This window comes from Panthera tigris, chromosome B3 (assembly GCF_018350195.1).
Source record: "Panthera tigris isolate Pti1 chromosome B3, P.tigris_Pti1_mat1.1, whole genome shotgun sequence".
In the NCBI taxonomy this organism is placed as follows: domain Eukaryota; kingdom Metazoa; phylum Chordata; class Mammalia; order Carnivora; family Felidae; genus Panthera; species Panthera tigris.
Window position 1 is genome coordinate 143,287,430 of NC_056665.1, and position 281,258 is coordinate 143,568,687.

General features: G+C 51.5%; 5 protein-coding genes, 2 long non-coding RNA genes, 2 other non-coding genes and 1 pseudogene across 33 annotated transcripts; 6 read left to right on the forward strand and 4 right to left on the reverse strand.

Moving 5' to 3' along the window:
* Positions 1-553: 553 nt before the first annotated feature.
* MOK (MOK protein kinase) lies at positions 554-61,129 on the reverse strand. Of its 11 annotated transcripts, none has more exons than XM_042990593.1 (12): positions 60,965-61,129; positions 38,067-38,181; positions 24,667-24,756; positions 23,046-23,116; positions 13,416-13,494; positions 13,241-13,289; positions 6,202-6,380; positions 4,596-4,697; positions 3,440-3,613; positions 2,800-2,914; positions 1,174-1,374; positions 554-1,089 (listed from the first exon to the last, which is right to left on the reverse strand). In XM_042990593.1, exons 1-12 carry the CDS (start codon positions 60,969-60,971, stop codon positions 1,009-1,011), a joined length of 1,263 nt encoding a protein of 420 aa, XP_042846527.1. In that variant the 5' UTR covers positions 60,972-61,129; the 3' UTR covers positions 554-1,008. The 11 variants fall into 11 exon arrangements, with proteins under 11 accessions (XP_042846527.1, XP_042846529.1, XP_042846530.1 ...); XM_042990595.1 differs by having other exon boundaries at positions 61,085-61,109; XM_042990596.1 differs by lacking the exon at positions 60,965-61,129 and adding an exon at positions 60,617-60,663.
* Positions 61,130-61,154: 25 nt separating this feature from the next.
* On the forward strand, positions 61,155-73,006 carry LOC122239714. 4 transcript variants are annotated; one of them, XR_006219111.1, is made up of 5 exons: positions 61,155-61,497; positions 67,644-67,808; positions 70,268-70,388; positions 70,550-70,692; positions 72,016-73,006. It is a non-coding gene; the product is annotated as an uncharacterized LOC122239714 (long non-coding RNA). The 4 variants fall into 4 exon arrangements; XR_006219109.1 differs by lacking the exon at positions 72,016-73,006 and having other exon boundaries at positions 67,576-67,808; positions 70,550-71,967; XR_006219110.1 differs by lacking the exon at positions 72,016-73,006 and having other exon boundaries at positions 70,268-70,436; positions 70,550-71,967.
* On the forward strand, positions 62,489-62,997 carry LOC107180822 (annotated as a pseudogene).
* Positions 70,384-70,457, forward strand: TRNAI-AAU. Its single transcript has one exon. It is a non-coding gene; the product is annotated as a tRNA-Ile (tRNA).
* A 669-nt stretch (positions 73,007-73,675) lies between the features above and the next one.
* Positions 73,676-90,338, forward strand: ZNF839 (zinc finger protein 839). Of its 4 annotated transcripts, XM_042990610.1 has the most exons (9): positions 73,979-74,000; positions 78,533-78,568; positions 79,378-80,181; positions 82,844-83,083; positions 84,750-84,842; positions 85,495-85,644; positions 88,315-88,461; positions 88,598-88,691; positions 89,361-90,338. In XM_042990610.1, the coding sequence occupies exons 2-9, from the start codon at positions 78,539-78,541 to the stop codon at positions 90,227-90,229; spliced, it is 2,427 nt and encodes an 808-aa protein (XP_042846544.1). In that variant the 5' UTR covers positions 73,979-74,000; positions 78,533-78,538; the 3' UTR covers positions 90,230-90,338. The 4 variants fall into 4 exon arrangements, with proteins under 4 accessions (XP_042846543.1, XP_042846544.1, XP_042846545.1 ...); XM_042990609.1 differs by lacking the exon at positions 78,533-78,568 and having other exon boundaries at positions 73,676-74,000; XM_042990611.1 differs by lacking the exons at positions 73,979-74,000; positions 78,533-78,568 and adding an exon at positions 74,339-74,969.
* A 711-nt stretch (positions 90,339-91,049) lies between these two features.
* LOC102966994 (cyclin dependent kinase 2 interacting protein) lies at positions 91,050-115,048 on the reverse strand. Of its 4 annotated transcripts, XR_006219115.1 has the most exons (6): positions 107,712-108,208; positions 103,662-103,830; positions 102,520-102,649; positions 95,651-95,780; positions 93,745-94,200; positions 91,050-91,088 (listed from the first exon to the last, which is right to left on the reverse strand). XR_006219115.1 is itself a non-coding variant. In XM_042990616.1 (5 exons), the coding sequence occupies exons 1-5, from the start codon at positions 114,968-114,970 to the stop codon at positions 93,998-94,000; spliced, it is 639 nt and encodes a 212-aa protein (XP_042846550.1). In that variant the 5' UTR covers positions 114,971-115,048; the 3' UTR covers positions 93,729-93,997. The 4 variants fall into 4 exon arrangements, 3 of the variants coding, with proteins under 3 accessions (XP_042846550.1, XP_042846548.1, XP_042846549.1); XM_042990616.1 differs by lacking the exons at positions 91,050-91,088; positions 107,712-108,208 and adding an exon at positions 114,964-115,048 and having other exon boundaries at positions 93,729-94,200; XM_042990614.1 differs by lacking the exon at positions 91,050-91,088 and having other exon boundaries at positions 93,729-94,200.
* An 82-nt stretch (positions 115,049-115,130) lies between these two features.
* On the forward strand, positions 115,131-221,544 carry TECPR2 (tectonin beta-propeller repeat containing 2). 6 transcript variants are annotated; one of them, XR_006219113.1, is made up of 20 exons: positions 115,132-115,226; positions 128,768-129,058; positions 144,444-144,572; positions 144,955-145,086; positions 148,260-148,417; positions 157,432-157,744; positions 159,298-159,430; positions 162,358-162,672; positions 163,441-164,423; positions 165,988-166,171; positions 168,977-169,150; positions 171,290-171,470; positions 172,605-172,746; positions 175,367-175,607; positions 176,330-176,419; positions 177,973-178,206; positions 186,413-186,561; positions 219,234-219,375; positions 219,490-219,642; positions 219,800-219,882. XR_006219113.1 is itself a non-coding variant. In XM_042990605.1 (20 exons), exons 2-20 carry the CDS (start codon positions 128,840-128,842, stop codon positions 220,424-220,426), a joined length of 4,221 nt encoding a protein of 1,406 aa, XP_042846539.1. In that variant the 5' UTR covers positions 115,132-115,226; positions 128,768-128,839; the 3' UTR covers positions 220,427-221,544. The 6 variants fall into 6 exon arrangements, 3 of the variants coding, with proteins under 3 accessions (XP_042846539.1, XP_042846541.1, XP_042846540.1); XM_042990605.1 differs by lacking the exon at positions 219,490-219,642 and adding an exon at positions 220,275-221,544 and having other exon boundaries at positions 219,800-219,949; XM_042990606.1 differs by lacking the exons at positions 115,132-115,226; positions 219,490-219,642 and adding exons at positions 142,476-142,693; positions 220,275-221,544 and having other exon boundaries at positions 128,985-129,058; positions 219,800-219,949.
* Positions 138,455-138,527, reverse strand: TRNAE-CUC. The gene has a single exon. It is a non-coding gene; the product is annotated as a tRNA-Glu (tRNA).
* A 3,259-nt stretch (positions 221,545-224,803) lies between the features above and the next one.
* Positions 224,804-230,646, reverse strand: ANKRD9 (ankyrin repeat domain 9). Its single transcript, XM_042990613.1, has 3 exons — positions 230,508-230,646; positions 229,426-229,497; positions 224,804-228,964 (listed from the first exon to the last, which is right to left on the reverse strand). The coding sequence occupies exon 3, from the start codon at positions 228,897-228,899 to the stop codon at positions 227,937-227,939; it is 963 nt and encodes a 320-aa protein (XP_042846547.1). The 5' UTR covers positions 228,900-228,964; positions 229,426-229,497; positions 230,508-230,646; the 3' UTR covers positions 224,804-227,936.
* Positions 230,647-243,824: 13,178 nt separating this feature from the next.
* LOC102953064 lies at positions 243,825-252,677 on the forward strand. The gene is made up of 3 exons (XR_446634.3): positions 243,825-247,052; positions 247,287-247,437; positions 252,329-252,677. It is a non-coding gene; the product is annotated as an uncharacterized LOC102953064 (long non-coding RNA).
* Positions 252,678-281,258: the final 28,581 nt, after the last annotated feature.

Here is a 281,258-nt window from a genome sequence, read left to right on the forward strand (position 1 = left end):
GACTAGACTCCCAGCCCCCCGAGTGACAGGGCTGGTCACCGTGCCCAGCAGGGGGCGGCAGGGCCTCCGCGCCGAGTCGTCAAGGCCGGCTGGCCCTGCGCTAGCCTGGGCTGAGCCGGTGGCGCGGCTCCAGGGTCCCCACTCCACCTCCCTGACGATGACCAGCCTGTCACAGACTTGTCTCAAAAGAGGGAACAAGAAGACTGAAACTAACCTGGGAAATTTGCTCTTTTTCTTTTTTCTTTTTTCTTTTTAACGTCGTAAGTCTGTGGGGACGAAGAAAGAAGGCATCGTTCCCACACGGGGAGCGGCGCGCTCTACTCACGGGAGGAAGCTGTGAAGCCTGCGCCGACGGGCCTCCTGCTGGGCGGCCTCCCTGCCTCGGCGCCCAGGCCAGGCCTGCGTTTACTCCTTACGGGCTTTTCAAGCGCGACAAAATTAAGCCGTACCGGGCTTCCCAACAAAATAAATTCCCCGAATATGCTCACAAAACCTAAAGCAGAGAGACAGCTGGTCAGGACGCGTGTTAAAGTCAGGAAGCGTTCAAATGTCGTAACGATACTTGTTCTTTAATAAAGCTCCGACAGCACAGTCTGTGACGCCGTAACGCGCCCGGCGCCATCGGCGATGTCCTGGAGGCGCCGCGCCCACAGCCACGGCGACACCGAGCCTAAATACGCAACATAAATTCGGATCTCTCTTCGGAATCAGATAAAAAATTACAAAATATTCTCTACCCCCAGTTCTTACGTTATGAGAATGAAACAAAAGCCCCGAATGAGCTGGTCTGACGAACGTATCCGGCAGGAACACAGCACGGCCGCTCTCGGGGTGCAGATCCCGGGCTCCGGCTGGCCAGCGGGGCAACGCTCTCGGGGCGCCAGGCTCCGCGAGGGGGACGGGGCTCTCCCCGGAGCCCTCCACCCAAGGCTCGGAGGCGATCGCGGCGGCCCGGCCGCACCTGGTTCCGCGCAGTGCTGCCCCCGGCGGGCGACCGGCGCGTGCTGCTCAGTAGCGGCCGCCTCTCCTCCCTATCGAGGGCAGACGACACTGTTTCAGGTTAGGCTTCGCGTCCTTCTGCGGGTCTGCCTGTCGGAGGAAAGGGCAGATGCTGAGCGGAGGCCGGGACGGGCCCGGGGCGGCGAGCGGCGGGACGCTAGCGAGACGGGCTACCTTCTGGTTTGTGCCGACAAACTTCGGGGGCCTCGGCACCGGGACTTTGCTGTTCGCTCCGGGTCCGAACACGGAGTGCAGCGCGGGGCTGGGGTACGAGGCCAGTTCGGTCACCCCCGAAAGCTTCAGTTTGGGCAGTTGCATCAGGCAGGCGGGTCCCTGTCTCGCGGGAGCGTCCTCCTCTGGCTTTAGGGACGGTTTCTTGAAACAAAACACAGGCCCGTTGAACGTGCAATGGTGCCCCCCTTATGGAAATCGGGAAATACAACAGGGGCTCTTTTGCACGACTTTCGCCTAATCTAACTTGACCCAGAGGTTTGACCGCGTGGTGACTAGACTCCCAGCCCCCCGAGTGACAGGGCTGGTCACCGTGCCCAGCAGGGGGCGGCAGGGCCTCCGCGCCGAGTCGTCAAGGCCGGCTGGCCCTGCGCTAGCCTGGGCTGAGCCGGTGACGCGGCTCCAGGGTCCCCACTCCAACTCCCTGACGATGACCAAATCTGCCCACGGCCTTGCTTTCACGTGGCTCACGTGCTAAGAATATTTTTACATTTTTAAAAAGCTGAAAACAACTTCACGGCATGTCACAACTATAGGAAATTCCCGTCTCAGTGGAGATTGTCCTATTGGAACACAGCCCCACCGTTCATTTACGGATCATCCACGGCACCAGAGAAAAGAGGGCGGTTGTGACAGGGCCTTACGGCCCACAAAGCTGGGAAGGCTTATTACTGCACGGCCCCTGTAGACACGCGCAGCCCTCGGGAGTGCCAGCAGGAGTGACGCGGTCGGACAGGTGTCTGGCCAGGAGGGAAGGGCAGAGCAGGGACAGCAGCTGGGAGGTGAAATGAGGGAGGCTCAGGTGGGGGGTGGGGAGCTGCCGAGAAGGGGCTGCCTCCCCCACTTAAAGGGAAGGCGTGGGGAGAAAAGCAGGTCTGGGGGGAAAGACCGGGAGACCGGGTCTGAACAGCTCGAACTGTGCACCACGGGGGAGCATCAGGCAGCAGCCTAGAATTCCAGAAAGCCTCCTGGCGGCAGCCACACCCATGGCCTCAGCTCCTGGCACGTACCGACGCTCAGTAAATGCCGGGGTGAGTGACGGAGGGCACAGTCCTCACGAAGTGCGGGGCCAGCCCAGAACGTGGGACCAGGGAGCTGAGAGCTGGGGCCGCGTGGGGCACCCGAGGATGACAAGACTGCAAGAGGAAGGTGCCGTTTCTAAAGCGATCGATCCGGGCCCGGACCGGTGCTCACCCGGGCCCGCTGCACCCGCGTGGACGTCTGGGGCCGTGTGGCGGCTGGGGCCGGTCATCGCCAGCTGGGTCACCTGGGTCAGTGTGGCCTGTGCCCTGTGCTGGTCAGGGGGCACAGGCAGATGACAGCGGCAGAGTGCATGGGCAGAGAACCTGGCACCCACGTGTGGGACAGTCCCACCTCGCCAGGCCTGTGCACGCGGGGTGCCGCACCCACCGTCTCCCCTCGGCCGGCGGGACGGAAAGGGCAGGCACGACCGGAGCCCGGCTCCCTGCACCTGCCGAGGGCGGTGTCTTCCGCGGGGACGCAGGCCACCTGAGGGCATCGGGTCCCAGCTACCGAGACCATTTCCAGCTCCCCGACTTCACTTAGTACCTGTTTCCTGCCCTCCTTTGAAATCTGCCAGCCGTTAAGGAGTAGTTCCGGAGCCACGGGGCACTCTGAGGAGACGGACCTCCTGTGGCTGGCCAGAGCCCGCTTCTCCACTGCCCTGTGGGGAAGGAAGAGAGGGGAGTGGCCCCTGAGAACGTGCGCAGCACGACCTTTCTGCCTCGTCAACGCCTCTTCCGCGTCAACCGTTCCGGGAGCCTTTTCCGTCCTGTGTCGGCCTGCCGGTCTCTGGGCTGGGAGAGGAGAGGGCCCCGTGCACCGTGGGCCCTGCCCCCCGGGAGGTCTGGGCCAGACGTCACCTGCACTCGCACCGCTCACACCGGCTGGAGCACAGGGAGGAGAATTAGACGCCCTCGGGCAGGTACTCCAGTGCCAGCACCCCCAAGCCTTACGGCGAGATCCCCCCGTCGACACCGACGTGCACCGGGCCCCTCCCGGAGCCTGGGCACCAGCCACAGAACCGCCCCCCCAGACCCTGCAGTGGAGTCGCTGAGGCCGTTCCAGAAAAGAACGAGGTGTATGTTCCCGGGGCCCCCGAGTTCAGGACAGAGCTGTTCCCGGACCCAGCTGCCCCACCACGTGCCCCCCAGGTCTCCACACCACACGGAGGCCCACGGAAGCCCACCTCTGGTCCCGGAAGTAGGGGTGCTGCAGGGCCTGACGGGCAGTGATTCTCTCGTCGGGGTCGTAGGCCACCATTGCGTGCAGGAGGGAGAGGCATTTCGGGGACAAATTGGCTGTCAGTAGAGGTATTCCTGATCCCTTTTTAAAAGGAAAATCAAAACTCATAGCTCTCGACCTGTATTGAAAGCCCAATGACAATAAACGATCATGCCATTATGTAGAGCACCTGGCCAGCCGTCGTCATGATCCTACAGGGACCCGCACGGAGAAGGGGGCGGGACCAAACCGTTGTCCAAACCCAGAGGAAGTGCAACAGCCCAGGGGCCCCTCACACGAGCTGTGGAGGCGACGATGATGTCACCGGAGGCTTATGGACTCTGGCTGAGGTTTGCGCAGGGGGAAGCCGCGTGTGCCCCAGCGGGGTGCAAGGGAACTCTCTGTACCTCCCGCTAAGTTCTGCGGCGAACCTAAAACCGCTCTAGAAAAGTGAAGTCTACCTTTTTAACAACAGGGCAGGGGTTGTGAAATCTGTTACGCTATCAGTGTGAGAAAACGACTTTCCCCCCAAAAGACTCAGAGCACGTGCCCACCTGAGAAAAATGAGGTAAAGTTTATAAGCAGAAAAAGGAAGAATTCAAACTGGTTGTCACCTCCTCGCCTTCCAAGGGCCCAGGAGCTGCCCACCCCCTCAGCCCACGGGGCTCCCCCTCGGAGGCCCCCGGCTCCCCGGATTCAGTAACCAGTGCCGGTGTGGGCGTCAGTGTGGCCGGCAGCTCTGGGTGACGGTCACAGAGCGCTCACCGCGCACTGCCTGCACGTGGCATCCCTCTCCACCCAGAGGCCCCTGGGTCCTGGGTCAATATTCGGAGGACGGGACCCGATGGCCAGGGCCTCGGCAAGGCCAGGAGCATCTCCCGCGGCACCTAGGAGGGCACCCTGGCGGGACCCCCGGGGTGGGGGGAGACAGCTCCGAGCGGCTCGGTGCTCACACCAGCCCGACCTGGAGCCCCTTACAGCGGCCGCGGGGACCCAGGCGGACAGAGGAGCCACGAGGGCAGCAGAGGTGCGGCCCGGTCCGCCCCCCCCACACTGGCTCCCCCCAGCAGCCCCCGCAGGGGGCAGGTCCACTTGGGGCCCCGGGGCGCACACGCACTTACTGTTTGAACTTGGTGAGAGTCTTCTCCGCAGGTGTGCCGATGACGTCGTGGATTTTTGAGATCTGGTCCAGCTCGTTGGCTCCGGGGAAGAGGGGCTGAAGGCTGGGGGAGGGGGAGGCAGGGCGGAGCTGCGGTCAGGACGGGCCGGGGCCACCTCATCCCAGCAACCCGCTTTGTGGGGCGGCCAGCTCCCACAGAAACCGGGGACACGAAAGCCGCATGGCACCCCGTGCATGGGACTGCTCCGGCCTGTTTCTCCTTTACAGCGAGCGGGTGACACTTTTAAGACGCGGCCACGTTCCTCTCCGTACCCCTGGGATCCCTGCAGCGAAACAGGAATGTTCACACCGGGACACCTAAACTCGAGTCTCGAGTCCCAGGAGCTTTTTCGACAAAAATTCATGGTGGGTCAGGTCCGGTTTTGTTGACAGATGAAGTCCAAGAAACGTTTTGGTTTTCAGCGATTTCATGGATTTGGGAATCACGGATGAAAGAATTTAGGCTTCTATAAGTGAGTTCAGTTCGCAGGACAGGCCACGGCGGAGGGTTTACTAGTGCGGCTTGGGCACCGGGGCCACTTCTGCGCGGGCAGGTGGCTCTGAGATGGGGCGGGGGGCAGAACGACGGTCTCCCCACGGGCTGCCCCTCGCTCGGCGGATGAGCAGCCGTCACGTTCTCGACACTGAAGTCCCTCCACATCCTTTCGGATTAATTCAAGGGATCTCAGCACAGCGGAAAGGACCGTCAGTGCTCTCAGCATCAGTGAAATCGCCACTCAGCTTTCCAAAAATAACAAGCCGGTTATCAACAGGTACGTCCTGAAGGACGCGTGTGTCTGTATTCACGAAGTGGTTAGCTGAGCAGGCGGCAACCGATGACTCGGGTCCCCGCCTACGATGCGCGTCACCCGACCTTAAACGCACCGGCTCGTCTTTCCGATCCGCTCGGAGCACGTGGGCACCACCCTGCCCCTCCCTGGGCCTCCTCTACCCCACACCCTCCTCACCTCTGGGGGAGACCAGCCCCTTCCCTTCTCCCGGGCCGCTGCTCCATCCAGCGGCGAAGCCCCGAGGCTGGGGGAGAGGAGGCCCGGGGAGGCCGGGGAGGATGGTGAGGACGGGGCTTTCTGGAATCCAGCCGTGCCGCCAAGTGGCCCACCCTCACGCCTGCGGCCAGAGCATCCTACTCGGTGGACTGTCTCGCTCAGGGAAGGCGCCGGGAGCAGGGCCGCTGCCCACACGGCAGGCCCCGCCAGCTGGCGGGAAGCGCCCTCCACTCTGCTTCTGAACGTCAGTCATTGCACCGATGAGGCCGAGTCAGGAGGCCGACCGACCTCAGGGAAGAGCTGACTGACGGTAGTTTGTACTTTGAGAAGCAGACGAGGAGAGTATTTGGCGCAAAGTAAAAGGAAAGCCTGCGACGTTTTCCGTCAAGTTAGCACCAGTCACGTGAGCGGGATGACTGCAAAATCTGTTTGGTAAAGGAAGGCACCGGCATGACGCCAGTGGGCTGGCCGGGCCTCGCCAGGCAACCTGTTCGAGAAGGTTCACTCGGGGCGGGGGCACCGGGCGGGAGACCTCAGACGCGAGGCGGGCCTCGGGCCTACCTGGCGATCTCGTAGAACACACAGCCTGCACTCCACACATCCATCTTGTAGGTGTAGAAGCCGTCGGTGAGGAGGCACTCCGGGGCGCGGTACCAGCGCGTGGAGATGTACTCGGTGTACGGCTGCTTGGAGTAGACGCTCCGGCAGGACCCAAAGTCCCCTAGTTTCAGGACGTCCTGCTGCAAGGGGAGAAGGGCAGGGACAAGTGACGTCTCAAGCCGCTGCTGTACCACAGACCATTTCAAATGTTTATGCACTAACAGGAAAATTACCAGCACTGCCACTAGCTTGTGAAAAGAAATTACTATAAGAAATTACTTTATAAGAGTGCCTCTGACAGATAAGAGAGCGGGGTCTCTGCTCAGTGGGACACGTTTACAGACATCCTACCTGTGTCTGACGACTATTTCCGGACGTCTACGGGTTTGGGGAAACGTTAAGTCACCGCGTGAGTCTACAAATGAATTAAACACCGTATCGTGTCACCCGATCATGACTCTAGCTGCGAAGTTAGCCCTGCTGGCAGCTTTGTTTTCCCTGTTGGGGGAGGGGGAGGGGAGGAGGGTTGGGGCCACCTCTCTGGAGCGAAGAGCTCTTGGGAGCAGGTCAGACAGACTGGGTAGACCCCTTTCGGGATACCTCTTCCATTCCGTTTACCCCTCACACATTCAGGTGATAAACTAGAGGCTGGTAATGCACTTGGAGCCTCTGGTACCTACAAACCTCCGGCAAACATTAAATGCGGGCACGTTTCCTACCCAGGTTACCACGAAACCTCATTCCGGCGGCCTTTCAACTGATCCCATTTCCCAGTGGATCATGTTGGACTTCCAACAAAAATCGTAAGGCATGTTAAGAGGCAAGAGAAAACAGTCTGAAGAGAGAAAGCAAGCCTCAGAACCAGTTTCAGAGAGAGCACAGATTTAAGGATTTTAGAATTACCAGTCAGGGAATTTAAAATCACTATGAGTAATCTGTTAAGGGCTCTAGTGGAAAAAGCAGACAACATGCAAGCTCAGCTGGGAAATGCAAGCAGAGAGATGGAAACTCTAGGAAAGAATCAAAAGGAAGTACTAGAAATAAAAAACACTGTTAACAAATAAAAAGTGACTTATAAGCTCAATAGACTAGACGGCCAAGGAAAGAAGCAGTGAGCCAGAAGATATGCCAACAGAAACTTTCCAAACTGAAATGCAAAGAGAGAAAACGATGGCAAAACCAGAAAAGAACAGCCAAGAACCACGGGACCGTTTCAAAAGTGCCTGGAACCGTGGCACTGGTACCACAGCATGGACGGACTCCAAAATGGCGATGCTGAGGGGAAAATCCAGGTCAGAAAAGAGCACATACTATACAATTCCACTTAGAGAACATTCTAGAAAGTGCAAACTAATTTATTATGACAAAAAGTCTTTGCCTGGGGACAAAGGACAGGAGGGATGACCAAGGGGCATGAGGAAACTTTTAGGGGCAAGAGATCTGTTTGCTAGCTTGACTGTGATGATGGCTTCACGGGTGCACACGTCTGCCCAGACTTACCAGGCCGCACACTTTATTATTTTTTTTTTTTAATTTTTTTTTTCAACGTTTTTTATTTATTTTTGGGACAGAGAGAGACAGAGCATGAATGGGGGAGGGGCAGAGAGAGAGGGAGACACAGAATCGGAAACAGGCTCCAGGCTCCGAGCCATCAGCCCAGAGCCTGATGCGGGGCTCGAACTCACGGACCGCGCGAGATCGTGACCTGGCTGAAGTCGGACGCTTAACCGACTGCGCCACCCAGGCACCCCAGGCCGCACACTTTAAATACGTGTGGTCGAAGTGGCTATGGACTGAGACGGACCTGAGCGTGAATCCTGCCTCTTCTTTTACATGCACAGTGTTTGGAGTGATAACCTCAATGCAGTTTATTTTTTTCTTTTTAATTTACATCCAAATTAGTTAGCATACAGTGCAACAAGGATTTCAGGAGTAGATTCCTTAGTGCCCCTTACCCGTTTAGCCCATCCCCCCTCCCACAACCCCTCTAGCAACCCTCTGTTTGCTCTCCATATTTAGGAGTCTCTTATGCTTTGTCCCCCTCCCTGTTTTTATATTGTTTTTGCTTCCCTTCCCTTACGTTCATCTGTTCTGTGTCTTAAAGTCCTCACATGAGTGAGGTCATATGATACTTGTCTTTCTCTGACTGGCTAATTTCGCTTAGCATAATACCCTCCAGTTCCATCCACATAGCTGCAAATGGCCAGATTTCATTCTTTTTGATTGCCAAGTAATACTCCATCGTGTATGCGTGTGTGTGTGTGTGTGTGTGTATATATATATATACATACATACCTACCACATCTTCTTTATCTATTGATGGACATTTGGGCTCTTTCCGTACTTTGACTATTGTCGATAGGGCTGCTATAAACATGGGGGTGCATGTGCCCCTTCGAAACAGCACACCTGTATCCCTTGGATAAATACCTAGTAGTGCAATTGCTGGGTCGTAGGGTAGTTCTATTTTTAATTTTTTGAGGAACCTCCACACTGTTTTCCAGAGTGGCTGCACCAGTTTGCTTTCCCGCCAGCGGTGCAAAAGAGATCCTCTTTCTCTGCATCCTCGCCAACATCTGTTGTTGCCTGAGCTGTTCACGTTAGCCATCCTGACAGGTGTGAGGTGGTATCTCCTTGTGATTTGGATTGGTATTTCCCTGATGATGAGTGATGTTGAGCAGTGTTTCTCGTGCCGGTTGGCCATCTGGATGTCTTCTTTGGAGAAGTGTCTATTCATGTCTTCTGCCCATTTCTTCACTGGATTATTTGTTTTTTGAGTGTTGAGTTTGATAAGTTCTTTATAGATTTTGGATACTAACCCTTTATCTGATGTGTCATTTGCAAATATCTTCTCCCATTCCGTCAGTTGCCTTTTAGTTTTGCTGTTTCCTTCGCAGTGCAGAAGCTTTTTATTTTGATGAGGTCCCAATAGTTCATTTTTGCTTCTGTCTCCCTTTCCCCTGGAGACGTGTTGAGTAAGAAGTTGCTGCGGCCGAGGTCAAAGAGGTTTTTGCCTGCTTTCTCCTCGAGGATTTTGATGGCTTCCTGTCTTACATTTAGGTCATTCATCCATTTTGAGTTTATTTTTGTGTCTGGTATAAGAAAGTGGTCCAGGTTCATTCTTCTGCATGTCGCTGTCCAGTTTTCCCAACACCATTTGCTAAGGAGACTGTCTTTATTCCATTGGATATTCTTTCCTGCTCTGTCAAAGATTAGTTGGCCGTATGTTTGTGGGTCCATTTCTGAGTTCTCTCCTCTGTTCCATTGATCTGAGTGTCTGTTTTTGTGCCAGTACCATACTGTCTTGGTGATTACAGCTTTATAATACGGCTTGAAGTCCGGGATTGTGAGGCCTCCTGCTTTGGTTTCCTTTTTCACGATTGCTTTGGCTATTCGGGGTCTTTTCTGGTTCCATACAAATTTTAGGATTGTTTGTTCTAGTTCTGTGAAGAATGCTGGTGTTATTTTGATAGGTATTGCACTGAATATGTAGACTGCACAGACTGCTTTGGGTAGTATTGACATTTTAACAATATTTATTCTTCATATCCAGGAGCATGGAATATTTTTCGATTTTATTGTGTCTTCTTCAATTTCTTTTATAAGCTTTCTATAGTTTTCAGTGTATAGATTTTTCACCGCTTTGGTTAGGTTTATTCCTAGGTATTTTATGGTTTTTGGTGCAATTGTAAATGGGACTGATTCCTTGATTTCTCTTTCTGTTGCTTCATTGTTGGTGTATAGGAATGCAACCAATTTCTGTGCATTGATTTTATATCCTGCAACTTTGCTGAATTCATCAATCAATTCTAGCAGTTTTTTGGTGGAATCTTTTGGGTTTTCCATATAGAGTATCATGTCATCTGCGAAGAGTGAAAGTTTGACCTTTTCCTGGCCTATCTGGATGCCTTTTCTTTGTGTTGTCTGACTGCTGAGGCTAAGATTTCCAATACTATGTTGAATAACAGCAGTGAGAGTGGACATCCCGGTCTTACTCCTGACCTTAGGGGGGAAGTTCTCAGTTTCTCCCCATTGAGGATGATATTAGCATTGGGTCTCTCATTTATGGCTTTTACGATGTTGAGGTATGATCTTTCTATCCTTACTTTCTTGAGGGTTTTCATCAAGAAAGGATGCTGTATTTTGTCAAATGCTTTCTCTGCATCTATTGAGAGGATCATGTGGTTCTTGTCCTTTCTTTTATTGATGTGATGAATTACATTGATTGTTTTGTGGATACTGAACCAGCCCTGCATCCAAGGTATAAATCCCACTTGGTCGCGGTGAATATTTTTTTTAATGTATTGTTGGATCCGGTTGGCTAATACCTTGTTGAGGATTTTTGCATCCATGTACATCATGGAAATTGGTCTACAGTTCTCCTTTTTAGTGGGATCTTTGTCTGGTTTTGCAATCAAGGTAATGCTGGCTTCATAGAAAGAGTTTGGAAGTTTTCCTTCCATTTCTATTTTTTGGAACGGCTTCAAGAGAATAGGTGGTAACTCTTCCTTACATGTTTGGTAGAATTCCCCTGGGAAGCCATCTGGCCCTGGACTCTTGTTTTTTGGGAGATTTTTGATTACTAATTCAATTTCCTTACTGGTAATGGGTCTGTTCAAATTTTCTATTTCTTCCTGTTTCAGTTTTGGCAGTGTATGTTTCTAGGAATTTGTCCATTTCTTCCAGATTGCCCATTTTATTAGCATATGATTGCTCATAATATTCTTTTATTATTGTTTTTATTTCTGCTGTGCTGGTTGTGATCTCTCCTCTTTCATTCTTGATTTTATTTATTTGGGTCCTATCCTTTTTCTTTTTGATCAAACTGGCTAGGGGGTTATCAATTTTGTTAATTCTTTCAAAGAACCAGCTTCTGGTTTCATTGATCTTTTCTACTGTTTTTTTTGTTTTGTTTTGTTTTGTTTTTTGTTGTTGTTGTTTTTTTTTTGGTTTCGATAGCATTGATTTCTGCTCCAATCTTTATTATTTCCTGTCTTCTGCTGGTTTTGGCTTTTATTTGTTGTTGTTGTTTTTTTTTTTTTCCATCTCCTTAAGGTGTAAGGTTAGGTTGTGTATCTGAGATCTTTCTTCCTTCTTTAGGAAGGCCTGGATTGCTATATACTTTCCTCTTATGACCCACTTTTGCTGCATCCCAGAGGTTTTGGGCTGTGGTGTTATCATCTTCATTGACTTCCATATACTTTTTAACTTCCTCTTTAACTTCTTGGTTAGCCCATTCATTCTTTAGTCTCCAAGTATTTGTTACTTTTCCAAATTTTTTCTTGTGGTTGATTTTGAGTTTCATAGCGTCGTGGTCTGAAAATATGCACAGTATGATCTCGATCTTTTTGTACTTGTTGAGGGTTGATCTGTGTCCCAGTATGTGGTCTATTCTGGAGAACGTTCCATGTGCACTGGAGAAGAATGTAGAGTCCGCTGCTTTAGGATGAAATGTTCTGAATATATCTGTTAAGTCCATCTGGTCCAGTGTGTCATTCAAAGCCATTGTTTCCTTGTTGATTTTTTGATTAGATGATCTGTCCATTGCTGTGAGTGGGGTGTTGAAGTCTCCCACTATTATGGTATTACTATCAATGAGTTTCTGTTTGTGATTAATTAATTGATTTATATATGTGGGTGCTCTCACATTTGGCGCATAAATGTTTACAACTGTTAGGTCTTCTTGGTGGATAGACCCCTTATGATATAATGCCCTTCTGCATCTCTTGATACAGTCTTTATTTTAAAGTCTAGATTGTCTGATATAAGTATGGCTACTCTGGCTTTCTTTTGTCAACCATTAGCATGATAGATGGTTCTCCATCCCCTTATTTTCAATCTGAAGGGGTCTTTAGGTCTAAAGTGGGTCTCTTGTAAACAGCATATAGATGGATCTTGTTTTCTTATCCATTGTTACCCTATGTCTTTTGATTGGGGCATTGAGTCCACTAACGTTTGCAGTGAGTACTGAAAGATATGAATTTATTGCCATTATGTTGCTTGTATAGTTGGGAATTTCTGGTGGTGTTCTCTGGTCCTTTCTAGTCTTTGTTGCTTTTGGTATGTATGTATGTATGTATGTATGTATGTATGTATGTATGTATGTGTCTTTTCTCTCCTCAGAGAGTCCCCCTTAAAGTTTTTGCAGGGCTGGTTTAGTGGTCATGAACTCCTTTAATTTTTGTTTGTCTGGGAAACTTTTAATCTTTTTTTTTTAGATTTTTTTTTAATGTTTATTTATTTCTGAGACAGAGACAGAGCATGAGCAGGGGAAGGGCAGAGAGAGAGGGAGACACAGAATCTGAAACAGGCTCCAGGCTCTGAGCTGTCTGCACAGAACCCGACGTGGGGCTCGAACTCACGGACCGCGAGATCATGACCTGAGCTGAAGTCGGACGCTTAACTGACTGAGCCACCCAGGTGCCCCTCTCCTATTTTGAATGACAGCCTTGCTGAATAAAGAATTCTTGGCTGCATATTTTTCCAATTCAGTACACTGAATATATCCTGCCACTCCTTTCTGGCCTGCCAAGTTTCTGTGGATAGGTCTGCTGTGAACCTGATCTGTCTTTCCGTGTAGGTTAAAGACGTTTTTCCCTCGCTGCTTTCATGATTCTTTCCTTGCCTGAGTATTTTGTGAATTTGACTATGATATGCCTGGTTGATGGTCTTATTTTTTTAAGTAATCTCTATGCCCAACGTGGGGCTCAAATTCAGGACTCTGAGATCAAGAGTCCCATGTTCTACCGACTGAGCCAGCCGGGGCCCCTGGAGGTTTATTTTTGCATATAGTAAGAGTGCCTAAGATGTCTTCCTTCCAGATGTATGGTTACATTGATGGCACTTATTAAACAAACCATTTTTTCCAAACTGGGAGGAAAACAAAACAAAACAAAACATAACATGGTGCCCAGGTATCTGGGGCTGAAAGCCTATCTAGTAAAAAGGTTTCACATTCTACGTTTATTCTGAGATCAGTTTTTCATATAGAAGTTCTTACCTTTATTAATATATTTTCTGGTTTTACATCTCTGTGAAATATTCCATTTCTGCATGCAATATAAAAGGAAGGATAGAATTAGTTGCACCTCATTCAAATTCTTTTACATGGTGCTTTTAAATGCATGTTGATACATTTCCTTAATCTGAGAGCTGCCAAGTCCCCAAGAGCGTACCTGTGCATGTGATCAAGGGATTTACATAACTGGTACATATAGCACGTAATTCTCTTCTCCGGTAATGGGTGTCTTCTCCCTGTGCGGCCAAGGAAGTAGCCAGAGACGGTTACCAACGGTACATACCTCACTTCTTGAAGACAAAAATAGAATCCCACCATTTGATTCAATGATGTATGAAAATCCAACAAATAACCTGAAGTAATTTCCAGAAGTACGGAGCGTACATATGAAACGCACCGCTCAAAATTCTACTCGCGGGCATGATTTCACGGGAAACCCCGCATGCACACATTCTGGTTACCGCAAGAACAGAACCAAGCAATAAGCAGCACAGTAGTTTGGTCTGATACCCCTGGGGCCGAGCCTCCCGGGTGGGCCTTCCAGGACACGCTCTCCCCCATGCCGACTGTGAGGTGTCAGGGGTCGCTTGAAACTCCAGTGTTTTCCTCAGCTTCCGGTCTGAACGGAGATTTCCATTTTACAGGGGGAAAGACCTCAGTTCAACAGAAGCGCGTTTTTAATCCAAGACCCACGACTGCTTTGAATTTCATAGCGCACTCTTCTCTGACAAAGAGCAGCCATCATCTGGCATCTCCTGGCACAGCTCCACTGCCCCAGCCCGCTCGGCCGTCCACGCACCTGCTCACCAGGCCTGCGGTGTGGCCCCAGCCCGCTCAGGCCGTCCACGCACCTGCTCACCAGGCCTGCGGTGTGGCCCCAGCCCGCTCAGGCTGTCCACGCACCTGCTCACCAGGCCTGCGGTGTGGCCCCAGCCCGCTCAGGCCGTCCACGCACCTGCTCACCAGGCCTGCGGTGTGGCCCCAGCCTGCTCAGGCCGTCCACGCACCTGCTCACCAGGCCTGCGGTGTGGCCCCAGCCTGCTCAGGCCGTCCACGCACCTGCTCACCAGGCCTGCGGTGTGGCCCCAGCCCGCTCAGGCCGTCCACGCACCTGCTCACCAGGCCTGCCGGCAGGTTTTATGTCCTACAACTCTTAATACCACACGCACGTCAGCATCAGTTATCCTTGGTCCAGAGGATGTCACGTTTTACTTGATTTCAATTTCAAAAGTGTATGTTTTAACTTTTTTTTTTAATATTTATTTATTTTGGGGGAGAGAGAGAGAGAGAGAGAGAGAATCCCAAGCAGGCACAGAGCCTGATGCAGGGCTCGAACTCAACCCTGAGATCATGACCTGAGCCAAAATAAGGAGTCAGACTCTTAAGACCAAGCCATCCAGGCACCCCTCGTTAAGTTTTAAATCTGAAACACGACTGTTCTGGCCTAACAATCCAGAAAACCGCTTTCCCTCCGTGAGCACACATCCCATTTGACATTTTTGGTCTTAAGTTTGCCATTTCTAATGTCAAATAAATTTATTCTTTTTCTCTCATAACTAGACAAAACCGTTTATGCTAATAGAAAGTAATTTAAATTACAAAATGTCTAAGTACAATTCTTTCATATAATATTGTAATCTTTTTATTCTGTTTCACATAATTTATCACCCACTTTCTAGAGTTTAAAAGAATTAAACTAAGACTTAGTCGTCTTTCCGTAGCTTGAGTAATTCGGTAACTTTATATTAAATTCTTAGCTGTATGAAGATGAAAAGAAAGCAACATTTCCGCTCTTCATCACATGTGCTACTGGATGAAGCTTCCTGAAATTTAGTTCTCGTCCTGGGGGCGGGGGGGGGGGGGTGGCGGCTCTCACAGCCCACTGAATTAGCTCGGCACTCAGGACCCCCTACCCTCCCAACCAGGGGCCCCCAGGCTTCAGGAGGATCTGAATCCCCCGGGGGCCTGTGAAGACACAGAATGCCCCCCACCCCACCCCTAGGTTCAGCAGGTGGGTGGTGGGGCCCCCAAAAGCTGCCTTCTGAACAAGCTCCCAGGTGCAGCTGCCAGGCCTGGGTCCTCACTTCGGGAAGCACACTCCACCACACCCCTCCTGCTTACCGAACGCCCCAGCCAGCCAAATTCACCTGCAGATGCTTGTGTCCCTGCCTCCAAACTCTCCTGCTACACACCTGCGCTCATGCGGTTCTGTTCCCGGGAGCTCCCTTCCAGCCCCCCCACACGCCCAGATCTTCCAGCATAAGCTTGTCAGGCCAGTTATCCGAACTCGCCCTCAGCAAAGTGGAATCTTTTAGGGGAAGTCTAACCCACCGCATCTTCATAATCACCTAGGGATGCTTTAAAATGGCGACTCCCAGCTCCAAACCCAGACCTAATGAATCTCAAAACCAGAGACATGGGCCAGGAATCTGCATTTCTCGGCTGCCCTCAGCCCCCAGCAGAAGAGCCCTCTTTTGGGGCTCACCCTCCCTTTCCTCGTTGTACCCCTGCCACCACCGTTCATAGCCCTGCCCCCCACCCCGCCGTGAGAATCCCGCCTACCTAAGGGGCCTCCTGAGTGAACCGTGGGAGTGGGATGGTGCTCGGACCCGTCGGAGTCCACACCCTTGACCAGGAGCAGGCTGACTATCCATTCTCTAGAACGGTTTTTCAAAGACAAGGTCCTAAACCTTCCAGGCCCGAGACTGTATTGGGTTCCTAACAGATTCTTGTTTTCAAACATCTTGAAACAAACGGAGGTGGTACAATGAATAAACCACTCGAAGTTCCTGTGGGAGCCTTACTGACCACCAACACACCGCGCCGTCCCGACCGAGTTCATTTTTGCCAGCTATTTTTTTTTTTAATCCAAATATCCTCATTAAGAAGATTCTAAAGGGGGCGCCGGGATGGCTCAGTCGGTGAAGCAGCTGATTTTGGCTCAGGTCATGATCTCACAGTTCGTGAGTTCGAGCCCCACTAATAGCACAGAGCCCATTTCAGATTCTCTCTCTCTCAAAATAAACTCTAAAAAAAGATTCTAAAGAGTGTCATATACTATATCAATACTGTAGAAAATGTTTCTGTGAGCACAATAATAAACTCTGGCATTCGCTGCCGGTACGAATGGAAGGAACACGGCCACCAGGGTAGTCCGCATCGTAACAGAATATGCCGCACACACCCCGTCCCACAAGAGACCCCATCCGCCGGCCCGTGCCTGGCTATCCCGGCCAGGCTTGGAGGCACATAGCGGGGTCCAGCAGGGCCCGGGCAAATGCAGCAGGTAGCAGGTGGGATGTCGGTCTCGGCGGAGCCCGAACCATCCCTGGCAAAACGCAAGGATGAGCCCCCTAGTTCTGCCCGGCTCATCTTAAGCCAGTGCTGGAACTTCTGTGGAATCCCACCTCCTCACCTCTACAAGGGAGGCAAGCACCTGGGGTGGGAGGGTCAGATGCACGCACACTACGCGGTGCTAACACGATCGTGACGACGCAGATGACGGCGATCCGTGTTTACTGAAGACTGTGCAGTGGCCCCTGCCCTAAACGCGGCACATTATCTTACCTGCTCCTCACAACAATCCCAAGAGACACTAGGTTTATTCCCATTTCACAGACAAGGACCGAGGCTCACGGGCCTGACCTGGACCCACCATCGTTAAATACACAGGACAGGGGACACCTGTACTGTGTCAGCACAGCCACAACTGGAGCCACGCTTCCCAGAAGCAACAGCATCACAACTAACAGGATGGTGACATGGGCTTGGGAGAAAATTCAGGAGACAAAAATGCGGTATCACTCACACCCTGTCTGAATGGCATGGAGACCGAGAGCTTAAGGAAAACAAAGGCGTCGATCACGGTGTCAGAATGTTTCAAGGAAGTGTTAGGAATGCCAAAACAGATCTACTCACTTCAACTTTCCTTTTTATATACGCGGGAAAGTCTAAATAGATCCCAAGAGCTCTTTTAGTAAGCACAGAACTAAAACTGCTCTGAGTAGATAAGAAAGCTACGTGTCACAGTTGGCAGGCAACGTTTCCTCTAAAAATTCTGCGTCTTACCATCAGTGGGTCAGATCGATGAAGTATAAAAATACAACTGAATTGATCTGACACTGTAATGTCAGGCAAAGTAGTTCTTAATAAGAATCGTAATACGGCACACCGCCCAAGCTGTTCGTGGAACTGTGATGCTATGTTTGCAGTCAAATCGAACCTGTCTTGCTCTTTCCCACTTGGTTCATTCCCCAATGTCACGGATTTATTTCAAGGTCCCTGCCCCACCCACAGCCTCTAAAAGGTATAACCCTGAGGCGCGTGGGTGGCTCAGTCGGTTGAGCGTCCAACTTTGGCTCAGGTCGTGATCTCACAGCTCGTGAGCTTGAGCCCCGCGTCGGGCTCTGTGCTGACAGCTCGGATGGAGCTTGCTTCGGATTCTGTGCCTCCCTCTCTTTCTTCCCTTCCCCTGCTCGTGCTCTGTCTCTCTCTCTCTCTCTCTCAAAAATAAATAAATGTTAAGAAAAAAATTAAAAAATAAAAGGCATAACCCTAAGGGGACGAGGCCAGCTCACCGGACCTGGAACAGCCAGCACTCCGGGAGGTGGCCAACGACTCGGCTTTCTGGGCCTGGCCCGTCTGCCGCCAGTGGAGGGTCTCAGGGTCTGAGTGGCCAAGTCTGCCAAGAGGAGAGGGACACGCAGAGGAGGAGGGGCAGAGGACCACGTGGCTCCGAGACGGTCAGTGGTGGCCTTGGCAGCCGGACCTTTCCTGGCCCCACCTCCCAAGAGGCCTGACTGAGCTTCCTGCAGGAAATTTGAGGTTTTACAATAAACCGTCTCTTCTGTGAACGAGCCGCACACGAGCTGCACGGCACGTGCTCCTGGCAATAACAACAGCCTAGGACACTCAGTGCCTATGAACGTCACCCAGGTGGACGACACACCGAGCCACACCGGGAGCAGGGCCGGGCACTGAGAGGACACCCGTGACGGAGCCGGCAAGGGCCCCACCGCCAGAGAGCAAATGCCCCGGCGGACAGTCGGACAAGCACCAGGGGAGCAGACGCATGTCAGGCGTCACGTGGGAGATCAAGGAGACAGGAGGGAGCTGCGACAGAGGGGGCAAGGCGAGGTGAAGGAGCAGCCACCCACGGCTCCAGGCGGGCACCGGAGGGCGGGGGCACAGTTAAGTGGCCACTCACAAAAGCACGGTCATTTAACTTCAAACAGTTTAAAAAAGAAGGAGGAGAAGAACAAGAACAAGAACAGAATCAGATACAATATGCATTAAAATACTAGATGCCCCTAGGGGCGCCTGGCTGGCTCGGGCAGAAAAGCATGCCACTCTTGATCTTGGGGCTGTGAGTTCGAGCCCCACGTGGGCGCAGAGATGACCTAAATAAATAAAAACTTAAAACAATAACAAAATAATAGATGCCTCCATAACCAGGTTATAGTCTTATCCAGCCTTTCCTTATCAACTCCAAGACAGCCCTCCCCTGCTGCAGGTGGCAGATGTCCAGCGCCATAAGCACAGCGCGCCCGAATAAACCGGCCAGGACGGCAGGATCGCCGGCGGTGTGGCTGGTGCCCCGGGACGCCAGCTACGCCCTCCCTGCGTGGACAGCTCCGTGACGGTTCTTTCCAAGGGAGCAGCGGGCACAATACCTTTACCATCTCTTTGCCCGTCTCCCCACCACAACGCAGACCCGTCCCAACCGCCACCTCGCGGGCCAGGCACGCTCGTGGCTGGGACTTCCAGATGTGACTGGCTTCTGCGTCCGTCGGACCAGACCGCTCGAGAAAGAGGACTCAGGCCCGAGTTCCAGGGACAGACGAGAGGAGGGAGAGCATCCGCTCTGAGTGCGGATCTTGGCGGAGGGCGCCTCCTGCCCGGGCAAAGGTGGCCTGGTTCTAGAGCCCGGAGCAGCAGCAGCGGCTCCTTCGTTTGGGGCATCCTGTCTGTGGCAGAGGCAGCAGCACCCGGGGCAGCCCAATCCTGCAGAGTCGTTTTTTGGGAGCTCCTCCCTGGAGGCCACGCCCCGAGCGTTTCTTCAGTCGTCCCGGCGACTCTGCGGAGCCATCCGTGTCACTTGGGTCCCCTGGGGTTACACTGGCGAGAACAGAGGCTGCTGTCTGCTTTGGGAAGGGACGACCGGTACATCCTCCGGTGGCCCGTTCATTCTTTAAACAGCATCCAGAAAAGTGCTTCTAAAAAGCACAGTCTGTGAACTGATACCAGTCCGGGGGCTGTTTGTCTCTGGTTTAGGAGGAGACGGCAAAAACTAAGAGTGACCGGAAACTTGTACAGCAATTCAACGCCGCTGTGACATCCAAGCACATGACTGTTTTTCCGGTAATTAATTTTTATGTATTTTACAAAAGTCCGGTCCACAACACATTGGAAAAAGCAAACGAACAAACAACCGGTCTTCGACTATAGTTTCAGAAACACTGGTCTAAACCCCAATCAAAAGATGCTTCTTCCCTGCTTTAAAACCCGTCAATGTGGGACGCCGAGGTGGCTCGGTCGATTGAGTGTCCGGCCCTTGATTTTGGCTCAAGTCATGATCTCGCAGTTCGTGGGATTGAGCCCCATGTCGGCTCTGTGCTGATAGCATGGAGACTGCTTGGGATTCTCTCTCCCCCTCTCTCTGCCCCTCTCGTGCTTGCTTGCTCTCTCTCGAAATTAAATAAACACTTAAAACCCACTAAAGCTTCCCACTGAACTTAGAATGATGTGAATTCTTACCCTGGCCCTCCCTGCCTCCTGGCCCCTACCTACCTCATTTCTAACTTCCTTCCTAGTGCTCCAGCCACACTGGCCTCCTAACCTCACAGTGGCCTCAGGACCTTTGCACTACTTGTCTCTGTCTGGAACACTCTGTCCCCATCAATCTCACATGGGACCTGTTTTATTCACTCGTAACACTTATCCTGTCTTGATCTCCTTCTTGATCATTTCTTTACTTGTTCAGTGTCTCCGTCTTCCTGAGCGCGAGCCCACGTGGATGGGACCGTGTCTGTCATGTTCCCCACTGGGTCCACCTCCAGAGCAGTGCATAGCATGTAGCAGTGAATGAGACACCCTCGCCTGCATTTGCCTACTTCCCCCAATCTTCCGGGTAAAGCCCAGTCATCTCCGCCTCATCTGACACCTACTGGGTAAAGAGAAAATTTCCCCAGCAATTCGCCTCTAATGATTTTGACTTTCATATAGTTTCTCTTCTCTCTTCAACAGACTCTACACTGTTTATCAAAAAAGCATCTTCTGTCCTTCTCCTCTACCTCTGCCCGACCTTGCACGCTGCCGTGCATATAAGCAGACAATCCAGCCAAGACTGGGCGATCCTTCTCTTGGGCCATTAACTGGTTCTTCCGCATCTGACGGTGCTACTCAACATTCTCATCATCCAGGAGAGCAGTCATTTCAGTAAAACGAATTGTCACTCTAGTACAAAAAGCTTTAGTGACTGATTCAGTTTTCAATAAACCACCGTGACCATCAATAACAACAAATTGTTAGCAGGCGCCCATTCATTTGAGGCACTGAGCTGGGGCCAGCAGTAGAGACCCAGAGGAGCAGTGGGGTGTGGTGGTTATCACTTAATCCTTGAAACCTCGGTCTCCTTGTCCGTAAAGTGTAGATGGTAACAGTGCCAACCAAAGGGGGTTGTCAAGGGGCCGTACGTGTGGTGGCTGAGAACACGCACTCTGGAACAGGCGAAGTCCAAACTTCGTGTCTACCGCATGTCCATAACCTCGGACAAGGTACTTATCTCCCCGCGCCTCCATTTCTCCATCTTTAAAATGGGGAGAATCAGGGGCACCTGGGAGGCTCAGTCGGTTGAGCGTCCGACTTCCGCTCAGGTCATGATCTCGCAGTCCATGAGTTCAAGCCCTGTGTTGGGCTCTGTGCTGACAGTTCAGAGCCTGGAGTCTGCTTTGGATTCTGTGTCTCCCTCTCTCTCTGCCCCTCCCCCGCTCGCACTGTCTCTCTCTCTCTCTCTCACTCTCTCAAAAATAAACATTAAAAAAATTTTTTTAATAAGAAACAAAAGCAAAATGTGGGCTCACATAATGAAATAATGAAGTTTGGTGGTTGTTTGTCTTGACTGGACCGGGGACCCTGTCCTGACACTCTGGCAGACAGATGTACGGGGAGGAGCAGAGTGAACAATCCACATCCCACAGGACGTGGGAGAAAATTAATCCTGAGCAACACCTCATGGATCCAGACTATTTGGAATCGATGCTTAACAAGCGAAGTTTCCAGATCAGTTAAGGTTTACTCTTTGAAAGTAAAACTCTCCTCTAACTGGGAACCTTTTTTAAATCTTTTCTTCACTTTCCTCCTGCTTCCATCACGTTTACCGGCGCGGCAGGCTTACCGCGGTCCAGCCCGCGGCTGCGCGTTCTCTAAGCCATCTTGGGGCGTCTGGGGTCTCCCGGCTGCCCAGACTGCGCTCATCTGCGGTGGTGCCGCTGTTGTTGTCCTCCCGTTTTATATTTTCAGTTTCATCCCCCAACGTAGGACCGTCACCTGTCGCTTCCCGTTACTGCTGGTGGGCCGAATTCTAGAAGCTCCTTCCAGCCAATGGCTCTATTCCGAATAGGTTCTATACTGAGAAACCTGGCAACCTTGTTAGCATTGTACTCAAAACGCAATGAAACAGGTCCCCGAGTGGACGGGCTTCCGTATGAATAAAAGACACAAGGTTTGTAACATAGGAAATACCATACATGCCCAGACAAAAGGCGATCTCCTACTTTCTCGAAAAGATCCAAAAGCTCTTCATCAACTTCTGTGGGTGTAGAGAAGCTTGCCTATTTCTACTATTTATTTTATTAGTGAGCTACTAAAGCACACAGTTCAAATCGCATCTAGGACCTACTAATTTGATAACGACGCTTTTCCCCACATCCTGACTTCATCACAATTTTATTCCAACTCTTCATGTGCTTCCTCCACACCAGGGTCACCCTCATCACAAAAATAGCTTCTTGATCTCAAAAATGCTACATGCCACTTTCCATACCACCTTTGGTCTGGCCTGATTTGTTTAAGATAATACAGCAGTTTTTAAATTGTCCTTTCAAGCCATAAACAGTCACTCACATAACACAAGGCAAATCTGTTTTCATTTGTCCGATCGGCACCGCGTGATCGATCCGTAAAATACCACACTTTCTGTGCTTTCTCAGGGACAGCTACGAGGCTCATTTGTCCTGCCATCTAACACAACTGTGCAGTCAGACCCCCAGGGATATTTGCTGAACGTGGGCCAACCATCCGCCTCCATTTTCCTTCAGGTGCCCTCTATCAGCCTCCCAAACCAGCCCCGACTGAGGCCGGCTCGGGCGCTGTGCTTTCCTGAACGGAGCTCTGCCGTTCAGAAGAAAGTAAATAAATGAGCATCCTGTAACGCGGGAGAAAGACTTTATAAGGATCTGAATAGAAGGTGGTCGTCTCTCGGCTGAGGGAGGATCTTGGGGGACAAGCCTTGCCTTATTTTGAGGCAGAGCCACCAGAGTGACCTTTGGAGCGGCACAGCGTCCCCTGCAGGGACCTGAGGTGAGGAAGGCCTGAGCACCCGTGTCACCTGCCAGCCTGGACCTAGATGGCTTTACTTCTCACTGACCGCCCTGTGTTGAGGAGACGAGACTGCCAGAAAAATTCCTCCCAAGAGGTGACTGAGGATTTTCAGAACTAAAACAAAGTATACGTGAACGACAGGCTTTAGAAGAAGATCTTAGATTAGCTTGCAAATTATTCTACGTACCTCGTATTAGCTCATAAATATTCATGTCCATAAGTTCACATATTAGTGCAAGAGAACCAGATTTTCTGTCACTGAAGAAGAAATCAGGTTTTTAAAAATGTTTTTCTTGTCTTCATCAGAAACTATCATCAAATATTTAATTCATTTGTGCACATTTCTGGTAAACATAAAGCTCTCCCACCTCAAAGCCTGGGGCATAGTGACTGAAACAGAAGTTGCGATTTTCAGTCAATTATTTCAGTCAATTAATTTAAAATTAATTTAAAATAACAGTAAAAATAAAATAAAATATAATAAGATAACAGTAAAATCCCACTTTAAGCAAAAATTCTAAATGCTTCCCCCCTTTTTAATGAGATGTGTCTTAAAAATATAGAACTAAGTACTGGCAGAAAGGAGAAAGGAGGTCGAGAGTCGGCTAAGCAAAACAGAGGAGAAAGAATTTAATTCATGCTCCGTGACTGCAAATTTAGTTCTAACTTACCTAGATTCTCCCATGTACCTGGGATAAATTATGATGGGGAGACAAAAATCCACAAACCAGTCAGGGGAAAAGGGAGGAAGACGGGTCACCCCAAGCCCAGGTGGGGTCCAGGCCTTGCACGGGGTGGGGACCGAGGCCTCTGGCCGGGCTGCCCGCTTCTCTGGAGCTGACACTGCCCTGTTTGAAGGCCCCTGAGCCCTCGGCAGAGGAGCACGTGTCACTCCAGACCCTACTAGTCAGGTCGCCTCCAGAGGGGCTGCCTGGAGGGGGGGGCGCACACGCAGGCCCGGAGAGTGCCCAGGACGCGGCGTGCAGTGGGCGGTGTTGTGACCAGTGCGCACCGCGGGCTCCAGGCCAGGAGGCCACGCGGCTATGACAAGACATTCCACTGTGAGTTTCAAACTGCTCTCTTCCCTGATGAAAACCCACGCACTTCGTCAGAGACCGTAGTGTCCCGGCTGGTTTTAAAGCGGCCCGGAGCGCCGCGGAGAGCTTCACGGAGCGTGCACCTTCTCAGGGCGCACAGAAAGGCAAGTTCCAGAACCCTGGGTCCGAGTTCCCGGCTCAGAGTCCAGAAGGGCAGTGCGGAACTGCCGGCACCTGCAGGTGAGGTGTGCCCTGCCTTCCTGATGGGTAGGTGAGCCTCACGTAAGGAGACTAATCTATAATTAGAACACAAGTGACAAGTCCCCCAAATTACAGCAACCATAGTAAGGTGGGGGGGGGGGTCACACTACCTGACACGGTGCAGACGTGACAGCCGGCAGGGACAATCCCTGACACATGACAATCCCTGATGTAGGACCACAGTGCTTTCCCATTTGCCCATAACTCACACTCGAGGCCTCGGATGCACAGGCCACTGCCTACAAGGAAGCCTCACTGAGCTACGGGAGAGGAACCGTTTGAATTCTGTCCACTTTTATGATAGGGAATCACCTAAACGAAGGTATTTCCACGTTAGGAATCAGATACACATTTGTCCAAATAAATACGTGACTTAAGATAAAATGAGAATCATTACTCCCTGAGCTACAAAGCAAATATTTCAAATGTCTGCCACAGTTTTCTTCCTTAAAAAGAGATTTGATCGTTGTCATCAAATGCAGACCATTGTAAAGCCCCAGGAATACTTACAAAACCACTTCGTGCAACGTGAGGATGTTCGGGTGTGGGTTCAGGCGCCTCAGTGCTTGTATCTCCCGTAGACTGTTCACTTGCTCGATACTATTGCGTGGGTAAAAATAAATAATTAATTCATAATTCAAGTCAGCCTCAGATTAGGGTTATTCAATCATTATTTATTACCCATGATCACAACGGAGAACCTCACACATATTGCAAGCAAGTTCATCGACTCAGTATTTCTCCCGCCAGCAGGTGACGTTCAACATGTCTCGTTCTGCATCATCTGATAAAAATCAAGGTTCTTATGGCTTTGGACATTTATTCAAATTTTCCCTTAGTAGTTTCCCTTAGAAACCTTAGTCGTTTCTTTTATAATTAGTAAACATGGAAACAAACATTAGAATTTCCTATTAATCAGTTTATGGGAACTAACCAATTGAGCAACAGAAATACCCCCTGAAAATACCCATTTCAAATGTCCACGAACACGCTAATCTTCCTTATCTTTCACGAAAGCTGTACATTTTCTCACTTTCATTCAGCGGGCGGCTGGCGTTCCCTCGGCAGGTGTGACTTACCTACCGCCAGCTCTTCTTTACGAAGACGGGTCTGCCAGGCGCCGTTTACATCAAACCTCGCCAACGTGAGTGGGACGGAAGCAGATGGGGATGGGCCGGCTGTCACCACACTCCAGAGACCGCTTCCAAGAGATAACCCCCCATGGACGGGCCCACGGTCACGGTCGTGGTCGTGGTCATGTCCAATCAAACGACTAGATCCACCAGAGACTTCCATGGCCTCGGCTCTGAAAGGAACTAACTGCGGGAATAGTCTTCTTCCTTTGAACTGCCAAAACTCCGTTCTGCCAACTTTTAATATACAGTGTAAAGCTCAGCATTTTGTCTGGTTCTTCAAAGAGCAGTTATACCCAATAGTGTCTTATTACTGTCTTAAATCAGTGTGAATATGTTAAGTCTCGTGCCAGCCAACAAATGGGAGCCTGGTATATGAGAAAAGCCTGAATAGTCTGAGTGTAAGGATATTTCTGACTAAAAGTTTTAGACTCTCTTTCATTTACTTTCCCCTGTTGCTTCCCTCACACCCAGGACGACATCTGCAAAATGTTAGCAACTTGTGCATCACAGTCAACAACCAACCCGAAAAGACAGAGCCCACCGTGCTGGAACAAGGTCCTACGGAGGGGGCCCCTGTTGAACCAGGTACCAACCTTTTAGCTCTGGAGAGAGGAGAGGTCTGGGGAGTGCCGGCCAAGGGCCAGGTGTAGGGTGGAGGTGGGAAGGGTCAGCACTCAAGAGGCTCAGGATAGCCGGTTACTACCCAGAATAGGAGTCTTTCGCTGTTCTCGTGACCACCGTGTTCGGCCTGGCGTGTGCAGAGACCAGATCGTGACGCTCTCCGCTCACTCTGTCAGCTTAGTGCCTACCCCACCACCTGCTCCTCGCCAGCATCACGGCCTCCCCTAGATGCCTTTAGAACAATGCTTCCCAAATATGTCCCATAGAACATTCTTCCTCTAGAAAATGCTTTATCAAGGAACTTCACGCTCAGAAAGTTTTTTTTTTTTTTAATTTTTTTTCAACGTTTTTTTTTTTTATTTTTGGGACAGAGAGAGACAGAGCATGAACGGGGGAGGGGCAGAGAGAGAGGGAGACACAGAATCGGAAACAGGCTCCAGGCTCTGAGCAGTCAGCACAGAGCCCGACGCGGGGCTCGAACTCACATACCGCGAGATCGTGGCCTGGGACGCTCAGAAAGTTTGAGATAGGCCCACTCCAGCTCCTTTTGGAAAGCCATAAACTACTGTTGATTTTACTGTTGAAAAGTTTTCAAAAATCCTACAAATCGGGGCGCCTGGGAGGCTCAGTCGGTTTGTGTTCGACTTCGGCTCAGGTCACGATCTCGCGGTTTGTAAGGTCAAGCCCCGCCTCGGGCTCTGCGCTGACAGCTCGGAGCCTGGCGCCTGCTTCGGTTTCTGTGTCTCCCTCTCTCTCTGCCCCTCCCCCACTCATGCTTGCTCACTCTCTCTCTCTCTCTCAAAAATAAATATACATTAAAAAATCCCACAAAAGTTTACCTTTATTGAAACCAACATGTCCCAAACTTTTTTGCCCTAGGATCACTTCTTACAAACTATCTAGTCACCAACCCTTAGAACGAGGGTTCCAGAGAACACACCGCTCCAGACTATCCTTTGAGTGGCATGATAGGAACACCTTTTTTCCTTCGGACAGGGGAGGTGAACAAAGACACCAATCAGGCAATAGGAAGAAAGAAAGATCAAGTGAAACACTCTTGTGGGGGCACATGGGCTACCGATGGAAGAGCCTCTTTTAATCCCTCTCCCTGGGGTCTGCACTGGAGGAGACCACTGAGCCCCTCTTCGAGGTCCCGCACCTTGGGGGGGGGGTCTCCTGACTCAGGGCTAGGTTGCTGGAGACCCCACCTCCAGCCGGTGCCTGTGCCTGTCATGCCTCTACCCCTGGCGTGCCGTAGGTCAGTGGCTCTCACGGGGGAGGGACCTCGCCCCCCAGGGGATGTTTGACAATGTCTGGGACGCCGTTAGCTGTCACAGGTTCTGTAACATACTGTTCCATTTGGCATTCAGTGGCAGCAGCCGGGGTTGATGCTCAGTATCCCACAGGGCCCAGGACAGGCCCCACAATAAGTAATAAGCTGGGCCCGAATGTCAGCAGTACCAAGGCTGGGAAACCCTGCCTTGGTGGAAAGAGCAAGAGACCAGTGGAGCCGGCAATAGCTCTGATTTCCGAACATCCTATAGGAAAAAAATAAGTTTTCCGAACTGGAGGGTCAAACAGCCTGGTCGTTGAGACGAACAAGTATCCACTCTGCTCAGCTTTAATATGAAAACCTGTTATCATACCCTGAAAGACATTATTGCTTATTGTAGACATAATTCTTTCGTGTCTCCACAGACATTTCTCTCAGAAATAATGAACTAATACATTTAAAAAGACATTTTCATCTAAGTATCACTAGCTTTGTTCAAATAACAATATTTTATTAAATTTTATTGGGGGGGAGGGAGAGGGAGAGGGAGAGAGAGAGAGAGAGAGGGAGGGGGAGGGAGAGAGAGAGAGAGAGAGAGAGAGAGAGAGAGAGAGAATATCTCAAGCAGGCTCCACACTCAGAGCAGAGCCCAACACAGGGCTTGATCCCACGATCCTGGGACCATGGCCTGAGCTGAAATCAAGAGTCAGATGCTCAACTGACTGAGCCACCCAGGTGCCCCAACAATATTTTGTTTTAATAAAATACAAATAAACCCTGTTCTTTTAAAAATCATGAAAAATATCTAACAACTGGAATTAACCACTTTTCTGCGCCTTGGAGTTGCTTCGAATTTTGTGGTCAGGTGACATTCAGGGTTTTGTTCGTTTTCACTGTCCTGCTGGAGACCAAAACGATCGTGTAACTGGACACAGAGGAGCGCAGGCAGCCTCTGCTCCAAAAGGAAGAGACAAGATCCCCCATACGTGCGTTTTTCCGCAACTGGAAAAATTATATTACCGGGTCCAAGTCTTTAAAGAATAAAAAATATTAAAATAAAAATAAAAATAAAAATAAAGAATAAAAAATATTAATTTTGAAATGTCAACACTTCATTTTATTGGAAGGGTTTTACAGAAAAGTTTATCTAACCGATCCAGTCTGCAGGAAGAAAGTCCCTAAGCTGAAGGGGAAGAAGTGGGTATATTAATATTAGACAAACTAGACTTCAAAACAAAGATTATTACTTCTTTAATTTTTTTTAACGTTTATTTTTGAGACAGAGAGAGACAGAGCATGAATGGGGGAGGGGCAGAGAGAGAGGGAGACACGGAATCGGAAGCAGGCTCCAGGCTCTGAGCCGTCAGCACAGAGCCCGACATGGGGCTCGAACCCACGAACCAGGAGATCATGACCTGAGCTGAAGTCGGACGCTTCACCGAATGAGTCACCCAGGTGCCCCTAAATAAAGATTATTACTATCTATAATGCTTCATAGTGATGGGACAATACATCAAAAAGGCATGACAGCTACAAATGTGTGTGTGCTAAGTAAGAAAGCTTCAATACACAAGTGAAAACTGACAGAAGAAAGAAGAAAGGGTTGAAGTTTCAATACTCTCTATACAACTGAGACACAACTGAGTGACACAACAGTCATTCAGAAAACCAGTCAAGAGATCCAAGATCCTACCAGCACTGTTAACCACCTTGACCTAACGAGCTTTTACATAACACCTGTTACTTAACACCTGGAGCTAGAATATGCTCTCCACTCAGATGAATATCTGGACCCAAAGATCAATCTCGATAAATTTCCAAATACAAAGACTTCCAGAACATGTTGTTCTCTGACTACAACGGGCGTAAACTAGAAATCAATGATAGTAAGTTAGCTAGAAAAATCCCAAACACCTGCAAATTAAGCAACACACTTGTAAATGAATCGCGGGTAAAGAAGAAATCACAAGGGAAGTTAGAAAACATTTAAGCCAAGCAACAAGAAAGCACAACATATCAAAATTTATAGGATGCAGGAAAACAGGGCTTAGAAGTGTATTTATGGCTTTAAGTGCTTATGTTGGAAAGGAAGAAATAGTTAAAAACCAATTATCTAAGTTTTCACCTTTAGACAGCAGAATAAGGGGCGCCTGGGGGGCTCAGTCGGTTAAGCGTCCGACTTCGGCTCAGGCCACGATCTCGCGGTATGTGAGTTCGAGCCCCGCGTCGGGCTCTGTGCTGACTGCTCAGAGCCTGGAGCCTGTTTCAGATTCTGTGTCTCCCTCTCTCTCTGCCCCTCCCCCGTTCATGCTCTGTCTCTCTCTGTCTCAAAAATAAATAAACGTTAAAAAAAAAATTTTTTAGCAGAATAAGAACACTAAATTAAACCAAAGTAGAAGAAAAGCAATAATGGAAGAGCAGAAATCAATGGCACAGAAAACAAACAAACAACAAAGGAAATTAACAACGATTCTTTGAAAAGATTCATAAAACTGATAAACCCCTGGCAAGACCAATGGAGGAAAAAATGACATAAAACACCAGCACTGCCAACCGGTATCAGGAGTGAAAGAGACGGTATCACTACAGTTAGATGTTAAAAAGCCGAAAGGGGGTAACGCGAACAACTGTATGCCAAGAAATATGACAACTTAAAGAGACAAAGTCCTTGAGAAACACAATTACCAAATGTGACACAAAACTGAAAACCAAAATAGCCCCATGTTTCCCAAAGAAACGGAATTTGTTAGCAAGGGCCTCCTCACGGCTGACGGAAGTGCTCTTAGATGGGATCATGGCGGCAGCTGGACACCTGCATAAATTTCCTAAACTGCTCCTACCATGGGTGGATTTGATGAAATTTAAATTACATCTCAATGGAGCTTTAAAAAAACCTACGAAGGGGCGCCTGGGTGGCTCAGTCGGTTAGGCGGCCGACTTCGGCTCAGATCATGATCTCGCGGTCCGTGAGTTCGAGCCCCGCGTCGGGCTCTGTGCTGACAGCTCAGAGCCTGGAGCCTGTTTCAGATTCTGTGTCTCCCTCTCTCTGACCCTCCCCTGTTCATGCTCTGTCTCTCCCTGTCTCGAAAATAAATAAACGTTAAAAAAAAAAATAAAAAAAAAATTAAAAAAACCTACGAGGACCCTGTATCATTTGGCATCGTTCTGATTCTTCAACATCCCACGGTGCAGACGTACCATGACGCCCCACCCGCCCCACTCCTTCGTTCCGTTTCCAGCTGGTCGCCACTACAAGTGACGCTGTGACCAACGTTATGGGGCCGGGGAGGGGTGGGGGAGGGGGGGCCTCCGCACGAAGAAACCTTCTAGGCCCAGAGATTTCACAGGTGAATGATTTCAAATGTTTAGGAAAGAAATACTCTGACACGTTTCTCGAAAGAAGGTACACGAATGGCGGATAAGCACACGAGTCAGCATTCTTTGCCACTGGCTGTCAGGGAAGAGCAAACTAACCACAGGAAGAGGCCACGGCGCTCACCAGGACAGCTACAACTTAACACGGACGCCACCGCACGCTGGTGGGGGTACAGAGCACCTGGAACTCTCCTTCTCTGCTGGTGGGGATGCAAACAGGTGGAATCAGTTCGAGAAAAGGCTTGGCAGTTTCTTTTAAACATACACCCACCCTCTGATCCAGAGATGCTGTTCTAGGCGATTGCCTAAGGAAGAAGGAAGACACACATCCCAGGCAGGCTTGTGCACGAGTTCTCACGGCAGCTTTACCACCAGCAGCCCCAAACCAAAACGACAGCAAAGCCCGTCACCGGGAGAATGGACACGCAAAGGGTGCTGAGGTCACAGTGCGTGCAGCTCAGCCGTAAAAAGGTTATCAGCTGTGGGTGCAACAGTGCAGATGAACCTCCGAGAGTCCACGCTGACCCGACAGAGCTGGTCTCGGGACCACATTCCAAGATTCCATTTAATACGAATTTCTACAAGAGGATAAAGGAAAAAACCCGGAATAGTGGCAGCCTGGGATGGGGGTGGAGAACTGTCACAAAGGAGCTTCCTAGGTGACAGAAGTGTTCTATCTCTTAATTACACGAGAACATCTGTTTTCCAGAATATTAGACAGTAAAGAAATGTGCGTTGTAATGTATGCAAATTTTGCCTTTCAAGAAAAAGCCCCACATGCTAACAAGCAAGTGGGGAAGGACCGGGTAAACGTGCACACGAAATCAAAATCACAGGCCTGTTGATTCCGGCTGCTGGGTACCTGGGGTTCATCACACTGTTCCGTTTACTTTGTTCACGTTTAAGATTTTCTATGATTATATTATTAACTAAAAGCTCTTAAAGTGACTCATGGATTGCTTGCCTTTGCCTTTCTTTATAACCTCACAAAGCAGACTTTATTTTGGTAAAAGTAATTTGAAGACCAGGCAGTGATGGGACTTGAGAAAAACCATGTACTAAGTCAAGACCGGACGGCCGCACGGCATTCCGCCGCAGTCAAGAGCACTGGAGAGAACGCAGGCCTTGGCCCTGCACAGACCCGGGTCCCACGCTGGGCCCTACTGCTGGCCAGCTGGGTGACACCGGGCAGGTGAGAGAACTCGGCCCTCCAGCCGCGCTTCCCTCGCCTGAAAGAAGGCAACGACAGCATCTTTCTCGCAGGGCTGCCGCGAGGGTTAAATGCCGCACGTCCACAGCTCACCCAGGGCTGGGCATGGCGCCAGACACGTGGTGACCAGCCGCTGTCCTCTGCATCACGACTGCCGTTAGCACCCCACTTCGGTTTTCAAAAGGTTTCAAGCCCCGCTCACCCGCGCTGTCGTATGGCAGGTTGGTCGATGGCTGGATCACAGCACCAGCACTGTGCGGGGTGCCCACCTGCCTCAGGTCAACCCTCGCGAGGCTCCCGTGAGGTCGAGCCCGGGGAGGCATCTACCTGGTAGCTACAAAGCAACTGAGGCACCGAGGGAGTGAGGAACTGTCCCAGGTCACAGAACCAACAGTGGAAGAAGAGCTGTTCTACCTTCAGAGCCTGGGCCCCGACCCTGTGCTGACCACGAGTAGCACGTATGTGTCAGTCTCACTCCTTCAGGATACAAAGCAAGAGCCTACACAGTTCAAGATGGAATTTCTTTTTAAAAGAGACTCATTCCATTTCTTTACAGTGTTTCTATGCGCAGAATACAGAATACAATCGTAGCAAAAAGAAAAAGGAAGTGGGGGTGGGGGTGGGGGTGGGGGTGGGGGAGGGCTCTAATGAACTGTTGTGCTTGCGAGTGCAGGTGGGGACCACTGGGAAGACAGACCAAAACAGGGATAGGGAGGCCTGGGCCGCGCCGCAGCCTCCGGCCAGTGACTCGCTATCCCCGAACTGAGGCTTCGAGTGACTCTGGAGGAAATCCATCCTCATGAGCCGAAAGGACCCTTCTTGCCACGGCACTAAAGAACCGGCTTGTGTGACCTTGCCTGCACTTCACACTAGCCACTATTACTGCAAACGCCGTCCGTTTCTATTTCAGTAAGAGGGAAAGGAAAGGAAGTAAAACTTGGAAGAGGTGGGAGTCAGCAGCTCCAAATGCCAGCCTCACTCTGCCCGTGTGACTCAGCGTGATTTTCTTGCTGCCGCTTCTCGTTTGTCATGCCACCCACACGACTGTGCAAGGTGACTTTGAGGATTTACTTAGACAGTGATACATGAGCAGAAATGGATTTTAAAGAACCTAAAATTATTCTTCAACTGAGTAAGATTAAACTGTTTAATAATGGTGATAGATATTCCAGAACTCCAAAAGCTAGAAATATGATTTTCATGGTTAAAGAACAGAAGAACAACATTAAACTTGTGGACCAAGTATCAGCGACCCTGGAACATCCAACAAATTATTAGCAATCTCCTTCCTAGAAACGACCCCAAAAGCAGTCGTCTTTCTTCTAGAAACTATAGAGTCATTTCTTCCTATAAGTCAGAAATAAGAATGGAGGGGGCTTAGGAACAATATCAGTCATTCCAGGTCACTTATGGTTATTTTTGTTTGATTTTTTGCTTCATTTTTTAAATGTTTTATTTTACTTTTGAGAGGGGAAAAAGAGTGTGAGCGAGGGAGGGGCAGAGAGAGAGGGAGACACAGGATCCGAAGCAGGTTCCAGGCTCTGAGCTGTCAGCATAGATCCTGATGTGGGGCTCGAACCCACGAACTGTGAGATCACGACCTGAGCCAAAGTTGGAAGCTCAACCCACCGAGCCACCCAGGTGCCCCATAATCATTTTATTAAGTTTATTTGTTTTGAGAGAGAGAGAGTGCACGTGCAAGTGGGGGAAGGGCAGAGAGGGAGAGAATCCCAAGCAGGCTTGGTGTTCAGCGAGGAGCCCAATGTAGGACTCAATCCCATGAAGCGTGAGATCATGACCTGAGCCAGTATCAAGTCGGATGCTTAACTGACAGAGCCACCTGGGCGTCCTCCAATCATTTTAGACTAACAAGGGTTATCAAGATAGTACAGCTCTCTATTGTAACCCAGCCTCTTTTCATGTTAACACCTTACACGACATTTATCAAAACTAAAAAATTAACATTGGTACAATTCTATTAATTAGACACTTTATTTGGATTTCCCCAGTTTCCCCGGGAATGTCTTTTTCTCTTCCAGGGTGAAGGATACCTCATTGCAATTAAGACGTCATGTTCCCTTACTCACCCTCCAGTCTGTGACGGTTCGTGTCTTTGTTTTTCATTACCTTCACAGTTTTAAGGAGTAGCAAGCAGGTATTCTGCGGAATGCCCCTTAATTTGGGCTGGGCTGATGTATTCTCATAAGTAAGCGGAGATTATGGATCTTCAGGAAAGAACACGATGGAGGTGATATGTGTGCTTTTTCAATCCCATTGAATCAGGAAGTACATGACATCTATATGGCTTATTACTGATGGTGTTAATCATTTAGTTAAGGTGGTATCTTCCGGGTTTTTCATTGTAAAATTACTAACTTTCCCTTCCTATTTTCTATCCTTCAGGAACAAGTGAAGCCCACACTCAAAGGCAAGGAAAGTAAGCCCCACCTCCTGAAGGAAGGGATATCAGACAATTTATGGACATATGCTAGAACCACCACGTTAATTAATAGTTAGGGGGAACCACTGGAGGCTCTGCCGAAACCCTGTTCTCTTCCAAGTTTCACCTACTAATCTCAGGGTTCCTCAGTTTATCTTGCCTGTAGAAATTACCACTGGTATTCTAATGAGGATTTTCTATTCCCCTCATTCCTTCTATATTTATTAACTGGAGTCCTTCTATAAAGAATTGTCCCCTCATCCCAATTTATTTATTCACTCATTTATTTATCGGTATGGACTCATGCTTACCCGACAAGATAGATGAGAGGGTGGAGAGAGAAAAAGAGAGATGTGTGTACATATGGATCATACACATACTAGGTCTGTCTGCTGAGTCTAGAGGGACTGACTTCCCAGTAGGAATGAGCACCCCTGGTGCCAAGATCTCGTTTTCTAAATACCTTTCTCCAATGAAAGGAACCAGGGCTCCTTGGAGAAATGGATGATTCTAGGGGAGGAAAAATACAAGATGAGCCTTCAGGATCTGAAGAAATGAAAGTGTTAAAAAAGGAAAAAAGATAAAAAGGATGGGGCATGTCAAAAGAACATAGGCGCCAACCTGAAGGAGCTCCCCATAGCCACAGCTGGAAGAATCTAAGCAGGAACAATTATTAGATAAATAACGATAGTATTGGATTATAATCTCCTATAGGTTTGGACCTATGTATCAAGACCAAATCAGAACTCACGTGAATAAACCCAGAGTCCACTTCCTCTTAGGTTTGGATTACACAGCTGGCAGATACCTATCAAAACTAGCCTGAGACTCTATCACGGATTCCGTACATCAAACAGCGACAAAATACCACTAGCCGGAGTAAATGTACTTCCTTTTAAGTAGAGCCAATATGTGAAATTGTTATTTATACAACAGAAACTAAAGCCTGTTCCCCAGGTCATGACCTCATGGTTCGTGAGATCGAGCCCCGTCAGGGTCTGTGCTGACAGTGCGGAGCCTGCTTGGGATTCGCTGTCTCCCTCTCTCTCTGCCCCTTCCCCGCTCATGCTTCCCCACCCGTCCTTTCAAAATAAATAAATATTAAAAAAAAATAATACACTAAAGCCTGTTCATAATCCCCTATACGTACACAAACTTTACAGAAAGTAACTCCGGGGTGCCTGGTTGGCTGGGTCAGTGGAGCATAGGACTCCTGATCTTGGGTTTGTGAGTTCAAGCCCCACATTAAGTGTAGGGATTATTAAACAAACAAGTAAAAGAAAACAAAATTTAAAAAGTAACACTGACTCAGTGGCATTGTATTAAAAACCTTCACTTTTATGAGTTTTTAAAAGAACAATATATGTTCCAATCAACCACTTCTATTTTCTTGATTTTTTTAAATGTTTTATTTACTTTTGAGAGAGTGCAAGTGGGGGAGGGGCAGAGAGAGAGGGAGACAGAGGATCCAAAGCAGGCTCTGTGCTGACACCAGCGAGCCCGACGTGGAGCTCGAACTCACCAACCGTGAGATCGTGACCCGAGCCGAAGTCGGGCGCTCAACCGACTGAGCCACCCAGGTGCCCCATCAACCACTTTTATTTATTTATTTATTTTTAATGTTTTTAATGTTTATTTATTATTGAAAGACAGAGACAGAGTGTGAGCAGGGGAGGGGCAGAGAGAGAGGGAGACACAGAATCAGAAGCGGGCTCCAGGCTCCGAGCTGTCAGCACAGAGCCCGATGCGGGCCTCGAACCCACGAACCACGAGATCATGACCTGAGCTGTAGTCGGACCCTTAACCAACTGAGCCACCCAGGTGCCCCATCAACCACTTTTAAAGTTAAGACAAAGAGCATTAATTGTTTCTGAAATCCCACACGTGACCGCACATACAGTAAGGAAGGCTACCATCTACCGAACATTTGCCGCGTGCCCCCGCTTTGCTCCCAACTTGCCCTGCATTCCCTCATTTAGTCGTCAAGCACCTCACGACAAGGAAGCCAAGGTTCAGTGGGCGAGGCACTCGGTGTGCCAGGGACCTGGTAGGTGGTGGATCCGGGCTGCGCTTCACCGCCAGGAAACCACGTCCCTGTTCTTTGATGCAACCTTTCTACGACGTGTTACAGAGATCTCTCGACTCTCCTGAAGGCACACCCGTGACGGGGTGTGATCCCTCCTGACGGCCAGCACGTCACCCCGACGCAGCAACGGTCGCAGGAAGGCCTCAGGTCAGCAGGCTGTCTGTCTGGTCCACCTTTCATATCTACCTCCTCACAAGACAGGGGCGAACGAGCCCTGTTGCAACTACACCATCCACCCCGAGCCTGACGGCGGAACCCGATGGGGACTCCAGGCCTCTCCTAAGGTGCACGTGTCACGTCCCGCTGCTCAAAGTCCTTTCTCTGCTACTCTGTGTTTGTGGCATCTCTGAAAGCTGGCTGTTTAAGGAAGTCTGCTCTTTACATATGGGATAAATTCCCATCACGAGTCGTTCACAGGTAAAGATGGAGGAGGGAAAAGATCAAGAGACCCAGAGGATGCAGAACACACAGAGGAAGGACTGGAGACCCAGTGACTTCAGAGTCTCAACAGTGGCGGGTAAATGACCGCACGCTTCGGGCAGGGGAGGAGGAGGAGTTTGGCTTCATAAGATCTGGATTCAAATATGCCTCTGCCCACCTAGTGACCTAGAGTGACAGCTGTCAAGCTACTTCCGATCTCTAAGCACCTCTCCTCGCGTGCTCGCAAACCAGGGACGGTCCCACACGCCCCGTGCGGATGTCGTGAAGATCACATTACTGTTCTCAGACCTTCTGACATGGCGAACTGCCCTGTACTCCTTTCTGATCTGAGAAGTAATTTTTTATGCCAAGAGTTTGAAATCAAGGTTGATACCCTGAAACACTTCAGAAGGCTCTGTGTCAATGTGGGGGAAGGACTCTTTTTTTACATCTTGCTTTTATTTATTTATTTAAAAAATTTTTTAATGTTTTTATATTTATTTTTAGGGCAGAGAGAGAGCATGAGCAGGGGAGGGGCAGACACAGAATCTGAAACAGGCTCCAGGCTCGGAGCCGTCAGCACAGAGCCCGACATGGGGCTCGGACTCACGGACCGCGAGATCGTGACCTGAGCCGAAGTCGGACGTGCAACCGACTGAGCCACCCAGGCGCCCCTTTTCAACTTGCTTTTAATATTTAGAGACTTCGATTCCTTTGCTATATTAAAAAAAAAAAGAAAAAAAGGCTGAGCTTCGAACCTCTTCACTGAAAGTTCCACAGCTGCAGTGAGGCCGGCATCGGCTTCACTGTCCCAACAGAGCTTCCTAATCACACCTGGCGTCTGACCCGTTAGAAGCTGCAAACTTGAGGGATTCGAGAGACCCCTCTGAGGGCAAAGCCACAGCAGTCCCCCAAGGGATGAACCCAGAACAAGCCAGCTCCCCTCTCCACGAGCAGCAATGGATCAGTGTCAGGGAACAGAGTTCCCCAACCCGATCTGGAAATTGTTTCTCAATAGGTTAACGAACTCAGGACTAATCAAACCACAAGTGCCTCTACGATGTCGAGACAGGTTTCATTTATAAAAGTCCAACATACGACTTTCAGGAACACGGAGGCTGTTGAAAGTGAGGCACGCTTTTACAGTTTAAATGTTCTGTGACCCCTGGTCACTGGTGTTACAGCAAGGCCGGACACGAATAAAACCTAGTGTCATAAACCTCAAGTTAGCCCGTAATCCTCTGCCCAAAGAAAGTTGATCGTCTCTTACCTGTCACTGAGTGAGTACCAGCCCCCCACTGCGGAACCCAGAGCTGTATTTAGTCTTAAACAGGTCTCTGACCGCCTACCTTTCAAAGCGCTGTTTCATTTGCTTACACGCGTAGTAGCTTCCGTCTCTCAGGCTTTGCAGCTTCGTAACTTCGGAAAACGTTCCCTCTCCTATTTTGCCAATTGCTTTATAGTCTACAAATAAAAAGAATCACACAAAGAAAACGTATTTATGCATGTATTGTGTACTCAACTTCCAGACGGCGGTCTTTTTTTTTTTTTTTAACCCACACGATAACCCAACACCGACAGGCTGAGCACGGTTCTTTCATGGTGTCCAGCGCTCAGTGCTCCCCTCGGTTCCAGGGAAGCCGGCAGGGGCGGGGACTGGAGACAACGACCAAGAGGTGCAAACGTCCAGTTACGAGATAAACAGGTGCCAGGGACGGAACATGTGACACGATCACTGACTACAGCCAACACAGCCGTCCGCCACACAGGAGAGTCGTTAAGAGATTAGGTCCGGAGAGTCCTGGTCACAAGGAGAAAGCTGTTTCCCTTTCTCTTTTTATCGTATCTATACGAGAAGATGGATGTTCGCTGAACTCATCATGGTAATCATTTCACAACATCCGTAAATCAAACCACTGTGCTGTGCGCCTTAAGCTGTGTGCCAATTCTTTCTCAATAAAACGGGGGACAAGAATAAACAGGATTTTCTCATGCTGAGAAACAAAAAAGAAGCTAGGCTACGTGTGGGCCCCGAGTACCGCTGCCCCTGTACTCTGGATCCCGTGGCGAGACGCACCCTGCAAGAACCGGACAGACGGACAGCCGGAGCAGCGGAGGCGGGCTCTCTAGCAGGTGCACCTGGGCACGGATGCGGGCGGGCTCTGGGCAGCCTCCGAGCATCCTCCTGAAAATCAGCCTCCCAGCCCACAGGAGGCCCAGCTGATCTGCGGCACGGCCCAATTTCCTGAAATCTGACAGCAGCTTCCCGGGCCTGGCTGCCCCCGGCCACCCACCACCACCTCGGCACAGCCTCTGATTCACTATGTTAAATCCCACAGTATCTGAAAGACCCAGAACAGTTTCTGTTTTCCTGGCTGAACTCTGACAGATGCAGAAATAAGGATCTTGAGATGAGGTGCTGCTGGGAACAAAAATCTAAAAACAAAATGCAGTCTGGCGGCAGGCAGCAGGCTGGGGCGCTGGAGAGCCTGGCGCCAGAGCAGGGTCCCCCGGGCCCGCAGGCCTCTGGAAGGTGGAAGGGGCAGGGCTGTGGGCTGTGTTGGATACTACTGACCGCCTGAGCACATTCTTTCCAGACAACAATGAGCTCAGGAGAGAAACGCTACTTTTCAAGAAGCAATGGAAGGAATGAGAAAAACCCAGAAAGGAAAAGTCTAACTGGGATGAAAAGCTTCTGCAGCCCAAATAATAGGAGAATAACATTGTACAGTCATGTTGAGACTGCCCGGTGACACAAATGGTTCTTCCTTGCGCTGACATCTCAGCCAGGCCCTGGTTTCAGAGAGTCTCGAGGGAGGTCCCGGAGACGGAGGCAGAGACGCAGAAAGTGGGGCCAAGAAGAAATAGGGCAAGCTTTGCAACTGTGTCTCGCAAAGAACCTTCAGTGTGGAGCTGACCGGAAGCAAACAGATCAGAAACCTATGCGACAGACCTGGGCCAAAAGAAGCCTGTCTGTCCCCTCTGGGTCCCAAACCTACCTAAGCACAGAGCAGGCTTTTAAAACAGCACAACTCCAAAGAAGGCCATCCTCAATGCCGCTCTTCGTAATGCCTGCGTGAATTCTGGTTTGTTCAAAACCAACAACAAAAGACACTCTTTTTTTTACAAGTGGTGTTTTTCAGAAATTATGCGTTTACAAAGGAAAAAAGTCCTTACTTGTTAACAAGAAATACTGTAGTGTTGCCAGGTGAAATGGTAAGAGGCCTGGGATTACTTTAAAATGCTCCTGGAAAAAAAAGTGGGGGGTGCTGGGGTGGCTCAGGGCTCAGTCGGTTAAGCGTCCCACTTGTGATCTCGGGGTCATGAGTTCAAGCCCCACATTGGGCTCACGATGGGCATGGAATCTACTTTAAAAAAAAAAAAAAGAAACATGGGGGGCGCCTGGGTGGCTCAGCCGGTTAAGCATTCAACTTTGGCTCAGGTCACGATCTCACGGTTCACGCGTTTGAGCCCCCCCTTGGGCTCTGTGCTGTTAGCTTCGGATCCTCTGTCTCCCTCTCTCTGCCCTTCCCCTGCTCCTGCGCGCACTCTCTCCCCTCTGAAAAATAAACGTTAAAAAAATTTTTTAAAGGAAAATGCTCCTACACGTTCCCATTTGCCACTGCTGCAAACGTACACTGGGACGGTCATTCGGAGTGCAATTTGACATGTATTAAATCCGTACGTCATTCATACCCTTTGACACAGCAACTGCTGCTGTAGAACCTACCCTGGAAAAAACACTTGTTCAAGTATGTATGTATACCAGGATGTTAGTTCAACATTATTTCACAGGGAAAAACTGATGCCCCCCAATGTAGAACTAGATAACTTACGTGTGGTTTATCCATACAACGGAATATATTTAAAAGAACGACACAGATGATGTCCTTAAAGACAATACGCTTAGTGGCTCTCTCTCTCAGGGGAAAGGTTACGAGTGTCTCACTAAGTTAGATATTTTCCATAATGAGAGCACCATTTTATTAAAAAGCAATAATAAAAACTAAAAGCTCCAGAAAAAAAAAAAAAGTGGTGGGGATAACAACAGCAAAATGTTATCACTGTTGAAACTAGGTGACAGATACACATGAGGCTTCACTATATCATTTCCTCTACTTCTGGCGTGCTTGAAATTTTCCACAATAAAAAGTGAGAATAAAGAAACAAAGGGGCGCCAGGTGGTTCAGTTGGTTGAGTGTCCGACTCCTGATTTCGGCTCAGGTCACGATCCCAGGGTCGTGAGATTGAGCCCCAAGTGGGGCTCTGCACTGAACGTGAAGCCTGCTTGAGATTCTCTCTTTCTCCCCTGTGCCCCTCTCCCCCGCTCATGGGCTCTCTCGAAATAAACAAGTGAGATAAAATTAAAAAATAAAAAACTGAAAACAGGAGCACCTGGCTGGCTCAGTCAGTGGAGCAAGCGACTCTTGATCTCTGGGTTGTGGGTTCGAGCACTGCATGGAATGTAGAGATTATATAAAAAAAATAAAATCTAAAAAAAAAAAGTATAAAAGAGGCAGTGGTGGTCGCTGCAGTGGTGGCACAAAGAGAGTCGGGAGGGGGAAGAAGGGAAAAAGAAGACCTCCCCCATGTGACCTGGCAGGTTCATGCCCCTGACTAGCCAGGACAGAAATGATCCCCGGAAACCTCAGCAGATAAAGATGATGGAAAACCCCCAGGGAAGACTCCCAACGGGGAACACCCACACAGGACTTCACATGAACAGGAAACACAACTTTCTTATGTAAAGCCCCTGAGATTTTGGGGTTCTTATTTATCCATTACGGCACCTAGTAAGTATTGCCCTAACATACTTGATATATAAATATCACAATTTATAAAACAAAGAGAACAATAGACTCTTGAGAATTTGTATTTGCGAGATTTCACCTTAAAAAATCATCTCTTTGGAGCATCTGGCCGGCCTAGTCAGTGGAGCCTCCGACTCTTGATCTCGGGGTAGTGAGTTCAAGCCCCACGTTGGGTGTAGAGACTACTTTTTTAAAAAATCACCTTTTAAATAAATATTCAATGACTTTAGTTACAAAAATTCAACCTACACCAAATTTTCAGAACAAGTTCCTATCTGTCTGAGATTTTACCTACTCACAAGTTACGAAGTTAGCCTGTGACTGTCCCAAGTACTGGCAAAAGACACAGCTTTTGGGATCAGAGACAAAGGACCTTATGACTCATGGTGCAACGAGGCAGAGGAGCATCAGCATATTTACATTGGTTTCCCTGCCCGGAAGTCTCATGGCGGTGACCTGATGGGCCCAGAGGACACCTGCACAGCAATGGGCTGCTTTACAGGAGAGGAACCCAGGGCCAATGGCCAAGCACTTTTTTTCTTTTTTAGTTTATTTATTTTGAGAGAGGGAGGGAGGGAGAGAGAGAAAGAGAACAAGCAGGGAAGGGACAGAGAGAAGGAGAGAAAGAGGGAGGGAGAGAATCCCAAGCAACCCCCATGCTGTCAGCACAGAGCCCGATGCAGGGCTCGAACTCACACACTGTGAGACCATGACCGGAGTGAAATCAAGAGTCGGACACTCAACCGACTGAGCCCCCCAGGCGCCCCTGGCCCAGCACTTTTTGAACGAGCAGACATAGGATGGATAAGTCTTGCAAGAACTTTTGGGAAGCTCAGGGAGCCGGCAAACTGTTTTGCCTCACGGTTCATTAGAGTGTTAATACAAACAACTGCTTTTACTGACACACAGCATCAGGTGTGGTGTTATTCCTACGTATCATTATTCATATATACGTAATGTTGATCTTGATGCTACTTTTCAATCTTACTCCAAGTATCAATTTCAGTGTGCATTTTCAAATGTCTTAGCTTCAGGTCATGCAAAATGAGAAAATCCTATTTGCAATTACATAGTTGCAGAAATTGGAAAAAATGCCTTTCCCCAAGAACAGCATCTAACCATGTTACTCCCCTTCAAACTACCATACACTGCACGGTAGTTAACAGCCACGGGAAGAAAGAAGTGCCTAGAACTACTGTGCGTATGTCAGACGGTCAACAACTCCTGAAGGGAATGACTGAAGAAACAACTGTGAAAGCTTCTCACAAAAATTTATTTTCCAAAGATGATTTCTGGAAAGGAGATACAAAGCACTAAGAGTACGTAGTGAGTTGAATGGTGGACCCCGAAAGATACGCCCTCATCCTAACCCCTGCCATCCCCGACTGTTACCTCATTTGGAAGGTCTTTGCAGGTGTAATTGAGTTAAGGGTCTTGACATGGGAATATCCTGGATATCCACATGGACCCTGAATCCAATGGCAAGTGTACTTACAAGAGACACACAGAGAAAGCAGAATGGTGGTTGCCAGGCGCTGGAGGGAGGGCGAAATGGGGAATTGTGACTCAATGGGTACAGAGTCAGAGGCATGCAAGATAAAAAAGTTCTGGAGATTGTTGTAGAACAATGGGTGCACAGTTTGCAGTACCATAAACATAAAAGTGTATTAAGAAAGTAGAGCTGGGGCGCCTGGGTGGCTGGGTCGGTTAAGCGTCCGACTTTGGCTCAGGTCACGATCACACAGTCCGTGAGTTCGAGCCCTGCGTCGGGCTCTGTGCTGACCGCTCAGAGCCTGGAGCCTGTTTCGGATTCTGTGTCTCCCTCTCTCTCTGCCCCTCCCCTGCTCATGCTCTGTCTCTGTCTGTCTCAAAAATAAATAAATGTTAAAAAAAAAAAAAAAAAGAAAGTAGAGCTCATGTCGTTGTTTTCACCACAATAAAAAAAAGAGAGAGAGAGATACACACATAGACACAAAAGGGGAGGCCATGTGAAGACGGAGGCAGAGCTCTGGAAGCTGCTGGAAGCTGCTGGAAGCTGCCAGAAGGGGCCAGGAAGGACCCGCCCCTGCAGCCTCCCGAGGAAGCACCGTCCTGCCGACACCTTGATTTCAGACTTCTGGCTCCAGAACTGGGAGAGAAGACATTCCTGCTGGATTGAAGCCACCCAACTGGCAGTAATGTGTCGCGGCAGCCCCAGAGTGCACAGGTGAGGTGAAACTGATATTTTTTCAATCTAAGGAAAACGTTTTTTTCCATTAAAGGAAAGCATTTTCTAAGCATAACAATGTAAGCGGTCACTCTGAAGAGACGCATATATTTGACTACATAAAAACGTAAAACCTGAAGAAATGCTCTTTTTAATGGTTAAATGAATTACGAAAAAGCCACACGCAGGAATGTTATACAGCAGACAACAGGAGTGAGGTAGCTCTGTAGCCTGTGATGGGGAAGAACCTTTGGAGACGGAGTATCAACGAAAAGACAGATTATGGAAAAACATGTCAACTGTGTTAACGTTTGCAAAAAAAACAAAATGAAAGAAAGGGAAGTATTCGCACGGTGCCAGCAGAATGGCTCCCCACCAGTGTCCGTGGCCCTGGAACCTGTGAATGTCAGTCTGCGTGGCAGGAGGGAGTTCAGGTTGCGGGAGGAGGGGCGCCGGCCGGGGGAGGGGGCTCATCCGCTGAGCGTCTGGCTCTCGGTTTCGGCCCAGGTCATGATCTCACGGTTCTCGGGATCGATCCCACATTGGGCTCTGTGCTGACAGAGTGGCGCCCACTTGGGATTCTCTCTCTCCCTCTCTCTGCCCCTCTCTCACCTGTGTGTGCGCGCGCACTCTCTCTCTCAAAATAAATAAACTTTAACAAAAATTTTAAAGATTGCAGAAGGAATTGTTAAGGTTGCCAGTGAGCTGACCTTAAGGAAAGGTCCCTAAACTTTTCAGGTGGGCCAATGTAGTCACAAGCGCGGTGAGCTGAAGGAGGCACAGGGGACAGAGTCAGAGACTAGAAGGTGTGACGGTGCTGACTTTGAAGAAGTGGAAGAGGTGACGAGTTGAGGAACACAGGTGGTCTCTAGAAGCTAGAAAAGGCCAGGAAACGGGTGCTCCTTCAGGGCCTCCAGAAGCTTGATTTTAGTTCAGTGAGACTCGCTTCAGACTTCTGGCCTCCAGACCCTCATAAATTTGTGTTGTTTTAAGCCACTGAGTTTGTGACAGTTTGTTACAGCAGCAATGAAAAACTAAAACACACAGACATATTTATGCTCATCTATACATAGAAGGAACTAGAAGGAACATAAGAAAGTGCCAAGTGGTGACCTCACAGGGGAGGAAGTCTAGACGGCTGGAGGATAGGAGAAAGGAGACTCACCTTTCACCATATAACCACCTACGCTTTTTACATTATACTTTTTATTTGTATTCTGCTTGTAAAAATAATTCAAGGGATAATGCTGTATTTTCCTCAGGGTTCCTTTAAGGACGATAGATTATGAAATTAAAAACCAAGCATTTATTTAATACGCTCTTAAAGCAAATGGCAATCTACGAAATAAAAATTTACAAGAAAATTCAAAATAACAGAACGTAAGATGCCATTCCACACCCATTAGAATGGCTAGAATCAGAAAGCAAGAGAATGACGAGCGTTGGTATGGATGTGGAGAAGGGAGAGCTCTGATACGTTGCTGGTGGAAATGTCAAATGGTGCAGCCGCCATGGAGGACAGCTCAGCACTGTGGGAAACAGGCCAGCGATTCTTCAAGGTGTTACACAGTTACCCCACCACCCAGCAATTCTACTTCTAGGTACACACTCAAGAGAAATGGACAATTAGGTCCCAATAATAACCTGTACACAAATGTCCACAGAAGCCTTACTCGTAACAGCCAAAGATGCAAGGGACTCGTATGTCCGTCGGCCAAAGAACGGATACACAAAATATGGTCTATGCACACAGTGGAAGATTATTCAGCCACAGAAAGGAACGACATCCTGACACAAGCTACATCATGGATGAACCTAGAAGACGATACGATAAGAGAAGCCAGACACAAAAGGCCGTTTACATGAAGTGGCCAGAATACACAAATCCACAGACACAGGGTACAGATTTGGGTGGGGGATGAAAACGTTTTCACAGATTATTACGATGGGTGTTGCACAACTCAGTAAAAAACAAAAAACAAAAAACCTAAAATCACTGAACTATGCGCTTTTTTTTTAACATTTATTTATTTTCAAGAGAGTGAGAGCACATAAGCACACGCGTGCACACAGGAGGGACAGAGAGAGGCGGACAGAGGATCTGAAGCAGGCTCTGTGCTGACAGCAGAGAGCCCGATGCAGGGCTTGAACTCGTGATCTGTGAGATCGTGACTTGAGTTAGAGTTGGACACTTAACCAACTGCGCCACCCAGGCATCCCTGAATTGTACACTTTAAATGTGTGAACTTTATAGTATGTATTTCATATCTCGATAAAAATGTTAAAACAAACCCGTGGCATTAGAAGTCAGAACAGCAGTTACCCTTGGGAGGCGGTGTGATTGGAACGGACCCAAGGGAGCTCTCAGGATCCTGGTAATGCTGTTTCTGATCTTGGCACAGGTTACATGGGCATGTTCACTTCATATATGTAAGTGGATCCACACAGTTCAAACCTGTGTAGTTCAAGGGTCAACTTGGTCCTGGCATTATATTACACCAAGGCAGAAACAGACAAACAACAGCAAAAATAAAGAAAGCTTCAGGCAATGGACTATTGTTATTTTAGTATTAAGACTATTCCATTAGTAGATAAGGAAATCTGCACATGAAAAGCCAATGTGCAGCAAAAGACCATGACAGAAGCCAAGTCTCACAACTGGCCTGCGTTACAAGAAAGAAAAGGGTGGGCCACCAGACCACAAAGAGCCTCCCTGCATAACAGCAGGGAGAAATACCCGAGGATATTGTCTTCAGACTAGCATTTTCCAAACTGAGTTCCACAAAACACTAGTACCTCTCAAATCCTAATGGGTATTCCATAAAAGAAGGTTTCATGAGCAATGAAAGTTAGGAAATGCGGGGTTAAATAAGGAGAACCATGTTTTGACTGCAGGATTCCTTGAATACGTGGGGAGTCTCCAGGGTAAGGAAGGGCAGTGGGGAGGGGAGGTCGGGTGCATAACCAGGTTTGTGTCCAAAGCATGCCAGTTAACACCCCCAAGGCTGCTCAAGATCCCCAAACTGAAGATCTGTAAACTAAGTTATTAGAATTCCTTTTGTCCAAGTCTTCCTTGAACAAAAAAAAACGAACTGATCTAGCTCCCAGCAAGGCAGGATTTCAAAACCATTCTGCCAGTTTTTACAGTTCTTCCCACTGCCCTTCTAAGAGAAGTTGGCTAAAGAAAGAGGACAGGGGCACCTGGCTGGCTCAGTCAGTAGAGCATGTGACTCTTGACCTTAGGGTTGTGAGTTCGAGCCCCACATTGGGTGTGGAGCCTACTTTAAAAAAAAAAAAAAAAGACAGGGGACTGTCCCCAGTGGAGTCTTCAGGACAGAGGTGTCAGATTCCTCCCAACAAAAAACAGAAGCTGTAACTTGCTGGACAGCCACAGCTTAACTAAACCCCAGAGCCCCTCTGAAACAGGGACCTGCCCACGAAGTCCTGGAACCAGACAAAAAAGTATCTCCTGAGAAGCTGTTCAAAGCAAACTGACCCAAATACAGACCCGGTAAGCTTATACCTCTACTGTGTCCAAGTTTGGAACTTTATATAAACAATTTGACAAATCTCTTGAGGAGCCTCCAAACTTTGTGGTAAAATTCAACCAGTCTGATCCTTTCATTGAGTAATACGTCCTTCTGCCTGCAGGAAGAGCCCATCCTGACCTTCCTAACCCCACTTTTACCAGTCAAGGAACAGGTGCTGCTTAAGAACACAAATCTTTCTCTTAGACAGACTAGGCCATAACGCCCATAAATTTCCCTAAAAGGAAACACAGTCTATTATTGGGCAGAAAAGAGTTCACATGGCAGGCCTAAAATTACTCTCCTCAGAAAGGTTTGCTTGCCCTGCAGAGCAAAGGAAACAATCAACAAAACGAAAAGGCAATGTACAGAACGGGTTGAAGATACTTGCAAATGACATATCCAATAACGGGTTAACATCCAAAATATATAAAGGACTTTTCAAATTCAATACCCAAAACACAAATAATTCAATTTAAAAATGGGCAGAAGACGGGTGCCTGGGTGGCTCAGTTGTCTAAGCATCTGACTCTTCATTTCGGCTCATGTCATGATCTCACCATTTGTGAGTTGGAGCCCCGCATCCAGCTCTGTGCTGACAGTGTGGGGCCTGCCTGGGAATCTCTGTCTACCTCTCTTTGCCCCTCCCTGCCTTTCTCTTTCTTAAAAATAAATAAATATTTTAAAAAGTAAAAACAAAAATGGGCAGAAGACACGAACAGACACTTTGCCAAAGAAGACATCCAGATGGCCAACAGACACATGAAAAGATGCTCATCATCGTTCATCACCAGGGAAATACCAAATCAAAGCCACAATGAGACCTCACTTTACACCTGGCAGAATGGTTAAACTCAACAACACAAGAAACAACAGGTGTTGGAGACGTGGAGAAAAAGGAACCCTCCTGCACTGTTGGTGGGAAGGCAAACTGGTATAGCCACTCTAGAAAACAGTGTGGAGGTTCCTCAAAAAGTTAAAAATAGAGCTGCCCTACGATCCAGCAATCACACTATTGAGTGTTCACCCAAAGAATACAAAAACACAAATTTAAAAGGAGGGGCGCCTGGGTGGCTCAGTTGGCTAAGCGTCCGACTCTTGATTTCAGCTCAGGTCATGATCTCATGGCTTTGCACTGTGTACCCTGCTTGGGATACTCTGTCTTCCTCTCTGCCTCTCTTCTGATCTCTCTCTCTCTCTCTCTCAAAAATAAACATTTAAAAAATAAATAAATAAATAAATAAATAAACAAATAAGAGGATACATGCACCCCTATGCTTACAGCAGCATGATTTACCATAGCCAAGATATGGAAGCGGCCCAAGTGTCCACGGATTGATGAATTTAGGATAAAGAAGAGGTGATATATACATGAACAGAATATTATTCAGCCATAAGACAGAATGAAATGCTGTCATTTGCAACAATGTGGATGGAGCTAGAGAATATAACGCTAAGTGAAATAAGTCAGTCAGAGATAGATAAATACCACATGATTTCACTCATATGTGGAATTTAAGAAACAAATGAACAAAAGGAAAAGAGAGAAAGACAAACCAAGAAACAGACTCTTCTCTATAGAGAACAAATTGATGGTTATCAGAGGGGAGGTGGGTGCCGGGGAATGGGTAAAACGGAACGGGGATTCAGGAGTGCACCTGTGATGAGCACAGGTGATGTATGGAAGTGTTGAATCACCATATTGTACACCTGAAACTAATATCACACTTAACTAACCGGACTTAAAGAAAAAACTTAAAGAAAAAAAAAAGAGAAAGGTCTGCTTGTACGGCTGGCCCTTGGCTGCCATCTGGGAACCTGGATTTCGGGAGGGTTCCGGCATTCTCTAAACGATGAGTGGCTCACTGTGCCTCAACTGTTCATGAACTTGGTTTATGCTGAATCTGCTTTCCTTCTGGGAGTCTGGAATTTTGTTATGTGCTGGGAAGAGGATGCCTACATTATCAGCTCCCAGTAAAAACCCTAGGTCTCTAATGAGCTTCCTTGATAGAAAATGTTTCACATCTGTTGTCACGACGTGCTGCTGGAGGATTAAGCGAGTTCTGTGTGACTCCACCGGGAGAGGACTCTTGGAAGCTTGTGCCTTGTTTCCTCTAGACTTTGCCGCATGCCCCTCTTTCCTTTGTCAATCTTGCTCTATAGGCTCCCGTTGCAGTAAATCACAGCCATGAGTAAAACTAGATCGTGAGTCCCGTGAGTCCTCCTAGCAAATCACAGAACCTAAGGGTGGTCTTGGGAACCCCCTGCCCCAATGCCATTTATGCCACACTTCGGCCTAAATGAGTTAAACATCCCTGGCAGTATGACTAAATCATTGTGGGTGTCAACGAAGACTTATTAGCACCAGCCATGCACTGCAGACACAAAGATCGATAAGACATGATCCCTCACCTTGTGGACTTACAGTACGCCCCCATGTCCCTAATTTTGAGGCCTTTTCTTTTATAAAAGAGAGGGAGAGAGGAAAAGCCACCCCCACATTTATATAATATTAAAGGTCAGATTAGTAAGTACATGTGCATAATATTGACTACGTAGTACTTTTTTTTTTTTTTAATTTTTTTTTAACATTTATTTATTTTTGAGACAGAGAGAGACAGAGCATGAACGGGGGGAGGGTCAGAGAGAGAGAGGGAGACACAGAATCTGAAACAGGCTCCAGGCTCTGAGCAGTCAGCACAGAGCCCGACGCAGGGCTCGAACCCACGGACAGTGAGATCGTGACCTGAGCCGAAGTCAGACGCTTAACCGACTGAGCCACCCAGGCGCCCCAAGTACGTAGTACTTTAGATTCTGATCTCCCAGGACCCACCTGGAGGGCCTCAAAGCAAATGTCTTTCCCTCCTTCTGTGTGCACCCTGTCCTCTCTTCCAGAACAACTCATGTTCCACTTTGCACCTTCTGCCAGGAAGGCCATAGACTCCTTAAAGGCAAGGTCTACAATCTATTCTCTTTGTGCTCTACACATACTCAACAAATGAACAGAGACAATGCCTGTTCATATGCCTCTTAATCTATTATTTCTAGAGTCCCCTGCACATACTCTGCAGGGGGAACTTCACTGACCAGCGAATCACAAAATTACTACTATTGGCTAGCTGGCAACCAATCCTTTTCTATCCACCTCCATCTTTAAATGCCAGGTATCTGCAATCACACTGAGAGAGACCCGATGTCCCTTAGGTTACCTCCTTTCCCAAGTCAGACCATCCGTATACATGCACCAGTGAGATTAAAAAGATAAGGATAAGGTGGCCGGAAGGCTCCTTCAACTACCTTCTAAAAGTTTCACAGTCCTCAAATAAGCTGTCTTTTACAATATGTTTCTCCCAACTACATGCCAAGAAATGATGCGTAAGGTAAATTCAGCCTTACCCACAACCAGGTCCCAGAAAACGTAAAAAACAAACAAAACCAAGCTAGGTGATCGTAGCTAACGTTGTTGTGCACTGACCATATGGCAAGCACCGCTTTTAAAAAAATAAACTTTTAACCTCAGAGTAATTTTAGATTTATGGAAAAATTGTAAAGATGATAAAGAGAATTCCCATATTCCACATGTCCAGTTTCCCTATAATTAACATCTTACATTTGGCACAATTAATAAACCCATATTGATACATTATGATTAACTAAAGGTCATGCTTTATTCAGATTTCCTTAGCTTTTACCCCATATCCTCTTTCTGTCCAGGATCCCATCTAGGACAGCACTTTACATCAGTTGTATCTCTTCAGACCCCTGGTGGCTGTGACAGTTCCTCAGGCTTTTCTTGTCTTGTGACATCGACAGTTTTGAAGAGTACTGGTCAGGTATTTTGTAACATGACCTTCTACTGGAATTTGCTGTTTTCTTCTGATTAGACTTGGGTTATGGGTTTGGGGAAGAAGATCGAAGTGCTGTGGTGCCATTTGAGCACATCAATCTGGGGCCCATGCTATCAACACGGCTAGTCACTGGTGATGTTGACCCGGATCACCAGGCCGGGGTAGTGTCTGTCAGTTACTCCACGGCAAAGTGACTTTCTCCCCACCCCCTCTGTACTGTGCTCTTTGGGAAAAGTCACCACGAGATCCTACACTTTGAGTGAGAAATAACGCTCCCCTCCTTCAGGGTGGAGCGCCCACATAAGTCATTTGGAATTCTTCCACATGGGAGCTTGTCTACTGTCATTTACTTAGGTAATACTTGATATCAGTATGGACCCACAAACACTTATTTTATACTTTGGGAGAATCCAATACTATTTATTGTGTTGCTCAAGATGCTCCAGCTTTGACCACCGGGTGCCCACTCAGCTGGTTCCTGTGTCCCTTTGACACGCCCCCATCAACAAAGGATCTGTTTGTTTTTGAGTATTTTCTTACTTTCTGGTACTACGGAATCTTGCGTGCTCCCTGTCTCAGTCCTAGGACTAGCCATTTCTCCAAGAAGCCTCGATGCCTTTTACAGAATGGTATTTATTCATATTTATTGAACACCAAATCTGAGCACAAGGTGCCAGACACCATTTTACACTAAATCATCTCAACAGTCCCACCCAATAGGGTACCCCATTAGCCCTATCTTACAAATGAGGTCAAGCAGCCTGCCCAAAGTCACATCAGTAAGCGGTAGGGCAGGGCTTCCAACCCAGGGAGTCTGACTCCAGAAGCCCTTTCCTGACCACACTGCCCCTGCTGTCTCCCATGAGCAGAACACTATCACAAGGTGCCGACGAAGTCACTCCGATGCACTTATAAGAGCACTGACCTTGGCAAGAGATCATTTTCAGAATAACTGGCTTGGCTAACAAGGTCCGTGAGAAAGGCAGAGTCTGGGAGCCCCGGTGCCAATGATATAGGGACACAGTCTTGGTGTGAGGGGCAGCGAAAGCACGAACTCCAGCTGTGAGTGCCATAACCCTCACGACCACCTAGCACCGTCTGGTAACTTTCAAATTTCCGATACAGTCAGGCCATCAGGCAATCTGGTCACTCAGTATTCCCTGGTGTCACCTACACTGAGCGGTAGCTTCGTGCCTTTTACAACATTAGATGCTTGTTTTACAAAGTGGGAATAACTAGGTTTTTTTTTCTTTCTTTTTTTTTTTCTGTTTTAAGTTTGAGAGAGAAAGCATTGCGCGCACAAGCAGGGGAGGGGCAGAGAGACAAGGAATCCCAGGCAGGCTGCGTGTTCCACGCTGAGCCCAACTCGGGGCTTGAGCTCATGACCTTGAGATCATGACCTGAGCTGAAATCAAGAGCTGGCCGCTCAACCGACTGAGCCACCCAGGTGCCCCAACAACTAGCTCTTAAGACCTGTTCAAGCACATCCACCAGAATGGCTAAAATTGAAAAGGCTGGAAGTGCCAAGTGCCACATGAAGATGGGGACTCAACAGATCTCTCATATGCGGATAATGGGGATGAAAAATGGTATGGCCGTCTCTCTCCCTCTGTCTCTCTTCCCCGCTCGTGCTCGCTCGCTCTCTCTCTCTCAGAAAGAAAGAAAGAAAAAGCAAGCAAGCAAGAATTTGTGGGGCACCTGGGCGGCTCAGTTGGTTGAGTGTCGGACTCTTGGTTTCAGCTCAGGTCATAGATCGCGGTTTCATGGGTTTGAGCCCCACATTGGGCTCTGCGCACCGACCACGCAGAGACTGCTCAGGATTCTCCCTCTCTCTGACCCTCGTCCGCTCATGCTCTGTCTCTCTCAAAAATAAATAAACTTAAAAAAAAAATGCATCTGTGTATTTACCAGCCCTCCAGCAGGGGAGGGACTTTCACACAGAAGTTCAATGAACTGACAAAGAAGGAAGATATAGAGGTGAACCTAGCCACATGTTGTAACACGTTTACATCAAAAACTTAACAAAATGTAAAGGCAAACCGTGATCTGAGAAAATACGTGCAACAAATATGAGAATAGCTAATATATTTAATTGTAAAGACAAGTTACAAAAAAATACTAGTATCTTTCAAAGAAAATGGGCAAAAGAGCATAAGATGATTCACTTAAAAGATAAAAGTGGCTCGGGGTACCTGGGTGGCTCAGTGGGTTAAGAGTCCAACTTCGGCTCAGGTCATGATCTCGCGGTTCCTGAGTTTGAGCCCAGAGTCGGTCCCTGTGCTGACAGCTCAGAGACTGGAGCCTGCTTCAGATTCTGTGTCTCCCTCTCTCTCTCTGCCCCTCCCCTTCTCTCTCTCTCAAAAATAAACATACATTTAAAAAATTTTTAATTAAAAAAAAAAAAGGATAAAAGTAGCCAGTAGGGAAAACTATTGACACTTAGAGGAAAACAAAAAGAGCTGCCTTTTTTTTTTTTTTGAAAGAGAGAGAGCGAGCGAGCGAGCAAGCAAGCAAGCAGGGGAGGGGCAGAGGGAGAGAGAAAGAGAATCTCAAGCAGGCTCCACGCGCAGTGCAGAGCCCGACGCAGGGCTCGACCTCACACCCTGGGATCATGACCTGAGCCGAAATCAAGAGTCGGACGTCCCACCGACTGAACTCCCCAGGAGCCCGCCCCCCCTTTTTAAATAAGAGACTGTTCCATCTGTCAGACTGGCAGAGGTGCGCAGCATGTGTATTCCACACTGGGGACAAGGCTGTGGTGGGGCAGTGGCCATGTGACGGCACAACTAACGGGGAAGGGAATGCGAACAGCAAGACCGCCGAGAACATCTGCTACCTTGCCCAGAGATGACGGGCTTCCTGGGCCAAGGGTGTGTGACAGACTCTCACTTTCCGAGGAATCATTCTGTATGTGTGAATATCCTGCAGTAAACAGAAATTACTTAAGTTGGAAAAAGATATTAGAAAGAAAAGAGCCCATATCCTTTGGCTCAGCAATTCCACTTCCAGATTCTACCCCAAGGTACCAACAGAGACACAAAATTTACAGACAGAGATGTTCTTCATGGTGCCACACCAGTAAGAATGCTAAAAACTTAAAAATCTAATATCAAGGAATGATCTAATAATACTTTCAGCCACAAGCTGAAATGATGCTTTTGGGTTGCCTGGGTGGCTCAGTCAGCTAAGCATTTGACTCTGGCTCAGGTGATGATCTCTCAGGTCATGAGTTCGAGCCCCACGTCTGGCTCTGTGCTGACCCCCTCAGAGCCTGGAGCCTGCTTCTGATTCTGTCTCCCTCTCTCTCTGCCCCTCCCCCGCTCATCTCTCTCTCTCTCTCAAAAATAACCATTAAAAAAAATGATGCTTTCAAATAACATTTAATGATATAGGGAAATGTTCAGGCATAATTTAATGTTAAGTGAAAAAAGGATGGTAACCATATCATGCAAATAACACATACATGCAAGAAAAAGAATGGATATAAATATGTAAAATATTTTAAAGCACCTGTGTCTGGGTGGGATCAGTGATGACTTTAATTCTCCTCGTTATTCTTTTCTATATTTTTCAATGTTCACAGTGAATATATATTTCTTTAAGTGTGGACGGGCATGGGCATTCTCAAGAACTTTCAGAAATCAGGGAGCTCGGCTAACCGCCGAAAGAAACTCGAGCTCAAAATGAACTGTCTTGAGACTACAATAGCAGTTTAAAGGGAGGCAGACGGGAAGCTTCCGGGAGGGAGGAAAACCAGTTACTTTAAAGTCGGGCTGTGGCCTGAGGTATTCGATTTGAGAAGGGAAGGGAAGTTTTACACAATAAATTCCAGTTTGTATTTCATCACAGACAGGTTAAATAGACTTACTTAAAATAAAACAGAACAAAACAAAACCAGTCAACTGTTTGCTTGAAAGTGGCTTAAGTACAAACTCGGAACGTGTGCCAACATCCCAAGCCGGCTCCAGCCCATCACGACGAGCAGGTGATAAGCAGAATCCAGGCTCCGGAGATGGCCATGGTGGATAAAAGGTCACTTATTTCCCCCACGACCCCTTCAATAGAAGGGCTGGGTGTAAATCAAGAATGAAACGCAGAGGAGAGAAAAAAGAGAAACACCTTTATGGAAAAAAACAAAAACAAAAACCTAGCAAACGTATCTTCCTATTCTCTCCAGCAGGATCTGGCATATTTTCACAGGCCTTTAATTTAGATGAGGGACATTAAGAATACACAAAGTCCAACACCGGGCTGTGCTAGGAAAAAAAACAAAAAAAACAAAAAATCCTGCCCCACATTAAGGGGAATAGACAAAATAAACAGTCACCAAAAAACCCCCAAAACCACCCAGCCTCAAGGACAAAGAGGAATTACCTGATATAGCTGCCTGAAAGGGTAGAAAGAGGAAGGTAGATGAGGCTGTTGGCATTAAGATTCTATTCATTTTTATTAAACCAAGTCTTGTTTGTTTAAGTGGAATTTAAGCCTATTTAACGCATGAAAGTGGAGGTCAAATTCACTTTTTGTGAAAAGGGACACTTATCATGCTCAAATCCAAACATTTGTATTTTAAGCACTGCTTCTAAAGATCTTAATCAAGGCAGGTGATAGGCATCAGCTATGGGGCGTCGCCAGTGGAGGGATGAAAAGAATTGGGGAAGGTCAATTACGGAGCACAACTCTCAACTAGAGTTGGAAGGAAAGGGATTCAGCTTCTAATTTCCACTCTCTTTGACAGATTAAGTAACTCAAACCAAATTACTAAAACAAGGTCAGGAATCAAGGAAGGGGGCTGTACCCAATTAATTACTTGGTGTAGTAAAGAAAACCGTGACCTGAATTACCGAACATCACGAAAACACAAAAGGACATAAAATTATTCATAAACCCATAAACATTTTTCACTCAAATTGCAGCCTTTAACCCAGTAAGCCGACTGCTAGGAATGTATGCCACTGGTAAACATGAAGAATTACAAAAAAAACAAAACAAAACAAACTGTTCAAACATCCTCATTGAAGAATCATCCTAGAAAGCTACACTGAAACATATTTACTACAATCCCATATAGTGAGGCATCTGTTTAAGAGACACACACATATTCACACATACATATACAGATACATACATCTATGTATGTACACCTATGTATCTGTATATGTACACACACACACACACACACACACAATATGCAAAGATTTATGGAAGTACATCTGGGGCAATGTTAACCAGGACTGACTCTGTCAAGCAGAGGAGGGTCCCAAGACTAACTTCAAACCTTTCACTGTTTCGGTGTATCACAAAGCCAGTGTTACTTTTACTTAATTTTGTTTTAATTTAAAGAGAAAAAATAAATAAAAAGTGGCTAGTTGATGCATCTATTTATAAAAACAGAAGGTGAGAGGCGCACTAGGAAGGGAGAGTGACACAAGAGTATTTGAGGTTTCCTGCGACTTTGGTTCTATAAAAATACATTTATGAGGGACACGAAGCTGAAGCGTCTGCAATAACAACAGATAATTTAAAAAATTCTCTGTGATATAATAGGAAAATGGTGACTGCCTTCAGAACACATAGGGTGTTTTCTCCTTTTATAGGTATGTTTTGAATAATCCATTGAAACGTTCAGACAGTAAAAAAAAAAAGGGCACTTGCACTAGGTTAGATAACAGTAAATTTCTTCCAAGTAAGGATCTGTCATTCTTTCCCCTTCTACACCCCTGCTTTCATCCACCGGGAGAGCAAGTAAGAACTCACTTATAATTATCACTTACCAGACACTATGCTGTGAGCTTTACACAGCCGATCTCATTTAATCTTTGAAACGACCCTATAAAATAGGTATTCTTATGCTAAACAGGCACAAACAGGTTTATACTAACCAGGCTAGACGGAGTGTGGAGGAGCGCCTGGTTGGCTCAGTGGGTGGAGTGCACGACTCTGGATCTCCGGGTCGTAAACTCAAGCCCCACGTGGGGTGTAGAGATTAAAATGAAAGTCTTCTAGGGGCGCCTGGGTGGCTCCGTCGGTTGAGCGTCCGACTTCAGCTCAGGTCACGATCTCACGGCCCGTGAGTTCGAGCCCCGCGTCGGGCTCTGGGCTGATGGCTCAGAGCCTGGAGCCTGCTTCTGATTCTGTGTCTCCCTTTCTCTCTGCCCCTCCCCTGTTCATGCTCTGTCTCTCTCTGTCCCAAAAATAAATAACGTTAAAAAAAAAATTAAAAAAAAAAAAAATGAAAGTCTTCTACATCTATCAATCTATCCATTTAAGTGTGGAGGATTTTATTTTCAAAAGGTGGGAGCTTCTAGACAGCGCATGCCACAAGCTCGTCTTAGTACGTACCTGTGCCACTCCTCCATCAAGCGGTGCGATCTACGTTGTCTACGCTCAACTCTGGGGGATGCGGAGGGGACGCTATGACATTCCCGAGGTCAGAGAAGGTCATGCTGCTCCCACCTCGCACCCTCGGGACGCTGATCCTCAGAACCCAAGTGCCACCCCGCGAGGAAGGTCAAGGCACGTGGAGGCAGTAGCCTTCCAGCTGACAGGCCACGCGAAGGTCCCAGGGGACAGCCAGCGTCAGCCGCCAGACACGTGAGTGGCAAACTTCGGAGAGGACTCCAGCCCCAGCCACAATCCAGCTGCGACTGCAGGAGGGGATCCAAGTGAGGCCTGCCTAGCTGAGCCCAGGCCACCCACAGGACCATGAGAGATGAGTTTGTTGGTATCGCCAGCCACCAAGTTGGGGTGATTTGTCAGGAAGCAATCAATAACCAGAATAATGAAGAAAGAAAGGTCAGTGACCTGCGGGAGACCGCCATGTCTGCCTGGCTCTAAAGCCCATGCTCATAACAACTTTCCTGTGTTACTCCCTGCTCCCTACAACTGCACACGATGCAAAACAATAAGAAGGCCACCTTCACAGAATGCTCAATAATACATCCCTAAACACGTGGGCCTTGCCTAGAAAACGAGGTAGAAAATACACGTAGAAAACCATAAAATGAAGACCAACATGATGACCTAGCGTTCCTGGCCCCACTCTGACCCCAGGCTAGGAGTCCAATTTCACCATTACTCACTTTTCCTATTCATTCTACTTCCGTGACTCTGTCTCTGTGACTTCCTGTTCTGGAATATTTTTTCTCCATCGTTAAATATTTGTCAAGCATTGAATTGATCAGGATGTACACCCACGTGACAATAGGTTTCACCAGTACTCAGACTGGATTTTAAAGTAGAAGAATAAAGATGTAACACTAAACCAACTAATTGAACACTACCAACATGGCCATTTAAAAGAACATATCAAATAACTACCTACACTAAAAACCCACTACACTAAAAAAAAAAAAAAAAAAAAAAAAAGACAAAAAACAAAAAACAAACACCCAAAGGTTTAAAGGACATTTAAAAAATGCAAGTATTTACATACATAAAATGTTTATATGAGGGGCGCCTGCGTGGCTCAGTCAGTTAAGCATCAAACTCCTGATTTCAGCCCAGGTCATGATCTCACAGTTTGTGAGTTCAAGCCCTGTGTCGGGCTCTGCACTGACGGTGCGAAGCTTGCTTGGGATTCTCTCCTTCCTTCTCTTTCTCTGCCGGTGCTCGCTCTCTCTCTCTCTCAAAAATAAATAAACTTTAAAAAATAAATAAATAAAATGTTTTATGTATAACATGTGTTATTTATTGTTAAAGTATACAGTATATAATGCCAGCATTAACGTTTAAAAGGGGGGATAGGGGCACCTGGCTGGCTCAGTCAGTAGGGCCTGTGACTCAGGGTTGTAAGTTCTCAGGGTTGTAAGTTCAAGCCCCACGTTGGGTATAGAGACTACTTAAAAATAAAATCTTGGTGCACCTGGGTGTCTCAGTCGGTTAAGTGTCTGACCCCGGCTCAGGTCATGAGATCACAGCTTGCTTCGTGAGTTTGAGCCCCGCATCAGGCTCTCTGCTGTCAGCACAGAGCCCGCTTTGGATCATCTGTCCCCCTTTCCCACTTGTGTGCGTGCTCTCTCTCTCTCAAAATAAATAACTTTGAAAAAAATAAATTCTTATTAAAAATAAGTAAAAGGGGGGGATGGACACATTTACATAGGCTGATACAGATTACATCACATATACAGATACACATTTATATAAACAGACATAGACATAACTGAAACTGTAAGAGTGGTAGCCTCTAGCACAGGAGCAGGAGAGGTCTAAGAGGCAAAAGTGAATAAACGGAATGATCAAATGATCACAGCTAACTTCAACAAAACTGGAGACACGCTGACGGAGACACAACCTCACCTCTGATGTATTTTTGACCAAAATATTTAAGCGAAAGCTAATCATGAGGAAACAATCAGATAAATCCAAATTGAAGGACGTTCTGCAAAATCCATGGCCTGAATTCTTAAAAAAATGCCATGAAAGACACAGAAGGCAGAACAGTCTGCCAGTTTAAAGGAGGCCAAAGAGATATGACAACAAAATGCGATTTGTGCTTTTTGACTGGATGCCAGAAAAAATAAAAACACCTATAATGGGTGTTATTGGGATAACTGGGAAAATTTGAAATATAGGCTGCATATTGGATAAGAGTACTATATATATCAAGATGTTGTTTGTACTGTGATTATGTAAAATGTCACTGTTCTTAGTAGATACCTGCTGAATTATTAGTGGTGAAAAGGACTGGTGTGCACTAACTCAAAACGCTCAGCGAAATAAACACTACATAATTTAGAGTGTGCAAGTAAGCAGGCACACAAAAGGCAAAATGGTGCATTTAGGTGAAAGATTTATAAACAATGAATTCTTCTTGCAACTTTCACACAGATTCAAAATTCTGGCAGTAAATAGTTGGGAAGGAAAAAAGGAAAAAAATATGTGTATATGAGTCCACACTATAAGTAAAAATGCAAATAAAACCTTTTGTAGGCCTTGTGTTCTAACTACAGCTTTGGGCGCATTAATGAAAAAGAAAAACCTGTAAACAATAGCCCAAAAGAAAATAAGAATGTCTTGTAAAGTATGAACGGGGTAAATTATTTTAAATATCTTTGTTTCACAATTTATGCCATAATCAATTACCAACGGACACTTAGGGTACAATGCAAATTTCACATTGCAAGTATACGTAATTAAATCTTTTCACAGCAAAGGAGGTCCGAATTTTTCCATACCTCTAGCAGAAATACACATCTGTACAGTAATGTGTAAAAAAAAAAAAAAAAAAAAAAAGCCCATCCAGGTTGGTTGCAGTTCAGTTACTCATAATCCACAAATCCAAGCATAGGTAAAAATTTTACCGTTACATTTTCTAGGACGACCACTTCATTTCCCAACTTCCCAGTAACACTTTCACCAAAAGGTTGTTTCAAAATCCCTATAAAAATAGTTCCAATAAAAACACTACTGTTTGACCCCAAAAATAAAATAGCCCATCTTTCCTCTCATTTTTCCCTAAACCGATGTCATTAAAGGGCAGAAAGGCACACAGTAACCGCTCACTACCTTACTGCCGAATGTTCAAGAATCCCAGTTTCAGTCCAGCGTGCAACAACAACAAAACCTTCAAAACTTGTTACATAACCTCCACACCAAAATATGCCTGGGAGGTCTGGGGCTGGGGGGGGGGGGGGGTCGCTCTGAGACCCCACCGCCCCCAAGCCCGCCTCGAACCCCCGGGGGCGCCGGCTTCTGACAGCCCAGGGAGGTTCGGGGTCCCCACACGCTGCGCCTTCCCGGCCTGCCGAGTGGACCCACCACCCTGGTGACCAGACCCTGCCCCTTCGTACCCTCCCAACCCCCCGACCCCCGCCGTTCGCCCTCGCGTCCCCGCCCCTCCCCGGCCCCGCTCACTCTTCATCCTGGATGCGGAAGCCGACGACAAGCCCTTGCCGACACTGGGCGGAGAAGAAAGGGGCAGAAAGGGAGGCCCCCTGGCTTCCACTCCTGTGAGTTAGGGTCCCGAACCAGTACCTCCGCGCTGGCTCCTCGACAGAGAGCGTTAGGATCCGGCCGCCATGTTGTATCGCTGTCACCCTAGCAACCATCAGGCCCCGGCCGCCCCGAGGCCGCCTCCCGCGCGTGCGCAAAACACCATCTCCGCATCTGTCGGTCCAAAGTGTACGCGTGCGCAGTGCGGCCCGCCTCCTTAGTCTGGTTGCTAAGCAACCTCCCTCGCCGCTTTTGGTAAGCAATTCTCCGCCTCTGAGTGTAGGCGACCTTCCGGGATCGCTATTCCCAGCCTGCCTAAGAATTTAGCCATGTGATACCTATTGCTGGAACTGGGCTGGGGACGCGCTAAATAACTGTCAGTTGATAACTGTTCCTTGCCGTCTCATCCTGCATTTGATCATCTCCTATCTAGTCTGGAACACAGAGGTTCATTTGTAAGTTTTTCTTTTTAATTCAGCAAGCGTTAATTGAGCCCAGGGTACTGTTGCAGGCTTTGGGACTATAAAGGAGGGCAGTGTGGACAGGGTCCCTGACTTCCTGACACTTATATTGCAGTGTAAAGTTGAAGGAATGAATATGTGAATAAACTCTGTGCACATAGGGTGACTTGATAACCAAAAGGTGACTAGCCCTCCGGAAACTCACAGTGCGCTAAAAATAACAACTGTATGTACCGGTGTAGCGCTTTATGAAGCTCATTGTCATGTATTTGCTTTTTTCATCCCCACAACTACTCCCTTAGGTCAGGTATTCCTATTTTTTCCAATTACTTTTTGAAATTAAAGAAGTAAATCGTGTCCTTTGGGGGGGGGGGAATCAAAATACAGAAATATATCAAGTAAAATTTGAAATAATCCCTTCGAAGCATTTACATCCTTCTCACTCCCCATCCTCCCCAGAATTAACCACTGGCAACAGTTGAGTGGCATCTTTTGGGAATTTCTGTGCATGAATTTGAACAGACTTTCCCCACAATTGAAAATCATGGGTATCCTTCTATAATTTGCTTTTATTTCCCCCACTTAATAAACCGTAGTCATCTTTTAATATTAGGACATGGAGAGCTCCCCTGTGCTTTTTTAACTGATGCATAATATTCCACAGTATGGATATACTCTCATTTTTTAACCATTTCCCTATTTATGTTTCTTATTTTTACTATTACGAACAATACTTCAGAAAATACCCTTGTGTGTATCTTTGAGCACACATATGACTGTTTCTGTTGGGGTTGATAGGTCATAAGGCATCGATAATTTAATTGTGGACTGATGTGAAATAATTCTCCAAAAATACTGTGCCAACACAGAAAGATCTATACCTGAATTCCCTCCCCCCCCCCCCACACACACACACACTTGCATGGACACAGGATGTCTACAAAGATTAAGAAGCCATTCGTCTCTTCTCCTTTGCTACCATTGCTGGAACCGCAGCAGGCGAGCTTTGGCCTGCCGACTGCAACCAAAATGAAGTTCAATCCGTTTGTGACTTCTGACCGGAGCAAGAACCATACCCGGCATCTCAGTGCACCTTCCCACATTCGCAGGAAATTTATGTCTTCCCCTCTTTCCAAAGAGCTGAGACAGAAGTACTACGTTGGATCCATGCCCATCCGGAAGGATGATGAAGTACAGGTTGGGTGAGGACACGACAAAGGTCAGCAAATTGGCAAAGTCGTCCAGGCTTACAGGAAGAAATTCATGTCATCTACACTGAACGAGTACAGCGAGAGAAGGCAAATGGCACGACTGTCCACGTGGGCATCCACCCAGCGAAGTGGTCATCACTAGACTGAAACTGGACAAAGACCCAAAAATACCCTTGAATGCAAAGCCACGTCTCACCAAGTTGGGAAGGAAAGGGGCAAATATAAGGAAGAAACAATCAAAAAGACAGGAACAAAGTAATCTTATATACGACATTGAATAAAAACTGTTATGGGGTGCCTGGGTGGCTCAGTCGGTTAAGCCTCCGACTTTGGCTGAGGTCATGATCTCACAGTTTGTGCGTTCAAGCCCTGCATTGGGCTCTGTGCTGACAGCTCAGAGCCTGGAGCCTGCTTCGGATTCTGTGTCCCCCTGTCTCTCTGCCCCTCCCCAACTCATGCTCTCTCTCTGTCTCTCAAGAATAAATAAACATTAAAAAAAAGTTACAATGGAAAAAAAAAAGCCACTCAGGAAAAGATCAAAACATAACAACGTGCAATTTTTAACTTCTTTATGGTTCCCAATCCTTTTCTGCTGTCCTCCCCTGAGGACGTAATCTCTTCTCCATTGGCTGGCAGCTTTCTCCTCTCTAAGCCACTGCACATGAGCCCCGAATGCTTCCACTGTTGGCCTAGGCCACTTTCACCTGTCCCCTGCCCTCTGGATCCCACCTCAGCAGGGGGCAAACCACCTGCCCGGGTGCACTCTACCCTCAATATTCTCTTCCTCCCCGTCCCGCAAGACACCTCAGTTTCCTGCACACCCCTCCTCCTTTTTCTACCCACCTTACCTTTTGCCGGTTCCAGCCTCCTTCCAGCCCTAGGCTGACCAAGTCTCTACAGGTGCCTGTCATTTATAAGATAAATCCACATTTCTCACCCCATACACAATCTCCCCCCACCTGAAATCTTCAGGCCCACACCTTTGCCCATCCTATCTTCCTTTCACGTCTTTGGGCCTGAATTCATTTTGGTTTAGAAAGTTATTTCTTCTTCCTCAAATAACGTTTTAAATATACTTGACATATATTTAATTAACAAAATTATAATTTACATTAATATATTATTATTAGTCCCGTCTTTCAAACACTGCTGCAGTGATCAACCCTGTAAATACATAATTTCCTATATGTCCATGCGTACCCAGAGGAGAAATTCCTAAAGTGGAGCTTTGGAGTCAAGGGCATCTACTCTGAAATCTTTAACTTCTTTTTAAAAAGCTGAGTCAAGTTCACATGACATCGAATTAACCACTTTAAAGTGTGACATTTAGTACATTCACGGTGTTGTGCAACCATCACCTCTATCTAGTTCGGAAATAGCCTCATCACCCCAGAAGGAAGCCCTGCTCCCATTAAGCAGCCACATGATGCTAAGTGAAAGAAGCCACACACTAAAAGCCACGTGTGTATTGTATGATTCCATTTATCGGAAATGTCCAGAATAGGCAAATCCCGTAGAGACAGAAAGTAGATTAGTGGTTGCCCAAGGGCTGGGGGAGGGAGAGGAGGAGAACTGCTCATGGAGACAGGGTTTCTTTCTGTTGTGATGACAATGTTCTGGAATTCGATTGTGGTGATGGTTGCACAACTTTGTAATAATTACTGAATTGTACATATTAAATGGTTAAGAATGATAGGTGGGGGCACCTGGGTGCTTCGGTCAGTTGAGCATCGGACTCTTGATCTCAGGTCAGCTCGTGATCTCACGGTTTGTGGGGCTGAGCCTCACCTTGGGCTCTGTGTTGTCGAGGGGATTCTCGATTCTGCTTGGGATTCTCTGTGTCTGCCCCTCCCCTGCTCATGCTCTCTCTGTCTCTCTCAAATAAATACACTTTAAAAAAAGAATGATATGTGAATTTTATCTCAAAATAAATTGAAAAAACCACAAAGGGTGCTTATTGCTGGTGCTGCTGTTAATGGTGCTATCTTTGTTAGCTCTGAAAACCCACATCTAATTCCTGTAGACCACTGGGATTTGATCTCTCCCTGTCTCCTTGTGGCCTTTCCCTTTATCTTGGGACTTTGTCACATTTATCTTTCTGTCTCTTTCATACACTTCTTTTTTTTCTTTTTAATGTTTATTTTTTTCAGAGAGAGAACGTGCAAGCAGGGGAGGGGCAGAGAGAGGGAGGCACAGAATCCGAAGCAGGCTCCAGACTTTGAGCTGTCAGCACAGAACCCGACCAAGGGCTTGAACCCACAGCCTGGGAGATCATGACCTGAGCCAAAGGCAGACACTTAACCAGCTGAGCCGCCCAGGCGCCCCTCTTTTCATATGCTTCTTCTGCCCCTTAGATTCTAAGCTCCTTGGGCCGCCCACCTTTTATCTTCCTTGCAGGCAAAGGATGTTACTGGATAGTCACTGAGTTCCTGTTAAATAGATGAACAGGTGAATGCATTTTGGCAGGTGAGCCCCAGCCCTATTGTTTCTGATTGCCATGGCTGTGGGACCTTCTGCTCATTTTCATCATGGACAAGTGGCTCTGGGTAGTGACACTGTAAAGACCAGTGTGCTTACCCAGGCAAGCAGGGGCGGCTGGACTTCAACCCTCACCAGCTGGTCCAGCCCACCACCCTGGTATGCGGCCTGCACCTGGTGTGTGAACGCCCGGGAGAGGAGGGAAAGGGCCTCCAGAATGAAAGATCAAAGGATACAAATGGGGTACCTTAGCAGGAAGTTTACAGAAGGGGGACTTGTGAAAGGTTTTGCCTAGAGCAGTGGTTCTTAAGCTTTAGCGGCACCCAAAATCACCTGCCTTCAGGTGATTGTGATTTGTTGAACCCAGGTTGCCACGCCCCATTCCCAAAATTTCTCGCCTGTAATTCTGGGGTGGGGCTCAATACTTTGCATCTCTAACAGGATCCCAGGTGATGCTGCTGCTGCATCAGTGACCATATTTTGAGAACCACTGGCCTAGATAATTCCTCGCTCTTTTTAAATTCTAAACAGACTAGGAAACGCTACTTCGAAAAAAGCAATTGCTGTGGACCCATGTCTCCCTATTGAAACATTCTCAAACACCACACCTGGGCGTCAGTCTTCTTGGTTTATGTCTGTGTGGCCTGGTCGCCTGCTTCCCCGGACCACTCGTGCCCTAAATGACAAGGAGAAGAATTGACCGCTAAGAAACAATGGGTCACGAGCCCTTCACCTGTCCAGCACACAGAGACAGCAGCCAGGCTCTACGACATACTCAAAGGATGCTTGCAAAATGGAACCACCCTGTACCTTAGAGCTCCACCTTGGAAACTGCTCGAACACTACCTAATGACAGCCACTGGAGCTTTTTGGTTCATTCTAAAACTGTTCCTTGCACAGTTCCGCCCGTATCCCAGAATTAGCTTTTCCCTATTTTCCAATGTCAAGAGATTCAGCCATGAGGCCGTGTTTAAAAGTTATGTGTCCTGGGGCGCCTGGGGGGCTCAGTCGGTTAAGCGTCCGACTATGGCTCAGGTCATGATCTCCCGGTTTGTGGGTTTGAGCCCCACATCAGGCTCTGTGCTGACAGCTCAGAGCCTGGAGCCTGCTTCGGATTCTGTGTCTCCCTCTCTCTGCCACCCCCCCCCCCACCCGGTGTCTCTCTCTCTCTCTCTCTTTCTTTCTCTCTCAAAAATAAACATTAAGAATTAAAATTTTTTTTAATAAAAGATATGTGTTCTTCTGCTGAGCATCTTAATAAGTGTTCCAACCAGGAAATAGGCAGAAGTTAGAAAAATTAGAGATGACGGAAATTTCAAATGTGTTAACACTGGTAAGGTGGGCAGATGCAAATCCACCTGAAAATATTAGAAATTAGATTCATTTTAGAAAATAATAAATATATCTCAGAGGAAACGAAGCTAACAGGGATATGAAATAAAGAGCACAAGAATATTGGCCACTCAAATTAACATGAAGAATGGTAACTAACCAAGCACCATAAATAAGGTCACGGTGTCATGTGTGATGTGAACACAAAAATAGATAAACTTCCGACTCAGAGAGTCTATGCACATCTCTGAGAAGAAGGCATTTGGAACAACAGATATCTTATAAAGCTTAAGAAGAGGTTTCCTAAGAGGAGAACAGAAAGAATTAAAATTCAGCCCTTAAAGTCATAGAGAGGAAAATCACACCAGGGAACCCCAGTCCAATCACTGGACCACCGTTTTCTCATTTCTGTAGCATGGGGTTAAAAGTACCCACTCCAAAGGGCGGTTGTGCAGATGAAGTCAGATGTCTGTGACACTATACAATACTGCTTGATTTTTGCCCACATGCTCAGTAAAGGTTGACTAATCAAAAGGCATCATCCACTGTCACCTGCTGTTACTCCTTCCTTTCTGACAAGGGCGAGCCTGATTTTCAATGATTGTTGAACATCCAGGACAAATTAACCGTTGATGGGGGGAGGAATTAAGCAGGTAGCCTGATAAGGTTGTAGAAACCCATGTGGCCTGTTGGTGGAGACCCAGGGAGGCCTTTGCCAAAGTCACCCACTCGCCAGTGGCCATCCTGGGCTCAGACCCAAATCTGTAACTCCCAACCCCCTGTGCTTCTACAGCTCCCTTGCATCTAAAAGAGACCTTTTTTAAAGCTTTGCAATTAATGTACATGCTTTAAGAAAGGACATTTTTAAAAAGTCTCTGGAACCAACTGATTTGTTGTAGCAAATTAGAAGCAACATCTGAAAAATCCTTATGTTTGTCTATTTTTCCTTTGTGTTGTCTAACAGTTTTGACATAGTACATATTGTACAATGAAGCATTTTATTCCTGCCTCCCCACCCTGCCCCTGCTTGCTTTCTTTCTTTTTTTTCCAGAATTGATTGGCAAGAATTCAGCTTCAACATTCAAAGTGTTTTGCTCTGTCCTTGTCTGTGTGCTCCAGGGCTCCAAGTCAAAATAAAAAATATAAAAAGAAGGTTGGAAGACAGTTCAAGGAAATTGTTCAGGAAATAGACAATAGACCTAGGCCTGGACCAAAGAAAAGAGAAGAAAGTTAGAGATTCAACCCCGAAGTTTTGACCTCTGAAGAATGATGTTCCAGAAAAAGGTAAGAGGAGATTATCAAATCTCCCTTGGAAACATTCTTCCTCTGAAATGTTGCCAAGAATGGAAGGGCATGGGGCACCTGGGTGTCTCAGTCGGTTGGGCAGCCGACTTCATCACCTGGTGCTGGTCATGTATGAGTCTGCATTTTCCTAACTCAAAGAATGAAAACTAGGACCTGTTTGTCTTGCAGGAACTCTAAGATGGAGTCCGAATTGGCAGGAGAAATCGAGGAGTCCGCACACACCCGGGGTAGGAGGCGCGCTGGCGGCCGGGTGCTCAGCGGACGCCTAGGTCTCGGGTGCCCCCTAGCGTCTGCGTTCAGTCACTGCGTCTCCCCCACCGTGGGCACGCCGGCTCCCTCTGCCCCGGGGGATTGGAGCGCGCCCACTCAGGAAACGAGCCCTCGATTCTGCCCGGCTTGTGTCAGGGCTAGACCTCTAAGGGATGATCTGTCAACTTCGACAAACCTGGATCGACCATCTACTATGTGCCAGTCACTTCTAGGTGCTGCAGGTGCAAAATACAAGTGGCTGCCCTCCTGCAGTCACGAAATTAAGAAAGCTCCGGACGAAATATGAAGCAGGAAAAAGCAGGGAATTCTGAATGCGGGTTGCGATTTTAAATAGGGGGGTCAGGGAAGCCTCGCTGAATATGTGACATTTACGCATAGACATGAGGACACGAGGGAGAGAGCCCTGGCAGTGTCTGGGGGAAGAGGGTTCAGGAAGAGGGAACAGAAGTGTAGAAGCCCCAGGGCAGGAGCATGGCCTGGTGAGCAAGATCCAGGAAGGAGGGTGATGGGGCTGTGTCAGGGGGCACCGGGAAGGGCAGCAGGTTAGGTCGGGGTCTTTCGGATGGGTGTTATTCTGCGTGTGGGGTTGCCACGTAGGCACAGGATGGGCAGTTAAAGGCGAACTTAAGGTGTTTATGTAGATAAACAACTACATATCGTCTGGGACATACACTAAATTATTTAGGGCTGCTAAATCTGGCAGCCCTAGCAGGGCTGGGCCAGGAGGGGAGGGTTTGAACAGAGAAAGTACTTGGTCTGATATGTTTTAAAATGTGATTTTGCAATTAGCTCATTCATTCATCTGACTCCTATTTATTATTATTATTATTTAAGTATAATCTACCCCCCATGCAGGGCTCAAACTCATGACCCCAAGATCAAGAGTCACATGCCCTCCTAACTGAGCCAGCCAGGCGCCCCTGACTCCTATTTATTACACTCCTATTATTTCAGAGAGCGTGCTAGGCGCGGGACATTCAGCGACAAGCAAAATGGACAGGGTTGCCGACACTTCACTTTGCCCAGAGCGCTCTACCTGTTTGGGCCTATACTTGCCCATCCTTGACCTTCAGAATGCAGTCAAGTTTCCCAGGCTTCAAAACCCTGCCCCAAACTTCCACCCCTGGCACTGTTTACTTGCCTACACTCAGCGCGATGCCTAAGTGTCTCCACCCATACTAACTTAGCACCTGTCTTTGCTAAACTGTGGGCTTGGTGAGGACAGGATCAGGTCTGCTTGGCTTACAGCTGATTCCCTGTGGTTAGGGCACTGCCAGGCTTAATGAGTAGGTGTTGACTAAACCTGACTCAACACCTCCTTTTAATAACATCTGTTCTGTTAAGATCAGCTAGACTGGGCTTCTGCTGGTTGCAACAAGGGACGTTGATGATAATCTGCCTTTTTTTTTTGAGTAATCAGACCAGAGGGACCATGTGAAAAGCTGGGGCTCCCTTCTCCTACTCCCAGAGCACAGGAGGTCAGGGACTCAGAGACCAAAAAGCCCCCCGGGGGACAGTATCTTTTCAGACACTAACCCTTTGGAGTGGGTACTACCCGTTGCCCACCCAGCAACTGCTTCATGATTTAATCATGTGCTAGTTAACAAGAGAGGGCAAAATGAAGACATTTGCCAGACATCAAAAAAAGGGCGGGTGGTGTGTGTGGGGGGAAACAATGGCTTATCCACCTAAGGAAACATTTAAAAAATGACATTTGCAATTGCTTAGGGGTATGATAATGATAGAATATTAAGTACAAAAAAGTAAGATAAAAGATCATATTCTTTTTTAACAAGGTCGAACTGAATGCCAAATATATATTTTTAAATAAGCCTGTGCAGTGAAAAAGGATTGTCAGGAAAGATACCAACCAACGCTGCCTTGTTTTGGGGCGGTGGGGGATTCGGTGGTTCTTTTGTTCTCTATCTGGTTTTCTGCATTCTCTAAGCTTTATTTAGCCACACCAAAGCTCTTGATACACGAAGTTTCCACGCCGGAAGGATTCTCGAGATACATAAAAAAAGCATTGAGTTGCAATGTTTGAAAATCCTACTGCTGAGCCAAGCATCCCATGTATAATTTGCATTCCCCCGTGAAAACCTTCGATTCGTGGTGAGGAGCCACTTTATTCTCTTTAAAGAGGCTCTGTGTTTTCTTCTGGCCAATAGGGATGACAGCGGGAATGACGACAGTTGCAGAGAGAATTGAAGGCTCGAAGTTCGCCGGCGGCCCCGCGCAGGCGTAGAAACCTCATAGACTTGACGGAGGCGTCCGAACGTCAAGTGGCCGGTTAGCTCAGTTGGTTAGAGCGTGGTGCTAATAACGCCAAGGTCGCGGGTTCGATCCCCGTACGGGCCACAAAAAGAAGCTTTTTCTCCGACCCCTCTCTTTTTACTTCATTTTATTTATTGTTATTATTATTTTTTGTTTGTTTAAACATGCCTTTCCAGGGCTGTGAGCGGCGAGCCGCAGAATCGTTCTGGACTCGGCCCCGAAGTTGGCGCAGGCAGCCACTGGGGAGAAAGGGGCAGGATCCCGCGCAAGTTCGTCCCTCCAAGTCCCCTCCCGCTGTGCGCACCAGCAGCTGTCCTTGGTGTGTTTGTTTGTTTGTTTGTTTGTTTTTTAGGATGCTCTCAGATGCCGCTGCCAGTTGCTTCCTAATGCAGAGCTTCTGAGGACTGTCGGTGGAGTCCCCGATTTTCATGGAGTTCTTAGAATTGAAAATCCGGGTCTGGACTTAATTCATTCCACAAATGCTTAGGGAGCGCCTTCCTACTGCAGGCCCTTCGCGATTCTAGAAGCAGAACAGAAGACACAAACCCCAACCCCCATGGAGACAATGACCAGCCAACACCTGTCATGTCTTTAGTGAGACACAGTTGTGGAAGCATCTGGAAACCTTCTCTTGCTACTTTCTTCCTTTTCAGAGAGATCTTAGGCTCCATATTTTTTTCCTCTTGGTTCTGCCATTTGCAGCCAGAAGGCAACTGGGTGAATTTCTCACTCGTGGTTCAAGTCTCCGCAAGTATTCAGGCATGTGTGGTTTAACACAAAAGCCAGTTATTTTAGGGCCAATGCCATCTTATATCAGGGTCTAGTAGGAGCTCTAGCCATGTTTGAAAAGTATCCAATGAGAACATCTGCTGAACATTCACTCTTTTTCTCTCATATGTGTTAAGCTCTGGTATAACTCAGTAACAGCCCAAGTCCGTAGACCAGAGTCATAAAGCCCTTGGCACGCGCTCAGTGTGTAGTGAAAGCACTCATTAAATGCCAGCGATGGGACCCTTGTTCTTCCAAAGAGGAAGGAGAACCCGGGGCTCTTGACACTGAGTATAGACCGTTTGGAAGTCACACCTTGGATATCTGTGTTGGGTACCTTGTTAGATGCAGGGACCTGGCAGAAGAGGAGCCAGCTGAGATTGCTGTCCTCAGAGCAGCACACTGTCCCAACAAGGCTGGAAGGGGTCCAGGATACACCTGTGTGGCATAAAAATGATTTTGAGCAGGAGGCATTTGAACTGAAAAGTCTTACCTGCCTAAAAGTAGAGCCTTCCCAAAAAATTCAAAAGGATTCATTTGTGATAAATTCCCTTCCCTGGGACCGATCAGGAGAGGTGGACTCTTGTCACAGGAGAGAAGTTGGAATCACACCCATACAGGCATTGTCACAAAGCTGTCATATCTCCCATCTACTCTGGTAAGGGTCCATTTATCTTTCTTAAAAGGCATTTATTTTTCCACGAGTGCCCTTCCCCCGCTTCTCTTCTCCTATTAAGATGGTATACAGGTCCCACGTCTAACTTTCTCTATGAGTCACATTTTTATGTGAATTCTGTAGGTACATTAATAAAAATGCACGATTAAATTTTGTCTTTTCTTTTGTTAATCCGTCTTTTGTCACCTTAATTCACAGGCCCCTAAGGACTGAACCTAAGAGCATAGAAGAAAAATCTCCTCTCCCCAAACAGGCTCAAAAACATGATGAAATGGAGTGAGTACTCTGTTCTAAATGAAGAGGGCAGTTCTCGGCTTAGGGGTCAGAGAGGACCTTTCTGACATCTGAGGATGTGAGAATGAGAAGGTCTTATTTCAAAGTTAAAGAAAGAAGGATTAAGGAATTGAAACAAATTCCACAAATTTGATCTCCCCTCTGGCCACTCCTTAGTGAGGCTATTAATGAATTGTTAGAACACTGTTGGGAGCTTAGTGAATCCAGCGTGAGTATTGACTATGATGATGATGACCGCGTGGAGAGAAAAATGATCAGAAAGTCTACCAGAACCTTCGCGGACATCAGCCTGGCTCCCCAGGCTCCCCGCTTTTATGGGCATCAAGGCACTCATCATATTATACCGTAAACGCCAGTTTCCTCCTCCTCCTGCTGCTGCCTGGACTGTATACAGAGGGCAGGACGGTCCAAAGGCAAGCACGGTGACTTACCCAGCAGATGCTTAATAACTGTTGACCAATGGCCCTACTGTCCTCTCTGGGGAGGGGAGCTGAGAAACACACATACACGAGCAGCTACAAAACTGGATGGGAAGGATGCACAGAGCCAGTAGAGTGAAGAGGAGGGGGAATGGAAAGGTTGGGCTGAAGAAGAGGGAGTGGTAGAGCTATGATGGATGGGACTGAAGTGTGGGGGGTGGGGAGGTCCTTCCTTCCTTCCTTCCTTCCTTCCTTCCTTCCTTCCTTCCTTCGGTCACATTCATCCATGCATCATTCATTCCCTGATCTGAGCTGGCGCTTGTGCTGAGCACTGTGTAATACATCATCTTGGCCCTTAAGGTGCATCCAGTATGGGTGGATGTATCGACCTGGGAATAATTTAGGGCGCACATTTGTTAAAAATGCGCACTTCAGGGGCGCCTGGCTGGCTCAGGTGGTGGAGCTGCGACTCTTGATCTCAGGGCCGTGAGGTCAAGCCCTAGGTTGGGTGTGGAGCCTACTTAAAAAAATAAAATACGGGCGCTTGGGTGGCTCAGTCGTTATCCGCTCAGGTCACGATCTCAGGATTCAGGAGATTGAGCCCTGCCTCTGGTTCTTCACGCTGACGGCCCAGAACCTGCTTGGGATCCTCTCTCCCCCTCTCTCTGCCCCTCCCCCGCCCGCGCCCTCTTTCTGTCTCAAAATAAACATTTAAAAATAAATAAAATAAAACTCATTATTTTAAAAAAGGGGAGCACACTTTGGATCCCCTGCTGGATCTATATTAAGCAGAACGTGGGACTGATGCACTCTAGTGCACATGACGTCGAGAACTTTTGGATAGTGTGAACTTTTGGACAGGCTAAGGGGCTCTGGAACTCCGGAGACCTCCGCCTGGGAGGCCCTGGATAGCTCCTGGAGGAGCGACACCTGAAAGTTAAATGCATCAGGGACAAGGGAGAGGAAAATAAGGCCCATTCTGTCCTTGGCGAAGCGGCGACGGGGCGGAGCCAACCCAGGCCCCGCCCACCGCCCGGCTCGACCAGTTGCGGTCGCCTTCCAAGGTGTCTTGGCCTGCGGGGCACTCGTAGTCCCCCGCTCTTCCCAGGTGACGCACATTTGAGCCGCCGTCGCTCGGCGGCGCGGGTTCGAGTCCCGGTCTCGGCGGCCATGGCGGACGCGGAGCCGGAGGCCGAGGACGGCAGCGAGGATGGGGGCGGCGGCGGGGGCGGCCGGGCTCCCCCCGGCCCCGGCGGCAGCGCCTCGCGCGTGGCCCCGCTGGACCCCGAGCAGCTGCGGCGGGTCCTGGAGCAGGTGACGAAGGCGCAGCCGCCGGCCGAGCGGCCGCCGCCGCCGCCCTTCGTCCCGCAGGACGCGGCGCGACGGCTGCGGGACGCGGCGCAGCAGGCCGCCTTGCAGCGGGGCCCCGGCGCCCAGCCCCCGCGCCCGCCGCGCCTGCTGCCGCCCCAGGTGAGGCGCCGGGAGGGACGTGGGGGAAACCGAGGCCCGGAGCGGGGCCGGGCAGCGGCGCGGCAGGAGAGGCGGCGTCCGCCCGCCCGCCCGAGAGCTCCGGGCGGCCCACACTGAGCGGTCACCGCGCCAGCGTCTGCAGCTCCTCCGACGCGCCTGCTGGGCCGCCGTCCCGCTTCCGAGCGCTGCCCGCGGCCTCCGTGCCGCCCGGCCTCTCGCGCGGGCCCGCGTCCGTTCACTCGGCGTCCGTCGAGCGCCCGCTGGGTTCCAGGCGCGGCCTCGCACACCCTCCGTGGAGGGCGAGAGGCAGACTCGGGGAGGGACGCGGCGGGGGCGGGGGACGCTGCTTTAGAGCGAGGAGCCCTCAGGCCTGACGCCGGAGCCGAGGCGTGGACGGATGGAAAGGAACCGGTGGGGAGGGCGGCGACTGCCAACTCGGGGGCTTGGGGCAGAACTAAGCACACAGCAGAGCGGTCTGAGGCGGGACTTGGCACCCTGGGGGGTCGTGCCCGGATTTGTAGCCGGTGCCCGGCACGGCGCCTGCCGCGCGCTGAACGAGGGAGACACGTGAGAGCACTCCGCGTGCGACACCCCGTCATGTGCCCGCGTTACTACCTCCTGGGGCCCGCAGCTCTTGGTTACTAGGGGAGTGGAGACCGGAGCCTGCTCTTCCAAGCCCAGGGGGTCAGGGGGAGCTCCTGCAGCCAGAGGTCCTTCCTGTCGTCTGTAAAGCCACATCCCCTCTCAGAACTGGGGTTGCACGTGACACTAGCGCTTCTCGGCCCAAAGTTGCCAGAGAGATGCCGCTTCCACTAGGAGACACAGAGAGAGGATAGAATCAACAGCCTTCGTTGTTTTTTGTTTGTTTTGGTTTTTTAACCGAGTGATTTTGGCCGCCGGGAGTTGTACCGGGTGTCTCGCCAAAGTTTGAGAAGACAGCTATGAATCTGCCCAGACTCCTTCCTAGAGGTGTGACCTTGAGTAACCCAACCTCTTTGGGCTTTGGTTCCCTTATTGACATTGGATGAGCTTTCTAGCTCTGACTCCCACATAGGCGGAGTCAGAAGGGCCACCGTGGCTGCTGTCAGAAGGGCGACGGTGGCTGCTGTTTGGGTGGCTCAGTCTGTTAAGTGTCCGACTTCCGCTCAGGTCATGATCTCCCGGTCGTTGAGTTCGACAGCCCGGAGCCTGGAGCCTGCTTCAGATTCTGTATCTCCCTCTCTCTCTGCCTGCTCCTCCCCCCAAATAAATAAACATTAAAAAAAGAGAGAGACGGGTGATGGTGGCCGCTGTGTGCAGAGCGTCTACTCCATGCCTGGCACCACAGGGGGCTTACTTCCGGGCAAGCGCACAGAAGTGTTCGTATCAGCACTTTACAGATAAGGAACAAGCTCGGAGAGGCGGGGTGACTTTGCCCAGGGTTCTCCCACTCCAGCACCTGTTGAAGGTGACCCCAGCTCTTTGGGTTTGGTGTGGCAGCTTGAAGAGTCCAAAAGTGACATTGCCCGTCAAATGCAAGCGACCTTAATCAGCATTAAGCAGCACGACCGTATTCTGTGGCTGATCTAATTGGGATGACATAAATTCTGCCTGCACTCACAATAATGTAAGTTTGCTGTCGAGTCAGCCCCAGCTGTGCCACGGGGGCCACCGAGGCAAACCACGTGTGTTCCTTGCACCCGAGGAGGTTATGATCTAACCAATGAGGTAAAACGTGACTCAGGTAACTTCTCATCGAGGTCGGAAAACTAGAGATAAAGGACTGAATGCACTTAGAGAAAAGGAGAACTGATTTTGGGCTGAGGGGATCAGAAATGACTTAGTTGAAGAGATGGAAGTGTGGGTCCCAGTTGAAAATATGGAAGGGGACAGGCAGTGTTGGGGGGAGGGTGGAGTGTGCATTTAGAGGACCCCGGTCTCGTGGTTCTCTGCGGGGAGGGTGGTGTGGATCAGAAGGCACAGACCCAGTGGACGCACTCCCGTGGGTCGGATTTGGGCTCGCATCCCTCCCATGCTCCCCGTTCCTGCACCACAGAAACATTCCCAATTTCTTCCAATACGCTGTGCCATTTTTCGTGCGTCTGTGCATTCACTCATTTTTTCCTTGCACGTCAGACTACCTGTCCACCTGGCCAAAATTCCATTCGGCCTTCTCGGGTCTCTTCTGGGAAGCCAGACCCTCCCCCACCCACCCACCAGGCTGTTCCTGCCTCCTGCCTCTCTTATCGCACCTGCTGCCCCGTGGTGTCATTGTTTCCTGTCTGCATTCCTTAGGGAACCTAGTCTGCCTTCCAGATCGGCAGTGGAGCTTTTCAGAGTACAGATGGCGGGGTGGGAGGTCCTGACTCGGCAGGTCTGCAGGCGACTGAGGCACGGCCGGGGAAACTGCCCTCTTCCTCAGTGAGGCTAGGACTTGGCTAATGTTTTTGTTGTTTTTTTTTTTTTAACTGAAGTATAGTTGACATACAGGATTATATTAGCTTCAGGTGTACAAGGTAGCGATTCCACAAGCCTGGGCGTTATTCAGTGTTTACCACAGTAAGTGCAGTCACCGTCTGGCACCGTACAGTGTGATTACAACGTTATCGACTACACTTCCTATGCTGTGCTCTTCACCTCCATGACTTACTTATTTTATAACTGGACGTTTATACCTCTTAATCCCCTTCACCTATGTCACCCACCCCCTCACCCACACTGGCCTGCTTCTGTGTAGGCATTGGCACACAGAGATACCTTGTAAATTGTAAAAGTTTGCCGAGTGAAATAAACATATACCAAAGTATCGAGCATGATACCCACCTGGTAAACTCGTGGGGAGCCGATTTAAAAATTAGACCAGTTTTGCCACTGAAGTATTCCTAAAACAGTAGGATTTGGGGTGTGTGTGTGTGTGTGTGTGTGTGTGTGTGTGTGTTTAACGGCATTATCTGGTCATATCCTAAGAGCTTAGACATTCTAAGTGGTAGTAAGTGAAACAACTGTGATTATTAAAAGATAGTTGTCATTTGATTCACAGGTGGCCCAGGACTGGCCCTCAGGGGCCTCAGGGCACCAGCTGCGTACCCTTCCTCACCCAGGATATCGGATTGTGTCTGCTGTTTGTGGTACATGTGGAACACACACACACACAGATGTACTCCCGCGTGGTTTCAGTGGGAGTTTTCATTCTGCTTCTTGTGACACTTGTATTGACCCCCCACTTGGTGTGGGGTCGAGTCCAAAGAGGGCCTGTCGGTGGCCCCAAATCAGTGGTTCTCGGCTGGGGACACTTGGCAGTGTCTGGAGACATTTTTGTCTCAAGAGAGGGCGTGCTACCGGCATCTAGTAGGTGGAGGCAGGGACACTGCTCAACATCCTGCAGTCACAGGATGGCCACCACAATAAAGAATTAATGGTCTGAAATGTCACTTGTGCCCAGGTTGGGAAAATCTGCTCTGCATGATGAGGTTCATCTTTCTTAACTCTCTGGAGAAGGATACTGATTTTCTTTTTCTTTCTTTCTTTCTTTCTTTCTTTCTTTCTTTCTTTCTTTCTTTTTCTTTCTTTCTTAATTTTTTAAAATTTTAATTTATTTTTTAGAGAGAGCATGAGTAGGGGAGGGGCAGAGAGAGAGGGAGACACAGAATCTGAAGCAGGCTCCAGGCTCTGAGCTGTCAGCACAGAGTCCGACGTGGGGTTCGAACCCACAATCCATGAGATCATGACCTAAGCCAAAGTTGGATGCTCAACTGCCTAAGCCGCCCAGACTCCCTGATGCTGATCGTTTTTGCAGTGTGAGGCCATGAGCCTTGTGTCTTGCCGCCTCTCCCCCGAGCCCATGACAGGTGTATACCTAACATTGTGTCTGGCACATAGTAACTGCTCAGTAATTATCTGTGGAATATTGTCGAGGGCAGCCCTCCCCTTCGGTGGGTGGTTTGCTCTTGCAGACCGTGCTGCCTTGACCCTCCCAAGACCTACATCTTTGTACCTATGCCAGTGTTTCTTATGGAACCCAAGAAGCAGAATTGCCACGTCAGGAAGTACGTGCACTGAACGCTTTCTTAGATGTTAAAAAGTTGTTGAAGATAGCATCCTGCTCCCAGGTATGTGCCCTGGAGAAACTCACACACGTGAACACAGACACCCGCGAAGGTTCCACGCAGACAACAAGAGCGCAAGGTTAGGGACACTTGCCCGTCAACGGGCGAGTGTTCTCAGACTGCGGAGGAAATGAGAGCTACACACCGCGGTGTGGATGAATTTCACAAGCCGGACAGGAAGTAAGACACCTGAAAACGCTGCACCAGCTTGCAGCAGGTCATGTACGCTTACATGAAGTTTAAAAACACGCCCAAACCGAAGTGCATATTTTGGGGGGTAGCTCCGTAGATAATATAAAAATGCGTGTGAATGACAAATAGCACTCAGGAAGGCACGCAGGCTGGGAGAACAGCACAGAGCTTCACCTCAAAGGGAAGTGCTGCATGTCTTAAGGCAGGTGGTGGGAACCTGTGTTACATTGCTCCTTATGGCTTTTTTGTTTCTAGGATTTCATGAAAAATGGAAAAAGAAAAAAAAAGAGCGTATGTATTGAACTGAATCCAGGTTAGAGTACTAAGAATTCCAAGTAAATACAAATCTACTGTAAAGAAGGATATTTCTTATTAGTTCATGAAATCAATTTAGTAGATTGTGACTACATTTATTTATTTATTTATTTATTTATTTATTTATTAAATGTTTATTTTTGAGAGAGAGAGAGCCCATGAGCAAGCAGAGGAGGGTCAGAGAGAGAGGGAAACACAGAATCTGAACAGACTCCAGGCTCTGAGCTGTCAGCACCGACCCCCATGCAGGGCTCAAACCCATGAACTGCGAGATCATGACCTGAGCTGAAGTAAGATGCCCAACAGACTGAGCCACCCAGGCACCCCTGTGTTTATTTTTTAAATGTTTATTTTTTTTTGGGGGGGGGGTAGACAAAGTATCCAAAGCAGGCTCCGTGCTGTCAGCACAGGGCCCGATAGAGGGCTCAAACTCATGAACCAGGAGGTCATGATCTGAGCCAAAGTCAGACACTTAACTGAGCCACCCAGGCGCCCCTTGACTAGTATTTTTTTAAAAAACAACGTAGGATAGATCCTATCAGAAGGCATTTGTATAGAAATGGTAAGTGGTTTCATGAACTTTTAATTTGTTTATGCAAATGTTTCGACATACACATATGGATGTGAGGTCAAGTGTATCACTAGAAACAGTACAGGTACGTTAAATAGACTCACATACAAGATGGATTTTATAATTTAGAAACACGTGTGATAATACAGTTAAGATGAGAGCAAAATGGTAGAACCATTGATAAGCCTAACGCTTTTCTCTTTCTGTCTTTAAGCAACTGGAAGCCATTTGTGTCAAGGTAATATCTGGAGAAATGACAGACCGGGAAAGGCCGACGCCCCCGCTGGCCACCCTCCAGCCCAGGACAGCCGGGCTGAGCCAGCCACCCAGGGGGGCGCCCGGCGTGCTGGGGCTCCGGGCACAGCCGCGCTTCCCAAGTAACTACCCTCCGATTCGGGTGTTTGTACAGAGGCCACTGCCCGCCCTGCAGCTGGTGGTTCCGCAAGGACCGGGCGCCACGCCGGCCCCTCTGTCAGCTTCTGACCCACCGGCGGTGACATCCGTTTCATCCGGTTCAGCGAATTTCTTTATTTCCAGCTTGCACACAAAACACACAGAGAAGCTAAAAAAATCTTTAAAAGTGAAGACGCGTTCTGGACGGATATCTCGACCGCCCAAGTATAAAGCCAAAGATTATAAGTTCATCAAGACGGAGGACCTGGCTGACGGTCGCTTGTCAGATTCTGACGATTACTCAGAGCTGAGTGTGGAAGATGACGACGACCAGAGGGGAAAGCGGGCGCTGTTTGACCTGTCGAGCTGTTCCCTGAGGCCCAAGACTTTCAAGTGTCAGACGTGTGAGAAGTCCTACATAGGAAAAGGGGGCCTGGCCCGGCATCTTAAACTCAATCCAGGCCACGGCCACCCAGAACCGGAGGTGTCTCTGTCTGAGAAGGCCAACGGGAGCACGATCCGAGGCTGTGCCGAGGGCAGGACGGCTAGCCTACCGTCCCCGGGGCTGCCCACGTCAGCTCTTCTGGGTGAGGAAGGGGCCCAGTCACCACCGTGTGGCCTGCAGGTAATGTTTCTACTGGTGACCGTGTCCTTCTTCCTGCCCATCCCGAAGTGGGGCTTTATGGTATCTGATGGGGGTTCAGGTGAAGGCTCAAGTAGGTCCAAGGTCACGGCAGGGGCTCTGAGACACCCCCCCCCCCCCCCCCCCCCGCCCCCGGCCTGTACCGCCGCCCGACCAGCAAGGCGCCGTGCACCCTCTGTGTGGGGTACTCGCCAGCCTCACTGGGCGTGTTCGATGGGAACATAGCCGCGAATTCTCTAGCTCTGGTCAGCAACGCGAGCCGCAGAGCACTCCGGTCTTGCTGCTGAAGTCACAGCGGGCCCCGAGAAAGGTCTCAGTTGGGAGCGATGGTCCCCGGGGCGCTTCCTGGAGCGTCAGCAGCGACATGCCATCTTCGCGTCTTGCCCCTTTGGAAACTCACAAGCAGACAAGGCAGGTCGAAGCCACTCTGACTTTGCACCACCACGCCACAGTTGAGGGACAGCAGTTTCAGGTTCCTAAACGTGTCGTGTGCCCTCGTGTGCCGCATACGAGCGGTCAGGTATTTACGAAATGCGGACGGATCACTTGAACGAACGGCAGACCTCTGTGGTCACCCTCACCTGCTTCGCTTGAACCTCCCCGCTTCCTTCTCCTTTGACTTGTGTTGGCTTTTATTTGTGTCTGTGCTTCTGGCTAGACGATCGTATTTGCAGTTCCTGAAATGTTAGACAAACCAGCACTGGAACTGACTCGGCTGTCGCTGGGAGTTGGTGATTTTAGTGACTCGGAAGACGTTGTCATCGAGAGCCTGTCTGCTCCGGCCACCTCATTCCCTGCAGCGGGACGGGGGTTCCTGAAGGAGGGGTGAGGCTGGTGGCCGCTTTGGCTTACAGATGGGTTCCTTGGGGCCTGAACAGATCTTGTCTGGGCCCGGCTTATCTGTACTGAGGTCTAGTGGCAGAACCACGGAACAGCCCCGTGTGAGGATTCAAAAGTACTCTGTCCCCTGTAGCGTTAGCCTGAGTACTAGTAACACGGACACTAACAATATACTGTTGATTGCACGCCTCCTTTGGGCGGGAGTGTTGTAAGTCTTCTCCATCCCGTGAGAGCCCCGAAAGTCAGGTGCAAGACACGTGCATGGGGCTCAGAGGATGGTGGGCATCCCGTCGGGGCACACCTAGGACTCTGCCAGGTGGGAACGAGACTGAGGTTGAGGTCTTCTGACTTCAAAGCCCACACTCTAGGCTGCCTTGTTGGGGAAGGTTCTGCACCCCTCGTGGCTGGTAAAACCCCAACTTTTGAGAAACCTCTCTACCTTTTTTTTTTTCTTTTTAATATTTATTTATTTTTGAGAGAAAGAGAGAGAAAGTGTGAGTGGGGAGGGGGAGAGAGAGAGGGAGAGTCGCAAGCAGGCTCCTCACTGTCAGTGCAGATGCTGACTCGGGGCTCAAACTCACGAACTGAGGTCATGACTCGAGCCGAAATCAGACGCCCAACCGACTGAGCCACCCGGGTGCCCCTCTCTCTACTTTCTTAAGTTGAAATGGGACCACGGTGATTTATAGTTCATCATCCAAACCAGGACATTCTGAGAGTGAAAGGGGCACTATTCACAACTCCAGGGGACAACGGGTGTGCGCGGGAGTGTCTCGGGTTGACCAGGCTAACCGGCACGTCCTGCTTCCTTCAGTGATGAAATGCCACCCCACGGCAGAAGCAGCGCGTGGATACCAGAGTCCCCGAGTGCAGGCCTGGCCTCGGGCATGGCGGCTGTCCAGACTGCGTGGGAGGGGTGCCTCCGGCTGCTGCGGTGGGGAGGGACACGCAGGCCTGTGTCTCTCCTGTCCTTTCCCGTGAGCAGACTCACGGCACCTAGGGCCACAGACAGACCTGGCGTTGCTCCTGCAGCTCCACTAGTGAAGATGTAGAGGGAAAATTCCGTAAGAGTTCGGGGGACTGACTTTGTGCCGGCTGCCACGTGAAGTGTGTTCCTTGAATCCATTTAAGCTTCCAGCAGTCCTGGGAGATGCAGGTGCATTGTTCCTGTTTTCAGAGGGGGAGTTGGCACCGAGTGAGGAGGTAGCTGGCGTCAGATCCAAGAGTCTGTCCAAAAGCCGTGCAAATCCACAAGACAGAGAGTAGACTAGCAGCTCCCAGAGCCTGGGGGCAGGGAAGAATGAATGATGCTGACGGGTGCAGGGGGGAGTATGAACATGTTTTGGGATTAGACGGTGGTGATGGCGACACACCCTTGTCAGTGCATGAAAATCTGAACTATAGATGTTCAAAGTATGAATTTCATGGCATTTGAAATATACCTGATAAAAAATAATAAAATTTTTAAAAATCACGCATAAGGTATGAATGACCGAACTTCAGGTTCAGTTTTAAGATGACGGTGGTGTCAGAGAAGTCTCCTGTTTCATTTTGGGCAACATCCAGGGTTATGGCTGGCCAACCCAGACTTACCGGCTGGCTAATACCGGATGTCTCAACAAGGAACTCTGTTGGGAAAGTTTAAGGTGCGTCGATTATAGTTAATGTGTCTTAATAATGCAGAGAAGAAATAATTTCTCAAGTTCTTTGCTTTTGACGTGACACTGTTTAGCTCTAGGATTGTCACTATGGCGTATAAAGTATGATTCTTTCATTTTTGTTTTGGGCGCGTAACGCTCTCTAGAATAGCCAGTCTGTAGAAGTTGAAGACGCCTTGGTGTCTGAACCAGAAGATGGAAATTATTCGGCCTTCGTGGGATCAGAGAGACACCCAGGCCCTAGACGAATCGAGTTCGCAGCCGCCCCTGCAGAGGCCAGCGAGGCCGTCCTTGGGCGAGGCAGAGCCGCTCACCCGCGTGGGCGCTCCGGTGCCTGTGTGGCAGGTGCACAGAGCGCCTCGGCGGCCAGAGCCCGGCTCAAGGAGGTGCGTGGCTCTTAGACCCTGTTCTTGAAACCTGTGTCTTTGGCATGGCGTGTGGCAATCCGCTGGTAGGTTTCTGAGTCAAAAGTAAAACACCCAGAGCAACGAAATAGTTCGCCTGAAACGTAGTTGGACGAAGTGTGTAATAACTTCAGGAACAGTGTTACCTGAAATAATTCTAGGTTTACCGGTTTGGAATAACAAGAGGGCTTTCGGGCTGCCTGCCGTTACACGTTTGGGAATGATTGTAAGCTAGGTTTTCATATAAGCAGTTTAGGAAACAGGCAGTTTCTATTTTTCTGTACAAAATTTTAAGGTACAAAATCATGTTTCAGGTTTTGAACCCTGGAATCTCCATTCCAGTCCCTTGAAAGTAAGCTTAGTGAATTTAAGGGGACTGATTTAGAAAAGTGGGACCCTAAATTCATCCCGATTGTCTTTGGCTCGGCGGTATTTATTTGCCTGGTAACGGCCAGCTGCGTGTCTTAAAGAAGTGAACAGGAGCAAAGAGAGTGCGAGGTAGTGAGTGAGCGAGACAGCTGCTCTCAGAGTGGCCACCAGGGAACCAGGGCCTCCAGAGTCACACACCAGGGGACGAGAGGTTCTCGGTGAGGAAGCTTTCCTAGAAAGCGTCATGAGCTTACATATTCTAGCTGGAAGTTTAAACCCGGTGACTTCGCTTTCCTCTCATTGGGCTTGTCGATTAATCCCGGATGACAGATTTTAGGAGCGGGAGGGAAGGTGGTCCTCGACTCGATTCAGTCATTAACACTTGAAATACCGCCATCTATTGAGCACTTTGTGCGTGGCAGCTCGGCCACGCTCTCCGCCCTGCCCCCAAGCTAAGTTCCAGGTTTACTTCATTTCATTGGTTCCATAATCATTATCTCCACTTAATAGACGACGAACCCGAATGGTTCGTGAGCTCCCTGTGCCTCTTAAGACTTCCTGTCTCTGAGACTGGTCCCTTCCCCGCCCACGTCATTGCCGCCCTGGGTGACCTCCTCCGTCTGGTTTCTCAGGCCATCCTCCCTCGAGGACACCCACGTACTTCCTGTACCTGCTAATTCACTTGGCTCCTGAGCCTCAGCGCTCCCACGGGGCGGCCCGGCCTGTACCTCCCCCGCCCTCCCCTTCCAAGGGGAGCCCCCAAGCTCGCTTCCTGTCTAACTTGCCGGGGGTCTGCCCTGCGCCCAACTGGGAACTCACATTCTTGCTCATTCTTGCTCCTCCCCTAGTCCTGAGGACTGTGCCCTCCCCGCATCCCTCTCCCCACACCCCCCACCCCTGCATTCACCTCGGGGCCTCCTCTTCTTTGGCCTGTCCTTTGGCGGTGGTCTCCCAACCGCAGGCTGCCCCACACTTGTTTGCATTTTCATCTCGGGCACTAGTTAGTGCCCCCGGAGAGCAGGGAACACCGTTCCTTCTCCAGGACCTGGTACCCCCTCTACGCTCAGCCGTCCCAGGGGAGTCAAACTTTGATTCCAGAATTGGTCACAGACTTTGTTAACAGATCGAGTGAGATCGTTAACAAACAGAATGTTAGAGAGTCGCTTAATCACTGCGATTTGGGGGAACTTTAGGTCTTTTATATTCTTCGGCGCCAACTTTTTGGCTGCTGGGGATTATTTTGGGGCTTTTGAAGCTGTTAAATGCTTTCTTCTGGCAGTTTCTCCAGCAGTGTGACCGAGAGGCTCTCGTGGACCTGGTGCTGCCTCAGCTGGCTCAGGTGGTGACCGTGTACGAGTTTCTTCTGATGAAGGTGAGTCTCCCGAGCGTGTCTAGAGGACGCACGGCCGATTTGAAGTTATTTCGAAAGACATCCTTCGCATTTGTTTTAGAACGAGCCGGGCCGTTTGGAATCGTGTCCCTCCTCCAGGACAGAGCTGAGGGGAGCCTGCTGGCCCCACCGGTGCCTACTCGGCCAGGTCTCCCAGAGGCTGCTCGAGGACCCCCTTGCCTGTTTTAACCTCATGTGGGAGGCAAGAAAGTGGTGGCAGCAAAGCAGGGCCGGCCCCCGGCGCCCGTCACCTTCCTCTCGGGCACCTCCTCCCTGGTGAGCCCGCTCTGACTCGGAGAGGTGCCGGCACGGCTCCCGGGAGGAGTGAAGGCCTGGGCCCCTCCTGCCTGCCGGCCCGTCCCCGGGACCTTTCCGTCTCCCCTTCCTGCCCCCCCCCCGCGACCCCTTCTTCGGGGCTTCGGCCCACAGTCCCCCTGCGGCTGTCACCCTGGAGGTGGTCTGCTCTGTGGCCCCGTCCGGGGCCAGGCACGTGTGGGCTGTCATTGGCGAGTGGAGGAGATGACGGGCCGCGGACGGCCTGACAAGCTCGTATCCTTCCTGCCTCCAAGCCCCTGTGTTTGTCATTTCGTTGCCTCTGGTTAAAACATTTCTTGTCACCTTTATCTTCACAAAGGTTGAGACAGGTCATCTAGCAAAACCTTTGTTCCCAGCTGTGTATAAGGAATTTGAAGAGTTGCATAAAAGGGTTAAGAAAATGTGCCAAGATTACCTCAGTGGTTCTGGTCTGTGTTCCCAGGAGCCTCTGGAAATAAGCAACGACAAGGTAACGGTCTCACCTGGGAAGAAAGTTTTGCTTTTAGATTTGCTAAAAGAAGGATATGCGTGTAAAGAGGAGAATGTTGTTATTTTTACTTATTTATTTTTTTAAAGTAATCTCTATGCCCAATGTGGGGCTGGAACTCATGACCCCGAGATCGGGAGTCGCTTGCTCCACTGACTGAGCCAGACAGGCACCCCTGAGGAGGCTGTTTTCAGTAGTGACATCTTCATAGCCAACTGCTTTTCAGCTCTTTTTCCCACCAAGTGACTGTTTTATTTTAGTTTATTTATTTTGAGAGAGAGAGCGCACGTGTGGGAGGGGCAGAGAGAGAGAGAGAGAGAGAATCCCAAGCCAAATGCGGGGCTCGAACTCATGAACCATGACATCATGACCTGAGCTGAAATCAAGAGTCGGAAGCTTAACCAACTGAGGCTGCTGGGCACCCGACATTTCTTTAAAATTTTTTTTAATGTTTATTTATTTTTTGAGAGAGACAGAGTGTGAGTAGGGGAGGAACAGAGAGAGAGGGAGACACAGAATCTGAAGCAGGCTCCAGGCTCTAGGCTCTGAGCTGTCAGTACAAGCCGACACAGAGCTCGAACTCATAAACAGTGAGATCATGACCTGAGCTGAAGTCGGCCACTTAACCGACTGAACCACTCAGGCACCCCCCCTCCCCCAACATTTTTTTAATATAAAAGCAAACGGTGCTTGTTTCAGAAAACTCAGGAATGCGGACGGGCTGACTGAGCCTTGAAAGGTCCAGAACACTCTCACTCAGTGGTGACTGCAGTGCTTACTGAGGGCTGGGGGACGGTGACCATAGATCCTGTCCGTGGCTGTTTAGACACAGTTCTCATTCCCCTGTCATTGTCTCCATCAAGTTGCCTCTGGCTGTACTGGGTCCTGGATAGAAATCTGGTTTGAACTGATGTGGTTTTACTTGTTTTGGATAAAACCCTTTGCTGGGCTTAGCGTGCCCCACGTGGCCACATCATTCAAGGGTCCGTGCTGGCCGGGCCCCCAGGTCTCAGGCCCACCTTGAAATGGAGCACTGAGTGATGCCATGCTTTTAAGTAATGCTTGTTTATTTAAAAACATACTTGTACAATGGTAGCTGGGGCACACTCGTGTCTCAGAGACTGTCTCTAAACTACTGAAAATACTTGTAGGTTTAGAGAAGGAAAATGTGGGGCAGAGGGGGCGGGAACCTGGCGGTGGGCAGTGAAGGTTAAATGGATCATTGTGTTGGGGTCAATCATGGGAGGGGTCTTTCTGGGTCAGGGCAGTCCTTACTGCTGGAGGGGGTAGTTTCGGTTCCCATCAGGGTACGCTTTGCCCTCAGGGTCTGCTGCCTGAGCCAGGGGACCCTGGAAAGGAGAGCCCCACTAGTGCGTCTGAGGGCAGGAAGGGGCAGCCACAGCCCTCTTTCACAACCACAAGGAACACTTGGGCCTGTTGCTTCAACTGCTCTCAAGATTTCATTGACCTGGTCATGGGTCTGCCCGCCTGTTCTTAGGGTTAGCGTCACGCAGACTAGGTTACTTCCGTAGCAAGAAGTCTTGATCCACACTCTGACAGAACGAGGGTTGTTTTGTTTTTGTTCTTTTTTTTTGGGGGGGGGGGTTGGTCATTAGTTTTATACAAATGCAACATTTATTTATTAAAGCTTATGTATTTATTTTGAGAGAGAGAGAGTATGTGCTGGCAGAGGAGGGGCAGAGAGAGGGAGAGAGAGAATCGCAGGTGGGTTCCGTGCTGTCAGTGCAGAGCCCGACGTGAGGCTCGAACCCACCAACTGTGAGCTCGGGACCTGAGCCGAAATCAAGAGTCGGATGCATAACCGACTGAGCCATCCAGGTGCCCCAAGAGTCACGTGTTTTTTAAACTGTGAGCTCGGCAGGTGTGGGTGTCCTCCCGTCACAAGGCAGACTGGACACACACGGCTGCTGTGCACGCCTGTCAGGACCCACACTCGCAGGCAGTTCAGGCCGAGCCACAGCCTCCTAGGGGCACAGACCGTGGCTTAGCTTGCAAGGGGACACAGACAGGCTGGGAGGCACTGAACTCAAGGGGCTGTCTGTCTTCTGCTCAGACCTTGATCTGCTGCCCTTCCTTCCCTGCCTCCTCCCCTCCTGCTCCGTGGTCCCTTCCTGTGTTCACGTGTAAACAGTGACAGCTGTCGCTTCACAGAATGCCCCCAGGGCAGCTGCAGCCCCCTCACAGGACCAGGAAGATTCCGGGAACACAGAAGCCGGGGCCCAACATGACCCTCAGACTCCCAGACCCTCACCCTGTCCACTGCCTGCAAGAGGAGATATTGTTCTGGAATGGGTGGGATTGTTTTCTGCCAGTTCCAGTGGAAGTCAAAAACAGGAGAACAGGAGGCGAGCAGTCACTCTGGTGTCCGATGCCGTCTGACTGCCGACGACACTGAGGACAGCGTAGTGAATTAAAAAAGAAAAACCCCTTTGGTGTCTGCTCTGCACCGTTCTAACACAGAACCTTCTGGTTCTGATAGGACCCGTTTTCTCCCCAGCTGTTCCACGGAACTTCTCACGTGTCTTTGTTTCTCCCGTCGTTCGGGCGGCCCCTCTCGGACGCGCCTCGGCCCTGCCATTACTGCCGACGTGCTGCTGAGCGCAGCTCCTCTCTGTCGCCCTCCCTCCTCAGGTGGCCGAGTCTTTAGGAATCACAGAATTCCTGAGGAGGCGGGAAGCGCACACAGAGTGCGTCCCAGCGCAGCGCACCAGCGGGGACACGGGCCGGGACCCCCGGGCCGAGCTGGAGGAGGCCGGCCAGCAGAAGCGGGGAAACGAGGTGGGTGCCGTCGAAGCGGGTGCGGTGCCGAGTTTCGGCGCTTTGACTGCAGCCCACGGCGCTGTCCTCCGGGGAGGAGCGGTGCGAGCCTGCCCGCTCCCTCCTAGGCTTAGCTCCCCGGGTGTCCTCTTTGCAGACCGCGGACGGGGCGCCGGCCTGGGTGAAGAAGACCAGAAGAGACCCTCCGCCCCAGGACACCACTGACGGCGGAGCCCCAGCCGCCAACCAGGGTAAAGCGCCTCCCAGGCCTGCTTCTCACTCCCGGGTGCCCCTGTGGCCGGATTGAAGAGAACCTGGTTTCTCTCAAGTCTTATCCCCACCTCCCGGGGTCCTGTGGTTCTCTCTCGTTCCCTATAACTCTCGAGGTCTGTGAGGCTCTCTCGAATCCCTTATTGAAATGAAGAGCCCATGTCTGGGGCCTGGCTGTCAGTGCCGGCTGAGGTTTAACCCTGGAAACAAGCCGCCCTCTGGTTTTTATTCTGTTCGAACCAGAACCTCTCAACCAGACCCTGAGCCTACAGCGCACTGAGAATGGTTCTGCTGCTTCCTAAAACTGCCCGATACCCTGCTTGACCCTCAAGTCTCCAATGGAAAGAGGCATTCTGCTCTTTAGAACTTACGACTGAATTCTGCTGCAGGGGAGGGCAGCTTTATTCAGGGAGAGCAGTGGAAACCCGGGCCCCTGTTGGCCACACGGCTCCCCTCACCTGACTAATCAGTATCGCCTCTGAACTTCATCCCCACTTGGAAGCTGCCAGTCCCGAGTAGCAAGGAGAGTTTACGTGTCCACGCGTTCTGCCAGGAAGTTACTCTGGACCTGCTGGTCTTGGACAGCGAGCGCAGTGAGCAGGCCATGTCACGGCACATGGACGCTTACCTGTTTTTCTTGAACTGTTTAGGTCCTGCCCTTCCAGCGAGCAGGAACGCCCCTCGCCGTCCAGAAGGAAGCCACATGGCGCCGGTGTCTGGTCGCGCAGGCCGGCAGCTGCAGGCATTTGCTGACCCCGAGGCCAAGAGCGGGTGTGGGGCTCCTGCTCTCTCGTGCGAGAACGTCAGTGGGCTGAGTGTGTGTCCTCAGTCAGGAGAGCCCGGGACGCAGACACAGGGGCGCGTGCCAGCCCTCCCTGGAGAGAATGCTCAGGAACGCTCCGCAGACTGGAACGGAACTGGGAACAGCCCGGGCAGCGGGGATCTCTGCAGGACCCTGATGTTCCCTGGAGGGGTGGCATCCCTGCCGCCTTCCGGGCCTGGAGACCTTGAGAGGCATGGTTCCCTCTGGAAAGGCCCACGGTCTGGCCCCAGCGACGTCCTGTTTCCAGAGGCTGCCGGCCCTCTGCTGGAGAGGGTTTTGTCTGTGGACGTGGGGCCAGCTGACTGCATCCCCAGGACCGTGCCCGAGCCGGGGCCTCAGCCGGCCCAGGCCGGGTCGCCGCCCACCGATGGCGGTCAGGGAAGCCACGCAGGGGGTGTGGACCACTTCCCCGCCGGGCCCGAGGCGCACGCTGACCAGAGAGAACTGGAGAGCATTGTTGCTGCTGGAGAAGCCGTGGCTTTTGAAATCACCAACGGGTGCCATGAATTTTTGTCTCAGGGACGGGAACAGATATTTATTCAGACTTCCGACGGCTTGATCTTGTCCCATCCGGGTTCCGTGGTGTCCGGGGAGGAAGATGTTGTCATAGTGGCCGGTATGGAGGGGCCCGCCCTGCAGACGGCCCCCCCGGAAGGGGTCCCTCTAGAAACCACAGAGGCAGAGCCCTCACAGTGAAGCAGAGCCGGACCTCAGTCCTGGACGTGTGTGTGTTTTATCCAAAGAAGGTCTATGTGAAGTAATGTGTATTTTTCTACTGTGAATACAGACACAAACGGACATCTTATTTATAAAGAATAACGTCTTTTTACTTGACCGTCTGTCTACCTTCTCCTGTATCTTACTTGCCTTCGTGCTGATGGCAGAGCGGTCCCCTGACGCAGCCAGCCTTAGAGACGACCCACAGTTAGCACCACGACACTGTTACTTGCCACCTTGCTCCCCCAGAACCATGTCCCCTTCTCTCCTGGGTGATGTGCTGCTTTCCCGCCACATCTGCGTTTATTAAAGAACTAAGTTCGCCATCCTGCCCCCACCCCCGGGAAGTAGGAAAGAAAATCGTTTCTGCTTGTACTTAATGCATGAGGGGCCCACCGCAGGGGGCAGCTGAGGTCAGAGCCCCAGTCCTCTGGGGTCTCGCTCACAAAGTCACCTGTTAAGGTCTCTTCTCTTTTGAATGTTTTCCTTGGCTTCGTTAGGCGGAGCGAAAAAGGAAGGTGATTTGTCCACCTTCAGACGGCACAGGTGTCCTCTCCCCCAGGGAGACTGTCAGGAGGGACCCCGAGCAGGCAGTGCCGGGGATCCGGGCTATCCCCCACCCCCGGGCCCTGCTGTGCAAGCGCGGGCCTCGTCCCCGGCCATCTTCCTGTCTTCTCACTTGATTTCAGAGCCAGTTCGACAGAGCAGAAGGGCGGTGTCCCAGGACACAGCAGCCAGCAACGAGCAAGCCACGGTACGTCCCACGGCCTCGAGCGTTTCTCAGGAGCCCAGAGCGAGTCCCGTCCTGGGGCCCTGGAGTGAGGACCGAGCCTCCTGCCTGGGGATCGTTCAGAACCCTCGTCAGGCACCTAATGCAACAGACTGAGTCCAACCTGGCCCCGTGGTCCGTGGTCTGGACCCAGGCCCTTTAAATACAAATTTACTTTCAATTTATAGGATATTACGGAACATCCCAGCGCATCTTACTTTCACCATTGTGGATGTGCTTCTATAAGTGGATAGTAAATTAGTAAATTTTACTAATGGAGTTAGTAATTTACATTAGTAAATTTAACTAATGGAGTTAAACATCCTCATTCTGCTGAACAGAGCTGGAAACACAGGGGGCCCTGGCAGTATGCTCATTAATTTTTTTTTAAGTTTATTTATTTTGAGAGAGAAAACCGGGCAGTGGGGGAGGGGGGAGGCAGAGAGAGAGAGGGAGACCGAGGATCTGAAGCAGGCTCTGTGCTGTCAGCAGCGAGCCTGATGCGGGGCTCGAACCCATGGACCTCGAGGTCATGACCTGAGCCTCCCAGGTCCCCCAGGATGCTCATTAATTTGACATTAATTTGACCTGCTGGTCGTGCTCCATTGAGGGGCCGACAGGCCTTTGCTCTGGGATACCTGTGCTGTACCCGCCAGGGCAGCGCTCACGAGGTCCCCGAGCAGGCAGATGTGTAAAACAGCTTCTACATCACAGCGCCACCTCAGCAGACATAACTTTATTACATAGAAAACAAATGGACATTTTCTTTTCTCGTAAAGAATTTTCTTCTGCATACACAGTACTTACAACTCGAGAGGCTCAGATTAGGGGCAGGAGTGAAGAGGTGTCAGATCACAGACTCAGGGACAGATACCACCCAAGCGACTCCCCCGGGGGGCTGGTGTGGACCCTCAGTGAGGACGTGTTTTCAGCACTTAACTCCTACAAGTTCCTGTTCAACTGTTGTCACTACTAAATGCAATGAAGGAAAGTCCTTTTTCTCTGTTCCCTGGACGGCACGAGGGCCCTACAGCCACCTCCCCCACCCCCACCCCCCACCCCAGTCAGGCTCTTCTGCCTCGGCCTCCCCAGGGGTCATGGGAGTGGGGGGAGTGGGGAGCGTTGAATCAGAAGAGGGGCCGAGGGCGAGCCGGACCTCGATGTCCTCTGAGGTCTACATTTCAAAGAAGAATGTCTATTTTCATCTGGGGAATAGTAAGCACGTAGCTTGAAATGCCAGAAGCTACCGGAAGGCCCGTGCCAAGCACTGCTGGCCCGGCCTCAGCCCTCTGCCCCTTCAGCCAAGACCAGCACCTTCTCCTTTCTGGTGATTCCCCTCCGTGTGTCTAAATTACGTCTCTCTCCGCTTTCTTGATTTATTCGCGGTAGATGGTATCCATGGGCTATTTCCTTGTGAGACACGGGACAGGGCTCGCACGCCTCCCCACCTCCCCCCCACTAGTGTCTGTATGTCACAAGTGTTCAGTCAGAATTCAATGCTTACGTTGAAGGATAGATGCCGCTCACTGCTGAGTCTGGTGACGTGCTAGGATGACACGGACTTTGCCGGCAGCTTTCATTTTCCCTAGAGAGAACTGCCTTGGGTTTTTTCATTTGCTTGGTGGCTTTTTTTTTTTTTTTTTTTTTTTGCTATTTCTTATTTTTTACTTATTTATTTTTAAAAGTTTATTTATTTTGAGAGAGCGAGTGGGGGAGGGGCAGAGAGAGAGAGGGAGACACAGAATCTGAAGGAGGCTCCAGGCTCCGAGCTGTCAGCACAGAGCCCGACGAGGGGGAGCCCGATGCAGGGCTCGAACCCACGAAACACGAGATCATGACCTGAAGCCAAGTCAGAGGCTTAGCCGACCGAGCCCCCCGGGGCACCCCAGAAACGTTGCCTTTCAACGCTCTTGATGTGTCAGTCTGCACAGCCAGGTAGCCCCACTTTCTCCCAAACTAAGTCCCTGTCCCCAGTATTTTCTCTGTCCCTGGGAAGCACTTGTTTCTGGGGCGTGGGGGCATCAGTCAGATGAGGATACACCCCAGATCATGTGTCACATCCACGCCGTAGCGTGAAGCTTCTTCCATTTGTTTCTGGGAAGCAGATGGTAGGATGGAGCCTCCCGTATTTGGTTGCAAATGTTGTAATGTTAGACTCTAGAACTTGTGCCCAAGGAACCGAGTGGCCTGTCACATCCTCAGTATGCAAACACAGGCAATGCGTTTTGTTTTATTTTTCAGGCAACTTTTTTTGTAGGTAGTTTTGCTGATGCCGTCTCAGTTAATTCTATGGTATTCTAAAACTGGCTTTTTAAAATGTTTATTTTTGAGAGAGAGAGAGAGAGAGAGAGAGAGAGAGAGAGACAGAGACAGAGTGTGAGTAGGGGAGGGTCAGGGCCAGAAGGAGACGCAGAACTAGAAGCGGGCTCCAGGCTCTGAGCTGTCAGCATAGAGCCCGATGTGGGGCTCGAACTCGCAGACCGCTAGATCATGACCTGAGCCGAAGTCAGACGTTTAACCGACTGAGCCACCCAGGCGCCCCACCTCTATGGTGTTCTAAACATTGGTTGTAATTACAAAACGAATGCAGCGTCATAAAAATTTAAGTAACCCAGAGAGGTACCAAGTAAGAATACTAAACCAGGGGTTTTCTATCTAAATGGTATATGAAATACACCTAAGTTACAAAAACAAGATCACTCAATCGTCTTGTTGAGGAACTCACTTATTTCCTGGAGAATCCTCTCGGGTGCCAGATTCACAGTAGGCACGCGTTGAGCGTGTCTGGAGAGGCCACCGGGAGCCGCAGAGATGGTCCAACCTGGAGACCCTGAGGTCGCCGGGCGGCCACAGCACCGCACAGGGCACGCTCCCGGGGCGCAGCACGGGGCCTCCCGTGAAAGACCGTCCGCCGTGGCGGCCACAGAAGCGGCCAGGGGCCCGGAGCCCGGAGGCTCGGGCCGGGCCGTGTTGGCAGGTCACAGCGCTCGGTGCCCCGTCTCGAGCAGCATGCTTTCCAGAAGCAGCCTGCTGTCGGTCTCCACGTAGGGCTGGTGCAGCCACATAGACAAGTAGCTCAGGGTGAGGTCGCGGTCCGCGGCGTGCGCAAGCTCTTCGGTGATGGTGCGTTTCAGGAGGAGCTCCTTCCGGTACATGTCGGACAGCTTGCGGGAAACCTCATCTGAAACCAACGTCTGTCTCCTTTAGAAGCAGAAACGCGAGGCAGTGCTCCTGCCCGGGGTGGGGGTGGGGGTGGGGGTGGGGGAGGCACTGCTCTGGAAAGCTCCTCCTCGAACGCCAGCCTCAGCAGGAGCCCCGAGATAAAGAAGGAACCTGTGGGTATTTATCACTCTGGCTCGGGCAGACTAGCAGGATCAGATAGCACGAGAAGGTTCATGAAATTAACAAGTATAACCTTTTCTGCTCAACTCTTCACTTCCTGCGAGGATTATGAACAGGAGGTTCACCTCAAACTGGTAATATTCCAGTAACACATCACAGGTCAATGGTTTTACCCTTTTCTTCCTCATTTGAAAGTGAGGTCTCAGATCGGCATCACATGGCTAGGCCCTTGTTTTGAACTAACAAAGCTAAAGGTAATCGTGATCTCATGGAACTTTTTTAAGTAATGGATTCCATGCTCCCACTACTTTTCTTCCATGGGGCTGGCTGAGCTGACCTCAATTTATCTTTTATTTTATTTTAAGTTTATTCATTTTTGAGAGAGAGAGAGAGAGAGAGAGAGAGGGAGCACGCACAAGCATAGGAGGGGCAGTGAGGAAGGGAGGGAGGGAGGGAGAGAGAATCCTAAGCAGGCTCCATGCTGCCTGCACAGAGTCTGACACGGGGCTCAATGTGTCAAAGCATGAGATCATGACCTGAGCTGAAATCAACAGTTGGACGTTCAATTAACTGAGCTACCCAGGTGCCCCTCAACTTACGTTTTAACTTAAAACAAAACCCAAAAAGCTCTTTCTTTCTTCAAAAGGAAGAAAATTCTGCCCCTGCAGAGGAGGTGGAATTGATTCTACCCATTTTGTTGTTGTTGTTGTTGTTGTTGAGGTTATTTTTTTTATTAAGTAATCTCTATGCCCAACATGGAGCTTGATCTCACGACTCCAAGATCAAAGTGTCTCATGCTCTGACTGAGCCAGCTGAGTGCCTCGACCCATTGGCTTTAAGGGGCTAATAAGGGTAACTGGCTTCATGTGTCTCTAATTATGTTTAACATTCTTTGCTGATTATTAGAGCCAAGAAGCCCATTTTAAGATGCCCCCAACCTCCTTCCCTTACAACGAATACTCTCGAATTGAATTTCAAAGCCTGTCAGCTTCTTCAAGTACCAGATTGAAATAACACAGATACTCTCAGGGTGCCTGGGTGGCTCAGTTGGTTGGGCGTCTGACTTCGGCCGAGGTCATGATCTCGCCAGTCCCGAGTTCTAGCCTCACGTCGGGTTCTGTGCTGACAGCTCGGAGCCTGGATCCTGCTTCGGATTCTGTGTCTCCCCCTCTCTGCCCGTTCCCCCGCTCACACTCTGTGTCTCTCAAAAATAAATGTTAAAAAAATAAATAACACAGATACTCTCCTAATTTCTACTCCTGAGAATCAACTCAGAAAGAACTACTTACAAAACTGGGCTGTGGGCCACGTGTGAAACAGTGGGGGGCGCTGCCTCTCGTGTCCATAATGGTAGTTTTCTAGTTCACAAATTCCCTTGGTAGTTGAAGACAGCTTTTCCATTTTCGTCTGTATTTTGGCCTGAAAAGATATTAATTGGGAATATGAGAACATTATTTGAAATCTGCTCTAGTCTCCGATTCCATAAGATTTCCAAGCTAAGAAGTGTAAGTCTGGTGAGACCCAAAGTCCAATAACTCAACACTGGAAACTCCACGTGCAGCAAATTTCCAGGGAGAGATATGGAGGTAGACAGTTGCTACGATTTCATTCAGTTGGACGACTTCAAAATAAACCCTGGGTTTCTGGTGCCGGAAAGAGACAGCTTGCTGTGTCCCACTTCACCGAGATTTCTGAAGGCACGAATGTTTTTGCACCAAAGACCTGGAGGAATCTCAAGTCAGGCTCTGCCTTTATGGGCTGAGAGGACAAAAGGCAGTAAATGAGTTTATTTCTGACTTTTATTTATTTATTTTATTTAATTAATCAGTTAATTTTTTTAGGGGTCATTTTGAAATTTTTTTTTTTAAGGTCACTTTTGTGATTTTTTTAAAATTTTATTTTTTATTTTTAAAAATTTACATCCCAATTAATTAGCATCTAGTGCAACGATTTCAGAAGTAGATTCCTTAGTGCCCCTGACCCATTTAGCCCATCCCCCCTCCCACAACCTCTCCCACAACCCCTCCTGTAACCCTCAGTTTGTTCTCCATATTTATGAGTCTCTTCTGTTTTGTCCCCCTCCCTGTTTTTATATTATTTTTGCTTCCCTTCCCTTATGTTCATCTGTTCTGTGTCTTAAAGTCCTCATATGAGTGAACTCATATGATATTTGTCTTTCTCTGATTAATTTCGCTTAGCATCATACCCTCTAGTTCCATCCACATAGTTGCAAATGGCAAGATTTCATTCTTTTTGATTGCCGAGTAATACTCCACTGTGTATGTATATATATATATATATATATACACACACACACACACACACCACATCTTTTTTATCCATTCATCCGTCGATGGACATTTGGGCTCTTTCCATACTTTGGCTATTGTCGATAGGGCTGCTATAAACATGGGGGTGCGTGTGTCCCTTCGAAACAGCACACCCGTATCCCGTGGATAAATGCCTAGTAGTGCCATTGCTGGGTCGTAGGGCAGTTCTATTTTTAGTTTTTTGAGGAACCTCCATACTGTTTTCCAGAGTGGCTGCACCAGCTTGCATTCCCATATTTCTGACTTTTATTAACTGCCTTTGAGTATACTGAAAGCTCGAGGCTGTTTCCTTGCTTATAAAATCATCATCACAGCGCTGCACGCTTCACACAGGAAGGAAATGGGGAGGACTTGACATTGATGGTGCCTCGGGGTGGGGTGGAGGGGCTCTGCGGGCAGCTCCCTCACCGCGTCATGTGCAGGGCAGTGGCCGAGGACACGGGCCCGTCACCACTGCTCAGCTGAGCCAGCACAGAGCGCTCTGACGAAGTGCCTGCTTTCACGTGGCGGTTAGGAGGACTAAGTTAGTGTGTGTGAAGCACCTAGTTGGGGCTATAGAAGGGTCTGTTAGGTAAAGGGGCGAAGTAACTAAGACTTCAGATTTAAGACCACATTTCTAATTCCTACGTACACTTATCTTTATGTACGCGCATAAATACGAACAGATACATAAATCATCAAAATCGTAATTCCTTGCACTGGCCCTTCAGCTGCCCTCCAGTCACACCCGAAGTGATGTGCACCGAGCTCTGCTACCGTTAGTTTTTAAAGGACTGCACTCCTTTCCCCAATCTTTTGAGGTTCGATATTTCACCTGGCCCAACCCCAAGAGGTAGGACTCAGCACTTCTGCATTACAGAAGGGACAATTCTCAGGGTTGCTGAACTGGAGAAGGTCAAAGCCAGCACCTCAAGCCACGCCCCCCCGTCTCCTGACATGCCATCCCGTGGTCTCTGTGTCCTTCAGCAGCTCCCTGTTGCCACCCAATTCAAAGAAAAGCTTATACATGATCAGGAGAGCGGACAATCCTGGGGGTCTGATGCTAGGTCGGCGGTGCCCACGCTCAGCTTGGTCATTGACAGAGTCAAGGGAGATGTGCAGTGGGCAGCCCTGAGCCTCCAGGGCATGAGTGGCGGCCCACCCCCCCCCCCAGCTCCACCTCAGTCCACCTCCTCCCACAGACCAAACTCCAGAATGTTCATCCAGCTTAGGGCAAGGGGTGCCTCAAAGTCTCCCACCGAGGTCAGATTCCTTAAAGACACTTAAAAGCCGAGTCTGGGAAAGCATTCTAAAAAGCTGGAGGAGAACAGGAAAAATAACATTATCACCCTTATGACGCCAACTTTTTGCTTTTGGACACAGAATGAGAACTTATTTCCAAACCACTTCAAACTAGAATAAATTCACTGGAGCAGAGAATTTCAGTGCCTGACGCCAGCGCCCCGGTCTTGGTTCCTCCAGTAGGAGGCACCAGGGCTCCTTGGAGAAATGGCTGATCCTGGGACTGAGGCAGGAAATACATGAGATGGGCCCAGAACCTCCTGGAAGGCTGGAGAGTAAGGAAGTGTTCAAAAAGACCAAAACCGAAAACTCACAACGATGGAAGCATGTCAAAGGGACACAGGAGCCAACTGAACCCCTGGTGGCCAAAGCAGGAACAACTCAAGGCACAAAGGAAAGCGGTGCTTCCGTGCTACAGCCCCAAGTGGAAAGCAAATGTCCACACTGCCAGAAACAAGTGATCCAGTAATTAGCAGGTGGGGGACAACAGACAACTCTCCAATGCCCACATAATCCATGCACATGCTCCACCCTTGAGGAGGTGAGGCAGAACTTCTCATTCCTCGAGCGTGGGCTGCAGTGACTTCCTTCTAGAGAGGACATTGTGGAGGGCGGGGGGAGGGGAGGGAGGACTTAGTTTTACAGAGGAGAAACCTGACCACACCCCAGACAGCTGATCAAGGTCAACGCCCATCGTGCTGTGTCATGGTCACAGTCCATGCCCTTGACAGGATGCGATGAGAACAGGACCTCATCTCTGCGGTTTCTTCCAAAGAACCCACAACCCCAATCAAACCGTGAGAAAGACATCAGACGGATTCTAACTGAAGTCCAGCTGTAACACACCTGACCAGTACTCCTCAAAACTGTCAATGTTATAAAAACCAAGGGAAGGGGAGCCTGGCTGGCTCAATCCGTTGAGCATCTCACTCTTGATCTCAGCTCAGGTCACGATCTTACAATTCGTGAGTTTGGGCCCTGCATCGGGTTCTGGGCTGACAGTGCAGAGCCTGCTTGGGATTCTCTCTCTTTCCCTCTCTCTCTGCCCTTCCCCCGGCTTGTGCTCTCTCTCTCTCTCAAAATAAATAAACTTAAAAAAATAATAAAAAACAGGGAAGTCTGTGAGACTGTCACAGCCAAGAGGAGTCTAAAGAGACATGATGACTCCATTTACTGTGGCGTCCGGGAAGGGCTCCCAGGATGGAAAGAGAACGTTAGGGAAAAAACAAAAGAAATGTGAACAGACTACAGCCTTCATTGACTAACAACGTTCAATCCTGGCTCGTGGATTATAACGTAGGTAGCATACAAATGAAATTTGTGAAACGCAGGACAGTAATGTATGAAACAGGGTGCAGGCAGGGGATCATTTACGGGAACTCTCCCTACTATCTGCTCAACCTGTCTGTAAATCTGAAACTGTCCTAAAAGATAAAGTGTTAATAAAAAACATATAGAATAAATTCACTGTCTCAGGACACTGTGGCTTGGGGAGACCATAAAGACCAGGGACCGACCTCTTCCCAAGGCCACTCGCCCAGCTGTGGCATTCATGACCCTGCACTACGAGGCCTGTCTTCCTGTTCTGGTGACTGGCTTGGGCCAGTGTGACCCTCCCCGTCACTCACACTTGCCTTCTATGGAAATAATCCTTCCTTTTTTAGGAAAAAGAAGGTAAGCCCCAGGCTCAAAGACTTTGATGGGGAAGCCATATTCAGCTAATGTTTTTTTAACATGATTTTGATTGTATTATAAGCAAATGTTAAGTAACTAAAGAGCATGGGATTAATACAAACTGTGAGGTGGACATAAGAATGGAGGAAACGTGTGTACGCGGATCTAGTTCCACCCAGGGGTTAATTCCTCCATGGCCTTTGTAATCACACAGCCTTTTAGGGGCTCATTTCCAGTGATGGGACACAGCACCCCCAGCCCTGGACAGGACTCGCCATATTGTTCTCTGGTGGGAGCCAAAGCTTCTGCCAATCCCAGGGGGGTCTCCCCGGTCCCCTTAGAGGCCTCAGGAAACCAGCGTACGGCTTCCTTCCCTTGGGGTGGCTTCTGGCTTTCATGGCAGCTGTTTAGTCTACGGGTTCCTCCTTTTGTGGGTGAAAACTCCCAATTCCTCCAATGACCCCTGTCTGACAAGGCCCGCGCCGCTCAGATCCCCATCAGGACGCTCTGAACACGCATCCACGGTCTCTCGGTCCACGTGGATGGGTGGGCCCATCATTTTCCTGGCTGTCACAGACACAGCCCAGCCTTCATCTGAAGATCTTGGGAACTGGGCTGACCACGCACATGCGCTCACCTATAACCCAGCGGCTACTTTCACTCGGACCTGTGCCGCAGGTCCCGGGGACCAAGGGCAAGGCTCTCCACGTCTCATCTGCTGCTGCTCCGTCCATCGAGCCTGCTGGCTGGGTTTTCTGGACCTTAACTCTCCCTGCTAATGTCTTCCCAGTGTCTCCTCAGTGCAGGTGAGTGGGGCTGAAGAAGGGGTCCCGGGGCACCAGCCTGCCCCTTAAGAATGCAGAGAACCAAGTGTGCCTGGGTGGCTCAGTCGGTTGAGCAGCCGACTTTGGCTCAGGTCATGATCTTGTGGTTCCCGAGTTCGAGCCCCGCGTCGGGCTCTGTGCTGAAAGCTCAGAGCCTGGAGCCTGCTTCGGATTCTGTGTCTCCCTCTCTCCCTGCCCCTCCCCCGCTCACGCTCTGTCTCTCAAAAATAAAAATTAACATAAAAAAAAAAAAGAAGAAGAATGGGGAATACCAAGGACAGATAAACAAAACCAATCACACCCTCCCTTTCCCAAACTTTTTCCTAATGTGCCTCTGGATACAGTTCTAAATGAGAATGTGCGCTAACAAGACCCAAGTGGCATTTAAAAACAAAATCCTTTCAGATTATTTTACACTTTATAAAAATCACATTAGTAAGTGTTGGAAGTGTTTCTCATTCTAACATAGCTTTGAGATCCTGTGACATCTTCATACCAGAAGGGAATGAGGGACGAGGAGGCTATGGAGCGAGGTGGGGGTGCATCGAAACGACAGACCAGAGGCCATCCGGCTGAAGTGCACCTAACCAAGCATTACACGTCTAGCTCGTTGGCTGTTGAAATGATTTCAACACCAGAACTCAGCCACCCGGTTCCTTCTCTTTCAGGGACAATATGTGCGCCTGCTTTTTTGTTCCAGCAAAAATATTTGCCATGATCAAATGGGTTAATTTGGGAAAAAACAAACAAAATAAGTGGGCAGTTTTGCATAACTTACTACTTTTAGGTTTCGATGGCTCATTCTGCCTGTGTTAATTCCCCACTGGCCCTGGAGCTGCGTCGAGACCTCATCTGCCAGAGACACAGCGCGGATACGGTGAAGAAAGCAGATCTCACAGAGCCCACAGCCCTTATCCTCCCGCCTTCCTGTGAGCGGGGGGTCAACGCCAAGTCGCTGACGCCTGTCTGGTTATCTGCTTCTCACCACAGCACCACCCCAGGGCGAAGAGAAGGCAAACAGGACAGTTACAAAAACCGAATCCTTTAGGAGACTGTTTGCTATGTAGCCCCATAAGCATCCTAAATATCCCAAAGACAGTACTGATTTCAATCACAAAGAAAAGACCACCTTACCAAAGTGTCCTCAACTTACCATTATTTTCTCATTTCACTGCTTCTGAAACCATAACGCATCTTGCAATTGATTTGATATTTGAGAGGGTAGTGTTTCTTTCCTGAGAAATTCTTCTAAACGGATAGCTTTATAAGAGTTGGAACCCTAAATCTGAACAAGCGGTATCTCAAGGAAAGACAATTATATCCCACATATTCCTGTTTAACAGGCAAGGAATCATGTTACATATCAGAAACACCTCCATCAAATAAGGTTCAGACATAACGATTTTCTATGTTCATAGGTAAGTTCTAGTTACTCCAGTTCCAGTATGGAGATGGGAGCTGTGTACATTTGGGGGCAGGTATGGTGGGCACGGGAACTCAGTCATTAATTCATTAAACAGACATTAAAGAGCATTTCTCATGTGTTAAACTAGGGCTCACGGGCCAAATCCAGCCCACACCCTACTTTCGTATGGTCCAAGAGCTAAGAATGGGTTTTATAGTTTTAAACGGTTGAAATAAAATGTAAAAAGAATATTCTATGATACATGAAAAGGATATATTAAAGTTTCAGTGTCCATAAATAAAGTTTTATTGGCACACGGCCATGCTGACAGACCTCAACTACCTCCATTCTGACCCCAGTCTATACTTTCTGAACAATTATGTTCTTCTTTCCAGTTTATCTCCTAACTCAGGCAAAGGAGCCAGAGGACATCACACAGGGCTGAAAGAATGAAGGTCTAGGACAGCATCTTGGGGAGCGTCGAGATTTAGGGGGCAGGAAGAAGAAGACACCAATGGAGAAGGCTGAGGAGGAAAAAGCAAGTGTCTAGAGGAGAGCATCTCCCACAGCGTCCACACCTTCCGAGAGACACCCCTGGGATTCGGGGACTGTGAGCACAGGTGGTCAGGGGTTCTGGATCTCACCAAAGCGTTGAAGGTGGTCTGCAGCTCCTCACACAGCATCTCTAGCTCCTTGCTATATTCCGGAAGCGTCCTTCCCACATTTTCCCCGCAAGCCGGGCTGCTGCTCTGTAACTCTGTCTTGTCCTCACTCCTGGACAAGATGGAAAAGAGGGGGAACACGGTACTCTCTGAAAGGCACCTCATCTCATTACGGCAAACCCAAAAAGTGCTATATCCATGCAACTGTGTCAGGCATTTGGTACAGGTGTTATTTCGTGTCATTGTGACATATGTTTACTTATCACTGTTGTCCACGAGGAACACGTCCGCCAGTTTTGCACCGGAGTAAGTCGGCTGAATGCAGCCCCGTGGTACGCTTGGCCTAGGGGAGTCCGTGCTCGATGTACACGGACAAAAGAGACATGACCATTTTCCCAGAGTTCGCTGTCTGGAGATCGTTTGGTAAACTGAATACTGTGGCCTATGGGGCATGAAATTAGCTCGTGGGGTCACCACACTTCCAGGAAAAAACTAAACATAAAACTAGAAGAGACAATATCAGAGAGCGCCTTATGCAGGAAGGTGAACCACTGGTTCTTGCTGAGTGGGCCTCGGCAGGAAGAGGGGGGAAGGCAGCGGAGGGCCAGGGCGCATGACGTGCGCCGGGGACTGGCGAGAGCCAGAGGGACAGGCCGGGCCCAGAGACTCTCAACTCTGGTCTGTGGATGATGACAGAGGAACAGAGAATCCTAACTCTGAGAAATAAAAAATATACATGTAGGAGAGAATAATGAAACTAATCTCCCAGTCAGAAGTGGTAACTGCCAGCGTTTTTTTTTCATGACTCCTGTCTTTTTTAAAGGAATTGCTAAGGGGGTGCCTGGGTGGCTCCGTCAGTTAGGTGTCCAACTTTTGATTTCAGCTCAGGTCATGATCTCATAGTTTGCGGGTTCGAGCCCCACGGTGGGCTCCATGCTGACAGTGCAGAGCCTGCTTGGGATTCTCTCTCTCTCTCTCTCTCTCTCTCTCTCTCTCTCTCTCTCCCCCTGCTCCTCCCCCAACTTGTGCGTGCATACACTGTCTCTCAAAATAAAATAGACATAAAAAAAAAAAAAGTCTCAGGGTGAAGCACTTAGAGCATGAGGAGCTCTGGATGCACTTACCATAAACTGATTTTCAGGTTGGCAATATTATTTGCAGTAGCAAAACCTGTGTCATTGAGGTTTTCCCATTTCAGGATCAAGTTATGCCAATCAGCTGCATTGTCCTTAATTTTTCTTGCACTGACAGATAAGACAGGTTTTCTGGGCGTTATACTTCCAAGAGCATTTCCTGATGGGGAGTAAAAGGAACATAATTATCATGAAATTTGTGAAAAGAAATAAAATGAACCTCATTTAAAACGGGGTCGGGAGGCCCTGAAAGGCGAGCTGTCGTGCGTACATGACTAGCTGCAGGCCAGCCAGCAGGAAGAAGGAAGGTAAGAATTATTATGACGAGGGAGGGTATTTTCCGCATAGGAATCTCATTACCTGCTTTCGAGAGAAAGATCCCTCCCCGTTCCAGCAACAGTGCACCAACCACACCACTTGCAGCCGATGAGAACCTCAAACACGTGTTTTTCTCCAAGGAACTTGTGTTCCACACTCCCCCACTTCCCCCTAAAACCTAATTAAAGCTGACCTTTCCGGGGCGCCTGGGGGGCTCAGGCGGGTAAGCATCCGACTTTGGCTCAGGTCATGATCTCATGGCCTGAGGGTTTGAGTCCTGTGTGGGGTCTGTGCTGACAGCTCGGAGACTGGAGCCTGCTTCAGATTCTGTGTCTCCCTCTCTCTCTGCCCCTCCCCTCCTCATGCTCTGTCTCTCTCTCTCTCTCAAAAATAAACATAAAAAAAAAAATTAAGGGGCGCCTGGGTGGCTCAGTTGGTTAAGCAAGAGACTTCCACTCAGGTCATGATCTCACAGCTCGTGGGTTCGAGCCCCGCATCCGGCTCTGTGCTGACAGCTTGGAGCCTGGATCCTGCTTCGAATTCTGTGTTTCCCTCTCTTTCTGCCCCTCCCCAACTCATGCTCCGTCTCTCTCAAAAATAAACATTAAAAAAAATTTTTTTAATGATTCAAAAAAATTAAAAAAAAAAAAAGCAACCTGATCTTCCCTGTGTGTCTTCTGACTTGCCCACTATTCACCATAGCTTGCTTGTCCTGAATTGCAATTCCTTTCCTTTCTCTTTTTTTTTTTTAACAAAAAGTGATTCTTTGCTCTGTTTAAAGTTAACATTGCTTTGTGGTTACACTGGGGGCCAAAGGAGATGACCCCAGGGGATGATCACCCTCAGGCTGCAGGGAGGCATCTGCAGGGCGCCCTTGTGCTAACCCCTTCAGAGTCTCTCAGATTTTGAGTCCCTCCCTTTGGTGGAGCATTCCACTTAATTCGGGATCTGTTTAAAGTACTCGCTCATTTTCCAAACCTCAGATTTTGAGTAATGGGATCTTGATTCTCTACATTCTCTCAGAAGGGTCCTCCCTGTGGGACCCCAGCTGATCTTATGTTTAAAGCTCTTCCCTCTTCGTGGGCTTATTCATTAATTTAATTTAATTTAATTTAATTTTTTTTAGTGTTTATTTTAATTTTTGAGAGAGAGAGCATGAGCAGGGGAGGGGCAAAGAGAGAGGGAGACACAGAATCCAAAGCAGGTTCCGGGCTCTGAGCTGTCAGCATAGAGCCCAACGTGGGGCTCAAACTCACGAACTGCGAGATCAGGACCTGAGCTAAAGTCGGATGCTTAACCGACTGAGACACCCAGGCGCCCCTTATTTATTCTCAAATATATTAACAGTGCTGTATTAGTTGGAGGTGTACAAGATAATGACTGAACAATTCCACACATCACTCGGTGCTCATCACGCTGGGTACTATTTTTTTTTTTTAAGTAGGCTTCATGCCCAGCATGAGGCCCAATGCGGGGCTTGAGCTCATAACCCTGAGATCAAGACCCGAGCTGAGATCAAGAGTCAGGCACTTAACCAGATGAGCCACCCAGGCGCCCCATGAGAAGTTAAAGCTTCAACGGCCATGATGGCGACCTCTTGATCTCCCCAACTTTTCTCAGAACCTAATTAGAAAGCTCTCAGTCTAAGATTAAGCAGCCTACGAGGGATGCTGTTTTAATGAGTACCTGAAAGCTTATAAACATATTCAGGACTCTCAAGTCGCCTCTTTATAAAATACCAATCCCAAATTAACCAAGTGGAACAAACAATTGAAAGAAGGCAAAAGTCTTCTGAGGCCTCTTAGTGTCAGAGCACACGATGGCCATCTTACACAAAGCCAACAGCCACCTTCCTCTTTCCCTCCAACGTGGCCCCCCCTCCTTTATACCCTCCACTTCCTCATTCAATCCTCTGTCTGAACCTCCTCCCTTTCTCTCTGGACCTCTCCCCATTTCTTCCTCTCCCAAACTTACTAAAACCTGCCCATGAAAGTCAGACCCTCTGAGGATCCAAATGCTAAACTCCCAATTTCTCATGTTCCCTGGACAAAAGCTGAATTACGACCCATAGTCAAAGACTTTCTTGGGCGCCTGGTGGCTCAGTTGGTTGAGCATCCAACTCTTGATTTCAGCTCAGGTCACAATCCCAGGGTCATGGGATCAAGCCCCACGTTGGGCCCGGTGCTGAGCGTGGAGCCTGCTTAAGATTCTCTCTCTCTCTCCCCCCCTCTGCTGCTCTCCCCTGCTCGTGTTCCCTCTCTCTCTTCTCTCTCTACGAAAAAATAAAAAAGACTCTCTCAAAGTGAGATTTGGGAATCTCAGATTTGCCGACAATCCTCGCAGATCCTCATAGATTTGCTGAGTTATTTAATACGGTTATTCAAAGTTATCAACCCAGTTTCTCAGATTCGTATCAACGATTTCACACACTTGTTGAGGGCCAGTCCGAGCCCTGGATGAACACTGCTGATTGGGATAATCCTGATGAATGAGGATTACCTCCAATCTGACTTCAGTCTTTTACTTCCTAAATGATTAAATTCTTTCCAGCTTATCTCTTAACTCAGGCAAAAGAGCCAGCTGACAAAGTACCCGGCGATGGGAACCAGAACTTGTCCCTCAAGCAATGAGGATTGCCCCAAGCCAGCAAGACCCCTCATGACTGACCCCACGACAATGACTGACCTGACCTTCACTGCCCACCTGCTCACACCCACCGACCCCTGCCCCACACTTTCCTTATATAAACCTGCAAGTATTTTCAGCACTTGGGAGACAGTCTTTGAGACATTAGACTGCTGTCTTCCCGGCATTGGCTTTGCCGAGAAATACACTCCTGTCTTGTGTCCTCACCACTCCTTTCTCGGGTCTTTGGATTTTGTCGGCAGGGAGCGGTCGAACCTCGCAGGGAGCGGTCAAGCCCTGGAGGCAGGTGTTCGTGCACCTCTGTGCCCCAGCTACACAGAGAAGAGTCTAGAAGCACAGATGGGGTACTATCCCTGGCCTTGCTATATGATTGAGCTCCTGCGGTTGCTAAATGACTTTCCGAGTTAATTCCTAGGACTTTCCCCAAAACTGCTGAATACGGTAAGATTCAGGCTTATATCCAAAAGCCCAATGAACCTATCTATGGAGGATTATAATAGCTGGCTCCAAATTGTTTTTAAAGAAAATTCTGGTCTTCCTTTAAACATTGAATCCACTTGGGCAGTTTTTAACTCTGTGTTCATTAATGGGCCGAGCTGGGATCTTCCCTTTCTAGTTAAGAGGGCCGGGACGGAATGGGAAGCTTGTCCACTGCAGGCCCAGTTAAAGTAGCCAGCCGGCTCGCCTGCACCCTGGGTGATTCAACGAAAAGGAAGAACCGTGTGGTCCGTAATTTTCAACTCCGACAAATGGAGGCCCCTAAGCAAAACTAAAAGCGTCCCGATCTTTACCGATATTGTAAAAAGCCAGGCCATTGGAAAAAGACCGCTGGACATTTAAGAGCTCCAGCCGCCTTCCACCCTCTGACCAGCCTTTCCAGATCCTTGGGAATGAGGGTCTCTCTGCCCTTACGGACACGAGAGCTACACTCAGTGCTCAACCCCGCTACTGGCAAGCAGCCCCCGCCTCGGAGTGCTAACACCCTTCAAGTGGGAGGGGAGGGTCTCTAGGAAACCTCGAAAGGGTCCCGTCTCTGAACCTGGTCTCTCTTGCCCAGGCCCTCTAAGAGCTGCCCACCTTGTCTCCTTAGTTTCTCGGCCTCTGTACAGTCACCGGGCCCAAATTTCGTAGAGAAGGACGCTGGGATTTCTTTCTCCCGGAAGGGGGAAGTAATTCTAGAATCCGACAGCGGCAACCAAAACAGCCAAGCTGGTGAATCCCGTGACCCTTCAACATCTTTTATTTGCTCAGTCGCCGACCGCACTGGAGCCGATTCCGAGGACACCAACCGTATGATCCTCCTGGACCAACCACCGCCCTCCGTATGGGCAAAATCCTCCACTGCTCCCGGCAGGATCCACAGCTCGCCTCCCATTAAGATCCCAACAGACCCCTCAGAGCCTCTCCCCGGAATTAACGGATGCGCTGTAAACAAAGACACTCTGAGGGCACTTAGATGCTAACGGAACATCGGGAGGCTCGGGGTCTCATTATCCCCTGTAGTAGGGCCGGCGACACCCCTATTTTACCTGTAAGAAGACCCAGTGGCTGAGGAGGGAGGTCTGTCCAAGAACCCCAAGCCATAAATAACACTGACCTCCCTCACCACCCTCTTGTCCTAATCCCCACACTCTTATTAGCCTCTATCCCTACCGAAAGCAAATTTTTCACGGTGACCAGTTTACAGAGCACCTTCTTCAGCATGTCTGTGGATAAGGCCAGCCAATCTCTCTGCTTCGCCTGGGTGGGACAGCAGGACACCAGGACAGTCACGACCCAGGGTTCTTCACGAACCCCGAGAGCGGACTTAGATGACACGAGGTTTTCTGGAGGCGCCGTCTGGTGACGATATCTACGGGACGTGCTTCCTCCGCCTTTTCCCAAGCCTCCCCACAGGAGGACAGCATCCACCTGTTGAAACCTTTAGCCTTAAAAGAACATGCAGTCTTAAAGGGAAAATTGCAGTTAGTTCAAACCCAGGTTCAATATTTAGGGCACCTGAAGTTGAAACAAGGTCCACATTTGGATTTAGGTAGCCTTCACTGCATTCTGAGCTTCCCAAAACCTAAAACTAAGCGTGTTAATGGGGTTTTCTCAGGTTGGCTGGCTATTATTAGAACTGGATCCCTGACCCCATTATTTGGGAAGGTTAGGATGACTTGGCTTTTTTAAATGTTATTTATTTTTGAGAGAGAGAGAGAGAGAGAGAGAGAGAGAGAGAAAGAATGCAAGTGGGGAAGGGTCAGAGAGAGACGGAGACACAGAATCCGAAGCAGGCTTCAGGCTCTGAGCTGGCAGCACAGAGCCCAACGTGGGGCTCGAACTCACGAACTGCGAGATCATGACCTGAGCTGAAGTCTGACGCTTAACTGACTGAGCCACCCAGGCACCCCAGGATGACTTAGCTTTTAATACCTTAAAAGAAACCCCAATAAACATCCTGCTCTTGGACATCCGAATTATCCACTTCCCTTTTTTCCATTTATATATGAAAAGGAAGGGAATTCCCTTGGGGTACTCACCCCCAACACGGGGACCACCATCGACTCCACAGGGCGTTCCGGCCAACAGGCCATGTGGCACCAGGCTCTGCCCCTTGCCACAGAGCCATTCCTATCACCACCCTTTTGGCTCAGGCCAGTGAGGAGACAGTCCCGGGACCCCTGTTGCCATCCCTGTGCAAACTAGACTTTGGGCCAAACAGCAATCCAGTCTTGCCAGAGACTCTAAAATTCCCATTACCGACCGCTGTGCATGCAGCCATTGCTGCACTGATAAAATGACCTCTGTAAATCAATACTATGGGCAAGGTAATAAGGCCATAAAGCACCTGCTCTGCTCGTCCCACCTGCACCAAATTGCAATGCTGGACAACCTGTCCACACCGCCCCTGGGCATTTTAATCGCCCAAGGGACCACCTGAGGTTTGGCAAGTGGATTTTATTCAGCTTCCTCCCCCCCCCCCCCCCCCCTTCTCAAGGATACAAATGTTTTAGCCACGGGTTGTATGTTTTCTTACTGGACTGAGGCTTTTCCTTGTAGGCAGCATACTGCCTCTTCGGCAGTTAAAATTCTTTTTTAAAAAAAAATATTTATTTATTTAGAGAGAGAGCACAGGCGGGAAAGGAGCAGAGAGAGACGGAGACACAGAATCCGAACCAGGCTCCAGGCTCCGAGATGTCAGCACGGAGCCCGACGCGGGGCTCGAACCCATGAGCCATGGGATCATGACCTGAGCCGAAGTCAGATGCTTAACTGACTGAGCCACCCAGGCACCCCAGCAGCTAAAATTCTATAAGAAAAGATCATCCTTACCTGGAGACCCACCCTTGAACTTCATAGTGACTAAGGATCTCATTTCACTGGTTGGGTGATGCGACCAGTCTGTGCTATTCGGCTGGTTTTACAACACTTTCACTATGCTTACCACTCTCAATCCACAGGGCTAGTTGAACTGGCATCATAAACATGTAATTGGCAAAATCTGTACAGGCCCTCTAACCACGTTGGCCAAAGGCACTGCCAATAGTCATTTTATTTTATTTTTATTTTTTAAAATTTATTTATTTATTTTTGAAAGAGAGAGTGTGTGTTCAAGAGTAGGGTAGGGGCAGAGGAAGAGAGAGAGAATCTTAAGCAGGCTCTAGGCTCAGCACAGAGCCCTACTTGGGGCTGGATCCCACAACCCTGGGATCATGACCTGAGCTGAAATCAAGAATTGGATGTTTGGGGTGCCTGGGTGGCTCAGTCGGTTGAGCGTCCGACTTCGGCTCAGGTCACGATCTCGCGGTATGTGAGTTCGAGCCCCGCGTCAGGCTCTGGGCAGATGGCTCAGAGCCTGGAGCCTGTTTCTGATTCTGTGTCTCCCTCTCTCTCTGCCCCTCCCCCGTTCATGCTCTGTCTCTCTCTGTCTCAAAAATAAACGTTAAAAAAAAAAATTAAAAAAGAAAAAAAAAAAAGAATTGGATGTTTAGGGGTGCCTGAGTGGCTCAGTTGGTTGGGTACCCTGACTTCGGCTCAGGTCATGATCTCACAGTTGGGTGGTTCGGGCCCCACATCAGGCTCTATACTGACAGCTCAGAGCCTGAAGCCTGCTTCAGATTTCTGTGTCTCCCTCTCTCTGCCCCTCCTCCACTTGCACTCTTTCTGTCTCAAAAATAAATATTAAAAAATAAATTAAAGGGGCACCTGGGTGGCTCAGTCGGTTAGGCCTCCGACTTGGGCTTCGGTCATGATCTCACGGTTTGTGAGTTTGAGCCCCGCGTCGGGCTCTGTGCCGACAGCTCAGAGCCTGGAACCTGCTTCAGATTCTGTGTCTACCCCTCTCTCTGCCCCTCGCATGCTCATGCTCTCTCTTTGTCTCTCAATGATAAATAAACATTAAAAAATTTTTTTTTAAATAAATTAAAAAAATAAAAGACAATTTAAAAAAAAAGGAGTTGGATGTTTAACTGACGGAACCATCCAGGCATCTAAGAAAACCTGATTCTCGATAAGTGATGCTACTGAACAAAGATCTTGATCAAAAGGGGGAAGTGTGAAAATAAAGGAAACCTCATTTAGTGATAAGATTCTTTTTTTGAAAGTAAGGTCTACACCCAATGTGGGGGTTTGAACCCATGACCCCTAGATCAAGAGACATATGCTCTACTGACTGAGCCACTCAGATACCCCAGGAAACCTCATTTAAAATGGGGTCAGGAAGCCCTGGAGAGGGGGCACCACTTGCTGCAGCCTGCACAACCAGCAGGAACAAGGAAGATAAGAATGATCTCAACAAGGGAGGGCATATTTCACATAGGAAATTTGTCTCCTGCTTTTAAGAAAAGGAAGGAAGATCCCTCCCTGCCCTAGCAATAATGCACTAACCACTGCCTGTAGCCAAGAGCGAAACCACGGTGCAGAAACGACTACAACTGCCAACTCTTGTTGTCCTATAAACTTTGGTTTACAACAACTCTCCTCAATTTCCTCCTAAAACCTAATGAAAGCTGACCTTCCCTTTGTCTCTTTGAACTTGCCTATAGTTCACCATAGCTGGCCTGTCCCAAACTGTAATTCCTTTGCTATGGCTGACTAAATTCTTTTTTTTTTTTAACTTAAATAAAATTGCTCTTTGCTTTGTTTAAAGGTGACACATTTATGGTCTTAGTTGAAGGGCAAATTTATACCTATATTTTCTTCCATCAGAAATAGTCAGATGAGGGGCGCCTGGGTGGCTCAATTGGTTAAGTAGCCGACTTTGACTCAGTTTGTGGGTTCGGGCATCAGGCTCTGTGTTGACAGCTCAGAGCCTGGAGCCTGCTTCGGGATTCTGTATCTCCCTCTCTCTCTGCTCTCCCCCTCCACTCCTGCTCTGTCTCTCTCTCTCAAAAGTAAATAAACATTAAAAAAAAAGAAAAAAAGAAAGAAATAGCCAGATGGAAGAGATGAATAGGGCAAGGTATGTGGAAAGTTTCCATGCTCTCCAAGCACAGTACTCATGTTCACCAACCTGGAGTTGCCCCCAATCCCATCCTTTTGGGCTGTTATGGAGGCTTCATTACATAGGCATGGCTGATTAAATCATTGGGTGTTGACCCTCTTCCCTACGGGGTGGGTAGGGGAGAGAGAGGGGCCTGAAAGTTCCAACCTTTTAATCACAAGACCAGATCACAGGGGTGGGCTGGGGCAAGCAGCCCCCAACCAAAGGCCACCTAGGGGCTTTCCAAAAGTCACGGCATTAACATGACAAAAGACATCACTCTCACACTTTCGGTGATGCCAAGGGTTTTAGCTCTGTGCCAAGAACAGGACAAAGACCAAATATTTACTTATTATAAACCACAATAGCACAGCCTGTTACGCAAGTCCTGTCTACCACTTCTCCAGCTTCTTCCTGCTTGCTCTCTATGCCTCAGTGCTAGCTCTGTACAAGTTCTGACGTTGACCTAGAATATTTTTCCTGTCTGTGTGTGTCCCCATACCCTTGGCTTAGTATCCCGAAGGCTCTGCTTATTTAATTTTCTTTCTTTCTTTCTTCTTCTTTTTTTTTTTTTTTTTTGAGAGAGAGAGAGGGAGAGAGAGAATCTGAAGCAGGCTCCATGCCCAGTGTGGAGCCCAATGTGGGGTTTGATCTCACGAACTGTGAGATCATGACCTGCGCTGAGATCAAGAGTTGGACACTGAACCGACTGAGCCACACAGACGCCCCAATCCTCTGCTTACTTAAATATCATACTGGTTTTTCTTTTATTCTTTACTTATATGACTAACCAACATTAGTGAGTACCAACAATATGCCAAACATGGGGGATGAAGTGACTGAATGAGACCTACCAGGACTATTTTCATGGAACTTACTTTCCAAGCAGGAAGTGGATAATAGACAACTAGCTGACCATGATCAATTTAGACCATGGTGAGTGTCATATGGAAAAGAAAATGGGGAATTGGTGGTGTTTGGGTGGCCCAGTCAGTTAAGCAACTGCCTCTTGATCTTGGCTCCTGATCTCACAGTTTGTGAGTCTGAGCCCCACATCGGCCACACTGATGGCACGGATCCTGCTTGGGATCATGTCTCTCCTTCTCTCTGCCCCTTCCCTGCTTATTCTCTCTCACTCTCTCAAAATAAATAAATAAACTTAAAAAAAAAAAAGTAAAAGAAAATGGGGTCTTGTGTTAGGGTGAGCCCTTGAAGAGGTGTCATTTAGGCTGGGATCTGAATGATGAGAGGTCAATAGCAAGGGTCCTATGTGAGAATGAGCCTGGTGAGTCTGAAAAATTGAGAAAGAGCAGTGTGGCTATGATGAGAAATGGAAGCAGAAAAATGTTCACCTTCAGCCCAGAAGGCTAACCAACAAGGATAGTTCATCAAGGATCCAATATGTGCTGGCTGCTACCTTCTTAAAGCATCTCATGACTGCCTGTAAATCTCACCGACAGTATCAAACTGAGTAAGAAACGCCAGAGAAATCTTGTGGAAGCAGTTTTATGAGTAGAAATTCAAAGAAACACTTAGGACAAAACACTCCCTCCATGTCTCCTCCCCCTTGACCAACTACCAGCTTCATACAGCAAAAAGTGCAGCCCTTTCCGCCCCGGGGTCCTGACCCCATGTTACTTACATAAACTTACAATTGCACCATACAACATCTCAAGATTCTTTCTTGACTATTGTACTTGATCACCCCACATCACCTAGAATGGAATGGCGTGGGGGGGCTGGTAGGTGAGGGGGCAGTCAAGCAACTGGAACCTTACAGACCAAGATAGAGTTTAGATGTATTCCAAGTCAGTGGAAAGTAAACAATAAACTTGGAGTAGGAAAGTGACATGATCTGATTTAGGTTTCCAGAAAGTCCCTCCTTCCACAAAGAAATCTTCCTGGATCCCCCAGGTTGGGTTGCCTCCAGGAGTCATTGCACTAGATGTCTGAAAACAACCTATTCTTCGTTATCACCGGCACTCACTAGTGTGGTATATTTGCTTGTGTGATGTCTATGTTCCCTGCTAGACTGTAAGCACACTGGATAGTGACTGCGTCTTGTTCCCTCTCAGAACCCTGGCACATAGTAGGTGCTGAACAGCCTGTGTTAAATGGGGAAATAGTTTTTACCACCTGTACTATAATCTGCTAAGGGTTACCCTTCTCCAGTAGGGACTCTTTGAGGGTGAGGACATCTGATTCATTCTCTGCTCCACACCAGCACAGATTTAGGAACCTAAGACAAAGTTCTAACTTCAAGAAACTCAGGCTAGTGGGTAAAGAGACCAGTAATCAGAGTCACAGCACAGAGCAGAGTGAGATAAAGCACAGTGGCTGCCTCACTTATCCCTCCAGGGCCTCAGCTCCCAATCTGTTCACATTACTACATGGGATCGCTGTAAGGCTCAAATGAGCTGACCCCCATAAAGCACTAAAGACACGACTTGGCACATGGTGAGCACTCGCTGAATGACAGCTTTTATTATGAGCAAAAAAGCTCTGTGACCGGTAATCCTGAAGGGAATTCAGGGGAAGGTTTTGGGAGCAGCTGGGCACGCAAGGCTTGACACCCAATGTGCTCCGCTAATTCTAGTTTATAATGACAATCACAATTTGGTATCTGAATCAGCCGACACTCCTTTGCATACATCAAGTATTTCCACGCGTGACAAAACTGAGGCTCAGCAAAACTGACGGGCTCCCGGGCCGACCGCGGAGCCTGCGCGGGGCCAGCGGGCTGGGCTGGGCCAAGGCAGGGACCCCCATTCAAGCCGGGAAGCTCCCAGCCTCCGGCCCAGGACGCGGGCCAAGCCGTGACTCTCACACCCTCCCTGCCCCGGGGAGCTGGCCCGTCGCACGCACCTGCCATGCGTCCGCAGATATCCCGGGAAGGAGCCCGAAGCCCCGCCCACGCCCGCCGGAAGCGCGCCGACGTCTCTTCCGCCGCGCTCGGCTAGCAGGCGTGCTGCCGCTTGTGGCTCCGCCGCTCAGCTTCCGGCTGTCGCTCGGCAGTGTCGGCCCGGTTGCCCAGGGAACGGGCTCCCGGCAGCCCCCGCGGCCCGGAGTCCGTCCCCGCCTCCTCCGGCCGAGCCGGACCGACGAGTCCGGAGGGGCCGTCGCGGGAGGTGAGTCCGGCGACGCCGCCGTGGGCCCCACTGCCCCCGCCTCCCGGCCCGCGCCCCTTCCTCGGCCTCCCCGCCGCCGCTCACACCTCCCCCAGGCCGCCCTTCGCTCGCCTCGGCGCCTCAGGGTCGCATTGCCCATCTCGCCCCCGCTCCCGGCCCCCCGCGTCGCCCCGGCGGGTAGCCGAGCCCGAATGCCACAACACTCGAGGCGCCACGCTGGTCTGGCAGAATCCAGTGGTCCCCGGAGGGGAGCGGTGGTTGCCCACACGTCCTCGGCCCCGCTGGCCGGCCGGCCCCATCCCCGGGCCCTCGCTCCTCCCACTCCGCGCCTTCCCTCCCTCTGCCGCACCCTCGTCCCTCGTCCCTCGTCCCTCGTCCCTCTGCCTGCCGGCCCGCGGCTCCCAGCGCCGCTGTCTCGTGATTGACGTTGCGTTCTGTCCCCCGACCCTGTCAGTCCGCTGCCTTCCTCCGCGCGCCAGCACTGCCGGCACAGACCTTGGCACACACCTACTAGGTGCTCCGTAGGTGTTCGTTAAATGGGTAAATGAAGGACTCCTCCCTCAGTCCTGTTTGAGGGTCTGGGAGGCAGAATAGGTCCTGCGACGTAAAGAATGGGGTACCGTGGAGTGAGACCCGGGTTCAGGTCACAGCACTGCCCCTTCCTAGCTGTGTGCTCGGGGCAAGTGATACCACCTCGCCAGGCTGCAGTTTCATCATCTGTAAAACGGAGATGATAATAGTTTCTACCTCTGTCTTGGTGGGAGGATCCAGCGGGTCCGTGCGAGTAAAGCGCTAAGCACCGAGCCTGGCTGGCACCTGACACATTGCGGTAAAGGGTAGCCCCTGCTGAGTTACCCACATGCTGTCCTCCCGTTCCTCTTCCCTGCCCTTTCTTCTCCCTCACTTTCCCGCTGAGATTCAGGAATTTTATCCCGTTCCTTCTATTCCATCTGTTGGCAGAATGTGGGTTCCCAGCCTGGGTGCACATTTGCCTTACCTGCTGGAGGGATGAGTTGCACTTGGGGTTGGCTCCCTTCCTGTAAACCCACTGGGAGCAGAATCTGGGAGGAAAGCCCCTGTATTCTGTGTCGTCACCAGTGTCTCCCGGTCTCCTAAGCTGCAAGGCTGTTTGTACTTTCTTACACCCAGCAGAGTGCACCTCGATAAGCCTCTGACCTTGTGGGTTTTTTTTTTTTTTTTTTTTTGGATAACCCAACTTACATCCCCTGTTGGTTCATTCAGCAGGTATTATTTGAGTCCCTTGTATGCCTGCCACATACCAGGCTCTAGGGATGCTGTGGTTCTAGTCCCTACCCTCAGGGAGCTTTCTAGTTGGAGAACCAGCAGGTGCGGGTGTAGGGACTGCTTTACCCGAGACCATGCTGGGGAAGTTGGGATAAGGATAGTCCCCCTGGAGGAGTGACTAGCCAGTAGCTTTTGTTGGGTTTAAGTTATTTTGTGGCCACATCATCATTTTCAATAGAAGATTGTCTTCTTCTGGATCTGCTTTCCATTTTAGAAAGGTAACACTTCAGGTTTGAGGAAGGTCATTTTATATTAGCTTCCGTGTAGTTTGGACAGAACGGCTACTGGAACTTCGTGGGGAAAAAAGGAAGGTAGCAGTCGTCAGGAGGAGCAGTCGATTGAACTTGGAAAAGTGAAGGGCCGATCAGGTAACAGTTATACACATAAGGAAAACGAGCTTTGGTGTCAATCCTGGAGAGATTTCTAGATACAGTGAAGCACAAGGAGCTTGGTAGAATCAGGAGGGAAGAGTTCCCAGCTCTGCTGAGGTAGACGCGAGCTGTTGTTCGAAGTGTGTGGTCAGGTTCACTAAGACCTGGACTCCAGAGACCAACGAGGTTTTGCATGATGGTGGGTGCAGCTGAGGTAGAATGGTCTTATGTTTTGGAAAATCATGCTTAGGGGATCCTGGCTTCGGGCTCTGAGAGCTTAGTTTACAAATAGGTGTCGAGTGCTGATTGTACCGTGCGCCAGTGGTCTTTCGAAGCACCACAAGGTGTGTAGACTAGAAGGATGTGGGGGAAGAAAGAATCCAGGAAAGAAGCTAGACAACTAAAGATGAGGTGCCGTGTGATGACGAGGTGCTCAGTGTTCTCCGAAAGCAGAGAAAGACCAACTGTTAGAGAGAGGCTGTGAAGGTTTCCCAGGGGAGAACGAGTTCTTACAGGGTGTGTGTGGGGGGAGGGGGGCGGGAAGGGAGGAAGAGGCCTTTGCAAAGACGAACAGGTCCTGGTGTGTTCAGGGCCTGTGCTGGGAAGCTCATTGCAGCTGCGGGGTAGAGTGTGTGGAAGGAAGGGTGGCCTGGCACCAGGCTAGATACACATCTTTTTAAAAAATGTTCTCCTTCTACGCTTCCGTGAGGCGATAGCCTGTGTGCACCGGCCAGCCAGCCAACAGGCATGGCAGCGGGGCAGTGACATTCGTCTGGGAGATAAATGACTTCATTCCCATTGTGCTCAGCCATGAGATTTTAACACTTGAAGGAGTGATGGATGCTGTAGCCAGACTTCAAAAATAGATTGTACAACAGGGATACTGATTGTCTTCCTGGAGATTTTGGAGACAGTCCTTAAAGCATCTGAGTTGTGGAGTGCTCTGGCAGTGCAGGGTTCCTGTACTGAGTGAATGGTGTAGACTGTACATTGTAGTCCTTGCTCCAGTTTTGAAAAGCGGCCCACCAAGGTGGCATCAGGGTGCTTGCTGTCAGCATGGAGAGCGGCTGACACCCTTCCAGTGATGGGGTCGATGGTAGGCGCCATTGTGGGGAGAAGCATCCTCACTGGAAGAATGTTGTAGAGTGATGTTTTGTACTTTTAATGGAAATATATGTGACCAAGGAAGCATTATTGATTTTAAAGATTGGGTTGAGGGGCACCTGGATGGCTCAGTCGGTGAAGCGTCCGACTTCAGCTCGAGTCATGATCTCACGGTCTGTGAGTTCGAGCCCGGCATCAGGCTCTATGCTGACAGCTCGGAGCCTGGAGCCTAGCCTGCTTTGGATTCTGGGTCTCCCTCTCTTTCTTTGCCCTCCCTTGCTCATTCTCTGTCTCTCTCTCTCAAAAAGTAAACATTAAAAAAAAAAAAAAAAAAGATTGGATTGAGAATATTATTTTGCAGTAAGACCTGAAATTAACATCTTATTTATTCAATCAGCAAATCTTTACTGAATATCTGCTCTGTGCCAAAGATATTGTTAGGTACTGGGGTTTACATTTGTTGCGTATATTTTCATGAGAGATCATTGAACTGCTTAGCAGGTAAAGTGACTGAAGGTTGCAATGAGAATCACGAAGGACGTACACAAGGTGACAGGACAGGGAAGAGGGGTGGAGGGACTACAAGCCATCTGCCCAGGGAGGGCCTTTGCGAAGGCAGGTTTGTGGGGTCAGATAAAGGATCATTGGAGTAGAGGGGATAGAGGCCTGAGGAGGGACAGAGGGGGCCAGTGCCGCAAGAGCTTGGTGGCCAGGTGGGGAGGGATGGGGATGTGATGGGGGAGCCAGGAAGGCTGGCGGCACAGAGCCTGATGAGGCCACCGAAAGGCATTTGGTTATTTGAGCCCTGGGGGACCCCTGAAGGATTTTGAATGGGATGGGTTGTATGAGATGCACCCATTTCTCTTTCAGAGAACTCTTTTTAAAAAGGGGGGCGTTGGGGTGCCTGGGTGGCTCAGTCGGTTAAGCGGCCAACTTCGGCTCAGGTCATGATCTCGTGGTTCGTGGGTTCGAGCCCCGCGTCAGGGTCTGTGCCAACAGTTCAGAGCCTGGAGCCTGCTTCAGATTCTGTGTCTCCCTCTCTCTCTGCCCCTCTCCAATCACACACACACTCTCTCTCTCTCCCCAAAATAAATAAAATGTCAAAAAAAAAAAAAGAAACTTGAAAGGGGGGGCGCACCTGGGTGTCTTCCAACTCTTGATCCCCCTCCCGCTCGTGCACATGCTCTTTCTCTCAAGATAAATAAATAAACATTAAAAAAAGAAAGACTTTATCTTTTCAGAGAAGTTTCAGGTTCACAGCAGAGTTGAAGAGAAGGTACAGAAATACTTTATATACCCCTGTCCCTGCGCTTACACCGCCTCCCCCGTTGTCAGCATCCCCCACCAGAGTGGGACGTTCGTTACAATTGATGATACTACGCGGACACATCATAATCAACCAGAGTCCGTAGTTTACATTAGGACTCACTTTTGGTGGTGTACATTCTGTGGGTTTGGACAAATGTAAAATGGCACATATCTGCCATTATGGTATCAGTATTTTCACTGCCCTAAAAATCTTGTGCTTTTGTTTTTTCATCCCCTCCCCCGCCACCCCTGACAACCATTGATCTTCTAACTGTCTCCATAGTGTTTTGCCTTTTCCAGAATGTTACATAGTTGGAATAATAGAGGATGTGGCCTTTTCAGATTGGCTTCTTTCATTAATACACATTTAAGGTTCCTTTCTGTCTTTTCATGATTTAATAGCCCATGTATTTTTAACGCTGAATAACATTCTGTCTTCTGAATGGACCACAGTTGATTTATACATGCACCTACTAAAGGACATCTTAGCTGCTTGCAACTGTTGACAATTATGAGTAAAGCTGCCATAGATATCTGAGTAAAGGTCTGTGTGTGAATGTACGTTTTCAGCTCCTTTAGGTGAATACCAGGGTATCTAAGTGCTGGATCATATCATAAGATTATGTTTAGTTTTTTTTTTTTTTTAAGTAGGTTCTAGCCTAACATGGGGCTCAAACTCACGATCCCAAGATCAAGAGTTGCATGCCGTATGGATTGAGCCAGCTAGGTGCCCCAGGTTATGTTTAGCTTTGTACAAAAACCACCAGATGGTCTTCCAGAGTGATCGTACCATTTCGCATTCCCACCAGCAATGAATGAGAGTCCCTGTTGGACCATCCTCACCAGTATCTGGTGTTGTCAGTGTTCTGGATTTTGGCTCTTCTAATAGGCGTGCATCTCATTTTTTTTAATTAAAATTTTTTTCTTTATTTTAGAGGGTGCACGAGTGGGGGAGGGGGCAGAGGGAGAGAGCGAGTGACTCTTAAGCAGTCAGTGTGGAGCCTGATCCTAGGACCCTGTCTGTGATCATGACCTGGGCCAAAATCGAGAGTCGGAAGCTCAACCGACTGAGCCACCCAGGTGCCCCATGTGTATCTTATTTTAATTTGCATTTCCCTGATGACATATGATGTGGAACATCTTTTCATGTGCCTATTTGCCATCTGTAGATCTTCTTTGGTGAGGTGTCTTATTAGGTCTTTGGTCCATTTTTTAACCTGGTTGTTTGTTTTCTTATTGTTGAGTTTTAAGAGTTCTTCATACGGTTTGGGTAACAGTCCTTTATCAAATGTGTCTTTTGCAAATCTTTTCTTCCAGTCTGTGGTTTGTCTTCTCATTCTCTTGACATTTTCTTTTGCAGAATTTTTTAGTTTTAATGAAGTCTAGCTTCTCAGTTATTTCTTCCTTGGATCATACCTTTAGTGTTGTATCTAAAAATGTCATCACCATGGGATGCCTGGGTAGCTCAATCAGTTCAGCGTCCAACTCTTGATGTCAGCTCAGGTCTTGATCTCAAGGGCCATGAACTCAAGCCCTGCATTGGGTTCCACACTGGGCATGGAGCCTACTTAAAGTGAAGTAAAATAAAATAAAATGTCATCACCATACTCAACGTCATCCAGGTTTTGTCCTGTGTTATTTTGTAGGAGTTTTATAGTTTTGTGTTTAAAAAAAAAATTTTTTTTTAATCTTCATTTATTTTTGAGAGAGAGACAGCGTGTGAGCGGGGGAGGAGCAGAGAGAGAGGGAGACACAGAATTGGAAGCAGGCTCCGGGCTCCGAGCTGTCAGCACAGAGCCCGACGCAGGGCTTGAATCCACAAACCGCGAGATCATGACCTGAGCCAAAGTCAGTCGCTTAACCGACTGAGCCACCCAGGTGCCCCTATAGTTTTGTGTTTTACATTTAAGCCTGTGATCCATTTTGAGTTAATTTTTGTGAAGGGTATAAGCTCTGTATCTAGATTGCTTTTTTTTCTTTTTCTCTTGCTTTCTTTTTCTCCTTCCTTCCTTCCTTCCTTCTTTCTTTCTTTGTTTTTTGCATGTGGATGTCTGCTTGTTCCAGCGCTGTTTGTTGAAAAGACAACATGTGCCCCATTGCATTGCCTTGGCTCCTTTGTCAGGGATCAGTTAATTATATTTGGGCAGGTCTGTTTCTGGGCTCTGTATTTTGTTCTGTTGATTTATTTGTTCTGCCAATACCACACTGCCTTGATTACTATAGCTCTAGAGTATGTTTGGCAGTCAGGTAGTATCGTCCTCTAGCTTTGTTCTTCTCCTTCAGTATTGTGTTGGCTCGTGGCTATTCTGGTTCTTTGCTTCTCCATGTAAATTTAAAATAGTTTTGTCGATAACCACAACATAATTTGCCTGGACTTTGATTTAGATTGCATTCCCAACTGTAAATCAAGTTGGGAAGAGTTGACATCTGGACAGTTTCAAATCTTCCTACCCATGAACATGGGGTATCTTTCCATTTATTTGGTTCTCTGATTTTGTTCGTGAGAGTTTTGTAGTTTTCTTCATATTGATCTTATACGTATTTTGATAGATTTAGGCATAAGTATTTCATTTGGGGGAATGCTAATATAAATGGAATTGTGTTTTTAATTTCAAATTCCACTTGTTCATTGCTGGTATATAGGAAAGCAGTTGGCTTTTGTATGTTAAGCTTGTATCATCACCTTGCTATGATTGCTTATTAGTTTCAGTTTTTTTGTTGATTCTTTCAGGCTTTCTACATAGATGATTATGTCATCTGCAAAGACAGTTTTATTCTTTTCTACTCTATCTTTCGTGTCTTTTTCTTGTCTTATTGCATTGGCTAGGACTTCCAGTGTGATGTTGAAAAGGAGTGGTGAGATAGGGAGCTCCTTCCCTTGCACCTGATCACAGTGGGGAAGCTTTGAGTTTCTCACCGTTAAGTGTGCTATTAGCTGTTGTTTTTTTATAGGTATTTCTTGTCCACTTGAGGAAATTTCTCTCTATTCCTAGTTTACTGAAGTTTTTAGGATGAATAGGTGTTGGAGAGCTGTTCCTTCTTTTTCTTCTTTTTGCAATAATTTTATTGAGGTATAATTTACATGCCATATAATTTACCCATTTAAAGTGTACAAGTTGGGGCGCCTGGGTGGCTCAGTTGGTTAAGCATCCGACTCTTGGTTTTGGCTCAGGTCATGATCTCACGGTTCGTGGGTTTGAGCCCCGCATGGGACTCTGTGTGGACAGTGTGGAGCCTCCTTGGGATCCTGTCTCTCCTTCTCTCTCTGCCCCTTCCCCGCTTGCTCTCTCTCTCACAAAATAATAAACTTTAAGAAAAACTTGTGCAAAGTATTTAAAAAATAAAGTATATAGTTCAGTGGTTTTTAGTGTATTCGTGGAGATATGTAATCATCAATACAATCAGTTTTAGAGTTTTGTCGTCATTCTAAAAAGAAACCCCATACCATTTAACAGTCACCTCCACCCACATTCCCATCTTCTTCCAGCCCTAGGCTGTCACTGATTTACTTTCTGTCTCTTTAGGTTTGCTTATTCTGGGCATTTCATATAAATGGAATCAGTATGTGGTCTTGTGTGTCTGGCTTCTTTCACTTAGCATCATGTTTTCAAGGTTCATCGTGTTATGCATGGATCAGAACTTCATTCCTTTTTATTGCTGAATAATATTCCATGGTGTGGATATACTGTTGTTTTGATGGACAATTGGTGTTGTTTTAAATTTTTACTATTATGAAGGTAATATTATGAACATTTGTGGACAAATTTTTGTGTAGACATATGTTTTCATTTCTCCTGGATATACAACTAGGAGTAGAATTGCTGGGTCATGTGGTAACTCTGTTTAACCTTTGAAGAGCTGCTAGGCCCTTTCATAGTGGCTGCATCATTTTATTTTCTACCAGCAACGTATGAGGGTTTCAGTTTCTTCACATTCTTATTAACACATATCTTTTTTTATTATTATTATAGCCATCCTAGTGTTTAAAGTGATGTTTCATTGTGGTTTCATTTTGCATTTCCCTGATGATTAATGATGGTGAGCATCTTTGTTGTGCTTCTTGGCCACTTTTTTAATGTTTGTTTATTTTAGAGAGAGAGAAAGAGTGCAACCAGGGTAGATGCAGAGAGAGGGGGACAGAGGATCCGAAGCAGGTTCTGGGCTGACAGCAGAGAGCCCAACACGGGACTTGAACTCACAAACTGTGAGATCATGACCTGAGCTGAAGTCAGATGCTCAACTGACTGAGCCCCCCAGGTGCCCCATATTATTGGCCACTTTTATGTCTTCTTTGGAGAAACATGTATTCGGATCCTTTGTCCATTTAAGAATTGTCTTTTTGTTATTGATTTTTAAGAGTTCTCTATATGTTCTGGATACAAATGCATTATGAGATATGTGATTAACAAATATTTTTGCCAATTCTGTGAGTAGTCTTTTCAGTGTCTTGGTGGTGTTTTTTGGAGCACGAAAGTTTTTAATTCCGATGAAGTCACAGAGTTCATTCCCACTGCTGTGTGTGAGCTTAGGTTCTAGAGGGCAGCTGTGGGAGCAGGAGAGCAGGCATTAGAAGAATGTCGCAGAGGCCCAGGTGAGACACGTGATGGCTTCCTCCTGGTCATGGCCACAGCTGGTGAGAAGGGGCCAGGTGTGAGGTAGGTTAGGCGATAGAGTAGATGGAACGAGGTGAGGGGTTGCTCTGGGGGTAAAGGAGAGGGAGAAGTCAGGCACGAATGCTAGGATTTCAGCCCCAAAAATTGATTCAAAATTTGATTATACTGCCCATTATCTGCCACAGAATTGTGATAATTTTTAATCTGTGCTGGGGCCTGCAAGTGAAGGGATCCTTACACATTTTTGAAGTTGATAGTGTTATTGTTGATTGCGCCAAAGAGATGATTCCAGGGACTCTGTCCTTCCACGAATACCTCCTGAGCCACCGCAAGTAAACGTATAATCCAAGCTAGAATAGTGTACCTGCCCTGCAGATGAGTTTCGAGGTGTATCCTCCGGCCCCTTGTAACCAGGCCGCAGTCTCAGATTCCTTCGTATGGAGATTATGGAGCTGACAAGTGAATGGTATCAGATCAAGGGAATGAATTTTTAAATTCGACAGAGCTGCTTTGAGGAAAATGGCTTTGAAAGGAGGAAATAGTACTAGCTGACGTTTGTGAAGTGCTTAGTCCTTCCACTTGCTTCCCAGGAGGTCTCGTCCACTAAAGCAGAAATTAGAACATTTTGGTTCGGAAGATTTTGGTTTATGCATATAGCGTGTTCACTGAAGCTTTTCTGTACAGATTAAAAATCATGTTCTGGCGGAATATTTAATGAAATGGCAAATGCTTCTGGTTTATAAAGTGAAAAGCTGTGTGTGTCTGCACATGTGTGTCTGTCACTACCTGTAGATATAGCATGTCTCTGTACAATGGGATTATTATTTTTTTAATGTTTTATTTATTTTTGAAAGAGAGAGAGAGAGAGAGACAGAGCGTGAGCAGGGGAGGGGCAGAGAGAGAGGGAGACACAGAATCCCAAGCAGGTTCCAGGCTCTGAGCTGTCAGCACAGACTCCCCGACGCGGGACTCAACTCACCAGCCGTGAGATCATGACCTGAGCCAAAGTCGGACACTCAACCGACTGAGCCACCTGGGCACCCCCGTACAATGGGATTATTAATGCCATTTATTTAGTTCTTTGTAATTTTCCATACTTCAAAAATTTTAAAGTTTGTTTTGAGAGAAGGGGGGAGGGGCAGAGAGGGAGACAGAGAATCCCAAGCAGGTTCTGAGCTGTCAGCGCAGAGCCCGATGTGGGGCTCGAACCCATGAACCATGAGATCATGACATGAGCTGAAACGAAGAGTTGGACACTTAACCGACTGAGCCACCCAGGCGCCCCTCAGTTTTTTTTGTTAATTTGAGATAGAGTGTGCCTGCCTTCGAGCTGGGGGTGGGGAGATGAGAGGGACAGAGAGAGAGAAAGAGAGAGAGAAGAATCTTAAGTAGGCTCCACCTTCAGCACAGAGCCCAACGTGGGGCTCAATCCCACCACTGTGGGATCCTGACCTGAGCCGAAATCAAGAGTTGGACACCGAACTGACTGAGCCACTTAGGCACCCCTCAGTTTTTTGACGGTGAACATTTATAACTGTTTAAAAAAAGTTTCATTTTAAAAACTTTGTATAAATTATGGCTTCTCGGTGTGTTCGCATGTACACGCCCATCAAGGAAACAAAGCCTTTAACTGCTCCTGTGCTGCCTTACGCTTGAAGATGGAAAGATTGTTGAAATAGCAACAGTGTCCTCATCTGTACAATGGAGATAACAGTGGTCCTGATTTGGCGAGGATTTAATGGGTTAGTGTGCTAAGGATAGTTTCTATGAAGTAATAGCATTAGCGATTAGTGCTGTTGCTATTGTCATTCTTTGCATTTTGGATTATTGTCCCATGTCCTTAAGCGATCTACCTCCTTTCCCGTGGTATCTGTCAGCAACGGTTTTCACTTGAGTGCATGAGGCCATTTCATTTTCATTTGATTCCTGCATCATCTGAGTCTCGCCCACCTTTCTGGAGTACTCGCATAAATCAAGGATTAGTCTTGCCCTTGCCTAGTTATAGGTTTATGAACCGTGCTGCTGTATGGACGGCACAGCATTCACCATCCAGATGCCTGTTGCGTCAGCCATTTAAAGCTATGTGTGTGCTCACTTCAGCGGCACATACACTGAAGCTATGTGAGCTTGGGCACATTTCGGAACCTCCCAGAGCTTCAACCTCTGCTACAAAGGGATGTATCAGTCAATTTTCTTTCTTTTTTTTTTAAGATTAAAAAAGAAATTTAGAGAGGGACAGAGCACGCACGAGAGGGGGAGAGGGGCAGAGAGAGAGAATATATATATATTTTTAATATTTGTTTATTTTGAGAGAGAGAGAGAGAGAGAGAGAGAAACAATCCCAAGCAGCCTTCACTCTGTCGGCACAGAGCCCAACTCGGGGCTCGAACCCACGAACTGTGAGATCATGACCTGAGCCAAAATCAAGAGTCAGATGCTTAGCTGGCTGAGCCACCCAGGTGCCGAGAGAGAGAGAGAGAGAGAGAGAGAGAGAGAGAGAATGAATATCTTGAGCAGGCGCCATGCTCAGCGCAGAGTCCAACATGGGGCTCGATCCCATAACCCTGGGATCATGACCTGAGCCGAAATCAAGAGTCAGCTGCTCAACCAACTGAGCCACCCAGGGGCCCCAGTCAATTTTCTTAACCATCACAGAGGGATGTGATTCTTATTATTACCATTAGGGGAGCTCTCACAAATTACACTGCTTGCTTCTTCGTATCGACTATTGTGATTATCAAATGAAACAGGAATCTGAAAATGCTTGGATCGCTGGGTATGCCACAGAGATCCAGGGGCGTATTATTCCTGCAGTGAGTTGAGGCAAGATTGGAGAAAAAGGGATTATTTTGTTGGTCTTCCGCTCCTGTCACTCCTTCCTTCCTTGCAGATTTTCCTCGTACACAACTCATTCATCTATTCAGCAAATACTTCCTGAGTGCCTCTGATATGCCTGATCCTTTTCTAGGTGCTGGGGGCTACAGAGGTGAGTGAGGCAGACGTGGCCCTGCTCCTGTGGGCCTTACAGACCGGTGATGGTAGAGGGGGTCAGGCAGAGACGGCCAGTGAAAAGAGAAGGAAGAAGAAGTGTGAGCAAGTAAAGCAGAGAGAGGGGAGCAGAGAGTGCTTGGTGGTGGTGGTAGGAAGCGCATTGTGGGGGACGGTCAGGTGGGACCCCGTGCATAAGGGGACATTGTAGCAGACACCCGTATGCTGAGAAGGAGCAAAATCTGAGTGACACCTGGACAGAGAGCATTCCAGGTGGGAGGGACAGCCCGGTGTTGGGGCCCCTGGGTGAGAACGAGTCGGGTGTGAGTTTCGTTGTAAGAGAACTTGAAGTTGGTCGGTCAGCTTTATAGAAATCAAAAAGCGGCCATTCAGCAGACCGCAGATCCGGGATCCTAACGAGTTCTTACTAGAGGGGCTTAAAGTCTCCGTAGAACTGAAGGGCTAGAATATACCCCTCCAGCTCTGATCAGGATCGGGCACCGCCTGTAGCTGCTGCTTGTCTGTCAGAGCTGTGATGGCGCGACTGGGAAGACTCCGGACCTGGACCCGGGTCTCGGCTTTGTGGTCACGGGCCAGTCTTGTGACCCTTGGGTCCTCAGGCCCTTCTTCTCAGAGTTGGAGGTGACGCCACTGATCTCACAGGTGGGACAAGGAGTAAATGAGTGGCTGAACCCTTCATGAATGACAACACACTGTGTGAGGACCGAGTCTCTTTATTGCGGGAGGCTTTGAACTCAGAGTGCCGAGAGGCGCGGGTGTCAGGGTGGAGCAGGTGCATCGCGGAGGCTCCGAGCGTCGAGGGGGCTGCAGGCATCCAGCTGGGGGACGTGCTTCTCTGCTGTCTCGACACAGCGAGTGTATTTCCACACCAGGACTGGTTCGTTGTCCTCCTGGGACAATGGCTTTCCTCTTTCTCTTCATGTTCCGTCCGTCCTCACGAGCTTTGTACTTCAGGATGTTTCCAGTGAAGCCTTTCCCACTACTCTCTCCCGCTTATCAAGACCTACAGCTTCGCACCCAATCACATGTGGTTTTGTGTGTCTTCACTGTTTCTTTTCTTTTTTTAATTTTTTTTTTAACGTTTATTTATTTTTGAGACAGAGAGAGACAGAGCATGAACGGGGGAGGGGCAGAGAGAGAGGGAGACACAGAATCTGAAGCAGGCTCCAGGCTCTGAGCCGTCAGCCCAGAGCCCGACGCGGGGCTCGAACTCACGGACCGTGAGATCGTGGCCTGAGCCGAAGTCGGACGCTTAACCGACTGAGCCACCCAGGCGCCCCTCTTCACTGTTTCTTTTGCCTGCCTGGCTAGATCATAAACTGCTCGAGAATAAGAACTGTTTCTAATATTCTTTCTGTTTCTCCGTAGTATTTATTAGCACAGTGTAAATTATAGAGGCCAGTACATACTGACGTGCACGTTGAATTAAAGTGCTCGAGGGCGCCTGGATGGCTCAGTCGGTTGAGCATCCGACTTCGGCTCAGGTCACGATCTCGCGGTCTGTGAGTTCGAGCCCCGCGTCGGGCTCTGGGCTGACAGCTCAGAGCCTGGAGCCTGTTTCGGATTCTGTGTCTCCCTCTCTCTGACCCTCCCCCGTTCATGCTCTGTCTCTCTCTGTCTCAAAAATAAATAAACGTTAAAAAAAAAATTAAAATAAATAAAGTGCTCAAAGTGATCTTAATGACACCTGGTTTACTTTCTCCGTTGAAATAAGCCGCAGCTGTAATTAGCTGAAATAAGCCCACCTGCAAGTTCCTCGAGCCCACCGCTAAACATGACTTCTCTTTGGCGTGACCAGACGTTGAAAGAATTACAACGTCTTGTTCTTTAGCCCCCAGGTTTCCCCAGATGCCAATCAAACGTTCCTTCTCCTGCCTGAAGATCATCTGCGGAAACCTCGGCCATGGCATCAGTATCGGAACCGGTCACCTTCAGAGAGTTCTGCCCTTTGTACTATCTCCTCAATGCCATTCCCACAAAGGTGCAGAAGGGTTTCCGCTCCGTCGTGGTCTACCTCACAGCTCTCGACACCAATGGGGACTACATCGCGGTGGGCAGCAGCATCGGCATGCTCTATCTGTACTGCAGACACCTCAACCAGATGAAGAAGTACAACTTTGAGGTGAGTCTTGCTTTTCTTTACTCCTTAGTATGCAAGAGGCATGGCCGACGTTGGACACGCTCGTGTCTCCTAGGATGGGGTAATTTACTTCCGATTTGGCCTCGGTATCTCACCCAAACACTACTTGAAAACCATCTTTAATTGAAGTGGGATATAGCTAAAGACGTTGGTTTATTTTTGTTTTTACTTTTTTCCCCCTGCCTCTAGAAGTTTAGCACCACTTTAAAAGAGAACATTTTAGTGTTAATATGTAACAGAAAACTTTGGAAGTTGGTACTTTCTTCTACATATTTTTGTTTCTCAGGGTACCTTGACTGACTCGGTTAAATGATCTCTAGTTATTGTGCTGAAATTATTATGAAGAAAGGACTAGTATCAGTATTGGCTAGCTACCCAAACAGGTACGTCTGAAATAAGGTCTCTCCTTATAGAACATTGCTGTTAGAATCTCAGCCAACCTCTGTTCTGTGTTGGTTGACTTCAGGCATTGCATGTCTGTGTATTGTAGATGCTGGTAGGCACTAAATAAATATCGACACATCATCGTCAAACTCACCTACTTAGTCAATATCTGTGGTTTATTGAGTACGCGGCTGTTGTGAGAGACTCCCAAGGTGACTGAGTTATGGCTTCTCCCTCATGGCCTGGTGTGGCTCTACTATTCCTGTAGTTAGTGGGCTTTTATGGACGTCTTTAGACAAGACTTTTGTGTTTAGGAGTGCCTGGGTGGCTCAGTCAGTTGGGCGTCCGACTTCGGCTCAGGTCATGATCTTACATTTCAAGGGTTCAAGCCCTGCATCAGGCTCTGTGCTGACAGCTCAGAGCCTGGAGCCTGCTTCAGGTTCTGTGTCTCCCTCTCTCTCTGCCCCTTTCCCACTCATACTCTGTCTCTCTCTTTCAGAAGAAATAAACAGTAAAAAAAGAAAAAAGAAAACAAAATGATAGACCTGATTAAAATGTATCAATAATTAAGTGGAAATGATCTGTACTTATCAATTAAAAGAAGTTACTCTAATGGAGAAAAAAATTATGAACCAACTATATATTGTTCATAAGAAACTCAATTAAAAATTAAAAGGATGGGGGCACCTGGGTGGCTCAGTCTGTTAAGCGTCCGACTTCAGCTCAGGTCATGATCTTGTGGTCCGTGAGTTCAAGCTCCGCGTTGAGCTCTGTGCTGACAGCTCAGAGCCTGGAGCCTGCTTCAGATTCTGTGTCCCCCTCTCTCTCCGCCCCACCCCTGCTTGTGCTCTGTCTCTATCTGTTGTTCAGAAATGAATAAACATTAAAAAAAAATTAAAAGGATGGAGAAAGGTATGTCATGTAAATGCTAATTAAAAGAAAGTTGGAGTGGCGATGTGAATATCAAAGTAGTCTGAGCAAAGAAATAACTAGGGTTAAAGAGAGCCATTCCGTTGGAAAAGACACAGCAGCCTTACGTGTAGGTACCTTAACAAGCAAACTCCACAATAGACGGAGCAAAAAGTCTCATAACTGAAAAATCAAGAAATCCACAATTCTAGTTGGAGACTTCAGCACTCGTCTCTCAAGGATATAGAAATATAGAAGAGCTGAGTGACACTATCAGCTGACATTGTCTCATTGACATTTACAGAACGTTCCACCCAACAGCAGATGAGCGTGTGTTCTTCGTAAGTAAACGTGGAACGTTCACTGAGACCATATTCTGGGTCATAAAACGTGTCTCAACAAGTTTAAAGTAGAGCAGACTTTGGTTCTCTGTCGCACTCTGTTTTCTCAGTTTTTAGTTGAAGTGTACTTGACATAAAGCGTACAAATTTCAAATGTACAACTTGGCGAATTAGCCTAGTTGTACAGCCGTGTGATCCCTAGATCAAGATGCAGAACGTCTTCAGCAGTCCAGTGGACTCCCAGCGCCGGCTGCCAGTCAGTACTCCTCTCGCGGGTGCCTGCTCTTCTGACCTCTAACACTGCAGGGTACATTTGCTAGCCCCTTAGGTTTTAATTCACTGCTAGGTCATCTTTGGCATTAAGGTGTAGTGTTGGAGCACGCGCGCACGTGTGTGTGTGTGTGTTCCAGAAAGTGTATTTGGATGGAAGTGGAACACAGGGCAAGGATATGGAGCAGCGAGGGTTAAGGCCAGAAAGGCGGGTGGGGCCTCGCACATGAGACTGTAGGCTGGAACCTGCTTCTGGGGCAGGGTCAGCTCTGGGACCCTTGTGGGCTGTGTGGGCTAGGGGCCAAGTGTGAATTCAGACCCTTTACCCGGGTTGCATTTCAATCCAGTTCTCTTTTATAAAACACATGTGGCTTATTGATACCATTGTATTGTCCTTTTTAAAATATAATTATATGACTGTTTTTTAAAGTTCACCACCAAACTCACAAAAACTTAGAGAAAAGCGAGTGTAATGTTCCCCAGAATGAAACTACAGTTACCCCTGACCGTCAGTTTTAGAGTTTTACCTGGAATTAGCTTTCTCTTTATCCTATGATGAGCCCCATGAGCTTTGAAGGAGGTGATGTCCTAGCACCAGGGGTGCCCAGATTTGGGAGAATCAAGTACAAATTCTTGGAACCAGCAGATGAAGAGGGGACTCCAGGAAAAGTCATATATTATATGTATATGTCCGCTGGCTTTCTCTTACGGAGGGATCAGAAAAAAATGTATTTTACTGGGGCCGAAATCCAAACTTGACAGCCCCAAGTATCCAAAACATTTTCCAAGCACCCATTTGGTGTAGAATACAAACCCGTAATTGTGGAAAATCACAAAGGAAGTGCAAAATAAAAATTCCGTTTTGGAAAGAACGCGGAATTTGGAATTAGAATACTGGGGTGGGAAAAGAAAGCTAAATATCTGTCTGTAAAACATACGGGAAAAGGTCTGCAGGAGCACTCCTGACTCTCCATCATGATTCTCTAAATCTCTGTGGGGCCTGAGAATGGGGTAGGCTAAGGGAGGGGGTGTGAAGAAGTATCTTTTTGTTTTCTTTAAATGCGGTGGAATCATTAGAATTTTTTGGTAACAAGAATGTTTTCCTATTTCCTTGTTTTGGGGTTTTTTTTTTAAAATGTTTCTGAAGTTTATTTTCGACAGAGAGACAGAGTGAGTGAGGGACGGGCAGAGGGAGGGGGAGAGAGAGAATCCCGAGTAGGCTGTGCACTGTCAGCACGGAGCCCAATGTGGGGCTCTACCTCACAAACTGTGAGAGCACGACCTGAGCCAAAGTCAAGAGTTGGACGCTCAACTGACCGAGCCACCCAGGCGCCCCCGTATTTACTTGCATCAACACGACAACACAAAGCTCTGTTTTGAGTGTTGGCTGTCGGTTATTAGCTACGTGATCCTAGAGATGGATTAACTGTTTTGTTGTTCTGGTCATTTTTGTCTTCAGAGCTGGCTAGGTCTTAGAATAATTTGGCACAGGGGTGCCTGGGTGGCTCGGTCGGTTGAGCGTCCGACTTCGGTTCAGGTCATGATCTCACAGTCCATGAGTTCAAGCCCCGCGTCGGGCTCTGTGCTGACAGCTCAGAGGCTGGAGCCTGCTTCTGCTTCTGTGTCTCCCTCTCTCTCTGCCCCTCCCCTGTTCATGCTCTGTCTCTGTCTGTCGCAAAACTAAATAAACAAACAAACAAACAAGAATAATTTGGCACAATTCCCGTGTTTTTCAAATAAAGAAATGGTAAGATTCCTGCTCCACGCCACACAGCTGGTTGCCTGACCATTATGCTCACTTCCTATGAGAGAAGGCAGGGCCTCCACAAAAGTCTGGATTTGGAAGACAGTGGAAACCAGATTCAGAGTCTCTGGAATTTCCAAGTGAAAATTGAGAGATGCATCAACTAGTTTCATTTAGGGGAAATCTAAGATTTTATAGGAAGGTAAATAAAAATAAAAGTTAGTCTACCCTCTCATGAACCCATGTATGGCATGGATGAAAGATGATGTTTTTAAATGAAGTTCTGTTTCTAAAGAAGGAAAGCAGACCTTATATGTGCTAAATACAGCCTGTCGTGTGTTTTCAAGAATAATACTTTTGGAAACCTTTTTTCCTACACGAGTTAGTGGGAGAGGGCAGATGGAGACACAAGAAGTTCTTCTAGCTCGTGCCAAAAGCACAAAAAACTGTGAGGAGCTAATAACGAGTTTAAAAATGTTATAAACTTGTTAAATATATGGGTGTGAAATACGTAAGAACAGACGGGAACGATAAGTTGACCTGAGCTTCTGATTTTCTCTTTGGAAAGTAATTGTATAACCTCTCTCCTTAGCATTCAGTGAATGGCGGAAATTCCACGGATTCGCCCCCAGAGCAGTCTCTGCGCTACCTGGTTCTCACTTCTGCAGCTTGTCTGCACTTGGGTCTCCAGGAGTTCATTCAATAAGTACCCAGTGCGGGGACACCTGGGTGGCTCCGTCGGTTGAGTGTCCGACTTCGGCTCAGGTCATGATCTCGCGGTGTGTGAGTTCGAGTCCCGCATCAGGCTCTGTGCTGACAGCTCGGAGCCTGGAGCCTGCTTGGGATTCTTTGTCTCCCTCTCTGTCTGCACCGCCCCCCACCCCCCCACCCCCACCCCACACACACTCTGTCTCTTTCTCCTTCAAAAATAAATAAACATTAAAAAAGAAAAAAGTACCCAGTGCTCACTGTGTGCTAGGCCCGCTTGAGGTCCTGGAGAGGCACAGAACAGGGCAGGCAAGGCCCCTGCCCTCAGGGGACTCGGAGTCTAGGGGGGAGCCAGAGCCGCCAACACACAGACGAACAAGAAGGGGGTCTGAGGGGAGAATAAAGTGGAGGAGGGGGTGAGGAGCTGCAGCGCGAGGCGTTGCAATTTTAAATAGGAAGTTCAGGGAAGGGCTCGCTGAGCGGTGACAGCTGAATGGAGACCCAAAGACAGTGAGCAGCATGATGGACGTGCTGTTAACAGCGGGGGCAGAATATTCCCAGTGGAGGGAAGGAGAGGCCTGAGCATGGGAACATGTCTGTGATGTTTTCCAGTCAGGAAACTCATGCTTCAGAATGTTATGAATGTTTCCTTGACTTTTACTAAGTATGTGTGTGTGTGTGTGTGTGTGTGTGTGTGTGTGTGTGTGTGTATATATATATATTTTTTTTAAGTTTACTCATTTATTTCAACAGAGAGAGTGCATGCACGTGAGAGAAAACAGGGTAGGGGCAGAAGGAGAGGGAGAGAGGATCTTAGGCAGACTCCATGCCCAGCACAGAGCCCGACTTGGGACTCGATCTCACAGACCTTGAGATCATGACCTGAGCTGAAATCAAGAGTTGGATGCTTAACTGACTAATTAGGATCCTATGATCTAAATTCTGGCATGTCAGTAGCATTGCGGTATAGGGTTTCACTGGTATCCTCAGCATGGATTGCTTCAACTCATTAACTAATGGTAATTTAAAATTGTATTTGCAATTGTAATGACTCAAGAAGAGTCAAGATACTAATGGCAAAAGAACAAGATGGGAGGGGTTGCTCTACTGGGTTAGCAAGGCTTATGAACCTTCAGTAATTAAGCTGATTGTGGTTGTTAGCACAAGAATAGATAAAGAGATCAGATCAAAAAGAATAGAACAGAGAACCCAGAAAATCCATACATATATGATCGCTTGAGGTTTTGCAAAGATGCTATTACAAGGTTGTTCTACTAAATGGTGTGGGACATTTGGATATGAGTATTTGGGGGAAAGTGAAACTTGATCCCTACCTCACTTCAGATGTTTATTCTGTCTCAACACTTTAAACGTATTATATCATCATCTCCACTGCTGGGACTCCTGCTGGCCATCGAATTGTTTTCCTTTGTAGGTAATCTGCCTTCTGTCTCTAAGATTTCTCTAGTGGTGGTGTCCCGGGCCCTAGGGACTTCCTTCAAGTCCAGTGGATGTTCCCTACTCCAGTTTGCCCTATGGAATTAAGGAAATTATTCCAGAAAAAGGGATGCTTTGATTTAACTTTTGGATCATCAAATAGTTATGTAAATATTTAAACTTTAAACTGTGGTTCTGTGTTAGTAAAAGGATAAAAGTGAAACAATTCTTTTGAATTTGATGAATATCTTACTAGAGTCTTCTTAAATGTTTCTAGGTATTTTCGATCTATTATTTGATATGCTAGCAGTTTCTCCTAAAGGTTAAGCTTTGGCATATCGAGAGACACTCATGAAGAAAGCCTTGTCACATTTCACAGCTCCCATGAGCTCACTCGCAAAGAACGCTTCCCCTTCGTACAGTTTTGTCCTGTGTATGAAGGGAAAACCGCCTGCCAAGGAGCCTGAGGAGGTTGGTGGAATGCTACCCTGATGGTGAAGTGTTTGTTCAGAAAATCATCACTGGCTTCTTTCAAATCAGTCTCTTCTTAAATTTTTTTATCGCTAGATTTCCATTTTGAGGGGGGTTAAGTTGCCACAAGGCAACAAGAAGTGCTCCTGGGAAGTTGGAAAGGAGGGAAATGTAAGAGTCAGCATACGATAGATGAGCCCTGAAATGGACAGAGTCTCCTTAAAGAGACAGAAGAGTGATTCCCAGGCCAGAATAAGACTGAACTGTCCCCACATCAAAAGAAAAAGGGAGGGGTACCTGAGTGGCTCAGTCGCTTAAACGTCCGACTTTGACCCAGGTTAGCCCCGCGTTGGGCTCTCTGCTGTCAGCACGGAGCCCGCTTCAGATCCGCTGTCCACCCCCACCCCTCCCGCCCCTCCTCTGCTCATCCTCTCTTTCTCAAAATAAATAAACTTAAAAAGAAGAAGAAGAAGAAAAGAGGATGTGACGGCAGGAAGAGAGCGTATAGTCTGCTGGGTAACTTGGGAAAAATCGGGCCGAATTACCCGTGTAGCTGGGAGTCCCTTTGAGAGCTGAGACCCCCTTGGCATGGCCGGCTCTAACGCTTACCGTGGCTTGCTCAGAAATTGCTCCCTGCTAGCCAAGCAGCTTTTGACTAAGACTTGCTGCCCATGCGCATCAGCCAGTGGGGGAAGAATGTACAGGTCCTACGTACGTGAGCATTCTGGTTTGTGTGACCGTTAGTTCTTTATAAAGTAATAAACTGGCTTTTTGGCTTAAACTTTAACTTCTTGTGCATGAGATGCCCACAAGGCAACCACCCTGGGCACTGAACACAATAGGACACTGAAAAAACTGAGTTTCTGAGTCAGGAAGGTTGAGGGCCAGAACCTCCACGTGCTGGCTCACCAGTCTGAGTCTGTGTTGGGCACGTGTGTGCACCGTAGTGCGTAAGGGCACGTGCACATGTGATGAAGCTGTGAAAAGCAAGGGGATAAATTCCAATTCCAGGATAGTGGTTTTGGTGGCATGAGGGTATGCAGGTAGGGAGAAGGGCCCAGAGGGCTTCAAAGGTGCCCTCGACGTTCCATTTTCCAGGCTGGGTCAGGACTCAGTAGACGTTCGTTTCATGACCATCTAAGCAGTTGTCTACAGTCATGTCGTATGTAGTCTTGTATATGTGAACATATTTCATCATTGTAGAAATGGAAACGAGAGACTCCCATGCCACGAGGCACTTGGGATTCAGCCAACTGGCATCGTGAAGGCAGCAATCTTGTCTGCCCCGCCCCTCATACCCGTCGGAGCTGACCATGTCCTTCCCGTGACCCCCCCGTACCTGTGTGTCAGTGACAGTAATGCTTGGTTCCTGTATGTGTTGATGGGTCTTGTCCTTTTCCTGGACCGTGAGAGCCCCTGAACGGGACACGTTATTCATGTCCACACGACAAGCACAGGGAAGCCATCAGTAAACACGATTGCTTAATCTTCAGCGTGCATCTCATTGTAAATCAGCAATGCATTTATATATTTTATTTTTTAATGTTTATTTCGAGAGAGAGAGAGAGACAGAGCGTGAGTGGGGGAGGAGCAGAGAGAGGGGGGGAGACACAGAATCCGAAGCAGACTCCAGGCTCTGAGTTGTCAGCACAGAGCCTGACGTGGGGCTCGAACTCACAAACTGCAAGATCATGACCCCAGCCGAAGCTGGACGCTTAACCGACTGAGCCACACAGGCGCCCCTGTAAAAATCCCATTTGTAAATAATATCTTAAATGAAGGATTGGCTTTATGAAATAGAAATACTGTTTAAAAAGATGGATGGTGGCTTTGCGCCTTCCGTTTTCTAAAACAGGTTTTGTGTATCCTGATCCAGTTGTCAAAAATAAGCCTCGAATATTTTCTCCACCTGTGTCTTTTTATTCTGTGTGGCACTTGGTGATAGCCTCATCTCAATTACCCTCTCTCCCTGCGGGGGTGTATGTAACTGGGGAGCCCTGAGCCTGCCGCTGTGCCCACCCAGAGCCACGCTTCCCACTGGCGCTCCCGGCCTGTGACTGGGTGCAGCTGGGACACAAGGCACACCTACGCCCATGAAGCTGATGACTCCTGACAAGTGACTCTGGCTTGGGGGTTCCTGATGGCGAGGCCACAACTTTCTAGAACTGCACTGTGGTTGGAGATTAGCCTGTGCAACTCCCCTTCCTTCCCTTGTCTCCATCTCGGGTCGCAGACCTGCACTGTGAGTTGACAGTTCTCCCCGCCTCTTCCGGCTGGGTTTGCCCAGAAAGATGTCGCGCGTGTCTGCTTCCACTGGCAGGTCCTGCTTTTTGGCAGACTCGCGCTAACTCAGCAGTGTGGTTCGATCTTCCGGGCCTTCGATAGCCTGCTTCTGTCAGTTGCCATGACGGGAGGGTTGAATCCACCAACAGAAATAGTGAATTTGTCTTTCTGTCCGTTTCTGCTTCATGCATTTTTAAAAATTGTGGTAAAACCTACAGAACATAAAATTTATCATTTTTCCATTTTTAAGTGTATATAGTTCAGTGGTATTCAATATAGTCAGGTTGTTGTGTTGTTTCATGCATTTTAAAGCTCTATTGTTTGGTACTTATACATTTAGGATTGTTATCTATTTATTGAATAGATCCTTTTATCACTATGTAGTATCTCTTTTTTTATCTCTGGTGATACTCCTTGTCTACTTGGGTGGTGGTACAGCCTCTCCTGCTTGCTTACAATCAGAGTTTGCATGGTATATCTTTTTCCATTCTTGCCTTTAGTTTATCTGTGCCTTTATAACTAAAGTGCATTTCTTGAAGATAACATAAAGTCAGGTCTTACTTTTTTATTCAGTTTAACAATCTCTAGTTTCTTTTAAGTTTATTTATTTTGAGAGAGAGAGAGAGAGAGCGCACGTGCACAAGTAGGGGAGGGGCAGAGAGGGGGCTGGGGAAAGGAAGAGAGAATCCCAAGCAGGCTCTGCGCTTACAGTGCAGATGTGAGGCTCAAACTCATGAACTGCGAGATCATGACCCGAGCTGAAGCCAGATGTTTAACCAACTAAGCCACCCAGGCGCCCCTGCTTTTTTTTTTCTTTTTAAGTAATCTTTATGCCCAGCATGAGGATTGAACTCACGACCCTGAGATTGAGAGTCGCAAGCCCTACTGACTGAGCCAGCCAGACGGCCTGATAATTGGCATATTTAGGCCATTTATATTGAACGTAATTATTGATATGGTTGGGTTTAAGTCAGTTTCTCGGCCTGACAGCTACTGACACCTTGGTCTGGGGTGCTCTCCTGGGTATTGTAGGTGTTTAGCAGCATCCCTGCTTTCTGCCTACCAGATGGCAATTGTATCACCTCCAATTGCAGCAACCTCCAGAAACTGTCACATGTCCCATGGACAGGCTGGCGGACAGACTTGTCCCCAGTTGAGAGCCATCAGTTAGGTCTGCCATCTTGGGGATTGTGTTCTGCTCATCCCACCTGTTCTTTATTATCTTGTTTTGTTTATTTTCTTTTCCTGCTGTCTTTCAGACTAATTATTTTTTCATATTTCTATGTTATGTCCACTATGGCTTATTAGGCCCTCCCGCTTTTCTTTCTTAGCACTTTTTCTAGGATTTACAGCATGTATCCTTTAACTTCTCTCCGTCTACCCTCAAGTAATGTAACATCACTTCACAAATAACATAAGAACTATTCAACAGTTTATTTTACTTGCAGATTTTGTGTTGCCGACATAGAGAAATAGAGTTGATTAATGTGTATTTTACTTCCATCGTATTTTATAGACCTCTTAGGGTTTTCTACACAGGTGATCACTTCTGCCTGTGCAGGAAGCATTTTACTTCATTTTTGCCAATGTGTATGCCTTTGCTTTTTTTTTTTTTTTTTTTTTACTTGAGTGACTGCACTGGCTGGGACCTCCAGTACAATGTCCACAGTAAGAACGGACATCTTTGCCTTGGCGTGTACGTGCATTAGCTGTAGATTCCTCATAGATGCTTTTTGTTTCTACTTAATTCTGTTCCTAGTTTTCCGAGAGTTTTTTAGTCATGAATGAGTATGGAAGTTTGTCATATTTTTTCTGAATCTGTTGAGATGATAACATGATTTTCTTCTTTATTCTATTAATATGGCATATTATATGTATTGAGTTTGATTGTTAATCCAAATGTGTATTACATCTGTAAACCCCACTGTGTAATGATATATTATCCTTTTTAAAATCTTGCTATCTTCCTTTTGGTAATATTTTATTACGGTTTTTTTTTTTGTATCTATATTCATGAGGGATATTAGCCTAAAAGGTTTTGTTTTGTTTTGTTTTGTTTTTGGCCTTTAGTTTTCTTACGATGTCTCTGGCCTTTCTCATCTAAACGCAAATGTCAATTACTCTTGATATTTTGCTTGTCTGAATGTCTCTGTGTCTCTAAGTTGTTTAAACAGATCTCTATTCAAAGCTAACAGTTTTTCTATCTTAGCACTTTGAAGATGATCTTCCATTGTCTTCTGGTCTCCATTGTTTCTGTTGAGAAGTTTTGTTTTTTTTTAATTTTTTTTTCAACGTTTTTTTATTTATTTTTGGGACAGAGAGAGACAGAGCATGAACGGGTGAGGGGCAGAGAGAGAGGGAGACACAGAATCGGAAACAGGCTCCAGGCTCCGAGCCATCAGCCCAGAGCCCGACGCGGGGCTCGGACTCACGGACCGCGAGATCGTGACCTGGCTGAAGTCGGACGCTTAACCGACTGCGCCACCCAGGCGCCCCAGTTTTGTTTTTTTTAAAGAATTTTCTTTTTTTTTTTTGAGAGTGAGTATGCACGTGCATGCACGTGTGCAGGGGAGGGGCAGGACGAGAGGGAGAAGGAGGATCTTAAGCAGGCTGCGTGCACAGCATGGAGCCCAATGAGGGGCTCGATCTCACCACCAGGAGACCGGGACCTGAACCAAAACCGAGAGTCAGACGCTTAACCAACTGAACCACCCAGGTGCCCCTAAACATTTTATTTTCAAGCACTCTCTACACCCAACATGGGGCTTGAACTCACAACCCCGAAATCGAGAGTCACACACTCTACCAACTGAGCCAGCCAGGTGCCCCGAGAAGTTTGGTTTTTAATAATTACTCATATCTGGTCATTTGCCCTTTTTTCTGACATACTAATATCTTCTCAGCATCTGAGGTTTTAGCGTTTCACTACACAGTGTGTATATGTGGATTTCTTTCTGTTAAACTTTTTCAAGGCGTGTGCTCCTGAGGACACGGGTCTTTCATCGATATGGGTAACTTTTAGTTAGCCCTTATCTCTGAAGATGTTGCCTTCTGTTGTCCTCTTTTCTTCTGGCATCCCAACTGGATGGATCTTAGATTCTGTCCCTAGGACTCTGCTCTTTCATGTTTTTTATCTTTTCCTCTCTCTACGTGGCACAGATCTGTCATCTAGTTCAATAATTTTCTTTCAGCTCTGACTAATCTGCTATTTAATCACCCATTAAGATTTTAAATTCTTTTGACTCTCTTTCATTTCTATTTCCGATAGTAGGTTACTATTGTTTTAAATTCTGTATATATTTCTTTAAAATGTTAAGCATATTTCTTTTATGCTCTGGGTCTCTTCGATCTAAATGCTGTACTTGGGTGGAGGCAAAGGGTCGTACAATTCTGTTATTGTGTTAAAAAAATTATTTTTTTAATGTTTATTTACTTTTGAGAGAGAGAGAGAGAGAGCGCGCAGGGGAGGGGCAGAGAGAGAGAGAGGGAGACCCAGAATCCGAAGCAGGCTCCAGGCTCCAAGGTGTCAGCACAGAGCCCAACATGGGGCTCAAACTCACAAACCGTGAGACCGTGACCTGAGCCGAAGTCAGACGCTTAACCGACTGAGCCACCCAGGAGTCCCTGTTACTGCATTTTTTTAGTTGATTCTTCTTCATGGGGCCTTTTTCCCATGGTGGTTTCTAATTAGAAGCTCTGTGACTGGTCCTAATACGTGTGAATCTGAGGGACCTGGGTCGAGACCGTGTCCCACAGATGGGGTTTAGACTCCCTCTGCCAGGCCTCTTGGCATGCTGCTAACATAGATGCACTTCAGGTCAACTGCCTGGCATGGAGCTCTCTTTGAGTGGAAACAGAAGATAAATTCAAACTCAGATGCTGAATAGGGCAGGCTGGTGGTGACAGATTCTTGGGGAACATTCTTCTCTTTTATTCACTTTAGCCAATGTCTGAGAGAAGACAGAGTTCCTTGTCAGCTCCATTTGCCAGCAAATTGATTTTTCCCTAGTTTACACTTTGATGGTTAGGCCTTCGGGGAGTCTTCAGGGGCTTTTGCAGGGCATGGCAGTTCCAGCTCCCACCTCATCTGGCCTGAAGCCTTGTCCGCGTTGGCCCTGTTCAGCTCAGGAAACCAAGGCTCTTGGTGTTGGTCAGACAGTTCTGAGGCAGCCCGTAGCTTCAGGGCTGCCTTCTGTTCTGGTTTGACAGTATTCTTATCGGCTTTGGCCTCTGTTGATTTTTACTTCCTAGAGATCAGCTATGCATGTAAAAGGGTGTTTTGTGTATCTTACTCGGCATTTCTAGATGTTTGGAGAGGAACGTTTTTCAGAATAGCTACACTCATACTATAGGAAGTTGAAGCCTCGTATTTTGTTTCTATCTAAAGTATAGCTAAGTATTGATATTCTGATTCTTGCGATGTTTTGGTTCTTAAGAACTGTAACACTAATGATCATATTAAATAACGTTAAGTCACAATGTTAGTTTATTAAAAAGCATGTGTACATGCATCGCACATAGATACTCAGGCTTCCAGCCCATCTGAATGATGATTTTTATTTTGAAAGCATTCATTCAGAAAAATTACACCACCGCTTTGTGCTATGACACGGCAAGATCTCCAATAAGGGATCTTGATTCCTGATGTGGTGGCAGTTCTAATAATTACGAATTCGCAGGACAGTATTCTCTTCACCAGCCTGCTGCCACGTCAACACTGTCCACGTCTAAAGCATGTTCTGGCACTGTCTTTCCTCAGAGCAGCGCCAGTGGATTCTGCTCACGGCATCAGCACTCGTGGTTTCCACGCCGCAGATGATAAAGTCCCCTTATTTTCCTTCTTCTCCACAAGCCTGCCAAGGCTCCCGAGCCTCCCGAGCCTCCCATCTGCGGGGCCTGTGGATTCCCACTCAGCGCAGAGAGCAGCGAGGCAGGGCCTCCAGTCACACTTAGGCGTGAATCCCAACTCTTGACTCCTCCGGTGCTGTGTCCTTACACAAACCACTTAACCTTCGTCACACGAAGAAAACCACAGCACCTGCCTTCACGGATGCGTGAGGAATCAAGGAGGTAATGCACGTGAAGCGCTTACCGGGTCGCCTGGCTCAGAATGCTCAGTAAAGGAGAGCCGCTGTGCTGTTCTCCTTGTTGCTGTCATCATGGCAAACAGGTCTTAACGGAGTCTTCTTTCTCCATCAGGGTTTACTGCCTTCCTGCCCGTTCAGTTGCCACTTCTCTCCACGAGGCACATATGACCTCCGGCCTCCGGCCCGAACTATGGCAAAAGGCCCCCGGCTGGTCTCGCCACCTGGTCGCACTTCCTCCTCCTTTTGTGCTACACCCGATCAGGGTTATCAGAAACACTTCTGACCATACACTGGCAAAGTCAGGAATCTTCCTGGGCTCCCCTTGGCCTTCCTATAGCTTAAGATCCAAAGCCCTTCCCCTACATCACGATCTCATCAGATATATTTAGAGCCCCTGAGAATACTCTGAAAGCTGTAAAGTACCAGATGAAAGCGAGCGCAGTCATCACCACCCCCACTGGCTGTAGGCGGCTTTTCATGTGCCCGGCTCATTGCCACAGCTCAGCTTTAAGAGGGCGGGACTGCGACCTACTTCAGTTTATGTTACCATAGCAGCTGACTCCGTACCCTGAATGTGAAGGGTATACCTCCACATTTGATAGATTGAATACCATGTAAATTACTGCATCCAAATATAGGGATCAAAGTGTTTTATTGGAGCTCTTGCCGTATATCTTAGCGGGGTCAAATGGTTGCGTGAGTTTTCTGAATGAATGGTTTCACTCAGTGGGCCTGGAAGCCTTGAGTATCTGTGTGCAGTGCTTGTACGTGTGCTTTTTTTGTTAATTTTTTGTTGTTATTTATTTGGGGGAGAGAGAGAGAGGGAGACACAGAATCCAAAGCAGGCTCCAGGCTCCGAGCTGTCAGCACAGAGCCCAATGCAGCGCTCGAACTCCCGAACTGTGAGATCATGACCTGAACTGAAGTCAGACGCTTAACCGACTGAGCCACCCAGGCGCCCCTTGTACATGTGCTTTTAAGTATAGCAATGTATTAAGTTTGAGTTAGCGTTACTTAATTTGATTATTGATCTAAGAACAAATTTCAGATGCGTCGCCTCCTGGATCCGTGCAGCAAGCCTGTGCTGCAGGCAGACCGTCAACTGCAGTGATTGAATGACTTGTCCATGTTAAGAGAAGAAAGCAGAGCTTGGATCTGGGGTAGATAAGCTCTTCTTACTCCAGATTCCTGTTCTGGGCAGGAAACAGCTCTCCAAGCCCCTGGTACTCTCTTGATCAGTACTTAAAATATTCACACTCAATTGATCAGCATTTCCTTCATTAGAAATGTAGTTTTTTAATTTGTCATTTCAAAGATTAAAAACCTAGAGGGGCACCTGGGTGGCTCGGTTATTTAAGTGTCCAACTCTGGCTCAGGTCATGATCTCATGGTACGTGGAGTTCAAGTCTCACATCGGGCCCACAGCTGGCAGCAAAGAGCCTGCTTGGGATTCTCGTTCTCTCCTCTCTCTCTGCCCCTCCCCGCTCTTGCTTTTTTTTTTTTTCTCTCTCTCTCAAAATAAATAAACTTAAAAAGTAATAAAGATCTAGAAACAAAAAGGAGGGTTTAACAGATGTCATTGTTTTTCTGAGCTGTATACATTTTCAATCAGGACTTCGTATAGGCTGCAGCCTGATGAAGCTTCCGCCTCCTTCTGCCTCCACGGGTAATGTTTGCATTTTGGAAGCCAGCCTGGTTACAGGTCCATTTGTCTTTAACATTTGCTCTCTTAGGGGAAAACGGAACCCATCACAGTGGTGAAGCTGCTGGCCTGCTTCGACGACCTCGTGGCCGCGGGCACAGCCTCTGGGAGAGTTGCTGTTTTTCAGCTTGTGTCTTCCTTGCCAGGGAGAAATAAACAAGTAAGTACGAGTCGCTTTAGCATTTCTTAACTTCTTGGCCAGTTCCTCGTGGATTTTAAAATGAAAACTCATCTGCCCAGAAAACACACACTCAGAAAAGCTTAACCCTATGCTCTTTATAATCAGATACCATTTTTGTTCTTGATAGGATGCTTGGCAGAATGCACATTTGGGTAATTTAAATTTTGCTTAATATTCTCTGGCCATCCTCTATCAGTTTTAAAATAAATACCCAGATGGAACCTTGTGCAGGGTTTTGCGTGGAAAACAAGGTTGGGAAAACCAGCTTCTCCGTAGGTAGGAGGGACTGTATAATCCCTTGGCCACGAGCCCCATCTCACATCTTTTCTTTCTTGTGCGCATTTTTATCGTTCGTTCCTAGCTTCGGAGATTTGATGTCACCGGTATTCACAAAAATAGCATAACAGCTCTGGCTTGGAGCCCCAATGGAATGAAATTGTTCTCTGGAGATGACAAAGGGAAAATTGTGTATTCTTCTCTGGATCTAGACCAGGTAAACTTGTTTCCAGAAATATTTTTGGCCTTCTTATATTCGGAGAAATTATATCCATAATTACATTTTAGTCAAACAGTTTGCATCCTCAGTCATTGCCCCTTCATAATGTCAACGATTATTTTGTAACGTTTGCCTTCAAGGACGTCTCTCACTTTTCTAAGCTTCCCCTCCTGTGACTAAAGGGTCGGCCTTTGTCTCCACTGGAGCCTTCCTTCACAGTGTTCATCCTCCTGTGTCTAAGCATGTGGCAGGGTCCTGAGAAAAAGACGCCATGTCGTTCTGGTCTCCCAGAAGGGTGTGTAGGAGCCGCAGGAAGCATTGCGTAATCATGACTGTGGGCTGGGCAGAGGTCAGTGCTTTCTGGGTGGAGAGCTCCGCCCCCGGCCAAGCCCCACCCAGGCCCCGCCCCTCACGTGGGAGGGCGTGGCGGAGGAGGAGGAGGGCCCAGCCCGCGAGTCTGCTGTTTTGTTTCATCCTGAGCCGTGTGTGCTCGGCCCCAGTCAGGAGATGAAGAACCCCAGGCTCCATGACCCAGTCACCAGCCCTGGGTCCCCCGCGGGTTCCACACTGAGTTTCTGCTCTAAAGCCCACGCCTTTCCCGCGGCGGGTGTGGCTCTGTGCGCCCCTGTGCTTCACCTCGTCACGCGAGGGACACAGACTGGCCCCGCGAGACTGGGCGTTCCTCGCGCATTGTAGAAATTTAGCAATTACTGGCCAGCTGGCTTTTAGTCCCTCTGATCCAAGGCTGCCCTGTTAAAAGTTTTCTCTAGCAGTAGTTCTTGAAGTTTTTGGTCTCAGGACCCTTCTACACGCTTAAAAGGAGGACCCCAGGGGCGCCTGGGTGGCTCAGTCAGTTGATCTACTGAGCGAGGCAGATCTTTTCAAATGTGTCAATTTTGATTATATAATATCAGAGAAGGCATCTTTGTTAATATCATGATCATCCTGATCAGAAAAGTCTTTAGCTACTGGGAATTGGTCAAGTTCACAAGTGTGGATAAAGTTTTCAATTCTAATCCTCAGTTGAAAACTTGATATTTATTGTCAGTAACGCACACTATTACTCGTTGTCATTAAAGTGACCAGCTCTGTTTGGTCCATCTTGAAAATGTCTGCCAAATACCCAAGTTTGAGTAATTCTAGTATGTCCGGTAAAATGGTGTCCTGTGGGGGGGGGAAAAAAAGCCACTGGTTGAGCTCACAGCTTTTAGAGTCGAACAAGTGCTTTTGCTTGAGAGAACCAGAGAACCTCAGGATGCGGCAGCCGGGCCACTGTGTCACACAAAATACAAAGCCGTGCGTACCCACGAGCAAGGATGTGATGCAGTTATAGTTGTTCTGCCCCAGAGCCCGTCTTCAGTGAAACGCGCGTTTTTGTCATGAGTGCGTGGTGCTGGAGGGCACAGTGACAGGTAGTGGGCTCAGTGCCCCGTTCTGCCCACCGTGGCTTTTGTGTCAGAGCAAATGTCAGCTCAGTGAAAAAGACAGATGCAACCTAGCGTTATAATGAAGATAATGTTGACCTTGCAGACCCTTTGAAAGGGTCTTAGGGACCCTTGAGGACTGCAGACCATACTTGGAGAACCTGTTCTGCAGGAAAGCCTTAGGTTTTTAAGGGTCCCTGTGTCGTCCCTCCCTTCTGTTGAGGCTTTCAGGCAGCACTGCTCGTGAGCCTGCATTTCAGGAAGGAGAGAGAAAGCCACATGCAGAAAACAGTATCCTCGTCACACTGAGAACTTTTTTTCCCAGCTTTATTGATAGGTTCTGGTAGTTTTGTTTTTGTTTTTTTTTAAGATAAAGTACAAAGAGGGGCGCCTGGGTGGCGCAGTCGGTTAAGCGTCCGACTTCAGCCAGGTCACGATCTCGCGGTCCGTGAGTTCGAGCCCCGTGTCAGGCTCTGGGTTGATGGCTCCGAGCCTGGAGCCTGTTTCCCATTCTGTGTCTCCCTCTCTCTCTGCCCCTCCCCCGTTCATGCTCTGTCTCTCTCTGTCCCAAAAATAAATAAAAAATGTTGAAAAAAAAAATTAAAAAAAAGATAAAGTACAAAGAGATTTACATAAATAGGTATGGGAGTGTGTGCGATTTTGCAAAATTAATACAATGAATTGAGTTCCATCATAAGTCAAAAACTGAAAAGCTACAGTTTACGTAACGACAAATGCGGAGGAAAATCTGCTTTTTTTTGTAATGTTTATTTATTTCTGAGACAGAGAGAGACAGAGGGGGAGGGGCAGAGAGAGAGGGAGAGACAGAATCTGAAGCAGGCTCCAGGTTCTATCAGCACAGAGCCCGACGCGGGGCTTGAACTCACAAACCATGAGATCATGACCTGAGCAGAAATCAGTCGCTCAATCGACTGAGCCACCCAGGCGCCCGGAAAATCTGCTTTAAAAGCACTCAGTGTCCAGAGAGAATGAGAATCTCTCTATCGTTATGGTGTCGGTGGTTATAGGACTGTATGTGTTTGCCAAAATCCATAGAATTGTGTATCTTTAACCAGTAAATTTTATTGTATGTAAATTTTACCAGTCAATCTGATTGCTGCTTTTCTCTCCCACCCCCAAAAGTTCTGCGATAGAGCATCAGTTTTTCTTACTCAATTGAAGAAACTGGTTCAGGAGAAAAGTAACATATAGAAACAGACTTTTGCACCAGGAATTAGAGTTTGTGTTAGCAGTAAAATGCCTTCTAGAATTTTACTTTGTTCTTCAATATATTTGCTACCATTTCAGTTTCTTTCTTCTGTTTTTTATGACCCTTTCAGTTGGCAAGGATATAATGTCCCCAAAATTGCTTTGAGCTCTTTGGGGGGATGAGTGTCTTGTGACCTTAGGTGATAGTTGTCACAAATAATCTTATGGAAAGTCCTGTTGTATTCTGTTAGTGTAAACAATAGTCCTAGTGCAATATGTTTCCGCTTTGGCCTTTATGGACCCTTCTTTGAATGCTCCCCTGAAAACATTTTAAAAGAAATTATACAAAATCTTTAAACATTTCTTGTCAAACTTGATGGAACCTGAGGTAGGTGTTGACATTGTTTTCTCATTAGTAAGAACTTTTCCAAATAATTTCATCATAGTGGGTTGACATCGAATCTGTTGGGAATGAACGGCACTTTAAGGTGTAAATTGACTCCACATTGAGTTGGGTTTAACTGGCCCCTCCCACAGGGCGTCTGTAACTCCCATTTGGTGTTAGAAGAGCCATCTTCAATCGTGCAGCTGGATTATAGCCAGAAAGTTCTGCTCGTGTCTACACTACAAAGAAGCCTGCTTTTTTACACGGAAGAGAAGTCTGTCAAGCAGATTGGAACACAACCAAGGAAAAGGTGAGCGTCACACATGCCCCAGCGTGGCGGTTACAGAGGGGCCTTAAGTTTTCCTAGGTCACCTTGCCTAGGTTACCCTAGGCAAGCCCACAGTGGCTCTAAGCCTGGGGTCCCCCGACGGGTCCCTAACCTGCTTGGCCGCCTGTGCCAGCATCAGATGGGGAAAGCTCATCCCTCTCATCTGCTGCAGGGACCTGCAGGCATGGCCACTCTGCCTCGAGTGCCAGAATCCGGAAAGTCTCCGAGGTGGTCTGCTCTGGGTCCGCCACAGGAGGGGTGACGGTCCCCTCTGCGCTGTGCAGGCTGTGCCGGGTCGGGGGTAACTGGTAGACGAGGCGGATGTGAGCCCGCCGTCACGGATGCTTGAGAAACTCAGCGGGAAAGTTGTTAACAGCGGTGTCACCTACTGTGGAGCTGTGAGGGGTGCTGTCAAGCTCCTCCTGGGCCTGGAGGTGACAGCAGACTTCCTGGGGGAGTGAGCGAGGGAGGAGTGGAACTGGCCAAGAGGAGTGGGGAGGCTCTGGAGGGGAGGCTGCCAGGCTGAGAGCCCGTCCCCCCGTTTACCTGCCACCTGGAAGGACAGGGGGAGAAGGGCTAGGCCAAGTCCAGCCGCCTACCAGCCGTGCGGGAAGAGGCAGCCGAGCGCATGGGTGACCTCCCTGCCGGAAACACGCTTGTAGAGCTCGGGGCCCGGTTTGTGTGGCGGTGGGGTCAGTGAGGAGGGGCTGGATAGAGTGGTGGGGCCACCCCCTCATTCTGAGCAGAGAGGGACGGAGAGCCGAGTGGGGGCAGCAGGAGGGGGCGGGGGCCGGCAGCTTATAAATCGGGCGGCAGGATTTGGAGACGGTCCTGGTAAAGGGGCACTGTTGCCAACTGAGAATCAGAGGGGCAGGGTGGCAGGTGGGCTGGGGACTGTGGAGAGCAGGCTGACGAGGAGACGTGGTGGCATTGGCCGTGCCCTCGAGGGAGGGCCCACGGAGGCTGGTGGTGACAGCTGTGCTGGTGACGATGGCCCGGAGAAGGGGAGGTCGGACGGGAGGAGCATGATAGCCCTTAGCTCATAAAAGATCTGGTCATGCCTTCCTTTGGCTTCTGTTTTCTGTGCTGAATACCCGCTCGATTCTGTCAACAGTTTGCCCTTTCTGTAACCGTAATGTCCCTGTTAACAGCCCCTGGAAGCGTAAGCACAGTAGAATTTGGAGCTTGGGCCCCGTGGTTGTGCACGTCTTCATCTTGCCTTTCCCTCTGCCAGCGTCCCCCTCTTCTGCTTCGCGTCCTGTCCTGGTTCGTCATCAGGGTCCTACTTTATCGTGTCTTTTTGGAAGGATAGTGGAGTATAAAGAGAGATAAAGACCAGTTACTTTTCACATGGATAAGCCAATAGCGTTTCTCCTAAAACCTGGTCTTCTAGCCTCTTGTGTGGAAACACAAGCCACTCTCCATGAGCCCCTCCTGGTGCCTGTGAGTAGTCAGGTCTTCTGGCCTGGGCCAGGCCCTGTCCCAGGCTGCAGACACCAACAAATGTGTTCCTTTTCTCTCGGGGAAGTATATTTCCCTGAGCCTTAGAGAAGTGGGGATAACACAGAATAAATGGAAAAGCTGTTTACAGGCTTGTTTTTCTGTTGTGTGCTATTTTATTATTTTCTTAAGCTTTTTTTTTTTAAGTTAGTGTTCTTTTTAATTTTTTAATGTCTTATTAATTTTTAAGAGAGAGAGAGAGAGAATGAGCAGGGGAGGGGCAGAGAGAGAGGGAGACACAGAACCCGAAGCAGGCTCCAGGCTCTGAGCTGTCAGCACAGATCCTGATGCGGGGCTCGAACCCACAAACCGTGAGATCGTGACCTGAGCTGAAGTCTGACGCTCAACCCACTGAGCCACCCAGGCGCCCCTGTTGGGTGCTATTTTAGATTGTAGTTCAGAAAGGGCATCTGCTGTGTCTACCCTCCGGAAGCAGGGTTTCAGTCAGCAGGTGTTGGGTGCGTGCCTGCCGGGCAGCAGCGTGCGGCGGACGGCAGTGAGCCAGGGGACAGACATGTCGCCACGCCCCGGCAGGACGAATATGAGCGAGGGGACGCGTGTCCCCCCTCCAGCAGGACGGATGTGTAGGCTACAGTGCACGCTGTGGACACTGTGGACCAGTCAGGGTGAAGCATCACAGGTGGGGGTGGCACGCTCTTTAGAACAGTCGGGAAGGGCTTCTGTGGAGAAGCGCCATTGGAGCCGAAGCCTCAAGCGTGGGAAGGGCCGGTGGAGGAGCATTCTGGTCTCAGGGAGCGGAACATGCCGAGGCCGCGGATCGGGCCAGGGGGCAATGTTTGTGGAGCCGGAGGGGCCCGGGGTGACCGTGGAGAGGTGCAGGTGTAAAATGAGATTGCAAAGGAGGCCCTGAGCCAGCTTGGGGGCGGGGGCCGGAGGGACCACATGCTGTCGCCTGAGTTATTCGAGGCATAACAGAAAGCCATTGAAGTGCTTTAGGCAGCACTTTAGCAACCTGAGCGACCTCTCGGAGCTCACCCTGCTTCTGTGTGGAGACTTCATCGGAGATGGGCAGGAGGGGGGAGGTGAGGAGCAGGCGTGGAGGCTGGCCCCTGGTGGTGGCCGTCAGCGGGGAGCCGTGATTCGGAGGTAGGAAGCACGGGGCTGGACGGTGGTTTGGGTAGAGGGGCAAGGGGGAGAAAGGACTAGATTTCGGTGCTTCTGGCTACGGCAGCGAGGCAGCGGCGGTGGGCGCACCGCTGGGAGCCTGGGCTTGCGGTCTAGACTTCCGTTCTGTTGAGTGGGGGTGCTTGTTAGGTCGCCAAGTGGGAGTCACAGTGAGGAGGGACATAGACAGGTCTCAGCCAGAGACAGAAATTCAGTCATTACCTACAGGTGACACCGAGACCTCTGACATCGGGTGTTTACGTAGGGACGTTGTGTGTTCACGTGACGTTAAAAAATCCTTACCAAGTCTCTGCTGTGGCCAGCACCTTTCTCGATCTGAGGAGACAGCTGTGAACAGGGAAAGGCTCTACTCTCGGGGCTCCCGTTCCTGGGGTGGGAGGCTGACATTAAATGTGTTCTAGAATGTTCGTAGTAATAAATCGGACTAGATTTGGACTAGAGCATACGGGCCAGAGAGGAGGGAGCGGGGGACACGGCCGTGTGCCGTGGATACGCAGCAGGGGTGGTGGGGACCGGGGCAGACTCCTGAAGGAAGGGCAGGAGGACTCACGAGAGGACCTCGGCGAGAGGCAGGAGCAGTGCACGCGCCAGGCACCCGAGGGTTTGGGGAGCAGCAAGGCCAGGTGTGTGTGGAGCAGAGGAGGGGCCCCGGGCGGGACGCCATGCGGCAGGCTTTGCGGCCTCGCCGGGGGCCGCTTTCTTCCGGCACGCCGGCCCTTGTGAACGGCTCCGACCAGGACAAGTCACCCGCGCTGTCCTGGGAGGGGCGAGAGTGGCGGCTCAGGGGGGCAGTCCGGGGCTCAGGCCAGGGCAGGGCGCTGGGAATGCTCGCAGGGCAGAGCTGACCGGGCGGGGAGTGAGAGAAAGAGATCAGCCAGAGGCTGCGGCCTGAGCCGTGGGTCGGGTGGGGGGTGGGGGGCGGGGCCTGGGGGAGAGGCCAGAACAGTGTTGTGGACGAGGTGGCACAGTCTTCCTCCCTGTGGAGAGCCGGAGGGGCAGGTGGAGGGCAGGCGCACGCTTGGGAGCCCGTAGCATGAGGGCGGCAGTTAGAGCTCGCCCCCCCGCGTGATGGTAACTGGAGGAGGGCAGTCAGGGGAGGGAGAAGTTGGGGGCTACGCGGGGGGGGTGTCACGGGGCTGTCAGAGCTGCTGACGGCCCGAGAGACGGCCTGAGACAGACCTTCGGATTTGGCAGCCTTGGCAGCCCGGTGGCTGCACGCGGCCTTGCTTATGAGAGAGGCCGGGGCCTGGAGGGGCTGAGGGCCTGGGGGGGCCAGGATAGCCGTGTGCGGAGACAGCTGGTTTTTGTCAGAGGGAACACACACGGCGTAAGGGGCGCCTGGTGGGGAGCGGGTCTGGTGGGAGGTTTGTAGAGACGGACCGTGAGGCCGGCGCCGGGTGGCTGGCACGGGCCGGCACGGAGGTTGAGATGTTGGCGCCTGTCGTGGCCTCCCTGGAGCCCGCTGGCGGGCCACCCCAGAGGGCGCGGGGCTTGGACGGGGCCGGGTGTTCTCGGCAGGGAGCAGGGCGTGGGCACAGGTACGCTCGCAGGCAGGGAACCTCAGCGGGGGTGGGTTGTGCTCTTCGGATGGAGGTGGCGACCCCACTCAGACCGGACCAGGTAAGATACATGTTACGCCCAGAAGATCTCAGAGACCCCAGCCGTCCCCAAGCGTGTTGTGTCTCTGCTGTCCTCAGGGTTTATCTCCAGGTCTGTGTTGCACTGTTTCACACGGGGACCGTCCGGTCGTCGGGGCCCCTGCACGTTGCAGTCACGTGGAGTGCGTGCCCCTGCAGAGCAGCATCAAGTTCTGGAGCAGGGTCCCCACCCTCGTGCCCGTGTGACGGTCTGTGGGCAGTTGGCCACGGAGCCTTGTGTCACCCATCTTAGATTTTCTTTGTCCCGTGTCAGGCCCTCTGTCCACGCTCAGCATTTCAGGTCTCTGGCACCATAAATTATATATCACGTTAGAGAACACTCCTTTCAGGGGCGCCTGGGGGGCTCTGTTGGGTGTCCGACTCTTGATTTCGGCTCAGGTCATGATCTCACGGTTCGTGGTTTTAGCCCCGCATCGGGCTCTGTGCCGACAGGGTGGAGACCGCGGGGGATTCTCTGTCTGTCTTTCTCCTTGCCCCTCCCCTGCTCATGCATACTCTCTCTCAAAATAAATAAACTTAAAAAAACATAAAAAACACCCTTTTCATATTAATGTGGCTCATAAAGGGAATTAAAGTGGTTTTTAAAGTCATCAGTGATTTTTCTGGAAATGACCTCCACCAGAATTAAGTAGGTAGGTTAACTTAGTTATGATTTTAGAACCCCGCGACGCTTAGACCTTAAAGGTTGGAGTCTGAGGGACCCATCCAGAATGACATCAGGTGCTGCAGAATCGGACCGCGAGTGGGTGGATGGAGGCCAAGCCAGCGGTTTAGGACAACTCACCCCTCAGTCTAGCTAGTTATCTCCAACTTCACTGCCTTCCCTCGGCTCACTCACCACACGTAGCAGTTCCTCAGAGCCAGCCAGCCACCCACCAGGACCCCGTCGGCACGTTCCTTCCCCCAGAGGGCCCGCCCGCCCCTCAGCCGGGTGGTAGTCCTGGGTTTGGCCCTCTCGTGCCCCGGGCAGGACACGTCCCATCTGGACTGTGGGGCAGCCCTTTGAGCCTCACTCGGATACAGCGCCAGCCAGGTGCCCGCACGGCAGTTCCCGCACACGTGCCGTCTGCCCCGGCGTGTTCACAGACACGGGCAGGGTCTCGCCTCCTTCGCCTTTCATGTGGCCCCCAGCACCGGGTCTTACATAACGCAGGAACTCCCCACGCGTTTGTTAAAATGAGTGCATGAGTGACCTAAGGTGAGCAAATCAAAATGGGAGTGACAAGAGATTTTTCAGAGGACCTATAAATAGAAGGAAAACAGTTAACAGTTGGATCACCAAGTAGAAATTGATTTGACAGGAAGGGCAAGAGGAAGAGATTACGGGATGTTCCGTAGAACTCGTTTGGGTCTATTTAGTGAATCTTTCCAGAACAGATCCACCAAAGGCAGTAATCGAGCACGATGCCGATTTTAGCGCTGTCCATGAATGGTCTACAGCGTTGAACACTCTTGGCTAATCTAACAATCTTCGTTTCAAAGTGAACTTGATATTCGATGTCCTCCTTGGACCTTGTCCAGAAGGATTGAGGTACCGGAGCCAGAGGGACCTAGGGGGATACTGAAGTGCAGAGAAATGTCCAAATAAGTTTATCTGTGTGGCTGTGTGGGATGCGCTCTGGGGACAGCCCCTCAGGAGGGCCACACGGTGGCACCCCACAGGGCTCTGCTGTGTGCTGGGAGGGTGAGGAGAGCGTAGGGAGCACATAGGTAGGGAGCACGCAGTGGGGACATGGATGGACCCACGGGTAGCTCCCAGCTGTGGGTCCCTGTAGCCCTGTGGGTGGCTGGTGAGCATTGTGAGACATAGTGTCACCAGCAGTGCTTTTGTGCCTTCAGAGATTGTGTCACTTAATCCTCACTTAACCTTTGAGATGGGGAGAATGACCCCTGGTTTACCGATTAGGAAACTGAGAGCCAGGAAGGTTGCAACCACATGGCAATTCTATGTCAGGGCTAGAAATTGAGCCCAGCTGTCAATCTAGAGCCAGTGCTCTTTCTACTGTTGAAAATCAGAGACGTACAAGGGTGCGTGGGTGGCTTAGTAGGTTAAACATCCAACTCTTGATTTCTTTCGGCTCAGGTCATGGTCTCACGGTTTATGAGTTCGAGCCCCGGGTCAGGCTCCTTGCTGACAGCACAGAGCCTGCTTCGGATTCTCTCTCCCTCCTGCATGTGCACGCCCTCTCTATCTCAAAATAAATAAATGTTAAAAAAAAAATTAGAAGCGTTTTGGAGAGAGGATCAGCAGGACTCAGGGCTGGACTGAAACTTTTTTTTTCTTTGTAATGGTTATTCATTTTTCAGAGAAAGAGAGAGCGCACGAGCACACAGGTGGAGGGAGAGCAGAGAGAGAGGGGGACACAGAATCCGAAGCAGGCACCAGGCTCTGAGCTGTCAGCACAGAGCCTGACGCGGGGCTCGAACCCACAAGTTGTCAGATCATGACCTGAGCCGAAGTTGGACGCTTAACCTACTGAGCCACCCAGGCACCCCTGAAACTTTTTTCTAAATTTTTTATTTCTTTTAGAGAGAGAGAGAGAGAATGAGTGGGGGAGAGGGGCAGAGGGAGGGAGACAGAATCCCAAGCACACTCCATGGTCAGCGCAGAGCCTGACACAGAGCTCAGCCTCACAACCCTGGGATCATGACCTGAGCCAAAATCAGGAGTTGGACGCTCAGCTGACTGAGCCACGCAGCGCCCCTGGACTGAAACTCTTAAACTTTCAGGTCTGGCAGGAGCCTGAGATCAGGCAAAGTCGAGGGACAGTGAGAACTCAGAGGGGTGCCTGGGTGGCCCAGTTAGGGAAGCGTGTAACTCTTGATCCCAGGGTTGTGAGTTTGAGCCCCACGTTCAGTATAGAGATTACTTAAAAAATAGGATCTTTAAAAAAAAAAAAAAAAAGAACTTCAGGATTACTGGTGGAAACATAGGTTGGTATAATCACGTTGAAAAAAGTTTGAAATTGTCTTCCAAACCTGAATTTGTTCTTATCTAGAAACCCAGCAGTTACCCAACAGAGCAGTGGTTCCATCTCTGAAAGGTCCTTGACAGACTCTTACACCTGTGCACTAGGAGGTCTGTGCGAAAATGCTCAGGGCACTACTGTTTAAAATAAAAATGTAGAAATAATGCAAATGCTCATCAGCAAGAAAGTGAATAAATAACTTGTGGACTACTGTGTAGCAGTCAGAATGAATGAGGTATAGCTTTTTTATCAGTAAAGATAAACCTTAAAAATATAATGTTAAGGGGCTCCTGGGTGGCTCAGTCGGTTGAGCATCCACCTCGTGATTTCGGCTCAGATCATGATCCCAGGTTGTGTGATCGAGCCCCACATGGGGCTCTGTGCTGACAGCACAGAACCTGCTTGGGATTGTCTCTCTCCTTCTCTCTGCCCCTCTTCTACTCATGTGTGCACTCTCTCTCTCTGTGTTTCAAAATAAATAAATAAACTTAAAGCAAGTTGCAAAAGTATACAAATGGCATCATACTTTTTTTATACAAATAAAATTGTAAATTTCATAGTGTTTAGGAATACATAGGTATGTGGTTAAACTGTCAGTAAAAGTAAGGGAATAATAAACACAAAATTCAGTCTAGTGGTCATACCTGGGGAACAGAGGGGCAGGAACTTTTTTAGGAACATGAGAGAACATCAGCAGTGTCGCTGATGATTTATTTCTGAAGTTGAGGGATGAATTCCCAGGTGTGCACTTCATTTATTAGACTTCATAACTTTTATGTACCTATAAATACGTATATGTAATATAGTATATATATATAATTTATATATATGATATATACGATAAAACATATATAAAGCATACATTCTTTTGTGTTAGGTATTTCATAATTAAAAAAAATTTTTTAATGTTTATTTAATTTTGAGAGAGAGACAGAGATAGAGCATGAGTGGGGAAGGGGCAGGGGGAGAAGGAGACACAGGATCCAAAACAGGCTCCAGGCTCCGGGCTGTCAGCACAGGGCCTGATGTGGGCTCGAACCCACGAGCTGTGAGATCATGACCTGAGCCAAAGTTGGATGCTTCACCAACTGAGCCACCCAGGTGCCCCCATAATTTTAAAAATAGAGAAAAAATACCACGCCTGGGGACCAGAAGAGAAGCAGGTTCCTATGATGGGTTTAGACTCAGTTGTAGGCGTGATGCTCATTCATTGGGATGTGGGAGTGAGTACAGCAATCAGACGTTAAAAGGAACGGAATTTCCGAACAGGGGGAGGATAGTCAGACCTGGATTTGTCCGCATCTGCTTCAGTTTCCTTTTCTCGGACACAGGAGCTGTACTGTTCGCCACACGGGGCTGTGGTGAGGATTGAGCCAGAGGGTGGAGACAGAGCCTGGGGCCTGGCACCATAATAGTCACCATGAATCGGGATACTGGCTTAACAGTACTGGGTACACAGTTCTGAGGGGGTTGCAGGAAGTATGATACAGAGACCTTGTCCTCTGTGGGCAGAGATGACAATATGGTTCCATTAACAACAACAAAACAAAAACAACAACAACAACAAAAAAACATAGAAGAGGTTCTGAAAAGACATTAATCTTGTTTGGGCTTAGCCAAAAAATTCTTATTACAGTTGACATCAAGGGTTGACAACCATGGCTTTAAATCAGTTCATATTTGTTTTTTTTCTGTTTTTTTTTTTTTTTTCTTGTAATTTCAGCACTGGGAAATTTGGAGCTTGTTTTATACCAGGGCTCTGTAAGCAAAGTGATCTGACTTTGTATGCGTCACGGCCTGGGCTCCGGCTCTGGAAGGCGGACATCCATGGGACTGTTCAAGCCACGTTTATCTTAAAAGATGTCTTTGCCGGAGGAGTCAAGCCTTTCGAACTGTACCCGCGTCTGGAATCCTCCAACAGGGGAAGTTGCAGCTTACCTGAGAAGCACCTGGGGCTCGTTTCATGTTTCTTCCAAGAAGGCTGGGTGTTGAGTTGGAATGAATATAGCATTTACCTTCTAGACACCGTCAACCAGGTAAGTGACGTGATCGCACCACAGCTTTGGTGTCTGTAGGATGTTCATCCACAGACTGTCTCTCAGGATGATAGAAGGAACAATATTGATCCTAATGCTTTACTTTTTTCCATTGAGTCAGTTAAGGAAATCAAGTGATGGTCTGATTATTTTGTAGATTTGAAGAAATGTTTGGTTTTGGTAGAACCTTCTAGCTGTTCTGCCTCTAAGCAGGAGTCTTGTCTGCCCTACCTGGAACTTGAGGGCAGAGTTAGTTGGGTTGGGGCCACCAAGCTGCCTTTTTGCCCCGAGTTGGTTTCTCTTCCTAAGGAGCACTTTGAAAGGCATTTTTGTATTCTTCACGTACAGACAACTTCAGTCTTCTTTCTCTGGGTACTCCAGGAACTTGATACACACTTGGTAGTTAGTGGGGTCGAAACGTTTGGTGATTACACATCAGTTCCTTTCTTCTGAGCCCTCACCCCCAGTGCTTTTTCCAACAGGTGCAATTAACTTCATTTTAGACGTAGAGAAACGGAGACAAAGGGTCTGTCCGTGTGCGCGTTATGGCTGCCGTCAGAGTCTTTCAAACTAAGGGCACGTTTTTAGCTATTCCTCACGGTTATTAAAAATTGACAAAGAATTTAGACGCTTTTCTCTCTACACTGAATGGCCTCTTGTTTGTATTGTTGGCCGAAAAGAGAATTTTTAAAACTTGTTGCATGCTCTGGACATCCCAGGTGGCATCGGGGCCTCTCCCCGCCCCCCGTTCGTCCAGAGCTGTGAAGTGCAGTGCACATGAGTCTCTCCCACAGGAGCACACACAGTAGGGGCCTAGCCCAGGCGGCTCATCACTGCAGCCCAGGAGCGACGTGCCCGTGGACGTTTGTCCAGAGTGCTGTGAGCTGTGATGAGTCCTGGGCAGGGCAGGGCCACTGAGGCTGAGCTCGCCGGGGTCCGTTACCCAAGGAGGTGGTGTCTGAATCGAGTTGGAACTCTCCCAGGGAACAAGAGTCAGGAAAGGAGTCTGAGCAGAGGCCATGGCGTCATGGAGGAACAAGGCTGGGGTTTGGACTGGCCCGTTCCACTCGGGGCACCTGTACCACAGCCCAGGGCAGTTGTGGGAGGATGACGGGCAGGTCCAGCCGAGGAGGCTGAGCTCCACGTCCAAGGGGGTCGGGCGCAGGTGGGACGCGGTTCCGAGTGGCTGAGAGGTGGGGCAGACAACCCGCTCGGTCTCGTGAGTTTACCGGCAAGGTGACTGACTCCAGGTCACGTGCCTGTCAGATATTACCTGCTTTGGCTCTGAATTACTCTTTTTAAATTTAATCTCTACACCCAATGTGGGGTTTGAACTTACCACCCTGAGACCCAGAGTCCTGAGCTCCCCTGACAGAGCCAGCCAGGGGCCCTGCTTCGAATTACTCTTCAGAAGTTTCAGAAAGTGGCCATAACAAAGCACAGTTGTCATTTGACTTCGTAGGACCCCTGCACATGTTTGTGTGTTTTCAGCTATTACTGTTGCCTGGTTGTGTGATTTTCTTTTCTTTTCTTTTCTTTCCTTTTTTGGACAGGCTACAATTGCTGGTTTGGAAGGATCTGGTGATATTGTGTCTGTTTCCTGCACAGAAAATGAAATATTTTTCTTAAAGGGAGATAGGAACATTATAAGAATTTCAAGCAGACCTGAAGGACTGGCATCAATAGGTTTGTATTTGTCATAAAATGTACTGTGTGTACGTAATTGTAGTTTACCATTTACAAACCCTCCCATCGCTTCGCTTTTTCTAAACAGGTATTTGGAGGGTTTCCTGTGCTTCTTAAAATACGGTTTACGAGACTTTTCTTGAAGCTTACCTATTTCACAGCCTCCCGTTTGGTAGAGTGGCTCCGTGGGTCTGGAGGGTGGGAGGCTGGGCGAGGAGGGAGAGCACAGCACCCACATGACTGCTCTCTGGTGTTCGGACGGCGTGTGGGATTAGTACTTCAGAAGATAGAGATTTGCCAAGATTTTAGAACATTTAAATCTGTTATCTGGGACATATCCTTTGCCCTTAACACAGTTCTTCTTATTGCATTGATTATTCTCTCTGCTTTTGACCTTTTTCTGTAATTCATACAAGCCCAGGTTCTAACGAGTGAATGGTCACACACGTTCTCACGCACACTTCGGTGGTCTGGGGCTCATCGGCAAGCTTGTTCCTGACGGTGACGACAGTGGTGTGGGCCCCACCCCCCCTCCCTCCACTCCGCTCTCCTCTCTGTCCTTGTCCTGTCTCTGTCACTTGCCTTGTTCTCCCTGTGTTCCAGAGACCACTAAGCACACGGCATTCCTGGCCTTGTAAGGTCCTGAGAACAACCTTAAATGGAAGGTACTGGTTTCATAGACGAGGAGACTGGGACTTAGGAAGATGCAGCTCCCCCTCCCCAGCCAGGCCCCCTTCCTCCCCGGGGTTGGAGCGGCCTCATCCCCTCCTTGCTCGCCGCACTCCTGTGGCCACCGTTGATGAGGTGGCCTGCAGGGCACCCCGTCCTCCAGCTGCCAGCCCTCTCCGAGCCCTTGCCCTCTCCCACTCACCCGGGCACTTAGCAGGCCCGAACGCTAGGTGTGTGGTGCTCTAGGACGTGGCCCGCTTCTGGCAGGATGGTGCTCCCTGCACCCTCCCCACTCCTTATTGAAGACCCAGGTCAGGGATTCCTGCATTTTTGAAACTTTCCCCGAGTGCTTCAGTTAAGTCAGCCCTCTCTTCACTTGAGTGCCCAGGGAGCTCCCTCCCGCCCTTCTGACCATGGAGCCATTCACTTACTGTGTACCTTACCCCACAAAATAGTAAACTTTTTGGTTGCAAGGATCTTGTGACTCCGCTTCGTGGGCCTACGCAGCACATGGCACGTAGAAAGAAGACCCTGAGTATCTGTTAATTCGTGGTGTCCCCATTTCACAGATTAGAAAACCAAGGACTAGGGGGGTAAGTGACAAGCCCCAAGCCAGTCAGCACGTCTTCTGATTTCTGCTTCTGCCAGCATTTCTCCTCTTCCTCCTGCCTTGCCGCGCTGGTCAGAAATGGGGCCCCTTTGCTGTAGCCACGGCCTTGCGGGGTCCTGGCCTCAGGGGCATCTTTGCTGTTACTCCTCTCGCCAGCATGAGCTCGCATCTGAGTCCCTGCAAGCGAGGGAGCGGAGGTCCTGGACCGAAGGGTGGGCGGGTCGCAAACCCCGGGCCTTCCGGAGCGGAGCAAGGCGGGGAATAGGAGCCCCGGGGGGCAGGCCGCTGGGCTCCATGCGACAGGCCTGCCTGAAGCCTTACTCCAGCCTCATCTCTTTTCGTAATGTTTAGAGTACAAACCGCAGCGAGTAGGAAATTGCACCGAACAGTGTCTCATTAGCCACATATTTACCTCTCGGAAAGATGAGTGTCATAAGGGCTGTCTTGGCCCCGAATTAACCATCTCTTAAGAGATGGCCAGGTGGGGCTGGGGCGGCAAGTGAATTACCTCTTAAGTCAGAGGGTGAGTCGGGATAAATACTCCAAATTCTAGTCGTGGAAAGTGCGTAAGTCCTGACGTGAGTTTCTGAGCTGGCGTTGTCAGTGTCGTCAGGGGCAGCGTGGCCCCTGGGGACAAGTAAGCTCTACACCACTGCCTTCCGGCAGGACTCTCTCACAGCGATGAACATGGTCTGTATCTGCTCTGACCGGTAGGTGGCCGCTGCCCACACGTGAGTGCCACAGAATTTTAAATTTCATTTGGCTTTGACGGGAAATAGCTGCATGTGGCGGCGGCCACTGTATTGACAGGGGAGCTCTGGACCCAGACCTGCCACCAACCTGCGTGCTCTTTGACAAGTCGCTTCCCTGCCCGGGCTTCACGCAGAGCAGAACCCTCCCTGTCAGCCCCCAGTGTGCACGCCACGGCCGACAGTCTGCCCCCGACGACCCTCACAAGAGGACGGGGATTCCCGTCTGTCTGGTTGATGGCCCCAGAACGGTGTGGGGCACATCGTGGGTACTCGGTCACAAACAGGTGGCTGAACGGGTAAAGTGGTCCCTAGTCCTGTGGCTGGAACCCTTCTGGCCACAGTGACTCTGGTGTCGTGTTGAGAAGGATGCTGCTCTCTGCTTGCTCTGGACGCTGCCTTGTTAACATACTTCTCCATCCTGACTTGGTGCTAGCAGGAAATCACCTTCACTCCTTGAATTTCAAGAAATAGGATTAGAGGAGGGCACCTGGGTGGCTCAGTTGGTTAAGAAATAGGATTAGAGGTACACGTGTGTTTTTCAAGTGCCTCTCGAGTAGTAGTATATTAGGGCGTGGTCTAAGTATGGGATGTCACTAAGCCCATTTCTCTTCTTTATAAATTCTTTGTGAATTGATGTGAGAAATGCTGTATCCTTAGTGGCGTTCCCGGACTCTTGAGTTATTTGCAAAAGGCAGCTGTGGGGAATCCTTTTCCTGATTTGGGTACGTGCGCTTCCTGCAGCCCAGAACCGTTTGTTGGAATCTTCTGTGCGATTCTTTTAGTTTCGTTAGTTTCTCTGACTCCGGCAGGCTGGTGTTCAGCAGGGTTAGCAGACCTGAATGAGAGCACGTCGACTATCTTGTAACCAGTAGTAAAACCCATCCCTCCTTTCCCAGCGCGAGACAGCCTGGAGACGTCCGGGTGCACAGAGCAGGTGTCCGGGCAGCGCGCGGAGAAGCCGTCGGGGGCCACAGTTTCTGAGACGAGGCTCAGGGGCTCTTCCGTGGCCAGCTCCGTGGCCAGCGAGCCACGGAGCAGGAGCAGTTCTCTCAACTCCACCGACAGTGGCTCCGGGCTCCAGGCGGCGCCAGAGCCGGGGAGGGGTGGCCAGCCCGCCTCACAGAGATTCAGCGTGATCAGCTCAGAAGAGTTTGAGCAGGAGCTCGTGGTGAAGCCGCTGAAAGTGAGAAAGAAGAGGAAGAAGAAGTCAGGTATGGCCTGTGGCACCGCACGCGCTGACTCCTCACGTAGGGGGTGCTGCCCTCACGGAGCGAGCGCCTGCCCACTCGGGTGAGGGGAGGCAGGGAGGGTCTGCGGCCATCACGTGTCCCCCTCTGTGGAGGGGCTTTGCCGTGAAGTATTTCGTAAGTTGCAAAAGAGCGCCACGCACACGTAAAGCGCTTCCGCGAGGTTTAAATCCTGTAACGTGCGCACCTGCGTACTTAACCGCCCTGCTTGCTGGCCCTGGGGTTCCACTTCTCAATATTCAGGTAAAAATTTGGATCTATCTACATATACCATGTGTTAGACCAGAGTCTGTGAACCCGGGTGGAAGGAAAGTCATGGAGGCAGAGGGATCACTACGTTTGGGGTTGGCTGTGTTACAGACGTGCGATCTAACAGAGAACTCGTTTAACTCTGCTCCTTGGTTCCTGTTAGGCCTCCCTAGCTACAGATACCGCAGTATCGAAGGACAGGTATCGGACTGCTGAGCGTTTTAATCATTTTAAACAGTTGATCTGTAGTCCATCTGTTCCTTTGTTTTTTCCCCTTAACATTTCTTGAGCGAGGCCTCAGAGCCCATCAGCCGGTCTGACGGTTGCGTCCATTTAAAACACCTCTGCGTTAGGATAATTCATACTTCACTTAGGTTTCCGTCGTTTAAGATGCATTTTTTCTTGAGCCAAAATTTTGTTTTTTAGTCTCTTACCGTTTATGCAGAGTCATCCGTCATCTTAAACGTTCTTATTTTAAATTAGAAGGTGGAAGCCGGAGTGCCTGCCACAGTTCCCTTGAGTCAACTCCCTGCTGTGAGTTTCCGGGTGACAGTCCCCAGTCCTTGAGCACAGACCTGCTGTCCATGACCTCAAGTTTGGGCAGCATTGTGGATCGCTCGAGCACAGAGTCTCCTGACCGGGAGAGTAACCTCAGTGGAGAGGTGAATGGTGTCCTGCAGGAGAATAATGACCCCGAAGCGTTCAGTGTCCTGGAGGTGCCTGAGCCTGCCCCTGACGTACTGAATGAAGGGCGTGACAGTAGACCTGAAAGTCCACGATGGAACCACCCAGGCGAGACGGAGCCACACAGGGGAGTGTGGACTTCACTCTTGGAGCTGAGAGAGGCTGTGGAAGGCAGTGATGTTACCGACCTCAGAGAGGAGCCTTGCCCCGCAGACGAGGGACTGAATAGCAGACAGTCACCCTGGCGAGAACAGGCCCGGGAAGCAGGGGACATGGAGCCCGATGACCCCCAAAGCACTTTTTCTGAAGCCCCCTTCCTAGACTCACCCCCGGTGCCTTCAAGCCTCAGCTGGGCCCCCCACGCGGAGCAGCGGCTGCCGGGGACCAGAGCTGGCGAAGGCGGTGCCGAGGGGCCCGGCAAGGGGCAGGGCTTCCTAACGCACGTGGAGGCCCCCGGCCACCTCGGCTCATCTCCCTGGCACGCTGTCACTGACAGTGACACAGGCCTAAAGGAAATGGCGACCTCGGAACGTGACCTGGGGAGTGCGGGAGGACGGCGGACTCCCCCGGTCTCTGCCTTGGCGACTCGCACCCGTGAGCCGCGGCTGGAGCAGCCTTCCCGGGACCAGGTGTTAACGTCCAGCGACGAGGAGGACATCTATGCCCAAGGGTTGCCTTCATCTTCTTCGGAGACGAGCGTGACTGAGCTCGGGGGTAGTCGCTCCCTGCAGGACCTGAGCCAGCCCGGCACAGAAGACACCGGGCTGCTAAAGTCGGATCAGGTATGTGGGTTTGTGGTGGCCAGTTTCCTGTGGGTCCACCCGACGATGCACGCGGTTAAGGAGGGGGACTCTCAGTCATCCTGCATAAGGAGATTTCTTTAAAGTGCTTGCTTTTCTTAGCAGATGATTCTTATTCAGTGTATTTGGTTTCAAAACTAACCACGTATTGTGACTTTTCCTGCTGAGTAGTTGTGAGGCCCAGATTATGAGTGTGAACTTAGGTGTGCTTTCCCCAGATGTACCACTGGATTCCCTCGATGCCGATATGTGTATCGTTTGGGCAGCTCTCACCGCCTGCTGGACACCGTTAAGCACTTTATGAGTCCACCTCATTTACTCTAAAAACAAAACAAGCTGTGAAGTTGGCACTGCCGTGGTCCCTGTTTTACAGCGGAGGGAACCGCAACTCGGTTAAACGGCTTGCACAGGTCCCATAGCAAGTGGAGCGCAGGGCTGGCCCCGGGACCGTCTCCCAGCCTCTGTGCCGTCCCACCTTCAGAATGAAATGTCCCGCTTACTTGCTTTGAGACCAATGCCGAAAGCTTAGACCTTCCCCTCGGTCCCGCCTGCACCCACCCCCTCTTGAGAGCCCTCGGTTGCAGGCCCCGCGGCACGTGGACGGCCAGGTGGGATCTCAGAGTCTTGAGGAGGCAGACACACGTGCCGATCGTCTCAGCTGAGCGAGACTCTGGGCCGATGGAGGAGAGCACAGGGCAGGGCTCTGGGAAGCTGCGAGGCGCCAGCCAGGCAGACGACGTCCTGGGAGGGCAGGCTGTTGGGATTCTAGGCCAGAACTCTAGAAAAGCCCTCCCCTGGGTGATCGGGAACCTGGCACTCGGAGGACTTCTCCCCCACCTGCTGACAGTCTTCCCCCCCATCCCAGTAGCTGGAAAAGCCCAGAAATTTTGCGGCACGTTGGGGAGGAGGTTGAGAAAGACTTGTCACGGGGCGCAGGGCCGGATTGGCAAGGGTCGGGCGCCATTCTCTGTGAAGCAGTTGACTTGCATATTCAAGTGATTGTGCAGGTACATCGATTTCTTCTGCAGCTTCAGAAAACTGTCAAACTACAACGACTTCATTTAGCTTTGATTTTTAAAAAGAATCCAAGCAGCCAAACTATTGGTCTACAAAATTCTGCCAGGCTGAGCATCTTGGCCAGATTTCCATCAGCCACACGGTGTGCCCCATGTCCAGTGATGGGGACCGTATTTAAAACACTAGGTAGCGTATCTGCAAGGATCGGAGGCACGAAATAGCAATTTGCACGCACGTTGTATAAAGCGCGGTACGCCTGTGCACAAAGCACCGCATTAGGAAGGTGTTCTCGGATGACACGGTGTTAGCCGGGGATGCTGTGGGGTCCCAGTAGGGGACGGCAACTCCCATTTCAGAGTGCTTGCTTCTCTTCGAGCACGGCCCAGAGACAGCAGGTCCCCGCCTGTCTTCTCAGAGATCCTCGGGTCTGCGAGCTGAAGGACGCCCTGAATGCTTGGCCTGCTGATGAGAGCACGACAGCGCAGCTCTGTCCTCTGCCACAGAACTCACCAGGCTCTGTCCTTGTCAGTTTGCAGAGAGCTGGATGGGGTACTCTGGCCCCGGCTACGGCATACTCAGCCTGGCGGTCTCCGAGAAGTACATCTGGTGCCTGGACTACAAAGGCGGCCTGTTCTGCAGCGCGCTGCCGGGCGCCGGGCTACGCTGGCAGAAGTTCGAAGACGCCGTCCAGCAGGTGGCAGTCTCACCCTCAGGTCGGCCTCCCCGGCTCCCTGCTGGCACCCCTGCAGCCCGCCTCACACACAGTGGGCCCTGCAGTGGCCCCATCCCTTCGGCAGACCGTCCCGTTCCTCCCGTTCCTCCCATTCCTGCAGGTTTGGGGGGTTTTCTCCCACAGAACAGGGGTCACTCCATTTGACATCAGTTAACGAATAGAGTAAATGGATGTCTAGTTTGAATTTTTGTTTTGTTTATTAATTGCAATGGTGACACATGAAATTGTTTTTATAAGCTATACAAATAGCTTGAATTTGGGGGGTATTTTTGAGAGATTAACATACCTCTTATAAAAAGAAAATCTGTTTCAAAAATGAAGGCCTTTGGGCTGATTGAAAAACAAAATGTGTTTGTTTCCTATTGTTGCTTTAACGCAACTGAACTAATGAAGGGGGGCCTGTGGATGTGTTGGATATGTTCAGATCATTTGGTTTCCTTCCTAGAAATTATTTTTTAATGAGCGATGTGTATGCTTTAGCCAAATAATCTACTCCCTGAGCGTAGAAGAAAAATGTGTTCATTCTCACAAGCCGTACTTAGGCTAACCATTTTTAGTGAACCGTAGCAGACGTTTCCTGAATGAGGTTCGACCAGACTTTCAGCCTGTACTTCCCCTACCTGTCTAGAATCATTTGCTCATCTGTTTCGTCATAATGTTGGCCACTTCACCTATCAGGGGGTAGGTAGGTAGAATAGAAGTATTTCTACGCATTTGCCTCATAGTAACGAACTTATTGTTGGGACATTGGAATAGAAGTCAGACATTGGAGGGACGCCTGGGTGGCTCAGTCTGTTAAGTGTCTGACCCTTGATTTCAGTTCAGGTCTTTTTTTTTTTTTTTTTTTTTTTATGTTTGTTTATTTTGAGAGAGAGTCTTCCTGAGCGGGGGAGAGGCAGAGAGAGGGAGAATCCCAAGCAGGCTCTGCATTGTCAGCACAGAGCCCGAAGCAGGGCCTGAACCCACGAACCGTGAGATAATGACCTGTCAGCTCAGGTCTTGATCTCAGGGTTGTGAGTTGGAGCCCCACATTGAGCGCTGCACTGGGCATGAAGCCTATTTAAAAAAAAAAAAAGAAGAAGGAGGAGGAGAAGGAAAAGTCAGACAGTAGAATAGAAATCAGACCAAACGTACTCTGTGGCCTTTGACTCCTCCTCTGTAACTTCAGTGTGCTTTCAGCTGGATTTCCTTTGACCCTTTCCAGGTCACTGTTTAAAATACTAGTTTGTTCAAGGTTGCTTTGTTTTAGCTCTTTGCTTATTTGAAAATTATTTTTCCTTAGTGGCTGAGACATAGCGTATTTTGTTAGCGGGCCTTATATAACTGTGCGTTTTCATTCTTTCTCTGTCATTCACTTCTGGGTTCATCTCCCCAGCCATCTAAAAGCTTTGGTCCTGTCCTGATTCGGTTGACTACTTTGTGTCTCCAAAACGTTCAGGCCCTCGTTGACCTAGGGAGAGTTCTGTCTCCACCAGCTCAGTGTCTGAGCTGAGGGGCCCTGCAGTCTTCAGGGGGCACCGAGCCCCGTGGCGTCCAGGGTGTGCTCCGGGCTCGGCCGTCTGTCCTGCTTTTCTGCTCTTACCTCAACTCCTACTGTCAGACCCTCTGGTCTGGCCTGGCTGTGCTCTGCTGATTCACGTGGTTTCTTACACGTGGCTGCCTGGCCTGTGCTACACCCTCCGTCCACATAGAACACCTTCCTCCTTCCCTCCCCTTCTTCATGTCTTTTCTTTTCGCTTTCTTTTCTTTCAATTGTATTTCAGGAATAAACTTGAATGATTCGTCACTTACATGTAACACCCAGTGCTCATCCCCACAAGTGTCCTCCTTAATGCCCATCCCCCACCCTCAGTTTGTTCTCTGTAGTTGAGTCTCTTACTGTCTGTCTCCCTCTCTGTTTTTATCTTATTTTTCCTTCCCTTCCCCTATGTCCATCTGTTTTGTTTCTTGAGTTTCATATATGCGTGAAATCATATACATTTGTCTTTCTCTGACTGATTTTGCTTAGCAAATACATTCTAGCTCCATCCACATTGTCACAAATGGCAATGTCACAAATGGCAAGATTTCTTTCTTTTTGATTGGCAAGTAATATTCCAGTGTGTGTGTGTGTGTGTGTGTGTGTGTGTGTGTGTGTGTGTGTGAAAGAGAGAGAGAGAGAGAGAGAGAGGGACAGAGGATCTCAAGCAGGCTCTGCACTGACAGCAGAGATCCCGATGCAGGACTCCAGCCCATGAACCACAAGATCATGACCTGAGCCAAAGTTGGACGTTGAACCAACTAAGCCACCCAAGGGCCTTCTTCACCTCTGTGTCTCAGAATCCCTTTCTGAGTGAAAAAGGATAGCCCAGCTCAAATGCTTCTTTTCCATGCATCTTATCCCCTTAGCTGATCCAGAAATGCCTCCTTTGTGTCCCTGTGGGACTTTTCAACCTCTGGTGGGGCACCAGTTGTGCCTCCTAAGGTAACCGCGTCAGCGCTACCACTGCCCAGCTCTGCCGTGTCGTCGATATGTTCTCACCTCCAGTCTCCCTAGCAGCCCCGTAAGGAATGGATGAGAAAATGAGGCACGGGGACGCCAGGCGACTCGATGCCCGAAGCCACATGGCTGGTGGGTGGTGGCCAAAGGCTCATCCTTGGCGCTGCGGGCCCTTTCCCCAGTTGGGGTAGAAGCAGAAGGGAGAGAACGGTTTTAGAAATCTCTCTCCCCGACACAACCAGAGTGAAGTTTTTTGTGTGAATCACAACATTTACTGGATAGTGAATAGCATTTGTATTTCCGCAGGCGCCCTCCTCTGGAAGATTGAACAGAAATCTAACCGAGCTTTTGCTTGTGGAAAAGTGACCATCAAGGGAAAGCGGCACTGGTACGAAGCGCTGCCCCAGGCGGTTTTTGTGGCCCTGAGCGATGACACGGCCTGGATCATCAGGACGAACGGAGACCTATACCTGCAGACAGGTAACTGGAGGCTGTGCTCCAGCGCCCGGCGGTTTGGGGGTAATTGCTTCCTACCGTCCTTCACTTTGTTAGGGACATGCTTAGAACGGTCACAATGACTAAGGAGCTAAAATCAATGTAAATTAAAGCATTTCTGGAAAGACAGTATTTGCCATTGGAATAAATTAGCAATTTCCCGCTATTGACTCACATTCAGCCCAGGACAAATTTAAGGCAAAGATTAATAGGATTAATTAGTGAGATACAGAAACAGATTTTCCTCCTTCTGGCCAACCATTGCCTGTCACACATGCTACAATATCGAATCTTAGCGGGAAGGAAAATGACATTACAGTCATTTTTTCCTTTAGGTTATGGCTGGATTTTTTTCAGCCAGGTCAAGGCCTGCTTCTGTATACTTGTTCACATGTGGGTCTGGAAGAAACACTGAGAGAGAATTTGATCAAAGTAGCAGTTCAACTTCGTCCTAATAAACTGCCCTGCGGGGAACCTTGAGCTGCTGCAGGAGACACAGGGAGACTTGCTTATTAAACACCAAGTGTAACAAGAGTGAGTGTTAGTGTCCTGTCGGCAAAACGGTCTGTGAGTTTCCAAAGGCAGTGTGATTTGCCGGCATCTGCAAAGGCTGTGGGGCACGGAGCTCTTTTTTGGTCGTCAGGAGGCCGTAGTGGATTTACGTAAAGATCGGTCTTCTGACCATTTAATATCGCTGATTTGGAGAGAATGTTTTAATCTGCTATGAGCCGTCAGCCAGGGATGACTCTCTGAGATTGAAAGCCTTTGCACCTGTGGCGCTCTGTCGCCTGTGGGAGGGCCAGCATCCCCGAGAAGCTGCTGCCTGAGCCCTGGTGGTCAGCCTTGCCAGCTTCTGGGCCACCTGCCAGTCCCGGTCTCTCCATTCTAGTTCCTGTGTCTCCCTTCAAGTGCAGAGAGCTCTGGAAAGGCAAAGGCATCTCCAGTTTCCAAGGGCATTTGAGTTTCGTTCCTGGTGGGGAACGGAGTGCTTGTGGCCTGGGGTTGGGGAGTGGCGGACCAGACCTACCGTGTCAGTCCCTGCGGCTGGCCTGAGGATCTGTGGTGGAGGAAGCCCCGCAGGTGACTCTCCTGGTCAAGGACGAGACGTGCCGCCAGGGACGTGGTACACGGGGTGCTTCTGCGATTAGGCGGGGCGCACCCTCAAGCAGCGAGAACTGATCGCAGGCCGACGCCACGGAGGATGGGCTTTTAGTTACCGGCTGCTCTGCCAGCTCCTGAGGAGAGGCTCCAGGCTCGTGAGACAGGCTACAAGGAGGTGGGGGCAAGAGCCCCGGCCGGGGAGTCAGGGACCCTCAGCTCTGGCCCTGCCGTGGCCTTGCCTTCCATCTAGGGTCCCCCCACCCCCACTCCCGCCAACTAGGTGAGAGCAGGGAGAGGGCCGCTGCCTTGTCAGAGCTGCTCCGCGGAGGGTCAGAGGAGGGGCGGAGGCCTCGGAGCCCCGCCGTCGCCAGCGGCTGCCACAGCAGCTCGCTCACCCGGATGCTCTGAGGGGCACGGCCGCAAAGCATGGGAGGGCCTCGGGAGTGCTGCTGCTCTGGGCCCGGGCCTCCTGGCTCAGCCTCTGGCCGCTCTCCTGCTCTGGGCCTTCTTGTTCTTTCCAGACTTCGTAAGATACTTGGGGACGCCGGATTCCGAGCTGTGTTATTCCTTCAGTTTTCTTTTTTTTTTTTAATGTTTATTTATTTTTGAGAGAGAGAGCGCCAGAGCATGAACAGGGGAGGGGCAGAGAGAGAGGGAGACACAGAATCTGAAGAAACAGGCTTCAGACTCTAAGCTGTCAGCACAGAGCCCGATGCGGGGCTCTGACCCATGGGACTGTGAGATCATGACCTGAGCCGAAGTCAGACGCTCAACCGACTGAGCCACCCAGGCGCCGCCCCCCCCCTTCAGTTTTCAAAGCGCATCTGCAAACACTTCAGATAGACGCCATACTTAAGCACAATTTCGCCATTTTTTGTTGACTGACCCTTAGAAAGACAAAGTACTTATTACAAAAGAACAGGCAAAATACCGAAAAAAGGAAAAGAAGCCGACGACAGAATACAAATGAGGTGTGAAATCCTGATTGTGTGTTGGGGGGCTTCCTGTCTGTCTCCCTGGCAGGTCTCAGTGTGGATCGCCCCTGTGCCAGAGCCGTGAAGGTCGACTGTCCATACCCACTGTCCCAGATCACAGCCCGAAACAGCGTGGTGTGGGCGCTGACAGAGCAGAGGGCCCTCCTGTATCGGGAGGGCGTGAGCAGCTTCTGTCCTGAAGGGGAGCAGTGGAAATGTGACATCGTCAGGTATCCGCAGGGAGAGCAGAGACGTCTCCATCGGCTCTCTTGTCCCACCCTCAGTTCTTTGCTCGACTCCCCTTGAGGCACCCATGTGAGCCCGTCCTGGCCAAGGCTGCTTCTCTGGAGCTCTCCGTGGGGATAGCATTCTCTGGAATTCTCAGGAGCCAGTGTCGGCAGCCTGACCTTGGAGACGCCCTGTGCCTGCCGCTGCCTGGCAGACTGGGCGTCGGGTCAGAGCTCAGTTTTTTGAAATGCTGCTGCCCTCTTGTGTAACCCCGAGCATCACGGCATCCCGAGTCTCTCATGACAGTCTCTGTTCGGCACCGCCCAGTGCTGTCGGGTGGTTTCTGTTTACAGTCTCGACGGTTTAGGGCCAAATGTTTTTATTATCATCCTAGTCCATGGTAATCAGTCTCTGAATTTTAATTCGTTGGGTTACTTGTACCACTCAAAATTTTATTTGCAGACCATCAAATCGTGTTGCTGATTAGAAAAATGAGACTAGGATGCCCTTGGTTTGAACCTAGCAGCCCAGTAAACTTGAGCAGGTAGCTCCTGGGAGCCTCCCTCGGGCTGGGCTGGGCGCTCGAGGGGGTCTGCCCGGTGCCCTCCCCTCCCAGGGCTCCTGCTCCGGGGGGAGCCGCGTAACCGGCTGGTGCCAGTTAGCGTAGATGGTCCTAAACCGGGAGTGCGGCCCGGCTGAGCCTCGAAGCTGGCGAGGGCTTCACCAGAGGGGCACGAGGGAGAAGGGCACTGCCCGCAGCGAGATGGCGTGTGCCCAGCTGCTGCCGCCCAGCACAGCCTGGCACATGGGGGGCGCCTCCACTCGCTAGATTGTGCAGGAGGGAGCAGCGGAGGGTGTGGGGCTCTAGGCCTCACGTCCCTTAGGTGCCTGCATTCTTTTCTTGTAGGGTATTTTCTCGTCCCTGCCGGGCCGGGTCTTCAGTATGTCTTTCGGAAGCTGCCACACATTTAAACAACATACACTGCACAGTAATGTGACTCAAAACTGGACCTTCTGTCCTTGGAACTGGTGGGTGGGGTCCAGACCCAGCCAGGAGACACTTGATTGCCACATTCCTAGTCACGCTGGGCGCTTGGAGCGTGGGTGCTGACTCCCGTGTTCTCTCCCGTTCCCAGTGAAAGGCAGGCTTTGGAACCTGTCTGTATAACCCTTGGGGACCAGCAGACTCTGTGGGCCCTGGACATCCGAGGAAACCTGTGGTTCAGGACCGGCATCGTTTCCAAGAAGCCTCAGGGAGATGACGACCATTGGTGGCAAGTAGGTACTCAGCTCCAGGGCCACTGGCCAGAGTGTCCCCCCGGGTTGGGAGCTCTGCTCCCCGTTTCTAGCCCTTGTCTTCTCCGTAAAGAGACTGGGAAGGTTGGACCGAATTAAGAACACTCACTCTTTACTCTTTGAGGAGTTAAACTTCGCCGTATTTGAGCACATTAGAAACATCAAGGGCTTTTCGCCGTAGGAGATCACTTACAAAGCTCTCTTCGCTTAAATTTACAGGCTTTGTTTATTGTTTCTTTTTTTGTTTCGGTGTTGCTTAGTAATTTATCCTCACGTGCTAAACAAGCCCAGGGAAGACCTAGGTAATGATGATGTTTAGGAAGAGCTAGATGGTGAGTTTGGAAACCCAACCTGCAATTCGAATTCATCTCTCTCTGCTTGCTCTCAAGGTCTCTAAGCAGGCAGTGTTTCAACAAAGAAAGGAGAATGTTCCCACGTGTTCCAAGAAAAGGAAACACTCTGCGTCATAGTAGGGTATAAGTAAGCTAACTTTTCGTGACTCGGTCACAGCCAGAGTGGCCTAGAACGTGTCTTCAAAGAAGTTGTCCCTTCCCCTCTTTGGTACCGTTCAGTGTAACTGTAGCTGCCTTCTCCCCCCCGCCCCCCTGCCGCCTCGCCTCCTGCTCCCATCAGCAAGGTTGTTCTGACCCTCAGCAGTTGAAAAATAAGCAATGTCTCTTCAGTGTTTGTCTCCACTGGTTCAGGTTTAAAAAAAATTTTTTAATGTTTATTTAATTTTTTGAGAGAGAGAGCCTGAGCCAGAACATGAGCAGGGGAGGGGCAGAGAGAGAGGGAGACCCAGAATCTGAAGCAGAGGTTCCAGGCTCTGAGCTGTCAGCACAGACCTCGACGCGAGACTCGATCCCACAAAGTGCGAGATCACGACCCGAGCCGAAGTCAGACGCTTAACCGACTGAGCCACCCCAGTCGGGTTCCAAAATAAAACCAGGTTCAGGTTTTATTGTTGCCTCAGACTTGCTGTGTTGAAGGCAGTTCTTTCATTAGTGGCGCTTAGGTCTTTTGAATGAGAATGTGAAAAATAAGTTGTGTTTGCTATTTAATGAATAAGTATATGTGTACGTATGTCTCTAATTTGATATGCCAGATACTACCTGAGAAGTCGTACAAGTGATTTTAAAATATCCTCTCCATGCTTGTAACTGTGTTGTATGGTTATACACACACACACACACACACACACACACACACACACACACTCTGTCTCTCATGTATGTATGTACCCAATTCCATTTTTAAATAACATAAAGTTAGATACCATTTACCGTAATATTGAGAACCTTATCTTTAGAGAACTTTAATTTGACAGAATCCCCTACGAGGTATTTGGAAGCGTAGTTGTTCTAATTACCGTAAGACTGATTGCTCTGTAGCTCTAGAGCCAGCTTTATGTTTGGCTGCTAAACCTTTCTTTTTTTTAATGTGCATCTTGCTTATCTGCAAGTGTGGGGTGCTAAGGCGGTCTGTCACAGACTCGCTGCGTGGCCTTGGCGTGTGCACTCCCAAGGAAGAACAGAGCTCGCTGGGCCGGCACACAGCAGTGTGCGTCGTGAACCCCGGAGCTGGGTGCCCAGCGTTCTGTGGGCTGCGATGGAGACCACCCAGCCGGGCTGGCGGAGCGCTTGCCGACAGTAGGAAGTGGGGCCGCGGGGTCCTGATGTGGTCTGATGTTCACTTAAACTTCAGTTAGGGCGGCGGCTCATCCTTCCATGGATTTGGAAAAAAGCGGATTTGTACACTTAAGTACCGAGTGTTGCGGTAATTCCCTTTTTGTTTGCTTTTGTTTATTATAAATTAAGTTCCCTATGATAAACGACGTCCCTTTCACTCGATCGTGTGTGACCTGGGAACGTGGCCTGCACAAGGCTGTCCTCGGAGTAGGGGAGCGACATTCTCTATAATCCAGCTCGACGGGGGCAGACGTATACATGACAGTCACAGGGAATCAGATTTTGACCATCTTAGAAAGAACTTTCTCACAACCAGAGCTGCCGAACAGGGAGAGGCTCTCCCCAGAGGCGCCCTGGAGAGTGTCTTTCGGGAATGTTAGAGAAGCAGCTTGCACACGTGAACCAGGGTGTGCCCTTCACGTCCAGGGCAGTCCCAGCTCGTGCTGTTGAACTGGTGTAATTACTGACAGTCCTAGTCTAGACCGTAACCCTACTTACAATACCTCGTTTAACCCGTGTTGTGATTCTGAGGACCGCACACTGTTGTCTGTTGGAAACACCTAACTTTGAAAGCAAAATCACCCATTCTCACTGATTAGAATAAAAGGCTTTGGGGGCCTGAGGGGGTCACAGGTAATCACAACAGTAATACATGCTGTTGTGACGGTCCATATCCTACGAAAACGTAGAAAACAGAAGGGGACGTTTTCTGCCATCCCTCTAAATCCGACCCTCAGAATTAGCTGCAGCTGGTGGTCTGGTAGCGTCCTGCCGGCCTTGCTCTGGTGCTGACACGGTGGGCACGTGCACACGTGTGTCAGGTGTTGCCGCACGAGGGCCGAGCCTCACTGTCCGTGCACAGGGGTAGGGCGCTTGTGACCGCTGAGAGCAGGGTGTCTTTCCGTCCCCTCCAGGTGAGCATCACAGACTACGTGGTGTTCGACCAGTGCAGCTTATTCCAGACCATAATCCATGCCACGCACTCGGTGGCCACCGCAGCCCAGGTGCCCGTCGAAAAGGTGGCAGATAAACTGCGCATGGCCTTTTGGTCTCAGCAGCTTCAGTGCCAGCCAAGCCTTCTCGGGGTCAACAACAGTGGCGTCTGGATCTCCTCAGGCAAGAACGAATTCCATGTCGCTAAAGGAAATCTCATCGGTGGGTGAATTACTTGTCTTTTTACGTTGACTTGATTGGCAGCTTCACTTTAAAGCCAGCATTGAAACAAAAGCTTTAAGATCTCAACTTCAGAAGATAATTTGGTGCCAGTGTGTGAAGTGTTTGTGACGGAGGCGTTCTTTATGCTTTGTATCAGTTTCCTTTTTTTTTAATCTGTCGTTCCTGCAACTTGGGTTCCAGCATTTGGCTGGTGTGTGATCAGTTTCTACTGGGAATCTGTGATGATATAGAAACGGCAGATGGAGCTCATTTTTATGTTCATAATTCCACATTCAAATGAAAAAGCGCACCCAAACTACAGTGCTCAGCAAGACAGAATAGTCCATTTACTAGAGGAAAAGTTCTTTCACTGTGGGGAATGAAGGCTCTGACGAGATCTGTGAGTGTCGTTAAGAATCCACGTGTACCCACGAGGACTTCGTTTCTATGAGTGAAGCCCAGCTTTGTGCATTTTTTCCAGCTCACCTCCCTCTGCACATCTCACCCGCCCACCCGCCCAGCTGACCCTGGGCGGGACTGGGCTCTGCTTGTCAGCATAGAAAGGAAAACAAGGGACTGGCCTCACAGCACTGGTGTGGACCTCCTAATCTAAGGGCACTCTAGAATTAGCTGTAAGAGGTTTGAAAACCAGTTGTCCCGAACCAGAGCTTTGGTGTGTGTGTGTTTTCTTCTTTCTTTAACACACTTCGTATTCCTTCTAGGCACTTACTGGAATAATGTTGTTCCCCGAGGGACAGCTTCTGCAACAAAATGGGCCTTTGTGCTGGCTTCCACTGCTCCCACAAAGGAAGGTTGGTTGAGAAATGTAGTGCATGGGTTGGCTGTTGCAAGGTGAAAGCCATGGTCTGACCATGGCCTTGCTGCGATGGCGTGTGGCTGGGTAGGCCTCAGAGATGGTACAGTGGCTTCACGGACAAGCATCCGTTGTCGGCTGAGCCAAGGCCCCCGAAGCTGGATAGGCCTGACCAGGAGAGAGGGTCTAGTGTGGAGACATCGAGTGAGTCCACAGGCAAAATGCCATTTCAAAGGAGAGAAACAATTGGTGTCCCACCAGAGCCACAGCTGGAGACTCCCAGCGACATGTCAGGGTCCAGAGCACTGCAGCCAGCGGGCACCAGGCTTCTCTGGGTGTCTTCCCGTTTCCCCTTGGGAAGTCTTCCGTCACCTCCTGGTAACCTCTTTCAGTCTGGTTTTCAGCCTCCGGCTAGTTGTGCCGTGTTAGGGCAGGCCTCCCCTGCAGAGGCAGACCTCCTGCATCTCCACTCAGGGCGCCCCTCCCTCCCAGAGCGCAGGGTTTGGAGCTGGGAGAGGCAGTGCAGCTGCCCAGGGAGCTGAGAGCCGGGGCAGTCAGGTAGCCCCGCTGGGAAGTGGCAGAAGGCTCCTTCTAGGATCGCCCCGGGGGCGGGACGGGCAGATGCCGAGAAGCCTGTGGTCCAGACAAGACAGCTGGGTAGTCAAGCCGTTAGTCCCACTAGGATTTGGCTAACTTGTCCGTACAGTAAAATGTTTTCTTGCCTGATCACTCTGACCGCGGTTCTGAAATCTGTAAGCTCCAAAAAGCATGGGTTCTCTCCTGAGATTGGCACAAATTCATTTGGCAACAAAACCTGACCTGAACCCGACGTGAGGCTGCTTATTTCTGCCACCAATTAGGCCTGTGGCAGGAACAGTACTGCGTTTCATGGCTGCCTGGCTCCCTGAGGCTGTTACTTAAATTTGTGGCATGCCCAAAACCTTAGGTATTCAAAACCCAAAAATACTTGAATTCTTAAACCCATCTGGCCACAGGTTTTAGACAATATGTTCTCACGGAGGTTCTGACTTTCCCAGAGGTTGTCTGCATTTTAAACTGAACCTGTTAAGCCTGAAGGACTGTACCAGTGGTGGGGAGGAAGAGAGGGTAAATTTTGAGGAGAGGCTAGGGAGGAGAGGAGGCCCTCCGGCTTCCCAAGCCTCCCTGCCCGCCCACCCCCTCCACCAAGACAAGACTAAGGGAGCTTTGGTTCCGTCCTTCTGAGGAATCGCTGATGTCCCTCCCTCCAGAGCGCCAGGCACAGCCAAATCAAAGACTCTCCAGCCCTTACAGAACGTCCGAGGTCGGAGCCACTGAGCCCACTTTGTAGCCTTCATCAGATCTCATAAGCCCTGCTTTCTTTCCTCCCTTTAGAACATCTCAGGCTTGTCTCTTAACTGGCTGGCCATGGGGTGCGCCTGTGACCTCTGACGTAAAGCACACAGAGCGAGCCTGCTGCGCAGCCGCGCTGGGAGCTGTCGGGTGTCACCTGCCCAGAGGCCGGGGTGCCTTGTGCGTTTCTCCAGTGACGAACATGAACCTTTTCCGCAGGAAGTTCCTTGTGGCTGTGCCAGAGCAGCAAGGACCTGTGCAGCGTCAGCGCCCAGAACGCTCAGTCCCGCCCCTCCACGGTGCAGCTGCCTCCCGACGCCGAGATGAGGGCTTACGCCGCCTGCCAGGACGCCCTGTGGGCCCTGGACAGCCTCGGCCAGGTGTTCATCCGGACGCTGTCCAAGAGCTGCCCCACAGGCATGCACTGGACGAGGCTGGACCTTTCCCAGCTAGGTAGGCCCCCGTGGTCAACTTGTGGGAATTCTTTGGCTTTTAACGTTTACTTACTGGAGACAGAAAGCCGGGGAAGGGCAGACAGGTGGGGAAAGGAGAGAGAGAGTGCCAAGCAGGCTCCATGCTGTCAGCGCAGATCCTGACGCAGGGCTCGATGCCACAAACCTTGAGATCACGACCTGAGCCAAAATCAAGAGTCGGACGCTTAACCGACTGAGCCACACGGGCACCTCTCGGTTTGTGTGAATTCTTATAGGACATTGTGTAGGTTGCTGGATTTTAGGACATTGATTAGCCCCTCGTGCAGATTAAATGGGCCTCGTCCTTTTACGGGGAGCCTCCTCACCCCTTCCAGCTTTGCAGTGCTTGCGGAGCCCAGAAGGAGCGCCTGCTCAGAGCAGGTGTTGCCACCAGAACTTGGCGCTCCCGCTCAGCATGGCGCGTGGCTTTGTGTCCTTCAGGTCTTGCGTCAGCACCCGTGTGCCTGTCTCTTCTGCAGCTAGAATAGTGTCCCACGAGCGGGTGTCCTTTCTTTCTCGGGCAGACTGAGGGGATGACGTGCGTCTCCTGACGGTGGCTCTTCTCTTGAGCCTCCCCTCGAGGGCTGCGGGGTGCACGATGCCGCTTATAAATAAGTCATTTGTATTCCAAGAGGCAAGATGATAGAGTGAGCCCACAACGTTAGGTTATTCTCCAGGCACCTTCTTGATCGACCAGGATCTTACGTGTGGCTCGTCTGACAGTAGAGACTTGTCTGAAGGTGGAGGCTGCTCCCCTAGAAGGTCCACATGAGCCTTAGGGACACTCGCCCGCCATACGCTTTCCCATCTTGGTCAACAGACAACCAGCGTTTTTTGTTTGGTAGCTGGTAAACTTGAATTGTACCGGCATTTAATATTTGAGAATTCAACCACATGTACTCATTACAAAAAAAAGGAGAGGGGTGCCTGGCCGACTCAGTTGGTAGAGCATCGACTCTGTCTCCAAGTCGTAAGTTCAAGCCCCACGTTGGGCTTAGAGTTTGCTTAAAATATATTTATATTATATATATATATATATGTAATATATACATAATATATATAATACCTTACATTAAAAAATATATATTGAGACATGTTTGTGTATTATATATATATATAATATGTATTTGATATGTATTTGATGTTAAAATCTATATATTATATATAATAAAATATATAATATTAGTTTGTGTATACATATATGTATAATACATACGTAAAGAGAAGGAGAAAGAAAGAAGAAAAAAACAAGGGAGGCCCCATTGCCTGCCTGCCTCCCCAGCAGCCCCCCGCTGTGTCTCCGGCCGCCGGGGGCCTCTCACCCTCCCATGAAACAGGCTGGGCCTCCACTGGTCTCAGCCTGAGTGGCCCCTGCAAGGTGCCATATAGAGGGGTCATTATTCTTCTGTCCAACAAGACCCCCATATACCATCCACGTCAACTAAAGAGGCAGGTTGGCTCTCAATTGAGGAAGCAAACTCTGTTCTAAAGCTAAGAATTTTCCAGGGTCATGCTCCCTTCAGCAGCATGTATACTAAAAATAGGAATGTTCCAGGGTCATTTTGATGACTTATGCTTTTGGCCTCCTACCCTGTCGTTTGAACCTAATCCCAGCACTGGGGCTGTCACCTTCCAGCTTTTGGGAGTTTGCCAGCCACCATTACCGACGGTGACTGACCAGACCAGGCTGTGGCTGCTTATGGCCCTGAGTGCTGGTGACGGGTGGCCCTCCTGCCTGTCCTCAGAAACCTTGCTGCTGTTCAGAGATCCTACTGGCCTGAGCCTTTCTCTAGCAGCCCCGGCCAGACCAGTCTGGGAGATGCTACCAGCTCCTTCTGGAGGAGGCCAGGGCACGATTTGTGTCCTGCCACCGCTGGATCCCGAAGACTGTGGGAGGCCTTGCTCTTCTGCACAGGCCAGGTGAGGGCAGAGCTGTCTCCCCACAGCATCCCCCCACCCCCACCCCCACCCCGAGTCCCTCAGAGGATGCCATCACGCCGGAGTGAATGCGGGGCGGATGGCATTGTGCCAGGCTGTGCTGGCGGGACTGGCTCTGCCCGAGGCCACCAGGCACCCACAGCTCCCGCCTCCCTTCCGGGACAGTCCAGTCCTTCTGGCACCAGCTGCACGATCGCAGGTCTCTGAGGTGCCCACGTGAGCTTCGCTGGGGCGGCGGCCATTCTTTCCAGAGAGGAGAAGCTCAGCTTTGCAGGGATTGAGGCTCAGTTTAAGAGAACTCGCCCTGAGCAGGCTCTGGGACCCTGGGCGAACTGATGGGTTCCCTTTGGACCTCAATTCCTCCCCTCCCTGATGGGAACAGCCGTCCCCACCGCAGACAGGTGATGCGGGGAAGCATCCTGCGTAAACGTGAGCTTCTCGGGCAGGTGTCCTGCACAGGGTCCTTGTCGAGCCAACGTTAGCTGCGTCACGCCGTAGGCTGGTGGGGGGGGAGTCCAGCCATGTGCCTGGTGCCTGGTGCCTTTCTTGGTCTGAGCTCTAGATTTTGTTTCTTCATCTGGGTTGCCAGCAGACACTGAAATGATGGACAGAGAATCCTTTTATCATTTTTTGAACGTAGGAGAATGCAGTCCTGAATTGGTAGACGGCGTGTTGGGGCAGGGGAGGTGGGCATGATGATGTGGGAGTGGTGCCGGCCTCCTGCTGTGCCAAGGTGAGGGGGTGGGGGGTAGGGGGCGGTGAAAGCCTGGCACAGACCACCAGGTGCTGTGTTACTGGGCTCTCTCCAGGTGTGGTCTGCGTAGCCTGTGGGACAAACAGGTGAGTCAAGCGGTTTATCATTTAAACAGGGGGATGCAGATTTCGAGTTCAAGTGTGTGCTCCCTGCCCTGAGCCTGACGTGCGAGTGTCCTTGGAAGGCTGTCATTGGGCAGCACGCATGGAATAGTAGGAAATAGAAAGTGTGGTGATCTGGGTACCAGTCCTGCCTTGAATGGCTCGCCTGGATTGTTCCTTTACAAGTTGGCCGTGGTGGGTGCTCACAGCAATGAAAGGAGGCACAGCCTCTGCAGGAGTATGACTGCGTGTGAGGACTTGTCTGAGGATGAAACTCCTCTCTCCCAAATGTACCCTTTTTCCTGATTTCACTCCTCTGCTCCCATTAAATTCTTCCGGAAAAGGCAGACTCCTCTGTGGCTGTCTGCGGCCAGCACATCAGCAGTGTCTCTTCCGTCTACCTCAGAGGGTCTCCTAGCCCCTGATCCTTGCTTCTCTCCCAGCACTGCCAGGGTCAGAGGCCCCTCCTCAACGCCTGTTCTCCTGCAGGAACCGCCTCATGACGCCAGGCGTACCCACCCACCCCCCCCTCGCTTGCCAGATCCGTCTTCCCCAGACAGCTCCAGGGGTGGACCCTCAACATCAAACAGCTCCACACTGCCCCGGCGTCAGGGTGGCACCGGGGGCCATCGCAGCCTGGCCCAGCCTTCCTTGCACGGGCCTCGTGCATTGGTCCCTCCAGCCACCGGTCGTTGTCCCTTGGTGCACGGGCCATGCTTGTCTTGCCACGGCCTAGAATGTCCTCCCTGCTCTTTCCTTCCTCTGCCTCTTCTTCGGGCCGAGACTGTCCCCCGCCCTGCCCCAAGCTTTCTTCAGTCAGTGCTCCCCTCAGGATGCTTTCCCACCGCGCGCCCTGAACGCTCTGCGCCTGCTCTGTACGGTGGCCATTGTAGCCTGACCCTGTGGCGTTTGCACACAGAGGAGGACCGTGTGCTTGGCCACATCCACGCACAGCAGGAAATTAGGGCGTCAGGGAAAGTGGTTATTACCGGTAAGCCCCATTTCTAAGTAATTCTGGGATATGAGTTCGGATCCTGTCTTTGGCCTTGATACTGATCATCGCAAAACTGCCTAACAGCCAGGTACAAAGATGTCCTTCCTCACCGTTAATGAGTTCATCCACCTCCAAGCTGCCACCAGTTTGTCAGGATGCGATTTATCTGTGTCCTTCTCTTCAGTTTTGGCCTCTTCTTTATAAGTATTCTGACATTACGAACATGGAAAGTGAAAGCCCGTCTTCCCAGGGCTGACAGTGTGATCCAGCCCTCCTCACACCGGCAGCACCAGCTTTTTGTAAAGTCTGGAACGTAACCAGCCGTGACACTGGAAGCAGAAATTTCAGTTTCAAGGATGACTTTAGCAAAGTATCAAGTCATGAATGTGATTTCTACCTTTAATTTCTTTCTAAAGACATAACATCACTCTTCTGCCCCTATTCAAATTACCAGGTCAGTTGCTACTTTGAGATTGAATTAAGAGAATTCTTAGATGTCTGACTACTGAACCCAGTTTTAGAGACTGAAAATGGAATTTTGCAATTTATTACAACCCTAGTTTAGGGAAGAAAATTTGCATCATTTAGCAGGTATTTAAGATGTTCACAACATTTCATTTCTCAGTACACATAAATATGCATTATGTCGGGCACTGGAATGTCAGCAAACTAATGCAACTTGTAATTTGATTCATCTGGGCATAGCATTTAATGAGGAAATATTTAGTGTCAGTTTTTGCCTTTAGGTTACAAATAGGATTATAGTAGGCAGTAGTTTATGCAGAAAAGCGTTTTATAAATAGTAAAACACCAAATAAATGCCACTTTTTGTTCTAAAATATATGTTTAAAAGTAATCCTAAAGGGAAAATGTCTCCTCTGTTGAAGAAAGTAATTAAAACTTATTTTTTAATTTTTTTTTTTTTTTAATTTTTTTTTTTTTTTAACATTTATTTATTTTTGAGACAGAGAGAGACAGAGCATGAACGGGGGAGGGGCAGAGAGAGAGGGAGACACAGAATCAGAAGCAGGCTCCAGGCTCTGAGCTGTCAGCACAGAGCCCGACGCGGGGCTCGAACCCACAGACTGTGAGATCATGACCTGAGCCGAAGTCAGCCACTTAACCGACTGAGCCACTCAGGTGCCCCTTAAAACTTATTTTAAATGCAAGAAAAAACAAAGCGGGGAAGGGCAAGAAAATGATAGCATGTCTGTGTTCATCAGGCTGCCAGCGTAATAACAGTCCCGAGGTATCAGCAACTTAGCACCGTGAACGTTGCTTTCCTGCCGCCACAAAGTTGGCTCTCAGTCTCTAGGACCGTGTCCTCTGCTGCAGTGAGGGCCTGTGGCCTCACCGTCATGGTCACTACAGCAGGGGACGGCTTCTGCCCACAGCCCTCTGTCCATGCTAATGATGAGGCCCTGCCCAACTGGAAGGGCCTGCACGGGAACCATGGAGTGTTTGGGAGGGCCGTAGTCCCCACCACCTGTCCCGACCTTCTCTGCAGAGCAGTCTCCTAAACCTTCTGTGTTCAGGCAGCCGGGGGACCCTCTGTGAGGTAGAAAACTGCAGAAAAGCCTTCTGTTCAACGTTTTCTTCTTTGACCTGTGTCTTCAGGATAAGCCATTGTATTTACTGACATGTATATTCTAGCAGCCTTTGCTTTTGTTCTGAAAGAATATTCCTAACGTGTGAACCGCGTGTTCTGTTGGCGGTGTTGATAGTCACTGCTCACTGAGCTGCTGGCCCGGTGCGGCTTTGTCACCGTGTAACCGTCATCACCATCAGCTACTGCCTAGACTTCCTATTAGGGTAGGTTGAAGACTCCAGCATAAACTTAATTTTCATTTAGCATTTTAAAATTAGCCTTCGTTTTTCAGCTATTTCTGTAACTTACTGCTGAAGGTACTTTATTTTGATCGGTACGAATCTTCCACTATGTAATGTTAGAGCCCTAGGGAGTCTATCTGAACTCCCTGGTAAGGCATTCCATAAAAGATTAAGGAAGGCAGAAATAAAGTTTATTTCAGTATAAGAAAAACCACCTGTAGGATATGCACAAAGAAATACTGAGAATTTTTCGTGTAGTGATCAGTTAATACTTTTAAGCTGGTGTCATAGCTGAAGCCACCTGACAAGATGTCCACACACAGGATCCATGCCGTATGTTTTAGTGCAGAAACATAGTCTGCCGTCTGATACCAGGGACAGTTATGAGCTGACCGACAGGAGCACTGCCACTGAACGTAGCTGCACCACCTTTTCCCCCTGCTTTAAAGTCAAGGTGGCCCATCAGATTTAAAAACTCAGCAAAGGGGCGCCTGGGTGGCGCAGTCGGTTAAGCGTCCGACTTCAGCCAGGTCACGATCTCGCGGTCCGTGAGTTTGAGCCCCGCGTCGGGCTCTGGGCTGATGGCTCGGAGCCTGGAGCCTGTTTCCGATTCTGTGTCTCCCTCTCTCTCTGCCCCTCCCCCGTTCATGCTCTGTCTCTCCCTGTCCCAAAAATAAATAAAAAACGTTGAAAAAAAAAAAAAAAACTCAGCAAAAAACACTGTCAAGAAAATGAAAAGGCAAGCCACAGACTAGGACAGAAGACTCCTAATGCGTATATCTGACAAAAGACTCGTATCCAGAATATACAAGGAAATCCTCTAACTCAGTCATCAAAAGACAAACCATTAAATTTGAAAAATGAGCAAAAGACTTGAACGGGTACTTCTCAAAAGAAGATATACCCCATAAGCACATTAAAAGAGTCTCAGCATCATTAGTTATCAGGGAAATGCAAATTAAAACCATGACAAACTACCTCTTCACACCCAGAATGGCCAACATGGAAAGGGTGCCAAGACCAAGTGCTGGTGAGGGTGTGGGCAGCCGGCCTGCACTGCTGGTGGGCGTGCAGAATGGCAAATGGAGGGGCGCCTGGGTGGTTCATTCGGTTAAGCCTCCACCTTCGGCTCAGGTCATGATCTCTCAGTCTGTGAGTTCGGTCCCCACGTCGGGCTCTGTGCTGACAGCTCAGAGCCTGGAGCCTGCTCCGGATTCTGTGTCTCCCTCTCTCTCTCTGCCCGTCCCCCAATTGTATTCTGTCTGTCTCTCTCAAAAGTAAACATTTAAAAAAAAAAAAAAGAATGGCAAATGAAAGTCTACCCCACAACCTTGCACTTCCACTCCTAGGTACCATTCAAGAAAAACAACGCGTCCACAAAAAGTCTTCCATAGCGACTTTACTCCTAATAGCAAGAAGTGGGTGTGGCCCGAGTGTGCTCACTGGGTGGCCAGGTGGCCGGGTGGCTGGGTGACCGGGTAAACCTTGTTGTCGACAGGCAGCCGAGCAACATTCAGCAACCTGAGAAGCGACACTGCGTGTGAATCCTGCACACAGGTCACTGAGACAAAGAGGCCAGACCCCAGAAACCTCATACCTGTGGTGGTTTTTATGGACCTCTAGACCAGACTCGTAACCCGTGGGTGCCTCAGGGGAGGGGACTGACTCGAAGGGGCCCAAGGGAACTTTCTGGGGGATGAAAATGTGCTCTAACTCGACAAGACACGGTTACCTGGGTATGTTCATCCGTCAAAACCGGCGGATCAGAACACGTCAGATCTGTGGGTTCACCAGAGTCCCCGCGGTCGGGTAGCTGGTGTGGAGGAGCTGAGCTGGCCTGGGTTCAGACCTTTGCCTCCTGGCTTAGCCACAGTCTCACCCTGGGACCTTGGGCAAACGTCTCTGTGTCTGAGTCCTGACGGCCTCCTGAGACAGAGCCGATAATCACTGCGTGCCACTGCTCCATTGCAGGCTTTGGATTGAGGCATCCCACACTTAGCCACACCTTGTCCCACGGCTGTAACCAGGCTGTGATTCTGGCCACATAGACCATCAATCAAGTGTAATTTCTCTTGAGAGCCTCCTCCCATTTCCCTTCCTCTTAAAATTGGTTTAATCAATAAAGAGAAATGTAGAAAGAAAAATGAAGATTCTACGGGGCTTAGTTCATTATTAATTCTCATTCGGGTCCAGATTTCCCGATAAAGAGGGGCGCCCTCTCCCCAGACGCAGAATTTGCCGGTGCTGTGCACGGATGTGATGAAGCTAGCGACAGGGCCCACGCAGGGACTAACCCTGCGCTTATCGGCCCCGGGGCCCGGTGCCGGCGGCATGCTGACTGCCCCGCCCGGTGCCAGAGAGCCTGCCGAGTGGCGCCTGGCCGGTGGCAGGGCGGCCAGAGGCCTCGGAAATGCCCCTGAGCTGTGGCGTTCTTAGACCACAGGGTCAGCCGCAAGAGCAGCCTCACCTCTTTCTTTGAAGGATAAATCAAAGTCCATAGATTTAAGTGAAGGATTCGTCATTTTACAAAAGCAGTTAGCGTGTGGCCTTTTCCTTCATTTGCCTGCAGGACCTATAAAACTGACAAGCCTGGCGTGTGGAAATCAGCACATCTGGGCCTGTGATTCCAGGGGCGGAGTTTACTTCCGAGTAGGAACCCAGCCTCTCAATCCCAGTCTGATGCTTCCGGCCTGGATAATGATTGAGCCGCCTGTCCAGGTAAGCCAACCCTAACTGACACCAGGCTGCCCCTCCTAAAGGCGGGAGCTGCCGGATCGCTGTGCCGGGGAGGGGACCACCCCCGCCTGCGTGCGCGCCCCAGCAAGCGGGGGCAGAGGTACATGTCCGGGGAGCAAGGCGCGCCCCCAGCCCGCGCTCACCCGTCTCTCCCAGGCACGGAATTTAGAGCCGAATGCATCGTTAGAGATGATCTGAGCCAACACTTAAGGTTTTTTTCTTCTCAGAATAAAAATATTTTGACTCTTTACAAAACGAACGTTGTGTTTTAACAAAATCAGGGGCGTCTGGCTGGCTCAGTCCAGTGAGTATGCGACCCTTGATCTCAAGATCGTGAGTTCAAGCCCCAAGTTGGATGTAGAGATTACTAATAAATAAATAAATAAGAATAAAATCAAGCAGTACCCAGAAGTACGGCAAAGAAAATAAAAGCCACTTCAGATCTTGTCAGCACCTTGTGAGTACCCCTCCTGGCTTGTTGAGTTCTGTGTCCCGTCCCCACCCCCACGGCATTTCAGCTTACCGTATGTTCCCAGTGTTTTTCTTTTCTACTTGACTCTTCCACCACTGATAACAGAAGCAGGGGTCTGATTTTAGTGCACTATTTAATTACCTTTAAAGATCTAACGGGCCTGGTTTAAACCTATACTAGGTTTAAAATGTATACTTAGGGGTCTGTGATTTCGTGACTTATCTGCTCCAACTCCTGCTAGGCCCTATTTTGTGAATTTGTTGGAAAAAACATGATGTTGCCATTTGCAGAGGCAGCAACGGGACAGTGGTTAGTCCTTAAACAGAAGAATGCTTAAATGGGGACAGGCAGGAAATCAGGTGTTTGGGTAAAGGCCCGCGTTCATGACTATCTATGTTTTGTGCATCATCAGCCCCCAGGGACAGAGTGATAGAAGTCGAGGGGCAAGTTGCAGGGCCATCTCTGAGGACCTCCAGTCCTCCCAGCAGACATGGGGCGTGTGCTGGGAGGCCCTATGGTTGGACCAGAGGTCGTGTTGGAGTTCGAGGTCCTGGCCACAGAGGCCCCGCGTCCCCACTGGTAGATGTTCCTCCCTCATGGAGTTAAGGGGAGGGTGCGTAGAATAATGTCCGATGGCACCTTGTGAATCAGAAAGCGCTGTGCAGACGTGAGGTGACATATGATGAACGAGGATGCGGGCTCACTTCTCTGCACGCAGTGGCGCAGCGGGAGCAGGTCACCCGGCAGAGGGGAGTTTGTCATCACTGGCCTTGCTGAGCGCTGCCTGTGCACAGTGATGAGCAGAGACAAGCCAGCGTGCAGCTCGCTTCGTTGGCGTTCTGAAGTTCTCTTTACGCGAGGCACCCTCTTGTTGCCTGAGCCCTTTGGTACGTCGCTGTTAGCACATTCCTTTTTTTTTTTCTAAGAGCTTTATATTATTTCTTTTAAGAGTTACAGTTCACCCTTTCATAGTGTAAAATTCGGGGGTTTTAGTATATTCAGGAAGTTGAGCAACACTTGCTACTACCCTATTCCAGAACTTTCTCATCACCCCAAAAAGAAATCACATACCCATGAGTAGTAATGGTAGGGTGGGTAGGTAGCCCATATCCTCTTCTGGAACCCCCACCCCCTCAGCCACTAATCTCCCTTCTATTTTTATGCCTTGGCCTATTCTGGATCTGTCTGTTCATATAATGGAATCGTACAATAAGTGGCCTTCTCTGCCATCTTTCACTTAGCGTCGTGCTTTCAAGTACTGTAGCACATTGTAGCATGTATCAGTGCTTCGTTCCCTTTTGTGACTAATATTTCGTCATGTGGATAGATGTGTAGTTTATCTGTTCGTCGGTTGGTGGACGCTCAGGGTGTTCCCACGTGTGGGCTGCCGTGAATAATACTTCATGTACGAGTGTTTGTGTGGACTTACGTTTTCCATTTGATAGAATGTGTAGATACCTTTAAAGGGAATTGCAGGGTCAGATGGTGAATGTACGTTTAAATGTTTAAGGAACTGGGGCACCTGGCTGGCTCAGTCGGTAGAGCATGTGTCTCTGGATCTCGGGATTGTGGGTTTGAGCCCCACATTGGGCGTAGAGATTACTTAAAAATAAAATTGAGTTAACGGACGAGCTGATTTCCACAGTGACTGCGTCATTTTGCCTTCCACCAGTAATGTATTAGAGTTCTCGTTTCTCCACATCCTTGCCAAAAAGTTTTTCTTGCCCAATGTTTTTATTCTAGCTATCCTAGTAGGCGTAAAAATGGCATCTCATGGTTTTGACTTGCATTTCCCTAAATGACTAATGATGTTGAAGATCTTTTCATGCACTTACTGGTCCTTTGTATATCTTCTTTGGAGAACTGTGTATTCACATTCTTTGCTCATTTTTCAACTGAGCTATTTATCTTTAAATTCTTGAGTTATAAGAGTTCTGTAGGTATTCTGGGTTCTAGACCCTTATCAGATACATGATTTACATATGCTTTCGGTGAGTTATGTGCTAACTGTTGTCTGATCCAAGGTCTTGAAGATTTGCATCTGTATTTTCTTTTAGACATCTTACAGTTCTAGCCCTTACATTTAGATGTTTGATTTATTTTCAGTTAATTTTCATATAGGGTACAAGGTGGGTGTCCAAATTCATTCCTATACACATGAATATCCAATTATACCAGCACCATTTGTTCTTTTTGATTCAATTATCATGAAGGGCTGTCAAAATCAATTCATCATAAATGGAAGGACTTTTTTACTTTAGTTCTATTTCAGTGATCTGTATGTCCGTCATCAGGCCAGTACCACATTGTCCTGATTACTTAGCTTTGTTGTAAATTTTGAAATCAGGAAGTGATTTTTCTTTTTCAAGATTGTTTTGGGGATACCTGGGTGGCTCAGCAGTTAAGCATCCAACTCTTGATTTCAGCTCAGGTCATGATTTCACAGTTCGTGGGTTTGAGCCCCGCCTTGGGCTCTACACTGGCAGTGTGGAGCCTGCTTGGGTCTCTCTCTCTCCTTCTCTCTCTGCCCTCTCCCACTTTCTCTGTCTGTTTATCTCTCTCAAAATAAATAAATAATACAAACTTTTTAAAAAATATTGTTTTTTTCTACTCTGGTCCTTTGCACATCCATATGAATTTTAGGATCAGTTTGTCAATTTCTGCAAAAAAAATGCTAACATTTTATAGGAATTGTGTTGAATCTGTAGATCACTTAGGGAAGCATTGCCATCTTCATAGTATTAAATCTTCCAATCCATGAACATGGGCTGTCTTTTTGTTTATTTAGATCTTCTTTAATTTCTTTCAGCAGTTTTGTGGTTTTCAGAGTATGTGTTTTTAACTACTTTTGTTAAATGTATTTCTAACTCATTTATTCTTTTTGAGACTACTATAAATGGAATTTTTTTAATGCTTATTTATTTTTGAGAGAGAAAGAGTGTGTGTCTGTGCAGGAGCGCATAAGCTGGGGAGGGGCAGAGAGAGAGACACACACAGAATCCGAAGCAGGCTCCAGGCTCTGAGCTGTCAGCACAGATCCTGATGTGGGGCTCAAACTCACAAATCACAAGATCATGACCTGAGCCGAAGTCAGATGCTTAACTGACTAAGCCACCCAGGCACCCCGGAATTGTTTTCTTAATTCCATTTTCAGTTTGTTTATTGCTAGTATAAGTTTCTGTATATTGATCTTGTATCTGGAAACCTTGCTAAACTTATTTTAGTTCTAATAACTTTTTTGTGGATTCCTTAGGATTTCTTATGTACAAAATCATGTCATCTACAAAGAGAGATAATTTTACTTCTTTTCCTATCTGGATGCCTTTTCTTTCCTTCTTTCTTTCTTTCTTTCTTTCTTTCTTTCTTTCTTTCTTTCTTTCTTTCTTTCTTTCTTTCTTTCTTTCTTTCTTTCTTTCTTAAATGCTTATTTATTTTTGAGAGAGAGACAGAGCACAAGCAGGGCAGGGGCAGAGAGAGAGAGGGAGACACAGAATCCAAAGCAGGCTCCAGGCTGTGAGTTGTCAGCACAGAGCCTGACGTGGGGCTTGAATCCACAAACTGTGAGATCATGACGTGAGCCAAAGTTGGACGTTTAACCAACTGAGCTACCCAGGCGCCCCATATTTCTTTTCTTGCTTAATTACCCTGACTAGAACCTTCTGTACGATATTGAGTAAAAGTGGCAGGAGTAGACACACTCGTTGTGTTCCTGATCATAGGGGGAAAGCATCTGGTCTTTCACTGTTAACTAATGATATTAACTGTGCATTTTTTACAGATGCCCTTTTCAGACTGAATAAGTTCCCTTTATTCCTAGTTTGTTGAATGTTTTTTTTTTTCCACGAAAGAATGTTGGTTATTGTCAAGTGCCTTTTCTGTATCTATTGAGATGATCATGTGTGTTTGCTCCTTTATTAATATGATGTTATATTGACTGACTTTTGTATGTTGAACCTTTTGTTTCTGGGATAAATCCCAGTTGGTCATGATATGTAATCTCTTGTATATGTTGCTGTATTTGGTCTGCTAGTATTTTGTCAGGGATTTTTGTGTCCTTATTCATGAGAGAGATTGGTCTTTGGTTTTCTTTTCTTGTCATGTGTTTGTCTGGTTTCGGTATCAGGGTAATGCTGGTCTCTTAGGATGAATCGAGAAGTGTTTCTTCCTCTTCTATATTTTGGAAGAGTTCCTGAAGGGTTAGTGCTGATTATTCTTAAAGCATTCTTACAGCTCCTCATTGTAAGCTTGGGCTTTTCTTTGTGAGATGTGTTTTGATTACTAATTCAGTCTCTTTACTTGTTTTAAGTCTATTCAGGGTTTTCTGTTTCTTCTCGATTCAGTTTGAGTAGTTTCTGCCTTTCTAGAAATTTGTTCATTTCATCTACATTACCTATTTTATTGGTGCCCAGTTGTTGATAGCATTCCCGTATCATCATTTCTATTTCTCTAAGGTTGGTATTTCTGTCTCCTCTTTCACTTCCGATTTTAGTAGTTTGAGTCTTCCCTCTTTTTTTGTTAGTATAGCTCAAAGTTTGTCAACTTTGTTGGTCTTTTCAAAAAACATCTTCTGGGGGCGCCTGGGTGGCTCAGCTGTTAAGTGTCTGACTTCCTTCAGCTCAGGTCATGATCTCACGGTTCATGAGTTTCAGTCCTACTTCAGGTGTGCCCCGCTTCTCTCCCTCTCTTTCTGCCCCTCACTCGATTGCACCCTGTCTCTTTCCCTCTTTCTCAAAAAAAAAAAAAAAATCTTTCAGTTTTGTTGATTTTTCCCTATTGTTTTTCTGTTCTTTACTTCATCTGTTTTCACTCTAATCTGTGTTCTTCTACAGCTTGTTGTGCACAGTGTTTTGCTTGCTAGTAATATTCTTTTGAGATTTCCAAGCGTTATTTGTCACATTTATTGTGTGCCTGGAGAAGGCATAGGTTTGCAGAGTCCCAGCACGGAGCCACGCCAGGGTCAGCAAAGGGCTGCTGAGGGGCAGAGCGAGGTCTGTGGGACGTGTGGTGGTGGAGGACGGTGTCGAGCCGGTCGGAGCACACTTGTGCCTTGCCTCAGACTCTTCCCATCAAGCCATAGGCCGGGATGTCAGAGAGCAGGGCCAGGCAGTGAGCTGCTGACAGTGGTAGGCTCCAGCCAGCCTTGCCCCCAGCTGGACACCTGTCTGCAGCCATGGGCCACTCGGGTACCTGGCTGAGTTACATCAAAGACTGTGGGAACCTGCAAATTGTCCTTTCTTTCTCCGTCTAGATTCTAGAATAGCCTCTGGGAAGCAGAGCTCAAATTGGGGAGAGAAAGCTGTACTTGGAGTGCTCTATTGATGAAAGTGATCAACAGCTTTACCCAGGAAAATGGCCAAATGGAGGAAATTCACATGAAAGGGCCTCAAAGCTGTGCTCTGAATAAAGTAGTGATTGCTAAATGGGCTGCGAAACACTAACTATTCCAAGTCGTTCCGCTGAACGGAGCCACATTTTCTGACTCAGTTAGCTTTAAGTGCTGGAGAAGAGATTCGCTTTCTGTGGAATTGGAAGATACAAAATGCTTTTCAGATTGGTTCCTGTGGGAAAAAAAATCAGACTTTACATCTGCGCAGGCTTTTATTCAACACCCTTTCCAGCCCTGACTTGCCAGAGTCCTGTCTTTAGTGCAGGACGTACAAGTCAGGAGCAGTCCCCGCCCCTTGGCAGAGGACGCATGTACTCGGGACAGTTGAGTGACTGTGTGGCCCCCAACCCTAGCGAGTGACCAAGTCTCCACGGGGACCCAGGCCCGCCGTGCTGTTACAGCCTGCAGGGACTGCTTCCCCCGGGCAGCTGGGACCGACCGACCGCTCAGCTACAGAGATCGAGGTGACCACGAGCCCTGTTGCTGGGTGCTCACCTCGGGCCACCCGTCCTCACAACATCCCCGTGATCATTTGTGTGCCCGTGTGGGAAACCCCAGCTCAGGGAGGACCAGAAAGTTGCCGGAGGCCTCACGGCTCACCTGTGGCATAGCTGGAATCCAGGTGTGTGTCACCCCAACTCGGTGTGGGGACCGAGCCTGGGCCCAGAACCGCGATCGCGGTGGTGTGCCTGAGGCTCTGTGACCTCACAGGCAGTGTTTCCAGACGAAGGCCCCCGCGTCCTGGAGCTGTAGAGGTCCCGAGGAGATGAGTGTGGCAGTAGGGAGGTGAGGCTTCACTAACAGGGTTTGGAAAGTCAGGACAATGGGGCACCTGGGGGGCTCAGTTGGTTAAGCCTCTGACTTGGGCTCAGGTCACGATCTCACAGTTCGTGGGTTCGAGCCCCGCGTCAGGCTCTGTGCTGACAGCTCAGAGCCTGGAGCCTGCTTCGGATTCCGTGTCTCCCTCCCTCTTGGCCCCTCCCCCACTCATGCACTCTCTCTCTCAAAAATAAACAATAAAAATTTAAAAAAAAAAAAAAGGACAATTTGGTTGAATCCCAGTATTGGAGTATAAATGGAGTTTACGTGTTTCGATCATAGTCAGCCTCTTCCTACTGTATTTTCTTTTCTTCAGTTCGTTCCTCCACTTGACCTTCTTGGTCTGCATGTAGGATGTGTTTGCAGTGGAAACGGTGGGGGGGGAACAGGTAGTAGCTGCTAAAGGACACAACGAAGTGAAGCAACGGAAATCCTCTGAGATCAGCAGCACTTAGGCCGTTTGCTTCCCGCTTTCGTCTCTGGTAAAAGCCTCCCTGCTGTAGTAGTTTTGGGGTGAAGTTTAACAAAGTACTCAAAACAAATGACTCAGTGTTCAGACTTACTAACATATGGAAGGATTTGGAGAAAATATTTATAGTTGTTTTTAGGATCTTTTTTTTTTTTAGCATTTTTGCTTTAGTTGGAGAATGTTCTGTCCAAGGTAGAAGGAGCACTAAAGCAAGCTCAGTGGGTGATGTGACATTTCGCGGTACTGTGGGCACCGACGGCCCTGGTAAAGGAAGGGGAGCATCCTGCTGTCCCCACCCTAGTTTGGCCCCACCTCTTCTTTCAGGCCAGTCTTCTTTACTGCATCACTCGCTCCCCTCCACCCCCAGGTCGCCTCTGCCTCCTGAGCAGACTCCGCCCTTCCCTGACCATGGGGTCCCCAGCCTCACGTGGAGGCTTAGGCCCGCCCAGCCCACCCTTCCTGTGTGGACCGCTCATCGGTTTGCAGGGGTCATTTACTCCGCCAGGAAAAGAGAGAGACTTGGGAAACCAAGACTGATAGGTCTGGCCAATGGCCAAAGTAACTTTTAAAACTTTTATTTTAAATTCAGCTGCTTCGGGTATTTTTGTCTGTATGAACAACAAAAACATAAAATAAGTATACAAGCATGATACCAGATAATACTCCTCTAAGAATTCTCTGCCCACAAGCTGCCAGTGGGGATGTGTAACTGCATGTAACCTTAAGCGTCGAGAACTTACGCATCGACAAGTTCACACCTGACAATAGGAAGACTTTCATTAGAGAAGGGTTAGCATTAGGGGCGCCTGGGTGGCTCAGTCGGTTGAGCGTCTGGCTCTTGATTTCGCCTCATGCCGTGATCTCATGGTTTGTGGGTTTAAGCCCCACATCGGGCTCTGTGCTGACGGTGCAGATCCCGCCTTGGGTCCTCTGTCCCACTTGCTCTATGCCCCTCCCCAGCTGGCACACGCACACGCGTGTGCTCTCTCTCTCAAAATAAATAAACAGACTTAAAAAAAAGAAGAAATGTCAGTTCAGGACAGCAGAGTGGAGAGCAGTTAGAGGAGTTTTCGTTGTCCTGACCCCTGACTGAAGGCACGGCTAAGTAGCCCCGATGACACTCTCACCCCTTTCACCATCTGGTGACACCCACCGACCTGGCACAGGTCAGTCAGCCGGGGGCGGATGGTGGGAGAAGGGGGGCATCCACACCCCAAAGCCAAGCTCTGTGGGTACAGCTGAGCGCCCGCTCCCAAGAGTTTTGGGGTGTTCTGATCGATGGCCGATGTCTCCTGAAATAAAATTGTTAGGAGGCCTTGGGGATAATGAAACCAGGTCCCTGTCATCTCATTTGGGAGGCGGGGGATTTGGCCCTGTCTGGTGCTAACACAAGACCATTCAGCAAGTTAGCCCCACCCCCAGCTGGGGCCTCCGCAGCACGGCCTGTCCCCCCGCCGCCCCCATGGCAGTGAGAGCGGTCATGCTCTGGGCTCTGGGACAAGGGCACAGAGCTCCACACGCCAGGCCAGCACGCGGAGCCCCTGTGTTTGATAAGGAGAAGAAACGCCATTGCCAGTTACATGTTTCGTGTCCAGGAGGTCTCTGCTCTGTGAGATTTGCTGTGACGGAGCGAGGCTGAATTGCGATGTGTCTATTCAGGGAAATCCGCCACAAGTCTTCCACGTCACTTCACAGAAGAGCTTTTATTCCCACCGAGAAATGCTCATATCCTAGCACGTTGCTGAGTAAAATGTCAGTTACAGACATGTTCAGTGGTTCTGTTGAAGTTGAAACAACGATGATGCGTACACTGAAAACTGCAAAGACACAGCGGGAGGATAATGGTGACGTCTGGGTGTAGCGCGCTATCATGACTGAGTTTTTCCTTCCCTTTGCTGAAAATCTGGCGATGAACGCGTACTACTTCTGGAGTGAGTACTTCACAACTCCGAATAGTCTGAATAAGGCTCAGTCTTGGGAAACAATCAAAAATGTTCCCAAAGCTACCGGTTGTTAACATCGTCTCTAGCGGTCAGTGTGAACTTGACTGTGCTCTGTTCACACGGCGAAGCTGTGAACGGTGGGTGAAGCAGGTGCGGCACCGGCCTTGTGGTAAAGAGCCCACTTAGCAAATTATGCCAGTGACGGTTATTATAAACAATCAAGGATGTACTTTGAAAGGCCGTTTAAAATCATGTTCTGGCAGGTACCGCTAAGGAGAATCATTCCAGGTGGAGCCGTGGCCCTAGCGGCTTTGGAGCTGGTCTTCGCCGCTTCCCGGAGGTGGTGTCCAGCTTCCTGTGCTGTGCCCCCTGTGTGCCCCCGAGGGTGCCCTGCCCCTCCCGGCAGCAGCACCCAGGGCCCCTCACACACACCCACGGACTGAGGTCTGTGTCTGCTGTGCTCACAAGGCTCAGAAAGGCCGTGCGGTACCGATTTGGTAAGAAACAAGAACACAAAATGATAAAATCCCACTAAATACCTAGAAAAAACTACAACAGGGATTGTTCTTTTTGATCCAGGGATTATGAGTGATGATAATAGTTTTCTCTGTTGTCTGTATTTTCCTCTGACGGGCAGGAAATCTGTTTTGTAGTCGGAGAGAATAGGGGTATTTTACAGAGGACCCAGACTTTGTGAGTCAGGTGCAGCCCCTCTGCTCCAGGACGCCCCCGCGGACATCCCTGGCCCATAGAAATCTGCATCCCTGGGGGTCTTTCCACCCCCCCGCCCCCACACACAAAGGATTTGGGGCCTGGAAGACTCGTAGCCCAGCCTCCCCATTCTGCAGGTGAGGAGAGGACAAGCCGGACGAAGCGAGGTCCCAGGGCTCGGGGGCTCAGTGACTCTGCCCAGACTCCTCAGCCTTGTCCTCATTGCAGGACGCCAGCCCTGTGCTCACAGAGCTTGCGTGAGCTGGGAGGAGGGGGCCGCCAGCTCCGAGGTGGCCGGGAGCCTCTCACAGAGACAGTGCTGGTGCGAGGACGTGACCGGGGCTGGCAGACTGGACAGAAGGGGTTGCCCGCCGAATGAACCGTGACATGTGAGCGTGACCACAGAGGCACCGTTGCGCTGGACCAGAGGGGGCCTGTCCCCATGCCCGGCCACCAGAGAGCTTGGGGCCAGGCCGAGTGGCCTGGTCAGGCTGTTTCAGGAAGGAGCCTGCTCGAGGCGGTGCCACAGTTCCCTGTGACCACGTGGTTGCAAGGCTGCAGCATAACGGCGGCGGGGGGTGGGGGGGGGTGCATCGCAGAAGTCAGATGGGCCTGGTCCGCAAGGGGGAGACAGCACCCCTGGGGTGGGGCAGGGCTCCCCTCCACCCCCTGGGAGCTTGGATGTCAAGGGCAGGGGAAAGGGTGCCGGCAGTCACCAGGCCCTGTCTCCGCATTCATGCCCGGTGCCTTGAGTGATGGTCAGCCCTGGGGCCCAGGGCCCAGGTCCCACCTGCAGTGCTGGCCTGGATCCCAGGACTGTGGGCCTCATTTGGGAAACAGGTTGGCATGTTCCTAAAATTTCCACCAGACACCTCCGCTCCTGGCAGGAAAGATTTTGTATGAGTCAGGCCGTGGCCAAAGGCAGGGGTGGAAGAGAAGCTGGAATGGGGGACCCGGTCCCAAGCAGGCAGTCACCCTCCATCGGACCCTCTCATGGCGCAGATGCTTTGCAGGGAGGGGACGCACAGGCTGCAGCACCGGACAACCTGCTGTGAAGCCTGAACCAGGGCCCTCGGTCCACAGCCCTGCACTGTAGGGTGGTGGTGGGGACCGCAGCACCTGCTGGAACTGGGTGACAGGATAAAAAGGAGTGATCGCAGTATCGCAGAGGAGCCCGCCCCATCGCTGTTGTCCTGAGCGACAGGCCAATGGCAGACGGTACCTCCTGTATGGCTCCAGTTGTATGAAATCCTAGGATGGGTCGGACAGATGGATCGTGATGGCAGGAATCGCATCCGTGGTTGCCTGGGGGGCCGGGGTGGGGGGGTGGATGGCTGCCAGCGGCTTGAGGCTGCTTCCCCAGGGATGACCATTGTCAAACTATGGTTCGTACACCTGCTGTGTGTTAACTTTACCTCAAGAGAAAGCTGTAAACACATACTGGCTTTAGTTGATGATTTGCATGTTGAAGTATCCAGGGGAAACTCTGCTGATGTCTGCAGCTCTCTTTGAAGCACATCCAGAACAAGATGGTTTGCCGGGTAGATAGACAGGTGGACACGTGAAGAGGCACGCACGGTGAAGTGTTATTGGTAGTGAGTGTGGGGGTGTTTCCTGTAGAAGTCTTTTGGGTTTTTGGTACGTTCCAAAATTGCCATAATAATGCTTGGGTAGGGGAGATTCGATCCCGTGTATGAAGTAACTGGTAATTCATCTCCTTTACTTTCCAGCAGAATCAGGATAGCAAAAAACAAAACAAACCTAAAACAGTCCTTCAAGATACTTCTCTGTGTGGAGGAAATACTTACCTCCCAGAGTAGGGACTCAGGGGACCCAAGTTACGTGGCCATAATAATGAGTAATATTGCCTCCCTCTGAAATCCCTGTTTTGTCCCAGCAGGGAGCACGATCTCCCTGTCACGTCCTTCCACCGACGTGCTCACGCTGTCTCAGACACCTGCTGCCTCGCACGTGGTCTGACCTCTGTGAACACTGAATGAGCTCTAGAATATTGTCTTTCAGATGCTCATCTTCTAGCAAGACAGACAGCTGACACAGTCCTCTTGAGTTAAAATACCTTGCACACTGCGTGCACACGGGAGGCACAGTCCACATAACCACAGGAATCATCACTTGGAATTGAAATAGGAAGCTTTAGACCAGTTACATGGACTTCTGCTTCCAATCAAAACAGAGTAATAGGAACCAGATTTACCCTCCTGCCTGAAACAACAAAAATTCCAGACAAATTATATGAAACGGTGGTTTTCAAGACATTGGACATCAGACAACAAAGAACAGTGGTCCCTGACAAATAGGAAACAAACGAGGTGACCCCTATAGTTGCCAGGCTGTTGCATGGGCAGGGGGACCCCAGGTAGGGGCTAGCAGAGCGCAGCCTGCCCCTTGAGTTGAGGGCATAGCTCTGGGCAGGTGAGAGGCCAAGGAGGCAGGAACCTGGGGGAGGACTAGAGAGCTGCAGAGGCCCCACAGGGGCTCATGCGCAGAAACACACGTGTGAAGAAACAACGCGGGGCCAGCGAGAGAGCCACCTGTAAACATCAGAGGGGACATGCCTGGGAACTCGGCAGAGCCAGGAGTAGTTCCTGATCGCACCATCCCAAGTGCAAAACCTCCTGAGCCCTAGCTATCCTTAATTGGGTCATATCCCAAGAGCATGTGGCCCCAGTGATGGGACAAAATCAGCCCTGTACTGAATATAATTCTAATACTGGTGACCAGAGCTTAAAAGCAAGACCTAGGGGTGCCTGGGTAACTCCGTTGAGCATCCGACTCTTGATTTTGGCTCAGGGCATGATCCCAGGGTTGTGGGATCGAGCCCCGAGTTGGGCTCCGTGCTGAGCATGAAGCCTGCTTGGGATGCTCTAGCTCTCTCTCTCTCTCTCTCTCCAGCCTTCTCACTCAGTCGCTCTCTTTCTCTTTCTCTTTCAAATAAAATAAAATTAAAAAACCAAGATCTAGAAGGATCAAACTGTTTCTAAGTAAATTAGCAGCATCCCAGAACAAAGCTCAAGAATATTTATAAATCATGAAAACATCCAGCACCAATAAGGTAAAATTCACATGATCTTAAATCCAATCAGAACTCACCAGGCAGGCAGAGAAACAGGAAAATATCGCCTACAGTGAAGGGAAGTAAATCTACCAATGGAAACTGACCCAGAAAGGATACAGATGATAAAATTCATAGTCAGGGATTAAAACAGGTGTTATAACTTTACTCTTTATGTTCCAGAAACTGGGGGAAAGATTGCATACATTAAGTAGAAAAATGGGAACTATAAAAAAAGACCTAGATCAAACTTGCAGGGATAAAAATTATAATGTCTGAGATTTAAAATACCCTGGATGACATTAGTGTAGACATTGCAGAAGAAAAGATTGGGGAACTCAAAGACACAGGAATAAAACCATCCAATTAAAAAAAAAAAAAAATTTTTTTTTTTCAAGGAGGGGGTGGGCACCTGGGTGGCTCAGTTGGGTAAACATCCAACTTCTGCTCAGGTCACGATCTCACAGTTCGTGGGTTCAAGCCCCATGTCAGGCTCTGTGCTGACAGCTCAGAGCCTGGAGCCTGCTTTGGATTCTGTGTCTTCCTCTCTCTCTGGTCCTCTCCTCCCTCTCTCCCCCCGCCTCAAAAATAATCATTAACATTTTTTTCAAAAAAATCCAAACTACATCACGGAGAGAAAAAAAGACTGGGGAAAAACTCAGAGCCAAGTGAGCATGGGACAGCCTCATGTGGCGTGGTTCAAATGCAGCCCAGTCCTGAGGCGAAAGAGGGGCGAGGGTGACAGGAAAAATACCAGAAGAAATATGGCCAAAGGGTTTCCAGATCTGATGAAGTAATTTTGTTGGGGGAAGAAGCCAGACAGAAAAGAGTGCATATTATATGATTAATTTATGTAAAACTTAGAGAATGCGGACTTTTGTAACAGAGAGCAGTGGTTGCTTGGGGATTGGTGAGGGCCGCGGGGTTGGGAGGGTCAAGCAGCGTGGGGATGGTCTCTTGAGTGCACACAAATGTCACTTTTCAGGTTGGACACTTTAAGTGTGTGCATTTTATGTGTGTCCGTCATACCTCTGTGAGCTGTCCAAAAATTGTGTCGAACAGTAAGGAAACATAAACGGGAAGGCAGTCACTACGTTGTGTTGGGTGTTGCAGAGGGAACGAACGTGCATGGAGATGTCTCTGCTGGTGAGATCAGCGATGAATGACCAGAAAAAGAGGGTGCCACAGGTTACGAGAGCGAACACGAAACACCGATCACCCACGGTCGCCATCCGTGGTTCCCGTGGACGGTGCCGTCTTCGAACTGGGCCCTGAGATGGTGGGCATTTCCAGTGACCGGCCAGTCACGGGTTTGGCTGGTGTCTCTGAGGAGGGAAAAGCTTCGCACAGGACAGTTCGTGGTTGGGGACCGTGTGTCTTGTGCTTCTCAGCACCAAATACTGGTATCAGCCAAATGAGACCTGGGAGCATAGGAGGCAGGAAAGGTATCACATAAAGAGAGGGCTCGGGATGCCCACTGGCCCAGGTTTGGGCAGGAGCTGAATGAGGAAGGGGAGCCGTGAGCCGTGGAAGTTCTGTGGTCCGTCGGTGGGTCTGCTGTGCGCACCGTGCGATCCAAGGCTGAGGCAGAATACAGGTGGAGCTCCTGCCACCGGTGTTTTTGGGTAAAGGAAGCCGAGCGACGTTGCGGTCCGGGCGTTCCCTCGGTGACTGGATCGGTCCCCCCTGCGTGTACCTGCTGGCCCTGGTGGTGACCCCGCTCAGGTCCTGCCGAGCCAGCAGTGCTGTGTCCGCCGTGCTGCAGGAGCCTTCGCTCCCAGCTGGCAGGCACACGAGTGCCTTGGACAGACAGGGCGGGAAGCGGCCAGAGCCCCGCCAACCAGGACCTTCCCCACGAGAGCCAGAGCCCGGTTCCTGAAATCAAAAGAACCTGAACGAATACTTCTTTTTTTCCATGAGACCAAGTGACCTTGGGAGAGTTGCCCAAACTCACTGGCCCTTCATTTCGTGACCAGTAAAGCGGAGAGTCCGCTCCCCCTGAGGACCATCTGGAGGCATGTATTCAGAGGTCCACACATAGGTACCTCCGCTGGAGATGAACGCAGCAGGGCTGGAGTGGGGCTCAGACGTCTCAGTTGGTTGCTTTGAATCAACGTCACACACATAAGTGCAGAAGTTAACGCGTCGGCTGGGCCCACAGGGTGTGCTACAAGAAACACGCCTCCCCACCCACTCTCCCCTCTCTGGGAGCCGCTTTCTTGTAGCTTCATATCCCTGAAGGACTGCCTAGGGAGCGGTTTCTGGATCCTTCTGGTTCTGTTTTCAGTTGACTCCCTGCTGGGAGAGAAGGATGCAGAGCAGTTCATGATCTTGTGCCCCCGCCCGCCTGCCTGCCACAGTGCCAGCATCCACAGTGCCTGGGGAAGGGGATGTGCTCCTCACAAGTAGCCTCCACTACGTTTCCCGTCTGGAGGACTCTCTTTTCCCTGGACTTGCTCATGGTCACGATTTGCCATCTTGGTTTTACATATCCAGCCCCAGGCTCTGCCAGCTGTCTCCACTGTCCGTGCTCGAGGGCACATCAGGTGCCACCCAGGCCCTCCTCTTGGAGAGGTGTCTCCTGGAGGCTTTGGCCGGCCCCAGTCTGGCCTGGTCACCCAGTCTACCTGGGATTGCCCTTCAACCCTGCCTTCCATGTTGGGTCCTCTCTCTCCTGGACCCCCTGTCTTCCTCTTCCTTTGTTTTGGTGAGCTTCATCCTCCCGTCAGTTCCTGAGAACGGCTCATGGTACGTAACTTGAAAGTCTTTGGCCCAACTGGCAGTCGGCCTTGGCTGAGCAGAGCAGCCTGGGTTGGAAACTGTTTTCTTGTAGAATTTCGAAGGGTTTTCTCCACCATCTCCTGCTGTCCAGCATTGCTGTTGAGAAGTCTGAGCCGTTTTGATCCCTGATCCTTGATATCTGACCTGCCTTTCTCTCTAGAAGTTTGTAAGATCTCTTTGTTCCCAGTGTTCCCAGAACAGATAGTGATATGCCCCGGGGAGGGCCTAGTTCAGCCTCTGTGCTAATGAGCCTGGAGTTTGTGACCTGCTGCCCTCTGGCCATCGGCTTCCTGCCTCTGCCTGTCTCATTCTCTGTGCTCTCTGGGGTTCCTGCTTATGTGCCGGGGGCTTTCCTAAACTGGCCCCACTTTTCTTCCCTTTCTCTCCCGTTTTTTCTTCCTACACTTTTGTCCTACTTTCTAGAAGACATTCTCAGCTCTAGCCTGCAGTCTCTCCGTCGGATGATATTGTGGTCTCGTTTTCAGTTCCTGGAAGTCCCTGTCGCTGTTTCCTGCTGTCGAGCCTGCTTTCGCTCCCCTCCGAGGAGGTTTTTGAAGTTTCCTCTCCTCTGTGGTCTCCACGCCCCAGAGTTGCCTGTTCTCTGCGTCTGTCTCGTCTTCTCCGCGGCAGAGGCTTGCCTTAGATGCTGGCGGTCTTGGTTCTGAGAGAGGGGCACATGCCGCTGGGCGCCCTGCGAGCGTGCCAGGAGCTTGTTCCCTGGGCGCCCCGCCCCGCATGGTGGCCCGGCTCGGCTGTTTTGCCGGGGTCCCCGCGGTCAGTTGCTGTCGGCCTTCCTGCCCCACTAAGGTCGTTCCTGCTCCCTGCACGCGTTCCTAACTCCAGGGTGACAGGCCGCCTGCCCCGTGTGTTGCAGAGGGAGTGCGTTCACCCTGCTGCCACGGCCCAGGAGGCTGTGGGTTTTGAAGCTCCGAGGCGGATTCTCACATACCTGCTGCTGAGAACCCGGGGGAGGTTCTCTGCTCTGCTCCACTCTCCGTGGTCCAGCCCTCGGGATGCCCACGTCCCCCGTCCCCTCTCCTGAGCCGTCAGAAATCTGAGTGGTGCTCAGGGGTGGGTGGGGCTCCCTTTATACATCCCGGATTGGGGCGGGGACTCAGCAGAGCCGCCCACAAGTGCAGGCGGGAGGCCTCCACTCATGGTGTCCCATGTCGTTGGACACAACAGCCCCAGTTTGAGAAAGACTGAATTTTGGGCCACTTTCTTTCTTTTCTTCCCCATGTTGTCCTTGCTCCCGTAGCTCCTTTGAACAGGACTTGTGTTTGAGCTCCCCTAACACCGTTGCTAAGAAATGTTACTCTTCTCTGGGAAGCCGAGTCTCCGCCTTTCCCCTCATTCTGGAAGGCTGCGATTCCCCATAAAGGACTGCCAGGTACCGTGGGCTGCCCGGACCCGCGGCAGCCCCCTTGTCCGTCTCCACCATACATGTGACTGCTGGTGAAAACACGGACCCAGGGACCCTTTCCCATGTCCCAGCCTGACAGGCGTGTGCCCCATACAGCTGTGAGCATCAGGAAGGGCCTGCAGGCCCCCGGGTCGCCTCCAGGGACCTTTCCCGTCCCGGCATCACTCCTCCGGAGGGCTGGGCCCGGAATCTGCTACGCGGGACCGGGCATTCCTTTGAGTGGCTGCCGTGACGTCAGCTCTCAGAGACACGTGGGGACCCGTGCAGCTGGAATCAAGTTCCCGCAGCCTTCTTGCATCACTACGGCCTGGAGCCCTGATGCTCACCACGGCACAGTCGTCAGGCTGGTGTCTGACAGGGCTTCGAGTGGTGGACAGGAAGATCAGCCACGGTCGGTGTCACCAGCCCCCTCCCAGGAGGAACAGAGCATGAGCCCTGTCCAGGATGCCTGTCCCCGAGCGCTTTGGATTCATTCACACATCCCCCTGCTGCCAGCAGATGCTGGGTTTACTGGACTCCAAGCCACACTTCCAACCGGATGCAGAGGGGGGTGTGGGAAGTCTCTGGAGCCGGTGCAGGAGTCACGGGGGAGAGGGCCTCTGGCTTTGCAGTCGGCCGGCCAGGAGAGAGGATCAGGGGAGCTCTTCTCCCGTCCGGAACTTGGAACCAGCCTCTGGTAGCCTCACTTAGCTAGGACAGCAATTTCCAAGCATTTTTAGCGGCGGAACTCATTCTTCAAATAAAATCTTACACTTAAGCCCGATTTGTGCAACAAATAGCAGCAGGGCTGCTCCCGTGAAACTGCCCGTGATGCGTGGGCTCTGCAGGCCTCGGGTGGAAGATCTCACGTCCCTGAGGCAGTGAGGACAGAGGGCTCGGCACAGCGGGCCCCGCGGCAGCCCGAGTCAGCTGTGCCCCAGCCTCAGAGCTCGCAAACTCAGAGTCAGGAGCGTGGCAGCTCGCATGGCTCCCTCTCCGACTGAGGACCCAGAGCCCGAGGGGCAGGGGATCGGTCCTGGGTCACAGCGGAGTCCGAGGCAAAAGACAGCAGGCTCCGGCCCTCAGCCGCCTCGAGAGTCTGATGGTGCTTTAAATCGGGGCCTGTTAACGTCGGTGTCTGGTTTTCAAGCCTATCTGAGCTTAGAAGGAACAGACCAGACGCAGGGAGAGAATCTGCAACAGGGGAGGACACAGAAGACCGAAAGCAAGCACACAAGTCAGAGCAAGACCGCGGGGGCCGCGCGGCTGGGGAGCGGACGGGCCCGACGGCTTCACTGCAGCAGCGCGGGCCCCAGGAAGAGTGGGGTCCACCCGCACAGCGCAGATGCGGCTCGCTGAGACGGGTGTCGGGAAGCGAAGGGATGTCTGGATGGTGTGGCGGCAGGGTTTGTGCCCTCACGGGGCGTCTTCCGGTGGGCCGCTGCCGGGCTGGCTCTCTGATCAGTGCGCCTCCATGTTCCCAAAACGTCCCCGCTGAATTTTATCCGGGTCCTCATAAGGCCCGCACCTAAGTGATCTGTCTAGAAGAATACTTCCTTTGGCTGTGAAACTTTCAGGTTTTTTTCCTCTTACCCTGGGTTTATTTCCATTCTGGCTGAGGGACGGGTGCGGGCGCATGTTGCGAGCACGCGTGTGTGAGTGGCTGTGTGTGTGTGGCGTGTGCACACACGTGTGAGCACTCCTTAGGGTAGAGGCACACCTGCCAGAAGCGTAGAGAACTCTGACCTGAGCCCCAGGCCCCTGAGCTCTGGGAGCAGCTCCGCCGTAGGCCCTCACCCTGACCTTCAGCACGGATTTCATTATCAGTTTGCTTGCCCAGAATATGAGGTTACATTGGCCTCCCAGGTCCCTTCCAGCCCAAAATCGTTGGAGTGAGCCCTTAAACAGAAAAGCCAGAGTCTTTGTTAGCAAGGGGCATTGTTTCTGTGGAGCCTGGAGTTAGCTGCACCGCCCTCCCCCTCTGCCGGGGGCTTGCTGTCCCCCGAATGCCAAGTTCATGAACAGTTCCTGGGCAGGGGCTCTGTGACACGCGGTGACGTGTGGAGCGCTGTAGGCTGTGAAGAGGAAAGCTTGTCCAGTTCCCTCTGCGCCTGCCCAGGCCAGAGGAGTGAAGTGTGGGGGGCGTGTTGGATGGGGGCCCCTTAGGGCTGGCCGATGGGGGCGGGCCGTCTGTCAGAAGGTTCTTGCAGCAGGCAGTTTGCAGGCTGGGCTTTGCAGAGCAGGGAGGGCTCTGGTGCACACTCCCGGTGGGGGCCGGGTAAGGTCATGTGAGCACGCTGAGAAGGGGGGTGACGTAGCCCCAGCGGTGTGGGGCCAGGGGGGTGCTGCCTGCTGGTGAGGGTGCACACAGCCCCCCGAGGAGGCCCCGGGAGCAGTCCAGGCAGCACACCATGGGGCTGGGGCTGGGTGCCTTCACACAAAGAACGACTGCTCAGAAGGAGGCTCCTGTGTGCCAGGCGCCGAGCCCGGGCACCGGGCAGGCAGGCACGGTCCTGCCTTCAGGGAGCTCACGGACCCGTAAAATTGGATGGAAACCCAACTCTGCAGCGAGTTGCCGGGTGAGAGTGTGGTTGCCTCCTGGGTCACACTTATCCCTGCCGTTGGCTTTCACTGGCAGAGGTGCAGGCAGCGGGCAGCAGAATCATGGGCTGCAGTCTTAACACTGTCTCTGGTCACCAGAGCCATTTCTCCCAGGACTGTGGTCTAGAGTGCCAGTTCTTGGGAGAATCCAGTGGCCGGAGTCCCAGTTCTTGGGGGAATGTACCAGATGAGAAAGTTCGGATCAGAGCTAACAAATACTGTATATAACTCAAAAACAAGCTTGTGTCCGTTCCAGGAAGCACAGAACCTGTCTCATTTCTTCTAGCTCACACTACCTAAGCTGAGAAATATTTTTTTTTTTTTTGAAATTTTTTTAATGTTTTTTTTGAGAGAGAGAGTGTGTGCGCAAGAGGAGAAGGGGCAGGGAGAAAGGGAGACAGAATCTGAAGCAGGTGCTGTGCTGTCAGCACAGAGCCTGATGTGGGGGCTCGAACCCATGAACCGTGAGATCATGACTCGAGCTGAAATCAAGTCGGACGTTCAGCCGACTGAGCCACCCCGGCGCCCCTAAGCCGAGAAGTATTTCTTTGCACTTGACTACTAAGGTGAAGCCCTTAACCTGAGAACAGTCCCTGTGGGCCCCGGGAGGGCGGGATGGTCCGTCACACGAAAATGGCTCCGCCATTTGCACCGAGGGCCTGGTCAGGGTCTCAGCGTGTACACAGCAAGTTCTGCCTGCAGGATTTCTCGACTACTGGGAAAGGGCACTGGTTTATTCTGTAATGCTGGTGGCGTGGAATAAATAAAATGCGTTCTTACTCCTAATAATTAGTAAGGGGCGTTTATCCTTTGAGAACGTAGGACACCAGCTCGTTTTCTTTTTTCCTGTGAGGTCTTGTTCAAGGGAAACTTTACGGCCCCGAGCAGCCCTCTGATTTGTCAGTATCAAAGCCTGTTGGTGGCTGTAATTAAATCCCTGGGTACTTCCAGTAAGGGGTGCGGCTCTCTCCCCACGCCTGTCCTGTAACTCCTCTCTAAAAGACAAAAATAAGCAGGAGCAGGGACGCATACTCACACGCTCACAGCCTTTGGAAGGACACCGAAGCTATATATATTCTTTAGCATTTCCAAATGATTCTTAAATCTTAAATTCCTTATTTACTCCATTTTATATTTGCAATCTTTATTTTTTTTTCTTTTTTATGAAGTTTTGAATATGAATAAGCCAACATTTTAGCTTGCCTACTTCTTTTTTTTAACTGAAATTTTTATTGAGATAATTGCAGATTCACATGCGTTTGTAAGAAATAATAGAGATCCGAGTACCATTTCCCCAGCTTCCCCAGGGATAATGTTTTTGCAAAACAATAGTACATCAGCAAAACCGAGGCTTGTCAACTTTTTCTTTTTTTCTTTTCCTTAATGTTTATTTTTGAGAGAGAGAGAGAGACAGAGTGTGAGCAGAGAGGGGCAGAGAGATGGGGAGACACAGAATCCAAAGCAGGCTCCAGGCTCTGAGCTGTCAGCACAGAGCCCAAAGCAGGGCTCAGACGCACAAACCATGAGACCGTGACCTGAGCCGAAGTTGGACGTCAACTGAGCCACCCAGGTGCCCCAGCTTTTGCTTTAAAAAAAAAAAAAAAAATGTGGTAAACTGCACATAACATGAAAGTTACCATTAGTGGCATTTAGCACATTCATAATGTTGTGCAACCTTCATCAACATCTAGTTCCAGAAGATTTTCATCAGGTTTTGAGGAAACCCTCTACCCGGGAGCGGCCACTCTCCAGCCCCCCTTCCCCTAGCCCCTGGCAACCACTAATCTGCTTTTTCCCCCGTATAGATTTTCCTCTTCTAGACATCTCATAGTGAGGGGCTTAACATGATAAGCGGCCTTTTGCAATTGCCTTCTTTCCCAGAGCATCGTGTTTTCAAGGTGCATCCACGTCACCGGTGCCTCAGCCCTTTCACGGCTCAGTGACACTCCACGGTATGGCTAGACCACATTCCGTTTGTCCACTCGTCGGGCGGCGGACGCCTGGGTTGCTTCCAGCTTCCGTGGCTGTCGTGACGGTTGCTCTGGACATTCGTGTGGTTTTCGTTTGAACGCCCGACCCAGTTCTTTGGCACATATCTGGGAATGGGATTTCTGGCTTATATGGTAACTCTGTGTTTAAGCTTTGGAGGGTAACCTGCCAAACTGTTCTCCCCACTGGCTGCACCACTTGGCATTCCCTCCAGCAGGGGGGGTTTCTCCACATCGGCGCCTCTCGTTCTTTTCCATTTTCCTCTTTCTCGCCATCCTAGTGCGTGTGGCATGGTGCCGCGCAATCGCGGTTCGCGTTTCCCTAATGACGACCGTCGGTCATCTTTTCGTGTTCTCGTGGGCCATTTGTGTTTCTTTAGAGAAACGTTGTTCAAGTCCTTTGCCTGTTGAATGGGGTTGTTTGTGTTCTTGTTGTTGGTTGAAGAGCTCTTTATTTATTCTGGACGCTAGACCCTTATCAGACATGGTATTTCTCCCATCGTGTGGACTGTCTTTTCACTTTCTTAATCGTGTCTTTTGATAGACAAAAGTTCTTAATTTTAATGAGGTCCATTTTGTCTTTTCTCTTTTTGTTGCTCGTGCCTTTGGTGTCATCTCTAAGAAACGATTGCCAGGTTTAGCTCTTACATTTATTCCTGAGCCCCTTGAAGATAATTTTGTATGTGACGTGAGGTCAGGGTCCGGCCTCCTTCTTTTGAATGTGTTCAGTCCGGTTGTGCCGGCACCATTTGTTGAAAGGGCTGTTCTCTCGTTGAATGATGTTGGCGGTCTTGGCGAAAATCACTTGACTGCGTGGACTGTTTTCTGAACTCCCAGTTCTGCTCCACTGACGCGTGTATATGCCTGTCCTTCGGCCAGTACCGCACTTCGAATACTGTGGCTTCATCATAGTTTTGAAACCAGGGAGTGTGAGTCTTCCAAAATTGTCTTTTTCCAGATGATTTTAACTGTTCGGGGTCCCTCACAATTCTGTATGAATTTTAGGATCAGCTTTTCCATTCCTCCCGAAATAACAGCTGAGATTTTGACAGTAAAATCTGCAGACCACTTTGGGTAGTGTAGTCTTGCCTTCTTCTTGACAGAGTGCAGAGCATTGTACAAGGTAACCCACGGATACCCTGAACAGAATTACCTGGGGTGCTGGTTTAAAAGGTCATTTCTGGGGCGCCTGGGTGGCTCAGTCGGTTGAGCGTCTGACTTAGGCTCAGGTCACGATCTCACGGTTCGTGAGTTCGAGCCCCACGTTGGGCTCTGTGCCGACAGCTCAGAGCCTGGAGCCTGCTTCCGATTCTGTGTCTCCCTCTCTCTCTGCCCCTCCCCCACTCAAGCTCTGTCTCTCTCTGTCTCTCAAAAATGAATAAACATTTAAAAAACATTTTTTTTTAAGGTCATTTCTGAGCCCTAGACCCAAGGTCTCATGCGGAAAGGCTGGCCCCAAGCCCAGGAACATGACATTTGTTTATTTGTCCGTTCATTCATTTATTCATTCATTTTATTAAGTTTTAGTTTTAATTCCAGTATAGTTAACATACAACGTTATACTAGTTTCACGTGTACAATATTGTGATTCGGCACACTTCCATGCGTCACCCAGGGCTCGTCACAGGTGCCCTCCTTCACCCCCCGTCCCGTTTCACCCATCCCCCCACCTCCCCTCTGGTAACCATCAGTGTTTCTCTGTAGTTGAGAGTCTGTTTCTTGGTTTGCCTCTCTTTTTTTTCCCCCCTTTACTCATTTGTTTTGCTCCTTAAATTCCACACACGAGTGAGATCATATGTCTTTCTCTGACTTATTTTGCTCAGCATAATGCTCTCCAGCTCCATCCATGTCGTTGCAAATGGCAAGATTTCATTCTTTTTTATGGCTGAGTAGTAAGGAATGTGCCGTTTAATAAGCCCCACACACAAATCCTGGAGACTGTAAGGTTTAAGAACCACGAGGCCTGGCCTTTCTCGCCTTCCCTCTGGAGGACTTGGGTTCAGCAGAAACAAGTTTCCTGGTTTCAAAATGGCCTGTGCCGCTTCCTGTTCACCCCCATCCTGGCATTTTGGTCCTGCTCTCCCACGGGGAGGAGGGTTGTTGGGGCTCGTTCCGGTTGCCTTTTGTGAAACCGCATGTCTCGGGCCGTATTCAGGAGCTCTCAGAGTGGTGGCAGAGGGCAGGCGACATCTGTGGAACCCTCTGCTGCCCGTGTCACCCTAGGCAGGCGCCTGTCTTTTCCGTCCTGCCCCCACCTTCGCCCTTCTCGCGAAGAGGCCAGGATGCTGTGCCCTCCTTGGAGTCCTCCGTGCAGCTGAGAAAACTTTTGTAGGTGCGTCTTATTTCTTACCATCTGCCCGCAGGCACATCTTCTGCCTTCTCTCTCCGAACACCTTCAGTCTCCGAGCCCCGGGTGCCAGCAGACCTCCCTGCAATTTGTGAGACCGGCCCTGTGTGGTGCCGCCCCGCCTTTCCGACTCCAGCCGCCTGGTCCAGCGTCCGCCCCCTCGCGCCTTCCTTCCCTGTGCTCTCACTCCGCCGGGCACGCTCTCCCCTGCCCTCGTGGCCTCCGCCTGACCACGTCGTATATTCTCAGAACCCCTCACGGTTGCGGTCTTATGTGTTTTTGTGGGACTCTTTGGTTACTGATGTGTCTCTCACCAGACTTTAATATCCTGGAGCCAAGAAAATTAATCCCTAGCACCAAGCACAGTGCCTGGCACGTGGTAGATATGTCCGGGCGAATCTCCGCTGGAGGCTGGGTGGAGGCTGGGTGGTGAGTGGGCTGGTGATTGGCACGAGTGTGGCGGAGACATGAGGGCTAGGTGGGTGCGTGATGATAGGTGGATGATGGGTTAGATGGATGGGTAGGGGGCTGAGTGCCTGGCTGGCAGGCTGGCCAGTGCCAATTAGTATGTTTCCAGAACCTCCTTTCTGTCCACTTCAACAGACATTCTTCTGTTCGTCCTTCAGGAAAAAAACGTGTACCTTGTCAGGGCCACGGCCCCAGTGTCGTAGAGGATGGTGGGGGCCCGTGCGGCTGGGGGGGATGGGGGCCTGACGGTTCTTCCGCAGGGTCCCCTCCCTCCCTGTGACCAGGCCCGTGCTAAGGGAAGAGGTCCTCCACTGAGGAGCCTCTAGGCTTGGACTGGGCCCAGACCCTGAGCCCTCCCCCTCCTCCAGTGACTCCAGGGCATCACTTGGTCTTCCTCGTCCCCTCTCCCTTCCCCTCCTGGAGGCTCAGCAGCCCTCTCCCCTGCCCTCTGCTTCCTCCTGTGCCTTCCAGGCCCTCTGTCACAGGCTTAGTCCTCTTCTCACTTCGTACCCCTTTGCAGTCTGGTTCTACGGCCCCAGGCCACTCCCGGTCCCCCCCCTCCCTCCCCCCCCCCCCCCCCCCCCGCCCAGGTCTCTGGGGACTGCTAATGACCTCACTCTGTATTTCTCCTGATCCCTGAGTCATGCTTAATACCAGTGCCCAGCCCTTCCTGCTGACCACTTCTTTATCATCCTGGCAGTTACAGAAGTTTCCCTGGAGCCCTCATCCCCACCCCCACCCCTACCCGGACTGGGCACCAGAAGGACTCAGTTACAGATGCTCCTGAGAGCACCTCAGTGATGTTCAGCCTTGGTTTTCAAGAAGCACCCCCCCCCCCCCCCCGCCCTGGGTGACGGCTGTGGGAGTCACAGCTGTGGTGGCACTGGGGAAAGGCATCTTATATCGTGAACTGAGCCAAAAGCAGAACACAAAATGACATAAGCCAGATTTTTCTTTAAAATAAAGAGCTAGGGGCACCTGGGTGGCTCAGTCGGTTGAGCGTCCAACTTCAGCTTAGGTCATGATCTCGTGGTTTGTGAGTTCCAGCCCCGCTTCGGGCTCCGTGCTTGACAGCCTGGAACCTGGAGCCTGCTTTGGATTCTGTGTCTCCCCCTCCCCTGCTCATGCTCTGTCTCTCTCTGTCTCTCAATAATAAATAAACGTTAAAAAAACTTTTTTTAAATGCTTTACATGGGGAAAAAAAGCTAAAAATATATCAAAGTATTAACAAATGTCCTCAATCGCTTTTTACAAGTCGTTTTTACTTGTTTTCCGCGTCTCTCTAAGGAGCCTGTGGGAGGGTATGGCCTAGTGGTTGGGAGTTTGTTTTCTTCACTGAGTGGTGGCAGGGGCCCTGAGCAATGCCCGCTCTGTCCGAAAGCCTCCCGTGTGCTCGGTTTTGTCCAATCACGGGCGCGGGCTCACTTAGTCCCGGACTTTGTGGTGCCGACCGGAAGGTGCTGTGAGTCCCTCTCACGGCGACGCAGCCAGTGAACCCGAGGGCCCAGGCACAGCCAGAAGCCTCGAGAGGAAGGCCCAAGAGGCACGCACTCCAGCCACCCGGGTGTGGGCACCCCGCTTTCATCAGTACTTTTCAAAGAAATGAACAGTATAAGTCTCAGAGATGAAAAGCACAGCATAGGGAGTATAGTCGACAATGTTGTAATTGTGCTGTTTGGTGACAGATGGTGACTGTACTTGGCGTCGGGAGCACTGGGGGGTGTATGGAGTTGTTGAATCAGTATGCTGTGCACCTGAAACTAATGTGACATTGTCAGTATGTTAATTATACTTCAATTTAAAAAGATTGAAACAGTCAGCAAACGAACAAACCTGGGGCGCCTGGGTGGCTCAGGTGGTGAAGCAACTTCAGCTCAGGTCATGATCTCATGGTTCATGAGTTCCAGCCCCGCATCGGGCTCTGTGCTGATGGCTCAGAGCCTGGAGCCTGCTTTGGATTCTGTGTCTCCTTCTCTCTCTGCCCCTCCCCTGCTCATCCTCTCTCTCTCTCTCTCTCTCTCTCTCTCTCTCTCTCTCTCCTCCCCCCCAAAAAATAAATATTTAAAAATTAAAAAAAAAAAGAACAAACCCAAAGGTAACAATTACTTAAAAAAAAAAAAACAAAAACTGAGCCCATAAAGTAAATCCGGCAAAGGTCCAGGGAGCCTGCTGAAGTGGGTGACGAGGCGAGATGCCGTGGGCCAGCCGCAGGGGAGCGGGCTATGGCTCGTTGGGCGGGAAGACACGGGAGCCCCAGCTCCCGAGACCCTGCACTGGTTCCCACTGGGAACTACCTGTCCAAAACCATCTCCCCCAGAGAGAGTGAAGTCATTTTCTTTCGTCCCAGGGATGTGCGCTGGCCGTGGCACTAGCACACGTCCTGCTTGTCCTGCTTGTCCGTGCGGCCCTCGCAGGCGCTTGTGCTCAGCGGCCCACGGGCCGTCCCCCCATCCCGCCAGCGTCTCAAGCCTTTGCTTTCCTCTCTGGGAAAGGGCCGTCGGCTTCTTTCACTCGAGGCCTCTCCCTGTCTTCTGTCTCTGACTCAGCAGCCACGTGTGTTCATGTTTATGTTTATCAACGCACGGTGGCCCCGATCCTGCTCTGACGGGGTCCAGATAAGCGGAGCGGCCCCGTCCCGGCATGACACGGCCCATCCTCCAGCGGACTCTGTGGCCTGTGCCTTCCAGGCCTGCTCTGAGGCCCCCACCACCGTCCCCGGGCCCAGCCATCTCTCACCCGGGTTCCAGGTCAGCCAGGGTCACCTCACGTTACTCCCGTTTTCCGAACTTTCTAGTGGCTTCTCACCTCACTCAGCACAAAGTCCACTTCCTCCCTCAGCCCGTGGCCCTGACGCCCTCTGACCTCTTCCTGCTCCGTCCCTGGACTCCAGCCACCTCACCTCCTGCTCCCCTCCAGGCTCTGCGCTTGCCGGGCCTGCCTGGCCCGCCTTTCTGGGGTGACCGGCTCAGGGAACCTTCCTGGTCACCCACCCCTCACGCCCCAGGGCTCTCCTTGCCACCCCCTCTGTTACTGCATTGGTGAGTTATGCCTTGCCCAGCCCTCCTAGTAAAATGGAAGCTCCTGGGGCCAGGGGTGTGTAATTTGTCTGCTCTTGAGGTTTCCCCAGTGCCTAGCACAGGGCCCGGTGCACTGAAGGTGCTGTTTTTGGAACAAATGACTGTGTGGCCCCAGATGGAGGTGTGCAGGAGAGAGCTGATCCGAGACCTCAGGCAGCATGAGCATCCGGCGGGGGTGGCGGGGTGTTCCGTGGGACCCCGTGTGGGAAATGCTGCGGGATGGTTGACTTCACAGGGTATGTGCATAGGGATGGGCTGCCCTTCCTCTTTGAATGTGCAGGTCCCGGCATCCGTGTGTGCTTTATTCTGCCCACTTATGCTCCTCTGCCCTTGAGAACTGGCCTACGTCCCTCCCTCTCCCCATGGCCTCCCTGGGCTGCCCTGTGGGAAGGCCTCCAGCTTCGGGGGGTGGGGGACGGCCAGCTGGGGAGTGCCATTACCTCTTTCACATGCAGCTTCTGAGCCACCCGCTCCATGGGAGGTTCAAGTCCCGTGTGGGGTCTGCAGAGCAGGGAGGGTGGCGACTGGGTAGACACTCAGACTCGTGTTCTGCTTCCAGATCTGGGTGTGGTTACCTGGCTGCGCTCAGATTATGAAAACCCATCGAGCTACACACTTAGGATTTGTGTGCTTTTTTGGGTGCGCGTGGTCCTTCGATAAAAAGTTGTCCCTTTATTGGATGAGAGCAAGCCAAGAGCTTGGCTCGGATGGCGTTTCAGCGGCAGGCAGGGAGCAGCGCGCACCTTCAGGCAGGTGGACGTCACCAGGCCGGGCTGTGAGGCTCAGGGCTTGCTGGGTGAAGGAGGGTGTGCGGAGGGAGTGGGCGGGAAGGGGGTGGTGACGGGGCGCAGAGGGGTGCGGACTCAGGCTGAGCCTGGGCCACGAGGGGAACCCCCAGTGCATTCTGTGGGAGAAGTGCAGGAAGGCAGGCGGGCCCGCAGGACCCCAGAAGGATGGACACGGTGGGTGCAGGCGCAGGGTAGAGGCAGGAGGGAGAGCTGTCGACGGCCAGGCCCTGGAGCAGGGGGAGCTGAGGGCCCCCCAAAGACGTGTGAGAGATCGCAGAGCCCGAGTCGGAGGGAGAGACGATGCAAAGCCTGGCCTTCGCGTGGCCTTTCTCCTTGTCCTCGCCCTCCTGCCTCTTTCCCGGGGGCCTCTCCACCCACCCTCTCTGTTCTTTCCCCGTCGTGACACCCCACTTCTTTCTTCCGTGTTCCCTGGCCCATCACAGCCTTCTCTGTCTTCCGTTGTTCTGCTTGTCCACAGACACCACCCCAAAAGTCAGGGGCTTTAAACAGTCGTTTATTATTGTTACGCCTCAGAAGCAGGCGGTCTGCGGGGACAGCTCCTCTGGGCGCCCCCAGGGCTGGGCCTGGGGGGCCCGTGCTCGCCTCCGTCTCTGTGCGTCCTCTGCATAGCCCGCTTCTCACGCCGCGGGGCTCTTGTGGGAAGAGCCACTAGGTCGCTGCTCCCGGACCCCAGGTTCAGACCTGCCGTCGAGTTGCTTCTGCCATGTCTTATTGGTTAAAGAAGTCACAGGCCAGATTCCAGGAGAGGGGACAGACCCTGTGTCTCAGTGGGGCCACGACTTGGGACGTGGGTGGGGCTGTGTGCGGTGCCTCTACAAATGCTATGAGGACACAGTCCTGTTCCCTCTGCTTGGCCCCTGCCTCTCCCTCCCCTCCCTGGAGTGCCTTCGTTCTCCGTAGAATGGGGGCGGGATGGGGCTTGGCCTAGAGCAACACTTCCCAAAGGGAAGCCCAGATCATGGGATGGAAATAGATGTTGTAGGTAAAAGGGGGTTTCATGGCAAAACCAATGTGGATCCAACCACGCTGAGCAGACAGGTGTCTGTGCTGCCCGGGGGGCGGGGGTAACCTGGTATAAATGCCCAAGCGCACTGGACTCTGGTACACACAGCACTTGCAGAGCCCGGAGCAGGGCAGGCCTGGGCACGCTCTGTGGCATTGTGTGTGGTCCCGGGGGTCCAGCACCAGCTCACAGCCCCGCCAGCCCCTCCTGGCTTTCCAGTGGGCATGGGAAATGGGGGGGGGTCCCTCTCAGCTCACCCGTTCATCTCGGGCTTGGCGTTTGGAGGTGACTCGGGGTTTTACGTACCTCTCGTATTTATGCTGGTGACTGTTGTCTGGGGTTGTGCCTGCCCAGTGACGTCTCGGCCACCTGGCCTGCTGCAGGGACGGGTTTGGTTAGCACAGTCACTAAAAGCTTGTAGAGTAAATTGCACAAACCACCCTCCCCACCCCTGCCCCCCCCCCCCGGCCCCGAGCCTCACATGCTGGCCCCTTGCCCCTCAGCTTCTGTGTGACCTTCAGGCTACCTCCTTACCTGGCCACCTCCCCCATCACAGTGCTCCTTTTACTTCTTCTTCTTTTTTTTTTTTTAAGAGGGAAAGTTTAAAAAAAATTTTTTTTAATGTTTATTTTTGAGAGAGAGAGAAACAGAGCGCAAGCTGGGGAGGGGCAGACAGAGAAGGAAACAGAATCTGAAGCCGACTCCAGGCTCCGAGCTGTCAGCACAGAGCCCAACTCGGGGCTCAAACTCATGAACCATGAGATCAGACCTGAGCTGATGTCACATGCTTAACTGGCTGAGCCACCCAGGCACCTCTGTGCCTTCTACTTCTTGATAGCACCTGTCCTTATCTGAAACTAGCCTCCAGAGCCTTTTATGTTTCCTGCCTGATTCCCTTCCCCTGCACAGTCAGCCCAGTCTGCCCTGCTACCCGAGATTCCCCAGGCCCGTGTCCTCAGGCCTGACGAGCTGAGCCAGGGTTCCCTCGCATGCGGCCGAGGAGGGAGCCCTTTGCTAATAGGAGTCTTACGACTAATGCCCGTTCTCCCTGAACGCTCCCAGTGGACAGATGGCCCCTGGTGCAAGGCTGGAGCGAGTGGTTGTTCGTGCGCCTGTGGGCTCCATGTGAGAGAGTCTGGAGTGGCCAGAGTCGGGTCCCGGTTGAGGGGAGGTGGGAGGTTCCCCGTCTCTCGAAGCGCGCCCACAGCAGCTGCAGGACCCCCAATTCTGCAAGCCCTGGGTGTTCTCCCGGGGGCCCAGCAGCAGGCAGGGCAGGTGCCAGGGCTCCCGGTGGCGGGTGGCTCTCTAGAGAGTGGCTGCTGTGCCCCCCTCTTTGCCGTCCTCCGTGTGTCCCTGGCCTCCCAGGAGCTGAGCCACTGGGGACCTGGTGCCCCTGCGTCTTTAGACGGTGTTTCATCCATTCCTTAATCCAGGGGTTAGGAAGTTCCTGCCCAGAGCTGTGGGAGCCGAGAAGTACGGCAGGGTGGTGAGTGATGGCAGAGGCCCGGAGCCCCCCGACCACCTCGATGGGGCAAGGGGAGCAAGGCGAGCCCCCTCTGCCCACATGCCCCGAGGGCGCCTGCCCGCTGGATTGGCAGCTATGTGATGTCAGCGTGACAGCGGGAGGCCCACCGTGTGGGTGAGGCTTGGGCGTGAGGCATAGTGGGGTCACCACAGCCAGGAGGGGGGAAGCACAAAGCAGAAGAGGCTGTGAGTGTCCCCTGGGTCAGTGATTCGGTTCCAGTCGAGGCTGACCAGGAAGGCAGGCTTAAGACCAAGGGAGAGAGCAGGGACCACCAAGAGGTCCAGGTAAATGGGCAGTGTCGGGTCGGTAGGGGGACAACAGCCAGACCCTAGGGTTTGGTCCTCACCAGTGATCAGAGGCTGGGACCCTACAGACAGCTGTGTCCTCACAGGCAGAGAGGCATCTAGCTGAGGGGTGGGCGGCCCCAGGACGAACCAGAGCAGGTCAGTGGGTGGCAAGCAGGACGCTGAGGGGGCTTACTCTTGTCCCATGAAAAGTGGACAAGGGACCAGGCGATGTGGCATATGGACACAGGTTGACCGAGGGGTAGGGCAGGCCGGCATCGTGTCTACTCGGACGAGAAACCAGCTAGGCCAGGGACATCACTGCCTGAGGGGACACATCAGAGGACAGCTGGCGCCAAGAGGAGCCCTCCTGTCGCTCGTCAGGACCCAGGGCTGCGCCTGGACCAGGCCAGGTGGGTGGCTCTGGATGGGCCCTTAGCAGGCATGGGGCTTACAGAAGAGACAGCAGGGATTAAATGATGGCCTGTTCTCAGCTGACACTGGTCATGAGGCCACCGAGGGCCGGGCCTGTGCCGGCTCTCGACCCAGTGTCTAGTGTGACCGTAAGAGAGCCTGACGAGAAGGGTCTCATCTTCCCACGTCAGAGCGGCAGGGGTGAGGGGACAGGGACACTGGCCTTGCCTGCCAGTCCCCATTTCCTGGGACGCTTACAGCAGCTGTGTCACCGTCAACCTCGCCCTCCTCGTGTCCCATCCGGACAAAAAGCAGAGCGGAAGCAAGGGCTCAGAGGGAGTGGGGAGACCTCGCCCCTCCCCAGGTCGCCCACCCCTGGATGGAGCTCCTGGGGCCCATCCTGGGGCCTCCTCCCCACGCACCTCTGTCGTGCCCACGGGAGCAATGGCGTATTTTGGTGTTCTTGTTTCTATAATTTTTTTAATTAAACTTTTTACCTTGAAAAATCTTCAGGCCAAGAGAAGCCCTGCAGGCATATTTCAATAAAGTCCCATAGACCCTTCAGTCCAGATTTAGCCACCGCGAGCACTTTGTCACGGTCGCCTCACCTCTGAGCACGAAGCTGTGCGCGTGTGCCCGAGTGCGCGTACTTGGAGGGCCCTCGCAGGCCCGGATCCTTCAGCACGCGTTTCCCCAGAGCTGGCCTTCCTTCCCCCGTGTCACCTGCTGTCGGACAGGGATGTGGACGGGGGCGACACGGTGCTCTTCTGTTGCCACCGTCCCAGCCCAGGTCCCCGTGTGCGCTGCCTGCGGCCCTTCCTTCTCCTGCCTCTCTGTCCCTCGGGACCTGCTGTGCTGAGGAGCTGGGGCTCCTGGTCGGGTGGGCGGTCCCTCGGCGTGGGCTCGCCTGCCGTGGCGGAGCTGGCGTCTCTCCCCGTGAGGCCGTGCTCGGAGGCAGGACGGGGTCCGCTCGGCTTCCCCTGCACCTCCTGCCCCGTGTCAGGCTCCAAACCTCCCGGCCCGACTCCAAAAATAACGTCCCGCCGCCTCCTTCCCTGAGGAAAGCCCCTTCCTGTCTGCAGCCTGCTGGGGTCACGCTGGTGAGCCTGCACTCCAGCCCCAACGACCAGATGCTGTGGGCACTCGACAGCAGGTGGAACGTCCACGTCCGGGCGGGGATCACCGAAGAGATGCCGGTGGGGACCGACTGGGAGCACGTGCCAGGTAGAGACGAGGCAGGGGGGTCCCGGCTGTCCCCTCACACGGGCCCCTGGTCCGTCCAGCAGACTGTCCCCCACGCAGCAACTTTGTCTCCTCTCCGCTGCTGTGCTGAGGCAGGTGACCGGCAAGCCACTAACGGAACATTCCTTGTTTGAGGGACCCAGCCAGCCCCCCTCACCGCGGAGTCCTCACCGGGAGCATCGTTTCCGCCCGGCCTGGACCCTTCAGTCCTGTGGCCCCGGGCTCCCAGCAGCTTCGCGGGCTCTGCCGGTGGGGCTGCTCTCCCTCGGCAGGCGCAGGGCACGGTCACCGCGGGGTCACCCTGCTCAACGGGGCCCAGTGGGGGGAGGGAGCAGCCTCGTGGGAGGGGGCGGTCTGTCCTGTCACAGCAGGGATGCGGACAGATGGACACGCTGTTGGCCTGCAGGGCTGCAAGCCTGCCAGCTGGCCCTGAGCACCAGGACCGTGTGGGCCCGCTGCCCCAACGGCGATCTTGCCCGGCGGTACGGCGTCACCGACAAAAACCCTGCCGGAGACTACTGGAAGAAGATTCCCGGAAACGTGACGTGTTTCACAGGCAGGTGCCAGGGCTCCGCGGGACTCGGGGCTGCGCGGCTCTCCCTGGGTCCGAGGCTCCCGTGGGCAGTGTCAGCAGGGGCTCCACCAGAGGCTGCCCCCGCCGGGCTCTCTCTCCAGAGAGCCGGGGGTCACACCAGAGGGAGGGCGCCTGGCACCTGGCTGGCCAGAGTCTCCCAGGAGGAGCACAGGGTGCTGGGCCACCCGCTTTCGAGCTGAGGAAACCGAGTCAGGGGTCGGGATGGTGGAGCGGCCCCTTCTCCGCGTGTGTCCCCTACCCGGGCCCGCCTACTGACGAGCGTGTGGCCGGCTCTCGTCCCCTGCAGTGACCTCGTCGGACGAGCTGTGGGCAGTGGGCCCCCCAGGCTACCTCCTCCAGCGGCTGACCAAGACTTTCAGCCACTCTCGCGGCGCCCACGGCGGCCACGCCCCCACCCCCCACCCCGAGGACCTGGAGGACGAGTGGGAGGTCATCTGAAGGAGCGGGGACAGGGCGGCTCAGGAGGGAGGAAGCCGGCACGTGCAGCGGACGCGGTGCGGTGGTGGCGCTCGCTCTCGGCCAGCCAGGTGGGGCCGGGTCGGACGGCCCACGCTTGCTCTCGTCCGTGTTTGTTTCCGTCTTGTTCCAGAACCCACAGCCTCAGCCGAGCGGCCCGGAGCCGTGGCCAGAGCGGCAGCGCCTCTGAGCTCTTGCTCTGTCCTCCTCCGGCCGCTCCGGGCCCAGTGCGGGGACGGCCGCGTGGGTAACCCCCGGCGAAACGGAGCCGGAGGTCGGCACTCTCTGACCGCGGGGGGGTGGCCTGGCGACCGCTTCGTTGCCACCACGGGGACGCGGGCTCCGGCGCACGTTCCGCGCCGGACGCCCCGCTTGGGGAACCGGGGCCGTGTCTGAGAGGCGGGGTGCTGGGCTGTGCCCGGATGCGGCACGCGCACATGCACGCGCACACGCACGCCGCCCAGGCCCTCCCGGCCGCCTCCTGGAGAACACACTTCAGCCCAAACAACAAAGGCCGGTGGACAAGACGGGGTGTGAGAGGTGCACGTGTCTCCAAGGCAGCGGAGGCCCAGGTAGGGGCGGCCGGACGTGGGGGAGCCCAGCCACGTTAGTAACCGAGAAACGTCTCTAGACTAGTATTTAACTAATGCTGCTGGCGGGTATCGTAAAGACCAGAAGCATCCTCACGGGATGAGTCTACTAATTATTGCCTTTTTCGTTCGTTGTATTACAAACCTGCATAAGATACCTCATTTGAGATCAACTCTGACAAATTTAGAGGAGAAACGTCTTTTCTGAAACCACTGGAAGGGCCCTTCGTTCCTTTGCGTGGTTTCCCTGAGCCCGCGCTGTCCCCAGCTGCAGCGTCACACAGAGTGGGCGTCCCCCTCCGCGTGTCCTCAACGCGCGGGGCCGTCACGGGACCTGCCGGCTGGCCCCGAGAGGCGGGCATCGGGTTGATTACCCCGGAAGGTTCAAACTGGGCCCACCGTGGCCGTGCCGGCCGTCGGTCCGTGGGCTCCGCCTACAGTGCCCCCTCTGCTCGCCGGCCGCTGGGCCACGGGGCTTGGGGCCCGGCCGTGCGCGCCCCCCCCCCAGCCCCCCCCCCACCCCCTCCCAGACCCAGCTCGGGAGCGGGCCTCCAGCCTCGCTGCTGTTTTTAGCTTGCCTTTGGCCCAGGGCCCAGTTACTCGATGCCTGTTTTCTACTAAGCAAATGTGTCCGGGAGCCCCAGGCCACAGGTGAAGAGTGATAAAATACGTTCCCTGACCCTGACGGGACCAGCCAGCCGCGAAGATGGAGGCGTTCCAGCTGTAAACGAGGGCAGGATGCTGAAATCCCAGATCCCACTTCACTTTTATAGAACCCTGATTTTAAACGGAAAGGTTTGGGGACGGCAGAGGCCGGCCCAGGCTGGCCGCGGCTCCTGTGTGTCTGTTGTGCCTTGTCCGGCTCCTCTCAGATGGCAGAGCTCTCCTAAGCCCGCGGGACTTTAGTGCAATTAAACCCGAGTCTAGTTTGATACTTTGAAACTACTTTTAGCTTCAGTGCTTTGTACGGTTTTTTCTTTCCGGTTTAAATTTTAGTTGTGCTTTGAGACAGTGCAATAAACTAGACTTTTTCCAAATGTGGTCGAGTCTGGTGTTTGAGCCGTGAGAAGGGACCCCTGGTGGGCGCTCACGGGGGTGACCCGCCCACGGGTGCCCGAAGCATCTGCCGACCGCGTTCGCCAGCCCAGCCCCCCTGCCAGGAGAGCGTGGCGGATGCCGTCGCGTGGCCTGCTTGGTGTGCAAATACGCACCGGGTTCCCCGGGGCGGCCGTCCTGACCGAACGGTCGCTCCAGAGGTAGACGTACCCCCGGCAGCCCCTGGGAAGGACACCCTCAGGGGAGGCGGAGCGCGGGGCTGTCTCTGCACGGAGGCCCGCTGAGGCCGGGCTGCTGTGGGCAGGCTCTGGAGGGGCTCCCGAGCCTCCATCCAAGAAACAAGAGCAAATAGCCACAGTGCGCTGCCGGGAGCCCGCACGTGGGAAGAGAGCACGTTCGTAACGGCAGCAGGACACATCGTGTGCCAGGAAAGACCTGAACAGGAAATGTCGGACTCGGGTCAGGGAATGTCACGCTTCACGGATGTCAAAGCTTGAATGAAGGAAGACACGGCCGACCCTCCCGATGGAAGACTAAGTACGTCGTGCAAAGGCAGGAGTCCTCTCCAAAGGAACTGGTGGGCTTAAGTCAGGCTGTCAGAACCCTCCCTGGCGTGTTCTGCTGGAGGGAGGCAGGGAAGAAGTCCCAGAACAATGTTTGTGCTCACAAGGGTCCCCGACTGCCAGATGTGCGCCCGGGGCCCCTGAGCTGCTTCGTGTCCCACCAGAGCCCCCTGAGAGAGATACCGTCAGTCTCAGGGACACTTGGGTTCCTTGACTTGCTGGAGGTCACACAGGGGCCACTGGGATTGGAGCCCAGTTCTGTGGAACCCCAGACCAGTGCTGCATGAGGCCGCCTCACTGTCGGGGGAAGAAATAGGTGGGGGCTGCCAAGAGCGATGACAGCAGCAGGCGGTGTAAGCGTGGCGTGGGAGGGCAGGCCAGGGACACAGCTGCCCAGGCCCGCCAGGAGTTGGCACGGTGGGGGCACGTCGTAGAAGAGGGGACAGGCGGGTGCGGTCCCTGCTGATGTGGACCACTGCCTCGTTATCTGGACAAAATAGCCATTAAATGGATTGAAGAATCTTAAAGCTAGGGGGAAAACAGTATCCGATTTCTGGATGGCAAAGGCTTTCCAGACTCCAAAGTGATGGGAAAAGCCACAGAGAAGTATACAGATTTGATTTCCTCAAAATATTAAAATGTGATAAATTTAAAACCCCACAAAAGATTAAAAGGGGAAATAATTGTGGCATCACAGACGATGACGATGTACCTTAAACACTCGTACACGTCAGTCGGAGGACCTATGGCTCTCGTACGGACCCAGATGAAAGCGTGTCGCTTAGCTTAACCCCTGGCACCCAGGCGGGGCACACGCGGAGCAATCTTCAAACTTACGAAGCCACAAACTCCACTTCCGGAATCCTGTCCTCGGGACCAAATCCTAAACTGGGGGCAAGTGTATAACACCGGCCATTTTATCATTGCGTGATGCGAACCGCTGACCTCCAGGGGCAGCTTCCAGCACGGCCTCCTGTGTGGCTGCTAGAAGCACGTGTCCCGGAGGAAACGGGCCAGGGCTTGGCCACATCGATGCCACAGGTCTTCCGTGTGTAATAACGTGGTGTTGCAGATACACAGGGGGAGAGAGAGAGAGAAGGGAGAGGGAAATGATACAATGCGCAGGTATTCGCACCCTTCTAACCTTTGGTGGGTTTGTATCTTTTGAATTTCAAGCCATGTAAATGTATTATTTATTTCAAAATAAATAAAATTCACATTTTAAAAAGTGCCAACATTAACTCCTTATGCTGTCAACACTAGCTGAGTCAAATATCACCAAGTAAACACCAAAGGCTCCTGAGAAGTCGTTTACAAAGCATTTTACAATATAGGAAAGTGCTTAGACTACAGTAAGTTTAAAAATACTTAATTATTTGAGTGATCTGACGTCATGTATGTAAAAAATATGCATAGAAAATAATTTTAACATATTTATATACATGCATAGAAAAAACTGGAAGAAAATACACCCACATGCTCGTAGTGGTTGGTCGGCGGGCCGGTGGCAGGCAGCTGGCCCCTTTTTTTGGCAGCCAGACAATGGAGGGCGAGCAGGACAATGTTTCCGTGAGGAAACCCTGCCAGGCCCTGCCCTGGATTCCTCTGCAGTCCCAGTGCTCTGCCTCCAGTGTGAATTCTCTAAGCAGAAATTCTTTTTAAAAATCACTTAAGACAGAAATCTCGGTCTTCACCTCTGTCCTGATCAAGGTGGTGGTTACATGTGTAGACATCTGTCAGAACTCCTCAGACTATACATTTAAAGTCTGTGCGTCTCAGGGCACCTGGCCGGCTCGGCGGGAAGAGCATGAGACTCTTGATCTCGAGGTCGTGAGTTCAAGCCCCACGTTGGGCGTAGAGCCTACTTAAAAAAAAAAAAAAGGCCTCTTTTCATCTTTTAAGAAAAAATAAACTCTGTGCATCTATCGTCTGTCAGTCATGCTCCATTTAAAAATGTAGCAGGACAAGGGGATCCTGGGTGGCTGTCAGTTAAGCGTCCGACTTCAGCTCAGGTCATGATCTCACAGTTTGTGAGTTCGAGCCCCACGTCGGGCTCCTCGCTGACAGTGTGAGGCCTGCTTGGGATTCTCTCTCCCTGTCTCTCTCTCTAAATAAACTTAAAATGAGTGGGAAGCTCTTTCCTTTAAAAAAAAGAAAAGAAAAGGTAGCAAGACACAACCACAGTGGGGCCAGGGCGGGAACAGGTGCAAACACTGCATGTGGCCGTCCCTGACCACGAGGGTTTCCTTCCTTCCCGGCTCCCCGGGAAGCACCCCTGTTCTGAACAGGACTGGCGAGAATTCAGGAAACTCTTCCCGGTACAGTAGCTGACAGTTGGTGAGGCATGGAGAGGAAGGGACACCAGAGTAATCTGCATCGAGGTAATACCAGGATGGAGTCCGCATGTGGCACGGCCCTTGCGTGGAGTCATGTCCCCACAGCCAGAGGAGGGGCAGAGCAAGGCCCTCACTGCCTTCACAGCCGCCTCCCCCAGCCCACCCCGACGGCAGGGCGGTCCCACGATGTGCCTTTCCGGTTCGTGGCCCAGCCTCCTCTGTCCTCCCTGGCAGGCGTCTGGGGTAAAGATTCTGGCCCCTGAGCTCCACCAGATTGGGAGTCACTGGGCCGATGGGTGGGCACGGTCGGGGGCAGTACTGGCCACAGTCAAACCTCCTTAGACCGGAATGAGTGGGCCAAACGAACCAGTGTGCTTCACCCCAGAGAAAAGTGGGCCTTGTTCTGGGCAGAGCAGTTGCTTCAGAGAAGCCATCAAGGCAACCTGCCAAGACCGAGAGCAGAGTCCCCGTCTGCCAAGGGACACCTGGGCGGGGCCTGACGGACTCTGGCCCTCCCCAGCACTCGGTGCACATGGCCCCCACCGACCTGGCTGTCCTTGCTGGGGCTGGAGGGTCCCAGGGACTGATAAGCCCAACACTAGGGACTTCCTGCCCAGCCTCCTGCCCTCCCTCTGGCCAGCGGCGGCCACCAGATAGCCCCGAGTCTCTCCTTATCACCCTGCACCACCTCTCTGGGGCCTCTGCTCAGTGATGCCTGCCGTGCCCCGAGCCAGGCGTCCCCGGCGTCACAGGGGCAGCTGTGCCGGCAATCAGGCCCCACTGCTGCCACACGGCTGGGACGCTGGCTGACCTCGACTCCCTCAGCCTTCCCTGCGGCTCCAAGCAGTGTGAACTCCATTACCCTCCTGGACCCCGTCCCACCCACCCACGGTGAGGACACCAAGGGCTAATGCCCTGGGATACCCTCCTCCTGCCATCTCAGCCCTCCAGGGCATAAGGGGCCTCCGGTGGGCCCCAAAGTCACCCCGCAAGTGATAGAAGGTCCCCACAGCTGCCTCTCAGTCCCAAGAGCTGCCTGCTGGTCACCTTCAAAGCAAACCACTCCACGTGGGCCCCAGAACTTCCCCTGAACACGCGTGCTCAGGCTGGGCCCCCAGGCGGCAGGGCCCATGATGATCCCGCCACCCACTCGAGAACGAGCCCAGGTCGCGCCTCCTGCATGCCTGACAACGGGTTCTGTGGGGTGCCCCTTCCATGGCCTCCCGGGGAGTCCTGAGGCAAGGCAGCTCCCCCACCTCTGCCTCATCCCAGTCCTAGCCCAGGGACCTCAAAAGGGCAGCCGTAATATAGTGTGTAAGGCAAGAGGGGCCCAGGAGGACTCACCCCACAGAAGATGGAGCTGGGCCTGGGGAGACGGGGGAGAAGGCTGCAAACCGTTCCCTTTCAGGTGCCTAGGCCTTCTAAAAGCTGCTGGGGCATCCGGGCACCAAGAATCCCCCCAACGCCTCCACAGGCCCACCGCCCGGAAGCCACTGCGACCTGCTCCTCTGGGCCACCCTAGTCTCCACCTTCATGCACCCCCAAAGGCAATGCACTCTCCCCCACAATGGCATCCCTGGTGGGAGGACCTGGGACCACCTAGAGCCAGGGGTTCCTGATGCCCCCGGTTCTGAGCTGGGAGAGATATTAGTATCCACTGCCCCCAAGTGTCAACCTTCAGAGAAACTACTGAACTGACCCCCAGGACACATAGCAGGAAGGGAGGAGCCCTCACTCCCACCTGCCATCTAGGACCAGCCCCTGGGCTGTGCACCCCTCCCTTCTCCCCTCCTCCCCGCCATCCGGCAGACCTTTAGCCGTCTCCTCCTGGCAGGACATCGTGGCCCTCCAGCCCGAGCCACGCAGCTTGGATTTCATAGCCCAGCGGAACTCCCCGGGGCCGAACGGCCTGGCCATCCTCCCTGGCCTCGAGGCTCCTTAGGGCACGGACCAGGCTTGTCCATCAGTCCATTTGTCCTGAAGGATGGCGACACATCCGTTAACAATCTTCTTCAGAACCTTCCTACAGAAGCCAGCTCCATTAGCTGGGGCAAGAGCGCTTGCCCCACTGGGAGCCACAGCCACCCAGTCACCCTCTGGGGACTGGGCCAGGGGAACACCTGGGATCCCACACCAAGGGCCGGACCCAGGTCAGGCCCAGAGGAAGGCACATCTAACACCACCAGAAGACAGGGTGGAGGGAGGCGGGGAACAGGGGCCTGAGGCACCAGAGGCTTCCTGGCAGAGAAGAGGAAAGCAGGAGCGGGGGACTTGGTGCCTGCTACTCATCAGGGAAGACGGACAAGCCCAGGCCTGGATACACCAGTTCTGGAGGGAGGTGTCACAAGGATATCCAAGGAGGGGACGCGGGAGAAGCAGGAGCACAGTCTGGATCACGCCTCCCCCCACGCCAGCACAGCAAGCCTTCCCGTCCTCCTCTGCCCCACACAGGAGTTCACAAGGCCCTATATGCCAACTGCACAGAGGAACTCTTTCCCAGAACCTCACAGGCCCTGCTCTCTTGGCCTCTAGGCCCTCGCACATGCTGTCCCCAGCTCAGGCACGTCGGTCCACACCCAAAGCCCCTGCCCAATTCTAGCTCAGCTGTCACTCCCTCTGGGACACCTGGTCCTGGAGGCTCTACATCAACATGGAAAGCTTCACGGGCTGGACAGTGAGCACAGGGTAGGGCCTGGCTCTAGGAGTCGCGTGACTCCTGTACCCTTGCAAAAAGGGAGGGAGGCGGGGAGCTGAGCTCAGCCGGACCCCAGAAACCCGCAGCCGGGGGCCCACCTGACCATCAAGGCCCAGCCTGCAGCGCGTGCAACATACGAAGCAGAGGTTCTCCTATACAGAGATCAATATATGTAAAGTGCTGGGTACAACGCTCTGAAAAATAGTATTTCCAAAAATCCAACGACCGGCCCCCCCGCCTCCCCGCCGAGGTCTAGCCCTTGCCCGTGAGGTCCAGCGGCTGCAGGAAAGGCGGCAGCGGCAGCTCGTCTAGGGCCTCGGGGAAGCGTCCAGGCGAGATGGCGGTGACCAGCACCTGCATGGCGCGCACGAAGAGCGAGGGCGGCGCCAGGCCCGCCAGCCACTGGAACTTGTCCTCGCCCAGCAGCCGCTGCCAGCGCGGCCGGTCGCCCAGCAGCTCCCGGCGGGCAGGGCCGGCGGCGCCCGCGGGCGTGTACAGCGCCAGCAGGTCAAGCAGCAGCAGGCGGCGCTGGCGCGGCTCCCCGGGCGCAGAGGCGGGCGCCCCGGCGGCGGCAGCGGCGGCATTGGGGGCCCCGGCGTCGCGGCCCAGCTGGCGCAGCAGCAGCTCAAGAGGCGTGAGGCCGCCGCCGTCGCGCAGGCCGGGTGACGCGCCGTGGCCAAGCAGCAGGAAGAGGCACTCGGGGCGCGCCAGCTCGCAGGCCGCGTGCAGCGCCGTGCCACCACCCTCCACGCGGCTGCAGCCGCGCCGGTCGAGCACGCGCGCGCGCTCCTCGGGCGGGAAGTCGCGCACGGTGCGCAGGATGCGGCGCAGGATGCCCACGCGGTTGTAGCGCACGGCCAGCGCCACGTGCGGCCCGGGCGCCGCGCAGCAGCGGAAGCCGGCGCTGGGTGGCGCGAGCGCGCGCCGCGGGAACGTGGCCAGCAGGTAGTGCGCGTACGCCTGGTGGTCGTGCACGAGCGCGTAGAGCAGCGCCTCGGAGGGCGAGTAAGCGGCGGCGCGGCCGCGCTCGTCCCAGTGGAAGGCCTCGCTGGCGCGCATGTCCTCGAGCAGCCACACCGGCAGCAGGTCGCGGACGGCCTGGTAGAAGGCGAACGACGACTTGCGACACTGCTTCTGCGCCCGTGAGCGCGCCGCGCCTGCGCCCTCCGGCCCGCCGTCCGCGCCGCCCCCGGGCCGCCGCGCGTCCCACGGCATGCTGGTGGCGGACGCCTGCCTCCTGGCCTCACGGCATGGGCCCGGCGGCAGCTGACCACCTGCACCTGCGGGGAGGGGATCGCGGTGAGGCTCCAAAGCTCGAGGTTGCCTGCTGCTTAGGAGGGGCCCTTCTCTGCTAGGTCCCGACCCACCTCCCACATCCTTGATCTAGCTGCCTCTGCTCTCCCTCCCTTCAAGTGTCTTGTTCTCCGGCACCTCTGCTAGAGATGCCCTTCCATTCCCCCTCCCCTCAGAGCCCCACCCGCCATCAAGGCCACGCCGAAAACCCGCCTCCCCACCTCTTTCAGCCCAGAGACCTGCTGACCTGGCTGACTAGGCCCACCAGGTGCATCCAACCCCAAACAGAAAAGACCAGGTTGGGGGGCAGGAAAGTTGGAGCCCACCTCTCCAGCTGAGCCAAGCTCCACCTAACCATGACCCTATCCTCTGACCCCTGACCACAGGTGGGAGCCCCTAGGGCCTCCCCCCATCCCAGACAGGGACAGGGTTCTAGACCCAGACCTACCTGGTTCCTGCACTCTGATCACAGGACGTTGAGCATATATCACTCTCTTTCTCTGAGCCTCAACTTCCTCATCTGTAAAAAAGGGGGTGGGAGAAATGGAAGTTGTGAGCCCCAGCTGGGTGAGGTGGGGTGGAGCCTTCCACCCAAACATGATGTTTACTGGATATCATCAACCCTAGCTGCTGGGAGGAGGCCGCAATGAAATCAACCTAGAAACGGGTGTGCACAACGCTTTACAGCAAATCCCCTCCAGGTCTGCAACTTCTCTTGATCTTCCCAACTACTAGATGAAGCAGGTACTGTCATCCCATTTTCCAGCAAGAGACAAGCTTGTCCAAGGTCAGTCAGCAAGTCATGGTACAGCCAAGCCTAGAACCAAGATTTCCTGACTCCCATTTTGGGCTCATTCCAGAAATGGGGGGAGAGGGGAGCCCCCAACCCACAGGGAGCCCAGCTTGAGCCCTGCCTGACCTTGCTCGCTGAGCCCCCGGCCCCAAACTGAGCCCTGGTCTCTGACCCCTGACCCTGGTCCAAGCTCCCCACTGCTTTCTCTCAAGGGTAAGCTGTTGGTCACAAGGGGCCTGGGTCAGCGCACAGGCCGCGTCCACACACACTGGGTAACTAAGTTACAGAGACGAACACTCTGGGGAGTGGGCTACAGCCGCAGTGCTCTTTGGGGGGCACCATGCCCGAAACACCCCCCGCCCAAGCCTGGGACTCTGCGTCCCAGGTGTATGTACCCCTGTGTGGATACCCGTGGGGCGCCAGGCGGGTTACGTAAAGTTGGGCCGCCCCACGTCACTGGGCAGCGAGTCACAGCCGCGGCTCCGTGAATGGGGGGGTTGGGCCACCGAAGGCAGGGCTGTACGCCCGGGGCCGCCCGCCAGCTCCTCCCCGTCCCCTCCCGGCGGCCGCGGGTCGCGGGGGTCGAGGCCAGGGTGTTTGCCGACCGGTGGCCAGAGCAGCGAGGGCTGCACCTGCGTGTGCATATGCCCAGGGGACACGAGGGGGCGGCGGCCAGGGGAGAGCACCCGGGGCTGGGGCCGCGCGCCGAGCGGGCCGGGGGTAGGCGGGGGACTCACCGTGGGGGACAGCAGGGCCTTGGGCCTGACGTCCCAGTCCCCGTCCCGCTGAGGGCCGAAGCGCGCGCTGTTACCCCGCGGGTAGGCGCGCAGGCAAAGGTCCCAAGACGGGCGGGCGAGAGGAAGCCGCCGCCGCCCGCGCCCGCCGCAGCCGCGGTCTGAGCCGCCGCGGCCGGATCGCTGGGCGGCGGCGCCGGCGGCGGGCGGGCGGCGGGCGGCGCAGTGCGGTCGGAGCCCGGTAGGACCGCGGGACCGTCCTCCGCAGCCATTGGCCCGCACTGCCGGCCCCCGCCGCCGCCCATTGGTCGCCACGCTGCACCATTGTTACGTCACCAGCCGGTGGGCGGGGCGCCCGGCCAGACCCGCGGAAAAGTTGGGAGAAACTTGCGGGCGCGCGGGGGGGCGGGGCTGGCACAAGCCGATGCGGGGCGGGGCTCCCGGAAACCCGAGCTGCGGGCGAGGAAAGGCCCCCCGGCGGCCCGGGAACGGGAGGATGATTGGGCCGATTTGCGGGGTGGGTCCCGGCGCGCGCGTAGGCGCTCCGGCTCCCTGGAGTGTGACTTCCCTCGTCACCCCAGAAGTCCGATTCCACCTCCCCAGTAACCCTCTGTGACCTTGAGGGAGACCTCCGGAGCTGTTTCCCATCAGTCCATGGAGGGGTCAAAGGGCAGGAGCTCTGACTCCTCCTAAGGGACCCAACTGTGTTCTGCCAGGCCAGTGTCGGGGCATCGGAGCTCCTGCTGTAGGCTGACGTTCCCAGGGGACGGTCCAATGGATGCAGGCAGATATTAATGAGCGCGGACTGTGTGCCAATCTCAGTGCTAAACATACTTGATTTCACTTCATTTTCACAATCGGTAGCGGTGGAAACTATGACCCCCCCCCCCCATTCACAGGCCAGGAAATTGAGGCTCGCAGGGAGGTGGCCTCCCAAGTGAGGAGCAGCCAGAAGGGAAACCAGGTGCTTCGCCTACTTTTCTTCAGACATGGTGGTGGATTGGGCCCCAGCTGCCCCACGAAGGGTCCAAGGTTTGGGGTGCCCCACATGCGGGCACCCAAGGTCATGCTGAGACCCCACCAGATGCCCCCACCTGACGCACTGCCCCACCTAGGGGGGGTGTGATCTCATAGGCCCGCAGTGAAGCTCTTGGGGTCCAGGGCGACCACCAGATTTAGAGAAAGTAGGTCATTGACCCGGGAATGTGGGATCCACCTGCCTCGCCTAGGCTTTCCCCTGCTCCTCTCTCTAGGCCCTCAGTTTCCCTGCATTTTCTCCCAGCTTTCCCATTCTGGACGTCTCTGAGTATGATGGGGGGAGGGGCAAAGTGAATGGAGATCCTGGGGTTGACTGTTTGCCCTCTGGAGCCCCCAGACCCTGGGAGTGAGAGCTTCCTAGGGAAGTGGTGCCGGAGGTGAACTACCTGTGGCTCAGAGCTCGGGCCCCTTGCTTCCTCGTCCTCATCCTTTTTCAGGGCTGGAGTTGAGACCTCCTGCCATCTCCAGGACTACCAGTGGAGTGAGGTTGTAAGGGCATCGGCCGCAGGTGCCAGGGTGTGCAGCTGGCCTCAGGGCAAGTCTCTCTCCACCCCTGGCTGCCCTCCTTGCCTTTCCCTTCAATTTGTCTTCTTCACTGGGGTTCCTAAAGGCCTCTTTCTAAAAAGTCATGTCTGATCCCATATCTTCACCACTTAGAAGCTTCCCGTGCACATGATTAGCCAGAAAGACCAGGTGGGCAGAGGAAAGGCATTCCCCGCTGAGGAACATTGGAGCAAAGGTCTGGGAATGGCTGAAGAAGTTTGGAGATGTCAGTCAGGAGGGGCCAAGCTACGTATGTCCTTGAATGCTGGGGCAGGTAGCTTGGGTTTGTCCTGAGGATTTGGAAGTGATGGCAGAAAGGGTTTGGAGGTCAGTTGGTTAGGGAATTATTTCAGGCATATGAAAATAATCATAATGAATGCCTGGGAACCACGGTCCAGTTTAAGAAATAACAGGTGGGTAACTCTGAAGGCCTGTGTGCCCATCCTGCCCACCCCCTGCCAGCCCTGGGTCTTTCCCACGGTGGCAGCTGACATTGTAACACTGTCCGTCATGGCACCAATCAGCCCTCGCTGCCAGCGCCTTGCTCTCTCCTCCCAAGGTTACTTTCAGACTCACCCTCTGGGGTACATGCTGCTCTGGGTCGCCGAGGCATCTTCTGCTGGTGGGAGCTGTCCCCCGTGCCTGGCACACGTGTGGTCTCGCAGAGCTTCTGGCTGTGAACATCCTGCCTATGTCTACTTGGGGACCGTGCTGGGGCCTGGACGCAGGGACAGGGCGTGCCCCTCCACGTCAGCCTTTTAATGCCAGGTGCTCGGCTGCCCCATAAGGCTGCTTCAGGAACAGTTCGAACAGGGTGCAGAGGGGCAGCTTCCCTCAGGAAGGGAGGATGGACTTGGAGGGGGTGGAGGGCGGCTGGGGCAGAGGGGAGTGGATGGAAGATGAAGAGACGGAGGCCTGGGGTGGAGAGGGGCTACCCTGCCCAGTCCTGGATGCCCTCAGCAGGGAGTGGGAGTGCTCACCAGCACAGCTGTCTTGGTATGGGGTTTGACTTTTAACACTGTAGTGTTTCCTCTGGAACCCAACCCAAGCCCCACTCCCCTCTGTCCTGGAAGAACTTGTCCCACAGGACAGGCATCTGGGTGTGCCCAGGTAGTGAGGAGAGCCATTCAGGGTGTGTGTTACAGGTAGAGGGAGGAAGGTAGGGAGTGCTCCCTGGGGGAGGAGGTTGGTGCCAAACATGCTGGCTGTTGTTTTTTTTTTTTTTTTTTTAATGTTTATTGATTTCCGAGAGAGAGACAGAGTACGAGCAGGGGAAGGGCAGAAAGAGGGAGACACAGAATCCGAAGCAGGCTCCAGGCTGTCAGCACAGAGCCCGACGTGGGGCTCAAACTCACAGACCGCAAGATCACGACCTGAGCCGAAGCCAGCCGCTTCACCCACTGAGCCACACAGGTACCCGTAAGCACGCTGGCTTCTAATCAGCTATTCACCAACTGTGGGACCATAGGCTGAATAACTCCACCTGTCTGAGCTCCAGTTTCTTATCTGTGAAATGAGTCAGGTGGATTTTCAGATCTCAAAAGGAAGCTGTTCCAAGGGGCAGGATTGGGCAAGGGCCAGGACCTTGAGAAAGCAGAGGGAAGTATGGGAAGTGGCCAGGACCAGGAAAGAAGATAGGGAGATCCTACCCCCTGCCGCCACCACACCTGGGTCCTCTCCTGACTTCAACTAGCTGTGCTGGGCCAAAGCCCACCTAGTCTCCAGGGGCCTGTTCCATGGGTGCTTGCTCCTCCCCCTCCGGCTTCTCCCCTTGGACAGCTGGGCTTGTCCCCACCTGCCCTGGCGTTCAAGGTCGCCCACAGAGCTCTCCACCCCATCCAGCCAGTCTTTCAAGGCTCAACATGAGATGCCAGTACAGACCAAAGACAGGATAAAACTAAGCGAAGACGAGTGATACCATGGGAACCAAAGAGTCCAACATACATGGCAAAGGAGTGACATTCAGAATGTGTAAAGATCTCCTGCAACCCAGTGAGAAAGGTTAACCCAGGAGGAAAATGGGCAAGCAGTATGAATAGGCAATTCACACGCTGGCCAACAAACACATGAAGATACTCAGTTCTGTAAGAACTCAGCAAAGGTACAACCTCTTGTATCGCCTACTGGCCAAAACTGAAGTGGCCAGTAACAGCCTATATTGTCAGGGTGAAGAATCAGGTCTTCACTCTCATGCAGAGGTGGGGAGGGCACTCCAAAGGCACTTGGGTCCGGCAATCTTTTGGTTAGCTATCTTATCCCAGATAAGTACTTGCACACACGCCAACAAGTTCCACTACTGTGGGTTTTGTTCACTTGCTTACTTCTTTAAAGCCTTATGAAAGTATTTAGCCTTAATTTTATATCTTATGTCTATTTCAGAGGCAAATCTTGGGAGAGAATACAGGTGACTACCAAGTAACAAGAAGGTAGCATGCCTGCTGCATTTTTGACAATGAAAACCTGGAAAACACCTAAGTGTCCAAAAGGGAATGGCTAAAATAATCATGATGTACCCTTCCTTCCCAGCTCTGGTTTCTGCCACACAGCAGCTGGTCCCTGCTCTTCTGCCGGGCTTGTGGAAAGGATTGTGTGAGCCTGGGGCCTAGGGACCAACTCCCTCACATGCTCCAGACTTCACTCTTCCCCTCTCCATCCCCAGGGAGACAGTTTCTATGGCATCCCTGGGTCTTTGTAGGATCTCTGGATCTGGCCATGCTGGATTTTGAGTTTTCACATTAAATGAGCTGGTAAATTCTCTCTTTGGCACAGGCCAGTTGGAGGCAGGGCCCAGCACTTAAGAAAGTCCTGACTCTTTACTTAACCTGGGACAGTAGCTGTCATACCAGCATAATTATAATCAGTGTCGCCTTCTCCTGTCAACAGGTCCTGGTTTCGAAGGTTAATCACACGGCTACCATATGACTAATGCACATGTCAGTACCATGCAGCCACAGTCAAGAGCAAAGAGCCTGAGCTCCTCATTCGTCAAGTGGAGAGAATCTGCCACAGAGAGCTGTCCTGAGGGGTATGGAGCTCTCATAGGACACAGCTCTGCCTGGCACCGAGTTAGCCTCCGAAACTGAGCTGTTAGGATTCCTTTGTAAATATTTCAACACAAAAATGTTAAAAGAAAAAGCATACTTATTGTTTGGAAAGTGCTGGAAGCCACACATTGATCTATTGCCAGCAGTGTCTCTTGGGGAGAGAATCGGCAAGAAGGAGGAAGGGACCCTTTTAGTTCTTATTCTCTGGACCTTCTTTGTGGTTTGAATCTTTCATGAGGGGCACGTATTCAGATATCATTTGTGCAATTAAGGTAAGTTTTATTTATTTATTTATTTATTTATTTATTTATTTATTTATTTTCTTTAAATATCCTCTAAGCCCAACGAGGGGCTTGAACTCACAACCCTGAGGTCAAGAGTCACACACTCTACAGGCTGGGCTAGCCAGGCGCCCCAAGCTAAGTTTTTAGAGAGGCAGTTTCCCTTGGCAAACTGCTATCTCATGGCCATTATCTCATTGACTTACCCAGCAAGGTAGGTTGGATCATCAGCCCACTTTGTAGGCGGGGAAACTGAGGCTCAAGGGGACAGAGCTTTGCCCACAGAGATGGAACCTATAAGCTTTGTCTTGTCCCAAGAAGAGAAGGCTTTGGTTTCATGAGTTCCAGGCTGATGAAGGCTGTGGCCCCCTCCTCCTAGAAGTCTCTCCCACTCACAGAATGGGAGGCCTCAGATGCAGGTTGGGGTGGTGGGTCAGGGGCCCTCCATCCCTGGCCAGGGGAGTCGGGCAGTCAGCCAGCACTTCTAAGCAGCTTCACTCAGTAGTTTATCCAACAAACGGGCCCTTAGAGCCTGTTCTGAGGACCAGACGTGAGTGGGCAGGAGAGGCTTCCGGGAGGAGTCACCTGTACCCTCTTGCGTCATCAGTCAAGTCCCAAGGGCCGGTGTCCACTCTGACCCCGTCTGCACTGCTCCAGCCCACCTCCCGGGTCAGGCTGCCCACTCCACTCCAGGCTGCAGTCCCAACTCCAGCCCTTGCTCATGCTGTTCCCTCTGGCCTGGATGGCCAGTCCCCAGAAGTCCATATGGACCCATTTCAGGTGTCACCTGACTAAAGGAGCCCCCCCACCCCAGCCTCTTTGGGTGCCTACCTCACTGTCCTGCACTCCTGGGGGTTTCTCCTCTGTCAGACCACAGGGAGGGGCCCGCCTGCCCCTGCAGGAGGGCAGTGGGTGCCCCATAAATGCTGATGACTAAGTGGAGAAGGAGTTAGGTGGGTGGATGAGCTCAGGATACCCCACGGTGGGGGGAGCAGGCAGGGGTGGGAGCCTAGCCCGGTTGGCTGTGGGGAGTGATGCCTGAGGTGCCCTGGAGGGCTGGGAGCAGGAAGTCCGTGATTCATCTGGGCTGCACCAGAGTCCTGGCCACTAGGAAGCCCTAGGCACAAGGGGGAGACTCAGCAGAGAGGCCCAGCCCAAGTGCAGACTGTGGGACACAGACCACGCTCCTCAGATGGAGGCCTGCTCCAGCTGCCCTGGGGACCGCAAAAGTGGCAGGAGGGGAGGTTGGCAGGCACAGAAAGCAGTGGGGAAGGCCGGAGGCCAAGCATGTCCTCCCTCCCCCGCCAGTGCAAGGGCACAGGACAGCTGCCAGGCTGTGTGACCTTGGGAAGCGAGAGTGCTCCCTAAGGGCCAAGAAGTATCTGGCTAAGCCTTCTGGGCCACCCTGGGAAGTGGCAGCAAGCTGAACACCCAGGGCCATGGGGACAAGCACAGCCAAAGTGGACCAGGCTAAGACAGCCCCCCACTGTCTGAGCCTCCCGCCTTATTTTCCATTGCTCCCTCTTGGGTAGAGAATTCTGGCTTGTGGGGTGCCTGGTTGGCTCAGCGGGTTAAGTGTCTGACTCTTGGTTTTGGCTCATGGTTTCAGCTCAGGTCATGATCTCATGGTTGGTGGGATCCAGCCCCTTGTGGGGTTTTGCCCTGATGGTGTGGAGCTGGGTTGGGATTCTGGGATTCTCTCTCTCTCTCTCTCTGCCCCTCCCCATAGAACATTAAAAGGGGGGGGGGGCACCTGAGTGGTTCAGTCAGTTAAGCATCTGACTTTGGCTCAGGTCATGATCTCTCCGTCTATGGGTTTGAGCCCAGCGTGGGGGTCTGTGCTGACAGCATGGCGCCTGGAGCCTGCTTCGGATTCTGTGTCTCCCTCTCTCTCTGCCCCTGCCCTGCTCACATTCTGTCTCCGTCTCAAAAATAAATAAACATTAATAATAATAATAATAATAATAATAATAATAATAATAGATCTGGCTTGCAGTGAAGTGAGGGAGAAGGGGATACTGAGGCCCTAGCGCCAGGCTGGGAACACTCCCCCACCTTCCCAAGACCCCTCCAGCCGTGGGGGCCTGGATCCGTCCAAAGAAACCTTTTCTCTCCGGTGACTCAAAAAGGAAACAAATTCGGGGAAGCGGAGCCACTCGGCAAGGCGCCAAAGCAGGTGTATGGAGGGAGGGGACGGTGACTTGTTTCGCTGCACCCACTGGCCGCAGAGCTTGGAAAGGTGAGTCCCCCACCGGACCCCGCTCTGCGGCCCTGAGGAGGGGGCCAGGCACCGGCCGGAGCCAGTGTGGGCTCCGCCTCAGTTTCCCTGTTGGAGCAGGGGACCAGAGCAGGCCCCGGTGCGGTCCCGCCCCACCGGCGCCCCCCAGGGCCCAGCGCGGGCCGACACCGTCCCCTGGCGGCCGCGCGCGTCTTCGCAGCCTGAAGCCGGTCCAGGCCCAGCCAGGGTGTGGGGCCAGGTCGCCCGGGGGCAAGGACGTCTGAGCGCCCTTACCCCGCGGCGGGGTCCGCGGGCTTGGGTCTCCACCCCGGACACCTCACCCCGCTCGCCACTCGCTATGTGGCCTCCGCAAGCCTCTTTCCATTCTGGGCCTCAGTCTTCGCCGTAAAATAGCCGCGATCCTGCCCACTCCACACCCGGAGCTACCCCTCGGGCGCCCGGCTTGCCCGCCCCGCCCTCCAGGGTAGCGGGGGGCCCCCCTCGCGGGCGGGGCTCGGGGGGGGGGGGGGAGGGTGCCCTGACCCGCCAATCGGAAGTCCCGGGGCGTGGAGGGCGGGGCGGATCGGGAGAGGAGGGGCCAGAAGCGGCTGGGCGGGGGGTGGGGCGGGCCGGTTTCCTCTCCCCGCGCCTCCCCCAGCCTGGAGCCCGTGGACCCCGCGGGGGGCCGCGTGAGGACGGCGGCCCTCCCGGAGCGGAAGAGGCCGGGCGGCGCTGCGGTTTCCGGGTCTGGGGAGTGGGGACGAGCGCTGTCCCCTGCCCCCTGCCCCCTTTCCCTCCCGGGAGACAGCCTCGAGGTCCCCAGCCCGGCTTCTGAGCTCCTGCGGCCTGCAGGCACAGCCTCACCTGCCCCGCAGGGAACACACCTTCGCATTGGCTGTTCCCTCCACCGGGAATGTCGTCCACCTAGCCAGCGGCCCGACTACGCCCTCCAGGGGCTCCCCCGATTCCCGCCCCTGGCCCCTTTCCCTGCCCTTCCCAGGTGCACTTTTATGGGTCTCCCGAGTGCCAGACCGGCCCAGGGTTCAACATACCCGGCCCCTGTGATAGATGCACACACCGAGACCAGAGAGGTCTGAGTCCCTGGCCACAGGACGCACAGCTGGGAAGCCGCTGGCAGGGAACCCAGCCATCCGCTGGTGGGCCACCCCTCATGTCACTGTGCCTCAAGCCTGTTCTCTGATCCCACTGCGGGGACCCCCCCCCCCAAGGACACGACTGGGGGGGAGCCCACTGAGGGTCTAGTGCTGTCTGCACGGGGAGATCAGGGATCCCCAGGGAGCCTTCCCTTACTCTGCCACCCTTTGCCCAATGGGAAGCTGCAGTCCTTGAGAGTGGGGAGGGCCTTGCCAAGTGTCACTAAAGCCCTAGGCTTTTCTTGATGCCCATTATGGAGGGAACACAGAACTGGACTGGTGAGGTGACAGGTCAGTAATATCTGGGAGGGGCTTCCTGGCCCCAAAGAGGGGGGTGATTGGGAGAACTGCCCGTCTCCAAGAATGATGGAGTGGGGGTGGGGAAGGAGAGTGGGCTGCAGTTAGGCCAGTGAACCCCGAGAGACAAATGAGACTTGCACAAGTGTATCAGCTATCTACTGCTGTGTAACAAACAATCCCACAACAGTGGCTTGAAACAACAATGATTTCTTATTTCTCACAATTCTCTGACTGGATCGTTCTTTTGCTTTATGTGCCATCAGCTGAGTCGTTTATACAGCTACAATTAGCTGGAGGCTCAACTTGGGCAAAACATCCAAGGTGGCTTCACCTACATGGCTGCAGCTGATGTGAGCTATCGGCTAGGAGCTCAGCTTGCTGCCAGCGTGGGCTGTCATCCCAGATTCTTTGGCTCTCCTCTACTTGGCCACTCCACGTGGCTATCATAGCCTTCCTCACATCGTGGCAACTAGGTTCCACAGAGAACAAGCCCCAACATGCAAGAGCTTATCCACCCTCTACTTCCATCACAGCTGCTAACATTTCATTGGCCGGAACAAGTGACATGGCCAAGCCCAGACTTAATGTGGAATGAGACGTTGCAAGGGGCCACCAAAGTCACCAGTGGGAACATAGGGAAGACACAGGAGGCAGTGAACCCTCAGGGGCCAGAATAACCAAGTAAGGATCCCGGAGGAGGAAGGGCTTGACCAAAGCAGGGCAGGAACTCTGTTCTCCTCCCTGCTTCTGTCCTGGGACCCACAGAGACTGGAGAATAACCAACCACTATGTAAAGATAGTAACTGGGAAATTTTTTCGTTGGAGATGATGCTCCGTGGACAATGAAAGCAGGGTGATGGGACAGTGTGATGCAACGTGGCAGATGGGGCAGCTGCTTTAGATGAGGTGGTCAGGGAGGACTTCTCAGAGAAGGTGACATTTAGGCTGAGCTCTGATGGACAGAAGGAGTCAGCCTTGAGGAAGGCAGAATGAAATGAATTCCAGGCAGAGGGAACAATTGTAGCAGAGGCCCTGATTTGGGAGTGAGCTTGGCACACTTGAGGATTAGAGAGAAGACCGTGGGGGGGCAGGGGGCACAGGGCCAGGTCACATTGGGCCTTGTAGGCCTGGACAATACGGTTGGACTTTTCTCCCGAGGAACAATATGACTAAATCCTACATCCATCTACTGAGTACCTACCGTATGCCAGGAACCGTTCTAGGCACTTGGGACTCCGCAATGAACAAAGCAGAGAAACATCCCTGTCCTTGGGGAGTATGACCTGATTTAAGAATTAACAAGCGAAACAAAACACTGCTAAAAGGGGACGAAAGCGGGGTGAGAGGGGGACGAAAGGGGGGTGCCTGAGAGGGAGAGGAAAAAACCAAGGAAGTGGCATTATCAGACCTAAGAAGCAAGGGGAGGGGAAAGAGGGAAACTAAGGGAAAGTCAGGAATTTGGGAGACCATCTCCATGACTTTGGTGGTAGGCAAAGAGGTCTTAGATATTTTTCTATAAAAGAAAAAAAATTGACAAATGGGACTTTATAAAAATTGAAACATTTGCACTTCAAAAGATACCATTGATGATACCACAAACTGAATAGAACAGTTGCAAATCATCTATTTATCCAGAATATATCAAGAATTCTTGGAACTTAATAAGACACAAGACCCATTTTTTTTTTAAGATCTTGTTTATTTGTTTAAATGTTTATTCACTTAGAGAGAGAGGGGAGGGGCAGAGAGAGAGAGGGAGAGAGAGAATCCCAAGCGGGCGCCATGCTCTCAGTGCAGACCCCAACTCGGGGCTGGAACTCACAAACTGTGAGATCATGACCCGGGCCGTGATCAAGAGTTGAATGCTCAACCAACTGAGCCGTCCAAGAACACCAATATTTTATTTTTAAGTAATCTCTACACCCAATGGGGGCTCGAACTCATGACGCCAAGATCAAGAACCACACGCTCTACTGACTGAGCCAGCCAGGCGCCCCCATGACCCAATTTTTTAAAAGGGGAAAAGATTTGAAAAGACACGTCACCAAGGAAGATACACAGAAGACCAACAGGCCAACATGACAAGAGGCTCCAGTCTTTAGGAAATGCAAGTTAAAGCCACAATGAAACACCACCACACACCTATTAGCGAGTCCAACAATAAAAAGACTGACCACACCCAATCAGTGGCGGGGAGGTGGCGAATGGGCCGCTCACACACGGTAGGTGGGACCGTAAATGGTGTGGCCACGCTGGAAGGCAGTTTCTCACACTTACTACTGTAAGACACGGCAGTCCTACTGCTCCGTATCCGCCCGAGAGAAATGAAAACAGGCCCACACACAGATCTGTAGGCATTCATAGCAGCAGTAGTCTTAAGAGCAAAAAAATAAAAAAAAAAAGGAAACACGTTCACATTGAACCGATCAATAAACTGTGGCCCGTCCACACAATGAAAAACTAGCAATAAAAAGGAACGAGCGACTGACCCGTGCCACGTAGAGAAACCTCAGGAACATGATGGGAAGGAAAAGAAACCAAACGCACCTACAGTCCGCAATAATGCATCTTACACGGAAAATTGTGTTAAGGGGGTGTTCTTATGACCGTAAAATCAAGTTTTTTAAGAAGCAAGAAACCAAACACAAAAGACTACGTGTTGTAAGGTTCCATTGACAGGAAGTGTACGGAAGGCAAATCTACAGGCAAGGAGAACAGACGGGTGGTTGCCTGGGGCTGGAGATGGGAGCAGGGACTGACCTCAAAGAGGCACGAGGAGTCTTGTGCGGCTGATGGAAACGGTCTACACCTGGATTGTGCTGGGGGGATGGGGGGAGCCCAAGTCCATAAACTTACTGAAAAGCACTGAGATGTGACCTTACACCTGGGGGGATTTCATGGTGTATGAATTATACACCAATATAGTTCTTAGAAAAAGGATGGAGGGCTGGCTGGGCCTAGGGAGTGGCCTGTGGCTGCCCTGAGCGCCTGCTGGTGCTGGGGGCAGGCGACCCGAGCCTTTCCAGGTTTCTGCCCCAAACCCTGGGGCCCAGTGTAGCCGCTTCCCTTAGGTCAGGAGCCCCGGCTGAGTAGGAGGGGTGTCTTCAGAGTTGTTTACCGCAAACCCTCCTTGAGGGAATGAGGCCTGTTGTGAATGGTAACTGCTCCAAACCACAGTAGGTTCACTCCCCCCCAAGTCTGCCGAACTGGGGAAATCCGTTTTCCTTCCACCAACAAGCTCAGGGCCCAGGGGAGGGGGCCGGCCCAGCTGCACAGGTGAAGCGGGCAATTAGTCATGCACAATTAGGGGCCGTTCCTCTTCTGGGGTGGGGGGCTCAGCCCCCTGGCACACACTTCGGGGGAGGGAAGATCCCGCTGGGAGAGGCAGGCAGACGGTGGGCCTGGGGGTGGGGCGGGAACTGCCTCCCCAGGCCCCGCCCCCTCTCCCTCCTCCCCCGCCCGGTGTGGGGACCGGGTCGCACTGACTTGAGCCTGGAAGCAAACACAGGCCCCTGTTCGCAGACACTCACCGAAGAGTCGGTGCAGAGAGTCCTAGACCCCCAAGAGGACACCCCTCTTTTGACCAGAGGTCAAAATAGCACAGGAGCTGTAGTCCTCACTGTCGGGGCTGCCTGAGAAAAGAGGCGCTGGCAGGAGGGCACAGGCTGCCTAGCAGAAGAGCAGAGCCTGGGGAGCTCCTGGGACCCCCCAAAACACACCCCCACTCCCATCCCACACCAACCAACTCCGCGAGCGCCAAGACTCAGGTGCCTTGTTGGACGGGACGCCTGTGGGGCTCGGCCCAGGGACAGGACTGCTCCGCCGCCACACCGACGCCCGTTGGTTAGACTCAAGCTTGGGGTTCAAAGGTCAGTCGGCTCAGACCTTGACCTTCAGCCTCCAGGCCCCTCCCGGCAGCCCCTAACACAACACTAGCGTAGGTTGTTAAAGCAGCAGGTGCCCAGGTTCCACCTGGACAAGACCCAGGACACGGGTTGAACTCCAGGGAGAGCCACAGCCCCCGCCCAGGGAAGGCCTGGCCTCCCCAACGCTGATTGGACCAGGTATGGACACCTGACCAAGCTGAGCCCATCCATAGGCTGAGCAGAGACCAATCAGGAATGGCCTGGCGAGAACGGAGCCAATCAGATGCCACACTGGGCCTTGCGTGGGCTGGCTTCCGGCAGCCCTGGCTGGGGACCCGGAGGAGGGCGAGCCAGGATGAGGCCCCCGAGCCTGGGAGGGGGAGAGCCCGGGAGGGAGGCCTGGCGCAGGCGTCCGCCTGACCCGGTTCAGACTTTCTCAAACCCACACGGCCGTCCACCGTCCACCTGGACCGGTGTCGCCCGTATCACTTCCGCTGCGCACTGAGCACAGACGCTCATGACTGGTGGTGCACGCGCTGTTTGCTCCGGTCCGTGTAACCTGAAGTCGCCGCCATCAAGATCGTGGCCCTCATCCGCACACTCACGTTCCTGGCAGAAGGTGGAAAACCCAGGGGTCCATCAGCAAACAAAACGTGGTCTATCCATACAGTGGAACATCACTCAGTCTTAACAAGGAAGGAAACGCTGACACCTGCTACAGCAAGGGCCTCGAGGACAGGATGCTGAGTGGAACCGGCCAGTCACAGAAGGACAAGTACTGTGTCATTCACTCATAGGAGATCGTCAAATTCAGAGACACAAAGTAGAATGGGATGGGGGGGGAGGGCTGGGGGGAGGGGGACAGCCGAGTTCTTATTTAATGAGGACGGACTTTCGGTTTGGGAGAATGAAAAAGTGTTGGAGGTGGTTGCACGACAGTGTGAATGTAATGAATACCACAGAACTGTGCACCTAGAAATGGCTGAATGGTAAATTTTATGTTTGTGCATTTTACCACGATTTAAAAAAACAAAAAACAAAAACAAAACCGAAATGCCTCCATGCGCCCAAGAGCTCATCCTGCACGGGGATCTACACACCAAGACTACCTGGAAGGCCCCTGCACCTTCCAACCAGAAGTATTTGTCTCCTGGGCGGGCTTGCGTGGACCTGGCCAGAATGGCCTCATGCAGCTGGGCCTTGAGACCAGTGAGTGAAATCTGGGCACTTCACTTACCTGCAAAGAGACATCACAGTGGCCAGTGGGAAAGCTCAAGACTCGAGTGGCCCGGCAAACTGTCCTGCGGGGCCTTACGGGCTTGGAATTCAGGGCCACAGGAAGTGGGGAGAGGACCTGAAAGTTCCATGGCCTCCTGGAGAGAAGCCTCACAGCCGGGCAGTGCACCCTCCTAGTGGCCTCCCAGAGCCTCCTCTTCCGGGAGGCAGGGAGTAGAGGGCAGGGGCTGTTCACTGTAGCCACAGTGACGCTGCTTTTCCGGATTCCCAAGTCTGCCCGAGACGGCTTCGGACAGACACGGTGCCCCTGTGCAGTGCAAAGCCCTCCAACAGATCCTCTTTAAGGTTCTTGGGGGTCTGCTCTGTCCCAGGGAAGGACACAGCATCCCGACTACTGGCCCTACCCCATCCCCACTGTGGCCTCACTAGAGAGTGAAAGCAGAAAGGAAAAGGAGGCTCAGAGAGGTTAAGTGACATGCTCAGGGTCACACAGCTGATAACCTCAGAGCCAGGACCGGAAACCAGTCGCTCTGACCACAGAACTCACACTCTCCTACGACTGTGTTTCTCAACTAGGAGTGGGTGAGTGAGTGTGTGGAGAGGAGCCCCAAGACAGACGCGGATCAGCCCCCAGAGCATTAGGTTTACTCACATCTGGGGTGGGAGGTGGGGAAGCAAGCCAATGGATAAAATCTTACTTCTTCATTACTCGACTTCATTACCTCATCCGCATAGTAAAGGGGCAGAGCACAACACCCGTATAGATTCTTCAGTAAACCCAGGGACTTCGGGCTGGCATCCGTCCCATCTTCTGAGTTCACTGGCCCCCACAATTAAGGAAACATTGGTGGAAAAGTTCGAGAAGGTTATGTTCCATCTGCCACTTTGGGGAGAAAGTACCACCCCATCTTGTGACGTGCTTCACGACGACTCACCAAATGAAAGGATAAGTCCACTGGAACAGGTCGGCACGGGTGTCCTTTGTGGCTGCCTCCCAAGCCCCCCAGGTTGGCAATATGAACGCCCCAAGGTCCCGCTCATTTGTTATCTGAGTCACAGTAGGGTGGGAGGGGGCAGGCAGGGCAGGGAGCCGTGTGCCCGGGTGGCAGAAGGCAGAGCTGAAGCCCAGAGAGGCCGGGGGCCCGTATGCACAGAACGAAAAGGGGGGAGGTAGTGTGACACAGGAAAAGTGAAGAGACCCCCGAAAAGACTGCTTTTTTGTGCCTCCGTTTTTTAGGTATACTTCACGCCCACTGCAGAGCCCAACGCGCGGCTTGGATTCACAACCCTGAGATCAAGACTTACACTGAGATAAGAGTCAGATGCTTAACCGACTGAGCCACCCAGGCGCCCTTTGCTGCCTCTATTCTGGCTGGGACCCACACCCTGCCTTACACATGCCTTTTAGGACAGATAATATATGTCTTCCTTATAAAGGTCAAGGAGTTAATGATTTCTTTGGAATTTTCCAGCACAACAGATAACATCTAAGGAGTGACCGGGTCGGGCATCATTCCCAAGACCACTGAGCCACCAAGACCCCTGGCTCTGGGGCATTAGTGCCTTACAGAGGACCTCTAAACACTCGCCTTTGTTCCTGGATGCCTGAGAAGACGTGTGCACAGGACCACAGTCCTCAGTAAAAACCCCAGAGTCCAAGCAAAGACTCTCTCTCCTTTCCGAGTCTCCCAGACACGGTCTGTCCCTGCACTCTGTGTCTGCAAGAAACTCCACTCTCACCTCCTGCGGGCCCGAATTTGATGTCACTCCTGCGAGAACCCAAGTACCCTCTTGTTTGGTTCCGTGAGACCCCCTCTGGGTCCTCAGACCCAGCCAGCCTGCATTAAGGGGGGGTGCCCTGTGGCCCCGGCGCCTCCTGCTTCTCTGGACTTGACCCTGATCCCGGCCACCCAGCCATCACCAGGCAGTGTCTGGGAGAGAGAACGCCCGCTGCTTTTCTCACTTGCCCCGGCAGGGAGAGGGCCTAAAGAGGGGTGCAGCAACTCCCTGAGGCGCTGGAGCCTGGGGTGCCCCAGGGATGACAGAGGCACCGCCCCGGCCCCTGGAGGTAGTGGTCCTTTGTGCCTCCCAGGCTGAGTCCCTGCACCCTTCCATCAGTCTGTCCATCTGACACACGGCGACCCGGCCACCCCAGGGTGAGGGGGACAGGAAGGTGCTTCTGAGAGCATAGCCCTGGCAGACGCTCTGTGTGCTCAGGGGCTCTAGGACCCACAGGGGAGGCTGAGCAGGTGGGACTCCCTTCTTCTCTAAGGAGGGCTGTTGTTGGGCTCCTCAGTAAGACTCCCCCTGACGAGCGATTAAGCTACTAAAAACCATTTGAGGCCCCGCCCCCCCCCCATGAGGTGTCCAGTCATGACCCCCAGGGCTGCACTGCACCAAGACCTCATCGTTCCTCTTTGGGCCTCCTTACAGAAGGCCCCTTGAGACAGAAGAGCATTGGACTAAATCAAACAGACCCGGAAGAAAACCCCAAACAACAGTGGCTTAGACAAGATGAAAGTTTCATTTTCTTGCACTCTCAAGACGTTTACAGGTGGCCGGGGCTCGTGCGGCAAGCAGTGTCACAGTGCCAGGACCCTGAGCTCCTTACATACTGTGGCTCTGCCGTGCAGTCTTCATTTCCAACCTCATCACCTCATGGTCCAAAATGGCTGCTAACGCTCCTGCCATTAGATCTGCATTACAGGCAGCAGAAGGAGAAAGGGGAGTAAGGTGTGTCTTGCCCTTTAAGAACCTTTCCTAATGTCAAACACTATTTTTACATCCAGGCCAAAATTTAGTCACATGGTCACACCTAAGTATAATGGAGACTGGGAAGTATCTTGATTCCAAGCAGCAAATGCCCAGGTAACGTAGCAGGGGTTCTAATCCCTTGGACCACTGGAGGTGGTGGGGTGGGGACAGGAACCCGGAGGACAGTGAGCGGTCTCTGCTACAACCACCAACGAGCTGTGTGCCCTTGGGCAAGTCCCTTCACCTCTCTGAGCTCCTGTCTGGGGGTGTAGGGTGGTGTCTCCCATGGGGGTACAGGAAGGCTGTCTCCAAGGCCCCTCCGTGCCCGGACATTTTGTGACCTTGCAGCAGGGAGCCCAGGGAGGCTAAAACCAAGGACAGAAGATGATCCTGTTTTAAAGTTGCTGGTTCCCAGGTTTACAGATCGCCACGAGCGTTCGACGTGATGATTGATTTTCCACCTGCAAGCTGACTGTCACAGCCTGGAAGTGTCCACAAGGTGAGCTGGAATGTGCCTGGAATCTAACAGACAAAGGAGAGAAGCAGTCCCCAAGACAGGGTGGGCGGGCTGGGAGGAGGACGAGGTGACAGGGGCCTGCAGGGGGTGGCCCAGGTCCTTTTGAGACAAGAGGCAGCCGAGGCGACAGACACAAAGGCCACAGAGGTGGCAAGGATAGGGCACCCAAACCGGGGGTGGATTTCTATGGGGAAGGGACATGGAGGCCTGGTGGAGAGGGACAGGGACAGGGAGGAGAGGATAGCATGTTGCTTTTCCTCGAAACTCCTTCTATGGCTTTCTTTTCCCTGCTGTGATCCAGGCCTGGGGCTGGGCGCGGGGGAACGTGTCTGGAAGCAAAGGGCATATGCAGGCAGTCAGCACGTGAGGTCCCCACCCCGCTCCCTTCCTGTCCCCTCGGCCCCCACCTCTGTGAAGTGGCCCCAGCAGCCAGGCAGCAGGGAAGTGTGTGCCTGTGACAGAGCGGATTTCCCCGTCTTTCTCCCGGCCTGAGGAAGCCCCCATGGGGGGCCTGCTTTTACTGGAGGACTGAGCCAGGGTGCAAGAAGGACACTCTATTTCGAGATGGGGGCTCAAGCTGTTTCATACGAAAGACATGTGTCCTTAGTGGTGAAGCGCAGGATCCTGGGTCAGACAACCTTCGCTCAAATCCCGAGTCTCACACCTACCAGCCGTGTGACCACCAACGAGTCGCATAACCTCTCTGGGCCTCGTATTCCTTATCTGCAAAACCAGGAGTTGTGAGGTGAAGCGAGAGGCTTTATAACAGGCCTCAGAGCAGCCGAAGTAAGTGCTTAGTGAAGGCGATCAGTGTGATCGGCACTGAGTATGATCAGTGACAATGACAGGAAATACGAGGGATTCTTGCTTTGTGGCTGAGGGCACGGGCCACAGGACAGACAGCCTTGGCTTCTCCTGGCGAGGCAGAGACGGCAGAGGGTGGGGTGGTGAGGCTTGTTTAGAAGGCCCCGCCGGCCTTCCTGCCCTCTGGCATCCCCCCCACCCTCCCCATGGTACCGAGCCCAAGCTCTGAGGGGGCGGGGCTGGCCCCAGGCTTCTGGGGTCCCTCTGATCCCTGAAGCCTCAACTGCTGTGGAGAGCCTCCAGGGCCAGAGTAAACATTGGAACGCCTCAGGGCGCTGCTTGGGGCAGGAGCATCGGGAAGCCAACACAGTCTTCCTCTTGGGGCTGCCAGGCCTGGGGCCACCGTCCACTCCTGCCCCCAGCCGGCCCCGGACCAAGACGCTCAGGGGCCTCCACGGTCTCAGCGCGCCCAGGCCCAGGCCCAGTCTGCTCTCTTGGTATCTGAACCCCTCTCTCCACGGGTTCCTGATGAGGGCAACTTCCTCCCTCAGGCGGGAGAGGAAGCAGCCCGGCCGCCCTCCTCCCAGGGCAGGACCCGGCGTCTCTCTGTTCCTCTACGTGTCAGGCTGGCTGTGAGGGCCACAGTGTCTCCACCTGCAACTTGTCAGGGCCCCAGGGGGTCCACGGAGGGAGGCCCAGGGCTCAAGGCCCGTCGACCCGGCTTCAAATCAGTTCTGCCATTTCCAGGCTGTGCAGCTTTGGACAAGTCACTCACCCTCTCTGAGCTCACTTCATCGGTAAACCGGGGATAACTGGGATTCTTGTGAGGCTGTGAGTGACATCTGTTGATTTGTGTGTTTCTGTCCGTTCAGATTTTCCTGCTTTCCACAAGCACTCGCTGGGCAGCCCCTCCTGCCACGTCCTCAGCTCCCAGAGGGGAGCTTCTAGGGCCCGCCTGGCCCTCAGGGGGTGCCCGCTTCAGTGGGGGAGATGGCAGGTGACAGGCGGTCAGGACCCGTAGCTCTGGCTGCTATGAATACCAGGCCGTAATGTGGGAGGAAATCTGAAGGACGGATGGGGGTGGGGGGCGGGGTGGGGAGGCAGAGCCCCAACGAAGGCAGGACGTGTGAATACGTGGGGGTGGGGCGGTGTGCAGGACCTGGCTGGTGGGGGGGCCAGAAGGAGTCATGGCCCGGAGGAATGGGCTGTGGGGAGGGACTGGCCCAGGAGGTCAGGTCAGGTCAAGGTCCAGGGCGACCTTGGGCCATCCGGGCCAATGTGCAGCCCTCAGGACACCCACGAAGAAACAGGCCATGGGCAGGACCTGCCCTCGGGTGCAGCCGCAGCCTTCCCGTGGCCTGCGTTGCCTGCCCAGCCTTCCGCCACGGGGGGTGGGAGGGTGAGTTCCCAAAGCCCGGCGCACCAGTGGACCTCGATTTTGCAGAAGGTTCCAGATGTTTAAATGCCAGCCTCCAGCCCCACCCCTTTGAATTTCTTGGCTCCAGCCAAATTCTCTCCTCCACACTCCCGAGGCCACCTGGCCTCTGCGGGGAAGGAGGGCCTGGGCAGGCCACACACACCAGGCTGGTGTCAGCTGGTCCTCAACACAGTCTGGAGACTGAGCCTTGGGGACTTGTAAAATGCTGGGGCTTCCTCAGTTCCCCGATCTTATGTCGTGTAGACCCCCAGGCCCCAGGGTGGGACTATGCCAGGAGGCCAGCCTAGTGAGGCCCGTCCCTGGGGGCTCAGATCCCCTCCTCTGGGACGGGCCTCAGCCCCAGTTTGGGGCTCATCGAGGCTCTGTGGGGTCCAGGATCAGTTAGGATATCACAACGCTCTAGTCAAGGCAGCTCCTCCCAGGGCCTACAGAGACATCTGGGGTGCAGCACCCGCTCTGGCCCGGCACGGGCCCTGGGCGTGTGCTATTGCCCATGACCGTGGCTATCTGGAGGCTGGGCATGTGCCGGTTCCCCGGGTGCCCCAGCAGAGGTGTGTACAGGGTTCCCGGCCCGGCTTCTCACACAGCCCAGAGGGGTGGGGGTGGGGATGTCTCCTTCCATCGGCCTCAGCAGCCACTGAGCATGAGGGGGCTGGAGCAGTGAGCAAACCGGACCCAGGGCAGCCCCAGAGGCCTGGGTCCTGGGCCGCCAAGGACCCTGCCTGCCTCCGCCTGGGGCAGGTGATTCATTGGGCCCCGGGGCCGGGTATCCCCAAGGAGTCTACCATCGTGCTCTGAGACGGCTGGGTGGGGGAGCTTTGTGGGGCTCCGTTTCCTCATCCATAGACGGGGATGTCCCTCCCTCCTGGTGACGTCACCAGGCAATGAGAGGAGACTCCAGGTTGGGGTTCAGCAGATGGCAGGACCCACCCAGGGCTGGAGACTGGGAGGTCCCAGGGAAGGAAACCCAAGATTCCTTGGGAAGGTGCTCCCTTCCGCCGGGCCTTGCCGGGTCCAGGGTCTTGGCAACCCCTCTAGCGACCTGGGGAGGAGGTGAGAGTAGTGGCTGGAGGGGCGGCCTCTGGAGTCCAGTGGACCCAAGTGCCCCCTAGCCGGTGGGTGGGATCAGAAGCCCCTCCTTTCACCGTGGTGGAGACAGGCCCAGGCCTTTGAGAGATGGCCCCCCATCTGTCCCAGGAGGGGCCACGGAGGCCAGAGAGGGGTAGGCCACCACCCGAGGCCTGAGACCACCCCATTCCTCTTTCGTCAGTGATGACCAGGCTCCTTGTGGGTCCGGCCTCCCTGCGTGGGGAGGACGGGCCGGTTCTCCTCCTTCCCCCAAGCGGCTGCTTCCCTCCCCCATCTGACTCCTCCTCCAGAGCCGCGGCTCCTGCCAAGAACGCCCACAGCCCGACCCCACCCTCGTCCTCAAAGCTCCTCTGGCCTGTCTTCCTGGGAGAAACTGAGGCCCAGAGGCATTCAGCCGTCCCCCCTCGCCCCCACTCCGCACCCCTGGCATCTGAGGGCCTGAAGGAGTTTCCAGACACACTTCGGAGGCTGTACTTCCGCAAGGTCTCCCCGCCACCTTCTTTTCAACCATTAGCGTGAAGGGAGCGCGCAGCGGTGGTTGGCCGGGTCCCCTCCTCCTCCGAGGTCGTCGGTGCTCCCTCCTAATGCCCCCTCGGCCCACCTCTCGCCCCGCCCGCCCCCCACCCCCATCCATACCATGACTCTCCCCACAGACGAGGAAGGGCGCTAGGGCCCAGAGGGGTGCAGGGCTGCCCCGGGAGGTCCTGTCCCCTGCACACTCCCAGGCTGCACTGAGGAGGGACTGGGGGCTGGAGGTGGCTGCGGCGCTCAGGCGGGCGGTGTCCGAATTCAGAATGGAGGAGGCCAAAAACGAGAGGGTTGGAGCATTCGTTCCACCGGCCATGCGTCTGTCCACGGGTCGTGTTCGCGTGTCACCGGGCGGGGCCTAAGTGTATGCCCGCATGTCGGTGGGGCGTCTTGGGTGACAACTGCTAGGGCGTATTTGTGCATCTGTCTGGGGCGTGGGGGGGGGTGGGGAGGGGAGGGCGTGAGCTGGAGATGTTCCCCTAGGTGAAAAATCTCTGTCACTCACTCACACACACACACACACACACACACACACACACACCAGGATACCTGGAGGCCTGCTCCTAATATCCCCCCGCCCCTTTCATCAGGGTGTCTGAAATTCCTCCGAGCATCTTCCGGGTGGAGCCACACGTGCCCTGAGAGGGAGGGGCCGCGTCCCAGCCTGGAGGGCAGTCCTGGCATGGAGCCCCTCACCCACCACCTTCCCTCCCTGGGCGCCAGCTCCACCCCCACCCCACCCAAGGCAGGTGAGTTACCTGCCCCCACATCACAGAGATGCAGGGAAAGCGCTCAGCCCCAGGCCGCGGGGCTGCTGATAGGATTTGGGGAGGCTCCTCTCCCTCGCCCCGCTCTGCTCCTTCCTGGGCGGCTTGCCCCACTGGGGGCGCCGGAGCTCCCCGACTTCTGTTTCCCCAGCGGGAAAGGGAGAAAAGGGTGTCTTCAGCCAGTCTTCTTCAAACGTTTCCTTGTATCGGCTGCCTCTCACCCTACTTTCCTTTTGCCCCCTTTAAGCTGCACGAGGCCTGGACCTTGCCTGCCTCTCTTGTGCTGTCTCAAGTGCAGAACAACAGAGACCCCACCAGACAATGGATGGAGGAACCCCGAGCCCAGCACCCAGCCTTCATCAGCCCACCGATTCTCACATGGCTTGTATAATCACACCCACCCTGGCGTTGAGCAAACTGAGGCTCACAACATGAAAACCTTGTCTGGGACCCAGGACCAAGGACCCAGGACCCGGGCTGCATTTGACTTTCATGTGCCCAAGGCATTTTACCTTTCTGGGCTCCTTCCTCCATTAAAAATACAAAAGTTCTGGGGCATCTGGGTGGCTCGGTCGGCTAAGCATCCAACTCTTGATTTCAGCTCAGATCATGATCTCATAGCCACGAGATCCAGCCCGGTGTCAGGCTCTGCACTGATACCGTGGAGCCTGCTTGGGATTCTCTCTCTCTCTCTCTCTCTCTCTCTCTCTCTGCTCCTCCCCCCTTCTGTGTTCACGTGCCCACAGGCTCGCTCTTTCTCTCTTTCTCTCTCAAAATAAACAAACCTTAAAAAATGTATGAGGGGCGCCTGGGTGGCTCAGTCGGTTAAGCGTCCGACTGCAGCTCAGGTCATGATCTCACTGTTCGTGAGTTCGTGAGCCTCGCATCAGGCTCTGAGCCTGGAGTCTGCTTCAGATTCTGTGTCTCTCTTCCTCCCCTCCCCTGCTCACGCTGTGTCTCTCTCAAGAATAAATACACATTAAAAAAAGTTTTTCTTAATGTATGAAAGTTTTATTTTATGATCGCATTGGTATAAAGATGAATAAAACGTTTTCTTCACCCTAAAATTTCCATTTCTTCCTGATTTTAAACAAAATGGAAGCATTTCACGGGCCTCTAAAAGTATGGTGGCCTTAGGCACTGTGTCTATTGTGTCTGAGGAAGGAGAGTTGGCCCGGCAGCCTCCTCCCACCGGAAGCTGACCAGCAGGGCCTTGGACCCCAGGCCTCTGCACCCCTCCCTACCACTCTGGAGAAGGGCCAGGTGAATTTTTGCCCATTTCTGGCCTCTCTTAATAGCCATTCTGTGGTCCTGAGCATCCTGTTTCTAAGTGGTTATAACAACAACGATAATAAATAATAACAAAGATGATGAGTTCATCACACAGTCCTTTCATCTCTCTTCTCCGATCCTGCCAACAATCCAGGGCAGGGCAAGGACAGCCATTGCTGTCCCCTTTCTACAACTAGGACAAGAGGACGCAGAGGACGAGCGAGCGGTCTGACTGGTAGGAGCAGAGCCCCGGGCTCTGAGCGGTCTGACTGGTAGGGAGCAGGTGGCAAGCAAGGGCCTGGCTTGGAAAGGAACCCGGAGGTGGGGGGGACCCAGGTGAGGTGGGAAGGTGGGAGTTCAAAGGGCAGGAGGGGGCTTTTTGGTGAGAAGTGGGGGGCAGGGGTGCATGAAGAGGGGGAGCAGGAGACACTCTCTGGCTGCCCAGGGGGTAGGGACAGTCCACTTTGGGCTGGCCTTCCCGCAGGAGCAGAGCTGGGAGGCACAGAGCTCCTGGGGGCGGGGGGCGGGGGGGGAAGGACCCAGGAGACATCTAGGAGGCACAGCCGGGGAGACCTGGTGACTGATGGGAGGGGAGGCAAAAGGGGTGGGGTGGGGTTGGCAGGGATATTCTCCACATGTAGCCATTAAAGGCCCCCGAAACTGGAAAGACCATAGCACCTGTAGGTAATTAAACACTGACAATGCAGCAGAAGCTTCCTTAACCCAGTGGTACTTATCGGATCACTGATCAAGGGCCACTCCATGCAATCTGTAAAGCACGTGGGAAAATATCCGACAGGTGCTACTGACCCTTTCCAAAACCCAGACGTACCCATCCGTGCCAATGAAGCAGATACTCTTTTTTCTTTCTTTCTTTCTTTCTTTCTTTCTTTCTTTCTTTCTCTTTCCCTTCCTTCCTTCCTTTTCTTCCTTCTTTTCTTTCTTTCTTAGGTTTATTTATTTTAAGAGACAGAGGGAGCAGGGGAGGGACAGAGAGAGGGAGGGAGAGAATCTCAAGCAGGCTCTGCGCTGCCAGCCACAGCCTGACGGGGGAGGGGGGGGTGCTCAAACCTACAAACCCTGAGATCATGACCTGAGCTGAGATCAAGAGTCAGAGGCTCAACAGACTGAGCCACCCAGGCACCCCAAAGTGGGTACACTTTCAAGGAGCTCATGGAACCTTTAAGCCTCTCCTCCACCCCACTCCAAGCCAGGAACCGCCCCCCCCATGCCTGCTGGCTTCTGCTCTACCCATTGCTTGTTCCCCAACCTCTTTATATCATCAAACATATTAATGGGGGTCCTTTAATTGACTAGTACACAAACTGCCAAAATATGAGTGCCAGATGGTCACTGTGTCCATGAACACTAAGTTGATGTTTTGGAAATGTTTGTTAAAAGTAAATCCATTCGAAAAATTGCTGTTGAGTTTGGTATAGACGAGATGATTGTAGACTCAGGGAAACACGGAACATTCCAGAAGGCTCCTGAAGCTCAGATGTGCCTCCAAGCTCACCCACCTGGCTGCTGGTGGCCTCAGGTCCTCTCCGTAGGGCTGCTCAGGGCATGGCTGGCTCTCCCCAGAACCAGAGCGAGAGGGACAGGGAGCCCCCCCACACACACACAGATGCCTGTCTTTTTACAACCTAGTCTTAGAAGTGACAGTTCCATCACTGCAGTTGTTTTCTGTCCACCAGCCACAGATATCACTTCCCAGCCACACTCAAAGGGCACGGATCACACCAGGGTGTGAATACCGGAGGTGGGATGGCAGGGGCGGCGGAGGGCCTCCTTGGAGCCTGCCTACCGCCACCTCCCAGGGACGCCGGGATTGAGCCGGGGAAGGAAGGGGTCTTCTCCTTAGAATCAAACACACTGGTGGCTGAACGCTGACGCTGTGCCAGGCACCGTTCCAAGAACTGTCCGTTGACTCAATGCCACCCTAGGAGGTGGGCACTGCTATTATCCCCACTTTATGGGGCACGTCGAGGGAAAGTAGGTTATTCTCAAATCCCACAGCCAGTAAGAGCTGGAGCTGGCTGGGATTCAAATCCACATGGTTTGAGCCCAAGGAGGAGGCGGGGCTGGGCATCTGGGTTGGGCACGGTGTGCCAGAGGAGCCGCAAGACGTGGGCAACAAGCGCCCCCCCCCCCCCCACCGCAGCGGAGGTTTGGGGCTGAAGTTCAGGAAGCAGAGGGGTCAGAACCGGCACTCTGGGTGCCCTTCGCCTGGCATGGGGAGGGGACTGATGAATCATGGGGAGGGGAGCTCACCTCCAGGAACAGTGGCTGCAGACAGAGGGCTCTGTGCAAGGGTGGCTAAGGGTGGCCAACGTGGCCACGGTGGCCTCTGCCTCATTGGGGCAGTGGGGAAGCAGGGGAGGAGAGGGCAGAGTGAGGATGAGGGAGACCCCCAAGAGAGGCTGCCGCGGGGACGGGGGGCATCTCTGGGGAGCAGCGCGGCTGTGGAAAGGCAGAGGGGACGGGACAGTTGTTGAGGGGGCGTGGGGACAAAGGCTGACGGAGGGGGCCAAGGTTTCCTTTTGGGACGGCTGGGTGGGGGGTGGGGGTGGGGCCCGGGGCCCGGCTGTGGCCACGCCCCCTGCCCGCCCAGCGGGGGCCGGCACCGCCCCAGACCCCGCCCAGGCTGACGCCCCGGATGTGGCCTCCCAGGTCACCAGCCCCGAGGCGGCGAGTCGGGAGCTCCCCAAGCTTGCCACACCCAGGGGCTGTGCCCCCTCCTCGGCCGGTCCAACCCGTTTGCCCGGCGCCCTGCTGGCGGTCCTCAGTCCTGAGCCCCTGCTGCCCGCCTTCCGGGGAGCGACCCAGCCCCTCAGGCCGCGCTGTCACCCTGCCAGGCACCTCCTCCTGCAGGGAGCCCACCACGCCTCCTAACCATTCCCAGCCCTTTCGAGCTCGCCGTTGAGGGATTTGTGCAGACACAGCTGCAAGGATCCAGCTCCCCTCCCCCGCCCCCATCAAATACAGACATTTCATTTCTCCCCCAAACCCACTTCCCAGCACTCGCCAGGCGCCGCGGCCTCCGGGAGGCCTGGGCTCCTCCCGGGGGGTCCTCCCACCGCCTCCTGACCAGCCTCAAAATCTCTCCAGCAAACACTGGGCATCCTCCTCGCTGCTCTCCTCGATTCCACCTGACCATCCAGCGATCCAGAGGCTCGGCTAAACCTCCAGGACCCTTGGGCAGATGGAATCGTCTACTGGGCCCTCACCATCCGGCCGGACCCCGCTCACTGCGCAGCCCCCTGCACCCCCTGCACCCTGGCCACCCCCAGGCCATGCCCAAGTCGTTCCCCTGCCCACCAAGCAGCCCTCCCCTGTTCCAAATGCCCACGTCTCTCCCAGCTTTCAAGGCTCGGCTCAAAGCCTGCTTGCTGGGCTTGAAAAAGCAACGTATCCTCTCTGGGCCTCAGTTTCCCGGGTTGGAACAGGAAGCGGCTCTGTGCTCTGCGGCGGGGGCTGGGAGGAGGGCAGAGGCGCGGCCTGTAGGGGCGCCTGGCATAAGCCCCCCCTCTCCCCACCGAGCCTCGAGGCCCTCCTGGCCCATCCGCCCAGCCCGGCCCGCCGCTCGCTAACCTCGCCGGGCGCTGACGGCGCCGCGGGCGGCCCATGCCGGCTCCCTGGAACCCGCCAAGGGCCCCTGAAACTAGGCCCGGGAGGCCCCGCGGGAGAACATCTGCGCGGCGCTGGGGGAAGGGGGCGGAGAGAAATCGGAAGCCGCGGGGCTCCCTCCCCGCCACGGGGGTCCCCACGGCGCAGCCGGCGCGCAGCCGAAGCGCGCCGCCCGCCCCGGCCCCGCCCCCCCTCCGCGAGCCTCGGTTCTGGCGTCGGGGAAATGGGCCGATCGCGGCGCCCGCGGGCCGAGTCCCGGCCGCGGGCCTGGCGAGGGCGCTCTGTGGTCCCATAGTAACAGCTACGCAGTCGCGGGGGAAAACTCAGAAAACACAACCAAACGGAACGAGACAAATCCCCAAAGATTTCTGGGGCCTGGACTCCACCCCCAGAGCCACTATCGCGGGGCCGGGCGCAGCAGGTGTCATCATCGTCCCGGGTCTGCTCGAAGAGAGGGAGGCTCAGCGCGGCTCAGCGGCCTCCGAGGTCTTCGAACCCAGGCCCGGGGGCCCTCGTCGCCCTCCCCCCAAGGGGTTTTCCTCCGTAAGGACGCCCGCCATCGCGTCACCTGCTCCAGCCTGGCCTGGGGGACAATGCCGCACAGCCGAGGGACCGGGCAGCCGGTTTCGACGCCCCCTTGGCTTACGGGTGAGGGTGTCGTGTGCGCAGGCGCAGTCTGTGGACTTAAGGCTCTGCGCCTTCGGGGACCCGCGGGCATCCGGCTCCCCCAGCCCATTGAGAGTGCGCCCCCCCCCCCCAGGAGATTAAGTGGGAACTTTGAACCCTGCCCCTGAACCCTGATGGAGAGGATTAATCCGATTGCTTTTCAAACCCTGGCCTCGCCCTGTAAACTCCTCCCGCAGCCAGGCTGCCCCCCCCCTCTCTGGCTGGCCTCCAACTCTTCCTGCAACTGCCCCCTGGCCAGTTGGGGAGGAGGACTGTTGGCCCATTCAACGGGCGGCAAATGGGGTCAGGCAGTGCCATGACCAGGAGCCTGACTTCCAGTGTCGTTTCCTGTGCATGTGGTTTCCCTCCTCTCCCGCCCTCCCTCCCCACACACTCTTGGGGGTCGAGAGGCCCACCTTCTCCGGAAACCTTCTCTCCTCTTAGTGACTCACCGCCCAGCCGGGAGTGGGTCCTCTGTTCAATGCCCTGGCCACACAATGGGGAGGGCCTACTCCTGACTGCTCCTTTCTCCGGGTCCCCAGCCCCACTGCCTGGGCTGGACCACTGAGGGGCGTGGAGCACGGCAGGCCTGCAGCCTCGATTTCTTTGGCACCCACGCTCTGGGCTCAGTGGCCTGTGAGAGCTCTCTGGGCCTGGACCTCCCGGGCCTGAGGGCTTCTCCTACTCCGCTGGGTTCATCCCGAGGCCTCCTCTGCCCGCTTCCACCCTCTTCAGATAGGAGCGGCCTGGTTTCCCGGGAGGGGAACCCCACCCAGCCACCCTGCATGCTTCCCGGGCGGTGAGTGGTCCATTATTCTCCCAGCTCTGAGCCTGGCAATCAGCATCTCCTCTACTGGTTTGGGGAAAGCACTCCGCCCAGCAGTGGGGGGGAAGGGGTCCCGATGACCCTGCGGCTGCCTCTGTCCAGGATCTCATGGGGGGGGGAGCGGGGGCTGGAAAAGGGAGGGGTGAGCAGCAGAGTGTGGTCCTGGTGTCACAGTCCTGGGGTTGGGTCCGAGGCTGGGTCCTTACCTGACTTATCTCCCCTTGGCTTTTTGGCTTCTGGCTGGTTAGGGTCGTCAGGTCCTCACCTGACTCAGTTTGTCTGTTTACCCTAAACCTGAAGGGTGGGTATTGCCGTCACAGTTTTCAGAGTCCTTCATTCATTCAGCACCTATTCTCTGAGATAGCCTCAGGACATGTCCTGGGATGACACAGACACAGCCCTGCCCCTCGAGGGATGACATACCTAACAGAGGTGATCCATACCTAACAGAGGTGATCCGTGCCACAGGACTCAGGGGAGGGGCATACCACAGAGATTCCCTGAGAAGGAGCCACTGACAGACCTGCGAGGTGCCAGGCTATGTGAAGGGGCTGCAGGTGGAGAGAAAGAAAAGCATGCTAAGCAATTAGTCTGGACGCCGGGAGGACTCTGGCTCCCTTGAAAGAAAAATGAGGTGGGGCCCTAGAGCAGAGACTGAGTCCCACGGAGCATTGTGGGTCACGCAGGCCTTTGGATTTTAGCCCAGCAGCACTGAGCAGCCATGCATGGGTCTTAAGCTGGGGGAAAAGTGTGGCCATTAGGATTTTAGCGGATCCCTCCGACCTCGGTGCCTTCCCAGGGCTCTGCCAGCTTGGGAAGGAAAGAGTTTCTTGCTTCATCCTGCAACACTTCAAGGATGCCTTCTCAGCCCGGTGTGGCTTTGGGGAGGCGAGGGGACGCTGGTGAGGGGAACCGGTGCAACACCCATTTTGCAGATGTTTGTAGACGGCAGTAAGATCCTGGCTGTGACGGACAGAACGGGACAAAGGGCACCAGTTCTGCCTGTGCCACTTAGACAGGGCTTCCCAGGGGAGGGCTCCCAGGCTGCAGAGGAGTAGGAACCGCCAGAGAACATGCCAGGAGGCAGGGCTGGGGGCTGGAGGAGTTTCAGAGAGAGAGGGAACAGCATGTGCAAAGGCACAGAGTCAGGAAAGAGCACAGTGTGCCTGGGATCCCCTGATCAGAACTTGAGTATAGAGAATCTGAAGTCTGTCTGTCCGTCTCTCTCTGAGCCTGCTAAGGTGCAGATGAGGAGCAGAGAGAGGCTCCAGTGTTTGCGTGTACGTGGTGGTTGCAGGAGGAGGGTGGAGGATGGGCGGGGGAGGGGCAGGGAAGACCACATCAAAGCTAAGGCTGTCGGCAGGGGTGCGGGGTGGGCTAGCTGGGGGACAGGGTGAGAGGTTAAAAGAGGAGAATCAACCTTGGGCTTATGTCTGTTTCCCCTGGAAACTTCATAAAAATGATGGCATGGAATAAAAAGAGGCATCAATGAGAGAAGAGATGACCATGGATGAGGAAGACAGAAACTGGCCGGACTCAGCAGAGGAGAGGAAGCAGCGCTGGGCCTCCCCGGGCGCGAGAAAAACACGCATGTACCAGCGGAAACCGATGGGGCTGGGGCTGGACACTGTGGGAGGCCAGGTGGGGTCAGAAGACAGCCCCCGTGGTAGGCAGACCCCAAGGTAACCTCAGTGATTTCCTGCCTTCGATGTTCACACGCACATGCACACACACACACACACACGTGAATCCCTCCCCCCGAGTGTAGGCAGGACCTGGGATTTGCCTTCAACCAACAGAATATGCCACAGGTGATGAGCTGTCATGCCTCTGTCTAAGATATGACTGAGAGTCTCCTGTCGGCAAGAAGCCAGGGCCCTCGGTCACACAGCCACGGGGACATAAATCCTGCTCCAGCAGCCAAACGAGGTTGGAAGCAGATTTTTCCCCGGCTGACCCTCCAGATGAGCATGTGATGACACCTTGACCCCAGCCACGTGAGACCCCGAACCGAGGACCGTCTCAGTTGGACTATGAAATAATAAGTGTGTGCTGTTTTAGGCTGCCTGATTTGGGGTGATTTGTTATACAGCATAGAGAACGAATACGCTCCCCAGTCCTCCAGCTGCTCAGCCGGGTAGGTCATCCGCTTCCTGTTTCCACCCATCCTCCTGCTGTGAGATTCCAGAATCAGGGCATCAGGTATGGCAGAGGCAGGCATGAGTGTGGGGCAGGAAAAGGCTCTGGAGTAACCCAACTCTTCCCTGCCCTGCTCCTGGAACACTCCTGCTCCAAGAACCACTCACGCATCCCCAGGCAGAAGACTGGATGGGACTTCTAGGGAGACCCAATAGCGTCACCCCTGGAAGTTTCCAGATGACTCACTACCCCCGGCTGTAAAGGCCACGTAACTTCCTTTGGCGAATGAAAGTAGAGTGGAAGTGACATGTGGCCCCACCTTTACCCTTTTCCCTCTGCCTCAGAAGAGTGCGTCCTGGATGCAGGCACTTCTTTGAGCCTACGTCCCAGGACACAAATGGCACAGGAGCAGAGCTGGAGATGCCTGCGGACACCATATAACAAGTGAAAATAAGCCTTTGTTGTGCGTGCCCCTGGGATTTGGGGGCTGTTTGTTACTGCAGCATAATTTAGCAAAGCTGACTGGTCCACCCATCAGAAAAGCTGCCTGGATGCCTGACAACTCAGCAGGGAGTTCTTTCACACACAGGAATTCCGACTGGCCTGTCCAATGCCCCACTCTGGTGTTAGTGGCAGCCAAGGCTCACCAAGCAGGAGAGAAACCCCTCCAGTGGGAAGGACAGAGACCAAAACTAAGAGAAAAAGAAGTGGGATGAAAAGAGCTGATTCTGGGAGCAGCAGCAAATGTCAAATAAACCCCAGTTCCTCAGAGGGGACATTAAACCAGAATTTTACACACACACACACACACACACACATATATGTAAAATAAACATTCAAAAAAAATATATATATACATACCAGAATCATATATGTGTATATATATATATATATATACATGCACACACACACACACACACACATATATATATATATATTTGAATGTTTATTTATTGATTTCTGAGAGAGAGAGAGAGAGAGAGAGAGAGGCAGAGAGGGACAGAATCCCAAGCAGGCTTTGTGCTGTCAACACAGAGCCCAACGTGGGACTCAGACCCACGAACTGTGAGATCACAACCTGAGCTGAAACCAAGACTCAGATGCTTAACCCATTGAGTCACCCTGGTGCCCCTAGAATGATATTTGTTTTAATGGAGCAAAGAGCTTGTGAAATTTAAAAGTTGATAGTCAAAATAAAGGGTGGGGAAAAAAGGGGAAATCCCCTGAAGAGGAGACTTGAATGACAAAGAAATAGAAGACAGGAAAAGAAGAAACCAACCCACGTAGGGGATGAGCCCAGGAGTGCTACAGTGCAAGTCCAGGGGTCCTGGGAGGAGAGGTGTGAAAGGCCGCGTGCAACTTGAAATTCTGTACCTAACTAAGCCATCACAAAACGTGAGGTTGGATGAAGAGCTTTTCAGGTGTGCAGAGATTATACCAATCAATCTTCCAGGCACCAAGCTGCCGGGGGACGTTCCCTAGCAAAACAAGGAAACTAAGAAAGAGAAAGACGTGGGACCCTGGAGACGGGGATCCAATGGAAGAAAGAGGCAAAGGGGAAGCCCAGGTCAACACTAGCTGTGCTGCAGGCCCCAGAGAATGCCAGCATGGATTGCTGCGAGAGGGGGGTTCCTGGGGAGGAAGCCTTGGGACAGGGGTGAGGACAGATTCTGGGATGAGCGGTCGACAGCACCTGGAGATTGTTGAAGCCCTGGGAGATCTTAGAGATGGATACAAAGAAAGCTATTAATTATCTATTGCTGCATAAATTTATCTTACAGTTTGTGTGGGCCAGGAGTCTGGGCATGACTTCTCTGGGTCCTCTGTTTAGGATCTCACAAGGCTGCTGGGTGCCTGCTGGGTGCCTGCTGGGACTGCAGTCTTATCTGAGGCTCGACTGGGGAAGGAGCTATATCCAAGCTCACTAAAATTGTTGCTGGAATTCAGATCCCTGCTGCCTGGGACTTCAGTCTGGGACTACAGTCAACTGCTGTCTTCCGTTTCTTGCTGACTATTGACCAGTGGCTGCCTCCAGCTACCAGAGGCCATGTGTCCTCCTTGCCATGTGGGCCTCTCAACAGAGGCCGCCCCCAATGTGGCTACAAAAGGGTGTGAGCACGTGATAGTGGGATCTTTGGGGGCTATTTTTGAAGTGGCTTAAAGAAAGCTAATTATTAACTTCATGAAAAACTAAAAGTTAAACGAGAAAGGAAACATATCGCAATACATTACTCGGCTTAGTAGCAAATGATATTTACATAATCGTTATATGAGACAACTCAATACCGGTTTCGCCAATTGTTACACATTGGTAATGAGAGGGGACACAGGGAGAGCATGCTTGTGGGTGCCTTGCAGGGAGGGCTCTGAGAAAGCTACACCCTTATCTTCTGTAAAAGGGAGTCAAGAGATAATGGTTCAAACTGGTAAATCAAGTAACAGCAGCACATGTTTATAAACATGGAGATAAAATCCAGAAAAAGCCAGAAGAGTTGAGTGTGGTTGTTGTGGGGGAGGACGGGGCGTGGGGCTGTTGGGGAGGGGCCGCCGATCTTTATTAGGCCTGTTTATCTTTTCAAGTTCTGTGCATATCATGTGCATATACTTGGTACTGTTGCCTTGCTTGGATAAAAATGCACATTAATTAACGAAAAGAGAAGGAGATAAGGGTGGAGGGGGAAAAAAAATCCCTAAGAGTGAACAGTGAAGTCCCCAGGGGTCCTGAGCTCTCCTGAGCCTCTCCTTACCCTGGGGGAAGGGGCCCCAGGGATCCAGGGGGAACACCCACTGAGGAGGGAATGTGGTAACCAGAGCTGCCCAGGGAGAATCCAGTAACAGGTGACTGCCTGGGGATGCGGAAGCCCAGAACTGGAGGGGCAGGGAGGATTGAGGAAGACCGTGGTTTGGGGGGGGGGGGTTCGGGATCCCAGCCGAGGGATGGGGGAGGAACCACAGGCCCGTGAGAGATGCCCCCTACCCCACCTCTCCAGAGACATGGCTTGGAAAGATGCTGAAGGCTTCAGGGCGGTCTGGTTTAGTTTTAAATTCAGGAGATTTTGCGGAATTTGTTTTTATCTGAGGAATAAATGCTTCTGGTAAAAACGGGGGTGGGGTGGAGGCATGAGATGTCTTGGGAAAGCATCACCCAGCAACAGCCACCTCTGCTCCTGTCCTTCTGGCCCCTGTTGACCTGGGTCCTCCCCCATCCGGCCCCCTCTGTCTCTCCCACACAGAGGTCTCTCTCACTCCGGACCCAAGGTCTGCATCCTGCTTCATTCACTTAGGCACCTGTCTGGGCACTTTTTCCTTGGCCGAGACACGCAGGGAGAGCCACCTGACTCCTTTCCCAGGAGGCCCAGCGGCGTCTGGACAGCCCCACTGGTGCCCCCGGGACCCAGGGGTGGGTGTCCAGACTGGGTGTAGGGTTTTGCTCTTATTAGCTCAGCTGCAGACGGGACACCTCTGCACACCATGCCAGGCTTTCTTGTGCCCCCCTTGTCGGGGAGGAGCCTGCCCTGGGAGCCCGGGTCCAGCTAGGAACGCCTGTCACAGGCTAGAGTCCCAGGCCCAGCAGGAGAGTGGCCCGAATGCTTGAGGAGGGTGTAGTGGAGGAAGGTGGGGAAGAGGACGGGCAGTGAAGGGTGGGGGTAGAAAGGATTTCTGGGGGTTCCTCAGTGCTTGGCAACCACTAAGGGCAGGGCTGCGTCTGGGGCTGGGCACCGGACGAGACACTGCCTAGAGCACAGAGGCTGGAGGGTGACTCTGGCTTTACCACTTCCTCCTTGCACATACTTTAGAGTGGCCCGGGGCACCTGAGGGGCTCAGTCAGTGAAGTGTCCGGCTTCGGCTCAGGTCAGGATCTCGCGGTCCGTGAGTTCGAGCCCCGCGTCAGGCTCTGTGCTGACAGCTCGGAGCCTGGAGCCTGCTTGGGATTCCGTGTCTCCCTCTCTCTCGCTGCCCCTCCCCTGCTCACACTCTGTCCCTCTTTCTCTCAAAAGTAAAGAAACATTAAAAAAAAATTTATTTTAAGTGGCCTTGGGCAACTTGTTTAACCTCTCTGGGCCTCAGTTTCCTTATCTGTAATATGGGGCTGACTTCAGCCCACCTATCACAGGAGAGGGGACAGGGGACAGCTGGGGAGGACAGAGAGAGCAGTTGGGGGCCCTCCCAGAGGAGGGGTGACTACGCTGGACTATGAAGGGAAGCGGAGGGGGGTGTGGGGCAAAATTTGGGTCTGGGCTGCCTACCCCGTGGCTCCAGCCCCTCCTGTGGCAGGGCCTGACCTCCAAGCCTCAGTTTCCTCAACCAAATAATGGGCCTGGCAGCCCCCACTTTGGAGGGACATGGCTGTTAACTAATAACTTGGCTCATTCCTGCCTTGCATGCCTGGGAGCTTCCTCAGCTCTGGGATGGCCCAAGCCAAGTGCCCTCTCCTCTTCTTGGGGACGTCCCGTTTGCTATTCTGTTGGGGAACCTGATTTTGACACAGGTGTGTTTCCAGAGACAAGGGGTGACACCAAGTCTGATGCCTTAGTGGGTATCTGGGCTCCTTCCTGGAGCCCTTCACCTCTTCCTTTTTTTTTTTTTTTTAAGTTTGTTAAAAAAAATTTTTTTTATTATTTATTTTGAGGGGGCGGGGAGGCAGAGAGAGAGAGGGAGAGAGAATCCCAAGCAGGCTCCTTGCTGTCGGCGCAGAGCCCGATGTGGGGCTCGAACTCACAAACTGTGAGATCGTGTCTCTTTCTAGGCATGGACCACCATACCCACTCCCACTCTTGGCCAGCTGGGCTCTCGTGCAGATCCCCACACACCCTAGACCAGCATCACCTGGTACCTCTGGCCTCCCAGAGCATGCCCACCGGGGCCTCGGGAAGGACTGCATTCTGTCCGGCATCCTGGATGCACACATTCAGTTACAGACACGAATAGCACTTCCTCTTACAAAATACCGCGGTCTGGGGGCGCCTGGGTGACTCAGTCGGCTACGTGTCTGACTCTTGGTTTCAGCTGAGGTCATGATCTCACTGTCGTGAGATCGAGCCCCACATCGGACTCCACGCTGGGCTTGGGACCTACTTAGCGTTTTCTCCCTCTCTCTCTGCCCCTCCCCCGCTCGTGGGTATGTGCGCGCTCTCTCTCTCTCTCTCTCTCTCTCTCAAATAAAAGTAAAATCAAAAGAAAAATACCACGGTCTAGAGTAACTTATTTCATTTTTTAAGACGCTGGTTGCCTTCTTCGTGATTGCCCCCGGCTGGAAACAACCCGATCGGCCAACACCTGGTGACTGGATAAACACGTGGGCTGCATTTGTAAGAGGGAACCCGCCATGCCGTGAAAATGCACAGGCTACGGACACGCACGGCACCGGGCATGAACTTCACAGACAGCACACGGAGTGACAGGATCCGCGTTCAACCAAGGCACACCGGATGATTCCATTTACGCCAAGTCCTAGAACAGGCGGAGTTAATCTCTGGCGACACAAAGCGAATCAGCGGTTGCCCGCAGCCGGGGGACCGACAGGGAGGGGCCTCAGGCACATTTGGGAGCCACGGAAATGCTCTATGTGGTGGTGACTGAGGCGTGCGTTGGTCAAAACGTATAGAACCAGATACTCTAAGTGGATGCGTCGCACTGCCTGCTAATTTTGCACAAAGGGAAGAAAATGCCGGTTGTTCCGAAAATTGATTTCATGGCCTACTTAATGAATCAGCGGCCCGCTATCCTGACTGTGCTCACATCTGTGGAGAAGAGGGGCAGGAAAATACAGGTGTCTGCAAAGAGAACCCCACCACGCTGGCGAGGCGGGGAGACCGCTTTGCGGAAGTTTGGTGGTGAGGGTGACAGAAGGTAACAAAAGAGGTGAGGGAGACGATTACAGGAGCAAGGACTCAGGTAGGAGGGTCATGAGGTACTCGGGGAGAACTGGGGCCCTTGTGGCCTGAGTGCCTCTGGAGGTGAGGTCTTTGCCCACCCATCTTGTTCCGTGATGTACCGCCGTGCCTGACGCCTCGTAGATTTCCACTGAATGAATGAGTGAGAAGAATTAATGCTGAGGGGAAGGGAGGGTAGTGTCAGCTGAGGCTGGGGCTGGGCTCGAGGCTGTGAAGGGTAGTCCGCTGGCTTTCTCCTGGAAAAGCCCTCCCGAGCAAGTCTGGAAGGGCCAGAACTGCCCAGAAGCCCGCTGGGGAGTCTCCTGATCCCATCGGTGGGCTCAGAAATGCTTCCCGCTGATTGGCTGACGCCCTGTTCCTGACTCGTTCAATGAAGGCTCCCTCGTCCTGGAGCTGAGGTCACTCCCACGGCCACCTCTGCAGCCGTCTCCTCCCGCCCCCATCTCCCCTTGAGTGGAGTGGACATCGTGAACGGCTGTGAGGTCTTCCATATGCAGAAAGCAGAGTGAAGCAAATAAAACTCAGGGGCCTGGCACTGAGGGGCCACGGCCACCCGCATGGCACCCAACAGCCCCCCCCCGCCCCCCCCCGCCTGTTAACCCTGCGCTCACAGTTTTGCTTTCTGGTTCTGCAAGAGGGGGCAGCGCTGCTGTGCCCACCGATCTGCCACCTGCTTGTGCATCAGCCGTGTCCCCAGCAGCTTTTCGTGCCGGATTCTGGAGGGAGGTGTTGAGGGGATGCTTGCAGGTGTCCCCAGTTTTGAAAACTGAGTGCTTACGTGGGCCAGAGAGAGAGAGCTCCCTGAGCGGGCACTGCGCTAGGTGAGCCTGGAAGGGGAGAGGGCTTGGGGGTTGGGGGAGGGGAGGCCCCATCCTTTTCCCGATGGAGGACCGCCCCGCAGCCGCTTCCCTGTTCCCCAGCGCGCGAGCTCCTCAAGGCTGCAGCGTCTCTTTCCCAAAGGCGCCTCTCCAGGGCTAACAATAACGACCATTGCACCCTTACCGTGCACTGCCCCAGGGTCTGGCACACTAGTTAGTGTGCAAGTTCTGGTACAGTCGTCCCCATTTACACCTGAGGTCACGAAGTACTGAGTGATGGCTGCCCAGTCCGGAGCCAGCACGTGGCAGGCCTGAGTTCCCAGCTGGACTTCCGTCCCCAGTCCCTGCCCCAACTATGGGGCCACCCAGCCAGCGAGTGTCTTGACTGCCCCATCGGACCAAAGCATTCTCTACAGAAAACCCTCCCTCCGTTAGAAACACTGTATGATCCAGAAATCCCGTTTCTAGGAATGCACCCAAAAGAATTGAAAGCAGGGACACGAACAGGTGTTTGCACACCCGTGTTCATAGCATTATTCACAGCAGCCTCGAGATGGAAACAACCCAAATGTCCATCGACACATCATTGGATAAACAACATGTGGTCTATCCACACGGTGGAATCTATTCAGCCTTAACAAAGAAGGGAATCCTGACAGGTGCTACTACATGGATGGGCCTTAAGGATATTATACTAATTGAAATAAGCCAGTCGCAAAAGGACAAATGATGTGTGATCCCTGGAGTGGTCAAATTCTTAAAGACAGAAAGTGGAGCGATGGGTACCGAGGGCTGGGGGTGAGGGAGCTGGGGAGTTGGTGTTTAAGAGGACAGAATGTCAGGGGCGCCTGGGTGGCTCAGTGGGTTGTGTCTGACTTTGGCTCAGGTCATGGTCTCGGCTTGTGAGTTTGAGCCCCGAATCAGGGCTCAAATAAATAAATAAATGGGGTGCCTGGGTGGCTCAGGCGGTGAAGCAGCCGACTTCGGCTCAGGTCATGATCTCACGGTTCACGGGTTCGAGCTCCGAGTCTGGCTCCGTGCTGGCAGCGTGGAGCCTGCTTGGGATTCTCTCTCTCTCCCTCTCTCTCTCTGCCCCTCCCCTGCTCGAGCTGTCTGTGTCTTTCTCAAAATAAATAAAACTTAAAATTAAAAACAAATAATAAAATGGTAAATTTTATGTATATTTTTAACACAACCCAAAAACAGGATTAAGCAACAAACCCTGTGTTGCTCTGTGGCAGGCCCAGCTACATAATTTGTGGGGCCCAACGTAAGATGAAATTTCAGGTCTCCTTGTCCAGAAATGAGGAATTGGGGCTCCCGGGTAGCTCAGTCAGTTAAGCGTGGGACTCTTGTTTTCCGTTCAGGTCAGGATCTCAGGGTTCCTGAGTTGGAGCCCGTGTTGGGGGAGGGACTGTCAGCACAAAGCCTGCTTGGGATTCCCTCTCCCTCCCCCTGTCCCTCCCCCTGTCCCTGTCCCTCTTCAGCTCCCCCTCCCCCTCCCTCTCCCCCTCCCCCTGCTCCTCCCAACTCACATGCCCACACTCTCTCTCTCTCTTTCAAAATAAACATTTTTAAAAATTAGTAATTTCACGGTGGCAACAGCGGAGCATTAAACCGAGGCCGGTGGGCTTCCTGGAGGCTGCAGCCTGGCCCGCGGCTGGGCTGCTCTGTAGGGTCGTCCTGAGAGAGGGCTTTCTCTCAGCCAGGCAGAGGGTGCCAGACTCCTGGCCTCCAGACGACCCCCTCCCCCCCAAGCTGCTCGGTGGGGGTGAGCAGGAAATGTTCTTCCAGCAGCTTCCTACAAGCTCAGCTGGGGTGGGCCGCCTCCGTCTAGTCTAGTCTGACCTCGGCCTGGCCCAGCCCCAGCCTGCCCCCCCCCCCCAACCCGCTCCTGGGGCATCGGATGAATGAATCAACTCGAACCACGTCACCATGTTTTATTCAGAATAATGACAGTCGCTAGCAAGTAGTTGGAATCACACTCCCGTGGCCTGGGCGGGAGAATGGGGTGGGGAAAGGTGGGGGACAGCCCAGCCCAAGGACACTCAGCCACCTGGGCCTGAGTCCTGTTCTCACCCCCACCAGGGATCTCCACCCGAGGTACATTCTCAGAGCTGTTCCTTTGCAGTGTGCCCATTTGCCTGGCTGGGAGACTGAGCCTGGCCTGCAGGTGACCTTAGAACGGACGCTCTCACTCTGCTGGCAGCGACTTCCCACCTGCCTTGCTGCCCAGTGGAGAAATCCCTCCGAGAATTCCACCATCAGCACCAGCAGGGAGCTGTAGCCATGGTGACCATGGGAGACAAAGGACACCGGCAAAGTAGCCTGGGGAGGGACCCCATGGAAGCTTCACTGTGAGCCCTGGCCTTCCGGTAGCCTTGGCCCTCTCTCTCTCTGGGCCTCAGCTTCCTTATCTGGACAATGGGGCAGGGTCCCAGGAGCTGCAATAGCTTCTTGATTTCTTGCTGGGGGTGCCTGTTCTTTTCTTTCCTTTCTCCTCTTCTCTCAGCAAAAATAGATCTGAAGGTCCTAGCAAGTGGGGGCCTGGGACGTGTGCTGACTTCTGAGGGGCCCAGGCTCCTCCCTCCATCAGACACAGGAGAAGACAAAGGCCTGGTTGGTGGGGAGGGGCGGGAGGGCCGCCTGGCACCTGCTGAGGCCCAGGGTGGCCTCTTCCAGGTTGGGGCCAGGCCTCGGGGGGGGGGGCACTGGGGAGTGACAGGGATGATGCCCCTCTCTTGGCCTGGCTCTGCTTCTGGGATCTGCCACAACCCAAGGGTCCCCGACAGGACCAGGCGATAAAGTCATGGTGGAAGAAGCCCTCACTGCCCTCCCCTCCTGGTGGGTAGGCAAGGCCCTGCCTGGCCACCCACCTCCTTCCCAAGAGCCCAGTTCATCTGCAGTCACAGGCTGGGGGACACCGTCATCCCTCCACCACAAGCTTGGCCTCAGTTTCCCCATCTGTAAAAGAGGATGAACAGAGGTTTAGACTCCAGCCTCCCCCAGCCCTAGGATCTCCAAGACGTCGGTCCAGCCACCGTCACCTGGTCGGAGGCGCCATGGGACCCTGGGTCCCCCCCAGGGCTGTGCCTCAGGCACCTGAGGAGTGTCTGCAGGTGAAAAGTACTGTCCTTCTGCGCTCAGCCTCATTGGGCCAGACTCCAAGGCAGGGGCCAGGTCACGGTGAGGGTTGGGACCCCAGAGCCCACAGTCCCAGGACCGAGAAAAGCAAGCCAGGTCCAGGGTCAGCCAGCTCCCCAGGGAGTGATCTCCTTACTGGACAGACACTCAGGGGCGATCCCAGCTCCTCCCAGTGTGTGGGGATTCTGAGTGAGGGGGATGGGGACCGAGAGGGGAGAGGAGAGGCCGTTCCTAACAGGGTAGGGAAAAGTGACCGGTCACTTGGGGGTGATAACGAAGGCCCAGCCAGCCCTGCTCAGGGAACGGATGGGCTCAGCGAGAGCACCGGGCGCTCTGCCAGAGGTGACGTCCTCCCTGCGAGTGACCTGAGCTAGGTCCTGCCCAGGCTGTATTCTCTGCCCAGGAAGCACAGCCAGCTGTAGCGGCACAAGATGTAGACAAACTGTGTCGGACGGCGAGTGCCCTCCTGCCCTTCAATGCCCCCCAGCTCGCAGCCCTCGGGCCCCCTGCGTCCTGGCTTGTCGTTCCAAGTTCCTTCACATCCTATCCTGCCCCGAACGCTGCTTGCAAAATGTGCGAGGAGCTGCCTGTGAGGCTCTGGGGGCCCCTTGGACGCCACATTCCCGCCCAACCCAGGGGCAGGAGGCACGGGGGGCTTTGGGGGCAGCCCTGCCAGGGATGGGTCAGCTCATCAAAGAGCCTCACCCAGCGCATGGGGTGCGTGCGGGGGCGGGGGGCAGGGCCTGTTGGGGAACAGCAGGGCCCTGCAATGTGCTCCAGCCAACCCCTTCTTACAGTTCAGAGATCCTTAGCCCGCTTTTCCTGGGATGGGGTTCTCTTCCTCACTGGGGGCAGCCCTGGGCCCCCAAGCCCTGCCCTACCAGTAAGGCCAGCTGCCCTGCACATACCGAGGCTAAAAGGTCCACACGCTCTGGTGCCAGTTGTGAAGGAGACCTCGCTTTGGAATCACTGTGGACGTTCAGGACATACCCACAGGGCGGCCCTGCCCGCCCCGCTCACACTGGGCCCTGGTGGTCAGGGCGGGCTCTGTGGTGAGAGTGTTCTCCAGCCAGGATTGAAGAAGCAGGAGGGCACCCAGCCAGGAGCACAGGCCCAGCAAGCGGGCCTCCACCTCTCGCCAGTGGCAGGGAGATAGGTCTCCCCGAGACAGACTTTGCTAAGTTCTCAGGACTGAGGCTGGCGGACTCAATGGGACGATGGCAAGGGTGGCAGGGGGCCTCCAGCATCCCCTCCTTCCTGCGCAGCCACACCTCCCAGAATCCGTTCACAGGGGTCAGGTATATGCTGGGTTTCCCTTCTGCATAATCTGTGATTTAAACCACTCTCTCTTCCAGAGAGAATTAGCAACAACCTACAGAAAGTCAGAAGCAATCAACTATCTATCTTGGAATAGATAATATTGAACAATCAAGAATGTGGGGAGACATGCGTTTACCAATCCCTGGGCATTAATGATAGGTAACTGGGCATCAGAAGTAGCTATGAGTTTCCCGGCAGGCAAGGCATAAAAGGAGAATGGGCCGATCCAGGGGAGTATGTCGGGCAATCAGGAGACTCACACTTATTCCCAGGAAGAAGCCCTCTAATGAACTTGTGTTCTAAACCTCAGGCAGCACGTGTTTTCCATGGAAGGACTGCTGGGAACAGATTAGAAACGGCTGTGAGCTGGGCGGGCGCCTGTGGGGCCCTGCCTGCTGTGTGATCCCGGGGTGTCCAGTTGGGCCTCTGTGCCCAGACTAACCCAGCTCTTCCGGGTCTCAGGAACTCAGGAAGCCACCGGCAGGTCATTGGCAATGCTGCCCTGGAGACCGAGAGTGGGCGTGCCTCTCTATGCTGCAGGGTGTCCGAGGCCAGAGGCTTTGCGCACGCTCTTCCAGTGCCTGGAATGCCCTTCCCTCTCATCTGTCTGGCAAACCTCTAGTTGTGCTTTACCTTTCAGTTCACTTGTCCCCTCCTCCAGTCCCTGTGCTGACCAACAGCACCCTTCCCTGCCTCACTGGCACTGTCTCTTTACTGGTCTGTTTCCCCCGACAGCCTGTAGAGGACATTCTGGTTGGGAACTGTGTCTGTGTCCTAGGTCCCAATGCTCAGGCTGGCTGGCACAGGTGACCCTGGCCTGGCATATTTGCAGCACAATCAATAGGGAGGGTCGTCTGCATAGAAAAAAGCCCAAGTTCATCCTCCCCATTGTGCACAGGGGAGACTGAGGCCCTGCGGTGGTAAATGATGGGTCCCGAGGCCTCTGGTGCCCCCAGAGCTGGGGCCTCAGCCGGAGCGGTCCCCCAGGTGAGGGAGGGTGGTTCTGAGAGTCAGTAGGGCAGCTCTAGGGTCTTGGCTCCCTCGGTTCGAGTCCCTGCTCTGCCACTTTGTCACCCTGTGACCCTAAGCGGGTCACTTCTCCCTCTGGGTTCAGGTCACTCCTGTGCACAAAGCCGGTCAGGCCCGGGTGATGCCCCATGGGCTCAGTGGGTTATCCATGGAAGCACTTAGCAGGTGCTCAGCTGGGCGGGCCCCTCCGCCTGGAGAGCCTTGGCTACCACCTTGACTTCCTCTCAGCCCGCCCCGCCCCAGCCAGAGGCAGAGGCAGAGGCAGAGGCAGAGCCAGGGGCCTCTCTGCTCTCCCCTCCCCACCCTTGCCTACCCCCCCCCCCCCCCCCCCCCCCCCCCCCCCCCCGCCAGCAGTCAGGGCTTGGACCAACCAGCAGGACTAGCTGGGGGAATGCAGTGAACCCAAAAAGAGACAGGACTGTGTGGGCTGGTGCAGGGCCCGTTCTGGGAACAATTGGGATCAGGTTCCTTTTTCAGGAGCTCCAGGCGCACGTAGGAGAAGCTGGCGGGGCCTCCAGTGCCTGGCAGAGGAGTCTAGAAGTGGCCGGGAGTCCGAGTCACGGAATGTTGGGAGCGGAGGTGGACCCTTGTCACCTAACTTGGGGGCTGGACTGGAGGGTCTGCTGGAAGGTGAGTGAGTGGCGCAGGGGCCTCCGGGACCAGCGGGTTTGCGGGTCAATGCAGTGCTGGCCCCGGCGCCCAGCCCGGGATTGCACGGAGCAGCCACTTGATGAAGGAACAAATGAATGGATGAGTGAACGAATGGAAGAGAGCAGGAGGCCTGAGCTCAGGACTGGAGCCACCAGGGAGGTGGGCCCACCTGTCCCGGCGAAAGTGCCTCAGGAGGGCTCTGGGGGTGGGGCTCAGATTCCCACAGCCCCAGGACGAGCCTGAGGGAGGGGGGCTCCGTGTCCTTGGTCCACTGGGAGATCATCTGGATTCGATCAAGGCTGCAAGCCACAGCTGTCCTCCAGGGAGGGACAGGAGGGATACAGGGGGGCTGCCTGCCCACTCACTCGGGAGCTCTCTCAGAGCACTGGGCAACTCGGGGCCCAGGACCCACCAAGCGGGGACTGAGGCCAGGGACCAGCGGCCAGCCCTGCTCCCTGTGAGCTGTGTGGTCTGGGCAAGCACTTCCTCTTTCTAAGTAACGTCACGTAGCCTGGGCTAGGATACGTGACAGTAACAGGCTCAGAATCTTTGTGTTTTGTTTTTTTTTTAAGATTTTATTTTTAAGTAATCTCTATACCCAGTGTGGGGTTCAAACTTACAACCCTGAAATCCAGAGTTGCTAAAACCAAGACTACACTGTATGTTAACCAACTTCAATGTATTAAAAAAGAAAAAGAAAAAAGAAATAACAAATCTGGTTTATAATAAAAAAAGAGTTCCATGCTCTACTGACTGAGCCAGCCAGGTGCCCCCAGAATCTGTTTTTAAACTATTGCCTACAGATTTTTTTTTATATAATAGCTTTATTGAGATATAATTTACATACCATAAAATCCTCCCGTTTAAAATGTATGATACAGGAGCACCTGGGTGGCTCAGGCGGTTAAGGGTCTGACTTCGGCTCAGGTCATGATCTCACGGTTCGTGGGTTCGAGCCCCGCGTCGGGCTCTGTGCTGACAGCTGGGAGCCTGGAGCCTGCTTGCGATTCTGTGTCCCCCCCACCCCCCTGCCCCTCCCCCACCCACACTCTGTTTCTTTCTGTCTCTCAAATATGAATAAGCATTAAAAATAAATTAAAAATAAATAAATAAAATGTATGATCCAGTGGCTGGGCAACCACCACCCTTTGAGAACATTTCCATCATCAGAAAGAATCGTTGTACCCATTAGCAATCACTGTCTATTCTCCCTACTTCCCCAGCCCCCAGCAAGCACCAATCCTCCTGCCTGTGTAGATTTGTCTATTCTGGACACTTCATATAAATGCAATCATACATGGCTGTTTGTGACTAAATGCTTTCCCTTAGCATAATGTTTTATTTAAAAATTTTTAATTAATTAATTAATTTGTTTGTTTGTTTTTAATTTTATTTAAATCCAAGTTAGTTAACATATAGTGTAGTATTGGTCTCGGAATAGAACCCAGTGATTCATCACTTACATGCCAGCAGGTGCCCTCCTTAGTGCCCGGCACCCACTTAGCCCAGCACCCCCCCCCCACCTCCCCTCCAGCAACCCTCAGTTTGTTCTCTGTATTTAAGAGTCTCTTGTGGTTTGTCTCCCTCTCTCTTTTAATCTTATTTTTCCTTCCCTTCCCCTATGTTCATGTGTTTTGTTTCTTAAATTCCACCTGAGTGAAATCATACAATATTTGTCTTCCTCTGACTGACTTCCCTAGTGTAATGTTTTCAAGTTCAACCACTCCATAGCCTGTATCAATGCTTCGTCTCTTTTCATGGTCGAATGATGTGCCATCATATGAATAGACCACATTGTCTTCATCCATTTGTCAGTTGAGGGACATTCAGTTATTTCTACTTTTTAGTTATTATGAAAAATGCTGTTATGACTATTTGCATACAAGTTACATACACACATATATACAGTGTAAACACGTATAAATGTTATGTGAACATACGTTTTCTCTCTTTTTAAAAATAGATTCTGAGTTTCTTTTTTTTTTTTTTTTTAATGTTTATTTATTTTTGAGAGAAAGAGACAGAGCGCAAACTGAGGAGGGGCAGAGAGAGAGGGAGACACAGAATCCGAAGCAGTCTCTAGGCTCTGAGCTGTTAGCACAGCCCGATGCCTGGCTTGAACTCACAAACCAGGAGATCATGACCTGAGCCGAAGTTGGACGCTTAACCGACTGAACTACCCAGGCGCCCCTGAGTTTCTTTTTCTTTTTAATTTATTAATTTATTTTGTGAGAGAGAGAGAGAGAGAGAGAGAGATCAAGCGGGGGAGGGGCAGAGAGAGAGAATCCCAAACAGGCTCTGCACTGTCAGCACAGAGTCCGATGCGGGGCTTGAACCCATGAATCATGACATCATGACCTGAGCCAAAACCAAGTGTCAGTCCTTTAACGGACTGAGCCCCCCCCCAGGCGCCCCTGGACATGTTTTCATTCCTCTAGAGGGTATACCTAGGAGGAAGATTTCCGGGTCTTATGGTAACTCTGTTTCACTTTTTTTTTTAAGATCTCTTTTTAGAGAGAGTGCGCTTATGAGACAGAACAGGGGAAAGGGGCAAAGAGAGAGAAGGTGGGGGGGAAATTTCTAAGCAGACTCCATGCTCAGCACTGACCTGGCTGTGGGGCTCAATCCCATAAGCCTGGGATCATGACCTGAGCCAAAATCAAGAGTCAGATGCTCAACTGAGGCACCCAGGTGCCCGCATTAAAAAAAAATAGATTGTGGCATATGCTTTTTTTTTTTAAGATTTTATTTTTAAGTAATCTCTGCATCCAACATGGGGTGTGAACTCACAACCCGGAGATCAAGAGTCACACTCTCAGGACGCCTGGGCGCTGCAGTCGGTTGAGCGTCTGACCTCGGCTCAGGTCATGATCTCGCGGCTTGTGGGTTCGAGCCCCGCGTCAGACTCTGTGCTGGCAGCTCAGAGGTGGAGCCTGCTTCGGATTCTATGCCTTCCTCTCTCTCTGCCCCAACCTGCTTGCGTTCTGTCTCTGTCTCTCTCAGAAATAAATAAACATTAAAAAAAATTTAAAAAAAGAGGCACACTCTCCACCAACTGAGCCAGCCCAGTGCCCCTCCCCAACCCATCATTTAAAAAAAATTTTTTTTTCAATGTTTATTTATTTTTGAGAGACAGAGACAGAGCATGAGCGGGGGAGGGGCAGAGAGAGAGGGGAACACAAAATCCGAAGCAGGCTCCAGGCTCTGAGCTGTCAGCACAGAGCCTGACACGGGGCTTGAACCCATGAACTGTGAGATCATGACCTGAGCCAAAGTCAGACACTCAACCGACTGAGCCACCCAGGCACCCCGTTACCATGCATTTTTTAATGGTGAAATAACTAAGGGTCATTTTCTTGCTCTTGCTCTGTGTCTATCATGGCTGGGTCTCTCCTCCTCTCACTCCAGGATTCAGGCGGATGTGGCTTCACTGGTTGCCATGCAGGGGGGGAGAGAAAGAAGAAGGGTTAAGTCACCTGCTCTTAGAGCTCCACCCAGAGATGATGCGTGTCACTTCCACTCACGTTTCAGTGGCAAAAGGAGTCTCCCAGCCTACCTAGCTCCAAGGACATATGCAATCCTCCCATGTGTCTGCAAGGAGTAAACACTCTTAATGACTCATAGGAGTGAGATGATGTTCTTTTCTGCAGGACTTCTCAGTGCCTTTACTGTGCTGTGGTTCACTGTCCCGTTCTGGGGGGGAGTGGGATGCAGCAGACAGAGCAGCCCAGACTTACTCAACTGGAGAACTCTTTTCTCCTAGAGCTTCTCATGGGATGAGCATTCCCTGGAACCCCCTTTGGGAAGAGCTGCCTTGGCTGGTGGCTGGTGCACTTCCTAGAGCAGGGAGGGCAAATTTTGGAAAAGTACTACCTAGTATATATTTTAGGTTTTGTGAGCCACGTAGAGAAACTACTAGGCTCTGCTGTTGTTTTTTTTTTAATTTTTTAAAAACATTTTTATTTATTTTTGAGAGACAGAGAGTGCGAGCAAGGGAGGGACAGAGAGAGAGAGACACACAGAATCCGAAGCAGGCTCCAGGCTCCGAGATGCCAGCACAGAGCCCGACGCGGGGCCCGAACCCACCAACCACGAGATCATGACCCGAGCCAAAGTCGGACACCGGGCCAACTGAGCCATCCAGGCACCCCTAGGCTCTGCTGTTTTAATGCAAAGGCCGCCACATGTAATATGTAAACAAATGGTGTGGCCGTGTGCCAATATGAGGTTATTTGTAGGTACTGACACTTGAATTTCATGGAATTATCTCGTGTCAGAAAGAGAGGGGGCGAGAAAATCCCAAGCAGTTTCTATGCTGTCAACACAGAGCCCGATGCGGGGCTCAAACCCACCAACCGTGAGATCATGACCTGAGCCGAAATCAAGAGTCGGATGCTCAACAGACCGAGCCACCAGGCGCCCCTCAAAATAATCTTTTTATTGATCTTTCTCAACCATTTAAAAATGTAAAACCATTCTCAGCTCACAGCTGTACAAAAATGGTGGTGGGCTAGCTTTGGGCCCAAGGGCAGTAGTTGGCTCACCCTGTCCTGGAGGCTGAGGCCCCGCCTGGCACTTTCACCTGGCATTTAACCTCCTACATATTTCTTAGCTTCATCTGCAACCGCGTCTCCACACAGAGCCTGCGAGCGGGCCGAGGTGGACAATTTTCAGAAACAAATCACATTCTTTCACTCCCAGGGGGCCTTTGCATAGGCTGTTCCTCCTGCTGGGAATGCCCTTCCAGGTCTTCGAGGTTTGGGAAACGTGGGGCTTCATTTGACCAGGTAGAATAAGAAGCTTCCAATGCTGTTGGCTCCTTCACGCCGAAGATGCCTTGTTTGTTACATTATGATTTTTTAAAATCCTTATTTTTAAATTTTTTTAAGTTTATTTTGAGAGAGACACAGCGAGTGTGCATGGGGGAGGGGCAGAGGAGAGACCATCTCAGGGGCTCAAACTCACTCAGGAACCGTGAGATCATGACCTGAGCTGAAATCAAGGGTCCAACGCTTAACCGACAGAGCCACCCAGGCGCCCCTCTGAATTCTCATAAATGTGTTTGTTTCCAGGTAGGCCATGAGATGAGCTTCTAGAGGACAGGTCCCTCCAGAATTCTGATCTCCAGGCGCAAGGGAGGGAGACACGCATGGGGTCAGGGCTGCTGACGAGTGAAGGGAACAGGACTCGGTGGCCTGGTCAAAGATGCTGACGGAGGGACGGGCTTGGAACACGCAAGTTCCGGGAGGTTAGTCTGCTCGCAGTTGGATGGGAGGGGGACATGATACATGGATTTTCAGGGTGATGCTAGGGAAGGGAGGCTTGGTGTAGTTCAACAGTAGGGAGCCTTGGGGGGTTCTTGAGCAGAAGAGTGGCTTAACAGTATTACTATTTGGGGCGAGGGCCCTTCCTGGCTTTCGAGGCATTCCTTGGAGGTATCCAGATGAGAGTCCTGAACAAGCCATTGGAAGGCCCACGTTCAAGTTCGGGTTCTGCCTTTCCACTTCCTGCGAGGGCCTTTTCCTCCTGGGGCCTCACCTTCCACAGCTGTCAAATGGGAGCAATGACTCTTGCAGTGGGGGCCTCCTGGGTTTGCTCTAAAGGGCCAAATAAAGCCTTGTCTCAAAGGACATGTGAAGAGCAGAGAGGCAGTCCTGAAGGATGATGCTGACGGCACAGAAGTCTCGTTAGTGGGTATTGACATGTGCTGGGCACCGTGGGGTGGTGAAGGCCAGGAGGGGGAGGGCACAGGCTTGCAGAGAGCTGGCCTGTTTCCGTGTCCCCGGCCCCTGGCGCAACTTGGGCACCCTAGGTGTGCGGCACTGGCGTGAAGGGTGCAGAGGCCTGAAGCGGGGTGTGGATGGGAGCGGCTTGGATCTCTGCGAGGTTGTTCTGAAAGAGCCACAGCAAACCGTGGCATCGTCCGCACGCGCCTTGCCCCCTGTTCTCTAGGAACTGGACATCGAGCTCCCTGTGGCAGGTAACTTTTGGGTCTGAATCCGAGCCAGAAGGCCCCCTCGTTTTACAAATGGGGAAACTGAGGCCAGCAAGTGTCAGGGATGGGCTCAGGGGCTCTCAGGCAGCCAGAGGCAGGCCGGTCCTGGCCCAGGCTGGGGCTCCACTGGATTCTTCCCCAAGGGTCCCACCCAGACACTCCCCTGCAGCATCAGAGAGTCCCGGCCACCATGCCCTGTCCCTGGGAGACACAGATGCCAGGATGTGCGGGGAGTTGGTGCCGCTAATTAGTCACATCATTCTTGGCATCTCACACAGCCTCGGGGAACTGGAGAATGTCATTGTCAAAGTATTTTTGAATATTTGCCTTCTCAGCAAGTAGATACTGTGAGAACACTCTGTCTTCCATTCGGGCGGATACTAACAAAAATAACAAGCACCGTGAGCTAGAAGGATCTGGGAGCTCGGGAGACAGGCCTGGAGGAGTCCCTGGTGCCGCCAGCCACAGCTGCAACACTCTGCCCTCTGGGCCTCGTGTCCTACCCTAAACTGGCTCATTCACTCTTCAGATATTTATGGAAGCCTGGTGTGTGCCCTGTACTTCTCTGGGCTCTGGAGGAACAACTGTGAACAAAACAGACAGGAATCCCTGCCCTCAAGGGGCTGCCGTCCTAAGAGGGAGTCAGACAGTACAAATCAATAAGGTAGGCTAGCTGGGGGAGCGTGCAAAGGAAAAATAAAGGGTGTTGGGTTGAGGGGCGTGCCCTTCTTCGAGAGAGTGGTCAGGGTGACTCACTGAGAAGGTAAGATCTGAGTCAGGGTCTGAAGGAGGTGAGGAGTGAGCCCAGCAGATTTTTGGAGAAAAGGATTCCTAGCACAGAGGACAGCAGGTGCAAAGGCCCTGTGGTCTGGGGATGCTTGGTTTGTTTGAGGATCAGCAGGAAGGCCAGCGGTGCCAGAGCTGGATGGTGACACAGAGAAGGTGAGATGACAAGATGGTGTCCGACAGGTCACAGGGGCCTGCTGCGGAGGGCCTTGTAAACCACCGGAAAGCCCGTGTTTTCATTCTGAGTAAGGTGGGAGCCACTGGAAGATTTAGAACAGGGGAATGACATGATCTGTTTTCTGGCTTTAACCATGTCCCTCTGGTGCTCATGAGTCAACGGCAGAGGCAGACGGGCCCGGGTGAGAGGTGATGGGGTCACAGCAGGGTGCAGGCAGTGGAGGAAGGAGAGGGGCTGGTTTCCACATGTTTCCGTGGCAGAGTGGACGTTGGATGTGGAGTGCGAGAGAGAGAAGCCACGATTCCTCTGGGTTTTGGCACAAGCATGTGGGAGAAGAGGGGACGTGTCCCCGAGATGGGGCCCGGGGTGGGCTCAGTGTTGTGAGGTGTGTGGTGCCCGTGGGACAACTCTGGGCGGACCGGAGCTGGTGGCTGGGCTTGAGGGTGAGTCCCGGCTGGAGACGACACAGATTCGGGAGTCACTGGAGTCGAGGCGTCCTTTAAAGCCAGGAGCCCGCCTGAGGTCACTGAGGGGGGACCGAGAGCAGAGGCCTGGGGCTGGGACCATGACAGCAGCATCCCTCTGTCCCGCACAGGGCAGCACCTAGCGGGGCTCGGCCCAGATGCCGATTTCCCCGTCGTCACAAAAGCCACGGGGGTGCTCAGGCCCCTCCATCCCAGACCACTGCCTCCTCCGGGACCTTGGGCCACGACCCAAGAATCCAGGGCGCGTCCTTTAGACAAGAGCGGCAGGTGGGAATGCCAGGGGACAGAGTGCAGGGTGTGAGGCTGTATCTAGGTTCAGGGTCACCCTAAGCTACCCATTACGG

Coding starts and splice junctions, on each gene's coding strand:
- ZNF839 (XM_042990609.1), top strand. CDS start 73,701: ATGGCGGACGCGGAGCCGGAGGCCGAGGACGGCAGCGAGGATGGGGGC. Junction 84,843..85,494: donor ACGAGTTTCTTCTGATGAAG/GTGAGTCTCCCG, acceptor ATCTTCACAAAG/GTTGAGACAGGTCATCTAGC. Junction 85,645..88,314: donor TGGAAATAAGCAACGACAAG/GTAACGGTCTCA, acceptor CTCCCTCCTCAG/GTGGCCGAGTCTTTAGGAAT.
- LOC102966994 (XM_042990614.1), bottom strand. CDS start 108,009: ATGGGAGGCGAGCTGTGGATCCTGCCGGGAGCAGTGGAGGATTTTGCC. Junction 103,831..107,711: donor CGAGAAACTAAGGAGACAAG/GTGGGCAGCTCT, acceptor ACTCCCCATCAG/GAAATGCTCTTGGAAGTATA. Junction 95,781..102,519: donor AGACCACCTTCAACGCTTTG/GTGAGATCCAGA, acceptor ATATCTTTTCAG/GCCAAAATACAGACGAAAAT.
- MOK (XM_042990593.1), bottom strand. Junction 13,495..23,045: donor TATTTATGAGCTAATACGAG/GTACGTAGAATA, acceptor TTGGCCGCACAG/GGAGAAGACACCCATTACCG. Junction 4,698..6,201: donor GTGTTCTACGAGATCGCCAG/GTAGGCCCGAGG, acceptor CCCCTCCCCCAG/CCTTCAGCCCCTCTTCCCCG.
- TECPR2 (XM_042990605.1), top strand. CDS start 128,840: ATGGCATCAGTATCGGAACCGGTCACCTTCAGAGAGTTCTGCCCTTTG. Junction 144,573..144,954: donor TGCCAGGGAGAAATAAACAA/GTAAGTACGAGT, acceptor GTTCGTTCCTAG/CTTCGGAGATTTGATGTCAC. Junction 176,420..177,972: donor CACTGCTCCCACAAAGGAAG/GTTGGTTGAGAA, acceptor CCTTTTCCGCAG/GAAGTTCCTTGTGGCTGTGC.
- ANKRD9 (XM_042990613.1), bottom strand. CDS start 228,899: ATGCCGTGGGACGCGCGGCGGCCCGGGGGCGGCGCGGACGGCGGGCCG.